Genomic DNA, 277,861 nt, shown 5'->3' on the forward strand with positions numbered 1-277,861 from the left:
CTTAATTATTTACAATTTTTGTTTAACCTGCAATAAAGAAGGGCTTTTTCGCTGGTTAGGTTCAATTCTAATCCTTCTAACCTCCTTTAGGGTAGGTTTGCGGGTATGGCAGAAGGAGATAGGATCTGCCCATGTGATGCCCACCTGGTGGAAACTCTAGCTCACATGGCCCTTAAATGTAAAAGGTATGATGATCTCCGCCAACAATTTATAGACCAACTATGTATTCCAATATGGAAACCAGAGACAGAGGTTATATGCTTCTTATTACAGGGAAGAGACCAAGAGCTCACCAAGACAGTAGCTAAGTTCCTCTATTTGATTTTTTTGCCACCGAAGTACGCTACAGGACCCTGTCCTTGCTGGAGACCCAAAGAGATGAAATAGATTGCTCGCCTCTTCTTCCCTTTGGCAAATGATTGTACAGTACTGTTGAAATGGCGACAAAATCACACTGGCCTATTTATTCTGAATGTTTGTATGTGATGCCAATAAAGGTTTGATGATGATGATGATATACTTTCATAGGGGAGAGTGGGGAAACAATACTACCTCTGGGGCTTGGGAGCAGAGGAAGAAAGAAGGATTGGACCAGTACGCCTGTCTCCAAAGCAGCAAACAGAGCCATGGTCACTGGATAATGCTAACAGCCCTGCAGACTTCAGGGCAGCAAGGAGAAAGAGACAGCATTTGGGCAATTGAATTTATTAGGTTGTTTTATGCTTCCTATAAAATGAAACTGTCAAATGAAACTGTGGAAAGGGCTGGAGGGCAACAGCAGGATGTATAAGGGCAGAGAACTGTACTAATTTCATCTCAACAGGCACTCAAATTACTGAGCAGAAACTGTACAAACAGTGTGCAGTAAAGCCTATAAGAGGACCTTGTACTAAAAAAAAAAGATACATAAGATGCACATGAGTCTGAATGTGCCTGTGCCACATTCACTCTCCCTCTGGCATTGTTTTAGGGATGAAAGAAGGGGAAGCTTAAGACCAGGGGTAGGCAAACTAAGGTTCTCGGGCCGGATCAGGCCCAATTGCCTTCTGGATCCAGCCCGTGGACGGTCCGAGAATCGCCGTGTGGATCGCCAGCATGTGCGTTCTTTCCCTCTCCCTCACTCAGTGGCGGCGGCGGCACCTCTTCCCTCCCTCCTCCTGGCTTCTCCCTGCCCTGCCTAGAGGAGGAAGGGGGCTGGGCTTTGTTGGTGCCAGCAGCAGCAGCGCTCGAGCAGCCGCCATTTTAAGCAGCCCCTCTCTGGAGCCCTTTCGCTCGCTGCTCATCATCCCGCCACCGCCACTGCCACCAGCCGCTGCTGCTCACAAGACACAGGTAAGCAGCCACCAGGATGTGTGATAATATTGCTGCTGCTTCTTTTCAAAATATAGTCCGGCCCCCCACAAGGTCTGAGGGACAGTGGACTGGCCCCCTGCTGAAAAAGTATTCTGACCCCTAGGTTAATCCATGGTTTGGGTTTAGTGTTCCATTAAGGGGGGCAACAGGGACGCGGGTGGCGCTGTGGGTAAAAGCCTCAGCGCCTAGGGCTTGCCGATCGAAAGGTCGGCGGTTCGAATCCCTGTGGCGGGGTGCGCTCCCGTTGCTCGGTCCCAGCGCCTGCCAACCTAGCAGTTCGAAAGCACTCCCGGGTGCAAGTAGATAAATAGGGACCGCTTACTAGCGGGAAGGTAAACGGCGTTTCCGTGTGCGGCTCTGGCTCGCCAGATGCAGCTTTGTCACGCTGGCCACGTGACCCGGAAGTGTCTCCGGACAGCGCTGGCCCCCGGCCTCTTGAGTGAGATGGGCGCACAACCCTAGAGTCTGTCAAGACTGGCCCGTATGGGCAGGGGTACCTTTACCTTTACCTTTAAGGGGGGCAACCTGTACATTTACCTGTACACACGAAAAGCATGACCCCTGCTTAAGACACTCACACACCTACTTAGAATTGTAGAGTTAGAAGGGACCCCAAGCAGCATCTCGTCCAACTCCATGCAATGCAGGAATCTCAGCTAAAGCATCCATGACAGATGGCCATCCAACCTCTGCTTGAAAACCTCCCAGGAAGGAGAGTCCACAACCACCCAAGGAAGACCGTTCCACTGTTGAACAGCTCTTACTGCCAGAAAGTTCTTCCTGATGTTTAGTCGGAATCTCCTTTCTTGTAACTTGAAGCCATTGGTCCTACCATCCAGAGCAGGAGAAAACAAGCTTGCTCCATCTTCCATGAGGCAGCCCTTGAGATATTTGAAGATGGCTGTCATATCTCCTCTCAATCTCCCCCTTTCTAGGCTAAACTTACCCAGCTCTTTCAACCTTTCCACATAAGTCTTGGTTAGTAATTGAGAGTAATTTATTAGCCTGTGGTTTCATACATATTGTTACATCCCAATATCCAAGCAGTGCAAGTTTCCAGGGGTTACAGACACTTATCAGGGTTTGGTTTCCTTGGAATGAGGGACAGGAGAGACTGTGGTGTCTTCATGATATATATATTTACACATATATACAACCTATGCCTAAGATGGAGAGGCTCACAGCATTGACACTCCAAAAGGTCTTCTCCCATAGTCACAGCCTTGGAATCAAACATCTCTCTCTCTCTCTGATTATGCTATTGTTATTTATTGTTTGTGAAATATACTCGGAGTCCTGTAGTGATTTCATGCTCTCTATTGCAGCTTGTAAAACAGTGATTGAATTGCCCCCCAAACCTCAGGCTTTTATATACATTATTTACACAATGAGTCCCGTCTGATTGGCTGATTCTGCTTCCCTCCTGGAGCCTGATTGGTCTTTTCCTGCTAGCCAATCAGTTGTTGCATTCTATGATCCTACCAGCCTAATAGGCTGATTAACTTCCTCCTGGAGCCTGATTGGTCTTTTCCTGTAAGCCAATCAGTTGTTGCATTCTAGGAAGGATCCTAGAATGCAACAACTGATTGGCTTGCAGGAAAAGATGCTATTGTTCTAGGATCCAAGCTTAGTACATAACAGTTTGTAAGCCAATTGTGGGGTTCCTTCTAAAAAATAGAAATCAAATCAGAGCTCTCAGCTTCTGCCTGCAGCTTGCTTCCAGCTCAGCTTACACACAACTCCAGGCTATTGTCATTCTACCAACCAGCCAGGTGATGGGGAGAAGGGCCACCCATTTTTCCTCTGACATAGAGCAACTTCTTTTGTTAATCTAATGATGGCACTTAGGTGGCACCTACGTCCATTATCCCAATAAGAAACTTGCTTGGCTAGTTCAACAATGGAAACCTCCATTAGATTTTAAAACCTTGTTGGATTCAGGACCCTAGAAATTATAAAAGGCTCAGGGATCAGACAAACTAATTCCCACCCATCCCAAACTCACAACATGTTAACAAAAGGAAGAAGAGGTTCTAACATTGCAGGAGTATACAAGAAATGGGCTATCAGCTATCTCCATACTCTGGGATTTCTTAAGTAGCAGATCAATAGTATCAAAGTCTGAAAAAAGATCCAATGTATTCCATCTATTTCTCTGTGACATATACAGTCTAAGTGTGAAGCATGACTCGAAAGCCAGATTCCAGCACTTCAAAAATATCCAGGAACTGGAAGGAGGAAAGGGAGAATTTGGTTTTCTCCAACACCTTATGCCATTCCTCAGTTTTGGTGGCATAGCCTAGCTTTTGACTACTTGCCAGCAGACAAAGTAGACATGAGTCGAACCCCCAACTGATTTCCAAATGCAATTAACAGTGGCACAGTTAGGTAATTTTGGAATCTGGAATTAATAGTCTCATGCTCTCCCCTTTAGATGGTAATGTGAAATTACTTCACTTACTTCAAAGTTTAATAAGCCAGCCCTGCTGCGTTTGGGGCCATGCTGAGTTAGGGACACCTGGACATCTGCCCCAAAGTCCTGCCATGACGGTGTGACAACAAGTAACGTATCAGTGACAATATCTCAGATCTCGTATACAATCAATATCTTCCCAATTCATCATGCAGAAAACAGACATTTTTTATTTGTCAAAGAGGTGGCAAATTCTGAGGATGACTCACTCTCCAGGCAGAGACAATCCGAATGCAACAGGCTGTTCACTAGCTGGAGCAACTGCTTCATATGGCACTTTGCAGATTCAGTGGCAGCAGAAAACAACAGGTGTTTTCCAGCACTGCCAATGTGTCCTGACCCCCTGGCCTACCTGGCAGACAGTGTGCCAAGGTGAAGTCCCAAGTGCACAATCCAATCCACACAACCAAGTTCCAAGTCCCAAAAGCCAATCTGTACGACAAAGTTCCAAGTCCAGAAGTCCATCCTTGCAAACCAAGTCCAAAGATCAGGAAATGCAGTCTGGGGTCAGTCCAAGTAAGCCAAGGTTCAGCAGTCAATCTCAAAGTAGAAACCTGTGAAAGTTCAAGAAGAATACCAGGCAAGGTCCCTCAACATGGGCCAGTTGAGCAGACACAGCACCTCAGCTCTGCTGCCTTCTGAGCATGATGAGGCAGGTGACCCTCACCTGCTCAGCTTGCCCTAGCTGATGAATCACATGCCTCCTTCCCAACCTAGCGAGATAGTGAACTAGGCTGTGGACCCTGGTCAGCCCATTTCCTGGAATGCCCCGCCTGCTGTTCCCTATGTCTTAGGACCCACCATGTTCGTAGGGACGGGGGCCTCCCTGGCTCTGGCCAGAGGTCCCGCTGCTCAGCTTCCTGTGGACTAGCCCTAATAATAATAATAATAATAATAATAATAATAATAATAATATATTTATATCTTGCCCTCCCCAGCCAAAGCCGGGTTCAGAGCAGCTACCAACAATAAAAGTAACACAGCATTCTAAAATCAATTCAAAATCAAATAAATTAATTAGAGTTCTGTGAGGATTACCAAAGGAGGGGGTCAGGCTGTGCCTTGGCCAAAGGCCTGGTGGAACAGCTCTGTCTTGCAGGCCCTGTGGAAAGATGTCAAGTCCCGCAGGGCCCTAGTCTCTTGTGACAGAGCGTTCCACCAGATCGGAGCCACAGCTCTGATTGAGGCCAGCCTAACCTCCCTGTGGCCCAGGACCTCCAAGATGTTTTTGTTTGAAGACCGTAAGGTCCTCTGTGGGACAAATGGCCCCCTGCAACATTTGGCAGTGAAAACCCGCGGTCATGAAGTGGTAGGATTTCAGAGAGTAGGAAGAGGATCCAGGCGAGGGGTGCAGCTGGGAATGTGTGACATAGAGCAAGCTGGGTTTGGGGAAGGAAAGGTTGTTGTAGACAATACTCATAGGGTGGCAGAGGATGAGGAGGGGATGGGGATCAGTGCACAGGAACCAGGGCAGCAGGACCCACCAGCAAAGCCTGAGGGGCCCCTGTCTCTGCGAAAACAGCAGACTCTGAGGCATAGGGAGGAGCGGGAAAGGCACTCCAGGGTAGAATCTACACACATATAAAAAACGCTGTGGAAATGCTTAAAAAAAAAGTTTTGAAAAATGCATTGAAATTGCCATAGCTAGCGTCACATTCGTATATTGCACCAAACAACGCACTTGAAACATTTTCTTTGCAGCTGAATAGCTGAGTCCTAAGAGGCAGAGGAAGGGACACGGGTGGCGCTGTGGGTTAAACCACTGAGCCTAGGCCTTGCTGATCAGAAGGTTGGCGGTTCGAATCCCCGTGACGGGGTGAGCTCCCATTGCTTGATCCCTGCTCCTGCCAACCTAGCAGTTCAAAAGCACGTCAAAGTGCAAGTAGATAAATAGGTACCGCTCCGGCGGGAAGGTAAACGGCATTTCCGTGCGCTGCTCTGGTTCTCCAGAAGCAGCTTAGTCATGCTGGCCACATGACCCAGAAGCTGTACGCTGGCTCCCTCGGCCAATAAAGCGAGATGAGTGCCGCAACCCCAGAGTTGGCCACTACTAGACCTAATGGTGAGGGGTTCCTTTACCTTTAAGAGGCAGAGGCAGGCAAGGGCCCACTAGCTGGTCAGGTGGGGCTTGCTAGCTCTGGAAGGAGGTATGTGATTCCTCAGCTGGAGTAAGCTGGGAGCAGGTGAGGGTCATATACCTCATCAAGCCCAGATGCTGCAATCAGCATGCAGAGTAAGAGCTGAGCTGCTATGTCTGCTTAATTACCCAAGTTGATGGACTTCAGCTTGCCTGCTCCAAGATTTCTGTGGGACTGTGCTTCAGTTTGGACTTTGGATTGAGCCTGGACTGGAGACTTGACGTACTGACTTGCTGCCAGGTAAGCCAGGGGTTCAGGACCTGAGGGGACCAATTACAAGCCCCATTCTGAGGTTTGTTCCTCCCTGTGGTGTTAAAAACATAGAGGGGGATATGTGGGCAAGCCTGCTCACTCTACTCCTCTATCGCATTCCCGGTCATCGTCATCCACAAGTTGGAAGGCAACTCTCTGTAGCAGTTAGCCTCCTTCTATACAGGTAGGCTGCTTGCTCATTTTCGAACCCTGACTTTCATGCAAGCTCCCCACTGCAGACAGTTGCCCTCTAGCTCACTGAGGATAACTGGGAAGGGAATGGAAGTGGGTGAGTGTGCATGCCCAATTCCTCTTTCATATTATTAATGCCATGCGGAGAGGGTAGAGGGTAGAACATGACTTGGAGCAATCAGGTGAAGAAAGATACTGTGATTGATACGACCTATGAATCTATCATCAACAGTACTTTAGGTAAAGGCAAAGGGACCCCTGATCCCTGACTATGTCAGTTAGGCAAAGAGTCCACATTAGGAGATATTCATGTTTAAAATGGCCCATTTTTCCTTTGATTTTATGTGAGGGCTTCTGAAGGATGAGAAGCTTCCATACTTCATAAAACCATTGATTCACAGCACATCATATGTATGTTTCTTCGTTGGACTTACTTCCTAGTTAGGGGGTTAGGTTTACAACCTCAACGCTGCAATGGTATTAAAGGTAAAGGGACCCCTGACCATTAGGTCCAGTTGTGGCCGACTCTGGGGTTGCGGTGCTCATCTCGCTTTATTGGCCGAGGGAGCCAGCGTGCAGCTTCCGAGTCATGTGGCCAGCATGACTAAGCCGCTTCTGGCAAACCAGAGCAGCGCACGGAAACACTGTTTACCTTCCCGCCAGAGTTGTACCTATTCATCTACTTGCACTTTGATGTGCTTTTGAATTGCTAGGTTGGCAGGAGCAGGGACCGAGCAACAGGAGCTCACCCCGTTGCGGGGATTTGAACCGCCGAACTTCTGATCGGCAAGCCCAAGAGGCTCTGTGGTTTAGACCACAGTGCCACCCGCGTAAACGGTGCTTTAGGTAAGCAGTAATTCTGATACCGCACCTGATATTTAAAGGGAATGCCACCCTATCCAGAGCAGGCACAATAAATCACATGGAACAGACTTTCTATTCTTAAGAAAAAAAGGGGGGGTGGATCAATAACTGTGAATAGCTGCTTGTTTCTTTTACAACAAGCCTGAAATGCATGTCCTAAGTCACTGGTATTAGAGTTTGGATTGCAGCCCTAGTAAATATTCATAATCTAAGAAATGCCTATGGGAAAGTAACTCATTGGCAACTCTTGAGTAGATGGTTTCAGGTTTGCACCCTTCAATGAATCTTTCATTTTCTAAAGTACCATCCACTTTGATTAAGTACAGCTAAAGAAATCAGTTGTTCTGATTGCATTTCCGGCCCATAGAATAGATTGCAAACATTAATAACACAACAGCCTGTGATATCTGGAGAGGGTAAACTTGTAAGGCCAGGTTTTCCTGCATGTTTCGTGGCAGGGGTCAGCAAACTTTTTCAGCAGGGGGCCGGTCCACTGTCCCTCAGACCTTGTGGGGGGCTAGGCTATATTCTGAAAAATTCCTATGCCCCACAAATACCCCAGAGATGCATTTTAAATAAAAGGACACATTCTAATGATGTAAAAACACACTGATTCCCGGACTGTGCACGGGCCAGATTTAAAAGGCGATTGGGATGGATCCGGCCCCTGGGCCTTAGTTTGCCTACCCATGTTTTATGGGTTTAGAGAAGATAAGGATGGACACATCCTGCTTTGTATATTAGTAGTAGTATTATTATTTATTCTGTACTGCCCTTCAAGGATCACAGGGGTGTTTGTATTATAGAAACACAAAATACACAACATTGTAGCAAACAAAAGCACACACAGTTTAAAAGGCGACAGACTCTTTAATTAGCCAAATTAGGTGTTTTACATACATTGAATAAGCCTCTTCCATCCCATTTTCTGCAGCTTTTAAAAAAGCACATCAAATTGTATGTGTTTTCTCCTAAAAAGCACATTTGTATGTATTCCCCCTCTAAAATAAACGTTTTCCTATACCTCCCCCCTAAATTATGCATTTTCCTATAAAATACAAATTTTTTACACTTAAAAGTTAGGTTACACTTAAAAGTCATTGAAAAGTTCAGAGAAGCATGCAATCAAATTTGTATACAAGTTTAGGAACTGCAAATTAAGCTGGTTTGCTTTAAAATGCAGACTGAGTAAAATTCTCCCTCGCAGAAGAACAATAGATGCAGCCTAAAGTGTAACTGCACCACCTTGTGAAGCAATATTGTGGTTGCAGCGGCCTTTTCTGGATGCGTTTAGGCTCGTCCTCTTTCTCAGCACAGGCATTCTTATTTATAAAGGTAAGGAATCATTTTACTAGGAAGACATCACAAGCCGCTGTATTGCTATATTTCATGAGGTTAGTTACTGGACATTCCATTAGAGTACTTGAAAGCATTAACTTGTGTTCACTGCCTTCTTGCGTAATTTAGCCAGCACAAATTGAGCAAGGACATTAAAAAGCTCTTAGGAGCAGGGATTTCTTCCAGCAAGAGTCTTCTCTCTTTGGCAAAATAAAAAAGCCCTTACTTTGGGGGCTCTAGGCCAATAATATTTTTAAATGCTGAAATAAACACATGGGAACATCTCTGGGGAGAAACAAAAAGGACATAGATCTTTTGTAAAACTTTCATAAATGAATGCATTTATTGTTGTGCACCGAGTGTTATTTCAACACACCCCTGGGGTTGGATTCTTGCCATAAGATTGACTGGGGTTTCTTGTAAGGCGGTTACACTGTCATAAGCAAACCTGATTTTAGAACTGTTGATCCCTAATTTCATTGTAAAACAGGCACATATAATCAATGTTACTGGCAGGAGGTTCCTCTCTTTTTCACTGCCCATTCATTCCTCCATTCTTACCAAATCCTTTGCCTAAGCACTGAATGTTGGCAGATGTTTGTGCTCACTTCTGTCCAGATCTGGATCTGTGACTGAGCCAGGGCTGATTTTCAGCCAAGGGGTGAGCTATGAAACCTGCTTTAATACCAGAGCTCAGCTCTGGAACATGCGATGTAATAAAGATAATTCCCGGGACTGGAGGAAAGGACTCTAAAACAGAGGGGTTAACTTACAGGCTCCTCTCATTTTAAAAACAGAAGGTAGACCCACAGTGTGACCTGTTTAGAGACAAATGCTTCCTCTTGTTCCTCGCTGTTCTGTTTATTCCTTAGCCTCTTGTTGTTGTTTAGTCATTCAGTCGTGTCCGACTCTTCATGACCCCATGGACCAGAGCAAGCCAGGCACTCCTGTCTTCCACTGCCTCCCGCAGTTGGGTCAAACTCATGCTGGTAGCTTCGAGAACACTGTCCAACCATCTTGTCCTCTGTCGTCCCCTTCTCCTTGTGCTCAGGGTCTTTGTGCAACATCAGGGTCTTTTCCAGGGAGTCTTCTCTTCTCATGAGGTGGCCAAAGTATTGGAGCCTCAGCTTCAGGATCTGTCCTTCCAGTGAGCACTCAGGGCTGATTTCCTTAAGAATGGAGAGGTTTGATCTTCTTGCAGTCCATGGCACTCTCAAGAGTCTCCTCCAGCACCATAATTCAAAAGCATCAATTCTTCGGTGATCAGCCTTCTTTATGGTCTAGCTCTCACTTCCATACATCACTGCTGTAGCCTCTAGGAACATACAAAGTCCACATACAAAGTCCACTTTCAATCAATCTAGGAAGGAGAGATGTACACTTCAAAATTCAGGAGTCAATGAAAAATGACCACTTTTGGTTGCAGGTCTTCTCTGGTAAAGGAGTTAGAATAAGATCAGGAGGGAAAGGAAAGCCAGGGGTCAGAGGTCTCTGGTCTTCTTGACGTTAATGGACTCTAACACCCATCAACTCCAAGCTCTAGCCATCACGGGCAATGATGGGGGAAGATGGGAGTTGTAGTCCAACAACATCTGGAGGGGCATAGGTTCTATAACCCTGATCTAAGCCCCAAACTCCTACTAATGCTGCAATAATGCAGTCTAGCCCAATACCCAAGCCAACTTTTTTTGTATGCTCCACACAGTGCCTTTCCATTGGGTGTGGAAGGTATTATTACAAAAATAAATAAATCGGAAAACTACAATCTGGTTGAGTGTAGCTGGAAGGGAACCAATGAGATCCTATATACTGGAGAAGTGTCTTCACCCCCACTATTTGCCCCAGACAATGAGATCCAGCTCCAAGGGCCTTCTTGTGGTTCCCTCGTTGCAAGAAGTGAAGTTACAGGGAAGCAGGCAGGGAGCCTAATTTGTAGCCTGTGCAATGCCCTCCCATTAGATGTCAAGAAAATAAACAACTATCTAACTTTTGGAAGACATCTGAAGGCAGCCCTGTTTAGGGAAGTTTTAATGTTTGATATTTCACTGTGGACTCGGCTATATAGCTGCAAACAAAACGTTTTAAATGTGTTGTAAAGTGCAATATACAAATGTGACACAAGATGGCGACAGTGAGCTCTGCCAAAATCAAAGTATTTTTCAAAACATTTTTTTTAAAAAAGTATTTTCATAGCATTTTTATATGTGTGTAGATTCCACCTGTCTTTTAATTGGTTGGAAACCACCCAGAGTGGCTGGGGCTATCCAGTCAGATGGGTGGCGTTGTTGTGGTTGTTGTTGTTATATGAGCCGGGGTCCCTCCTCTTTCTGTTTACTTTTAGGTGTGTAGATTTGGTGTGGCAAGCTCATGGAATAGATTTTAACAAATGTGCTAAATAAACTGCTGACTAAATATATTCAGGATGAGCCACAACAGACCCTGAGGGGAATCAGTATTGCCAGATTATCAGTGGGAAACTCTCGTCTCAGACCCTTAAAATCCCTAGGTTTCGTTCAGGGTGGCTTTCATATTCAGAAGGGAACAACATCCCCTTCTCTTTCTCTCTCACAATAGCACCAAAAGTTGCCGGGCTTTAGGATAGTGCCTGGGAGAGCACTCTGTGGTGATTTTTCCCCTTCTTGCCTCAGACATATCAGTTATTTCTCACACCTGAACTACTTTAAGGTGATGGACGATAACACCACACATTTGAACTACACCAATGCTGTGTACACGGGGCTGTCCTGAGCTAGTTTAGAAGCTATAATTAGAGATGGGGAAGAAAGGCAATTCTGTTCACATTTAATGGACAATCTACGTAATGTGCATTTTCTGAAACAATACAAGAACTAAAACAAAGCCATCCTTTAAAATTTGCCCTTTGTTTCGGCTTTTTGGTATGGTTTAATTCATCCTTCCAGCTCTTCCTGCTTTTCATCCTCTGCTGGTGGTTGTTGTTGTTGTCCTCAGGGCTTTTTTTCAGTGGGAACTCACAGGAACTCAGTTCCGACACCTCTCAGGTGAGCTCCATTGCCTTTCTAAGAGAACAAGGAAGGCGTTCGTGGTGAGTTTCGGCACCTCTTTTTCTAGAAAAAAAAGCAGTTGTTGTTGTTGACGACCACTACCTTGTTTCTTAAAAAATCAAAAATGCTTTGGGAGGTTCACTGTAAAAGCGATAAAGAAATATATTAAACAAATAAATATTTATTTAAACAAATAAGGTTCTAGGTCAGGCATTGGCATGGGCTGCCAGAGCTGCTTGTCAACCCTGATGGTGCTTAGCATACAGGTGGTGGCCAGCACCATGTGCTAAGTGATGTGCCCACTCTTTGGGTTGACATATTTCAAAAAGTAAAAACCAGGACACCCCGAAGGTTGTTGAGGTCTCCTGGGACAGGGCAGGGAGCTGAAGAGCTTGCGTCTGTATGTTTTAAAAAGGGAAGCCTGCGAACAGAGACAAGAAATTACCCATTTCTTGGACGAACCCCTTGTTAAAGAAAACACTTTTGATCCTGTTGGGTCGCTAGGTGGCAGGATCGTAACGCAGATTAAGTTTAGGAAAAAAGCTGTCGAGTGGCTTCTTTTCCTATTTCCCCACCTTCCACTAGATGGCAGCAGCAGAACTAAAATGTGCCAATAATGACCTTAAAGGCGGCGGCCCTGGAGGGGAGGAGGGAGCCCTGATTTTCATCCCTACTGTCAAAGGCACAGAAAGAAGCCTTGTTAAGAAATGCTCTGTATTGGCTGCTTTCCTGGAAACTACGGAACTTTTGCTTTTTGGTCTCCACCCACCAACCTCACTAATGTATACAAATACATTTCCTTTTTCAAACGTTGCTTGCAGTCTACTTTAAAACAAGCGGACTGGAAGTAGGGAGCTAGTTAAGCAGTTACTGTGTGTGTGTGTGTGTGTGTGTGTGTGTGTGTGTGTGTGTGTGTGTGTGAGAGAGAGAGAGAGAGAGAGAGAGAGAGAGATTAATGCTCCATTGGTCTTGTAAATTCCATGGCACGCTTTGCAGTATTATTATTTTTTTTTTAGTCTAGCATGGATTGAGACCTAATTTCTACCCTGCCGTCTGAGATAGTAGCGCCATTATTTTCTTAGCACGCTAAGCATATTATTGAACCGTAAATTATTCTCGGACGCCTTCAGTGTGTGGGTCTGCTCCAGGGTCTGCTATGGAATTCCCATTTCGGCTCCACATTTTTTTGCTCCGCTCGCTTTGATATGTCAGAGCAGAGTGACTAAACCAAACGCAACACCTCCTCCGGAGGCGCCCCAAGAGGCCCTGATTGATACACCCAGAGATAATGGATTTGGAGTGTGATGGGCTCTGTCAACGCTCCCCTTGAAGAATGGTCCCCTTGTGCAAACAAAGTCAATTACCCTGACCGTTGTTGTTTTCACACAACACACAAATATGTCAGGGGTCAGTCCCACAGAGGGAAAAAAGCCCGAGTGGTTCTGTGTGTATTCAGAAAACAGATGGACTGTACTGCAGTTGGAGACTTTCAGATTGTAGACTAAATACCGTATTTTTATGTGTATTAGAGGAGGCTATTTTATTAGAAAATCATGCTAAAAGCTGTGGGTCGTCTTATACACGGATGGTGGAGAGGTGGGACGGGCGATGGTTGGGTGCGGCAATGTCCGCTGGCTATTGGCTGCTGCATCAATAGGGTGGGCGATTGGCGCTTTATTTTGGCGTGCGATTGGCTGTGGCGGTCCTGCAGGTGTGTGATTTCCAGCAAACCCCGCCCCCTGAAAGCTCAACAAGTCTGGGCAATCTCCCCTCATTTTCTCAATTTGGAGTCCCCCCAAATACACGGGGGCGTGTTATACACAGGAAAATACGGTAGTCTTGTTTGTGTGTGGAGGGGAGGTCTTTTAGATGATCATGTGAATTGCTTCAAAAATGTGGTTTCTCATTATTGGGGGACGGGACCTCTTGCTCATTCTGCTGAACAGTCTTGCAAACAACGTGGGCTGGATCCAGACACATCGAAGAAGCGCTTCAGCAAAATGCGTTGTAACCTTTATAATGAGAAAGCGTGTTGGCAAAAATGGAACTCCGCAGCGCCATCTGGTGTCACAGTGTTATACAGTGGTACCTCGGGTTAAGTACTTAATTCGTTCCAGAGGTCCGTTCTTAACCTGAAACTGTTCTTAACCTGAAGCACCACTTTAGCTAATGGGGCGTCCCGCTGCTGCCACACTGCCGGAGCACGATTTCTGTTCTCATCCTGAAGCAAAGTTCTTAACCTGAGGTACTATTTCTGGGTTAGAGGAGTCTGTAACCTGAAGCGTCTGTAACCCAAGGTACCACTGTATTGCATACAAAACGCTTTTTCTTTACCAGTCTAGCTAAGTCCTTGGTAACACTGCAAAGCTGCAGGGCTGACCTATCCCACAGAAAGCAAGGGGCCCTGTGCCTCAGTTGCTGTGTGTGCCATTGACCACGAGAGTGAATGCCCACCTCAGGTTTGCAGGCAAGGTGCTACCGGGGAGTAATTTTCTGTGGCAGTTTCCATAGAAAAATACATGGGAGCTGTGTGAGGCAAGGCTTTAAGGGAGGAATCCTTCCTGAGAGAGTAATGGAGGAAACTAAAGTGACCTAGGAGACCGAGCCCCAGGGAGCAGAAAAAAGAGGGTTCAAATTGGGAGGGAAAGATTCTCCGAAGTACAGCCCAATTCTTCTTCTCTAATCTTCACATAAGAAAAACAAAAACAAAGCATGTCTTCATTCCACTTGAACCCAGGGCTAGAAGGAGCTGCAGGAAAGGAATTTGAGTCATGTGTGCAATAACTCTTGCATGTGGCTCCCCACATCACACCTGCACCAGGCCTCGTGTTAAAACTTCTGGGTGGCCCTGCAAAGCTGATCACAGCAGGTGAGGGTCGACGGCACCAAAGAGACTCTCCTTCCTTGGTTTTTTTTACAGTGGTGGAGCGCATGCCCGCACTGCCTGGGACATGGTGCACCCCACATGCCAGAGTCCAGGGCTGGAGAGGGAGGGAAGCTGCCACTGACTCTTGTCCACCTCTTTTCCCCTGTGGCCGGGTGCATCTCACCACGACTGAGAAGGGCTGTTCTCTGCCACCGGGTCAGGTGTGACCAGGCGCACTGGCATCGCAATGTGGGGCGGTACGCCCTGGGTGCCATGTCTACGGGGGTGACAAGAAGGCACCCCTCTGGGGAGCAAGCAGCCATCGCGCTGCTGCCGCAGCCACCGCATGTGGGGGATCCTCTGTTCGCGGCTGCAGCCGGCGGCAAACCGCTATGTACAGCTCATGTGCTGTATGGAGCTATGCCACACATGCACTGTACATAGCAGTTTGCCACCAGTGCAGCTCCAGGGCCGTACGGACGGTGTCGGGATCCCTCAGTCGCTGCTACAGCCGCGAGCAGAGGATCCCAGCACTGTCCGTACAGTGCTGGAGCGCTGGCACCGGCAAACAGCTATGTACAGAGCATGTGCGGCGTTGCTACGTACAGCGCTCATGCGCCCTACATAGCAACGCCCCACCCCGGGTGTCACGCCGCCTTCGTTCGCCCCTGACCAGGCGGGGGAGCTGCTGCTGAGGAGGGTGGGTTCCAGCATGGCCGCCCACTCTCCTCCTGGTCTCCTCCCCCAGGGCAGGCCTGACTCTGGGGCTTGTACAGCCAGGCACAAGCACAGCAGCTTAGGCACAACTCCTTGTGCGGAGCCAGGCCTCCGATGAAGGAGCCTGCCGTGGGGGGTGCCTGTTTATACCCCCTTGCCAAATTGCATCCGGGGCCACGTCCCCCACACCACGCTATATCTCTGGGTTTTTTAGCAGAGGTTGGAAGGCCATCTGTCATGGAGATTCCTAAATTGCAGGGGGTTGGGGTCCATAGCTGTCAACCGTCCCTTATTTGGCGGGAAACTCCCTTATCCCAGCGCCGCGTCCTGCTGCTGTCCCTTATTGATGATGTCCCTTAAATTTCCTGGGTTTCATGTTTGCCTGGCTCAGGAGGGAAGCAGCAGCTCGGGGTCCTCCACCGCGAGAGAGAGCACGTGCTGGCGCCGTCTTCCTGGCACAAGGAGTTCTATCGGCCCTTCCCCGCCCGAGAGAGGGGGGGAGGGAGAAAGACTCTCACCCACGCCACCCATGAGCCCAGAGGCAGCAGCGGTGGTGGCAGCCGAGGAGGCGGACTGAGGGAGGAGGAAGAGGAGGGGATGGGGAGGGACGCAGAAGGGTGGCGGTTCAGTGGCTGCCGCGGCGCCGCAACTGCCTCATGCCGGATTGACAGCATCTGTCAATCCTACCAATGTATGTAACTCGTTGCAATAGCAAAATCCCTTATTTGGGCTGCTGATCCCTTATTTTCAAGGCTGCTGGTCCCTTATTTTCAAATCTGTAAGTTGACAGCTATGTTGGGGTCTCTTCCAACTCTACAATTCTGTGATTCCTCACTTACTCACTATTTACCCTAGGGATGGCCATTTCCCATGTTAGCTAAAGATGGAGTCTCCATATTCAGAGGAAACATGGCCCTGAATTCTATTTGTTGAAGAGGAAAAATATACAGTGGTGCCTCGCAAGACGAAATTAATTCGTTCCGCAAGTTTTTTCTTCTTGCGAGTTTTTCTTCTTGCGAAGCACGGTTTCCCATAGGAATGCATTGAAAATCAATTAATGCGTTCCTATGGAAACCGACTTCAGACCAGGTCCGGGGACAGTCTGTCCCCCGACCTCTTCTGAAGGCTGGGGGGGGGGACCAAGGGCTTTTCTTCCCACCCCCAGCATTTTAAAAAGCCCCGGGACAGCGGGGGACTTCTCCGCTGTCCCGGGGCGATTTAAAAGCCCCCGGGAAGGCAGGCAGGGGGGACAAAGACTTTTGCCCCCCGCCAGCCTTCAGAAGAGGTCCAGGACCTCTTCTGAAGGCGGGCGGGGTGCGAAAGTCTTTGCTCCCCCCCCCCCCCCGCCTGCCTTCAAAAGCCGTCCGGGACAGCGGAGAAACACGCTGCGTTTCTCCGCTCTCCCGGGAAGGCAGGCAGGGGGGAGCAAAGACTTTCGCCCCCCGCCGGCCTTCAGAAGAGGTCCTGGACCTCTTCTGAAGGCGGGCGGGGGGCGAAAGTCTATGCTCCCCCCCCCGCCTGCCTTCAAAAGCCGTCCGGGACAGCGGAGAAACGAAGGCTGGCGGCAGGAGGAGGTCTCTCCGCCCGCCGCCAGCCTTCGGAGGAGGTCCGAGGACAGTGGGGAAGACGCGCTGCGCTTCCCCGCTGTCCCAGAGATTTCCCTATGGGCTTTCGTCTTGCGAAGGAAGCCCATAGGGAAATTCGTTTTGCGAAGCGCCTCCAAAACGGAAAACCCTTTCGTCTAGCGGGTTTTCCATCTTGCGAGGCCTTCGTCTTGCGGGGCACCACTGTACGTGGGCTCTTATACTGGTGGAGTTGGGCACTGTGGAAAACTGTAGTAGAAATGGCTCTGAGCTGATGCCTGACATTGGCAGGGCCGGATTTGGTTTGATGAGGCCCTAAGCTACTGAAGGTAATGGGGCCCTTTATATGTCCAGATGTCCTTTGTCAACAAATTGCCGCTGTTTTTTTTTTGCTTTGAATATATGCTATATGGTAATTTATGGACCTAAAAGGTATGTAGGTTTTATTTTATTTTGTTTTTTATCTTATATTTTGGAAATGTACCTCCAGGTTTTTTCCCTTTAAATTTTTTTTTGGGGGGGGGGGCAAGAGAGTGGGGCCCTAAAAGCCATAGCTTGTTTAGCTTATACGTAAATCCCGCACTGGTTTTTGGACTACACCTTCCATAAGCACCAGCCAGCATGATGTTCCCATCAGAGAGATTGGCAGTTCTGGTCCAAAATATCTGGAGGGCACCATGTTGGCTACCCTTGCCTTAGAGGCACAAGATAGATTGGATTCTGCTGGCTCTATTCAGAGTTACCACTGAGGAGACTGAATCAATCGATGACCCGCTTGCCTTTGACAGATTCAGTACAGAAGGTTTTCCCTCAGGATGTAATCTAAAAGTCATCACATTTAAGAGGTACCTTGCTGTTGATTTCAAAAATGGATTGCAATGCTGGAATCACTGTAGCTTTTGAAAGACAACCAGCTATGCTGTGGGATGTTTCTAGCCCTTTGATGAAAACAAAACTACAGATTGCAGTTTCCAGTAAAAAAAATTTTTTTAAAGGAAAGCATTGTCCAGAAACTTTTATTGGCTGAATTTGGCTGTATCAGGTAAACAGAACACAAACTGTCACCGTTGTTATGATGATGCAAACCAGCAATGTCAGGAGCAGCACAATGAGGCAACATCGCGAGTGTTTCCTTTCTCTCTCCTTCTTTTTCAGCAAGGTGTCATATCCTGGTGTGTAAATATCTTCCAACCAGTACTGCAGGTCGTTTGGGTTTTCCTGCAACAAAATTGACTGGGTTCTTTCTTGTGTGTAGACAATCAACAACAACATCATGCAGTTGAATATATTTTGGCTACCACTGAAAAATGAACTATGGCCACCCCAGATATGTCCAAGGGCTTTCAACCTGCAACAGTTCAGACCAGGGGTCAGCAATCTTTTTCAGCAGGGAGCTGGTCCACTGTCCCTCAGACCTTGTGGGGGGCCAGACTATATTTCGAAGGGGGGGGGGAGAACAAATTCCTATGCCCCACAAATAACCCAGAAATGTGTTTTAAATAAAAGCACACATTCCACTCATGTAAAAACACCAGGCAGGCCCCACAAATAACCTAGAGATGCATTTTAAATAAAAGGACACATTCTACTCATGTAAAAACATGCTGATGCCCAGACCGTCCACGGGCCAGATTTAGAAGGCGATTGGGCCAGATCCAGCCCCCGGGGCCTTAGTTTGCCTACCCATGGTTCAGACACTTCAACTTAGTAGCATGAAGGCTAGACGGGGGGGGGGGGGGCACACATTCATACCTAAAAAGGTGCACAGCGGACTCAGTGTGATTGACCAGTTTACATACTTGTGAAACTTTAGAATCCTGTCATTGGCATGGAAGCTTAACGGAGCAACAATAAACAATTTAGAAAGAATGAAAACACACTGACTTGCATCCTGGCTTTTTGTACTGTCGATAGGAACTTATTCCATTCACAGAACGACCCCTCCCATAAGTGCAACCTTCCTTCCACGAATGGAAGCGCTTTCCATGCAAAGAGCCAAAAGTTAGGATCTGTGCTTCTGCAAGCAGTCCCAAAGCTTAGCGCTCCCTTTGCTCTGTGCGGTACCCAATTTCCCCAGGTACTTAAATGTCCAGTATCTCAGGCACAAATAAAACAGTGTAGTTCTAGGGTTGCCAACCTTTTGGGGCCCATGCTTATATTTGCAAACTAGAAAAAGTGTTGCTGGCATTACCCCAAACTATTGACTTGGCTGAAACAGAATGCTTCTTTCATGTCTAATTTCAGCTGGGGGAGAGGACATGTGCGAATCATGGAAGGTCTCTATGGGTGCATGGGTGTCTATGGGCATCACATTACCGACCCCGGTATAATTTTTTTGTGGGGGCAGGTGTGATTTTGCGGAATTGTACCTTTAGATAGTGAGCCAGGCTAGAGTTTAAGGAATGTCTGTCGTAGTCTTGGACAGTCCAGGATGGGTATTTTTTCCCCTCCTTCCAGCTGTCATCAGGGAAGACATCACGGTAAAGAGGATTTCTTTTGATGGTTGATTTCAAGGTGATTGGTGTAATGTGTTTTCCAAGGGCTTTATCTATCGTTGCAGGATGGGGCTCACTCACTTCCACAATAGGCTGCTCACGTAAATTTTTCTTTTCTCTCTGAAAGATACACATACGAAAAGGATGAAGGCTGTCATCAACATTTACCTAAGAGCATATTATTTCACAGACTTCCTCTGGAGCTTAACAAAGCCCTTTACAGTAATCATCAGCTAATCCTCAAAGCTTTGAAAATCTTCTATTGAGAGGAACAGTCATCTTTGTTCTTGTAATATGGTCAAATTACTATAAGCATCTGAAAAGTTCTTTAACAACCTGGTCACAAGAAAGGCTTGACTAAGATTCAACGCTTATTCATGGAATTCAGATATAGATGAATACAAAGCAACTTGATGCCAAAACACATTACTGTATTTTCCACCCTATAGGACGCACTTTTCCCCCTCCAAAAATGAAGGGGAAATGTGTGTGCCTCCTATGGGGCGAATGCAGGCTTTCACTGAAGCCTGGAGAGCAGTGGCGTAGCGTGGGTTGTCAGCACCCGGGGCAAGGCAAGTAAGTTGTGCCCCCTAACCTGTGGATTTGCCCTAACCCCAGATGTTGCGCCCGGTGCGGCCGGCCCCCCCTGCACCCCCCACGCTACGCCACTGCTGGAGAGCGAGAGGCATCGGTGCGCACCGACCCCTCTCACTCTCCAGGCTTCAGGAAGCTATCCGCAAGACTTGCAAGCCCGGCAGGAGGTCCCGCGGGCTCACAAGGCTTGCGGGCAGCAAGCCGCTGCTGGGGGAAAAATATATTTTTTTTATTCATTCCCCCCCCCCAAAAAAAACACACCGAGGTGCGTCCTATGGGCCGGTGCGCCCTATAGGACGAAAAATACGGTATTTTAAAGCAGCAATTTACCTACATATGCAGCAAAAGCTGACAGCAGGCGGGAATATTTCATCATCACCAAAGCGAGAGAGTTCCTATTACTTTTCACCCTGGAAGTGGAATGCCAATTCAAAGTTCCCAGTTCAAAATCCAAAACTTTAGCCAGGTATCATTAATTTCACAAAAGACTGATTATTACACATTAATAAGTTGAATTACAGGTTTCCTCCAGACTATTAGCATTTTGCAGCAGAGATGCCAGGAATTTAGCTTTGCACAGTTAAACTATATTAAAGCATATTATTGTCCTAGAACACTGAATCTGCTTAAACAAACAGACAAACTTCATTGTTTTTGTGGTTAGGAAAGTGATGAGGAAATGTGCTGAAAAGTGTGGACTGAACAAACGACGGACATGAACGTGTATAAATACCCCACAAGCAAATCATGTTAATGGATGCCACAAGCCTAATTTCTTTACTTTTTATAATATTTTTGTTTAAAAAAAATTCAACATAAAATACAAAAATCAACCTAATTTACAAAACATAACAAATTAAAAAAAAACAAAAAATAAAGAGAGAAAGAGAGATAAAATAACTATAGGGCCCTTTATTATACTCATATCATATATGCACATCCAATCATTTATCTACACACAGAGTAGACCTTCCCATCTCCCACCTAAGCTTACTCCTTCTCCCAGTCTCTCAGTCTGGGATAATTTTTTCTACCCTGTCTTTCATGCAGGGATCCCGCTCCGCCAACTGTCCCCTTCCTGTGTATGCCATCCTCAGTCCGAAGTAAATACCGTAGTTTTTGCTCTATAAGACTCACTTTTTCCCTCCTAAAAAGTAAGGGGAAATGTGTGTGCGTCTTATGGAGCGAATGCAGGCTGCGCAGCTATTCCAGAAGCCAGAACAGCAAGAGGGATTGCTGCTTTCGCTGCACAGTGATCCCTCTTGCTGTTCTGGCTTCTGAGATTCAGAATATTTTTTTCCTCTTGTTTTCCTCCTCTAAAAACTAGGTGCATTTTGTGGTCTGGTGCATCTTATAGAGCGAAAAATACGGTATATTTCTTTATATTTGGAAGCCATTTCTCTCTATCTCTTGCTTCTGTTCCTGTGAGGGTCAATATTTTCATAAGGAACAAAAAATAATTGGACCAAGTACATATTCCCAGCCGGGAGTTTGCATCAAACAATTGTTGCTGTTGGTGATACTGGCACAGGTGCATCTTGAAGTGGGTGAAATTGGAAAACTGACAGATCTGGATTCTGATAGATCTCTGGTCGAAGCACCTAGAGTAGAAAGCACCTTTTCCTCTTTCCTACGTGTAAACTCACAGAATGTTGACTTCCTGACAAGCTTCATGGTTTCTAAGCAGAAGCCACGACCATGAACTGCGATCCTGCGCCACCATGCATCAGGCAAACCCCTCATTCCCTTTCCCCTTGCTTCAAAAGCAGAAAACAAAATCAGTTGTGGAATACACGCCACAAGATTTTCCCAGGTGCAAGACATGGTTTAAAAAGCAAGACAGGAAAAGGATGCTTCTTCCAACGAGCAGCATCTCTCAGAGCCAATCAGATGAAGAAGCGAGGGAGCCAATCACGGGAAGAATAAACTAGACTATCTGGGAAGATACTTGCGTACCAGATGGAATTCTGATTGTTCACCATTAAAGGGAAAGGTTGCAGCTGACCACAAACTTGAGATGAGCCAACAGTGTGACGTGGCAGCTAAAAAAGCCAATGCAATTCTGGGCTGCATCAATAGGAGTATAGCATCTAGATCAAGGGAAGTAATAGTGCCACTGTATTCTGCTCTGGTCAGACCTCACCTGGAGTACTGTGTCCAGTTCTGGGCACCACAGCTCAAGAAGGACACTGACAAACTGGAAAGTGTCCAGAGGAGGGCAACCAAAATGGTCAAAGGCCTGGAAACGATGCCTTATGAGGAACGGCTAAGGGAGCTGGGCATGTTTAGCCTGGAGAAGAGGAGGTTAAGGGGTGATATGATAGCCATGTTCAAATATATAAAAGGATGTCATATAGAGGAGGGAGAAAGGTTGTTTTCTGCTGCTCCAGAGAAGCGGACACGGAGCAATGGATCCAAACATTAGGAAGAACTTCCTGACAGTAAGAGCTGTTCGACAGTGGAATTTGCTGCCAAGGAGTGTGGTGGAGTCTCCTTCTTTGGAGGTCTTTAAGCAGAGGCTTGACAACCATATGTCAGGAGTGCTCTGATGGTGTTTCCTGCTTGGCATGGGGTTGGACTCGATGGCCCTTGTGGTCTATTCCAACTCTATGATTCTATGATTCTAGGTACACACACCATGCTTGCAAAGCAGAGGAAAAAGATGTAATCAAACGCGAAATAATTGCTGTCTGTTTTCGGATTGCAGCCAGAGAGATTGCAAGGAAATCGTTAGAAGAAACCCTGTGCAGGAGGATTCTGGCATTCACACTCCTTTCACATGCCTAAGTTGCTGTTTTAGAGCTCTAAAATTATCCTCGGCTACTGCTAGAGAGTGAATCGATCTGCAGTGCCCGCCAGCTGCAGTTTTAGCTCCCGTCAGTTTCCATATGCCATTTCTGAGCCCTGACATATCCTCAGATCAGATTATCTTGCATGTCTTTTGTGAATCGTAGTTTGCCCCCTCGAGCTTTCATGAGCCTAATTGAAATGGCACCACCGCAATAGCTTATCGTGTGTGTGTGTGTGTGTGTGTGTGCTGTCATGTCATCATCCTATTATGTATTTAAAGTTCTTCAGAGATGCTAATGATGTCTCAGGCTTGCGAACTGGATGTGGAAAAGAAGGGCTATTTTACTACTGGTGCTATTAGGGTGGGGCGGGAGATGGATGTGGAAAAAGGCATAAAAATAATGTGATCTGAGTGTGATGGTTGTTTTAAAAAGTGTTGGGGGGAAAGAAGAAAATCAGATATCAGAATGTACAGTGGTACCTCGGGTTACATACGCTTCAGGTTTCAGACTCTGCTAACCCAGAAATAATACCTCAGGATAAGAACTTTGCTTCAGGATGAGAACAGAAATCGTGCTCCGGCGGCACGACGGCAGTGAGAGGCCCCATTAGCTAAAGTGGTGCTTCAGGTTAAGAACAGTTTCAGGTTAAGTACGGACCTCCGGAACGAATTAAGTACATAATCAGAGGTACCACTGTACTCTTAAGAGACAATGTGCCGTGGTGTTAGTACACTCTTAGGTCACAGATGTGCTCCCACATACCACTGGGGATGGCCATTAGAGGGATCATTTATTCAGTGACAGATCTCATGTTCTGCACACAAAAGGCCCCCGATTCAATCCTTGTCATCTCAGGTAGGTAATAGGAAGACCCCTGGTTCCTGAGAGCCTTGAATACTAGTAGCCATTAGAATAGACAGTAAGGCTGGCCTATATATTGATATATCGTCAAAAACCATTATGAAGACCATATCGTGATATGGGTTTCATATTTATTGACCTGGCAATACAGTGGTACCTCGGGTTACATACGCTTCAGGTTACATACGCTTCAGGTTACAGACTCCGCTAACCCAGAAATAGTGCTTCAGGTTAAGAACTTTGCTTCAGGATAAGCACAGAAATTGTGCTCTGGCGGTGCGGTAGCAGCAGGAGGCCCCATTAGCTAAAGTGGTGCTTCAGGTTAAGAACAGTTTCAGGTTAAGAATGGATCTCTGGAACGAATTAAGTACATAACCTGAGGTACCACTGTATATCACAGATGATGCGTGTGCTATGCAAAAATCACAATGGGGGATAAACCTGGAAGCCAGCCACTGCTTCTCTCCATTCCTGCAACCCGTTAACTCCGCCAGCTCAAATCTCCCCTGCCAGGGGGCAGTGAATCATGAGGAGGCACCGGCAAAAATCAGAATGCAGGAAAAACCGTGAACCCAGCCAATGCCTCTATGTAGATCCATCCTTATTTCAGACATTGTGATATAGATATTGCAATATTGAGCTGGTGATATATCACTATGTTGAAAACCAGGTGTCGCCCAGCCCAAATAGACAGTGCTGAGTTAGAGATACAATTGGTCTGATCTGTATAAGGCATCTGCTTTTGAATTCTGGTGCTGGAGGAGACTCTTGAGAGTCCCATGGACTGCAAGAAGATCAAACCTCTCCATTCTGAAGGAAATCAGCCCTGAGTGCTCACTGGAATGGCAGATCCTGAAGCTGAGGCTCCAATACTTTGGCCACCTCATGAGAAGAGAAGACTCCCTGGAAAAGACCCTGATGTTGGGAGAGATGGAGGGCACAAGGAGAAGGGGATGACAGAGGACGAGATGGTTGGACAGTGTTCTCGAAGCTACCAACATGAGTTTGACCAAACTGCGGGAGGCAGTGGAAGACAGGAGTGCCTGGTGTGCTCTGGTCCATGGGGTCACGAAGAGTTGGACACGACTAAACAACAAAGTATAAGGCATTGCCCCGTTAAAGAGGAGTAGCCACAGTAGTGGTGCTTGGCAGATGATATTGGACTACAATTCCCATTATCCTGGACTACAGACCATTCTGTAGCTGATGGAAGTTGGGAGTCCAACCACATCTGAAGAGCATTACATTGGCTGCCCCCTAACACGATGAATTAGTGCCGGAGTTTGAAATTTCTTGTGGAATTGTGAGAGCAATTGTTAGAAGAACGAAACCTTTTTGTAGGGGCTATGGATAGCATCTGGCGTTGCAGGAATGTCTGGCCTTCAGTGATCTTCCAGAGGCATCTGACTGGCTGCAGGTAGAAGCAGAACACTGGCTTGCATAGAGATGATTCAGCAGGGCAGGTCTTGTCTTCAAAGATGTAGATTAGTTTCAGTTCAGCCACTTTTGGGGGGTGAGGAGGTCACATTCAGTAATGGGTTTTCTCCCCCACTGGTCCTTACTGATAAGCTGCATGATGATGTCTGAGAACTTTGATGTACATCCAGATTTCATTTTTTATTATCATAATGAACAACATTGTTCAAGTATACACACTTGGCTTTGTAAAGTCGCTTAGGCAACTGCACCTCTGAGCACATGTGGGCCGAAAGCAAAGATAGAGTTTGGATTGGATTTGATATCCCACTTTATCACTACCCTAAGGAGTCTCAAAGTGGCTAACATTCTCCTTTCCCTTCCTCCCCCACAACAAACATTCTGTGAGGTGAGTGAGGCTGAGAGACTTCAGAGAAGTGTGACTAGCCCAAGGTCACCCAGCAGCTGCATGTGGAGGAGCGGGGAATCAAACCCAGTTCACCAGATTATGAGTCCATTGCTCTTAACCACTACACCACACTGGCTCTCCAGACAGATCAGAAAGTAGTATAATTGGGAGGCCCCAGCCCATGTGACTTGGTCCACACGCTGTAAAACTGGCTGGTGTGTCCAAGCGTAAGTGGAAGCATTGCAAGAAGATCAGCATTATAGTCAGTCCTTGCTGTGACTACTACAGAGGGTAAATGTAGGGAGGGAGGAAGCTTACGAGTTTATTTGCATCATAAAAGCCTCCACATGGAATTCTGATTGCTTACCATTAAAGGGAAAGCCTGCAGGAAATTGTTTTTTGGAACCTGAGGATCAGACGACCTCTAGCCAACGCATGTCTGCTTTTTGCAGTTCACGCACAACCCTCTTACATCCTGATGCTACAAATTTTCCTGGAAGTTTGTGTGTTTAATGGGACTTATTGTCTAGAGCAGTGTTTCCCAACCTTGGGCCTCCAGCTGTTTTTGAACTACAATTCCCATCATCCCTGACCACTGGTCTTGCTAGATAGGGATGATGGGAGTTGTAGTCCAAAAACAGCTGGAGGCCCAAGGTTGGGAAACACTGGTCTAGAGAGAGCTGCCTTATTTGGGCAATCTTCACTGCTGCTTTAGTTTGGCTTTCTAGAGTCTATATGTGCTGGGTAATTCAGTTGCCCTAGTCAGTTAGTGCCAGTCTGCATGGTCTGGCTCAATGTGCTCTTTTACTGTAGGGATAACCTGCAGGAAAATCTACTGTAATGAGTATATAAGCAACACACCCAACTGCTAGGTAGTGCTGTACCATAAATTTAAGTCTTGTCCTCTTCTTGTGGCAAAGGGCTTGTTTGGTATTGTAACAGGTCCATTCCTTGCTCCGAACTAGTATTTCCAAATGCCTCGGGTTAATCACTTGCTAGTCCATCCCTGGACATAGAATAGGTAAAGGTAAAGGGACCCCTGACCATTAGGTCCAGTCGTGGATGACTCTGGGGTTGCGGTGCTCATCTCGCTTTATTGGCCAAGGGAGCCGGCGTACAGCTTCCGGGTCATGTGGCCAGCATGACTAAGCCGCTTCTGGCAAACCAGAGCAGCGCACGGAAACACTGTTTACCTTCCCGCCTATTTATCTACTTGCACTTTGAGGTGCTTTCGAACTGCTAGGTTGGCAGGAGCAGGGACTAAGCAATGGGAGCTCACCCTGTCGCGGGGATTCGAACTGCCGACCTTCTGATCGGCAAGTCCTAGGCTCTGTGGTTTAACCCACAGTGCCACCTGCGTCCAGACATAGAATACCCTCCAATATTTCTCCTATGAAAATAGGGATAGCCTATTCAATCATCATTTTATTTATACCCCATCCTTCTGCCCCAGCCACTCTTCCAACATACATAAAAATACAACAAAACATTAGGCATTAAAAAAACCTTCCTTATACAGGGCTGCCTTCAGATGTCTTCTAAAGGTTGTATAGTTACTTATCTCCTTGGTTTGGAGGAGTCACATAACTTCGTACCCTCCTCCATTTCTCCAATGAAAATATGGATGTCGTAAGGAAAAATGGGACATTCTGGGATCAAATCAGGAACTGGGACAGCTTCTGTAAATCCAGGAGTGTCAGTGGAAAATGGGGGACACTTGGAGGGTTTGAATAGCCTAGACTAGAAGCACAAAGGTCAAATTCTAGGATTTTTTTGTGGCTGCTTGCGAGGAAAGAGCCTGAACTTCACATCTCTTAAGATTAATCTGCAGCCATGGTCTTATTAGTAAGAGTCTCACACCCTCCGATTACAACGCTATTGTGGTGTGGACCTGAGAGAGCTGGGCACAAGTTCAGTTTGAGCTTGGAATTTGTTGGGTGGCCACAGGTAAAATGACTAGCTTTCGGGTTCAGTTTGCCACCTGCAACACGATGATGAGACAGGTTTGCTTCTTACTGGTTTCATGTGGATGAACAAAGGGTGTATAATGTGTTTAGGGAAAAGAGAAGGTTAATTGTAGTCACTCCAGCTAGCGGCCATATGTTCTGAAGCAGGCTCCTCACCAAACAGCTAATTGTCAGGCTTATTGTATTTCTAACAGGCATCCTTGTGCACAAGCCCAGCTGCTGCCGCACGTGTGTAGTTGGATCGGGGCCAGGGAGTCTAAGCGTGTGGTTTAGCAAAGAAAAGGAAGACCGCTCTCTCTTTCGCGGGGCAAACATTTTCAGTGCAAAGGCCAAGAGGGCTTGGGCAGGCTTTACCTTCCATTATCTGAAATTAGATGAGAGGGGAGGAAATAGACTCCCCCAAAGCAGATTTTTTTAAAAGTTAAAAGATAGAATATTGGTCTGAAACCCGAGTTACCTGTCATGGCAGCCTCAGAATTTGGTGGAAAATAAATGAAAACACTTTTAGGCAGAGGAAAGCACTTTCAGAAGCACAGGGGGGGGGGCACATTAATCTGAATGATCTCTCGGTAAAGGTCGTGACAATCTCACAAACACAGCACGGAGGCAGCGAGTCCGAAGAAGCAAGTGTTTGTTAAAATAAAATGAATTCCAGGGCTGGGAATTTAGGTTGCTTTCAGGGTTTAATGACTTCAGGAACCTAGAGGTCACTCACATCTCTTCTGAAAAGGAACACGAACCCCCCCCCCCTCCTATTCCGGTCTTAACTAACCCTTAACCTCATTAGGCCTTTCGTCCTAAAACAAAACACGCTATTCATCAAGCATTCATTCCACACAGTACGTACATCATGTTTATTTTGATATCTGGAACATGTAAGACATATGCAGTTTCTCCTTATTTTTTGATCGTTAAAACAAGGATGGGGGGCGTTAACAATTAAGGCGGCAATCTCAAATGTAATTATTTCCAAGTAAAACTTGCTGAAATCGGTCAGACTCATTCCTAAGTCAGCATGGATAAGATCAGGCTTTAAGTTTGGGCCTATCAAGGAATGTGTTTCTGTTTAATTTTACATTTCAATAAGACATTCTCCCAGAAAGCTCTCTGAAGGTTTAAAATATAGGGTTTCTTTTAATGCCTCGCATATCTCTCTCTCTCTCTCTCTCTCTCTCTCTCTCTCTCTCTCTCTCTCTCTCTCTCTCTCTCTGCCAGGTTGGACCATACTTTCTTCTTCTTCTTTTAAAAAAGGAAACTCCTTTAAGCCCTGACAGACAAACCTGAGAGTTTTTATTGATCTGCATTATGAGGTACCAAACACATACACTGGGAAGGGGGGAAGGGAGAGAAATATATGCAAATACTTTAGGGTAACAGTTGCTGAAAATCAAATTTTATTAAAGGGTTGCCTGCATGTGCAAACCAAGGGCGTGTGGTTGCTGTGGGGAAAGCATTTAAAGTCTCTTCTAGATGGCCATGCGCAGGATTCGGCACATTGGCAAGTGCTTGAAAAACAGCACTAAACAGTGAATGCTGAAGGCTGAATGTTGGTGAATGTGCACACTTGGCTTACTGTGGACACACACCAACATTTTCAGCAGCCATCGTGAGCTGTGTGGCAATAAGCCTCAAGTCTTGTGCTCAGAACTGAGGGTCCCCACACATATATCCCAAATGCTCTTATGACACAAGTGAGATAAGCTGAGCTAGTGTTTAAAGAATATGTGTTCTAGCCAGTGCCGGATTTATGTATAAGCTAAACAAGCTACAGTAGTACCTCGGATTTAGAACTTAATACGTTCTGGAGGTCCATTCTTAACCTGAAACTGTTCTTAACCTGAGGTACCACTTTAGCTAATGGGGCCTCCTGCCACCGCCGCACAGCCAGAGCACGATTTCTGTTCTCATCCTGAAGCAAAGTTCTTAACCTGAGGTACGATTTCTGGGTTAGCGGAGTCTGTAACCTGAAGCGTATGTAACCTGAAGCATCTGAACCTGAGGTACCACTGTATAGCTTAGGGCCCCACTCTCTTGGGGGCCTCAAAAAAAAATTAAAGGAAAAAAACCTGGATGTACATTTCCAAAATATAAGATAAAAAACAAATAAACTAAAACCTACTTACAGCAACAGTGCTTTGTTTAGTGTTGTGTAGGCTCCTTAGATGTAAGTAATGGGCCCCCCCTGCTAGCCTGCTCCCTAAAATATCACTGGTTTTCTCATTTCTGTATATAGGATGCCTACATTCTGCATGGACTGGTGGCATGTCAACCAGTGGCGTAGCGTGGGGGGTGCAGGGGGGGCCGGCCGCACCGGGCGCAACATCTGGGGTTAGGGCAAATCCACAGGTTAGGGGGCGCAAATCCACAGGTTAGGGGGTGCAAATCCACGGGTTAGGGGGCACAAATTACTTGCCTTGCCCCGGGTGCTGACAACCCACGCTACGCCACTGATGTCAACATGTGCAAATGGCTTTAGATACCTACTAGGCCCATAAATTACCATATAGCATATATTCAACACAAAAAACAGCTACAATTTTTTGACAAAGGACATCTGGACATATAAAGGGCCCCATTACCTTCAGTAGCTTAGGGCCTCATCAAACCTAAATCTGGCCCTGGTTCTTTCCCACACAGCATCTCTGTCCCAACCTTCATAACTGAAGGTTCCTTCCAGATGCTTCTTTTGTGGGTGACATTCAACGGCATACCAGTAAATTCAAGTTGCATAACAGATTTGCATGCCTGCCCGCCCCCAGTTGGATTTTTGGCTATAGGAAAAGCGTGGGGAGCTGCACTGGAGAAAGTTTGGGTAAGAATTGTTTGACGTGACATTGTATGAGCTCTCTGCAAACCAGCAAGATGAATGCTCAATAATCTGCCGGTATCGTATAATCTCCTCGCAAATTTGTGCAAGTAATTCTGGATGAATGCTTGATAAACAGCATATAGGGAAGAGACCGGGACGCGGGTGGCGCTGTGGGTAAAAGCCTCAGCGCCTAGGGCTTGCCGATCGAAAGGTCGGCAGTTCGAATCCCCGTGGCGGGGTGCGCTCCCGTTGTTCGGTCCCAGCGCCTGCCAACCTAGCAGTTCGAAAGCACCCCTGGGTGCAAGTAGATAAATAGGGACCGCTTACTGGCGGGAAGGTAAACGGCGTTTCCGTGTGCTGCGCTGGCTTGCCAGATGCAGCTTTGTCACGCTGGCCACGTGACCCGGAAGTGTCTCCGGACAGCGCTGGCCCCCGGCCTCTTGAGTGAGATGGGCGCACAACCCTAGAGTCTGTCAAGACTGGCCCGTACGGGCAGGGGTACCTTTACCTTTAGGGAAGAGACCAGAGAGGACTGGTGATTGTTTTGAAGTGGTACCAACTGATCAATGGCGGCCAGCTTTCATTTTAAAGCTGTATCCCCCCCCCCCCCTCAGATTTGCTTCCTTTAGGTTTGGTTTGACTGTGAAGCCCTCCAGTTATAATGCCATACGACAATATCTACCAAAAACATGCAACTATCTTACCAGCAAAAATGAATTTAAAATATCAAACCACTTAAGTCTAAAGCATAGGAGCAAAACTAAGTCAGAGATGTTGCCATGATGGGATACAAGGTTTCCCAGTCCAGTGAAGTTCTCTGTAAAAGGTACAACAACAAACCATTGAATTAGTAGAGTAGTAGAGGATGAATCTGGTCCTCTAGCAACTTACCTGCGAATAGACTCTGTTGTGCCATTGCTGTTGCCCAGGAAAATGTGTGTCTGGAAAATTTGCTAGCCAGGTTTGTAGAAAGACGGAGGTTTTTGCTAAGGATTTCACGTCTAGCTGCAGGAATTTGTCGGGGTGGTTGTTGTTTGGCAGTGCAGAGAGATCCATGTTTCTCTGTTACATATTGGTGAAAGCCAGTTGCTCTATGCCGGAGCAGCTCCCATCTTCTTCTATAATTAATTAAGTGAACAAGGATATTGCCTTTCTCCTACCTGAAACTGTAGCTGACTGATGTCAGGCAGATACATTTCCTATTGTCTGCACATGAAAACGAGCAACACGGCTGCTCCTTTTAAAGCAGCCATTCTCAACTTGTAGGTCCCCAGATGTTGTTGAACTACAACTCCCATCACCCCTAGCTAGCAAGGCCAGAGCTCAGGGATGATGGGAGTTGTAGTCCAACAACACCTGGGGACCCACAGGTTGAGAACCACTGCTTTAAAGGATTAGCCGATGTTTTCAAGAGCTGGCCTGAAGGGAAAGGAAAGCTCTAAACGTGATGATCAGTTACCGGATGCCTGAGGTGAGTGCAGCAAAAGTTGCAGAAGTAGTGATTTCTGCAGCACCAGAGATTACAATGTAAAATGACACCAGAGATTACAATGTAAAATGTAGCTTACAAAAAACCCGAATCCCAACTTTATTGCTACGGCAACATTTCAGGTGTCTATTCAAAACACTCTTGACTGTCACAAGATAATCACTGGCATGAAATACCGTGCTGCACATTGTGGTAAAGGTAAAGGGACCCCTGGCCATTAGGTCCAGTTGTGACCGACTCTGAGGTTGCGGCGCTCATCTTGCTTTATTGGCCGAGGGAGCCGGTGTACAGCTTCCGGGTCATGTAGACAGCATGACTAAGCCGCTTCTGGCGAACCAGAGCAGTGCACGGAAACGTCATTTACCTTCTCGCCAGAGCGGTACCTATTTATCTACTTGCACTTTGACGTGCTTTCGAACTGCTAGGTTGGCAGGAGCAGGGACCGAGCAACTGGAGCTCACCCCGTCGCAGGGATTCGAACTGCCAACCTTCAGATCGGCAAGTCCTAGGCTCTGTGGCCCACAGCGCCACTTGCGTTCCACGTTGTGGTAGAAAGACCTTAATATCCCACATACACTTATGAAGTCTGAGCTGGCACGGTGATGGATCAGAAAAGAAATCATGTAGTGGACAACTTGCTAAAAATGTAGCCTGACCAAGTGTTTGGCAGTGAAAGTGGTTACATTCCACAGAAATAAAACAGGACGTAAAACCTCCCCCTTTGCAGGGAACAGGAACTGACTAATAAATGGCAATTTAGAATTTATCCTCATAACATTTCTTTGAAGACCAGTGCTCCAGAAACTGTTGGGCTTACATTGGCCATGTTGGCTAGGACTGTTGGAAGTTGAAGTCCAACGACATGTTGGGAGCACCATGCTGGCTAATCCCCCTGTGCTAGATGGGTAGGGCGGTCCACTTTCACATATTTGGTTTTCTCCATTTCATTTTTTATTTTCAACAGAAATCAACCAACATTATAAGGTTTGGGGGGAGGGAAGATATATATAAATGGAGTTTATATACATATATATTTATTGAAGATGTAAAAATCACGTGACTCACATACAAAATTTTCTCATAAGGAAAATGTAAGTTGCCTTGTTCACGTTTCACAAAATTGCAAAACTATCTTTATAAAAAAATCTTTTTTAAAAAAAACAAAGAAGCTTATCACAAAATTATCTTCTAAAACTTTTTTTTTAAAAAAAAACAACCTGAAAATTTAGCCCAATTAAACATTAGGTTTCTCTCCATGTGCAAACCACATGAGCACCAAGAGCTAGCTGTGGATCTTTCGCTGAAAACCCTTGAGATCAAATGACACGTTTAAAAACAGTACAGATTTCTTTCATAGGATGTTACAAACTCTAGAACGATGTTTCTCTACACTACATCAAACAGTGCAACCGAGATTCAGTGTTAATCTTTACAGTGTTTAATTGATTCAATACTTGTGTTCAAGTATATGTTCATACACATGATTAAAATCCCTACTTTGTCATTTTGTCTATTTTTGTTTATAAAAGTTTCTAAGTTACAGTAGATCATTTCTTACAGTATGTTTTTAAGGGCATGGAGAAACATGAGGTGTCACGCTGGGCCGCTAGTGATCTGTGGTAGGAATCAAGAATTCACGACCTGCCAGGTGTTGTAAGACTCCATCAGCCCCAGGTTAGCACCACAAAAATTCAGGGATAATAGGAGCTATAGTTCTGCTATATCTGGGGGACCGTAGATTTCCCATGCCCGCTTAAAGGAATCTCCCTACAACTTTGTGGAATTGATTCTTACGATTAAGTTGGTTGAAAATGGGCTGCTGTGATTATGAAAATTAATACAGTGGTACCTCGCAAGACGAACGCCTCGCAAGACGGAAAACCCGCTAGACGAAAGGGTTTTCCGTCGCGGAGGCGCTTCGCAAAACGAATTTCCCTATGGGCTTGCTTCGCAAGACGACAGCCCATAGGGAAATCTCTGGGACAGCGGGGAAGCGCAGCGCGCTTTGTTGCTTTCCCCGGAGTGCTTTTAAACGCGGGCGGCTGGGAGGGAATCCCTTGGACCCTCGCCGGACTTCAAAAGAGCTGCGGGAAGTCCGGGGGGGGGGGTCCAAGGGATTCCCTCCCAGCCCCCGCCTTTAAAAGCACTCCGGGGAAAGCAGCAAAGCGCGGCGCACTTTGTTGCTTTCCCCGGAGTGCTTTTAAACGCGGGCGGCTGGGAGGGAATCCCTTGGACCCTCGCCGGACTTCAAAAGAGCTGCGGGAAGTCCGGCGGGGGTCCAAGGGATTCCCTCACTGCCGCCCACCTTTAGAAGCGCTCGGGGAAAGCAGCGCGCTTCGCTGCTTTCCCCAGAGTCCTTTTAAACGCAGGCGGCAGTGAGGGAATCCCTTGGACCCCCGCCGGACTTCCCGCAGCTCTTTTGAAGTCCTGTGGGGGGGAGAAGGGCTTTTCTTCCTACCGCCAGCCTTCAGAACAGCCTTCTGAAGGCTGGCGGTGGGAAGAAAAGCCCTTGTCCCCCCCCCCACCCAGCCTTCAGAAGAGGTCGGGGGACAGACTGTCCCCAGACCTGGTCTGAAGGCGGTTTCCCTAGGAACGCATTAATTGATTTTCAATGCATTCCTATGGGAAACCGTGCTTCGCAAGACGAAATACTCGCAAGAAGAAAAAACTCTTGGAACGAATTAATTTCGTCTTGCGAGGCACCACTGTACTGGGAAGCTGTGGCTGTGTCCATAGATGTTCTGGGTCCAATGTCACATGTAAATAAATATTGGGACAATTCTGAAAGTCTGATTCAGCCCTTAATAAAACAAGAATTGATTTTTCCAATACATTCTGTAATATAACCTGTTCAATGCTGTTAGATCAACTCACCCCAGAACCTGTTGCAAAAATTTCTGAAGTCAATCTGACACAAAGCATAAAAAAAATTACAATAAAATAAAGCGGATCTCATTTCCATACACAGCAAAACTATTAACCTAAAAACAAATAAAAAAAATCAGGGTAATATGATGACTTATTACTTTGCACAATGTTGTGGACAGTTAAGTGTGTTTAAGTCCCATTAACTGCAAGTGAGAAGGACTAGCACACTAAACAATGCACAGTATTCTGCTCATTATTTGTCTTTTGGAGGTTGGGGGTGAGGGGAAAAAGACATATTGGCCTACTGAATATAAACATTTAAAATAGTAATTTAAAAAAAAATCTGATAAATGTATCCAAAATAATTCATATAAAATTAATTATGGAATCTCTGAGCATAAAACAAAACCAAAAAAAAGCTGTTTAACCAAAATAAAAAATAAAAATGTATTGGCAGGCAAAAATAAATTAATTTGATTAAATTATATGTAATCTGATAATATTTGGTCTGAAAAAGCGTGCTCTTGTGTGTGTTTATAAATAGTGTGGCTGTGAAGAGCTGAGAGCTACCCAGCCAGTCTGCCTGCCAGAGGTCAACTCCTTTGCTGAATTTTCTGAGCATAAAAGTCTCTGCACGTCTCACAGCAACGCTGGTACCACCTCATGTCTTGGCAGAGGTTCTTCTCTCGTATCACTCTGCAGTATACAGGCCACTGGTCTCCAAGGCACTTGAACGTTAAGGCAGCTGTGAAACGACACAAAACCAAAAGGGGCATCAATGCGGGTGTATATGTCAATGGCTCTGAATTGCATTTCTAAGGTGTGAAACGTATGGTGGGTGCATAGCGCAGGAAGCCTCTTATGTACAGGCAGCAAAACAACAACAACAAAGCGACTTAGGAATGAAACGCACCTAACAAGGTGGTTTTATAGAAGCAAAAGGGCAAAAAACACTTCGAAACCTAGCGATAAAGGATGCAATTTACTAGGGAGTAAGGGACGCGGGTGGCGCTGTGGGCTAAACCACAGAGCCTAGGACTTGCCGATCAGAAGGTCGGCGGTTCGAATCCCCGCGACAGGGTGAGCTCCCGTTGCTCGGTCCCTGCTCCTGCCAACCTAGCAGTTCAAAAGCACGAAGTACAAGTAGATAAATAGGTACCACTCCGGCGGGAAGGTAAACGGCATTTCCGTGTGCTGCTCTAGTTCGCCAGAAGTGGTTTAGTCATGCTGGCCACCTGACCTGGAAGATGTACGCCGGCTCCCTCGGCCAATAAAGCGAGATGAGTGTCGCAACCCCAGAGTTGTCCGCGACTGGACCTAATGGTCAGGGGTCCCTTTACCTTTAACTTTAAGCACCATTTAACACAGGAGCTTAAGAACAGGGCTGAATCAGACGAAAGACTAGGTGATATCTGGTTTTCAATATCGTGATATTATCACCAGCTAATTACAGGGGTCAGCAAACTTTTTCAGCAGGGGGCCACTCCACTGTCCCTCAGACCTTGTGGGGGCCCGGACTACATTTTGAAAAAAAATAAAATGAACGAATTCCTATGCCCCACAAATAACCCAGAGATGCATTTTAAATAAAAGGACACAGTATCATGTTAAAACACACTATTCCCATATGAGCTTGCAACCGCTTACCTAACCTAGGAGATGTAATTGTGTTCACATTAATTTTTTCGTTGCAGGGCTGCAGGTGGCAGGGTCTATATGCCGCAGGCTTTTCAGAGGAGAAACACTCGTTGCCGTGTCTTCCCGTGATCTTGTGCATGCACTGGATGACTCGTGACTGCATTCCTTTGCCACAGGTAATGGAGCACTGCAAGGAAGGTAAGAGAAACATGTAAGCACTTTTGCCCATGGAACAAAATCTTACCCAAGCCTGGTGTTATGGTAGACTCAATGTCTGAATTTAAAACAATGAGAAAATATAGTTTCATTTTGCACCCTCTTACATGGAGCACATTCTTCTCTTTTCAGGGGATATAAATTGCATTCCCAGAACCCTTAAGGATCTATTCTGATATATGAAATAGCACTGGATACGGTTTATTTGTCCATCCGTCCCCCAAATACTATATTCTTTCTTTGGCAGGAGGCTGGTTTAGTTTCTTCTATATCTCTGATAAAGACCTGTCTAGCAGTTAAAGCTGAGAGTGTAAAGTTCCCAGGCAGCTGAAGCTCACCTGTAAGGAACAGCTGGAAAAAGCTCTAAAAAAGCATTGTCCTTATATACAGTACTGTGTGGCTTGATAAAATACTCAAAGACAGGAGACTTCCTATTTTTATCCACTTGCAGTCTGTTAGCTCTAAAAAGACCAAACTTTGATCAAATCATTATTTTTATTGAAGGAATACAGGATCGGAACATGCTTTACAATCCCAGCTTCTTTCAACAAAGCACAGTTTAAATCAATCAGATGAACGCTGGTTAATTTAAACCAGGAAGTGGGCGCTTCCAATCTCTTCCCTATGAACTCATCAGAGGAAGAGAAGGTAATGAGGAATGCATGAGGTTCATATCAGAAAATAATATTGTTGCTTGCCCTCCATTCATTGTCTGCTGTCAACCGAGACAATATAGCTGCAAATGGGTGGCTTTTATAGCGTTTCTGGAAGGTCAGAATCTCTGTACGCTCTAGTGTGTGGCGGCCACTGGTACTTGAACCAAGGGAACCAGAAATGCCTTTTCTTCCATGCATGCAGCAGCCTTATGAGCAGAAACCTAGACAAACACAGACTTTGTAGACAGAACATGAAGTGATCTTAGTAAATCAATTCATTTTCAGGTTTAACCACTGGCAAAAAGGTATTATTGTACGCACACATGATATGTGTTGCTTCTGCCTGTAGCTGATTAACAAGAATTCCTGGACAAAAACTATTCAGCATAAACAAAATGTTCTAATAGGCAGCCAGATTTTCTTTGTGGAAACAACACTTTGCTGTTAATCTCTGCATTTTGAATGCGGCCTAAAGGTACTGTTAAACTGTTCAAGCAGCAACTCAAGCAGAACGTTCTTGTCAAAGACTGTACAAAAATGATTTCTGGATGAAGGTACTTGAAAGCCATTAAGGAAAGAATGATGGGTGGTATTTTTTCTGCAAAAGCAGCGGTGATCTATTTTGAGTCTCTCTTCCACATAATTTAAGTAACTGAACTGTAAACACTGTATCAAATTATCTTTCAACTTGGCACCCACAACTCTCACCCTAAATTCTCCCTTTCCTCTGCCTGCGAGAGACATATATTTTGAAGCTGAATCCCTAGACCAACAGCTGAGGAAGGTGTTGTAATGCTACAAGCCACTTCCAGCTGGCCTCAGTACGAAGTAAATTAAGGGAAAAATTGTCACTGGCAGAGAGCAGCATTTAAACTCTGAACCTCAGCCAAGATAATAGGCAATCACTGCCGAGCTTGATAAAAATCTGCAATTGGAAGTGCCAATCTGTAACAGTGTTAACAACATAGACTTGGACAACTTCTTCCAAGAACAAATGATTACTCAGGTTGCAAGGCAGAAATCACTTGTTCTAGAGTTATTACACAGAAGACAAACGAACACAAGAATGGCGTTGCTGGATCCGACCAAAGGCCTCCTGAACACAAACCAGACTGGCCTGACAAAGGATGGCTTTAAAAAGAAGACGATGCCTGGCATGGTGCTATGCTTGCTGGCCCCAACCCACCTATAAAACAGGATTTTAAATATATATTTTGAGTTTGTCCAGGCTTCTGTACTCTGATATGTTCAAAGGCTGGACAGCAAGCAGGCAGGATGTAGCCTTGCTGCTAAAAGACTGTAATCCACTGCAGAGTAGATTGAGATGATAAGGGGGAGAGGGAAGAATTTCTGTGGGCTGCAGAGTGAGTGCCTCCCACATGCTGTATTGCTAACAACTCCCTGGAGTTATTGCAGAAATCATCTCTTTCTAAGTTTTTATCTAAGTGCCAAAATGTGTACATCCACCCATCTATCAATCTTCCTTCCCCTTTTTGAGTTCCCTTCAAGAACAGATCACAAAATGTTGCCTCACCTTTAAAAAGAACCCCATCCCTTCACGTACAGAACAAGTATTTCAGTGAGAAGGCTGAGCTAGTTCAAACCAACCCCTGTATATGGTGTTTATCAACCTGACTAAGGCTTTTGACACTGTAAATCATAATGCCCTGTGGACTGTCCTTCTGAAAATTGGCTGCCCAGATAAATTTGTAAATATCATATAATATGACAGCAACAATCGCAGATAACAATGGCTCTCAAAGTGAACCATTCACAGTGGGATCAGGTGTTAAACAGGGTTGCGTTATTGCCCCAGCTCTGTTCATTATTTTCATTGCCACGATCCTGCACTTTGTCAAAGGGAAACTCCCCACTGGGGTAGAAATCCTATATCGGACAGATGGAAAGCTCTTCAGTCTGAGCAGGCAGAAAGCAAAGAGTAAGGTTACCGTAACTTCCGACATAGAGCTTCAGTATTCTGATGACAACGTAGTGTGCGCACGCTCAGAGGATGACCTCCAAACTATCCTAAATATCTTCGCAGAAGCTTACGGAAAGCTTAGCCTATCACTCAACATCCCAAAAACCAAAGTGCCGCACCAACAAGTACAAAATAGCCCCTCTGCGGCACCACAAATCCAACTCAGTGGTGTAACGTTGGAAAATGTCGATCACTTCTCCTACCTAGGCAGTTATCTTTCCACAAGGGTCAACACTGATGCCGAAATCCAGCATCGCCTGAGCTCTGCGAGTGCAGCTTTCTCCCAATTGAAGTGCAGAGTGTTTGGGGACCGGGACATTCACAGGGAAACCAAAATGCTTGTTTACAAAGCTATTGTACTACCAACCTTACTGTATGCTTGTGAAACATGGACCACTTACAAACGCCATCTCCAACTTCTCGAAAGATTGCATCAATGGTGTCTCCAAAAAAATTTACACGTCACTTTGGAAGACTGGCAAACTAATGCCAGTGTACTGGAAGAAGTAAAGATCACCAGTGTCAAAGCAATGATTCTTCAATGTCCCCACTGTGGAAGGACGTGTGGGTCCAGAATTGGCCTCCACAGTCACTTACAGACTCATTGTTAAAACTGTGTTTATGGAAGACAATCTTACTCAGCTATGAGTGATCGCCAAAGAAGAAGTGCATTTTCTACTATGTACAATCCTTCCATCATCAGGAAGAGGGTTTTTTTAATGCCTCTGAAAAGGTGAGAGTTTTATTCAATATTTCTCTCTCTCTATTTTTTTAAAAGAGGATTTTAAAAATGTCTGCTGCGCCACCAGTAAATAAAAGTGGGGTGGATACTTCAGTATCAGAGGTGTGCTGCATTTTCTGTTGAAACCATGCAAAATATCTATTCCATATTCTACTCCATATGGAAACGAGCTGTCTGAATTTCAGAGAAATTGGATAAAAATGGCAGAGTTACAGAAGTTAAAAACTGGAAGCACGAAAGCTTCCCTTCTCTGCCGCAGATTCCGGACACCTCCAGCCAGCTTTTGTTGACAATACAGTGGTGCCCCGCAAGACGAATGCCTCGCAAGACGGAAAACCCGCTAGACGAAAGGGTTTTCCGTTTTGGAGGTGCTTCGCAAAACGAATTTCCTATGGGCTTGCTTCGCAAGACGAAAATGTCTTGCGAGTTCCTGCAGGGTTTTTTTCCTTCCCCCCTCTTTTTCCCAAGCCGCTAAGCCGCTTATCAGCTGATCCGCTAAGCCCGCTAAGCCGCTAATAGCGCTAATCTGCTAAGCCGCTAATGGGCTTGCTTCGCAAGACGAAAAAACCGCAAGACGAAGAGACTCGCGGAACGGATTCTTTTCGTCTTGCGAGGCACCACTGTAGCTTCAAGTTATCTGTAGATAACTACAGATAACTGTGAACCATTCACTTTTTGTCTACTGTATCTCATAGGGCTGCTGCAAGGATAAACAGGGGGTCGGGGGGGGGGAATCTAGGTGCTGCCCTGAGCTCCTTAGATGAGGGCGGGGGCATAAATGAAGCACAATGATTCAACACGATTACTGCTTACATGTCCCACAACCCAAAGCTTTGACTAATACTTTCCATGTTTCTCAAACATGAATGAATTTATAGGAGCCTTTGCTTTTCTCTTAAACTGAATTTTTTTAAAACTGTAGAATATTAACTTCATTTTAAGATGCTTGCCTATATTGCATTCCAATTTCCTCCTAGTCTTCTTAAGTTGCAATGTTAGTTTTATTATAAACCAACTAGGAACTGATATTGCTTCACACCATTCCATGAAACCACTTTTCACACCTATATAATATCTCCTTGAATTTACACGCTTTAAGGGTCTCCTATAGCAACCTTTGTACTCATTGTGATTGTCTAGAGCCACCTCCGAAAATATTTTTTAATGCAAAAATCCCACTAGATTCCACTGGACTTAACTTCCAACTTACTATGCTTACAGTTGGAACTGAATTTTCTTTTTCAAGCTGTTTCTAATTCTCTCAAATTCCGTTCAGAAATATAATTTCTCAGAAATCTGATGTCACAGGCATGCCAAATGAAGTAAGCCCTCCTTGCAAATACTTCACCACTAAGATTAGCTTTCAACAGCAAGCTGGTTTCTGAATATAGGTCCATTATAGCAGCTAGATGCCTCTTTGAACGCATTCTACCAGCTGTTTCATTGCTTCAAGATGGGACACTATATCTTGTTCTGATCAGCCTCTTGAGAAACATCCTCAGCGGCAACTTGTGGCAAAGCCTTGTTACAAAGCGTGTTCTCCCTAAAATGAGAGCACGTGTCGCAGTGTGGGCCGTCAGGCCAGCCCTCTGTTGCCAGGCAGGTTAATAGTTATTGCCTGGTGAAATGATTGGCTGACCGGGTTGCTGGGGCAAATTGCATGTAGCAAATTGGGTGGGTGGGACCATAGGCTTTAAATATTGGGGCACACTGCTTTTGCTTTCTCTTTCGCAGAGTGCATCAGATCACCAGCCCGCCCGCCCGCCCTGTGTTCTGGTTGACCTTGCTTTGCCTGTCATGGGGTCGTCTGCCTTGGTGCAGGGGCCTAGTAGGAATTTTGCCATTTGGCTGATTGGCTGGTGCCACTTGGTTTTTGCCTACTGCGTAGCAATTCATCACAACTTGTAAGGTTGCGGTTAGGCATTGGTTATAAAAATTGGTGGAGGAGGGGTCAGGATAGGCTGTGCCTGCCCCTCCAATGGTGCTGGAAGGGAATTCCATTAAAGGAATCCTGGGGCTTGCCACGATTTCGTCCAATCCCTGAAATGGGACCAGGGCCGGCAAGCCTTGGGGAGCTGGTTGGGTGAGCGGTGAGGGACTGACGCTCAGCTCAACTGATCCTTAACATTGTTTTCCCTTCACTGGCTTCCGATGGAGTTCGGAAAGTCAGTTCTGTCCAGGGGGTGGGGGCGGGCAGATAGTCATAACCAATGTCTAAGCAACCACTCACAGATTTTGTATTTTAATAAAGTTGTGGCCAAAATAGTACCAAAAACCTTAAACTAAAATTACGTGTGATTTCTGAATTATTTTGAGGGGTGGCTTGGGGACCTACACACGCAACAGACTTCAGTACTTCATGATCGGAGCCTCCACTTGGTGTTTGGAGATTCCCCCCTCAGCCTACCCCAGACAGCAGCCCACCACAGTAAGAAGGGTCACTGAAGCCTGGGATAATTTTTTCAGGGGGTCAGGGGGCTGGCACTGGACGGAATGGGAAATTCCAGCTAATACTAGCCCCTTCCATTAGCTTTTCTCGTGATCCAGCCCAAGGAAGAGCATTGAGACTGCTGGGTATGATGGTAGGTCATAGTTATGAGGCAATAGTTATGAGTTATGACTTTGTGTCAGTGCATCCTTACCATACATTTAAAGGGCATTTAAAGTGAATGGCTCCCCCCAAAGAAGCCTGGGAACTGGAGTTCACCCCTCGCAGAGCTACCATTCCTAGCACTCATACAGTCATACCTCGGGTTACAGACGCTTCAGGTTGCGTTTTTTTTGGGTTGCGGACCGCCGAAACCTGGAAGTACCGGAATGGGTTGCTTCCGGGTTTCAGTGGTCGCACATGCGCAGAAGCGCTAAATCGAGCTTTGTGCATGTGCAGAAGCGATGAATCGCAACCCGCACATGTGCAGACGCGGGTTGCGAACACTGCGGGTTACGAACGTGCATCCCACACGGATCACGTTCGCAACCCGAGCATCCACTGTACAGTTACCTGGATTCATTGGGAGGGAAGTAATTTGCTTTAGATGGGATTGTGCGGACTGCACATTATCACAGATGGTCAGGACATTGGAATTCTTCTTCTTCTTTGGCAATCACTCATAGCCGAGTAAGATTGTCTTCCATAAACAAGGTTTTAACAGTGAGTCCGTTAGTGACCGTGGAGGCCAATTCTGGATCCACACGTCCTTCCACAGTGGGGACATAATTATTTCACTATTAATATATTTCTTCTTAATTGTATCTCAGTTCATTACTTTGATAAAATGCATATTTTGCTATGTGCAAATGGCTTTAGATACCTATTAGGTCCATAAATTACCATATAGCATATATTCAACACAAAAACCAGCAATCATTTGTTGTTGACAAAGGACAGCTGGATATAGAGGGTGAGTCTTTTAAAAGAGACCCCGTGGAACATGTGTACTCTGTATCCACTTGGTCTCTTTTAAAGGACTCACCCTGTATAAAGGGCCCCATTACCTTCAGTAGCTTTGGGCCTCATCAAACCTAAATCCAGCCCTGCCAATGACCCATCTAGTGTAGCATTCGGTTCTCACAGTGGCTAACCAGATTCTAAGCAAGACTGGAGCACTTTTGAATGCATAAGCAGCTGCCTTCTTTTAAGCTTGTAACTTGCCACCAGCCTCCAAACTGATAATTATTCATAAGATGACATAGCAAATAGCTAGCCGGCCTACCCAAAATGTTTATCTTGGCAGGTTTTAGCAGAAGAAATCACATTTTGTTCTAGATTTTTTTTAAAAAAATTAAGTTGTTTAAAAGGCAGATGAGTTCAAACAATAAATATCTGTAAGGGGGGAAAGGCAGACGATTATGTCTCAAAGGATGGGAAAATACAAAATGAAGAACATCTGATTTTTCCACGGAAAATATCCAGTTTAGGATAAATTTGTTTGAACTGTATCATCAGACATGTCTTCAAATTGACATGAACAGCACTCACTTAGAAAAGAACTTTCTGCTTGACTGGAAACATGTCTATTCTGATTATACAATCATTTCCAGTTAGATCGGGACTTCAGAGTTCAATCATTGGTGTCAGCGTCAATTTTAAGGAATGACAGGCTTGTTTGGAAAATGAAAGGTATACTATATTGGCTAGCCTCTAGACACCCTGAAAGAAGAGGCCCAGACTTGAAACTTAAGTAAGATTAAGCTCGATTTTTTAAAAGGTTAAAAAACCCAAAACCTGATTGTTACTAGAGCTATACTTAAAACGGCCCCTGAATATTCAGTCTCCATTTGTGGACTGTAAACTAGGGGCAGGGGTGTCAAAATTGGACACTTACTTTTTGCAGCACTGTAGTGGGAGGGACAGATTCAGTTTATAAGCACTTTAAAATGTCATCTCACTACTGTCATGTCTGCCCCCCATCAGGGCTTTTTCCCCAGCCAGAACTCAGTTCCAGAATCTCTCCGGTGTGCGCCATTGCCATCCTAAGAGAACGAGGGAGGCGTTCATGGTGAGTTGCAGCACTTCTTTTTCTAGAAAAATTGCACTGCCTGAAATGATGCTGCGTCCAGGTCATTTGGTGGTTAAGGGAATTGATGGGAGAGCTTACCTAGAGGGAAACTGTATTGCTGCCAATGGCACTGCCATCACAGGCAACAGTAAGATATACAGTGGTACCTCAGGTTACAGACTCTGCTAACCCAGAAATAGTGCTTCAGGTTAAGAACTTTGCTTCAGGATGAGAACAGAAATTGCGCGGTGACGGCAGCAGGAGGCCCCATTAGCTAAAGTGGTGCTTCAGGTTAAGAACAGTTTCAGTTGGAACCAGGGCTTTTCTATAGGGCCGCCCCAGGTTACAGATCCGATAGGGAGCCATCTCAATTGTCTTTTCAGCACCAATGAGGACTTTCCTCTTCCCACAAGCCTTCTAAGTGGACATTTTTATCCCAGTACTGGATCTGAAATAGTTTTTATATATGCTTTCATTGTAACATGAAATTGCTTTGAGATTCTTTGCAGAAAACAATTAATAGACAACGATGTAGTCTACAAGAAACAAGGAGGGACAGGCAATCACAAATTTCGCCCAAGTTGAACTACACTCCCCTAGAAACTCTGGCAGCGTATAGGTGTGTGAGACCATGTGTTTCTAAAACCTCGAGAACCTAGCTTAAAATTATGATAAACGAGCCATATTTCCTCTTTCCCTAATTTTTTGCCTTTGCGGCTCTTAGTTGTGTGAGATAGAGGCCGCTGTACTGTAATTACCTAAGAATTCTTTGATTAGGGAATAAGAAAATACATCTGTTCTCTCGTTTTATTTTTTGCAGGGAATTTCACTTGGTGACCCCCTTCCTCCTTTACTAAGGTAGGGAAACAAAGGAGCAATTTAAACTTCAGCAATCCTTTTGTACTGACAGCTTTGTTTTCAGAGTTCCTTACACTAATGGCTCTCTCTAGACCACACGGCTTGTTCAATGCGACTCCCTAGGCAACTGTCAAGTGTCAGGATGCATTTAGTCTCTTATGCTCAGCCTTCTCCTTTGACACTAGCCTCAGGGATCTGGCACACACCAAAAGTACAGGACTGTTGCAAAGGGGGAACTTGACAAAACACACAAAAGCAAGGAAATGCAGCTAACTGCTTAAGGATATGCACACCTTTTCACCAACTAGCAAGCGAGTTACCATTGCTCAGGAAGGACTGCTTTTAGCACTAAGGCTACAGACCTACACATGCTTTCTAGGAACTCTCACTTACCGTATTTTTCGCCCCATAGGATGCACCGGCCCATAGGACGCATCAAGTTTTTTTGGGGGGGAAATAAAGAAAAAAAATTTATTTCCCCCACCAGGCGCTTGTGGGGCCGGCAGCGGGGAGAAGCGCTCTTCTCCCCACCGCCCGCCTTCAGATCAGGTCCGGGGACAGCGGGGAGACACGCTGCGCCTCCCAGCTGTCCCTGGAGCTTGCGGGGCAGGCAGCGGGGAGAAGCGCTCTTCTCCCCGCAGCCCGCCTTCAGACCAGGTCCGGGGACAGCGGGGAGACACGCTGCGCCTCCCAGCTGTCCCCGGAGCTTGCGAGGCCAGCAGCGGGGGGAAGCGCTCTTCTCCCCGCCGCCCGCCTTGAGATCAGGTCCGGGGACAGCGGGAAGACGCGCTGCGCCTCCCCACTGTCCCCGGAGCCTGCGGGGCTGGCGGCGGGGTCTCCCCGCCGTCAGCCTCCAAACCACTTCGGGAGACATTGGGATGGTGGAGTTCTGCCTCCCTCTGTCCCCCGACCTTGTGGGGCTGGCGCTGGGGCTCTCCTGAAGCCTGGAGAACGAGAGGGGTCGGTGCGCACTGACCCCTCTCGCTCTCCAGGCTTCAGTGAAAGCCTGCATTCGCCCCATAGGAAGCACACACATTTCCCCTTCATTTTTGGAGGGGGAAAAGTGCGTCCTATAGGGCGAAAAATACGGTAGTCAGAACCTGTGTGCACATTGCTGATTTTAAATGCAGCCAGATTATTCTTTATTTCAATTCAGATTGAAGCCGGTTGGGGGAAAACGTGTAAAAACACATTTTTTCAGAAGAAATGATGGGACAGGCACAGGACAGAGATGGGTTGTGGCCAGGGTGGATAAAAATCAGATTTTTTTTTAATTTAAATTGGATTTTTTAAAATTAAAATTTGATTTTTAAAATAAAATGCTTTTGGAGGGAAAATCTTTCTAAAGATAAGATTTCTATTTGTTATATTATAGTCCAAAGGCTATTCATCAGGAAATAAGGATTTGTTTTAAGTTTTTCATGTGTGCTAAAACTCAGACTAAGTTTTGTTTTAAAAAAACCCACAGTTTAACCACATCAGTTAACAAACATGGATACATATGTTACTGCTTTAGTTAAATAAATTGTTTAAATTGTTATTAAGAAAATGATTATTTTTCTTCTTCCAATAAAGTACAGCAGAAAAGTTGTCCAAATATAAACAGTTAACTTATTAAACCTCACAATAATGTCATAATTATTTCTAATAGTATACCGAAATCAGTAATTTTTGATATAACTGTAAAACTACTCTGAAAATTGATTATTCAAATAATGAAACCTTCATCTGGTTGTAAATATTAGGATTATACCGGCAAGAATGAGTCTTTCTTTTAAAAAAATGATTTAAATCAAGTCTTGCTGACTAGTGATTTAAATCGTGATTTAAATCGATTTGATTTAAATAAAATCCACCCTGGTTGTGGCTAACATTGTATGTACTTCCCAAAACAATGGTGGCAGCACACTGGGTGCAGAATTAACAGGAATGTGTAGACAGCCTGAGTAATCCTGGTTAGGAGTAGGGTGCAGCTACAGTGGTGCCTCGCAAGACGAAATTAATTCGTTCTGCAAGTTTTTTCTTCTTGCGAGTTTTTCGTCTTGCGAAGCACGGTTTCCCATAGGAATGCATTGAAAATCCATCAATGCGCTCCTATGGAAACCGCCTTCAGACCAGGTCCGGGGACAGTCTGTCCCCCGACCTCTTCTGAAGGCTGGGGGGGGGGGACAAGGGCTTTTCTTCCCACCGCCAACCTTCAGAAGGCTGTTCTGAAGGCTGGCGGTGGGAAGAAAAGCCCTTGTCCCCACCTCCCGCCCCGCAAGCTCCGGGGACAGGAGGGCTTTGCTGCCGACCGCCAGCATTTTAAAAGCCCCCGGGACAGCAGAGACTTCTCCGCTGTCCCGGGCAATCTTAAAATGCTGGCAGGCGGCAGCGGAGCCTTCGCTGCCGACCCCTAGCATTTTAAAAGCCCCCGGGACAGCGGAGACTTCTCCGCTGTCCCGGGTGATCTTAAAATGCTGTTGGGCGGCAGCGGAGCCTCCGCTGTCCCGGGAAGGCAGGCAGAGGGGAGCAAAGACCTTTGCCCCCCGCCGGCCTTCAGAAAAGGTCCAGGACCTCTTCTGAAGGCCGGCGGTGGGCGAAAGTCTTTGCTCCCAACCGCCAGCATTTTAAAAGAGGTCCCCGGAGATTTCCCTATGGGCTTTCTTCTTGCGAAGCAAGCCCATAGGGAAATTCGTCTGGCGAAGCACCTCCAAAACGGAAAACCCTTTCGTCTTGCGAGTTTTCCGTTTTGCGAGGCGTTCGTCTTGCGAGGCACCACTGTATTTATGTTGGAAAAAATGTATATAGCACAGCAGGTTATTAGCCAGATTTTTAAAAAAATCAAGTCACCTTTTAATTATTTGTTTAACACATTTTATATAGACCGTTCAATAAATAAACAAATATCCCAGCAGTTTACTAAAATAGTACAGTGGTACCTCAGGTTAAGTACTTAATTCATTCCAGAGGTCCGTACTTAACCTGAAACTGTTCTTAACCTGAAGCACCACTTTAGCTAACGGGGCCTCCTGCTGCTGCCGCGCCGCTGGAGAACAATTTCTGTACTCATCCTGAAGCAAAGTTCTTAACCTGAGGTACTATTTCTGGGTTAGCAGAGTATGTAACCTGAAGCATATGTAACCCGAGGTACCACTGTACTTATCAACAGTGTTAGAAACAGAGATATGAAAGCTCGGAGCTAAATGGCATCTTAAACCCAGGTTATGGGGGTAACAACTGCCTGTCTAGGCACACTTTTTTATAACAAAAATACAAAGCTGAAAATGACTGAACTGCAGCTAAAATATGTTCATTTTCCATGTGGTCTAGTCCTTCCGCTGCCCATCCCCATAATATCCTTAAGAGGGTCTCTACTCCAGTCTGCAGAGAGCAGCTAGAAGTGGAGAGGCAGAAAAAGGTCCTCCTTTCCTTCCAGCAGTGGCAGTTTTAATCTGAAATCTTAGGCGCACTACTGCGTCCAGAGCTCAGAAACGGCTCACGCTAATGAAATTCCCTGTCGCAAAATGCCCCTAGTACAATGGGAGTTTCAATCACTGCTTATCAAAAAATTCTGATGAAGTCAACAAACTTGAAAAAAACAAGTAGACATAATAAAAATAGTAGGGGGGGGGGGGAAACGTGATAGAAAAGCAAGCATGTATAACAAAATTACCGTCTGGGTTGGCATGCTGAAACAAGTAAGATTTTGGAAGGCATTGAGAGGAGTAGAACGAAAATGCCTGCCTGATTTTAATAGGAAGGAAGTCCCAGAGCAAGGGTGCTACTAGACTAAAAGATTGATTTCCTCCCCAAGTGCAATCTACTGTGTCAGCTTTCGGGTTCTAAGAACAATTCCTTCTGCTACTCATTACCTGTATGCTACAAAGGGGGATGAAAGAGTAACAGTTTGAGTCTTGGATACGAATCGCTAAAACTATTCACATATCAAGATCGGTAACTGGATCTCCTCACTGCTACTGCCACCATATTTTCAACCCTTGCTAGTTGCACATGGAGATCTGTTACATACAGCTGCAATAGGTAGGCAGGCTGGATGAACCTATCCATTTCCTTTTCTCTCTGTATCTCATTTCCCCCCTCTCCATCAGTTTGCAATTAAAAAACAAAACAAAAAGCCTTCGTGACGAAAACTCCATTAGAATTTTAGTGCACATCCCCCCAATATACACTATGTTATTTTTTTTTTTTTGCCTTATATACACATTTATGCAAGGATTTTCACCGGATATAATGCATGGTTTATGTTATTTTCCCTAATATATGCATTTTGCTGCACACTTTCTGCCGCCGAACGCATTTTCCTTCACACTATTTGGCTGCCCAACTGGATCGCGAAAGTCGGAAAAGTGCAAATTTAAAAGGAAAGCTGGGTTTCGGAAAATGAAAATTAGGCAGGTGCGCATTAAAATCCTAACCAAACTGCAGTTCTCCTCTATCTCTAGGGACAAGGGGAGATACAGCATTATGGCAGGGTCAACATAAGCACAGAGGGCCACAGTGCCTCCCGCCTCCTAGTCTCTCTGCATAGCGTCTTAACTGAATATTGATGAACTCCATGATGGTGCCAGTTGACACAGCTTACACTGGTATGCCCATTTTTATTTCTATTTTAAAAAGCCCTCCAATACTTGTCCTCATGAGTATGAAAAGCATCCTAACTCTGAGCTCCTTCCAGTTCTTTCCACCACTAAGCTCCTTTTGCCTAAGAAAATCCAATTTATACATTGAATTGTGTGCAAATTACACCCCACGGAGGGCCACTTGCCACAATGAATGCTGACCCAGGACAATTAAAAAAGCTTGCTTTGCTTTTCCCTGGATCCCACACTGCCATCACCATGACAGGCACACAACACAGACTGACGTTAGTTGCCAGCACTTTACTGCTTAGAGCCACTTTGTTTGATACTAGCATCTATTAAAGACCTGGGTATATCACGCTAAAGTTCCAGAGAACCTGACACGATACATTGAGCTTGTGGAACAAGTTTAGCATCCCTTTTATCTGGCTTCTGTTCCGCTGAAATGCTGAACAATAGAAACCCATAATCTTTTATTTTTCTGAAACATTTTAAAATCCATTTTTTATATCTTTGCTTTGGTAATAACTGCCTTATGCTCTACTTTTCATATTGTCGTTTATTTTACCAATCCTCTAAGTTCAAAGTTAAAGGGATGCTAAACCCTAAACAGAAAGCCAAATGATTAAGCTTCCTGTCGCAACATGTGACATTTGCGTTTCTCAAGCTACATTTTGGCACCCGTTTGACAAGAACTTGGCAGTTCTCAAAAGAACAGCTTCCGATCAATGTCCAGCGGAAAAAATCCCAAAGAGCAAAACCGAGGGTGATAGAAGGCTGCACTAATTATTCTGTATCACAGACAATCAGCAGTGAGCAGTGATATGGCTCTTCAATTTCTTTTTCTAATTGAAGCTATATTACCATGTAAGCTGCACCATCATGTTGCTATGCACTAGTCTGAGGGTGGGATAGTTTGGTCACGGAGAGAAAAAGACAGGAAACATGAGTGCAGTCAAAGCTGAACTCATTCCTCTGCCGAGAAATTTAAAATGCATACTGCTTTGATATAAACCTTTGAAAATCTCAACTGCGCAATACACAATTCAGCTGGATATCCACACAGATCTGCTCATTTCCCTTACAGCCGCGCAAGACACTTGCTTTAATCAAGTTCACAAATGACAGCAGTGTAACTGCAAAGGTGACTATAAAACGCTCCTGGTTAAAAACCTGCAAATGACACACACAGCCGCCCCCAGTTTAAATTGTTATGTGATCTGCAAGGAGATTTCACTAGGGTTGCCATATTTCAAAAAGGGGAAATCTGGATTTCCCCGGACATTTTAGCCGTATCCACCCAGACACTGCAGTATTCCGGCTATGTCTGGGAATTCCTAATTTCACTCACTTTCAAAAGGGCAAATCTTTACATATAAAAGAGCAGTGAAACAAAGAAAGATTCTAGAAAAGAGCATATAGAAAAAGACATGTGATGCAAACTGGCATTCTTTAAATAACAACAGTTTTCTATTTCTTACAGTGCTGCAGATGAGCTCGGAAGTCCATCAGGAAGACTTAGTGAATTTCAGGATCTAACCCTGGACTTTGGGGGGCTATAAGGTCACAGTTAAAACACTGGCAGAGGGAGAGGGGATTTTGGGGGGGGGGGCTGGGCCAGATGGGAAATTGGAGTTTGACAATATCTGAAAGGCCACAGGTTTGCCACCCCCAATCTATTATCTGCCTTGTGACAACTTTACCACATTGTTCTGTTCAGTCTGCACTGGTCTTGTCTTTCATTGGAGAAGTACTGTAGCATATTTGACAATGGCTAGTAAATAGAACATCGTAGCGCTAGTACAAAGCATGTTGTACCTTGGACCAGTCTCCCATTCTCCAGACGTAGCATTTGGAATAGTCTTCACAGTCTTCTGCTTCTCGAGGCCTCGTAGACAAGACACACTTCTTTCGAGGGTTGGTGCACCTTACGGTCCGATGGCGTACTCCCTTTCCACATTTTACAGAGCACTGTAGAAAGGTGTTTAAAATGATGCACACACACACACACACACAATACACATCATGGCATTCTGCACAAAGATCTATAAAAAGGTAAAGGACCCCTGAAAGTTAAGTCCAGTCAGGAATGACTCTGGGGTTGCTGCGCTCATCTCGCTCTACTGGCTGAGGGAGCCAGCGTTTGTCTGCAGACAGTCTTTCCAGGTCATGTGGCCAGCATGACTACGCTGCTTCTGGAAACCAGAGCGTCGCACGGAAACGCCGTTTACCTTCCCACTGGAGCGGTACCTATTTATCTACTTGCACTTTGACGTGCTTTCGAACTGCTAGGTTGGCAGGAGCAGGGACCGAGCAACGGGAGCTCACCCCGTCGCAGGGATTTGAACTGCCGACCTTCCGATCGGCAAGCCCAAGGCTCAGTGGTTTACACCACAGCGCCACCCGCGTCCCTACAGAGATCTATAGATCTCTCTTTCTTCTGCCTAATAAATGCAGTCATTAAAATGAAATTGAATGGGCAAAGAGCAGATACAAGAAAACATTGTGGAAGGATTCAGACAATAAATGCAGTTAATATGAAATGTTCCTATTTGCTCCCTGAGCCCAACTTTACAGTGCCAAAGTTTGGAGGGGGGATATGGGGCTAGCTAGCCTCATCTATTTAGGGGACCAGTTTGCCTGAAAATGGACACTGCTGATGTGATGTAACTGGTACAGCCAGGACACTTTTTCAGCCGGAACTTGCCAGAACTCAGTTCCGGCACCTTTCAGGTGGGAGCCATTGCCATTCTAAGAGAACAAGGGAGGCATTCCTGGCGAGTTCCAGCACCTCTTTTTGTACAAAAATAGCACTGGGCACAGCACGTACTATGTGAGAGAAATATACATTCATAACTAGCCCAAATTAGACATAAGGAGTTAATTCGTTCTCATATGCAAAATTCAGCAGCGTTCACCGATAAATCACAAACTCAACTTTTGTGTTCTCCCCAAATGTAGGTAATACAAATGAACAGAAAATAAAAGCACAGAAAAACAATGCATATACTCCACCTCGGACCATACGCCAGCCTCCCACACCGTCATGCAGTCCTGGCCTTCACAGCGCTGTGCCGAAGGGGGTTTGGGTCCAAGACAGTCTCTCTCGCGGGCTCTGATCAAAGTCCCATTTCGGAGCTGCTGAGTGCAGGCGACTTGTCTGTTTTGCGTCCCCTTCCCACACGTCCTTGAGCATGGAGTCCACTCTGTCATCATCCATCTGTAAATGCAGGTCAAAGCACGATTACTCCTCAAAATATTTTCCCGTGAGGTTTAAGACACATTTTAAATTGACCTCTGTGATAAATGCAACACGATTGCTTTTTGAGGGTCATCGGCCCTCAATTTTGAGGCAACGGCGTCTTGACTTTCAAATTACAGCCTTCTTTCTGCTATTGCATGCTTTTATCCAATGCTATTTACAGCAACTAAGAACCAAAAGGTTGATTCGAGAATACTCTCCTGCAAACAAAGGGCTCCTTTGGAGCAAGACACAGGTGAAGCAGAGGCTCTGACTAGATGCAGGGGGTGGGAGACGATCTTTGCAGATTCTTCTTCTTCCCTGCAACTCATTGTATCCCTTGAAATACTGCTCTGAAAGGTCTGGGAACTCTCTGGAAGAGCACAGTTGGTGGCATTGGGAGCACACGGAGAGGAAGTACAAACTCAGCAACCTGCACAAACACACACATGCACTCAGCAGCATTTTTGCCTGCTGGGTAGCACTGGTGTAGGATGGGGAGCAAAACAAAGGGTCTTTTTACCTTTGCAAAAGGAACCCTTCTCCCTCTGGTCAGTGGCAGAGCTATCTGCCCCAGCTCCTGGAGTGACGCAGGGCGGGGCTATCCGGCCTGTGGGGACAAGTCGCCCGCACGGCAAGCGTCCCTAGCCACCTGTCGCCCGCACAACCAGCATCAGTGGGGCACAACTAGCTGCCCATTGGGAGCATCCGGGGGGGCACCACTAGTCGCCCACAGTGATAGCATCATTAGCGGTCTGTTGCCTACATGGCGAGCATCTGGCGATGTCACCCCCCCTCACAGATGACACCCGGGGCCACCGCACCCCCCGCACCTGCCTTCCTCTGCCAGTTCCTCTGGTTTGATGCCATTGTGGAAGGTCTTGGAGTGCAAACAGGAAGAAGAAATCAGAAATCATTGCCCGGGGAGGAGGGCTTCAGGACCCACACGAAATTGCTTGGTAGGCTGGATGTGTGGGTGATGTGCCAGGCATTAGAGCCAAAGGAGAAGATAAGCTCAGATATCTTTTGAGTTATTGCAGATGCCTTGGGGCATTCTTTCATTTCAGCTGGGACACCCACCGGCTGAGAAACGGGCGCTTTCTGAGCATAAGCATCAACTAAAACATTCATTAAATAATGACTCACTATCACCTTGTCTGGCATGGCTGCTCATTGCACCTTCGGAGCTGAGGCTCAGGTTTCGTTAAGTATTTGCATTTCTTGCTGTCCACAAAACTGATATTCTTATTCATGATCTTTGTGCAGGATACTGTTGTCTTTCTTTCTCCTGGTAAGACACAAAAGGGACATTTTTGGAACGAAAGGAAAGCTTTGCGCGGGGAGAGGTGGGTGGGCTCTGTGCAGCCCTCTGGCTTGCCCAATCCTCGAAGCAGGTTGGTGTGTGGCTGAGTTAGGAGCAGGTCCCAGCTGGAAGGAGGAAGTGGCGAGGGAAAGGATTGTAATTTTCTCTCAAGATCAAATCAATATTATTTTGATTTTGTTGCGGGGTCCCGAAAAGGCGTGGGGCCTATTTGGTCATCAGATTTTGCAAGTAAGGGTCCCTCTAGCAAGTCTCTAAGAAGAAGAGGCGACTTTGGGTTCTGAAGATTCTTGTTACCTTAGGGCAGGACAAACTCTGACACTTTTCTTTTAAAAATGGTCTCTCAGGCAGCTGCTTTGATTAAAAACGCTGGCCAAAGAACCACTTCCTGCACTTCTTCTTTTGAACAGCAGGTTCTCTTGTCATATCAGAAATTGCTTTTGGCCACCCCTTCAGTTTCAAAACTGCACCTGTCGTGCAGAATGAGACACTGTCCTCTAAGAAACACAACCCAAAAGACCTGCTGGGCACAGGGAACGAGGTGTGTGTTATCACAATGAATGACATGGATGGCACTTTAAGCCAAACCTTGACTTTAGCTGTTGTGCCATGCTGAAATGCCTAAAATGCCTTGGGAAGAACAAAATAGCTGCAATCTCTCTTCAGAAAGCATGGGTTAATCCATGGTTTGGGCATAGTGTTCCATTAAGGGGGGGCGACCTATACATTTACCTGTACACACGAAAAGCATTCTGTGTCCTAGAAATGAGTGTCAAATGCTTATCCATTAAGCTCCATGCATGTTTTAGAGATGATGGATCTCAACTAGAATTTTAGGTCAAGAACTGGCAGTTTTGCGAAGTTTAAAAAACACCCTCCAAAAATATATTTCTAAGTAAACAAATCTGCCTGTATCATGTAACATTTTTTTAAAAAGAAAAGAAAAGAAAGAGAAATCAATAAGAAAAGCAAAATATTTTGAACTTTCCAGGACGCAATATTGTCCGAATGGCAATAATGGCAGCCCTTGTGCAGCAGCACCAACACCGTATCTTCACACAACCCACCAAATGTTTTGCTTCTACCACAGATTTTAGAGAATCATTACCTCCTCCGCATACGGCATCGCAGTCCTCCCAGCCTGAGTGTGTCCACATAAAAAGAGGCTCCGACCCTTTGGCGCTCTGATTCTCAGGCAGAGGGTCCAAAGGAATGGTGTATTCATAGTGTAGACCATAATTCTGATCTTGAAAGAGCAGAACCTGCAATATACAGAATAAAAAATTGGGGTGTCTCGATATCACATTGGAGAACGGTGATATTTCTACATTTGAGGGGAAAGAGGTAAAGCTCTGTGGCAGAGCAAATCCTTTGCACGCATCTTTTCCACGTTCAATCCCCCATCACGGTCAGCTTAAAAGATCCTTCTCCTGATGCTCTTGAGATCAATTGGCAGCGACAACCAACAGTACTGGGATAGACAGATCCATGGTCTGAATCAGTACAAGGTGGCTTCGTTTGTTAATATGAAGAAATACAGCACTGGTTTGTATCTGACGGACATTCTGACATTCACAGAAGTCATTTGAGGCAACTCTCATAGGGAAAATCAGAGGGTTTATACATGCAGTGCTAAATTTTGCCTGTGGATACAGGCAACCTCTGAAAAAGTCTATTCTTACAGAACATTTCATGTAAGTAATAGTTATCCACCTGATTCAAAATGTTGGTGCTGACCTTTAAAGCCCTAAACGGCCTCGGTCCAGTATACCTGAAGGAGCTTCTCCACCCCCATCGTTCAGCCCAGACACTGAGGTCCAGCTCCGAGGGCCTTCTGGCAGTTCCCTCACTGTGGGAAATGAGGTTACAGGGAACCAGACAGAGGGCCTTCCTGGTGGAGGCGCCTGCCCTGTGGAACACCCTCCTATCAGATGTCAAGGAAATAAACACCTGACTTTTAGAAGACATCTGAAGGCAGCCCTGTTTAGGGAAGTTTTTAATGTTTAATAGATTATTGTATTTTATATTTTGTTGGAAGCCGCCCAGAGTGGCTGGGGAAACCCAGCCAGATGGGCGGGATATTCATCATCATCATCATCACTGTAACAGGAGGCAGTGACTAAGATCAAGGGATATTTCCCTTTAATAATTTCCATGGTCATCAACAGAATTTTCCGGGAGAAGACAGAGCTTTATCTGCATATACTCACCATCCACTGTTAAAACCAACAACTCAAAAGCAAGCTGACACAACTTTGTTAGCAAAGTATGCATTTGCAAAAAGTGGGCAATATCCAGCGAAGCCATACTAAAGAGTAGACTTACTGAAATCAAGAGACATACGTCCACTGATTTCAATGTGTCTACTCTGAGTGTGACTAACACTGGAGATCACCCAGCATTAAGATGTCAGGAGAACTTTAGTCATAGTGATTCTATCTGCAATAGTCATTTAAAAACTGCAATAATATAGCGTTAAGTGTATTGTGCTAACTCCTGCCCCAAGGACTTAAAACTTCAAGTAAGCTTCTATTTTTAGAAATACATTTTTCATCATAAATTTGAATCACAGAATAATTTCGCTTCATGACTACACACTCTTTCTAGACCAAAATACTGGTCAACACTGTGTTGTTACAAGGAAAGCTACTTCCAGTTTAGCCAGTGATTATCACCATAACGAAAACTTCACTTTTCATTTTCTCAACCCCCTTTCCTAGTTGCCAACTTATCCCAAGATTATAGGCACAAACATTGGGGGGGAGGGGGAGGACCTCACTTGCACTGAAAGGGAGGACAATTACTTGCAAAGATCAGCTCCCTCCAGCAAAATTTAAGGAAGAATTATTCAAGAGGAAATAGTTCTTTGCAAATGTGTTCTGCAAATTCTTTGAGCACAACTAGATAGAAACAGCTTTTATCCACTGCCAGGGTTTGAGCATATCTGCAGTTGTGAAGGAAACGTTTTATAATCCATAATGTGTCCCTAAACGATCCAGCTCCTTTGTGCTAGCAATTTTGAATTGATATCGGCTTGTTTATTCTCCAGTTAATGGTCCAGGGTATGTAGAAATCCCCACACTGACTATAGATACGTATGTCTTTGACAAATCTCTCCATTTGAAGAGATTATTGCCATACTTCGCTGCAAAAAATGGTGAGTGTTTGCCTGCCAGGGGTGGAAGGGAATTTTGTTTCATTTTGTTTCATTTTTAAGTAAACCGGCCTAATCTACATAATGATTCCCTGAATTTAACATTTCTCTGAATTTTGTGGTACTGTTCTCAGCTCAAAAATGTACTAAAATGTGTAAAAACTGAACACTTTAGCATTAAATTCATTTAGAAATGCACACACTGGAATACAACTGTCAAATACGAATTTTCATACAGATTTTAAAATCATCATCACCATTGCCGATTAACTCAGAAACGGGGTGGAACAGACTAACCAATGAATACAAGTGAAATCCATATGGACCAGAAATAGACTTATCCATCAATCCCTAGTATATTAGGATTTACTATAGCATAAAATAGTTTTTAAATGGTCATCCATACCAATAAATGCAAAGGTGATGTGGTTGGACCTTTGGCCGAGATTTTTTCCCACAGACCTCTCCTAACGTAATGAACCGTGGTACCAGCAATGTTGAATGTTCCAGAATGTTCTATCTTCCAGTCACTATTAATAGACTGTTTGCCGGCATCTCGAAGAGCTGTAGATAACATTGGGAAACAGTATAGAAGAAAATGGTTCATTTTCCAGTTGTTCTATGAGAATATTTTTTTTTCCTACGCTGGTTCAGTTACAAAGCTATTTATGAATAATAAATAATAAAGAAATCTCAGCAAGAAAACATTTTGTCTGTTTCCCAGTTGGGATAAATGATAAAAGCCATATATTTAGATTTGTCTAAATTCTTTCCATATTTAGGACAGGGTTCCATAAAATAGTGAGTGGTTGAGATAAAGGGCTGCAGGATTTAGTTCACAATCATGCAATATGGATAGTACAAACTACACATTGTGGATTCATTTTTTGTGTTACATGAATGCACTAGAACATGGTATTTTAAAATTAATTACAACAGCAGCTAAGAAGATGCAATAGAATCTCATTACTGCACTCTGTGAACTTCCTGTGCCAACATAGCTGGATCTTAAAATGTGCTTTGAACACAAGCTATTGAGCAATAGAGCTTTGAAATTACTAACTTAAAAAAGATGTGGTGATGGCAAGTAGCTTAGATGGCTTTGGGGGGGGGGAAACCTTAAGAAGCATAAGGTTGGCTTATTTGTTCCAATCTATGATAAAACTCAGGGTTGTATTCTGCTAAGAGCAAAGCCATTAACATTAATGGACCCAAATTAGTCATGCCCATTAATTTCAGTGGGTCTACTTTGAGTAGTAGTTAGTTGGCTACAACCCTCAGTTTCCCCGCATTCACCTCATCCTGCACCTCATTATCGTCTTACCACAAAACTTATCAGGTCACAAAACTCCAACAGAAGCTACAATTAATACATCTTTCCATCAAGGGAAAGAGCTTTTTAGGCTAAGCCAATCACAAACTTGCAATCTGTGCTGTGAGGCCTTTGCAAACCCAGAGCTCCCAGATCATCTTTCAGTAGCATGCCCCAAAGTATGCCCCACAGAAGGGCTCACGGTTATCTCTACAGCTGTGGTGGTCAACTGGGCCATCAGGCTAGGAAAAGAGGGTGGAGCATGAGAGGTATGAGAGGGTCAATGGTGGTGATCACACTGGATGGCAGGTGGGGTGGACATAATGGTGGTAGTCCTTGTTCTCCTCTCAAGTCAGTTGTTTTCTGTCCTCCACGAGTAACATAATTTCCCTTCAATGCAACTCCCATAAGTTAAAATAACTTTATCAAGCTGTCTTGATATCACAGCCACATTAAATTCCCTGGCTTAGAGTTCCAAGCCTGTCTCCCTTGGCTGTCCAATTCCTTCCTTGCTCTTTAGATTTTCCTTTTGTAAACTCTCCGACTTCTTTGTCTTTCCCCCTCAAGCTCTTTCCATTCCACTGAATCATCCATCAGTTTTCTGATTCTTAGTCCATGGCCTGCTCTGCTCATTTTGGCCAAGCACGGTGGCCCTTTGCTTCCCTAGCTCCTTGGACTTCAGCCTGCCCCACAAAGCTACTCTTGTCCCAAGGACATGTGTGAGGTATCAGTCCCAGGCAAACTGACAACTTTTTCTTCCTTCCCAGACGTTGAGCTGGAAACTGTCTGGAAACTTGGTTCCCTGAGCTGTTGGAATGTTTGTGAACACCGTATACCAGCTCTGTCAAGTGATGTTAGAAGGTTCACTTTCATAAATCCAACATTATATAGATTAGATAAATTCATAGCTCATGATTAGTTCTTATTACTTTTCTATATTTTACGCTTTGTATTTGTTGCAAGTTACCTTGAGACCTTTGTGGCTAATAAAGAACAAAAAAATGAATTTGGTAGCTTATCATCTAATTCCCAACAATTCACCATTTCCTTCGCCAACTTCATCAATATGATCACCATTTGGATGTCAAACTAACAAAAACCATCAAGTTAACAATTAAATGCCTAGGAGTGGAAGAAATTCTTGGTCCAGCGCTGAAAGAATAACAATTTTGCCCCCGAAAACCTCCTTGGAGAGGAATTCTATAGAAGGGGGTTACTACTGAAAAGGTCCTCTCGCTTGTAGTAACAGGCCAGGCAGGTTCAAATGTAAAGTACAGGGGTCCCAAGCTATGTAAATATTTACAGAGCAAAACCAGCCCTTTGAATTGCACCTGGAAATGTATCAGAAGCAGGCCAGAATAAGTGTTATATATCTGGATTACAGGATCCTTGTTATGAGGCTGGTTGACAAATTTTGCACTAGCTTTAATTTCTGGACAGTCTTCAAGAGCAGCCCCATGGGCAGTAATCTAACCTCAGTATTATTGGAGCATAGGAACAAAGCTGGTGGGTACTCTGTGCCACAAAGGTCACAAATGCATCAGAGTAATGTACCCAGAAGCAAAGGACAAGCAACAGGAAATGATTATTATGAGACTGGGATAGTTGTGCTCTGATGTCAGCCTCCCAGAGACAAGTGGATAGCTGCTGTCAGAAACAAAATCCTATACTTGGTGGAAGTTGTTCTGTCCCACTAGATATGTTGAAGAAAAAACTAGAACTATTAAACTTGTTCCATGGCCATTTCCACCCATATATCTTGGGAAAATAGCAATTATCCCAATTAACATGGTCTGTTTTCCATCACCTTTGTGCTCAAAGCAGTACATCCAGCCTTCCAGCCATCAACACGATGAGCTTGATAAATAACCTGCAGAATTTGAAAGCTCACAAAGCTCTTAAGAACCTTTTTGATCATGGCGCTCATTTGTTTCTAAGTTGGTGTGGTTAGTATGTGTGCAAATACCTCATCTATTCTTGCGAAGTGCTAAATGTTAGCACTTACATTTCTAGACATTTTTAACTGTGGCTTTTGCAAATAGACATTAATTTGATCTTTCCTGCCAGGAATAACTTTTTTTGGCCGACTCCTTCCTCTCCCAGGCCCAATCAATCCCCAAAAGCATTTAATGAGGTCAACTCAGATACACTTCAAGGAACTGAGGGATACGCAACTTTGTCATTGCTGATATATAATTCTTCAATTTTTTTTTTCTCTCTCTCTCTCTAATGTGAATCTTGAATGCCTCAGGCCCCTTAACCAGATAAGTGAAGTTTGACTTGATGGCTTGATGTCATCCTCTGGACAAGACTGCCCTAAACATTCTTTCTCACTGAAATTCCATGCTTGGCATTCGTGATGTGAAAGTGCCTTAACTGCTCAGTCCTTGCCCAAATCTCTTCATAAAGTTGTATGTTAACGTGAGTCATTCCTGGCAATCAACTGCCGTCCTATCCATATTTGTACTGTTTTGTTATGTTTCTATGGGAAACAATGGCAATAGCACCATCAACTGGCGGCAATACAACTACATTATCCAACAATCACGCATGCCACTAAGGCACAGTACAATGAATCCAAATAGCACAAAATTCCTAAAACATCCTTGCAGCATCCAGTAATGTTACAGTTCTAAGAGGTTTCTTTTTCTGATGTAATATCTCGACATTTTAAAGTCTTCTAACTAACCACTGAATTAAAAGTAGACTCTTCTCCACCCAATGGACAGACATCTTTGGTACAGGAGTACAGCAACATGGTAGTTTCACAGCCATCTTGTTTCTGAACAATTACCAAATGAAGCCCCAAAGCACAAAATGCTGATATTTTAGGAAGTGTAGCTAGCCTATCAGATACAGGACAGTTGCACCTTATGTGGATATTCAGCTCCAAGGATTCCGTATATACACAAAAATCACATAGACCCGAACCCTTGAATTATACAGTGCCAAGTTCATTCCCTCACAGCAGACAAGCCAATACTATCTTGACATAAACAGTGTCCACATTCAAAGCCTTCACAATTTGTACAGGTGGGTCATATATGCAAACAGCTTCATGTCAGGGAAATGGGCAATGCAACTCAAAATCTTCCCATGCCCTTCAGTTCGTAAATTGCATAACGAGGCCTGCTAAGTGTATGCTCTGGTTTTGAAGAAGAAAAGGGGCATGTGTATTACGCCCAAAAAGTTGTAAAGGGGACACCTCAGTTTTAAAACGGTCAAAGCAAATTCTTTTCAACTCCAGGGGGCGAATATTTTTTTGGATGTGATCAAACCAAAGCAATCTACACACAGTTATGTGAAAGATAAAATTCTAGCTGGCCTTGCAATCTGTATTGGGACACTGTCGCCAAGTCTAGCTAAGTTTGTTATTGGTATGAGCTTTCGTGTGCATGCATACTTCTTCAGATACCTGCATGCACATGAAAGCTCATACCAATAACAAACTTAGTTGGTCTCTAAGGTGCTACTGGAAGGAATTTTTTTATTTTGGTCTGTACGGCAGACCAACATGGCTTACCTAACGTATTTTTTGCTCTATATGACTCACTTTTTCCCTCCTAAAAAGTAAGGGGAAATGTGTGTGCGTCTTATGGAGCGAATGCAGGCTGCGCAGCTATCCCAGAAGCCAGAACAGCAAGAGGAATTGCTGCTTTCACTGTGCAGCGATCCGTCTTGCTGTTCTGAGATTCAGAATATTTTTTTTCTTGTTTTCCTCCTCCAAAAACTAGGTGCGTCTTGTGGTCTGGTGCGTCTTATAGAGCGAAAAATATGGTACTTGTAACTAGAACCAAGTCTAGTGTCATCTCTTTGTACTGGTGATCTTGAGATGTTTTGGACTTCAATTTTCCATCATTCCTGATTGCTAGCCATGGTTGTTGGGAGTCGCAGTCCAAAATATCTCTAAGGCCTCAAGTTGAGGAAGGCTGGAGAAAGCCATGCTTTACTTGTTTAATAACCTACCAACTTTTTCTAAGGTACTACCTTGCCGAGTGAAAATAAATCGAGACTTATGAGAGTCACTGGCTGCATGGACTAACTGCCTCTCAGTGGCGTCAGAGCCACTGGCCATTGGTGTGTGTCTCATATGTGGGCCAACTGCAAAAAAAAATTTTATTTAGTAAGTCTCTACGGCACCTTTCCGCAATTAAGTAGCAAAAGTACACAATTGCAAAATAAAACCTATCAGTAAAAACAGCTACACATAAAGACCAGTTAAAAATTACACCATGAAAGCAGCAGCTAACGAAAATGTTGAAAACAGGCGAAAAATACATCTAAACAGGGGTTTTCTGTGCTGCTAGACTAGCAGAGGGGCGACTAAATCTGCTCTGCCTGAGGAGGCAGTTGCAAAGCTTAGGAGCAGTCACCAAGAAGGCCCTATCTTGTGTCCCTGCCAGATAGGTCTCACTGCTGAGCTATGGTCCTTCCCTATAAACAGGGTTACCAAACTGTTTTATCAAAGTGGTTATTTTACTGACTTAGGGGTGGAGCTAAAACATGGCCCATATAAGAGCCCTGGAGATTTTTTCTGCGGCCCTCAAATCTTCTCCCCACAGAAACATTTTGGCAGCGGCAGCAGAATTGTAATGTTTATAAAATGGCTCTGTTGCACATTGTACCACTGTCCCTAGTTAAATTACTGCATAGCAACTGTTCCAAATGTCATTGTGCTCCCAAAGGTCCTGAAAAGTTGCTTGTGGCAAGCACTGCTGCAGCGTTCTCTGCTCCGGACAAGCCGTTGTCTATATCTCTTTCTGCTGCTTCGCTGTGCAATAATCCATTCTCTGAAGCTACGGATGCAACCACAACTGGGAAAAGCAGAGAAGCAGCAGCCAAAGCGAGTGCCCCTCATTTATCGGGGTAATCTTGCTATTCATTTTAGAGGAATAATTTAAAGGCAATTTGGAGACATTAATTCGCCTGCATTCTGTGCAGCGGATGATCGGAACTGGCTTGCAGCAGGAAAAGGGTGAAAGAATTGGCATTGCATTTTTCAGGGACATCCTTTTGCCTGGGCAAGTCCTTGTCAATAGTTTTACTGGGAGGAGTGAGGGGTTCCATCCATATAAAGCACACCCAGACCAGAAAATTCTGCTGGCTGGCTAGTAGAGGAGCTCTCTTGAAAATCTTCAAACCTCAGGTTTATGTCACAATCTGATCTCCACTAATTTGGGGCTTTATGAACCGACATTTTCAATTAAGCCCAGTTGGCAGCCAGCACTTCTCTTGTAACAGAGAAGTCACATGCTCTTGATAACTAGTCCAGGTCAACAGTCTGGCTGCGGCATTCTGGACCAGCTCAAGTTTCGAAACACTTTTCAAGGCGGTCCCACAGACAGCACATAAGAGTAATCCATTCAAGATGTAACTAAGGTGTATGTTATTATGACCAGATCTGACATTCCAAGGAATGGGTGCAGTTTATTTTATTTACAGCATTTCTGGGTCACCAAATAACCAAGGATTTTGAGGCGTTTTATACAAGTTAAAAACAACAAGATGTTAATGCAACAACCTCAGGTATGTGAAAATGCTCTTGGCCACTATTCCTACATGGGCATTCAAGCTTGAAAAGAGGTCCAGGGTCACCCCAAACTGGATTTCCAAATCCTTAAAAATCCAGCCTCTAATTAGCATCAGTTCCCGTGTGTGTGTGTGTGTGTGTGTGTGTGTGTGTGTGAGAGAGAGAGAGAGAGAGCGTGCAAAATGGGCTAAATACAGGACTACACTCATTCAATTTTTTTATGTTAAAGAGAATATAATGTGCGCCCGCTTTTAATAATTCTAACCACCACAGAAAGTATCATTTCAATCCCGGTTATTAGACTTGCAAATTGACTCCGTGCATACTTATTTGCAAGAAAGCTCTGCTGGTTTCAAGGGGGCTTGTGCCTAAGTAATGATCCACAGATTTGTAGCTTTCGTGACTAAAAAAGGAGTAACTGCCTCGTATCACCTTTCAGTTTTCAGTCTACCACTTTGGCAAATTTAGATTCCTCTAAATAGTTCCACAAGGCATAAGCAAATATCAATTGAGCATGACAACCCTTAATACTCCTAAATCTGGCTATTTTCTAAAATGTGCTTTCAGTTGCTGTCAGTTGTACCTATTGCGTTAGCACTTACAACTAAACCTGAAGCTTGGACTCTGACTAGCAATTTTTCTCTTCCAAAATAGAATTGATCCTTTGATAGATTGTAAGAGACAGCAGGCCCCGCGGAGTCCTCATTGTTTCCACATTTTACAAAAGCAATTCAGAACCCTCTGTTTATGGGGGGGGGGGACCTATTGATTTTACACAGTTGTATGTTTTGATACTTGTATCAATTTTTTTTTAAGATTATAGTTTTTTAATCAATTATTACAATTGTCAAACAAACTGATAACAGCTTGCAAACAACGACAACGACAACAACAAAGTAAGCTTGAGAACCACCGTTTAGGATGCGCAATAAAAAAACATGCTGTTTTTATCTTTCGTACCTTGGATTTAATTTTTAAACATTTCTGTCTTCTGAAAATCTTTTACCCGCACTTTGTTCATTTGGATTTAATTGCTTTGATTTTGGGTTTTCAATAAAGAAAATGGACATGGGAGAGGGAAGGTCTACCTCCTTGTGGATCACAATATGTTATTGTGCCACAGCTTGCCGGGGGCTGACTGGGGCTAATAAGAGTCCAAAATCATCTGAAAGGCCACAGGTTCCCCATCCGGAAAGTAATTACTTGCCTAAAGCTATTTAGTGACCCCAGCGTGACATTTGAACTGGGGTGTATTCCACACTCACAGTTTCTGCTTTGAATCTACGGAGAATAATTTTTTTAAAAGGAATAAAGTTTTCTATCTTTTTTGTCAAGTACGTATTACAATTACGGACAAAACACAACTCACCTAAGTAACTGTGAGCAGGTTTTTCTTCCACAACCTTGATTCTTCTTGCCCCTGCAGGTATCACCAATGCTTCCACATAACCTAATTACAAGATGAAATATTCCATGTGATGTTCGTAATCAACAAACACAAAAGATTTGTTTTAAAGAAATGCAATAGTGTTCATGTCTGATTTCCTCTTCTTGTTTATGAAGTTTTAGAATCACATTTGCCTCTCACTCTGCCAGTATCTCTGGACTGACCTTCTGGAACCTAAATATATATATATATTTACTGTGTGCTTGGCACTGTCTTCTTATTGAATCAGCCAATATTAATTTATTGAATCTCCCTTGAGCTGGATAGTTCCTGGGTCAAGCAGAGAAGCTGAAGGGGTTGTCGCCGGTGCTGTCTCCATGGAGCCAGAAAACATAGGTGGGGATGAAGACAGGGGGTAAGTGGGGAACCTTCACACTTCATGAAATATTTTCATGAATCTGCTTTTCTTTCTGGTCTGTGTCTGGAGCATCAATAACTGCCTGATCTGAATAGATACCATAGGGACTGCAGGGCATTCAGCTCATAAATTAGCCACAATGACAATAATCTGGTGGCCAGCCATACAGTGGTACCTTGGTTCTCAAACTTAATCCATTCTGGAAATCCGTTCCAAAACCAAAGCGTTCCAAAGGCACCAAGGCACGCTTTTCCATAGAATGCGCATAGGCAAACTTGGTCTTCCAGATGTTTTGGGACAATTCCCATCATCCTTGACCACTGGTCCTGGGAGCTAGGGATGATGGGACTTGTAGTCCCAAATATCTGGAGGGCCAGGTTTGCCTGTGCCTGCCATAGTATGTAATGCTAAATGGATTAATCCATTCCAGACTTTTAAAAACAACCCCCTAAAACAGCAATTTAACATGAATTTTACTCTCTAATGGGACCACTGATCCATTAAATGAAAGCAATAAACAATGTACTGCAGTCACACAATCAATCAGTCAGTAGCTGAACTGGGCTCCACACAGTCACAAAAACAAAACAAAAGAGCAGCAAATACAAAAACGCAAAATAAATAGCAAAAACAGACAGACCTCAGCGTAATGCTCAAAACGGAAGTGTGGCACTCAAAACGGAGCACGTTCGGCTTCTGAAAAAGGTTCGCAAACCGGAACACTTACCGGTTTGCACTTTTTGAGTTCCAAGTTGTTTGAGTACCAAGGCGTTTGGGAACCATGGTACCACTGTACTTCCAAGTAGGTGGAAGTGCCTGAGAAGTTAATACTATTTGTTGATTTCTGCCTTCTGGACTAGCCAGAAGGCCATCTTGGCGGTTCCACTGTTAACAGGCAGGTTGTAAGCAATGCTGGACAATCCCTTCTCGCACAATGCAAAGTTCATGAATACCATAAATAAAATGGCTGTCGCCTGGTTCAACCCAGTGTGTGTTTTTGTCCTTTCTCTGACACTGCCCCACTCCGGCAAAACCCTACCTCTTAGCTCATGTCTGTTGTATGGACTTGGATTATGGTGGCGTGAAACTTTAATAGCTTGTTTAAATCCCACTGCTTTCCCACAAAACTCCCAGAATGCTTGTATTTCCAGAGACCTCAATAATTAAAATTCCCTAATGGCTTTCTCCACACAGCTCATGAAATAATATTCTTTCAACATATTATTCCCTTTCAGCAATGTACATACACACTGTATAGTCAGAGGCCACCACAACCCACAAGTAAAACAAACAGTGACAACATAGCATCGTTGTTTGACATCTGTATCTTGTATCTCTCTCACCCAAATTTGTTACTGTCTGCTGATAATATAGTGTACTTTTTTTTTACATTTCCGATTTCTACTAAATATTTTTACCCTAAACTGCATATAGTATGTGTGTGTATTTATGTAAGATTCAGTAACAAGTAAGAGGGCTATGTCCTATGCCGGATATCATATTTTATTTCAATTAAACCATGTTTCCTGCAACTATGAATGGGTAGCATCCAAGAGACTCACAGATGACGTCCTCACCAATCTCATCCACAAATTTCATAATCTGCAGTGAGACTCATTCATAGATTCTAATTCCCTTCAGGATCAGGCCACACACATCTAATGTGTCAATGAGATTACATAATACCCATGTGCCTTTAATATCAAGAACATAAGAATATAAGAAGATCCCTGCTGGATCAAACCAACATTCCTACATGAACAGTTACGTTTCAGAAATAAACTCCCAGTGTTTACTTTTCACCACTGTGGGGGGCAAGGAAATGGGACTCCCAGATTTCCTTCCAGACTCATCAGAAATGACTTGGCAAATTCTGAATAAAATTCTGAATAACCCTCTCCAAAATAAACAAATATAAGGCATGTGTGTTATACGTCTATACAGTGATCTACAGTTGAATGAACACAAGGGAGTAAGGCATTCCTTCAAACATTTCTTTGGGCAGAAACCACAGCAATGACACTGATTCAATGAAAACAAATAGTGCTTTATCATTAAGACCACAGATAAGCACTGTGGTTGCAAACGTCCATAGAGTTATGCACGCATAATTCTTGAAGAAATGAATGGGATTTGTAACCGTGTAACTAGGCATAGGATTGTAGTCAGTGTTTTTACAGCCTTTTAAGTTGTTTCCATTGAGAAATATGCACCCGGCAAGCTATTTCTGAAACTCAGGGAAGGGGGAGAGCTTCATAAGAACTGGCTACTGTGTTAAAACGGAGAGAAAAAGCCCAAGTGTTTATACACAATCCCTTTTGCATTTGTAAAGTCAAATTATGGCAAACGCTTAAAATCTGGGGTCTACATTAGAAGGCATTTCTGTGGTTTACGTTAGTTATTAAAACAGGAAAACATTTTTCTTTCAACAAGTACTCAGCCATGTAACTGGAAAGATTTAAACAGATTTCCTTATGGATATTTATTTTTGCCAGTGTTTTATTGGTCAGTTTAAAATTTCTATAAATATAATTTCAATATCCAATCTCTCCAACTTTCTGTCTTCTGACTTAAACCTTCAGGGTAATTTGTGATTTTGCCTCCCTTTTCCTAGATTATCTCCATCTTAGGACACAACTGCACCTGAAGACTCAAAGCATGTCTTTAATTTTACTTTCTGAACCCCTGATTGATTTGGTATTGATTGTGATGTTTACTGCTTTTGAAACGTCTTGGCTTCTAATTCAGTTTTTTTAAATACTTGCTGACTTACTCTGAATATTGAAATCTAACAGTTCTGAACATGCCTAAATTAAAGCCCCACTAATGGTCCCCCCCCCCCCCCGTTTCAAAAATATATGCTTACAGCTGATGCTTGGGCTAGATATGGGAAACAGTGAAATAATTAAACTTATCACTTGCATTTTGCAACAGAAAAGAGCCAAAATTATTGATTTCTGGAAGAAGTGGACTAATTTTGTAAATAATTATGATAGGATATTTGATACACCCTATTTTTTCATGCTCTAGGTGACATTATGCGTGACTTCCAAGGGCCCAAGTGTCATTCTGCCAGCAAACCTCCAACTAAGCCAGCAGAATATTACTTGTGCTGTATCCTGAAGCCCCCTCAGAATGCCTCACACTAAGCAAATGATTGCATCCCTAATGCAAAATTTAAAAATTCAAATGAAAAATATTTGCTCTTCTGCAAATTAACACACATCAGAATCTGGACGACTGTTTAGCTTCTCAGCTATTGCATTTAGGGGGGGAAATCATGTGAAATATAAATATTGAATTCAATATATATTGAATCTTTGGATATTTGCTCCCTTTTCTTTCCTTCATTTAATGTTTGAGCATTGGAGAGCTGCTAATCCAGATAAATGTTTATGTTCAACTATGGTAAATAAACCCAGGTATCATGTATCAAAAAGTATGCAGTGGGGTTTACTAAATACTTGTTCCCATCTGTTCCTAATCACCCCCATCTCTGCAGTAATAAGTCTGAAACTGGGTATAAGGAAAGCCTTTTCTTGCCCTTATCTGCTTATCGTGAATGGAATGCTACCATTTAATCAACACAGAATATGAAAAGGTACTAATCGATTTATCTAACGCAGAGTGCTCATTACATTTACAAATTTCTGTAAAAAAGCATTAAATTTGAAAGGTTGGGTTGTTGTTTTTTACCTGCTCCCCGAGTATGATTGAAATCTCCTTTAACAACTCTGCATGACTTCCCATCTCCGTTGCAGACGCCACAGTGGTCTTCCCACGCCAAAGATCCCAGGATGCCATCACACCCAACCTTCTGGAGGCGAAAAGGAAGCATCACGACATTTTCACGGAAGGCTTTGCTATGCCTCTCAATGTAGCTTGCAAGTATTAATATTGCAATATAAGGAATTGACTCTGACAGCCAAAATAGACATGAAGTTAATGGCGTATCTGGCCCTTATATCCTTGCCCCTCCCCACTGTTTGTTAAATAGCAGTTGAGAAGGCCTGGGGTTGGGTGGACTTCTTTGCTTTCTTCTTCTGGACTCCCCCCCCCCCCCCGATGGTTGCTAAGTGCCCCAATCCATCTTGCATCCCTCTACAGCAGGGATGTCCAACAGGTTGATTGCGATCTACTGGTAGATTCCCGCGAGGTTTTAGTAGATCACGGGTCGATCTCTGGCTCCCTTTCCTCAGCATCGTTGAAACTGACTCCTGCCCCCTTGCACCGGCCTCCATCTTGTTGTCTGATCAGTGGAAGGGAAGACGTATCTCTCTCTCTGTGACTGTTTTCATTCAAAGCGATATTATTGTGAGTGACTTTTCCCCTTTGACCCTTGCCTTTAACCTCCCCCCCCCAAAAAAAACCGGAACTTCCCTCCTAAGAAAGTATTTGTATAAAAACTGGGCTTTCTTCCTCCCTAAAAAAAGCTCAAGAACTTCGACCCGAACCCCCCCAAAACAGGGGTAGATCATTGCCAGATTTTAATTCTGAAAATAGATCGCAGTCTCTCTGAAGTTGGCTATCCCTGCTCTACAGGATAGCACAGTTGGTAGAGCACGAGACTCTTAATCTCAGGCTTATGGGCTTGAGCCCCTCACTGGGCAAAGGGGGTTGGACTAGATGGCTCTTGTGGTCCCTTTCAGCTCTAAAATTCTATGATTCTTTGATTCCTAAGCAAAGAAAGGCAACAGTCATGCCTATCAGTCTTTGGTTGCATCCATAACTCTTCTTAAGTCAACGGGGAAGGGAAAGAGAGATTCACGTAAAATAAAAAATAATCCTAAAGCAAGCGATTAAAGGAACTGAAAACCCCCGATTGTTTAACAGTAAGAGATTAGCACTGAAACCCTATACATTTTGCTCATAAGTAAGTTACATTTTCAATGAAGCTACTCTCAGGTAAATAGGCATAGAAGGGAAAGGACTCCTGGACAATTAAGTCCAGTCAAAGGTGACTATGGGGTTGCAGCACCCATCTTGCTTCAAGCTGAGGGAGCCAGAGTTTGTCCACAGACAGCTTTCTGGGTCATGTGGCCAGCATTGACTAAACCGCTTCTGGTACAACAGGAAACCAGAACGCACGGAAACGCCATTTACCTTCCCGCTGCAGCGGTACATATTTAGCAACCTACAAGACTTTCAAAGGTCTTTTACTTTACCGAAGAATAAAAGCTCAGCAGAGAAAGTCCTTCATCATGCTGTTGAGGTGGTTGAAAGAGAAGTGGTCATAACAGGATGCTTCTCCCTTCAAGGTATGCAGACGAGGAACAAGTCCCCCATCACAAGGAGGGACTATAAACACTGATGTTAGCTTTAGTTTTAGGAAGAAGCAGAATCCATAGAGACCAGAAAGAATGCATATGGCAAGTACTAAATTGCCCCCACCACCCCCATCCCAGAAAGGAAGACTAAAGTTTAAAAGCAGGATTCAGGGATCCAAACATTCAAGAAATACTGCACAATAAATAGATATTAAAACTTGGCTTCTGAACGCTGATTTACCTGACATCTGCCATTCGCACATATATCCATTTCCTGATGACCGCATGGAGTTCCATCCATCACTTTCTCCGTTATTAGTATAGGCTGGTCTTTTCCATTTGGAGAGCAAAATAGTGCACAAGGTTTTTCTGTTTGAGTAAGTGGAAACCAGGTAAGCTTGATGAACCTCATTTCGTAGATACAAAATTCTGCTTGTACTGGTTGCGATACCAAGCTACATTTCTGCTATATTCCAGGTGGGAATTATGGATACCTCTTCAGATGTTTTACATCAGAGTTAGGTCAACATGCAAGGAAGGCAGCAGTGGGGAGCAAGCATGCAAATTCCAACCCTACCATGATCACCATACTGGTCACCTCCACAAGTTTGAAGGCAAATATTGGAGTCTCCTGTACTTGTAGATGTTCTCTATGGGTTTTAAAGGTAAAGGTAAAGGGACCCCTGACCATTAGGTCCAGTCGTGACCAACTCTGGGGTTGCGGTACTCATCTCACTCTATTGGCCGAGGGAGCCGGCGTACAGCTTCTGGGTCATGTGGCCAGCATGACTAAGCTGCTTTTGGCGAACCAGAGCAGTGCACGGAAACGCTGTGCCAGAGCAGTGCACGGAAACCTTCCCGCCAGAGCGGTACCTATTTATCTACTTGCACTTTGACGTGCTTTCGAACTGCTAGGTTGGCAGGAGCAGGGACCGAGCAACGGGAGCTCACCCGTCGCGGGGATTCAAACCGCCTACCTTCTGATCAGCAAGTCCTAGGCTCTGTGGTTTAACCCTGCATCCCTTCTATGGGTTTTAGAACCCTGGAAAAACAGTACTTTGAGCTCCAAGACATGGGCAGCAATGGAAAAGGACAGTTGGCATCCCACCTGAAGGATAGTTTTCAATTCTCCATTGAAAGGGCTTTCCCCATTGGCTTTCCCCAATGGCTGAAGGTGGAGAGCAACCTGGGCAAGGCAGAACTGGGTGGGCTTAGTGCTGTATGACTGAGCTTTCCCTGTCCTCCTCATCCGATGGAGGTTCAGCGCTAGCATTTCTTTGAAAGATGTCCCTTCATCGAAGCAATCCAGAGAAGAAAGGGGAGAGCAGGGGTTAAAGAGAACAGAGGAGGTGAAGGATCAGAGTGAATCTGGGGAAGGTGCCTAGAAGCTAGAGCAGGGTTTCCCAAACTTAGGTCTCCAGCTGTTTTTGGTCTACAACTCTAGCTAGCAGGACCAGAGATCAGGAAAATGTAGTTCAAAAGCAGCGGGAGACCCAAGTTTAGGAAACACTGGGTTAGAAGATAGGTAAAGGTAAAGGTACCCCTGCCCGTACGGGCCAGTCTTGACAGACTCTAGGGTTGTGCGCCCATCTCACTTAAGAGGCCGGGGGCCAGTGCTGTCCGGAGACACTTCCGGGTCACATGGCCAGTGTGACGAAGCTGCTCTGGCGAGCCAGCACCAGCGCAACACACGGAAACGCCGTTTACCTTCCCGCTATAAAGCGGTACCTATTTATCTACTTGCACTTAAGAGTGCTTTCGAACTGCTAGGTGGGCAGGAGCTGAGACCGAACGATGGGAGCTCACCCCGCCGCGGGGATTCGAACCGCCGACCATACGATTGGCAAGTCCTAAGCGCTGAGGTTTTACCCACAGCACCACCCGCGTCCCGGGTTAGAAGATAGGCCCAGGTAAAAGAAAAAGTGTGTGAAAGAAGAGAGGGGGGAAATGTTTTCAAATAGGCCTGAAGAGAAGTAACAGCAGGAGCAAAAAGAAGCAAGCTGCCTACTTATAATGGAGGCAGGAGCAGAACTGAATCGTGGGCATTCCTACTTCCCAAAGGGTTGTTTCCTGTCTTCTGCCAGTGGGAGGAGCCATCAACCCAGCCCATCAATCTTTTACTGGGAATGGAGAAATAGCAATGGAAGGGGCAGAGGTAAATCCTCTTCTCTATTGCGTGTTTACTTAACTCTGATGCAGAGCACCTGAAGAAGGTTCGAGACATGCAGTATTAAAATGAATGAGAGCTACACAAGATCGCAAACTCCCTCTCATTTTAGTAGGTTAAGCACAAGGAAAGCTCTCCTTCCAAGCAGACTTACTAATGAAGGGCATACACTAAAACCTTCCTTGGTCTCCTGCAAAGAGAATGGATGGGTTGAGACATAAAAAGAGAGTAATTTTCAGTGAGGGACTCTTCCCAAATGAAAACAAATCAAGGGTACCCTCTGCCGGAGATGCACAAATGTTGGCTTGGCTTCCAAGCCAGATATTATTTATGGTGGCTGAGGATACCTCAACAATGTTCTCTGGGATTTGGGGGAAGGCAAACATGCTCTCCAATAGCCTGCAGAAGGTAATAAAAAATTATTTTGAGCAGCTGATGTATCTTCTTTTCTCCAAACCGCAGCACAAATCAGAGAAGACCCTCTCAGTCCCTCAGTGCTCTTTCACAAGCAGAGGTTTGGGAGGAAAGGTCAACTCTTTAATTTGTGCTGCAGTTTACTGAAGTTAAGAAGCACTCGTCTCTCCTTGCTGCTCAATAGAGAATCGAACCATTTTTATTTTTTTTTACCTCCTGCAAACTGCAGTACAAGTGACAGCCCTGCAGAACTGAGTGGACTCTCCGTGCCCCTTCCACAGCAAAAAGACTGATACTGATGAATTGGAAAAATTAAAATGCAGCTCCCGTCTACGATTGGATTGAAGACTTATACAAACTCACAACGTATGAACAACTTGCATGTAAACACAGACTTGCCATGGGCAAATTCAATGATATTTGGAATCCATTCTTACAAACACTGTAATAGATTAAAATCTGGTGAAGTACAATAGCAACCTTCAGGTAGGTAGCCGTGTTGGTCTGATGCAGTAAATAATAATAATTTTTTTAAAAAAAAAATCTGAAGAAGTGTGCATGCACACGAAAGCTTATACCAGAACAAACTTAATTGGTCTATAAGGTGCTACGGGACAATTTTATTTTATTTTTTTATTTTTATTTTAATAGCAATCTTGTAAAGTATACAGTTTTGGGTTTCCCCCCCCTCCCCCCTTTATTTTCCTTTCCACATGGGATCTGCTTCTCTTTCTCTCTCTCTCTCTTTTATTTATGTCTCACCATGTTCAGTGCACATGTAATTATGTACTTTTTGAACTTTCAGTAAATATGTTTATTTATTTATTTTTAAAAAGGTTGTTCTTTTTTTTTGCTAATGTGTGAATCACTTGCAGTAAGCATAACACGTATCAGCACAATGCTAGCAGCAGAAATGTGAGTTCAGCTTACCTTCGTCAATAACAGCCTGCCACTGGTGGATATGTTTCTGATATGATGCCCTTACACTGAAGACCTGACATTGCCAGTCCCTGAACGCAGGCACTCCAGGGGGACAAGAGGGATTCTCACATATTTTGTACTGCATTCTGGAACCGTGGCATTCCCCCGCTTCATGAGCTGGACTAGGGAAGACAAAACCAAAATAGTAAACTTGTTTGCAGGGGATATTTTGAGGACCTTATACAGCAGGAATAGATTGCTTCCTCCCCCTCCCCCATTGTTTTTTGTAGTCAGAGATAACATCAGTGATTATCTCTAAGCGGTTAAAAGCTTGCCTTTAAGTAGCAGTTAAAGGTACTCAAGGCAAAAGGGAAATCTAGACCAGGGGTCAGCAAACTTTTCCAGCAGGGGGCCGGTCCACTGTCCCTCAGACCTTGTGGGGGGCCGGACTATATTTTGGAAAAAAAATATGAGCGCATTCCTATGCCCCACAAATAATCCAGAGATGCATTTTAAATAAAAGGACACATTCTACTCATGTAAAAACACACTGATTCCTGGACTGTCCATGGGCCAGATTTAGAAAGTGATTGGGCCAGATCCAGCCCCCGGGCCTTAGTTTGCCTGCCCATGATCTAGACCAGCCTTTCTCAACCTGTGGGTCCGCAGATGTTGTTGAACTACAACTTCCATCACCCCTAGCTAGCAAGGCCAGAGACATTTGGGGACCTAGCTAGCAAGTGAAGCTACACGGAACAAGGCAGAGGGCCTTCTTGGTAGTGGTGCTCGCCCTGTGGAACACCCTCCCATCAGATGTCAAGGACATAAACAACTATCTGACTTTTAGAAGACATCTGAAGACAGCCCTGTTTAGGGAAGTTTTTAATGTTTGATGGCATTATTATTATTATTATTATTATTATTCTGTTGGGAGCCAGCCAGAGTGACTGAGGAAACCCAGCCAGGTGGGCGGGGTATAGATGATGATGATGATGATGATTATTATTATTATTATTATTATTATTATTATTATTATTGAACAACCCCAGCTCTCCTCCCTCTGTGCAATGTTCTGGGGGTTCTTCTGACCCTCCAGAACAGATTTGGGGGAGCTGCAGTGGTTGGAGGGGGAAGCCCTGTTGCATGAACGGGATCCCCTACCCTGGCTTCCTCTTGGGTTGGTTGACTCTGGGCCACGGTTTCCACAGTGCATAGCCTATATGGCTAATGTGTATACAAGCTCCGTGGTTACAGGCCTCTAATTTAAACTCTGTTGTGAACAAGACACTTAATTACAATTGGAGAATTGAGGGGATAGGGCTAAGTAGGCAGGATTTGGTTTCATTCATTAACCACGTTAATTAGTTCAGCCTGATTTGTGTCGGGGGGGGGGGGAACAAGGTGTCCCCCACCTCAATGTCCCCTGGGTGCAGCCCCTCGACCTCCAACATTCACGCCTTTAGCATGGATGTAAAAAGAGGAGTTCTAAGGACATTCTGCTGAACACACTTAGAAGACTTGTAATCGCAAGCCGTGCGTTATGGTTTTTAATTGCTCATTGTATCCTAACCTGGGATAGCTTGCGACGAAGGAGAGGCTAGAAAGAGTTTTGGCAAATAAAGAAGACTTGCCAATATGTAGTGCATCTGTGCGCAACCAGGTTGGTACAGCTATATTAGTAAATAATATTGCAAGGACAAAAAAAAGCTGCAGCTGTTGTTATCTACCCTGAGCATCGACGCTGTCGGCTGCTGACTCCAGTGTTGCAGGTTCTGCTGCAAGTGGTCCATGCGCTCCATTCGCCCTCCATGCGTCCAGCAAATGATGTCCTACTGGTACATTCTCCAGCCTTGCACCACTATTTAAAAAGTCAATTTTCAGATTAATGTATGTATGTATGTATGTATGTATGTATGTATGTATGTATGTATAGGGGACACATGAGCAATAATTCATTGCAATAATTCTGTTCAAACCATATGCCACATCGAAAGGGTAACCATTTTAGCTCTGATCCAGCACCTGTCGGTATATACATGCAAACAGCTCTCTGTATTCTCAGCTCAATACTTAGAAGGAAAACCAGAACCACAAAGGAAATTGTCAGGTCCCACAACTGCTTCTCTGCCCATTTTGATGGGAGTGCAAGGCTAACATTGGAATACATAATGCACATCTCATTCCCCTTCTCCCTCAAACCTACTATTTGGATGAATCCTGTAACATTTCATGCCTATTGACAAAGCAATCATATTCCTAAAGTCTGGGCATTCGGTACTCAAAGGGACTTTCGCATTTTCTTTTTGGAAGTCTCGTTTTCCCCCACTGGTGTAGAATGACTGTGCTTCCTGTTAATCAAGTAGTAATAGGACAATCGGAGTTGGGGGAGAAATTTCTACAGTTCACATTTTACTACAAACCAACTGTGGTTGCATTTCCCAAACCAGTATGCAAACCAAAATACAGCTGTTTTTCAAATCCACACTGAATTTGTGTTAAAATTTATGTTCTCCCCCAAAAAAATATATGCATCCAAAGGGTTCATAGTAGTGGGAAAGTGCACACAGAAATGTGTATATTTGTGAAAATAATGTACAAAAATATTTTCCAGAAGCACAATCTAAAATACTGTATTTAGAAATGAAGCATTTTAGAAGGAGTTACATACTACGTAGGTAAGGCTTAGCCTAACTTGACCTGGTTATCTTAGAATTTGAGGTCCATGTAATGCATTGTGGGGACATCATGGCTGCAAAATATATACCGTATTTTTCGCTCTATAAGATGCACCAGACCATAAGACACGCCTAGTTTTTGGAGGAGGAAAACAAGAAAAAAAATATTCTGAATCCCAGAAGCCAGAACAGCAAGAGGGATCGCTGCGCAGCAATCCCTCTTGCTGTTCTGGCTTCTGGGATAGCCGCGCGAAGCCTCTTCCAGGCAGCGAGATGAAGGCTTCCCCTGCCCTGAAGAGGCTTCGCACGGCTAAGCCAGAAGCTGCACAGCGATCCCTCTCGCTGTTCTGGCTCCTGGGATAGCTGCGCAACCTGCATTCGCTCCATAAGACGCACACACATTTCCCCTTACTTTTTAGGAGGGAAAAAGTGCGTCTTATAGAGCAAAAAACACGGTATATATGGGAATGCCGTAACGCATGTAAACAGCTTGACTTGTGTCTTGGACCCATTGCATGACAGGAACACACCTTCCTGTTGGCCTCTGGTGCTGCAAGGAACGCTTCCTCTGCCATTGGGCCCTGTCAACTTGCCTAGCTACCTAATAGCAGCCATTTTAAGCCTCTGCGAGGAATCTGAGTTTGGGCAGAACCCAGGCATATTGCCCTGGAGTGGGGGTTACACTGACCCAAGTATGTATACTTAGCAATTTCAGTCACTCCAGCTTGGACAAGCACAGAGACAAAGCAGACACCTTAGTTGCACTTGCTTCAATTTAAATCCATGTGCCTGTCTGACCTTTCGTTCCCACTGAAAATATATATGGATTTTCTTCACTTTATGACTGCACATAGTCAAAAGCATGCACAGCTTGTGCAAGACTCATGAATATTTCCCATTAAAGAGTTATTTTTATGCTACTGTTATAATAAACCAGGACAATAATTCCGGACGAATAATACGGTGCTTTGGGAATTCTTAATAGGCACTTGAGATGCATTTGGTAACATAAGTTTTTAAACATCTTTGTATTAAAAAGACATACAAGTGCAAAATCCATCAGACAGATACATTACGAGGATTTATAATATTCTGGGGTGAGGCTTTGGGACTAGAAGCAACTTGACTGATTACAGTAATCCAGAAATAAGGGAGCCGGTTTGTCAGATAAATGTGACCAACAACTTTCCCGTTGATTTTAATAGTTTTGGATTTCTCACAATACTATTTATTTCGTTCAGTTGCATTTTCCTTCTGAAAAAGGGATCTCAGTTTCAAGTACTGGATGTGCTTCATAATGGAATGAGAAAACGAGGTGCCAGTTTTTATCCTGCAGCGTGACCATAAAGAAGTATTTTTATTCTATTATAAAATATAGTTGTATGAAATTGCCATGCATAATACACACGCAGAAGGACTTGAAATTGGGTCAGGAATACAGAAAGAGTAATACATTGCATGCACAGGGGGGGAAAGACAACCTATTTCTTACAGCCTAATAAATGTATGATCCTGAAGTTTTCGTCTTACGCATTTCACCATGGGCCAAAGAATTACTGGGAAAGATACTAGAGTCCCGTTGTATTTCAGTGATGGCTTCAATGGCTTTAAATCAATCGATTTGTCAGATAAAATGAAACTTAAAAACTTTTTAATCAACCAAAGGTTGACCCAATTAACTGGGCTTCAGATTAATTCAAGCACCTTTCAAACCTGCCGTTGGAAAGTACTATTTAAACAGTCACTATCTATAAAAGGTAAAGGTACCCCTGCCCGTACGGGCCAGTCGTGTCCGACTCTAGGGTTGTGCGCCCATCTCACTTAAGAGGCCGGGGGCCAGCGCTGTCCGGAGACACTTCTGGGTCACGTGGCCAGCGTGACGAAGCTGCTCTGGCGAGCCAGCGCAGCACACGGAACGCCGTTTACCTTCCCGCTATAAAGCGGTACCTATTTATCTACTTGCACTTAGGGGTGCTTTTGAACTGCTAGGTGGGCAGGAGCTGGGACCGAAAGACGGGAGCTCACCCCATCACGGGGATTCGAACCGCCGACCATACGATCTGCAAGTCCTAGGCACTGAGGTTTTACCCACAGCGCCACCCGCGTCCCTTGTCACTATCTATACAGAAATGAAATTCTCTTCAAAGATGATGCCCACTCTCCCATATGCACACGCCATTTAAAAGCAAATAAAGCATGCTTTTTTTTTGCTTCAGAATCCAATTGGCGGGTTTTACACTCCAGAATTAAGGTCAAGAAAAAAAACTGCAAAACAACCAACCAAACAGCCGATACACAAATGTGACTTCTTTAGAGTAAGGTTGCAAAGTACCTTTCCAGTGTCACAATCCGTTCCATCCATTGGTGGGTCCAGCTTAGTTTTGCATTCCTTCTCCCCTTCCACCTTGCACCATAATCCAGTGCAAATAACATGCTGGGAAGGAAAACAGACACTAAGAATGTAAAAGTTAGTATTTAAGTCCCATTACGTGTCCAATAAGCACAGGACGCCTTTGCCCAGTGGTGCTGTGGCCCATAATTGCAGCAAAAAAGGTTTTGCCCAGTATCCTCTCCGTGAGATGGGCTCATGGGGAAAAGCTGGGGTACAGGTAAAGGTAAAGGGACCCCTGACAGTAAAATCCAGTCGTGACCGACTCTGGGGTTGCGGTGCTCATCTCACTTCACTGGCCGAGGAAGCCGGCGTACAGCTTCCGGGTCATGTGGCCACCATGACTAAGTCGCTTCTTGCGAACCAGAGCAGCGCACGGAAACGCCATTTACCTTCCCACCGGAGCGGTACCTATTTATCTACTTGCACTTTGATGTGCTTTCAAACTGCTAGGTTGGCAGGAGTAGGGACCGAGAAATGGGAGCTCACCCCATTGCGGGGATTCGAACCACCGAGCTTCTGATCAGCAAGCCCTAGGCTCTGTGGTTTAAGCCACAGCGCCACCCGCGTCTTCTTCTTCTTCTTCTTCTTCTTCTTCTTCTTCTTCTTCTTCTTGGAATTTATATACTGTCCTATACCCAGGGGTCCCAGGGCAGTTCACAGAATAATGAATATAATGCGTCTGCCTGGGCAAAAGTGCTTTGTCTATTTCACGAGAAAGTGGCTGCTTTGAAAGGCAATAAACAGAATGTGATCGAACTCTGCCAAGCATGGATATAAATAAAAATTATGCTTTGGTCACAGAATAAAATCTGTTTCCAGTGCACTCAAGTCATGGCTGGTGTAGATCACAATTCAAAATGAGGAAGGAATTCCCAGCTAGCTCATGTAAATTTTAAAAATGCATTGGTTTCTCTATCCATCTTCTGCCATCCTAATCCCTCTCATGCCAAGGATTCAGGCATGGTTATGGTTATTAGCTAGCATTCTGGCTCCTGGAAATACAAGTTTAGGCTTAAGAGCTAGAGGTGGATGAGGTCCTCATGGATCACACTTAATTGGCTTGAACATGAGCCAAGCTTGTTGTTTAGTCGTGTTCGACTCTTCGTGACCCCATGGACCAAATGAGGAAATAGGTTGGCCTCATTCACTCTCCCTGACAAAAATCAACTGAAATCTATTTCTTCACTGATTTCAAACTTTGAGGTAGCTGCAGCCCGGAGAATGGCAAACTCTTGTGTAGGTTACCATTTGCCCCCCAGATGTTTTGGGGGCCAGCCAGCCAGGAATATATCAATACTCACTGCTTCCGTATATCTTAAGCAATATATGCAGCTAGGTTTATATTCAGAGATAACTACTAGAGATAATTGCTCTTTCTGTGTATTTTGATCCTTCTAGCTTTATCCTTCTGGCCTGAAGTTGCCTGTAAAATCAGCTGCGATATTGGATAAAACTCTTAATATATTTCCTCTACAATCTGACTCTGGGACTTATCCAAAAACCAGGAATTTTTCTCCTCAGTGACAGAAATTCTAGCTCAGTTACAGCAGCCTTGTTTTTCTAAAAACAGCAGAACATGGAAGGCGGCGGAGGAAAGTGTCAAATCTGCTTCACCTTAGGAATACACAGCAATCTTCTTGCCACAAAACACCTGACCTTTATATACTGAAAAATGCAAGGCAGGATGGGAACAATTTAAGGTAGCTTTGGGTAGCTAGTAAGAGTAAGCATTTTGGAACCACTCTATATTTCTTATTTTTCAACCCCGTTGTTATGGAACACAAAAAGCCAAAGAATGGATGTACTAGCTAGTGGATGAATTAAAATGTGTCATCATCGTTACCTGCATTTCTTGGCAGAAAGAGGCCGTTGGTCCAAAGAGAATTTGACACTGTTCATCTGCAGTGTATGTCATCCCTGGCAGTTTTGAAGGAATAATCACAGAGTTAAGGCTCTGGGGGTTTGTCTGTAGCAAACAGTTACTGGCCTTTGACCTGGCAGTATAAAGAGGTTTAGAAGTTGGTGAATAGTAATAGAGGCTGGTTATTGTACGGACATAAAACATGCACACAACTACAAAGAAGGAATTATACATCTTAAAGTGAACGCTTAGAGAACCACTCTGTTTCGTTTAGTGAAAGGCTAAGGTTTTAAATTAGTGTAAAGGTTGAACTAACAAATTATGACCATGAACTTGCATAATTCACATATTGTTTCAAATTAACCAGTTATTCAATATAAATTGGGGGGAGGGGGAGAGATAAAAATGAAACAAACAAAATCTAATGGAATAAATTTCCCTTGTAAAGATACATAAATTAAGCCAGGTGCGCATCTGCATTTAATTCTTTTTTTCCCCCACACAGTCCCTAATCCAACCCAACACATGGGCAGAATCCTGCCAGAGAATTCATGAACAGTATTTTGTGGGCCTTCTTTGCTGGATTAGACCAATAGCTTGCTCCCTAATATTCCAAAAATGAACATTGAATGCAATTGCTCTGCCCCATTTTGAACAGACGTGTCTATGAACATAAGGTAAAGGACTCCTGGACAGTTAAGTCCAGTCAAAGGCGACTATGGGGTTGCGGCGCTCATCTCGCTTTCAGGTCCAGAGAGCCAGCATTTGTCCACAAACAGCTTTCCGGGTCATGTGGCTAGCAGGAGACTAAACCGCTTCTGAAGCAATGGGATACGCCATTTACCTTCCCACCGCAGTGGTATCTATTTATCTACTTGCACTGGCGTGCTTTCAAACTGCTAGGTTGGCAGGAGCTGGGACAGAGCGACGGGAGCTCACCCCGTCGCAGGGATTCGAACCACCAACCTTCTGATTCGCAAGCCCAAGAGGCTCAGTGGTTTAGACCACAGCGCCACCCGCATCCCATCTTGAATATAAGAACCTTTATTGTAAAAAACAAAGAATCATAGAATTGTAGAGTTGGAAGGGACTCCTAGGGTCATTTAGTCCAACGCCCTGCAATCTCAACCACATCATACATGACAGGTGTCCATCCAGCCTCTGAAAAGTAGGTGGTTGAGCAGTTCCGCCTTCTCTCTGTCACCCAACAGCATTTCTCCATCTTCTCCACACAAGGAGAAGGAGCATCAATAGGAGTATAGCATCTAGATCAAGGGAAGTAATAGTGCCACTGTATTCTGCTCTGGTCAGACCTCACCTGGAGTACTGTGTCCAGTTCTGGGCACCACAGTTCAAGAAGGACACTGACAAACTGGAACGTGTCCAGAGGAGGGCAACCAAAATGGTCAAAGGCCTGGAAACGATGCCTTATGAGGAACGGCTAAGGGAGCTGGGCATGTTTAGCCTGGAGAAGAGGAGGTTAAGGGGTGATATGATAGCCATGTTCAAATATATAAAAGGATGTCACATAGAGGAGGGAGAAAGGTTGTTTTCTGCTGCTCCAGAGAAGCGGACACGGAGCAATGGATCCAAACTAGAAGAAAGAAGACTCCACCTAAACATTAGGAAGAACTTCCTGACAGTAAGAGCTGTTCGACAGTGGAATTTGCTGCCAAGGAGTGTGGTGGAGTCTCCTTCTTTGGAGGTCTTTAAGCAGAGGCTTGACAACCATATGTCAGGAGTGCTCTGATGGTGTTTCCTGCTTGGCAGGGGGTTGGACTCGATGGCCCTTGTGGTCTCTTCCAACTCTATGATTCTATGATTCTAAGGGGCCTCCTACTTGCTTGTTCTTCCTCTTGCTTTGAACATAGCTGAATAAAGCTTTAAAAATTATTTCTACCCTCTTCCTTCAATTAGCTCTCATGTTCTCTTGCTGGATAACTCCAATAATACGGAAAGCTGAGATACCACACTTTCAAAACTGTTCAACAGTACCTTTTGAACCTGATACAGAAGCTGCTACAGGGTGCTGAAAACTTGGCATGTCTGAAATTTATAGCCATCAAAGAAAATAAATGAATAGATGTAAAAGCTGACATTAAGCAATTCCGCTTCTTGAATGAATTACCTGAGAAATCTTTCCAGATCTTCCCTGCTGCATCGGGACCACGAAACGTCTCCAAGATTCTGCCCTTTGATCCATTCTCCAGACATGATATGGAGACCATCTGCACAAGATGGGTGGTCATTGTCATGATTTATTCCCATGCTAAAAATGTGAAAGTATTGAAAGTAGAGCTTATTTTAAGAGGGAAATATATAAATAGTTTTTAAACTGCTCACAGAAAGGCAGTAGTACTGTATTTTTCACTCTATAAGATGCACCATACCACAAGACGCACCTAGTTTTTGGAGGAGGAAAACAAGAAAAAAAGTATTCTGAATCTCAGAAGCCAGAACAGCAAGAGGGATCGCTGCGCAGCGAAAGCAGCAATCCCTCTTGCTGTTCTGGCTTCTGGGATAGCTGTGCAGCCTGCATTCGCTCCATAAGACGCACACACATTTCCCCTTACTTTTTAGGAGGGAAAAAGTGAGTCTTATAGAGCAAAAAATACAGTACTTCCCAGTAAGCGATATTCATATGTACATAATATTTCTCTTTAAAAACTGATTCGACCAAATATATTTATCTATAATCCATATTTAATCTCTCTCTCTCTCTCTCTCTCTCTCACACACACACACACACACACACTCACACACACACTGGTGGCAACCCGTTGTAGTTGTTCAAAGTTATTCAGCAGCTTAGTACATCTGACTCAAAAGTTTGTCCCACCAAGTTTAATGAAACTTGCTGCTAGTTAAAGACTGAAATCCTCATAGGAAGCTCACTAAATTGAACAGGACTTCAGATGTGGTTAGGACTGCAGCCTTCCTGAAGCAAGCTCAACAGGACTGTTGGCTGCAGGTCTGCTCAGAAGTTAGGCTGCTTAAATTTTGAGAACTGAGTAAATTTCAGAACTGCTAATGTTGTTCCCTGCCTTGCAAGCCTTTCCCCACCTGACTGACTCCAGCTACAAAAACTGAAGCTGCTGAAGAGGCCCAAGACCATCTTGGCTGTGTCTTAGTGCAAACCAAGGTCATCAAGCCTGAGGTTCCACAGCTGTCACCCTCCATGAACCAACATTGGCAGGACTGGCAGCAACAGCATCAGATATATGTTCTATGTTTACAATAATACTTGATTCTCTTGCCAGTTACGCTATTTTAAATATGCATTTTATATTTGATTTCCTCTAGTAATGTTTTCTTTTGAAATAAGGTATTTATTTATAACTTGGTTTTGTTAAATCTGCATTCTGCAGTGACCTAATTTGTAATGTTTTATTTTGAAATCTTTAAGAAATATTTTACTTTCTTGTTAATTATGTTGCTTTGAATGTATAATTTATATCTGACTTTCTTTTGCAATGTTTTATTCTGGATTTGACATTCTAACGTAGGTTGTAAACCACTTTCAGATTATTATTTTTTTGAAAAAAATGAAAGCGATATGAAATGAATTATTTATTTATTTTATTAAATTTGTATATATCCATAGATCCCAGGGCAGTTCACAACATAAAATGGCAATTTAAAAACCACAAAATACATAATAAAAATAAGAAAGAAAGAAAAAAACAATAATTCCCTCTCTCACAACGCATTTAATGCCCAATCACTCTTAACAAGCATCTTTTCCACAGAGAAACATGGACAAAATATATGTTATTCGCTCCCCACCCCCACCCTATCTTATTAAATAAACGACTGTCTACCCAATATTCACCATTTCAAAGCTTGAAAAGATTCAGAAATACCGCTTCTGAAGGCTGACTCCTTATAACTCTTTGATGGAGGGAAGAAAGAAGGTGGAGGGAAAGAAGGAAGACTGGAGAGATGTGGGGTTGAAAAACCAACTAGATCAACAGCACAGCTAAGGCTGCATATAAGGATTGTACCTTCTGGGTTTCTCAAGTTGCACAAATCAGATAAACTAATTTTAGGGAAGCATCGTAGCTACTAAGACTACAACGTAATGCAAATCCTCCTCTCTCTCTCTCCTCCACCTCACACCAACAATTGTAGCCGTCTGGCCCAAATCCAAAGTATGTGAATTCTGCACTTTCCCTCCTGCAGAGCAAACCAGTTTCCATCTGTCAAAGAGCTTTTCTTGCCAGGCATCCTTACGTTAAAATATCCTGAACTGACAGCCCAACTAACACACTCCTGTCAGCCAATAATCCAGCCAAAACTAAAGCCGAACGAAATCTTGCACAACAAATTCAGTTTTTCTGCGATGACACAGGCATATTAATGACTGGTTGCATCAAGACTGTAGCCTAAGTTTTGTTTGTTTGTTGTGTGTGTGTGTTTTTCAAAGTCTGTTTCATTACTCCCAGCAGATACTACAGTATTCTCTATCCCAGGGGTCAGCAAACTTTTTCAGCAGGGGGCGGTCCACTGTCCCTCAGACCTTGTGGGGGGCAGACTATATTTTTGGGGGGGGGGGGAATGAATGAATTCCTATGCCCCACAAATAACCCAGAGATGCATTTTAAATAAAAGCACACATTCTACTCATGTAAAAACACCAGGCAGGCCCCACAAATAACCCAGAGATGCATTTTAAATAAAAGGACACATTCTACTCATGTAAAAACACGCTGATTCCCAGACCGTCCGTGGGCCAGATTTAGAAGGCGATTGGACCGGATCCGACCCCCAGGCCTTAGTTTGCCTACCCATGCTTTATCCCTATTACAGTGGTACCTCAGGTTAAGTACTTAATTCGTTCTGGAGGTCCGTACTTAACCTGAAACTGTTCTTAACCTGAAGCACCACTTTAGCTAATGGGGCCTCCTGCTGCTGCCGCGCCGCCAGAACCCGATTTCTGTTCTCATCCTGAAGCAAAGTTCTTAACCTGAAGTACTACTTCTGAGTTAGCAGAGTCTTTAACCTGAAGCGTATGTAACCTGAGATACCACTGTAACTTCAATCAAGCCATGCTGCCAGATGACAAGGGCAAGTTTTCATTTGACAACATCAACCATAATAATAACTGTGTACATTTAAAAAGTAACTATACTTCTTGGATTCAAAATGGAGTAAGGAAGCATTCTGGGGTTCTGAGGGTTTCCTAGGGAGTGATAGTGGAAACAAAAACCATTGCATGGTAGTGCCAAAAAAGGACTTTTAATCCACATTGGTAAGCAAGCGTTTTTACGAATTGTCCTAAGAGTTCTTCCTGCCAAACTCAAGATGGTGATTCCCACTTGTGTAATAGTAGAACATTTGTGTGTGAATAAATTATGGTATGATATTGATGACAACTGTTGGATTGCTGCTTGCCTTTCCGATACGGTTTGCCCTCACTAAAGTGGATCACCACCAAAGCAAAAATTAAGACCACAATTTTACACCTACAGGCCTGTGAGTCAGGTCCATTGAACTCAATAGGGGTTTATTTGGGGCAGACATGCATAAGAATGGTCTGCACTTTCACACAGATACCAAAACACAGAAACCTTGTTGTGTAGCTATAGAAGACCTATTTACTGCCAAATAATATTGCTTGCAAAAAGTACCAATTAAATTGAACAGAAAGGAAAGCAAAAGCTGAAGAGCCAGAATCTTATTATAAGCAGCAACTTAGTTGTTTAACGGAGAAGACTTAAACTACCCCAAAGTTAAAAACATCTGTTCAAAAGGTCAATGAAAGTGGAAAATACTAGTGAATCCCAGTCGTCTTGTATGTCATTGTGTCATTTGTCAGAATCTAATGTGTGAATATTTGTGGCTGACTGGAGAGGCCTATATGACTCACTAAAAGTTTATGGAGAAACTGTACAAGTAAGGAGTTTGCGGCCCCCATTTACATAATCCAAGAGGTAATTGTCTGTGTTATATGTATTTACAATCAGTGGCGTAGCGTGGGGGGTGCAGGGGGGGCCGGCCGCACCGGGCGCAACATCTGGGGTTAGGACAAATCCACAGGTTAGGGGGCGCAAATCCACGGGTTAGGGGGCGCAAATTACTTGCCTTGCCCCGGGTGCTGACAACCCACGCTACGCCACTGTTTACAATGTACTTTCATTCTGTTTTTTTTTATTTCAGAACACTTGATTCTAAATGGGGTTACGATTCCTCGTAGAATCGGGTGTACCAGGTGAGTGTGCTGTTGGGATCTAGCAATGTTCCTGAATGGCTAGGTTACGTACAATGGCTAGGTTACGTACAATAGCTAAGCGTACATTTTTCTCCCATTTACACCTTGGTGTGTTTTGTTTTTTTAACACCTGAGCCAATATTTATGCCTCAGTAATCTCATGGATTGACTATTACAATGCACTCTCTGTAATGATGACTTTAAAAACCAGTTTGGAATTTTCATATGATCCCAAACAGCTAACTAACAGTATAAGCAAGGGCTCTTATTGTTCCATTCCTCGCCAAGCAAGATGTTGCGCATAAATGTTGTTGTCATTGAGGATGCCACATTCAACGGAGCAATCTGTATCTCACATGAACACAGTGGGACTGTTATCTGAGTAGACAAGCACAGAGTTGCACTCCAGGTATCTGTCAATTCTGGATGGGTTTTTGGAAGACTCTTGTGCATGAATTTATTCTGTGTGTGGAGATCAGTGTACACGGATCAATGCACAATTTTCGCAGTAAGGCTCTATTCCGATGGCATGAGCATCCAGAATTGGCCTCCGCAGTCACTTATGGACACACCGTTAAGACAATATTCATGGAAGACAATCTTACTCAGCTACGAGTTATGGCCGAAAAAGAAGGTATCTGTAAGAACATCCAACTGTGGATGCTTTTCTGTTCTTGGCCATTGCAGCAATTCAGGTCTTTAGATAAACAATTCATTGCTTTGGGGTGCAATCCTGCAATCAGTTGGCAGCAGAAACAGGCTCTCTAGCAGAGAGGAGCTCTGCCCTTGGGACCTGTGATCCTCAGATGAAGGACAGTGTATGAACAAGCAAACATATTAGGGGGAAATCTCTTATCAGGTTTTAAAGCTGAATTGCAATAGCAATAATATTCCTCTTATTAATCTCTTTTCCATCTTTGCCCTACTTCTCTTCTAATTCTCTCTTGGATACTAAATTTTCATCTCAAATATCTTTCCTAAGCTTGAGGAAAATTGGTGTTCACTTGCGCAGGATATCTGTGAATAAAAATAAATCTATAAATCTGGAGCGTTACTGCTTATCCATATCCAATGTACACTTTTAGTGTTGTTGGGTGAATTGTGGTTTGGCTGGTCTGTCGCCTTATTGCTCTGTTTTATTTGCTGGTGCTCCACTTTCGGTTCTGTAACACTCGCTGCTCTCAAAATGCTTGGGCAATAACGGCTGTAAAGCTAATGTGATCCCCTGCCCGCCCCAAAGTTAGTATAATAACAAGACTTCTGGGGACAGTGGAAAGGCAGAGCACACAGCAGTATCTGAAAGAAAGAATGTGGTGTGTGTTTGCTGGGGATGTTTTTGCCTGCCTCGTAGCAATTGTCACAACTTTGTAAGGTTTGGCGGTTAGGCATTGGAATAGCGTTGTGGGAGGGGGAGAGGGGCGGACATCACCTGCCCCTCCATGCTCAAGGGTGTTCCATTAAAGGAATCTGGGGGTGTGGATCTCATCCGAAGCCTGCAGAGGGGCTAGGGTCAGCAAACTTTTTCAGCAGGGGGCCAGTCCACTGCCCCTCAGACATTGTGGGGCGCCGGAATATATTTTTTGGAGAAAAAATATGAACGAATTCCTATGCCCCACAAATAATACAGAGATGCATTTTAAATAAAAGCACACATTCTACTCATGTAAAAACACCAGGCAGGCCCCACAAATAACCCAGAGATGCATTTTAAATAAAAGGGCACATTCTACTCATGTAAAAACACGCTGATTCCCGGACCGTCCACGGGCCGGATTTGGAAGGTGATTGGGCTGGATCCAGCCCCCAGTCCTTAGTTTGCCTACCCATGGGCTAGGGCAATGCCACAACCCCATCGGGAACTCGAGTCGATCCACATTGGCAGGGCTCCCCCTACTGGTGGTTTACCCTTACCAGACTTCCTGCAAGGTGGGCAGGGAGTCAGATATAGTCTGTTGGTGTCAATGCCTAAGCCAATACCGCTCACATTCTGTAACCAATAAAGTTGTGGCCTAAATTTGCCCATTAACATTAACCTAAAATTCTGTGTCCTTGTGTCTTTATTCTTCTGGGGGTGGCTTGGGAGCTTTGAGACACAACAATGACCGACTGAAAGTAATGCCATTAGCAAGTTTTGTGTTTCCAGGATGCTGATCACAAGCAGGGAAATGGGCAGACAGTGTAGAATCGTCAAAGTGACATCGGCCGATTGGCATTTTTTCTGAAACAAAAGGTTTTGCAGGCCAAATTCGAAACCCTGTGTCGAACTCTCCCCATTAATGGCTATGAAGATGTTGGGGTGCCATAGCCAAAACCACACAACTGCATGCTTGTTGACTAGAGAGCACAGATACAAGTGGCATCAGCTGCAACTATCCACAGAGCAAACGGTGGATGTTGGCTGCAGCATGTACACATGTAGAATCTCAGACAAAAGAAACAGTCAGGACCAGACAAACCCTTTGGTAAGCCTTCATCAACAGCCCCACATTCACACACACACACACATACACAGAGACATCTTGTACTTTCTGTCCCTTCCAGCCAGGACAGGACCAAGATAACTTCCTGCAGGGCAACTTTTCTCTGTGTTTTGGTCTATAACCAAGAGAAGCCAATGTGGTTTTCACCAGAGCAATCTTCTTCAAAAGCCTGTTGTAGTATCGCAAGCTTCTACAGAATGTAATTTAAAACCAATGCCTTAAAAGATTATTTGACAACAAGAACAGGAGTTGGGTGGAGAATGCTAAGGAGGCATTTGTAGATGAAAATCTTTGGCTAGGGGGTTAAGCACCTTTCCTGGCAATCCAATAGATCAGGCATGGCCAAACTTGGCCCTCCAGCTGTTTTGGGACTACAACTCCCATCATTCCTATCTAACAGGATGATGATCAGGGATGATGGGAACTGTAGTCCCAAAACACAAGTTTGGCCATGCCTGCACTAGATGAACCAATGTGAGTATCCCCTTTTGTTCCCCTAAACTTGGTGTATGTGGGTTTGGAAATTTCACACATGCCTAGAAAACACATAAATGTAGCTTGTGGTTCCAGAAATTCTGCTTTACAATTAAATTTATTGCTCTTTTCGCTCTCCTAACCAGCAGCTAAATACTTCAAACATTCCCAAATCAGATGTCAACTGAAATTTCATTTGCCTTCCATTTATTTACTAGTTTAATTCTAGTTGTTCATCCCAAATCATCTCAAAACTGTTTATTGAATATATCGAATACCATCCAAGTACTTTCACATGCAGTGGATTCTCCTTCCTTCAGGGTTATTAAGCAGACGTTGGATGGCCATCTGTCATCTATAATCTACTTGAGGTTCCTGAATTGCAGAAGGTTGGACTAGATGACCCAAGGGGTCTCTTCCAACTCTACAATTCTATGATAATTAGATTTTTTTAAAAAAATATCAAAAGTAAATCAGCCATGGTATTATTATTATTATTATTATTATTATTATTAATATAATTTATATGCTGCCCTATACCCAGAGGTTTCAGGGCGGTTCACAGAACAAAATCAAATATAGGGAAGAAGGGTTTATTTATTTAAATGTACACATGAATACCAAATCTCCTTTTTCAGACTACTACCAGTGTTTAACGCCAACATAAAGTTCAGTCATACTTGTTTTATCTACTTACTTGTGACCCATTTCATGGGCAATAGTAAATGCGAGATTTAAGCCATTATCCTCTGCAATAATACATTTCCGCTTTTCGCTGCACATCCCATTCAGATACGCTATACCTAGAAAACACAAGGATCACAGGTAATCACTACACTTCTTATTTTTATTCACTTACAGTGTTTTGGAGCACACGTGCTATATAAGAAAAATATTGTTTTCCAGGATGTTGCAAACCTGCAAACATGCTGTCATGACTTTTACAAAAGGCAACATGTTACAAAAGGACAGCTGTAATGTGTGTAATGAATGACCTGATGTATTGGAGAAGAATCTGATCTTTCCCACTCAAAAGTACCCAGATGACATAAAGTAGGGAAGTTTTTAATGTATGGAGTCTTATTCTGTTTTTAATGTTCTGTTGAAAGGCACCCAGATGGGAGAGGTAGAAATAATAATAATAATAATAATAATAATAATAATAATAATAATAATACAGTGGTACCTCGCAAGACGAATGCCTCGCAAGATGAAAAACTCGCAAGACGAAAGGGTTTTTGGTTTTTTGAGCTGCTTCGCAAGACGAATTTCCCTATGGGCTTGCTTTGCAAGACGAAAACGTCTTGCAAGTTTGTTTCCTTTTTCTTAAAACCGTTAATACCCAGGGTGCATTGCTTGAAGAGGTGCAGTTGCACGCGGTGTGGTAGCCTTTTTTGAGGTTTTTGAAGACTTTGGTGATTTTTGAAGCTTTTCCAAAACTTCTTTTGAAACCGTGCTTTGCAAGACGAAAAATTCGCAAGACGAAAAAACTCGCAGAACGAATTAATTTTGTCTTGCGAGGCACCACTGTAATAATAATAATAATAATAATAATAATAATAATAATAATCCTCTATGGGGACATCATTTCATAACCAGAAGCCACCGCAGAGGTCTTCCCCTAAGGAGCTCAAGAAAGCCTGTACCGCATAGTTTTGCCTATGACCACCCAATCTTTATTATGTTATATTTTATATTATTTTATTATATTTTATATTATTTTATTTATATACCGCCCTGTACCTGGAGGTCTCAGGGCAGCTCATAGAACAAAATCAAAATATAAAACCACAAAATATAGAATCAAAATAACAACAACCCAATAGCCCCCCCTAAAAGAGCACATTTTAAAAGGGCATAGGATGTCAATCAAATCAACCAAAGGCCTGGTTAAAAAGGGATGTTTTTGCCTGGCGCCTAAAGGTGTATAATGAAGGTGCCAGGCAAACCTCTCTGGGGAAAGCATTCCATAGATGGGGAGCCACGGCCGAGAAGGCCCCGTTCTCATGTTGCCACCCTCCGGACCTCTTGAGGAAGCACACAAAGAAGCAACCCTTTATAGCAGGCATGGCCAAACTTGGCCCTCCAGATGTTGTTGGCCTACAACTCCCATCATCCCTAGCTAACAGGACCAGTGGTCAGGGATGATGGGAATTGTAGTCCCAAAGCACCTGGAGGGCCAAGTTTGGCCATGCCTGCTCTATAGCAACCCTGATAGGTAAATTACAGTGAGATTAGTGACAGGTGAAAGGTGACTCAGCTTCATAGCTGAGTGAACCAATATTTCCTCAGTATAACTTTCTGTCATCCACTTCGAAGCTAAATTAGGGAAAAAGTAAGGGGAAGGAATGCAAAGCAACAGAGGTTGCAAGACACACACATACATCTCTAATGCTTCCATGAGGTAAGAAACAAATTGCTCAAATTTCTAAACTGTTTCAGCTGAACTGAGCTTAAGGGGTTTTTTTTCCTGAAAAAGCAATCTGCTACACAAGCCGGCCCACATTCTGGTTGCAACAAAATTATTAGCGGTATTAAAAGTTTAGGAGAAAGGAGGATTCCTTGGCGGTGCTCAGCGTTTTTTAGGGGGGTTTTTTGCATCATGTGTATCACAACAACACTTCCTCCAGTAGGAAGCTGGAGAAAGAGGGGCAAAGGTCTCCCAAGTTAGCACCTCATTTAAAATGAGCAGGAAAAACAATTCTTAACATGGTCCAAATGTTTTAGTATGTCTGTCAGCACACAGAGGAACCTCTCCTACAATGCCTCCATTGTTTTGTCTCAAGCACAGTAGCCCGGAGTATGGTTAGACGATATACTAAGCAACCCCCCCCCAAAAAAAAACACAACACCCCACATATACACTTATTTGCAGTTAACAATGATCGTGTCTTCTTGTAGACGCGTAAGGTAAAGGTACCCATGACAGTGAAGTCCAGTTGCGGATGACTCTGGGGTTGCACGCTTTTCTCACTTTACAAGCCGAGGGAGCCAGCGTTTGTCCGCAGTCAGTTTTTCCGGGTCATGTAGCCAGCATGACTAAGCTGCTTCTGGAGCAACGGAACACCAAAACCAACCAGAGCAGCGCGCGGAAATGCCGTTTACCTTCCCGCCGGAGTGGTACCTATTTATCTAAAGGTAAAGGTACTGCTGACTGTTAGGTCCAGTCGTGGACGACTCTGGGGTTGCGCGTTCATCTCACTCTATAGGCCGAGGGAGCCAGTGTTTGTCCGCAGACAGCTTCCGGGTCATGTGGCCAGCATGACTAAGCTACTTCTGGTGAACCAGAGAAGCGCACGGAAAAGCTGTTTACCTTCCCGCCGGAGCGGTATCTATTTATCTACTTGCACTTGACGTGCTTTTGAACTGCTAGGTGGGCAGGAGCTGGGACCGAACAACGGGAGCTCACCCCATCGCGGGGATTCAAACTGCCGACCTTCCGATCGGCAAGCCCTAGGCTCTGTGGTTTAGACCACAGCGCCACCCTGTAGAGGCATACTGGAGGCAATACAATAGGAAACTTACTAAGCAGTGTTCTCAGTGAAAACATTTTTTTGAAAAAGTTCCTAGCAATACAGAGGAAAAATCAATTTTACTTTAGAAAGTTTCCCTATGGGCTTAGGGTACACTAATGAGATATATATCTCAAAACTATTCCCGTCCGAGATGTAAGGCTGTTTGTTTGTTCAAAAGAGTGTTAGGGGACCTGGGACTGCAATTCAACATCTGGACGGCTGAAGATTACCTGCCGATTCAAACCACTTTACACCCCACCTTTTATAAAATGCCAGAGGTGGCTAACAAGACACTCAGAAGATGTTTTAGAAATTCATAATGCACAAAACACTTTTTAAAAATCTAAAAATCGATATATACAAACATATAAATGATCAGCTAAATACACACCATTACAAAAAAATCTATACTTAAAGCACAGCCACCCAATACACAATATTTTGAGGATCTGTTGTGGTTTCCATAATCTCTTAGCAGCAAGAGAGCTCATAGCATGACAAGGGGCACTTTTGCAGTCAGTTCCTTCACTATAACATAAACTTTAATTCACTTTGGAAAGTGAGACTGCAAATCCTCATATTTTATTTTCTATCTGAGCCATATTTTTCATTAGTTTATAATTTTTGTGTGTCTGTTTTTTTCTTTCCATTTTTGACCAAGTGAACTCACCTTTATATTTCTGTAGACCAGAAACTCTTCATTCTGCCACTGCATAAGATCACTACTTATTATTGGATGCCAAACATTTCAAGTTAAGAGAAAATCTGCAAGATGTTTCTCAAATTTAAAATTTCCTGACTCACTGTTTTGGAAGATATGACTTACCTGGAAGCATGTTGCAAGCAAAACATATAAAACCAGTGGTCTTTATTATTTCATTTCTTATTAAACATAGCTGACCTTGTTCTTGAAAGCCACATCAAACAGTAGCTACTGAATGTAAATCAGTCAACTACCAGCTGTGAACTAGTTTCAAGTCTTGTCCTTTGTTATTAATTTCATGTGTTAAGAAAGAGAAACTGGCTTCAGCTGAGCAGCTGTTCCTGCTTAGTCATTCCAACATTAGGTAAGAGAAAGATGTTTGTGTGTGTGTGTGTGTGTGTGTGTGTGTGTGTGTGTGTGTCCGTCCTCTACTTCTTCCTGTGGCTTATTAGCACAGCTGGAATGGTTTCAAGGTTAAATCCATGATGGGAGTGCGGAACTGAACAACTGATCTTCTGTAATGGTTAAGCCGCCGGCTAAAGATATGAACTGGATCTTATTCAAGTTTACACAGAAGTACAGTGGTACCTTGGTTCTCAAACTTAATCCATTCCGGAAGTCTGTTCCAAAACCCAAGCATTCCCAAACCAAGGCACACTTTCCCATAGAAAGTAATGCAAAATGGATTAATCTGTTCCAGACTTTTAAAAACAACCCCTAAAACAGCAATTTAACATGGATTTTACTATCTAACGAGACCATTGATCCCTAAAATGAAAGCAAAAAAAAAAAAAAAGTACTGCAGTCACACACACAATCAATCAATCAATCAGTAGCTGAACTGGGTTCCACACAGTCGCAAAAACACAAAATAAATAGCAAAAACACACAGACCTCAGTGTAACACCCAGAACAGAAGTGTGGCACTCAAAACGGAGCACGTTCGACTTCCGAGAAAAGTTCGCAAACCGGAACACTTACTTCTGGGTTTGCAGTATTTGGGTTCCAAGTTGTTTGAGTACTAAGGCATTTGAGAACCAAGGTACCATTGTAACTCCCAAAGCAAACAGAATGCATAAGATTGCAACTTCAATGCATGAAGAAAAAATTCACCAATAAGCAACACCTGAGAATTGGATCTAATCACAAAAATAAATGTAGAATCATATACAAGCCCATGACTTAGGTTTGTAAAGTACTTTCATAATCAAAAGTCATCAGGCCATGTATTAGCCTGATAATACAATGGCCGAGAACAACCTCGCGTATATGCTCTAATTATTATTTTTTGTACTTACATTTATACTATGTTATGTTTAGTTTTGGGGGCTTTTTAAAGTGAAAAATTGCTTCACATTCCTGACAAAATCTACTAAAAACCTTCAAACTTAAGTGCATGTGCATGACCTTGCTGTGGAATTAACCAGTTGTATATAAATTCAATAAAGAATAAGAATAAGAATAAGAATATTAGGGGGCAAGAAGGAACTTGCCTGCAGACAAATTGGGCCAGTCTGGGGTTTGTTTGCTTTTTGCCTACCTCATAGCAACTGTCACAACTTGCTGGTGGAAAAAAGGCATTGGGTTTGTTCCTTAGTCTAAAACAGGCATGGCTAAACTTGGCCCTCCAGCTGTTTTGGGACTACAACTCCCATCATCCCCAGCTAACAGGACCAGTGGTCAGGGGTGATGGGAACTATCATCCCAAAACAGCTGGAGGGCCAAATTTGGCCATGCCCGGCCTAAAACAAGAGTGGGGAGGAGCCAGGAGGAAAGTTTCTGTCTGAATCGCCAGACGGGGTCGACCAGGTCACAGAATTCCCCAAATGGCATCCTGGAGGGATTCCTCTTTTTGATACGTTTCATGGGAAGATCCTTAACCCAGGATTGACCCTGGGCAATGCAGGATACAAACGCGCAGTAAAGGTAAAGGTAAAGGGACCCCTGACTGTTAAGTCCAATCGCAGATGACTCTGGGGTTGCAGCGCTCATCTCGCTCTATAGGCTGAGGGAGCTGGTGTTTGTCCGCAGACAGCTTCCGGGTCATGTTGCCAGCACGACTAAGCCGCTTCTGGCGAACCAGAGCAGCGCACGGAAACGCCGTTTACCTTCCCGCCGGAGCGGTACCTATTTATGTACTTGCACTTTGACGTGCTTTCGAACTGCTAGCTTGGCAGGAGCAGGGACCGAGCAAAGGGAGCTCACCCCATCGTGGGGATTCGAACCGCCAACCTTCTGATCGGCAAGTCCCAGGCTCTGTGGTTGAGACCACAGCGCCACCCGCCCAGTACCTACGCCAAAAAAGCCTGCTTACATCTGTAATCAATAAAGTTGTGGCCATTTTGATCGCAATATGTTGTCGTATCATTGTTACTGCTTCACGTGCCCCAGCCCTGGTGGCCTAGGGCACTGAGCCTGGGCCCACAACTGTGTGGAGGTGAGACTTTTATGCCCAAACACATGCTGCTTTGCTACTGCAGGAAGTTCTTCAGGACTAACCAATCAGTCATTTGATAGGCAAAATGTTTAGATGGCATTAAATTGTGCCTAATGACCGCCATACCGAGAGAAGGGTTGATTTCACGAAGTCTGAAAGCATTTTTATTTGTCAAAAAAAACTTGATTTATTTTATTTATTCCTCCAAGGAGTTTGAGGTGCTGTACATAGTCCTCCCACTGAGCTATATTAAGCTATTATATGATACGTTTAAAGTAAAATTCATTCTCCTTAAAATTACATGCATCAATACTGAAAAGCAGTACTTACAAAGGTTACTAGAATTTATCACATTTTGCAAGAAAAATAATCTTTTGCGTGTTTTGCGTTCTTACAATGTCTTTGAATGTGAATTTTATTACGTTGAGCACAACATAAGGCTTCAGTTGTTTGCAGTAAGTTAAGCCACTGAAATAGCAAATATGATCTATATTATGTTCATGTGTTTCTATTTTCTTTGACTATATACAAGTGTTTTTCAGACACGCATGCTTCGGAGCATGACTTGGGGGAAATTAACTTTGACTTGCAGCTCTATTTCTAAGAAACTAATATTCATTTTCTTTCAGCACATCAAGTGTTTCCCATTAGTGAAAGAGGAAAGGAGGGAGAGATAAAAAGCTTTCTGCGCTGTTGTTGCTTAAAAAGTGTAAATAATATGTGGTACTTTTGAAAGTGCTCTGTACAAGACTGCTGCCTGGGACCACTGACGACTCATTTGTCACTTAAAAGATGTATCAGTGACCGTACATACAGCAATGAAGAGATAAAAGAGCTTTGAAATATCAAGCAGTATATAGATCCCTATAAATAAATAAAAATAACAATTTAATGTAGAATAATCTCAAGGAAGAACAGCCATGCACTGGAATCGGAGGAAGAATTAAACTACACTGGCAAAGTTATATATGTATGTATAGACACCATCTTCTGCCCCTAAAACACGGTCCTCAAGGCAAAAATTAAAGAAGAAACGATCCCTAGCAAGATAAAAAGCACACTTAAAAATTTAGCAGAATAAAAATCTCTCAATTGTCTATCTAAAAAACATTAGAGAAGAGGCCAATCTAACTATGTTTGGCAGAGAATTGCACAAAGTGTCACCACTGAAAATGCTATTCTATCCTAATATAACAGATGTGGCTAGTAAAAAAACCTTGTATCTAAATACCTTCCAGATATTGCTGGACTATAACACCCATAATCCCTGATGATTGGCTATGCTGGCTGGGTTTTCACTCTAGCAACTTCTAGATGGCAGCCCCAGTCTAAATATCTACAGCGGCTTCTTATGTTTTGTTTAATGATGTGAATAAAACCAATGTGAATTGAAAACGCCAGGGAACATTCTTCATTTAGTGTCTCCGAAACATATGGGCTACAATTAATAATAATAATAAAATTTTTATTATTTATACCCCACCCATCTGACTGGGCCACCCCAGCCACTCTAGGCGGCTTGCAACAAATATGAAAGAATAATAATAATAATAATAATAATAATAATAATAATAATAATTTATTATTTATACCCCGCCCATCTGGCTGGGCTTCCCCAGCCACTCTGGGCAGCTTCCAACAAAATATTAAAATACTGTAATACATCAAACATTAAAAGCTTCCCTAAACAGGGCTGCCTTCAGATGCCTTCTAAAAGTCTGGTAGTTGTTCTCTTTGACATCTGGTGGGAGGGCATTCCACAGGAAGGGCACCACTACCGAGAAGGCCCTCTGCCTGGTTCCCTGTAACTTGGCTTCTCACTGTGAGGGAACCGCCAGAAGGCCCTCAGTGCTGGACCTCAGTGTCCGGGTAGAATGATGGTGGTGGAGATGCTCCTTCAGATATACTGGACCAAGGCCGTTTAGGGCTTTAAAGGTCAGCACCAACACTTTCAATTGTGCTCGGAAACATACTGGGATACATTTAATGGAATAATGGAAGCATAATGGAAACACTAAGCATAATGGAAACACCAAACATACAAAACTTCCTGATACAGGGCTCCCTTCAGATTTCTTCTAAAAGTTGTGTAGTTCTTTATCTCCTCGATATCTGATGGGAGGGTGTTCCACAGGCTGGGCACCACTGTCGACAAGGCCCTCTGCCTGGTTCCCTATAGCTTTACTTCTCTCAGTGAAGGTCCTCGGAGCTGGACCTCATCTAAAGTGTGCTTGTTTTCACACAAAAATAGGCAATTTCAGCTTATTGGAAGATTGGATATGGTGACATGCAACACCTCCATTTGTAATCTGCATTCCCAGGATTATTCTGTCATTTGAGGACCAGCCCTGAAGAGCACCTTTAGGAATTAGCCTGGGCCTAAACACGCCTTCCTGTCTAGTCTTCCACAGGAACCTGCCTTATGCTGAGTCAGACCAACAAACACTCCATCTAGCTCAATACTATCAAAACTGACTGGCAGAAGCTGTCCAAGGCTTCGGACAAGGAGTGTCTCACAGCCCTACCTGGAAATGCCATGGATTGAACTTGAGACCTTCTTCATGCAAAGCAGCTGTTCTTTCAATGAGCTATGGCCCTTCCCAGTTAGTGAACAATCCTGAACAGCTTTTTAAAACAACATATGAAAAGGAGAGGTGTTCATTCTTCCACAGTTTTCTGGCCACACACATAAAAGAAGCACCCTTTGTGCGTTTCTGGCATACTCAAGACATCACAATATTTTTCAAATTGTATGCAATTTGCCAAACTGAAGAAGACACACTGTCTCTTAAGTGCTCTTAAGTGCTCTTAAGGATGGAAAGTGGATCAGTCTCTCACTTGAAGAGCGGAAGCAGAAGACATCTCTTGACATTTATCTTACAACGACACATGGCAGCTAGAGATAATAGCCAGTTTTGTTTTCGAGAGTGACAGTCTGTGCCCTTTTCCATTGCCTATCCTTCTAATAAGATCCAGGAATATGTATTCATATTCTCTCACACGCTCGGTTAGGTTTTTGGAGCCACAGTAAAGGGAATTTGGCCATTTCACTTAAAAAGGAGAGGAGCACAAACGACGGTCATTTGTGGTGCTTAAAGGCTCCAGCTGGAAAGAGCTCACAACTGTTTTGTGAACACTGATTTGCTCTTCTAAGAGTGTGCTTTAGAACTGGCTTACGTGCCAGTATTGCTCTGTGTTCTCTCAGTTTGTTCTTTGCAGCTTTCCCACTACCGAAAATATAATTCCTTTGACTACAGTTTTTCCAGGGGACGGGCTGAGTCAAAGAACACATCACAAGCACATTATCACGTGCACATTATCAATGTCATCCATGATGACATGGACTTTGATGCAGCTGTAACAAAAGCCAAAGACTCATTTACTGAGTAAGGACAAACTATTCTGAATACATAGATGTATTTGTTTTATTGGAACTGATTTTGAAAAGCTTGCGCTCTTCTCAGGGGAGTTTTGCAATATAGAACGGCTACAGACATTGCACCTTGATTTATAATGATATTTAGCATCACTCATATATCAAAGGACAGTTTAGCTCAGCATCTAGAGTAGCCACTATGAAGAGAAATTAAAACATGCTAAGAATGCAGCCGCTGCTTATCAGTATTCACCGTGAATACCTGTGCTCAGCTAGTGAGGTGTCAGATCTTAGAAATAAATAAACAAAAGGGAAGGACAGGAATTTACTAGGACATAAACTCCAGAATCAAGTCCTGTGTGTGTCTTCTCTCTGAGACAGTCACAAATACCGTAATTCACAATTTATATCATGCTGCTTCTTAATTCATACATGAGTCTGAAGAGCGTACCTCCATTTTTTCATCTTATATGAAGCCAGGCTAAATCTCAAAGATGGAGTGAGACACAAAAAATTATTTTACCCACCTCACTACACATATTGGAACAATGTATCTGAGTCTATAAAAACACTGGAAAAATGTGTCTAACCACCAGTCCAGTATGTTTAATTTGTTCAGCGCAAAACATCCTATTTTATAATTCCCAGAGCCAAGACTTGTAAATAAACTGTCCTACACAGTAGGATATGAGTGGCAAGTCTAATAAATTCACTGAGAGTGCAACTTGTCTGCTTGGCAGTAAGTCCCATTGTTTACTGAGTAAATAGAGCAGGAACGCAGCACCAAATGTTTGTCATTCATTCATCAAAATAGTTTCACTAGCGAATGAATTTAGAGCAATGTTTTTGGGTGGGCAGGTCATTTTGCATGAATGTCTCCAGTTCTTCAAGTTTTTCTGCTTATATTAATTCACCTACATAACACCTTTGGCTACCATAAACAATGATATATTAATAGGAGCTACCGTATTTTTCCACGTATATGACGCCCCCGTGTATAAAACAACCCCTACTTCTTTTAACCCAAAATTAAGAAATCAATATTTTTGGGTTGCCAGAGTTCTTGAGAGTCCCATGGACTGCAAGAAGATCAAACCTATCCATTCTTAAGGAGATCAGCCCTGAGTGCTCACTGGAAGGACAGATCCTGAAGCTGAGGCTCCAATACTTTGGCCACCTCATGAGAAGAGAAGACTCTCTGGAAAAGACCCTGGTGTTGGGAAAGATTAAGGGCACTAGGAGAGGGGGACGACAGAGAACGAGATGGTTGGACAGTGTTCTCGAAGCTACTAAGATGAGTTTGACCAAACAGCGGAAGGCAGTGGAAGTCAGGAGTGCCTGGCGTGCTCTGGTCCATGGGGTCACGAAGAGTCGGACACGACTAAATGACTAAACAACAAACAAGAGTTGTTGATCACCCTCAAAGTTGTTGATTGCCCCACCAAAAATGGTGTATAAGACAACCCCCCACCCATTTTTTACTCAAAAAACCATTGTCTTATACACAGAAAAATACGGTATTTTCTCTTACAACATCTCATCCTTCTATTTTGTGACTAGGCTCTGCTATGATGTCATTTCTACTTTCGTATAATATTAGCTGATATTAGCATTACCTTGCACACACACACACATTGCCATGGGAGCTATTTCCTCATAGTGTGGTTCCAATCTGCTGCATCCAAACCAGGGACTGTGGTTTGTTTTGCTCCAACAAACTATAATCAGTAAGTCTTGGCGACAGATCATGGTTTGTTGGAAGCAAAACAAATAATACATCGTACTGACATAATGCCAAGCCCGTGGTTTGCTTCCTTCTAGTACAAGCAGGGAGAAATGGGAAGAATCAGACCAGATGCAACATGCTCATGCACATAAACTATGGTTTATGGCATACCATGATGTGCCAATGTAGCCAGATTTTAGGTACATTCCAATTGTACCTAAATTGGAGAAAACTATTGCCTGTTTTCCTGCCAACCTAGCAGTTCGAAAGCACCTCAAAGTGCAAGTAGATAAACAGGTACCACTCCGGCGGGAAGGTAAATGGCATTTCCGTGTGCTGCTCTGGTTCGCCAGAAGCGGCTTAGTCATGCTGGCCACATGACCCAGAAGCTGTATGCCGGCTCTCTCGGCCAGTAAAGTGAGATGAGCGCCACAACCCCAGAGTCAGCCACGACTGGACCTAATGGTCAGGGGTACCTTTACCTTTACTTATTGCCTGTTTAGGAACTTATATAATAGGTTGTCTGAGGGAAAGTGAAATGGATATATATTGGTCTACTAGCCTAGGAGGTTAGCACAATATAGACACAACCCAAGCAAACTGAATCGATTTTAAAGATTATTGGTTCCAATGAGAAGTTAATCACTGCCTAGCTCTCAATGGGATTTTCTTGGAAACAAATATGTATAAGCCTTCCCTAACTTAAATTTAGATGTGCAAACTACTTATGACATCAAAGAGACTTAGACAACTTCTTAGTGAAACATTTGAGTACATTCAAGTTAATATTAATGCTTACTCCTTCCTGTGGTATGGATAAGATTGCATACCATGCTTCAATTTTTGTAAACTTTTAACAGCCGTAAATTGTTCTCTTGACATTACTTCAACATTTTTCTTTTAACTTTCTTTGGCTAGCACCGCAATTTACAACATGTTAAAAATTCCTGGAATGTCCTATCTCAGTTGCCCTATAAATACACTGGGAGAAGATTTGTTACTTCGTACTTGTTTGCCTTCTGTCTAATCCTTACAAGTGATCTATTTAAATTCCAAATTCAACCTTCCACTTTTAACTATTAATCTGTCACATTCTCAGAAAAGGAAAATCGCAGGTACTGATCTGAAGTAACCATAATCTTAAACCAATGGTGCTACAGCTGTTGTGATACCAGATTATGCCCCAATATACTTTATGTTAACAATTTGCATTAGCATTTGGTAATCTTTCTTATTGCAGTTCTTGCTTTCAAAATAATAACATTCATATCACTGTTGACATAGTCATCATTTATACTTAGAAAATATCTGATTGTGTTTTTATTAAAGGTATATCAATGCAATGGAGAGCATTGCTCATTCTTTTTTTAAAAAAATATTTTATTAAGGATTTTCTTGTTTTACAGAAGTGTAGTGCCTCGTGTAGGGACGCGGGTGGCACTGTGGGTTAAAGCCTCAGCGCCTAGGACTTGCCGATCGAAAGGTCGGCGGTTCGAATCCCCGCGGCGGGGTGCGCTCCCATCGTTCGGTCCCAGCGCCTGCCAACCTAGCAGTTCGAAAGCACCCCCGGGTGCAAGTAGATAAATAGGGAACGCTTAATGGCGGGAAGGTAAACGGCGTTCCGTGTGCTGCGCTGGCTCGCCAGATGCAGCTTGTCACGCTGGCCACGTGACCCAGAAGTGTCTCCGGACAGCGCTGTCTCCCGGCCTATAGAGTGAGATGAGCGCACAACCCTAGAGTCTGGCAAGACTGGCCCGTACGGGCAGGGGTACCTTTACCTTTACCTAGTGCCTCGTGTATTATTTTTTTTCATGTAACATTTTTACAAATCCGTTTCATTTGTTGAGGCATTAGGGGGAGAAGAAAAAAAGAAAAAAGAAAGGGGGTGGAGAGAGGGAAGATGGATGGGGGTGGGGTCGGGTGGCGGTGTTTCTATTATGTTTAATGTATGTAGAGTTTGGTGTCAGCGTTGCTTGTGTTGTTCACTTGTGTTCCTTTGGTGGTGAGAGAGGTTCTTAAAAAACAACAACAGTACAGACAAGATCAGGGGTCAGCAAACTTTTTCAGTAGGGGGCCGATCCACTGTCCCTCAGATCTTGTAGGGGGCCAGGCTATATTTTTTTGTGGGGGGACGGGACGAATTCCTATGCCCCACAAATAAACCAGAGATGCATTTTAAATAATAGCACACATTCTACTCATGTAAAAACACGCTGATTCCAGGACCGTCCATGGACCAGATTTAGAAGGCGATTGGGCTGGATCCGGCCCCCGGGCCTTAGTTTACCTACTCATGGGCAAGATCAAGAAGTCCAAAGAAACTGCAACCAACTTCCAACCAAACTTTTAACTTGACTTGTTGAATACTTTCATTACTGCCCTTCCCAAAGCGTGCAGAAATCTCGATTCAATGTACATGATTGGACTAAATGGCTGTGATCCAGAGGGCTATTTAGGTATGCCCACTTTCCTTCCCCACTTTGACAAGTAGACCCACAAGCCATATAACAAACTGCTTTTGAAACCCTCCTCAGTTTCAGGGCAATTGCCATGTGGCATAAGAAGCTGCCATATGATGAATATTGGCAAAACCCCTTTGGCTGCACAGTGCCAACTACACTCTTGTTTCAAACCTGGGCAACGTCATTTAGACCTCCCAAAATTTACAGTTCTAGGATTCCATGAATATGTTTCTGTATGAAGACCAGTATGCAGTTTTAATTCACCCCAAATTGGTACCCTTAATGATTTTTCTGTTTGTCACCTCTAGTGCTTGCTAAAATTAAGGTCTTGTTCCGAGTTTATGGAACATGAATAATAACTTACATCAAGTACATTGAAAGGCACCGTATCTTTTATCACGTAATATTATGTATCCTACAGATTCACTTTGACTGGAAAAAAATACATTCCAAATAATGCTTAATAACTGTAGTTTTTCTTTGGATATTGAATTGAGAACCCTTTTTGATTGAAATGAAAAAAATAATAATATGAAGATAAAGGTCTAATCTAATGCAGTTTCACCTAAGGTTCTGGATATGCATATCAATGAAAATATGTATTTCAAAATGTGGAACTTGATTTAAATCAATTATTTAATGAGCATCTTTTCTTGATTTAAATCAGTCCACCCCAATTCATCATAACATGTGAGCTAAGCAATGAGTGACAAGACCTCATTGGTCCATGGGCGGCTTCTCCTGTAGCTCACATCATTGATTGGTAGGACAAGGAGATGTGCTACCCAATAGGAAAGAGAAGAAATGGAGACGGTGTGATGAGACATGGCGCGCCAACAACTCTCTGTCTCTTACGATGCCTAGGTTAGTCCCAACTAGTCACTGAAAGCAATGGAGCGGTATATAATTAAGTTGCATCAATGTCAAAATGCTTAGCCTTGGTCAACTTGCTAGCGTACCAAACACGTCATCGTTATGATGGACTTTTGCATTTTAACTGCCTATAAGCATTCCTCCCCACATATTATAATCAAGCATCCACATCTCCCAATAGTGCTGTATTTTAAAGGCATTATTGTTATTTGTTTGTTTGTTTCACTTACCAACAGTATCACATGGTTCATCTTTATGTACACAGAAATCCTTCCTAAAATTGGGAGGGAAAAGAAGACAAAGCCTTAAGAAAAATGTGCTATCAGATGCTCATTTATGCAAACTTTAACCGCTTAATAAATGACAAGGCTCCTCTATTTCAAAAAAGAACATGTGAAGGAAATCCTGAAATTATCAAATGACACTTCAACCTTAAATCTGCAATTTATTTCCCATTTAAAGTGTATGTGGCATCAGGTTGATTAGTTATCTTCCTTAATCATCTGAAATTCACAGATTTGTCAGATTTTTCATCCCCTACTGAAACTAAAGAGACTTCCGCATGGGTACTTATCCTGAGATCAGTGCTGTTCATGCATGCGTGTTTCTCAATATGTCCATACACTGGTCTCAGCATTAAAGTGCAAGCCAGGGTGTCCAATTTAAGATGGATTTAACCTTTCCACCAATAAATAAATAAACTGTTTTGCAATATCTAAATGATCTGCAATGTAACATTAGCCATCCCCGGTTGCTCAACCAAGCTTCGATTCAGTGGGGAAGATCGGATTTTTGCAAGTGAAAATGTAGATGAGCTCTAACACTGCTCTAAGTGTCCAAAATGGTACTGGGAGAATTATCTTAAGACGCTAGCAATGCAATTATTGCTGTTACCCTAGTTGGATACAAGTGCAATAAATAAAGCAGCATTTCCTTATCCCATCTCTGGTGACAGGAGGGGAAAGAGATCTATTTTCCATGGTTTCCTTGATGTGTTGAGAACCCTGGTGTACTCAAGCAGGGGAATTAAGGAAGACACCACATGGGAATGTAAGTTGCCCCTATCTCCAGTCCAACTGTGCTGTTTTCAGGTCATGTAGAGCTATGGTTTCCCCAGTAGTGATGTATGGAAGTGAGAGCTGGACCATAAAGAAGGCTGATCGCCGAAGAATTGATGCTTTTGAATTATGGTGCTGGAGGAGACTCTTGAGAGTCCCATGGACTGCAAGAAGATCAAACCTATCCATTCTTAAGGAAATCAGCCCTGAGTGCTCACTGGAAGGACAGATCCTGAAGCTGAGGCTCCAATACTTTGGCCACCTCATGAGAAGAGAAGACTCCCTGGAAAAGACCCTGGTGTTGGGAAAGATGGAAGGCACAAGGAGAAGGGGACGACAGAGGACGAGATGGTTGGATAGTGTTCTCTAAGCTACTAACATAAGTTTGACCAAACTGCAGGAGGCAGTGGAAGACAGGAGTGCCTGGCATGCTCTGGTCCATGGAGTCATGAAGAGTCGGACATGACTAAACGACTAAACAACAACAAGATTATCATTCATTTTTAAAAGATTACATTCACAGAAATATTCCAGACCGGAGTATTCTCCCTAATGGGATCATCGTCTTGCATTGAAGCCCCAAACAACATGACTCTACAACAGTGTTTCCCAAACTTGGGTCTCCAACTGCTTTTGGACTACAATTCCCATCATCTCTGACTACAGGTCTTGCTAGCTAGAGATGATGGGAGTTGCAGTCCAAAAACAGCTGAAGACCCAAATTGGGGAAACACAGCTCTAAAATAATAAAAAAGAGGTTATGAAAAGAAAGTATACAATTAAATATGGAAGTTTTCCCTGTTTCTAACCACTGTGCTAAGTCTCAACATACAGGTGACTCTCAGTTTATGCTGGGGTTACATTCCAGGAATAGCGTCTACAGCCAAAATCGTATATAGGACTCAGCTATACTGCTGCACATAAAACGTTTTAAGTGTGTTGTAAAGTGCATTATACAAATGTGACACTAGATGGTGATGGTGAGCTATGGAGAATTTGATATATTTTTCAAAACTTTTTTTAAAAAAATGCATTTTCACAACTTCTTTTATATGTGTGTAGATTCCACCATAGTCAAAGCACATTAGGTTCAATAATAAGACTGACAAAGTCTTTTTCCATGAACACCTGCCCCCTTCATTATTTTTTTTTAAAATTGCCAAATATGTAAAGCTGAATGTGCACAAGTTAAATCGCGTAGGCTGCAAGTTAGCTGTACAAGATTACAATATGCCAGTATCTGCAGTACAAGAGATGAATCATGTGTTAAGGCCGATGCAAACATATTAGCAGTTAGACATAGGGTTTAATGTTTGTGAATCTGGAGGGGGGAAGCCTGTGGGTGTTATGAATGCACTTACATAACTGCTCTTAAGGTTAATATCTGTTTAAAGAATGAGAAAGAAGAGAACAAATGTGAAATATAACAAGGCACAAATAGCATGGAAGTTGTACTTTGTCAAAAATAAAATTGAGATTTGTACATGCACACCCTAATAAGTAGAGTATATGTGGGCTGAGATGCTTTCATTCAGCTGATTTCTATCCTGGTTGAAGTAAACTTCCAAAAGTTTAATTATGAGAGTTTGGGGAAATAGAACTCTTAAGTCTTGGCAACAGTGAAGTACAATTGCATCCTGTGCAATGAGACAAATGTAAAACATTCCCTAATTTCCAAGAATAAGAACTGTATTCCTTGGAGACGAGGCTGCCCAGTAAAAGTTTATGATACTCCAGATACACCTATAAACAATTCATTATTTATTTGTGTCCTCATTTCTACTTAGGGAAGTTGCAGGAGGGTCATCATGTAGCATCTGAATCTACAGAATGGATTGCAGCGTTGCTCTAGCAATTATTTTATCAAATTCTTTAAGTGACTTTATTATTAATTAGCGCCACTAAAATCTTAGTGGGCCAATGGTACAAAATGCACCGGAAAGGCTAAAAACACATTTAAATGCACATTTAATTTAAACATGTAAATGAAACCATTCGTAAGTATGTGTAAGTATGTTCCTGCAAGAGGTATATAAAGGCATGCACTCAATTTATATGGCCAAATTTGCCTTATATTCTGTGTCCTGTTTCCCCTCGAACTTGATTAATGCTAGCTACCCCCACTCTGTCTCCCCACTCAGTTTCACAGAGCCCCTCTCATCCAAAATCTTCTTCCCTTCTTCCCCCCAATGCCAGCCCCTCAATTTCTGGTCTCCCGCCTTTTGTAGAAAGCTTACAAGCAATGGCTCTTCATGGTAGGCTGGGTGATTTTCTTATCAGTAAATGTGTCTGTGAAGAAGGAAACCAGCCTACAATCTGGAGCATTTCCCCTCTCCCTCCCCCTTCTCTTTCCAAAAGAGATCAGTTCTATCAGTTGTTCCCAGTCCCTAAAATTAAAGATGGGAGTAAGCCAAGCTCAGCATTGAAGGAACATCTGAGCTTTCAGATTTTATTGTCTTCCTGTGAGTGGATCTTTATGCTCCAAATGCTTTCTTTTTCTTTGCAAGCCTATAGGGCTTGAGGACTGAATCAATCTCTGAAACAACTGCCATCACTCAGCACAAGTATCAACACATATGCTCGCAGTTCAGCACTGTGGTAATAAATGAGCCTTCCTCAACTTCCACCAACCCCAGGAAGCATGGTCAAAAATGGGGAATGATGGAAATTGTAGTCCAAAAACCCTGAAAGTCACCAGGTTGGGGAAGTCTGTAAAGATAAGCTGAAATAACACATTATTCTGTTCTAACTCCCAACTCATTGAGTAACCAACTAGGTATCTCCAACCCCTTGAAAGATTCCATCAATGGTGTCTCCAAAATTTTTTTACACATCACCTGGGAAGACAGGCGAACTAATGCCAGTGTACTGGAAGAAGCAAAGATCGCCAGTGTCGAAGCGATGGTTCTTTAACATCGACTTCGTTGGACTGGTCATGTTGTGCAGATGCCTGATTATCATCTTCCTAGGCAACTACTCTATCCCGAACTTAAAAATGGAAAGCGTAATGCCAGTGGTCAACAAAAGAGGTTCAAAGACTGTCTCAAGACAAATCTTAAAAAATGTAGCATAAACACTGACAACTGGGAAACACTGGCCTGCGAGCACTCCAATTGGAGAACAGCCTTTACCAAAAGTGTCATGGACTTCGAAGACACTCTAACTCAGGACACTAGGGAGAAACATGCTAAGAGGAAGGCATGCTTGGTAAACCCTCACCATGATCAACTCCTGCTCAGAAACCTCTGTCCCCACTGTGGAAGGATGTGTGGATCCAGAATTGGCTTCCACAGTCACTTACGGATACATTGTTAAAACTGTGTTTATGGAAGACAATGTTACTTGGCTACAAGTGATTGCCAAAGAAGAAAGATTTGTCTAGAACTGTACTGCATATTCCATGTGGAAGTCACAATAAGGGATACTTTGGTATCTTCTATTATCAGGTCAAGCAATCATAACTTGCAAGTGATTTGCCAAGCTTATAGAGGGGATAATAGTCCTTCAAGTGGGAGCAAAATCTAACTTTTAAGAGATTTACGGCAGTTTTCTGAAGCTTAAATGAGGTGACTAATGGCAGAAAAGAATCTGAAGCAAGAATGGGCAACTGCTAGTCTGTCATTTCCATAAATTACACTTTACTCATAAACTAAAACCTATTAAATACAGGGGTAGAAGAGGTCCTTAGGGGTAATGCAAAGCCTAAATATTCAGCTACTCCATATAAAGCTTACTATTATACAGGAATCTCTTCAAAGAAACATATAAAACAGGCAGGTATGGAAAGGGTGAGATGCATAGCAAATGACAAAGAAATACGGAAGGATGGTACAGGAAAATCTCACGTGGACTTAATATTAAATCTTCCAGAACTACGTCTTTCTGCTCAGCCCAGATACGATATGTCTTAACTCTAGAAGTCAGGTGCCAGTATGCTAAGAATACTGGAATGCTTCTGTTCTGTCCTTTGAGACATTCCTTCATGATTCTGCAAGCCTGTTTCCCTTTTAATGCTCCTCACATAAACAGACATAGATAATATATGTACAAATACTGCAGGCATCCAAATATCTAAGTCAGTTCTTTCTTTTTTAAAACAAAAAAGCAAAAAACGAGATAGTGTAGAAGACATCTTGTTTCTCCATCACACCTGAGGAAGGGGAACACTAAACACTGTGGGCTTCAGTGGTTTCTGTTCATCTTTTGAGGTGTTTCCCAACCCCCTTCATTCCTGCATCTGATGCCTGTTTTTCGTTTTCTTTTTTGCTTCATCACCGATCAACTCATCAGAGTGCCTACATGAGGTTCACGGCCATTAACCAAAGGGACAAAAACTTGCAACTTACCTTGTGATTAAAATGGCTGCGTCTACTGGTGACACATCTTCACCCCAGCTTGTTGACATCTCTAAATGGATGTCATTTTTCTTACCAAATTCTTCATGTTGCCATTTGCAGAAACTCTCCAGCATTTTTTCACCATGATGTCCAATATACATGTCAGCCTAAAAGGTGTAATGTTTCACTTGTTGTAACATATGTATCTACATGGCTTTTTAAAGCAAAGGAGTGTGTGTGTGTTTTAAAGACATATAATAGAGAATTCAAATATTGGTTGCTATTCCACAATCAATATTAAAACATCTATTTCATTGCAACAACCATAATGTTCCCCCTTCCAGCTGACTACAAACATGTGTAATTGAAAGTCTGACTCATCTAAACTTTAGATTCTCTTTAGATATTTTTGTTTGCATTGGGGAATTTGGATAAATAGAACCATACTGTTTACAGAGCTGTTTGACCTAAATTACATATTTGTGACTTAAAAGACACATACACAAAATGTTCTATACACCTTCAAACAGCTTCAGAGATTTTAAGTGCATCTTCCCTTAACATTAACCTAAAAATAATATCCACATGTTGTTTCATACAGCCATGCTGTAATTGTGTTTGTTTCAACCAAGGAAGACCTCACTATCTTCCTCACATTATTTTACCAATCCCCATTGTGAATTTGAAGCTGCTCACGACATTGAAATAGCTGAGGAAACCTACTCAAGTGAAAGCTTTTGTGCTTGTGATTGATGGCACACATAGCTCTGTCGGTAAGAGCACGAGACTCATAATCTCAGAGTCATGGGTTTGAACCTCATGTTGGGCAAAAGACTCCTGCATTGCACAAGGTTTCAACCACAATTCTATGATTCTATGAATGGAGGTTTCCAAACATAATTTGTAAAGTAAAGGTAAAGGGACCCCTGACCATTAGGTCCAGTCATGACCGACTCTGGGGTTGCGGCGCTCATCTCGCTTTATTGGCCGAGGGAGCCTGCGTACAGCTTCCGGGTCATGTGGCCAGCATGACTAAGCCGCTTCTGGCGAACCAGAGCAGTGCACGGAAATGCTGTTTACCTTCCCGCCGGAGTAGTAACTATTTATCTACTTGCACTTTGACGTGCTTTCGAACTGCTAGGATGGTAGGAGCAGGGACTGATCAACGGGAGATCACCCCATCATGGGGATTCGAACCGCCAACCTTCTAATCAGCAAGTCCTAGGCTCTGTGGTTTAACCCACAGCGCCACCCGCGTCCCACATAATTTGTAGTAAGTACCAATAACTAGGCACAAGGCACAACTCGCTGCTGTTAAGCAGGGGGATAATTTAGTGTGTCACCAGACAGAACGGCTACAAGGAGCTGCCTGCTTCCCTTTTGAGCACCTCTGCTAAAAGCGGAGAGATGTTTTTCACTGCTTGAGAAAGCTTCACCAAAATGTGTCCTCCCTCATCATTTCCACCCAACCTTATAATTTAAGAGTGCATGTCCTTTATCTGTACAGATGTCTATTCTAAATAATAATGATAATAATACATATATTGCAGGTTAATTCTGTGTCCAGGGCAGCTGTCTACCAGCTCCACCTGGTACGCAGGCTAAGACCCTACCTGCCCGCGGACTGTCTCACCAGAGTGGTGCATGCTCTGGTTATCTCCCGCTTGGATTACTGCAATGCACTCTACATGGGGCTATCTTTGAAGGTGACCCAGAAACTGCAATTAATCCAGAATGCGGCAGCTAGACTAGTGACTGGGAGTGGCCACCGGGACCACATAACACTGGTCCTGAGAGATCTGCATTGGCTCCCAGTACGTTTCCGAGCACAATTCAAAGTGTTGGTGCTGAACTTTAAAGCCCTAAATGGCCTCAGTCTTGTATACCTGAAGGAGTGTCTCCACCCCCATCATTCAGCCCAGACACTGAGATCCAGCACCGAGGGCCTTCTGGCGGTTCCCTCATTGCGAGAAGTGAGGTTACAGGGAACCAGGCAGAGGGCATTCTCAGTAGTGGCGCCCACCCTGTGGAACACCCTCCCTTCAGATGTGAAGGAAATAAGCAGCTATCCTATCTTTAAAAGACATCTGAAGGCAGCCCTGTTTAGGGAAGTTTTTAATATTTAATGCTGTATTGTTTTTAACACTTTATTGGGAGCCGCCCAGAGTGGCTGGGGAAACTCAGCCAGATGGGTGGGGTATAAATAATAAATTATTATTATTATTATTATTATTATTATTATTATTATTATTACATGGAAAAGGTAAATGCAGTACTTTCTTACTGGAGTCTCATGAAGCAAAACAAGCTTAGTCACTCGAAGGTTCACTCGAATTCCAAGGCTCTTGTGTTGGAAAAGATTGAACACCTAAAACAAATGGATTAAAACACTATTTCAGAATTGTAAAATGAAAATCACAAATCTGCTTTGGCGGTCTGATGGGTTCCGAGTGTTTTATACAACAATTTTATATAACAATTGGGTCTGGGCAATACACAAACACAGTCTCCATGTTCGGAACAACTTCATCATCTGTTTTTTAGGGGGATGGGCAGAGAGCTCATCTTCGTTTGCACACAGAAGAACTTTCTTTGATGGAATTAGAAGCTCATGTTCACATCCAAGCACACAGAGCACTTTATGTAAGTGAGAGTGGAACGTACTGTTGACTCCTTAATATTTTGTTCCTGAATGTTCAAGGAATATCATAGTGTACTAATGTAAGAAGGCTAGGCTGGGGGGAAAGCAGCACTGTTACATCTCACAAGAAATCTATGGAAACCTAACAAGAAGGGCCAAAAAGGTTGAGTCTAAACTGGAGATGGGAGCTTGGGTCAGATCCTGCGCCGTCATAAGAGTACTAATCAGGACTCTGACCCACACTAGGACCCCACCTTCCAATCCTAATGACTTATACAATTAAGCTGTGTTCTGCGCTTTACTGAACCTTCAAGCTAATTTAAATTGACGGTAGAGTAGACCAACTGGGATAAATGGCAGCCATTCACTTACATTCATAGTTTGCAATGGGTATGACTTAGCTGGCGATCACCCAGCGTATTATCTTTACAGAAAGTCTCAACGTTCCCTACCATATTTAGAATCGTTAGGATAAATCGTCTAGCTGCATCAGCCCCGTGATAGGAAATCATAGCCGGATCTGCAACAACGACAGTCTCCACATTATATTCTTGAGGTAATTTATAGGAATATCTTTTTCCTCGTCCGCTTTCTGTTCCTTTTTGGCTCTTGGGTAGTCTTTTCTCTGCAACAGAAACAAGTAGTAGACAAATGATCGCGTAAAGATGCTTTATACTGAGTTATGCTATTGGGCCATCTCTTTCTGGAGATGCTAGGGTTCTTCTGCATCTAAATATATGCTCTGTGATTGACAGAAAGGCATCCTAGCCATTTTTAGCAAAAAAATGTTTCACTGGGATACATGTTTTATGGCTTTTGTTCAAACCTCTAGTGATTATCAACTTATAAATGAAATATTTACCAACCATGGATCATACAATGCTAATGAATATAACGTTACACTTCCTGCTCAGGGCTGGATTTAGGTTTAGCTACTGAAGGTAATGGAACCCTTTATATGTCCAGCTGTCCTTGTCGCTGTTTTTTGTGTTGAGTATATGCTATATGGTAATTTATGGACCTAATAGCTCCATAAATGGGATGTGGGTGGCGCTGTGGTCTAAATCACAGAGTCCAGGCCTTGCTGATTAGACGTTTGGCGTTTCGAATCCCTGCGACGGGGTGAGCTCCCATTGCTCGGTCCCAGCTCCTGCCCACCTAGCAGTTTGAAAGCACGTCAAAGTGCAAGGAGATAAATAGGTACCACTCCGGCGGGAAGGTAAACGGCGTTTCCATGTGCTGCTCTGGTTCGCCAGAAGCAGCTTAGTCATGTTGGCCACATGACCCGGAAGCTGTCTGCGGACAAATGCCGGCTCCATCGGCCAGTAAAGTGAGATGAGCGCCGCAACCCCAGAGTCGTCCGTGACTGGACTTAACTGTCAGGGGTACCTTTACTTTTATCTTTAATAGCTCCATACACAACACAAAACACTGTTGCTGTGTGTAGGTTTATTTTATTTTTTATCATATTTTGGAAATGTACATCCAGGATTTTTCCCCTTAATTTTTTTGGGGGGCCCAAGAAAGTGGGGCCCTAAGCTATAGTTGTTTAGCTTATACATAAATCCGGCACTGTTCCTGCTCTAAACTTTTAGAGTAACTGGCATGTCTGCTTATTCTAGTCATGCTCATATGTCCAACAGATAATCGACTGGCCTCAATAATCAATTAACTGCTTAACACAAGTTCCAGCGCATTTGATGGGTTTATGGGGCTTCACATTTCCCTGGTTTTTAATGCTGCCAACTTTGCTCTATAGCACATTCCCCTGAACTAAGACTAATGAGCTACACATAGTTCACTTAATATTTTTTACTGTAGAAGCAGGAACATACTGTAGATTTAGCAGCAACATGCTTCCACAAGCTCAAAAATCAGAAGCTACACGTATATTTTTTATCATTAATTCAACCTCAGCTCTGTGAATCAATCACAGCTCCCTAAAATCTGTGAAGTTAAATAAGCATCTGTGAAGTTAAATAAAAAATGTGGGAGGTGGATTCTCCTGTTGCAAGTACACACTAAATTATAATTTCTATTCCAAAATAGGAATCATAGGTATTTCCAATCTCATCTTTATTTTCCTTAGTCATGGGATGCAATAAAATAATCAAAATTGCTTTCTTAGAAACTGGCAAGAAACATTTATGGACAATAACTTAAAAAGTGTTCAGAAGAAGGATGGAGAATGCTAATAAAACAATACGGCGCTTTCATTTCTCTCCCCCCCCCCCCAACTTGCAGATATAAAAGAATCACAGTTCAGTAGTTAAGCTTGCTAAGGGGGAAAATGCTTAAAAACTAAAGAAAATATCCCTATGTGATAAAATGTTAGTGAAAATACTTTCACTCCATCCCTTCTGCAAGTCTATTAATGCTGGTGTTTCTGAGTACTTTGCACTGGGTTTTAATTTTATTTTTTTTTAATTTACAACAAAAAGGCCATTATGTATACAACTGTCACATTTAATAGCCTTCTTCCATTTCAAGAGATGACTGGTTCCAGCAACATTCTCTGTTTAAAATTGCTCTACTTCCCCCTTTGGTCTCTCAGTAGGAACCCTTGAAAGCTGAAGAGCCTCTTAAAATGCAACCAATGCCTATGGAGGAACTGCGAAAACAGACCACACAGATGAGGAGGAAGAAAACAAAAAAGGGTCTGTGTGTGGGAGTCTTTCAAAACACACATACAAAATAACAAAAAACAATGATAGCTCCTAAAGATGTTATTATGAGCTAAACACATGGAAAGATGGAAACTGCTGTCATTTGATTTGGGCAAAAGAATGAAAGGTTAAAATAAATGTTTTTTAAACTGCTCAAGGTGAGGTTGCACAGGGAGGGAAACGTAAGTGGTTTGTGTCCATACCTGCCACTTTTGAAAATCCAGGAGGAGGAGGAGAAAGAGTCTCTTATCCCCACGATTTCATTCATAACAGCAGTAGCATTAGTAATAATAAATGACATGGGAGATGAAGCACACATTTTGACATCATCGTTCATTCAGATAATCTTGCCAACATAAGCAAGAAAGAGCAAAACCCACGTAAATTGATTCAAATCTTGACGCTCTGAGGCTGAACAAGATTGAATCATTACAATATTCTGTTTAAAATGCTAATTTTCATTTAGCTTATTTTACAAACTGTGCATGTGATGAATATAAGGGTTTGTCCATACCAGTTTACTGTGTGTTTGCATTGCCATTTAATTTGTCTAGTCCAGGTTGGTAGATCATGGGGTGTTCTTGGTAGATCCACCTGTTAGCTCTTTGGCCCCTCTGTGATCTCCCCCCCCCCCAAAAAAATGGTACACTTTGGTACACCCAACGACAATGGGTAGATCACTGTCATTTTTTTATACTGTGAGTGGATCGCAGTCTATTGGGAGTTGTAATGATGTAACGCCCCTGGTTACATCATTACCCTTAAACAACACCAATCTTGATGCTTTCCCCTGTAAATTCAGGCTTACCCGATACAGGGGGAGGGGATTGGGATCCAAACTGCTCCACTCAGGGGCACAGATGATTGGGGGGGGGGGGTATTTTTGGATGGGTAGATTAACTGTCTACTACTTCCCTTTCCATGCCCACAAATTCCTCAGTGCTTTCATTTCTTTCCCCGCTAATGTCATAACTATTTCCGGTATTCCTATTCTGAGACATATTTTACCTTTTGATCTCGCACTATTGCACGAAACTAGGAAACCACAGAAGCATTAAAAAAAAATATATTTGCAGGATATGTTGTTGGGGGGGGGATGAATTTTGTGCTGACAATTTACAATTGCTTCAGTTTCTTTTCCAGTGTGTTCGTAAGTGCAACATCAAGACTGAGCCATATTCTTTTGATCCCTCAAATTTGCACAAAACTCAAAAACTGCACAAACTTGCAATTGCCTGACTGTGTATTTGGTGCCCACTTCCTGGGCAGGGATTTCTTTAAAAAAAAAGAAAAAGAAAAAAGACAGAGACAGCCATGCATGCACAGCTATCTGCACACTTCCCAGTCAGTAAAAAGGTAATGGTAAAGGATCCCTGGACGGTTACGTCCAGTCAAAGGCGACTATGGGGTTGTGGCACTCATCTCGCTTTCAGGCCGAGGGAGCCGGTGTTTGTCCACAGACAGCTTTCTGGGTAATGTGGCCAGCAGGACTAAACTACTTCTGGTGCAACAGGACACCGTGATGGAAACCAGAGAGCACAGAAACACTGTTTACCTTACCGCCGCAGCGGTACCTATTTATCTACTTGCACTGGTGTGCTTTCGAACTGCTAGGTTGGCAGCAGCTGGGACAGAGCAACAGGAGCCCACTCCATTGAGGGGATTCGAACAGCCAACCTTTCGATTGGCAAGCCCAAGAGGCTCAGTGGTTTAGACTACAGCTCCACCTGCGCCAGTACTTAGGTGGAGTAACAGAATCAACAAATTTGAAGGAAGGGACAACACAAAATGGAATGCCTACTGGGGGAAAATGAAGTTCCTCCTCATATGCAAATTCAAATATATGCAGATGTTTAATCCAGTCTAATTCAAAGGGGGGGGGTTGATGAAGTGAATTAACGGCTAGATAATGCTCAAATGTGAGCAAGCCCTAAACGAATTAACAAAGTAAGCTTAATTAACCTGGAAACAAACTAAAAACCCTAAAGTGGTTTTGCAAGAACTGTATTTTGACACAGTGAGCTTGGCTCTTGAGCACAACATTTGAGAACCACAATGAAGAAGAGATAGATCAGAAGAAGGACAAAAAGGGAATCAGCTTTCATTGCAGAAGAGAGTGTGATCCTATCCAAAAAGTGAGTTGGCAGGTTGATTTGCGACTTGTCCTGTTAGAATCCTGGCACATCAATTCTAAACACATTTACTTGGAAACTGTCTTCAGTTAAATTTATTTCCAAGTAAAGGAGTTTCTGTCCACTGATTTTAAACAGAGACTGAGGCTCCGTGTACTTGGAAGCAAGTCTCACTAATTTCAGTGGAACTCCAAGTAATATTGTGTTTAATGGGACAATCCAAATTATAGACTACTGAAATCAATGGCACTTTCTACAACTCAACAACTATGGAATAGGGCTGATTGTCATTTAAAGTAATAGTACTCAGGTAACCAGAGTAGTAGGGACGCGGGTGGCACTGTGGTCTAAAGCACTGAGCCTAGAGCTTGCCGATTGGAAAGTCAGCGGTTCAAATCCCCACGACGGGGTGAGCTCCCATTGCTCTGTCCCAGCTCCTGCCAACCTAGCAGTTGGAAAGCATGCCAGTGAAAGTAGATAAATAGGTACCGCTCTGGTGGGAAAGTAAATGGCGTTTCCGTGCACTGCTCTGGTTTTGCCAGAAGCGGCTTAGTCATGCTGGCCACATGACCCGGAAAAAACTGTCTGGGGAGGTTGCAAAATGCCAGCTCCCTCGGCCAGTAAAGTGAGATGAGCGCCGCAACCCCAGAGTCATTCACGTCTGGACTTAACTGTCAGGGGTCCTTTACCTTTACCTTTAACCAGAATAGTGAATAGAGATTAAGAAAAAGATATTTGTTTCTTACAAGAAGTGCCTATGGCATTAAATAGGTTAACAGGGATTACATTACCAGTAATAACACCACAGTACTGACTATGAGAAGCAGGCTTTGCAGTGGCTTTCTCAGGTATGGACCTTTTACGCCTGTAGACGCGATGTGCATGACCTGTCACAGCCAAAGTGTGATTGAGTGGTTCAATAAATATGAAGTCGTCATTCAGCTGCAAAAAACCCATCTGCAGTGGGAAACAAAATCAACAGATACGGTGTGTTATTTAACGAGGCTCCATCATGCCACATATACAGAATAAATTTCAAATAGACCCTTAATGCTTTAAGACTTCCTGAAACAGCCAGAAAATGCTTGTGATGATGACACGTAAGTTACATCAGTACAAGAATTCCAAACCATGATATTTTGGAGGCAGTTCCAGCAGCGCAGATATAGGCAACTTAGGTGCCAGGTCCTGTTCCATTAGCCTCTTTCTTTCCAAACACTAAAATACTGTATTTTTTGCTCTATAAGACTCACTTTTTCCCTCCTAAAAAGTAAGGGGAAATATGTGTGCGTCTTATGGAGCGAATGCAGGCTGTGCAGCTATCACAGAAGCCAGAACAGCAAGAGGGATTGCTGCTTTCACTGCGCAGCGATCCCTCTTGCTGTTCTGGCTTCTGAGATTCAGAATATTTTTTTTCTTGTTTTCTTCCCCCAAAAACTAGGTGCGTCTTGTGGTCTGGTGCGTCTTATAGAGTGAAAAATACGGTAAATGTCATTTACTTTGACTTAATGTGGGTGGGTGGCTATGTGCCAGTAGCAGATGCACAGTGAAATATTTAGATTTCTCAAAACTTGCTTTGGAGGGCCCAAGAGGTCGTTTAAATATGTTCAGCACAATCTATACACTCGTCTTACAACATTCCACATTATCATTTATGTCTTTGTTTATTAAAATGAAGGACAGTTATTAATAAAATACTTCTGGTCGGGGAAAACACACCTAAGGCTGCTTCAAGTATTATTATTCCTTCTACATGGAAATCATCTCTGTCTTGGGGAAACAGTGCAAGCTTTTTCTGCTGCAAGTACACATGCTGGGAATCCAAATCTGGGCCAGTCCTATCATTGGGCAGAATGAGGCAACCACCTCAGGGAGCAGATGCTGGCGGGTGTGGTGCAGGCAGAGTTTATTTATATTATTTATAGATGTATGGCAATGTACAATTGAAACATCATAAAATTGCAATATTATAAAATACAGAATTACCTACATTCAATCAAATTAATTTCTGGGGGGGAGGGGAGGGGAGAAACATAAATGAATTCAGCAAGCAGCAAAATATCAGAATTGTGGGTGCCTGCCTGATTTCAGAGGGAACAGTGTTTCAAAGTACTGGTGACATTAAGCTGCTTTAGTCTGTATAGAAACTCAATGAATCAGAGACAATGAGGAGGGCTTTTCCAGATGGTTGAAGTGACCAAACCCAAAGAATGCTCATAATTCTTCGTCATCCTGGAATAAAGTGGCAAGTGGAGTGCTACAAGGTTCTGTCTTTGGCCTGTTGTTGTTCAATGTATTTATAAAGAAGAAGAAGAGGAGGAGGAGGAGTTTGGATTTGATATCCCGCTTTATCACTACCCTAAGGAGTCTCAAAGCGGCTAACATTCTCCTTTCCCTTCCTCCCCCACAACAAACACTCTGTGAGGTGAGTGAGGCTGAGAGACTTCAGAGAAGTGTGACTAGCCCAAGGGTACACCCAGCAGCTGCAGGTGGAGGAGCAGGGAAGCGAACCCGGTTCCCCAGATTACGAGTCTATCGCTCTTAACCACTACACCACACTGGCTCTAGTAGACCACAAGCTTAGCATGAGTCAACGTTATGATGCAGCAGCAGTGATAGGAGAAGTAACATGAGTCAACAGTGTTATGCAGAAGTAACAGTACCACTCTATTCTGCCTTGGTCAGACCTGGAATATTGTGTCCAGTTCTGGGCACCACAATTGACTAAGGATATTGACAAGCTGGAACTTGTGCGGAGGAGGGTAACCAAGATGATCAAGGGTCTGGAAACCAAACGTTATGAGGAACAGCTGAGGGAGCTGGGTATGTTTAGCTTGGAAAAGATGAGACTGATAGGAGATATGATAGCAGGGAAGGGTCTTCCTTCCAGCACTCATGGCAGCAGCAATGTAACCTTGTCCTACACAGTCTATGGCTTTGTACACTAAAAGTAATACCTTAATCTTATTTTGGTAGTGTACTGGCAACCAGGCAGAGCTTTCAGCACTAGTACAATATGCTGATATGCCTGTCCAGGCAAACATCATTCCACAGCATTCTGTGCTAGCTGCAATCTCCAAACCAATCTCAAGAGCAGCTCCACATAGAGTGCACTGCAGTAGACTAGAGATCACCACTGTGGTTCAGCTAACCTTGTCCAGGAATGTCTGTAGCTGGCGTACCAGTCAAAGCTAGAAAAAAGGACTTAGGATACCTGTGTCTCCAGTGACAGTATCAGATCTAAGAGTGCATCTAAGCTACATATCTAACCTTCCAGTGTCCTGAAGTTGGGAACTATTCACCCAAAGGGCTTCTGTCTCACCAAGATTCAGCTTCAGTTTATTGACCCTCCTCCAGCCCATCACCAACCACAGGCAATGGTTCAAGACTTACACAGCCTCACCTGATTCAGGTATTACCATGAAGTAGAGTTAAGTGTCATCGGCATACTGATCACTTACAGATTCAGTATCTGTGATCCCATAGATACTTGCCTGGGAGTAAGTTCCACTGAACTCAATAGAAGTACTTCTGAATAAATAAGGAAGGGATGGGATTGTCACATCCAAGCCACTGCTCAATCGTTAAGCTCACTGGGTGGCCTTGTACAAATCACTGTACGTTAGGCCTAAGCTACCTCGTGGAGTCATTGAGAGGGAGAATGATGTAATTGTAAAGCACTGAGTACTTTTAAAAAAAGATAAACAGTAACAAACATAAAAGGAGACTGCTCATTTTATATCAGGAGCACGCCTCTGTGTTTTTACAAGAATCTCATTAACGGACAAAGAAAAGTAACTTTTTATTGCTTTAGTGAAACACAACATCTGGCAATATATCAATGAAGATAAGAAACAGGTTTACAGAATCATACTTTGAAGTATTTTCTCATGAGTTACACCATCTGATGAGTTGTCATTGGAGATAAGAGCGAGACTGTGTGTGTGTTTATACAGGACAGGACATTTGTTGAACACCACTTGATGGGCCTTAAATCACATCATGCGCCGAGGTGGCAGCTTGCACCAAATGTGTATAGACTTCCAAACTCTGGAATGACAGGCACTGGGTCCAATCTTGCATCAAAGTCAAAATCCTGACCTGAATTTCATTTCCACCCTAGCCCAGGTGTACAACAGCTAGTTGGGGTGGTTATACAGTGGAAGTGTTTTAAATGGCTTCCATGTGGGCATTGCACCCCTTTGCAAACTCCCTCTATGCGTGTGAGACAGCTACATTACTATCAGTCTTTCAAAAAGAAGTAAGCTAGTTTTCTGCCATTATATAAGCATATGCATACAGATTTTCTAACATATATGAAAGAAAAGGGAGCACATCTCAAATTACAGTTTTTCAATTCAACCACAACTAGTGAATTCTGGGGTATTAGAAACTATATGACGTGTTAATTGTAACTGAGATAACATAGCCCAGTCTTAGAGTCCTGTGTGGGTTTTACTTCTCACATACAGTTGTACCTTGGAAGCCGAACACCTTGGGGGTCGAACGTTTTGGCTCCCGAACGCCGCAAACCCGGAGGTGAGTGTTCCAGTTTGTGAACGTTCTTTAGAAGGAGAATGTCCGACATGGCTTACACAGCTTCCAATTGTGTGCAGGAAGCTCCTGCAGCCAATTGGAAGCTGTGCCTTGCTTGTAGAACGTTTTTAGAAGTCGAATGGACTTCCAGAATGGATTCCATTCGACAACCAAGGTACAACTGTACTCTCTTTTAAAAAGATCTGTAAAGTTTTGTGGCACATTTGCTAATCCATTTTTTGTCCCTGCTTTTACCTTTCTGTCTCTGCCCACAAAGTTGGTAGCGGTTATCAAAACAGCCGTCTATGTATCAAGAGATCATGATCAAACAGAACACCCACAAGACAAATAGCATGCAGAAAAACCAAACACACCGATGAAATAGTCAAGACTCGGCCCGCTACGATTAGATAAATAAAAGAGTCAATCATTCTGTTCTGAGTACAGCCCTCTGTCATCAACTATCTTCATTTTTGGACAGATAGAGAAATGATACCCAAATGGTAGCCAGTAATCTGTCTTTGATTAACTGTACTTCCTGACATACTTGCTGTGCTGGATCTGCACAACATATTTTTCTTAAAGTTCTCTGTCCACCTGCTGATGGCTTTTCTAAATTTGTTGGATGAAGAAAACGTCCTGTCTCTCATCCATGTTAACTCCCTCCTTAAAAAGTACTGTGGGATTTTTCAGCTAGTTGCACAACACAAGTTTCCAGAGAAGCGGATCCATCCCAAGTCCGTGCTGAACAAGTTCACTGTGCGATACAAAGAACACATGCTGTTACTTGAAAGGCCTTCTGCGTACAGTTGCTTAGTTTGATGGCTGACTATGTAAACCAGCTGAGCGCGTGGACTGATCCATCTCATGGAGATTCTCAATGCCACAAAACAGTCTTTGCAACAGCAGATGAGGGCACAGAAATTCTCCCTGCAGTGGGAGAAATCCACCGGAAGACCCACTCTTCACATTATTACTCCTGCCTCAAACAGCCACCACGTGACGTTTGTGACAACAAGGCTACACACATTGGATCCATTTACAAACCAGTTTCAATATGAGGGCTTGGAAACAAACCTTAGAAGAAGCAAAGTCAGAATCAGGAAAGGCGGAGGCAAAATGAGAGATAGAAAGGGAACAGAAGTAGAAAAGGGCTTCTGAAGAAGATATGATCCACTTGAAATTGCTTTGTTCAAAATATTGTTATCATTCTTGCATAGAAGTCAATGATACAATGAAGACTATGTTAGAATTAATGGTTTGCTGGGGAAGCTGGAAGGACACTAGGATTTTTTAACCTAGGAGTCAAGGAGTCTCATTGACACCTTCAGCACAGACGAACCACTGAAACAGCTTGCGTATTGAGAACCACGTCGCTAGAGCACTTTCAGTTTTGAGAAAAGCAAAATGGCGAAAGATACGCAGTAAAATTGAGTCCTTGGAGTGGGGGGGGATGCCAAAAATGATTGACTGCAACAAAAAGGAAGGTTGAATATTGGAAAGGGGAAAAAACATTCCACACAGAAAGTTACCAGATATAAACTCCTCTTGCAAATTAAAGGATATGAAACAGTGAAATATGAATGAAAGTCAACACATTGGAACTGTATTATTTGGATTAAATAAGCGGATTGGAGCAAGAACAAGTAATCAATATCTCCTAAAAAATCTCCTTATATCAGAAACATGGGAAGTCAACCAAAATGTTTAATTTGGAATCTGATGATTGGCTTTTTTAATCGAATTATGATTTGGTATTGTATTAATGTGGTCTATATTGGATTGTTATTAATGAAAAATTAATTTAAAAAATTATAAAAAAGAGAACCAAGTTAGAGATATATGACTAAAGCTGCTTTAGATGCTCACAATATGACCCATTTAAACTACGCATGCCATACTTTTCTTTAGACTTCAGGTTTAGTGCTTTTCTGCACTGTGCTTTTATTCTGTGTCAATTCTTACTTTTTACAGCTGACTCCTTTGAAATCCTTCATTCTTTTCAAGATAGCTTAACTTTAATTTAATGTAAGTTAAAGCTCATTTGCAGAAGATGTTATTCTTTTCACAGGACTATTTCTTAAACAGTTTATTTTTAAGTAGGCTCGGCTGTATACTTTCTTGCCAGCAATTACTCAGGGGTGCCATTGAAAATTTGTGTTAACAAAACCATGTTGAGAGACTGGAAGCAACCCAGCATACAGAATCCCAGAGCTCATCTCGAATCTATGCAAGCCCCTGATAAGTTATATACCAAAAAAAGAGTGTAGCACATTTGAACCATATATCACATTGAGATAATAATTACTAGCGCATCCTGTGTATCATTCCCAAGTACTGGAGGCTACACGGAAATAATTAAATATGATGTAAGCTGAACTTCGTAGTTAAGAACTTGGCTTTGCCCTGCAAAATAACATTCAGAAACAATTATTATTCCATATATAGCATTCTAGCCTGCAGAAAGCATGACAGATTTATATACTGCTTTTCTTCTTCTTTACTCCTGAGATGTGCATCTGGGTGTGTTCCAGTCTGAGGTAACAGAATTCAATGTAATGACAACACAGGATTCACTTAGGGAGGATTTGCAAGATACAATTACCATGAGCGCCATTTTTGAAGTTTCAGAAAGCAATACTGTTAATCTGGACGTGCATTTTCTATGTTTAAAAAAATACATGCATTGCAGAGGAGAACGTGACGACCCCTAGGAAAATGAAAAAGCTGAAAGAACCTTGTGGCATCTTTAAAAGCCAAGAGATTTATTAGCAAGTACAAGGCTTAAACCACTGAGCCTAGGGCTTGCTGATCAGAAGGTCGGCGGTTCGAATCCCCGTGACGGGGTGAGCTCCCCTTGCTCGGTCCCTGCTCCTGTCAACCTAGCAGTTCGAAAGCACATCAAAGTGCAAGTAGATAAACAGGTACCGCTGCGGTGGGAAGGTAAATGGCGTTTCCGTGCACTGCTCTGGTTCGCCAGAAGCGGCTTAGTCATGCTGGCCACATGACCCGGAAGCTGTACGCTGGCTCCCTCGGCCAATAAAAGCGAGATGAGCACTGCAACCCCAGAGTCGGCCACAGCTGTATCTTTACCTTTACCTTACAAGGGTTGAAAAACTAGATCCTACTTAACCAGATGCACAAAACTGGGTTCTGGATAATGAAAGCTTATACCACAATAAATATGTTAAAACTGCCACAAGACTCACTGTTGCTTTTTACTATAACAGTCCAGTCTGGCTACCCTGTGGAATCACCTGTCAGCCTGTGATGAACTGGAGAAATTGCAGGTGGGTGACCCTCCTGCATCATCAAATATCTATAGCTGAATATATACTAATGAAACAGGTAATTATGAATGAAACAGACAATTATGCAATGGACACTGAAGGTGATGTTGATCAGATGGGAAGACTGAAGCACAGGGTGTGATTGTGAGCCTTTCCACCACAATCACTGCACTATATCCTTGTGAAAGAATAATTAAGACACACCAAATAAATTATTTTTAACTTGCTCAGCGCCTATCTAATTTCTTCATGCAGGGTGCAGAAGGCGGCTATAAATCAATCTCAATATGCTGAAGCAATAAATTCTGCATAGCAGTTACATGGAATACATTGTTCATACATTGATTAGACAGTTCAACTCAGTGTTTTTCAAGTCTTTCCAAAACTTCATAAGTGAATACTTCATCGTCAGTTTTGGTACTCATAGACTGTTTTGAGGTCATTTTGGCAAGCAAGGGGTGTATTATTATTTTATTTGCATACAAGGAATATGAAGGATGAAATGAAATTATAAACATAAACGGAATATAAAGAACGAACTTGAAATATTCTATAAATATTCACAAATTTGTTTTTTCTCCCTATATGTAGATCTCTTAAAAATCAAGGTACTTCATACAAGCAAGAAATGAAGTCTCTTATATTTATTTCAGTGGAAAAACTACAACAGCTTCCTCTTCCTATGGGGTCTGTTCTCAAGAGATCTGAGATCACAGAGGTCTTTCACTATACAGTGGTACCTCAGGTTAAGTACTTAATTCGTTCCAGAGGTCTGTTCTTAACCTGAAACTGTTCTTAACCTGAAGCACCACTTTAGCTAATGGGGCCTCCTCCTCCTCCTCCTGCTGCTGCTGCTGCTGCACTGTTCTCATCCTGAAGCAAAGTTCTTAACCCGAGGTACTATTTCTGGGTTAGCGGAGTCTGCAACCTGAAGCGTATGTAACCTGAAGCGTATGTAACCCGAGGAACACTGTAATTGGCTTTTTAAGGCAAATGGTAGAAGCCATTCGTAATAAACTGATCTCATGCAACATTACCAACAAACTTACAAGGGTATACATGGTATTTTCAACTTGTATTCAAACAACTTAATCACAATCTAACCTTTGAAAATTCTGGAGCCATGTTTTGTGAAAGACTGTTCTCATTTGGTAGCTCCTTCTAAATAAAGACTAAAATAATAATAATTACATTTACGGCATTTCTCAAGCCTTCGTCAATGAAATATGCTCCTACAGGACTGAAAAAAATGTATAACGTGTTTGTGTCTGTCTTCTACAATTCCATGTTCCAGGTAGTCCTCAAGTCTGATGAGGTTTGAATTGACACGTGGTATTTCAGAGGCCTCCCACCTTAATTTAGCGAAGATAAAGATTTTTACCCAAGCAGCCTTGGGGGTCAATACCACCCAATTAGGAATGATGGAGCAAACAAACAAACAATGCATGTAAAGTACTATGTGTCAGAGTGTTTAAACCTGTTAGTTATGTCTACAGATACTCGGCCCAGAACCTGTTTTTAACATTTTGTGTGAGCAGAGGCTGAAGAAAACAAAAACCCAATATTTTGTCTATTATGAAAACAGACAAGTCACTCACTTCCCTTTTAAGGAATGTTGTGTACCCCACATGGATTTTTGTGGGGAGAGGGCTTCTTAAATCTTAGTAGTGAAGCAGAGGTATCCACTGCACAAATTTACTTTATATATATATATAAGGTAAAGGTAAAGGTACCCCTGCCCGTTCGGGCCAGTCTTGCCAGACTCTAGGGTTGTGCGCTCATCTCACTCTATAGGCCTGGAGCCAGCGCTGTCCGCAGACACTTCCGGGTCACGTGGCCAGCGTGACAAGCTGCATCTGGCGAGCCAGCGCAGCACACAGAAACGCCATTTACCTTCCCGCTGGTAAGCGGTCCCTATTTATCTACTTGCACCCGAAGGTGCTTTCGAACTGCTAGGTTGGCAGGCGCTGGGACCGAACGATGGGAGCGTACCCCGCCGCGGGGATTTGAACCACCGACCTTTCGATCGGCAACTCCTAGGCGCTGAGGCTTTAACCCACAGCGCCACCCGTGTCCCTTTATATATATATAAAAGGATGCAAAAAAAACCCACCTTATTTTAAAATTACAGCAGTGAGGTTACAGGGAACCAGACAGAGGGCCTTCTTGGTAGTCGCGCCCGTCCTGTGAAACACCCTCCTATCAGATGTCAAGGAAATAAGCAGCTATCTTATCTTCAAAAGACAGCTGAAGGCAGCCCTGTTTAGGGAAGTTTTTAATATTTAATGCTGTATTGTTTTTAACACTCGATTGAGAACTGCCCAGAGTGGCTGGGGAAACTCAGCCAGATGGGCGGGGTATAAATAAATTATTATTATTATTATTATTATTATTATTATTATTATTATTATTATTCATTTTTCTCAGTGAGAATTCAAAAAACATTCATCTGGAAGCTGACCCCAAACCAACTTCTGCCCACCCAGTTCCACTCCTGACGCCACGTTTGAAAGACGACGCCATTCTATGAGAACAAAGGAGGCATTAGTGGTGAGTTCCACCACCTCTTTTTCTAGAAAAACAGCACCGCATATAGCACCATCGACAGAGCTTCCATGTCACTAGATGTCAAAGTTCACACAACGCTTCTCACTGGAGCTCTTTTCATACATTCAGCGGCCAGATCTCAGAATGAAAAGTGCAGAAGTGAGTAGGGAAAATGAGGAAACCAAAGTTCATCCTGGGAATCTTCAATTCACTACTCTGCCACCCATCTTGCATTCCATATACAAATAGCTCATAAGACCATGTTCATGTCTGACCGTTCAAATATTACCGAGATGTATCTCAGCGTACCATGTGTTCCCCAACACCCCAATCATGAATGCATAAGGGACAATGTAATGATGAAGCGGCATTTAGCCTCAGCCCCTCCAAACACTAGGGTATCCCGTTAAAGGGATCCGGGGGGAGTGGTCATGTCCACGGGGCCAGGACCCCCAGACAGCGGTCCTTGCGGGGGTCACCCTATTTGATGTAAGTCTTAGGAACCCCCGCCTGGATTGACCTACGTGTCATTTCCGGTTGGCGGGCCGGAAGTATTTTCAATTGCCCCATGCCCAAGCCAAACCTCTTTCATCTGTATTCAATAAAGTTGTGGCCTGTTTTGATCCAAACCCATCTTTAAAAGGTAAAAAGGGACCCCTGACCATTAGGTCCAGTTGTAGATAACTCTGGGGTTGCGGCACTCATCTCACTTTATTGGCTGAGGGAGCCGGCGTACAGCTTCCGGGTCATGTGCCAGCATGACTAAGTGAACCAGCGCAGCGCATGGAAACACCGTTTACCTTCCCGCCAGAGTGGTACCTATTTATCTACTTGCACTTTGACGTGCTTCCAAACTGCAAGGTTGGCAGGAGCAGGGACCGAGCAGTGGGAACTCACCCCATCGTGGGGATTCGAACCGCCAACCTTCTGATCGGCAAGCCCTAGGCTCTGTGGTTTAACCCACAGCACCACCAGTGTCCCTTTGATCAAACCCATCTTAGGGGTCTTTTATTTACCTGGGTTGGGGACTGGGGAGTACGACACCTGGACCTGCAAAAGCATCTCTAACACCAATGTTGCGTATTGCCAGATTCCTACAAGAAAGTCACTTCTGCAGGGAACTGTAACCCCCAACTGTAAGTTACGCATCCATACAAACACATGCAAAACATTTCAAGTGCCTTTGCCTAGAAGCAGCCCCCCCACCCCACCCCTTGAACAGTACTGTAATTTAACACTCATATAAATGTGCTGATTATATATCTCAACAGTGATTTTGAATTTTATGCCAGTTGCAACAAGCTATTTGTTTTATGCACCACACCACATTAATTATTATGAATAGCATTTCTTTTCGTGTTTCAATTCAGGGTATATATGATATTATGATCGTGGAAAATAGTTTTAAAGATGTAATTTATTAAACTGCTGTTTTCACAGTTGAAAGCCAAAATCCGCTATAGCCAATATATGTTCACAAAAGCATGACACAGTAAATATATCATGCCCTTGCTCCTAGATTTATGATGCAGAAAGGCACTGCATGTCTATTTTGCAAAATTGACATTTAAAATTTTCTCCCTTAGATGTGTGCCCTTATGGGCTTTGCATTATTTTTTCTCGTGAAGACACTATCTGATTGTGCATTTAGATTGTAATTTATTGGAATCATTTAGATTGTGATAATTCTATACACTCAAAACCTCTTAAACCTGAATGCATTGGATAAAATAACAAATCAGAGGCAAAAAAAATCTCACTTTAACTATCTAGCATTATAAATGACAAAATTGGTCTTGTATATTTTATTATTATGTGAACTATGAATATTTACCCAACCATGATCACAGACATTTATTTCCCATCTTACAGAAAATCACAGTTCTGCCCAATAACTGCCAGCTCTTGTTTCTGGAAAGTTCTGGGCTATTAATCTTCAAGTAAGTGATACTGCTTAACACACTTGCGTGTGCATAGAAAAAGTCTAACAGAAGTCCTTCATTCCATAATTGCTTGATGTTTAATCGGATATAAATTCTGCAATATTGCATGAACAAAACTATTACGTTATGCTCCTTGAAAATGAAGGATCTTTTTAGAAATAATGTTATTGTTCTAACACCCAAATAGTGTTGTTCTGGGAGTTATTGGAATAATTACCTCCAACCCCCCCGCACTCAATTTCAGGGAGCGAGCCGGGGGTGGGGGGAATTTTACATCATGCAAATGGAAGTTCCTAGACAGGACTTCTGCTGATGGGATTTTTTAGGAGAATGCCACCCTCTTAAACTGATTTTAAAAAATCAATGGCATTATACAGTGGAACCTCGGTTTTCAAGCGTCTCAGAAGCTGAATGATTTGGAACCCAAACGCCGAAAACCCGGAAGTGAATGCTTCTATTTTTTAACATGCCTCGGAAGCTGAACGGCTTCCGAGGCACATTTCTCCACTGAAATTGTCAACTGCCCATCACGCCTCGGTTGTCGAATGTTTCAGAAGTCGAAAGTTCTTCTGGAATGCATTACGCTTGGCAACTGAGGTATAGGGTTATAAAGGCCAGGACTAGCCTCCTGAGAAACAGTTTCTACGCAAATGCAATTCTGGTTCTAAACACAGCATAAGGAGTCTCTATAGTATATTGTATTTTAAAACGGGGTTTCAGAGTTTTTAGGGGGTTTTGAATATTTTATGTAGATTTTCAATTTCATTGTTCTGTATGGGACAATGACAATAAAGATATCGTATATTGTATATACCGTATATCCAACCACTGTACTGCAACCCTTTTGGAATTTAGATCTAGCCACCTCAACTTCAGATTGATAGGAACAGATCAATAGATGGTCTTAAGATTGGCTTGTCAAACAAATGTGCTTATGAACAGCCCTGAAGAAAGGCTGTTCCCCTTCTGTTTCACAGTGATTGTCACAGCATTCTGTTCACCTTCAGAAAGCCAGCTGGACTGGCAATTTTTCATAAACAGTGCATGTTACATCATGGCAATGTAAGTAGAAGCCAACTGCTCTCAGACTTAAGGACTAGCTTGTGGAATGAAGGGTGAATAGCCATTTTAAATATGAGATGCAGGCAGCACATGTAGTTTTGCATTCTGCCACTGAAGCTGTGCAACAGTTCTCAAAGAGTGTCATTTGCTGAGTAACTACAGCTGCTATACCTGGCTTCTCCTACGAGGTGCCCCATCCAACTAGTGCTGGCCTGAGTTGACCCAGCTCTGCTTTGAAGATCTGGTGGGAGTCCAAGGTAGCGCAGCTGAGGTAATTAAAGAAGCACATGCAATTGTTGGAAGATAGTCACATTCAAAAAATGAAGTCACTTAGCGTTGGCTCGGGGCACACTTCTACATTTCTGGATATAAAACTCATTCAGAAAATGAATTTTGACTTTTGTACCAGTGGACCTGAGAAAAGCATCGTATAATATACAGCATGTACCCACAAAAAAATATTTTTTTAAGTCAACTAGCATGAAAGGCATGTGGCATCTGCAACTTACAAGGCTGTGAAAGAGAAACAGTATCACATACACACACACACACACACACACAGACACACACACTACTCCACAACTATTTTGGGAAACAATATTCAATTTCTTTCCTCTCCACCAGCGTTTTTATAAACTTAAGAAACGGCAGGCTTCCCCATCTGTTTCACAAGACAGCTAAGTTATATATGGAATATATAATTAGATGTTTCACTTCTTTATTCTGTAATAGGTTTTCTTCCAGCTGAATATTCAAAACCAGTGCAAATTGCTTTTAAACAGTATTTTAGTAGGCATTAAAGTGCTAAAATTCAAAGATGGTTTGATGCATAGGAGCCTCAAAACAGAGAAACATTCAGAAAACTGACAAGTGCATGTGCCAACATGGAGGGGGAAAGAGTAACATATGAGGATATTACTAGGAAAACAGACCAAGGGATAAAGCTCAAACCATATGACCAAATTGAAAAGATGTTAACAGGGTGGCTGCAATACCATCAGATTAGTGACTTACTAAAGGAAGATAAAAAGAGAAATGGGTTCGAAGATAAAAAATCGAAATTCCAAATCGAGTTAATAGATTGTAAAGAAAACTTTTTATCAAGAATGTACAGTTTATTGCTAGAATGGTATACAAAAGACGAAGAACTAAAGGAATCAATGATAAAATGGGCAATTGATATTGGGCATAACATTGAATTGGATGCGTGGAAAAGATTATGGAATGAGGGTTCGAGATTCACAGGATGCATGGCATTAAAGGAAAACTTGCTAAAAATGATGTATAGATGGCATTTGACACCAGTAAAATTAGCTAAAATGTATAGGAAAAAAGAAAGAAAATGTTAGAAATGTAAAAAGGCAGATGGGGACTATTTTCATATGTGGTGGACCTGCGATAAGGTAAAAAAATTTTGGGAATCAATTTATAACAAACTCAAAAAAATATTTAGATATACTTTCCCCAAAAGACCGGAAGCGTGTCTATTAGGTTTAATAGGAACAGAAATAAAATGGGAGATAAAAATTTGTTCATGTATGCTACAGCTGCCACGAGGACCCTTCTGGCCCAAAGATGGAAAGTACAAGATATACCAACTATCCAGGAGTGGCAGGCGAAGTTGACAGAATATGCAGAGCTTGCCAAACTGTCAGGGAGGATCCGGGACCAGGAAGATAAAAGATACCAAAATAACTGGAGTAAATTTATTGAATATTTAAAGAAGAATTGTCAAGAGGTCAAAACACTAGCAGGATTGACATAATACCTCCAATGTATAATAGTACTAATATGAGAATGATGTGTGCGATGGAAAGGGGTTAAATATACCAGTTGTGGGGAGGGAGGGGGGGTCACGACTCGGCAGAGTCAAAGGGAATGTATGGTGTTAATACAATTTGTTGGAAAAGAATATGTAAGGAAAACAATAAAAATTTACTTGTGACAAGTGCATGTGCCACTTCTTGGATGTGCATGTATAAATGGCATTTGTAACCTTTAATACAATTTATGGGCATGTTTTGGATAGCCTGTAAAGCATTCAAATAAAGGAATTAATTTAGTACTTACAAATACAATCCCATGTATCATACTCAGAAGTAGGTTTTATTGAGTGCACTGGGGCTTACTCCCAAGTAAGTGTATGCAGAATTGTAATGTTATTTAATTAAACAGCAAACAAAGAATGGGTTCCAAGTAGCCTGGCGTGATTTTAAAAAACTAATTTTAGATGTTAAATGGTTCTTCATGTAATAGCTCACATTCCATATCCATTAAGGAATGATGCTTTGTAGAACATCTTGGTTACTTGGAGAACAAGTTAGCCAAAAAAGAAAAAGAAAAGAGCAAACTGCTATTTTCACAGAGATTTAGCAAAGCAATTATTCCACCTCAATTCAGGCATAATCTGGTTACGATTAGTGAGTTGGCTACCCACTTTAATGATTCAGAGAGTGAATTGGCTGCCCTCTTTAATGATTCTAAACATCTTCTCAAATTTGTCAGTGGAATTTTTCCAGACTCACCATCTAGACTTCTTCAGATTATGGATATGAACTACAAAATGTTTGCGCAGAAACCTGGGATATAGAAGACTTTCCTCCCTTATCACGTTGTTGCTGTGCTGGGGACACCAACAGCGATTCATCTCATCTATTCCTAGAAGCTGCAAAAAAAGGACTTCTTGATATAAACTGCCTGCCCAGGTACAGTTTATAACTGTATGACTGTATAACCAGCAGAGTGGCCACTTTTCAGGGAAGATGGTGGTGGTTATAACAGAACTCTATGGGGACCATTTAATAGCCTTTACAGTCATACCTCAGGTTGAAGTAGCTTCGGGTTGAGCGTTTTCGGGCTGCGCTCTGTGGTGACCCGGAAGTAACGGAATGCGTTACTTCCTGGTTTTGCCGCTCACACATACACAGACACTCAAAATGACGTCACGCGCATGTGCGGAAGCAGCAAATCGCGACCCATGCATGCGCAGACGCGGGTTGCGTTCACTTCAGGATGCGAACGGGGCTCCGGAATGGATCCCGTTCGAATCCAGAGGTAGTACTGTACTGGGTAAAGGATTTTAGTCTAGCTTAACGTGCAGCTTCCAGATAAAAACTGTACAAGTCAATGTGGGATGATTATGCTTGCTATGTTATAAACCTGGAATACAGCCATCCTTGGGGGTGGGGGATAACTCAGCATTTGTTGAACTAGCTTACAAGAACATAACAGCCACTAAGATGTTACACTTGGGGTTAATCCATGCTATATTTTATAGCTTTCTGCGCTTCTATTTTCTTGGCTGTCCACATCCAGATTTTCTCAAACCAGGGATACTCTGCAGAGCCCTGCTATGAGAAAATCCAGATTGAGGGAGGGAAAGGCTGTGATTTGGAGAATGTCATATTAAATGCTTGTGTGGATCGGCCCATAGTATTAAACCTCCAGAGTTATTCTTGCTTACAGGAGTCCAGTCCAAAACAACACCAGTTAATCCTAAAATTAGAGTGAAACGGTCCTCCGACCTCCAATGTTAGATTTACCAGGAAGCAGATTAAGGCTGTCTGGTTGCAGCCAGTAATTATGGACTATATTATTTCCAAAGGAAACCAGAAAGCCTTGCTGTTACAGTGAGGTGGCCCTTATGATAGGAGAAACTATACAGCATGGGAAGCACATCCTTACACTCCCTGTGGTCTTGAACCAAACAGACCACAAGTCCTTTGAATCCCCCTTAAGGAACTCTTCAAAGAAGTTGAACAACAGTCGCAATAGACTGCCGGTGATTTCTGCCACTCCCAGTCCTTGGGACCAGACTGACTGCATAGCAGTTGGGTGCAGAAGGGGCGAGTGATGCTACTGAAGACTTCAGTCCTTTCTCAAAGTCTCTACTTTCCTTCCTTTGGCCGCAGCAACTGCCCGGTCCGCCCAGCACATATTGTGGATCTAGCTGGTCAACAGGCCCAAAGGAACATAGGCACCTCCTTCCCTAACAGGCTAAATGGCTAGAAAGGTTTTGTGTTTTTTTTTGTTTTACACCAGCACCACTCTGACCTGATCATGAGTTTAGCTGCTGGGCGGCTGTCAGTGTAGGATAGTTTAGCAAGTACAGTGAAGGTTCGGGAGAAGAAAAATGAGCTCCCTGAGTCACGTGCTAAAATGAAGGAAAACTTCCTCAGACCTGTCCCTTTCAAGGCCATGAGGATAGAGGAGACAAGGGCAGGTCTTCCACCTGGAATTCACCATATTATGAGGCCTTGTTGGGTGGTGATGTAGACAGACTCATACTGGCACTTGTGAAGACCACGAGCGGGAGAAAGTTCATCCAATGGTCCCGAACTAAGAAGGTTCACCCAGAAAAGAAGTTGAAGAAGGAAAGCTCTTTTACCTGATAGGGAATCCATAGGAGGAGGAGGGAGTTGATTGTGTTAGGCTATGTGACAACTGAAGATCCCATAAAGGATCAATTAAATTGTTGCCTATTTGAAACTCAAAACTACTCTGTTGTCTCTTTATTCTGTGAGCTTAATAGGTCTAGAAAGGTACTAGATGAGTCTGGCCAGAAGTCAGTGGTCTAGCTTCAGTTCTCTATTGTTGTTGTTGTTTAGTCGTTTAGTCGTGTCCGACTCTTCGTGACCCCATGGACCAAAGCACGCCAGGCACTCCCGTCTTCCATTGCCTCCTGCAGTTTGGTCAAACTCATGCTGCTAGCTTCGAGAACACTATCCAACTATCTCGTCCTCTGTCGCCCCCTTCTCCTTGTGCCCTCCATCTTTCCCAACATCAGGGTCTTTTCCAGGGAGTCTTCTCTTCTCATGAGGTGGCCAAAGTATTGGAGCCTCAGCTTCAGGACCTGTCCTTCCAGTGACCAATCAGGGCTGATTTCCTTCAGAATGGATAGGTTTGATCTTCTTGTAGTCCATGGGACTCTCAAGAGTCTCCTCCAGCACCATAATTCAAAAGCATCAATTCCCTTCATGGATCACTGCCTTGCTGTGGCGAAGGGGCTTGAAGAACTCAGAGAAGCTATGAACTATGCCAAGCAGGGCATCCAAGATGAACAGGTCATAGTGGAGAGTTTTGACCAACCGTGATCCACCTGGAGGAGGAACCGGCAAGCCACACCAGTATCCCTGCCAAGAAAACTCCATGGACAAAGACAACAGTTCTCTATTAGTTCTCTCCAAACCCTTAATCGATCTTTCTTGTTTCACTGGTAGGTTTCTCCTAAACCACCTCCATGATCCTGTATCCATGAGCACATGAAGACCCAAGGACCTGTTTTCTAACAAGGAAGATCACTAGTCCATCTACCCGGAACGAATTCCCCAAAGTCTCAAGCAGACATCTTTATCAGCCCTGTTACTTCGGATTCTTTTAGTTGAAGGTACATATAATTGAACAAAGAACTCTTACCACTATTCTTCCATGGAGCTTTGGGTTCTTCTTAGAAACTACTGAATGGATTTTTATTATACCAAGCATTTCTATATATATCATTCTCTCCATGTGGTTTGCAAAATAGTTGGAAAAAACCAATATTTTCATCCAGGCTTTTTCATCCTTTCTCTATTCCGGTCTTGTGTCTCCACCCCTCCTCTCCCTTTACCCTATTGTTCTTTTTGTTGTAAACCTTTGCACATGATCTGTACATTCTGACCAGTTCTTGTACCACCACAATTAAATGCTGTTACTATATACTCATAATAAAGAAATAAACATTGGTGCTGTTGGTGGGAAATTGTCTTGGTGCAATTGCATTTGCATATTTGTCAGTAGTGCTGGCAGTACAGTGGTACCTCGGGTTAAGTACTTAATTCGTTCCGGAGGTCCGTACTTAACCTGAAACTGTTATTAACCTGAAGCACCACTTTAGCTAATGGGGCCTCCTGCTGCCGCCGCGTCGCCGGAGCACGATTTCTGTTCTCATCCTGAAGCAAAGTTCTTAACCTGAAGCAATATTTCTGGGTTAGCAGAGTCTGTAACCTGAAGCATATGTAACCTGAAGCGTATGTAACCCGAGGTACCACTGTACCTGCATTAAATCCATTCAGCTCTTAGATTCATACTAACCAGTACAGTAGTTGAAGTTCAGGTCTCCATCACATCATACCTTCAGAGCTGTCCCCTGAGTTATGTGATAAAACAAATCTGTTTCATTTCCATTTGACATTTCCATTGATGTCCTCCCACCTAGACCATTTCTTCTGATGGTAAATCTGATAGTGCCTGTTTAAACATATCTCTCCACAACTCAAACAAGCGATAAATTAAGGTAAACAAAGAAAAGCCTTTTGAACTCTGTGGCCTTTCAGTGAGAAAGATTATCCTCAATCAGCCTCATGCCCTTATGAACAAACTTTCTCCTTGTAATTTGTAAAAAAACCTCAAAATACCATGAAAGTTTGTGGAAATGCCATGCCATAATTTATTCTTCTAAGATGAAGCAATCTGCAATTTTTAAAGAAAACTAATCTTAGATTCGGAGGGATTTCCGTTGATGTTGGGGAGGGAATAAGAAAGAAAATGTGTAGATAAAAATGAGCATAAACTTCTAGATAGATGACTGACTCAGATTGGTCATGGTCAATGTTGATCATTTCAAAAGATAAAGAGGGACCTCTTTTTTAAAACCCAGTTTTCAGTTCCATCAGTTTCTGCACACTATTTTAGGCTCAATATCTGGAGAAAATGTATACTCAAACTGGTACTTTCTGACATTTTAGATAAATAAATGTAGCTTACATTTGCTTGATCTGCATGTCCCATTCCTACCCTTGGCATACTAGGAAAATGTTTAGAAGTTTATAGGAGGGTAGGACAAAGGGTAGAAGTGAGCAAAGTGAGATCAAGGTTTCAAATCAAACAACAGCTATCGCCATATGGCAGGCAAGCTACGACTGTGGCAACTCATCCTGTAGATCAGGACAATCTCCCCTACAATGCCATCAGCAGCAAAAAAAGAAAGATATATAATTGTGTAGAAAAAGCTGCCTAATATATTCCAAGTGACAATTAGAGTCTGCTTGCGCTGTTTTGCAAAGAAGAATCAAGCGCTTAAACCAGCTATAGGCTATTAACATGTGATGATGCACCTATAGGATGCACAGTGTAATATGCGGCTGTAAGCAAACAGAACCATCTGCCTTTGACTGGGCCAATTTTACCATATTATATATATATACATACACACAGACACAAACCTTGTGGACTTGGGGAGAGAAAAGGAAAAATATAAGTAGCAAAAATTCCCTAGATCCCCACTATATAAACACGTGTAAGTATGTTGACAAGGGACGCGGGTGGCGCTGAGGGTTAAACCACGGAGCCTAGGACTTGCCGATCAGAAGGTTGGCAGTTTGAATCTCCACAACGGGGTGAGCTCCCGTTGCTCAGTCCCTGCTCCTGCCCACCTAGCAGTTCGAAAGCACGCCAGTGCAAGTAGATAAATAGGTACCGCTGCGGCGGGAAGGTAAACGGTGTTTCCGTGCGCTGCTCTGGTTCGCCAGAAGCGGCTTCGTCATGCTGGCTACATGACCCGGAAGCTGTACGCCAGTTCCCTCGGCCAATAAAGCGAGATGAGCGCCGCAACCCCAGAGTCGGTCACGACTGGACCTAATGGTCAGGGGTCCCTTTACCTTTACCTTTTTTAAGTACGTTGACACCTATCAGAACAAGTAACAATACACTGTACAAAAAAAGTATTCAGTTTTGACTATTCATCCATAGTCCGCATTGTACCCACATGCTGGAAAAACTGAGACACCCAACATGCAAATGTTTAAAAGCTGGCAGTTACACTTTAAGCAACTACTTTTCAGTATCAGTTAAATGCCATTTCCCCAAAACCCAACAGTTTTTAGTCTAAACAAGCAAACTGAACTGCAGCTTAAACCTCAACTTTTCCACCCAATTTCACTTTAAAATCCTATCAAACCTGGCAAATCTGCAAGTTTTAACAGCAGTAAACTAAACTAACTCCAGTCCTCACCAAAAAATATATGCTGGCAAGCTATTTTCAATGTTCTTCGGTTGAAATCAGATTTTGGAATGGAAGCCAACAATGTCTTCATAGCTGTAGCGCTGTTCCACAGATTACAGCCAGCCAACCAGGATATGCTCACTTGAGATGCCATTGACTCTCTTCAGCCTCAGAGCCACTGTCAACAACACCCCTGTCCTCCTTCTATATGGTTCCGCAGGCATGCAGATTAATAAAAGGCTAAAGGAAAAGAATAATTGCTTTGCTTTAAATCATTCCAGGATTTTACATCATCCCAGCTGCCCATACTCTCTCCACCCACCCTGAAGTATCCTGGGACTTCTGCTCATTGCAGAAACCATTGTTGTTGTCGCTGGGTCTGATTCCGATTTCTAGCTGGTGCAATCCAGGATAAAATCTGCTGAACTCCTACCAGTAGTTAACTGCAGTCTCCAGGGAACTGTTGATACATTCAAAGATTCAAAGGTTGTTTCAAGTCCAGCAGGGCCCAAGCAAAGACATAAATGGCCTCACCTGCCCATAAAGCCAAGCCATGGTTTACAACTCTGTGCTTGAGCTGTAATGAGCGGAAGCAAAGCCTTGAGCTTGCATGCTCCCTTTTCCCCCTCTCCTTCTCCCTGCGCTCATTCCCTAAATCTCAGCCTGGTTGTTTGGACAAGGGATCATATCACAAACTCCGAACAAAACAAGCCAACTTCAACATGGGTTACGTTTAACTAACATGGGTTTGTTTAACTAACAAGAGCTCACGATAAACCAAGATTCCTGCAAAGCTTGAGAAAAAACGAAAGTAAACACTGCCCAAATCCTTGCTACACGTTGCTACAGCAGCCTCTGTTCCTGGGGTGGGGGTTGTTTGCTACCCTAGGCAAATTAAAAATTAGGTGATCCACAATGAGTGTTATCGTATGCAGGATGATATTAGCACATTCTTGGGCCCTGATCCTTAGCACCAGCTCAACTTGACTTTGGAGATACGTTTGCATATGTTATTGTTATTTTATTGTATACGTTTTATTCTGTAACTCACCTTGTTAGTTTTACAACGAGACGTTGTCTATAAATTATTTTAAACAAATGAACAATTTATGCATGAATGTGATCAGAGCCTACCTGATTTTGAGGCTCAGCCCAGAGGTTTTGACAGTTAAGTTTGGTTGGTTCTTTTTGGGGGGGAGATAGAGGAGTCAGAGTGAGTTAGAGACAGGGACAAGACTGAGAGGGAATAGAGTGACAGCGTTTCGAATATATTTTAAAACTTGTTTGTGTTTGAAATAAACTTTAATCTTCATTGTTAACTCTACCTGACTGAGACTCAATACTTCACTGGGAAACGCTGGGTTTTCCCCCCAGAAAATTGGTGGCAGCGGAAGGATAAAGTAGTGGTGTACAGGTCAATAGTCCGTGAAACAACCGGGGGCGCTATACGAATGCCACGATGTGTAAAGGACAGCAGAAAGAATAACCTTTTCCCAAAAGAAGGAGAAAATACAGGAGGTGGTGAAAGAAAGCACCCCCAAAAAACATACAAGACTGGGAGAATGCTACGATTACAAGCCTTACCAAACCACCACAAGTGCTGAAGGAAGCAAAGGAGCCTGGGTAATGGAGCACAGACCCACTGTAGTAACACGATCTCTCTGTCTGGGTCTGGGCAGAGTTCGGGAGACTCCTCCTCTCGCTCATCAGTCGTTCTTCCACTGCAAAGCCTGGGGCCAGGAAGCGGCTGTCCCTCTTCAGCAGCAGGTAGAGCTCCTGAGCAAAAGCTGGTATTCTCAGCAGCACCTCGTCCCCGTCCTCTGAAGAAGGCGGCAGAGGTGAGGGAGGGGGCAGCTGAGAAGTAGTGTTCGATCCCTGAGGAAGAGGAGACCAGTGATAGAACTCCTGAGACTCATATTCGTCCTCGGAGACCTCGTCCTCAGAGGTCTCCCCAACCGGCTGCAGCTGCCTGTCAGATGAGGAAGAAACTGAGCGGACCTCGCGAGAGCTGCCCACCACCTGAGTGGATGCAGAGGTAGCGCTAAGATTGCTGCTACTGTTCCCACAGTTTCCATCAGTGCTGCAGCTGCCTCCTGCGCCGCTGCCTCCATTGGGTTCCTGCTGGCCTCTGCTCCATAGTGCTGGGTAGACAATCTCCCACTCCTCAGAGTCTCCCAAAGGTTGCAGACCTGCATAGAGGGGGGAAAGATAGGCTCAAGTTTAATGCCAGAACTGCTCCCAGACCTTAACAGTTGCCACAAATGAGAGATCAATATTGGAGTCAAACTTCAGATGTGTCAGTTTCATTTCAATGCTTCAACTACACTTGGGGTGGGGAAGAGGTAGCTATCCCAGCTCTACCTCTCCATTAAATCTGAATCAGCGAAGGCAGTGAAGGTCCTGTGTGAGTGCCTGGAGGCTGTTGGAGGATGGATGGCGGCTAACAGATTGAGGTTGAATCCTGGCAAGACAGAAGTACTGTTCTTGGGGGACAGGGGGCGGGCGGGTGTGGGGGACTCCCTGGTCCTAAATGGGGTAACTGTGCCCCTGAAGGACCAGGTACGAAGCCTGGGAGTCATTCTAGACTCACAGCTGTCCATGGAGGCACAGGTTAATTCTGGGTCCAGGGCAGCTGTCTACCAGCTCCACCTGGTAAGCAGGCTAAGACCCTACCTGCCAACAGACTGCCTCGCCAGAGTGGCGCATGCTTTAGTTATCTCATGCTTGGAATACTGCAATGCACTCTACGTGGGGCTACCTTTGAAGGTGACCCGGAAACTGCACTTAATCCAGAATGTGGCAGCTAGACTGGTGACAGGGAGTGGCCGCCGGGACCACATAACACCAGTCCTGAGAGATCTGCATTGGCTCCCTGTACGTTTCCGAGCACAAATCAAAGTGTTGGTGCTGACCTTTAAAGCCCTAAACGGCCTTGGTCCTGTATACCTGAAGGAGCGTCTCCACCCCCATCGTTCAGCCCGGACACTGAGATCCAGCGCCAAGGGCCTTCTGGAGGTTCCCTCATTGCGAGAAGTGAGGTTACAGGAAACCAGACAGAGGGCCTTCTCGGTAGTGGTGCCCGCCCTGTGGAATACCCTCCCTTCAGATGTGAAGGAAATCCTATCTTTAAAAGACATCTGAAGGCAGCCCTGTTTAGGGAAGCTTTTAATATTTAATGCTGTACTGTTTTTAACATTTGATTGGGAGCCACCCAGAGTGGCTGGGGAGACTCAGCCAGATGGGCGGGATATAAATAAATTATTATTATTATTATCCATATTCTGTTAGTCTCCAATTGCATACCAAGGCCCCCGGTCCCCTGGTGGATAAATAAAACACACAAACCAGCAGATTTTGGTTTATGGGTTCAAACAGGCCACAACTTTATTGGTTACAGATGTGAGCGGTTTGGCTTAGGCATTGGGTGAAGCCAGGCTATATCTCGACTCCTGCCCGTCTCCTGGGAGCCCAACTAAGGGTAAACCACCGATAGGGGGAGCCCTAAGACTTACATCAAAAAGGAGTACCCCAAGGGGTCCCCGTTGGGGTAGTGGCATGGCCCTGGCCCACGTCCGGGCATTGGACAGAATTCACACCCCTGGATCCCTTTAAAGGGATACACTTAATGAGGAGGGGCAAGCAGAGGCTACAACCTTCCCTCCATCTAAACAAGGGCTTCCCCAATGCGAAGGATGTAAGAGGACGGCCTCCCCGCCGCATTGGAGTTTAAATTCCCCGTTGACACGCCCCTCATTGGTGCTGAATGGTTAGCGAGGACTGCTCCTTGAGCGGCGCTCTGCCCAGCGCCGATGGCATGGGGAGGCGACGGCAGGGAGCGCACCAGTCTCCAGCCCTCAGCCAGGTGACACAGGGCCCGGCTGCAACGCTGGCCACCAAATAAGGTAAGAGGACTTCCCATCAACCCCAGTCAACAGAATGACATAATGGTCCAGGGTGATGGGAGTTTACATATGCTGGAAGCCACTCAGAGTGGCTGGGGCAACCCAGTCAGATGGGCGGGGTACAAATAAATTATTATTATTAGTAGTAGTAGTAGTAGTGTTTTTACAAACAAACCTCAAAGTGGTTTACAAAAAAGCAAAAGAATAAAATCAAGGAAAAATTACAGCAATAGTTAAAAACATACAAAAAGTTAAAATACTACAACCGATCAAAATTCTCAACTTTCTAAGCATCTAAACGATAATGTTTTTAGCAAGCACCAAAAAGAATGCAACAGGCAGAGAGTTTTAAAGTGAAGGTGCTGCCACACTAGATGACCAAGTTTTTACAAATGCATGGTAATTCATACAACAAGCTGGAGTCTTGCAACATCTGGAGGACCAAGGGTTCTCCATCCTTGGCCAACACAGTGACACAAGTAGAGTTGGATTTGAATGCTGTGTTTTTTCTTTCCGTGTGCTAGGCTATACAAGATCCGAGATGATATACCACCTATGTTAAAGAAGGGTGAAAATGCTTAAATTCATACCACTGTTGAAGACTGTTGTGTGTTTTAAAAAATAAAGGACCAGATTCAACTAAGTAGGTGCATTAGCAGAAGCCAACACAGGTCCTGCTAGCACAGTTGGACTTTCCCTCCTCTCCTCTCCCCAATCTGGGGGGTCTTGAGAACCCCCAGATCAAGCAGGGGGGAGAGAGGGGAGATCATTCCATCAGACAAGTTAAATGCTTGCACTGACAGAATGATTAGAAGAGCCCAATGCTGAATATACTTCCTCTCGAAGTATAAACTGCATCCTTTTTTAAACTAAATATAACCCAAAGCTTCTTTTTAAATTATAAGGCATTAAATAGGGATGATATATTATCCATTTTAATAGTTCTGTTTAATATTTCAAGGGGGTGTGGAGTAGGGGCTGATTTTGCTTCTCTCACTAGGTGGCTTCAGGCAGGGCACTTTCAGTCACATCTCACCATCTGCAGCAAAATGATAATAATTTCCTCTAATTATGAACCTGGGTGGTTAAGTGCTATCAGTATGGTTTGGAACCGGGCCACCGGAAAATAAAGTTGTGGTAATTTAATAGCTGGGGGATGTGCAGAAGTATATACATTTGTAGCTTAAAAGAAAATGTCAATTAAAAAAAAGTTCTTTCTAAAAAAAAAAGGAAAGAAAGAAAAAACCTTCAGAAGGAGCTGCAGTTTCCAGGGCTTTTCTACTCTTGGAGGAAAAACGGGAACTGGAAGTGGGACGGAGACTGTGGTTGAAGGGAAAGGAAACACTTCTTTCCCAGGGATGGATCCCGGTGGGTTGGAGATACAGTTGTACCTTAGAAGTCAAATGGAATCCGTTCCAGAACTCCATTTGACTTCCAAAACGTTCAAAAACCAAAGGGCAGCTTCTTATTGGCTGCAGGAAGCTCCTGCAGCCAATTGGAAGCTGCAGAAGCCCCATTGGATGTTCGGATTCCAAAAATCATTCGAAAACCGGAACACTCACTTCCAGGTTTCAGTCGTTTGGGAGTCAACCCGACTGTACAGTGGTACCTCGGGTTACAGACGCTTCAGGCTACAGATGCTTCAGGTTACAGACTCCGCAAACCCAGAAATAGTACCTCGGGTTAAGAACTTTACTTAAGGATGAGCACAGAAATTGTGCGGTGATGGTGCGGCGGCAGTGGGAGGCCCCATTAGCTAAAGTGGTGCCTCAGATTAAGAACAGTTTCAGGTTAAGAACGGACCTCCAGAACGGATTAAGTTCTTAGCCCGAGGTACCACTGTATATCACAACATTTTGTTGCAGGTAGATAGCAACTTAAAAAGCAGAGGTATCACCTTGCCAACAAAGGTCCGTATAGTTAAAGCTATGGTTTTCCCAGTAGTGATGTATGGAAGTGAGAGCTGGACCATAAAGAAGGCTGATCGCCGAAGAATTGATGCTTTTGAATTATGGTGCTGGAGGAGACTCTTGAGAGTCCCATGGACTGCAAGAAGAACAAACCTATCCATTCTTAAAGAAATCAGCCCTGAGTGCTCACTGGAAGGACAGATCCTGAAGCTGAGGCTCCAATACTTTGGCCACCTCATGAGAAGAGAAGACTCCCTGGAAAAGACCCTGATGTTGGGAAACATCAAGGAGAAGGGGACGACAGAGGACAAGATGGTTGGATAGTGTTCTCGAAGCTACCAGCATGAGTTTGACCAAACTGGGGGAGGCAGTGGAAGACAGGAGTGCCTGGCGTGCTCTGGTCCATGGGGTCACGAAGAGTCGGACACGACTAAACAACTAAACAACAACAACAATTGCTGTTGTTGGCATCCGTTGGTCTCAAGAGACATTTTGTCGCTGGCCCCGCTTATAATACTAACCATTACATCGTAAGAATGACACTGGGTATCCGTATGAACATAGAAACCTGCCATATGCTAAGTCTAGACCATTGGTCCATTTTGCTCAGCACAGCTGCTCTCCAGGGTTTCATACGCGGAGCCTCTCTCAGCCCTACCTGAAGATGTCAGGGGTTGAACTGGGAAACTTCCGCATCTATTCCACAGCCCCCCTCCATCACATTTGACACTATGGCATTTCAGGTGTTGGTTATTACATGGTTGTTATTCACATCTTACAAAAACAGAATACAAACAGGAGACCGTACAAAGAGGTGCAGAACGCCATTCGTCAAGTCTTCTCGCGTTTCACATGGCATGTGCCGTATTCTAGAAGTCCGGAGTACAGCAAAATTACTATACAGGAACAAGCCAGATTCAACGCTCAGCAGTCCTGTCCCATCCTATCCCGCGTCTCCCTGACTCCTCTGCAATATGGAATTTTTACACACAATAAGGAAAGTGCTATCTGGCATATTCTTCTACTCGTGCAAAAGCCTTACAAAAGAACAGATGCACAGGAAATATCTGTGAAGCACTCTGCAGTTAGCTTAGGTGAAGCAGGCAATGTACTGTACAGAGAAACAGAGTTTCCTTGCAACTGACTACCTAGTCTTGCTCATCAAAGGAAACAAGGCTACAGAAGTAATTCAATTTATTCAGTGTTGACCCTTAATGCTTGGACTTGTTCCATATGAAAGAAAGACAATTAAGGGAGCTCTTGTCTCAGGGGAATATGTGTTCTGCCTTTTGAACCCAGAGAGAGGTAAGGAGGCATTGGGACTGAGGAAGAGATAGGAGTTAACTTGGCCAGTTGCCTTTGCAAAGTATGTTGCATGCACTGCGTGAAAATACAGCATATGGTATAAACCACAAACATATATATATCGTTTCTACTTTTTAATGTGTTCTTTTACAGCACAGTGTCTAGATACCTAAACTTCACAGATCTCCTTATAGGTAATGAGAACACAAAGATCACTCCTAGGAAATGAAAGCTCGCAGTCTGAATGTTATATAAGACACATTTTGAAGAAACGTTTGTAGGAGGACACATTCTCGTAAACTATGCCAAACCAAGATATTGTCTTAGGGTGTGTATCAGAGAGTGCATCACTGCAAGGAAGGCAGAGCATGAGTTCCCTCCTGTTTTATACTGGCTAGTAAAAGAAGCGCTTGATCTGAGTGGCGGCTTAACTTTCAGTCTTATACTGCCAACAATTAGAAAGCGTTTGCACGGCTAACTGGAGAGCTGTCCGACTCTGAACATGTGGCAGAGTGCTGTATTCCTCACATCCACGCCTGGGGCTGTGCATTTGGTGAGGGCATGGGCCAAGGCATCCCAGGCAACCTGGAGCCCGAGAACTCGCAGAGATATTGGTGCAACACGAGAATCTTCCTGTGCAAAAGTTTGCGCTCGCCCAGGATCCTCAAATCCAGATCTTTCATCTATCCGCAAACCCACTTCGTGCCCCACGGCTCCCTGTCCCTTTCCCTGCCCAGTCCGGTAAAACATCCAGCATCTGGACACCTCTGGGAAGAATAAGTGTTTCCGTTTATTAAACGGACAAGATTCAAAAAGAAGAAAATTGAGAAGGCGTGCCGGGCAGGGGAGGGAGGAGAGAGTAGGTCTGGCATATGTTCGTATTTCCCCGGACACTACCGGGATTGCAAAGGCAGAAATTACGGGGGGGGGGGGGGGGCGATTTCCAAAACGCGGGGCTTTGTCCTGGATCTTAGGCAAGTCACATTTTGGGGGGCTCAATATTTTGGGGTCTTCCAAGAAAAAAAAGCTCCAGACTTTCGGGGAGTCCTGTTTTCTTTTTTAAACTTTTTGAAATATGGCAACCCTAGGAGAGAGAAAAGGCTGAAATTACCTGCAGCGATCCCATTTGACAGGAAGCACAGCTGATAAAAGAGGCAACAAAGACGGCTCAGTCGCATCCCTCGTCTCTCCTCCATCCACGGAGGAGAAGTGGCCGGATCACCTCCCTCGTCTCCCGGTGGCGGGTGTTTTCCTTTTGGTTTGGTGTTTCGTTCTTGGAGAGCGCTTGGCCGCCGATCGCCTCCGAGGGCTTCTTCGCGCCCCGACGTGGAGCTTGCCAAGCCGCCTCTCCCTCCGGTTTGCCGGAGGGGAAATGAGAGAGAGAGAGCGGGCTTAGCAGCAGCAGCAGCTAAAGCGGAGGATCAGCAGCGGCAGCAGCGCGCTCCGGTTCCCAGGAGGAGGCGCTGGGGGTGACCTGCTTTGCAGAAAGGCGGCAAAGCAGAAAAGGCGCCTGAGCGGCAGCGGCAGCAACAGCAGCAGCAGCGGAGAAGTGGTGTCACCGGACATGCACACGCGCGCGCCCGGTCCCGCGCGCGCCCGCCCACCCCCGGCCCGATCCGCACCGCCGGCGAGCCGCGGAGAGAGCTCTCCCTGGGTGGCAAGTGGGCGGAGGATTGAAAGCGGACGCGCGGGCTCCCCCGAACTCCGGGCGCTCGCCTGCCGCCGATTGGCTACTGGCGGCGCTCCGATTTGCATGCCGCTCTGGCCGGCCCCGCCCCTTTCGCGCACGTGCGTTCGCGGCCCGCGGGGCAGGTAGGTCTGCGGTGGGTCCGGCCAAAGAAGGGGGGGCGGCTTTAGTGGACACACCGGACTGCTGCAGAATGAATGAATGAATGAATGAATGAATGAATGAATATTTGCATCGGCCATCGCAATAAAACAACAATACAATATACATATAAATAAAAAGTCAATTATATCAAACACATTTTAGGGTTTTGAATCAATAGTCAAATAGTGGATCATATTCTGATTGCCCCAGCCAGTGGCGTAGGGTGGGTTGTCAGCACCCGGGGCAAGGCAAGTAATTTGCGCCCCCTAACCCGTGGGTTTGCGCCCCCTAACCCTAACCCCCAGATGTTGCGCCCGGTGCGGCCGGGCCCCCCTGCACCCCCCACGCTACGCCACTGGCCCCAGCTAAAAATCTTGCAACCTTTGCTGTCACCTGCTCGTCTTGATGTGCCAAGAGAAAGGTCACAGTGGCAGTGGTTGGGCGACCCAGATTGGATGATAAAAGATAATCTCATTCCGCAAGTCCTTATAAAACAGAGTGCAAGCCAGAAGGCCATGCGCCACCGATTCAGTACTGCCATCTCCACAGGGACATAAGTGTTTATCGTGCAGACGTCAAAGCACGAGGCAAAGGCATCTCATGATTCTCCCCTCTTGCCCTTGGAAGGAACCAAGATAACAGGGTGATTGGCCACGGGAGGCTTCGTGTGCCTGCCACCCAGAGAAGCAGAGCAATAACTTTGGCACCCTTCCGCTGATACACACATGTGCACCAAGGGAGCCGGTGTTTGTCCACAGACAGCTTTCTGGGTCATGTGGCCTGCAGGACTAACCACTTCTGGCACAACAGAACACCATGACAGAAACCAGAGTGCACAGAAATGCCATTTACCTTCCCGCCACAGCGGTACCAATTTATCTACTTGCAGGTGGCGCTGTGGTGTAAACCACTGAGTCTCTTGGGCTTGCCAATCGGAAGGTTAGCAGTTTGAATCCCTGTGACGGGGTGAACTCCCGTTGCTCTGTTCCAGCCTAGCAGTTTGAAAGCACGCCAGTGCACATAGATAAATAGAAGTGTTAGAAACTGAGAAGTGAAAGCTAGGAGCTCAGTGGCACCTGAAACCGAGGTTATGGGCTCCGCAACAGAGTGTCTAGGCACACTTTTTTTAATAACAAGAATACAAAGCTGAAAATGAATGAACTGCAGCTTAGGTTCATTTTTCACATGGTCTAGTCCTCATCTTAAGACTGCAAAAAGCAAAGCCATTCTTCCCCTGCCCACTCCCCTAATATTCTTATGAGGTTCCTTCTCCAGTCTTCAGAGAGTGGCTGGAAGTGGGGGGGCAGAAAAAGGTCCCCATTTTCTTCCAGCAGTGGCAGTTTTAATCTGAGCCCAGAGCTCAGAAACTGCTCGCATTAATGAAATTTCCTGTCACAAAATGCACCTAGAACAATGGGAGTTTCGAACATTGCGGTACATTGATAAATACCGTAGGTACCACTGCAGTACCTAAGATCAAACGCATCCATTCTTAAGGAAATCAGCCCTGAGAGCTCACTGGAAGGACAGATCATGAAGCTGAGGCTCCAGTACTTTGGCCACCTCGTGAGAAGAGAAGACTCCCTGGAAAAGACACTGATGCTGGGAAAGATGGAGGGCACAAGGAGAAGGGGGCGACAGAGGACGAGATGGTTGGATAGTGTTTTCGAGGTTACCAGCATGAGTTTGACCAAACTGCGGGAGGTAGTGGAGGACAGAGGTGCCTGGCGTGCTCTGGTCCATGGGGTCACGAAGAGTCAGACACGACTAAATGACTAAACAACAACACCACTGCGGTGGGAAGGTAAATGCCATTTCCATGTGCTCTGGTTTCCTTCATGGTGGTCTGTTGCTCCAGAAGCGGTTTAGTCCTGCTGGCCACATAATCCAGAAAGCTGTCTGTGGACAAACACCGGCTCCCTCAGCCTGAAAGCAAGATGAGCACCGCAACCCCATAGTCACCTTTGACTGGACTTAACTGTCCAGGGGTCCTTTTTCCCTTTACCTTTTTACACTAGGTCCATTTTTTCCATAAACCTATACGTATATATTTGTGCATGACTCGACCTGGTCAAGTGATCTGTTCTCCTTTGCAGTGAACACATAGGTCACATGAATAGGGCCTACACCTGCATGCAAATGTATACGAATAAACTTTGGTTCATGCTAATGAAGTACGGAGCTGGGAGTGAGAGCTGGACCATAAAGAAGGCTGGTCGCCGAAGAATTGATTCTTTTTCATTATGGTGCTGGAGGAGACTCTTGAGAGTCCCATGGACTGCAAGAAGATCAAAGCGATCCATTCTTAAGGAAATCAGCCCTGAATGCTCACTGGAAGGACAGAGCCTGAAGCTGAGGCTCCAGTACTTTGGCCACCTCATGAGAAGAGAAGACTCCCTGGAAAAGACCCTGATGTTTGGAAAGATGGAGGGCACAAGGAGAAGGGGACGACAGAGGACGAGATGGTTGGATAGTGTTCGCGAAGCTACCAGCATGAGTTTGACCAAACTGTGGGAGGCAGTGGAAGACAGGAGTGCCTGGTGTTCTCTGGTCCATGGGGTCACGAAGAGTCAGACACGACTAAACGACTAAACAACAACAATGAAGTACATATACATTACATGGGGAGTATCTCCCATTAAAGTGAGGCCTGCTTCCAAATAAAGCATGCATAAAATTGTGCTGCACCACCTTGATGCACCCTGCGAAGGTCAGAAAGACCCAAGTTGTTCTACAACCTGCACTTCAGAGACATCACAAAACCGAAAACCTGCACTGTGTGCCAAAACAGAATCCCTTTACATTCTACAGTCATACCTCGGGTTACAGACGCTTCAGATTGCATGATTTCAGGTTGCGCACTGCGCTGAACCTGGAAGTACCAGAACGGGTTACTTCTGGGTTTCAGCACTTGCACATGCACAGAAGTGCCAAATCATGCTTTGCGCATGCGCAGAAGCGCCAAATCACATGTTGCGCGGGTTGCGAACATGCCTCCCACACGGATCATGTTCACAACCCGAGTGTCCACTGTACTACAATACATTTTTATGGCTATATATACAGTCAGGAAGCACTGTATTTTTTAAAAAAAACAAAAGCTTGTCTTGTTCAGGGTGTATTTTGACTCTTTGTGGAAACCATGTATGACTCGGCCCCCCTGAGTCCAGCAATGATTAAGTGGTTGGTGAGACTATTCATTCAGCTTGCTAACATCAGAGATACAAACACCCCCACCTAGATCAGATTTAAAACGTGCGCACACACAACCTTGTTCCGTTTAACTGATTTATATATTAAAGGCAGTTATTACACTTTCAAAGGGAGACATGGATGGCTAGTTTAAAAGGCATTTCTACAGTAATTTATGATTACAAAAATATATCCTAAAAGGTATAAAAAAGGGTTGACAAATAAATACCCAACCTTGCTCCTAATTAAAATAATAACAATATACAAAAAAACATGTTTAGGCACCAAGATGTAAAATGTTGCTTGAGGCTTGGTCTCTGATCTCCATGTTCAAGAACTGCTTAAAATACACAGGAAGGATGTGTTAAATCAAGCATAATAGCTCTAAACAATATGCATTAAGTGGAGGGAATACCTTAATGCATTTCCCCAGACATAATTTAATATCACCACCTTTATAATAATAATTTTTTAAAGGGCAACTGCAAGGAAAGACCTTGCAACTGAGACAGTGATAATGATATAGGGCTGCCATATGTCAGTAATAAGGCAGTCGGATATCGTTGAAATGTCCAGGATAATCCGGATGCATGGCAACCCATGTCAGAAGTCTAGATTTGGTGCTTTCAAAAGCAAAGTTTTTGAAATATGGCAACCCTTTGATAATATGCATAGTCTTTATTGAGAAGTACCGTATTTTTCGCTCTATAGGACGCACTTTTCCCCCTCCAAAAATTAAGGGGAAATGTGTGTGCGTCCTATAGAGCGAATGCAGGCTGCGCAGCTAAGCCCAAAGCCAGAACAGGGAGAAGGAGCACTGTGCAGTGCTCTGTCTCCCTGTTCTAGCTTGGGGGTGGCTGCGCAAAGCCTCCGCAGGGCAGTGGGGTGCCTTCACCCCGCTGCTCTGCGGAGGCTTCAAAGGCTGCACTCCGTTGGCTTCAGGCAGCTATCCGCAAGCTTTCAGAGCACAGCAGGAGTTCCCGCTGCACTCCGAAGGCTTGCGGATAGCCGCCTGAAGCCTGGAGAGTGAGAGGGGTCAGTGCATACCGATCCCTCTTGTTCTCCAGGCTACGCTTCGCTGGAGAGGCGCTGCACAGTTTTCCCTCTCTGCGCAGTGCCCCTTCAGCGAAGCGGGAGGAGAAATGGAAGGGGCTTCGCTGAAGGGACGCTGAGCAGAGAGGGGGAGAATTTTTTTCCCCTGTTCTCCCCCTCCTATGGTCTGGTGCGTCCTATAGAGTGAAAAATACGGTAAGTGTCCTGAGTTCAGTGTGCCTTCCTCCCAGACAGATGAGATTAGAATTGCAGCCTAAATGGCAAGGTAGTGAATAAGCAAGGCCTAAGCTTCTATGCCATAGAAACAGTGAAGCCATAGCTTTGAAGCTCTATAGGAGGGATGAGAACCTATGCCCCGCCCACTTCCAGATCATGTTGAGCTCCCATCAGCTCCCGCCAGCAGGACCACTGGTCAAGAACAATGGGAGTTGGAATCCACCACTGTCTGGAGGACCACACATTCCTCAACCCTGCTCTACACAGTGGCGTAGCGTGGGGGGTGCAGGGGGGGCCGGCCGCACCGGGGGGGGGGCGCTCTCACACTCGCAGCTCTCTGCCCCCTGCTAAAATCCACGGGTTAGGGGGCGCAAATTACTTGCCTTGCCCCGGGTGCTGACAACCCACGCTACGCCACTGGCTCTACAGCCTGTAGTGAAACAGAAAATGGGGTACATGGAGGTGGAGAATGTTAATAAATGGCTATAGGTTTCCAAAGTGGATGGTACCATCCCCTGAAGGCCTGTGGTATTGCCTAGGGGGGAGCTAAAAGGCAAGGGTGCTTCATGGGGCACTGATGCTACAAATGACTTGAAAAGCTGGTATCACTGAATCAAATTAGCTTTGTTGAATCAATTAAAGCTAGAACCTTCAAAGTACAGTTGTACCTTGGATCTCAAATGCCTTGTGAGTCGAACATTTTGGCTCCCGAATGCCACAAACCCAGAAGTGAGTGTTCTGGTTTGCAAACGTTCTTTGGATCCTGAACGTCCGACGGGGCTTCCGTGGCTTCCGATTGGCTGCAGGAGTTTCCTGCGGCCAATCGGAAGCCACGCTTTGGTTTCCAAATGTTTTAGAAGTCGAAGGGACTTCCATATGACTTCCGAGGTACGACTGTAGTTTTAATTGGATTTGAACAAATGCAATTATTTGTTACTGCTTTGAATTTTACTGTGCTATTGTCTTCCGTAGTGAGTTGTGCAAATTGCTATTCTGAATAATATTTTTTTTATAAAGTAGGGTAGGGGGCGTTGGGGACGAGTTTATGGGACCAGGGGGGCAGTGGCTCAAAAAAGTTTGGGAACCCCTGCTATATAACATGGTTTACACGTTGCTATGTACTAAGTTAGTTGGCCTTACCATCAGCCTGACGAAGACCAGCATCCTGGGTGAAGATGTCACCCAGGATGTCATCCATGCATCATCGTTGGTGAGCACATGCTTGAGGTAGAGTAGACAGTTTTGCCAATCTGGCTTCCACCATAACCAGCAACCTCCCCATTGATACTGAGCTGGACAAGCGTATTGGCAAGGTGGCTATGGCAATGGCTCGCCTCTCCAGAATGGTATGGGAGAATGTGATGCTTAAAACCAAGACCAAGACGAAGGTCTACCAAGGTTGTGTGCTGTGCACACTGCTTTATGGAAGTGAGTCACGGGCAACTGCCAGGTGAGACATCTCAATGTCTTCCACATGCGCTGTGACAGGAAGATTTTGGACATTACAGGGCAGGGCAGAGTCTCAAACAAAGATGTCCTCTCCCAAACCCACATTCCCAGTATGTTGGTACTCCTGTCTCAGTGACATCTGTGTTGGCTTGGTCAATGGAAGATGGCAGGATCCCCAAGGACGTGCTCTATGGGGAGCTGGCTTCAGGCACCAGACCCATTGGCAGACCAACTCTTCATTACAAAGATGTCTGCAAACATAACATGAAGGCTGGCAACCTCAACCCCACTGTGTGGGAATCCCTTGTGGATAACCGCAGTGCCTGGAGACAAACAGGTAATGCATCCATAGCAGTGACCAGAGGAGGAATGACAGCTGGGAGGAGCTCAGAAGAGAAACGCCATGGTGCATCTGCAGCAGCACAACTGGATGCCTTCCTCTGCCCCAGCTGCAACAAAACAAGTCTCTCCCATACTGGTCTCTACAGCGACAGCAGACACTGTAACTGCGGGTGCCTGATGATCGTCTTCCAAAGCAACTACTCTATTCCAAACTTAAAAATGGAAAGCGTAATGCCGGTGGTCAACAAAAGAGGTTTAAAGACTGTCTCAAGGCAAATCTTAAAAAATGTAGTATAAACACTGTCAACTGGGGAACACTGGCCTGTGAGCGCTCCAGTTGGAGAACAGCCTTTATCAAAGGTGTCATGGGCTTTGAAGACACTCAAACTCAGGACGCAAGGGAGAAATGTGCTAAAAGGAAGGTACGCTTGGCAAACCCTCACTGTGATCAACTCCCACCCAGAAACCAATGCCCCCACTGTGGAATGACGCATGGATCCAGAATTGGCCTCCACAGTCACTTACGGACTCATTGTTAAAACCGTGTTTATGGAAGACAATCTTACTCAGCTACGAATGATCGCCAAAGAAGAAGAAGAACCTTACAACAGTTTGACTTCACTCCCAAAGGTGTATTCCTCCATTTGTCTCCCTAGACTGATGAATGCCAACCAAACCTGTGGTTCCCAAACTGTCATCCATTCAGGTGGCCTACAGTCTGTCTCTGGATTTGTGGTTTGAAGATGGGAGATGGCACATCCTTAGCATTAAATATTCAAACTGATTTTTAATTGTATTATACAGTGGAACCTCGGTTCTTGAATGTCTCAGTTGACAAACGTTTCGGAACCCAAATGGTGAAAACCCGGAAGTAAACGGTTCTGTTTTTGAACACACCTTGGAAGTCGAATGGCTTCCGCTGTGTATTTAGGGACATTTTTGATGTTTGAAGTTTTATTCTGCTTTTACTGTTCCGTTGGAAGGTGCCCAGAGTGGCTGGGAAAACCCAGCCAGATGGGCGGGGTATAAATAATAAATTATTATTATTATTATTATTATTATTATTATTATTATTATTATTATTATCATCATCATTCAATTTTCTCAATTGAATTTGCCAACAGCCCTTTGCACCTTAGTTGTCAGACATTTCAGAAGTCTTCCGGAAAAGATTGCATTTGACAGCTGAGGTTCCACTGTAATTGCGTCTATTATTTCTTGTATTCTATTTTACTATATTAGCACTTGAATTCTATGGAATACAGTACAAAATGATACACTATATAAGAAATAAAATAAGTGATTAAAATACAATTAAACATCATGCAGCATTGAGCACAGCACATTTACTACAACGGGAAGATAGTCGGCTAAGACTCAGCAATTTTCAAGTGGCTCATAGGAAGAAAGGTTTGAGAACCACTGTGCTAGACTAAACTCTAGGGTGGGCTATTTTAAAAAAATATTGATTTACATATAAGAAATGACAATGTATGAGGGTGGTTGTTTTTTAAAAAAAAAGTTCAGCATTGTTCTATTGTTGTTATAACATTATTTTCTGTCCTGGGAGAAAGGAAAAAATATATAGAAACCACTGCCAGCCTTTGATACAGTTAAGTGGATGGAATAAGAATTGGGAGAGACAGTGTGAGAGCCTCCTTTAATCATCTGTATGGCAGTCTGAGTAAAAGACTGGGGGCAAATTTAGCTAAATTCAGATGGCTTGGCTTTGTTCACTAGAGGCTGGGGGGTATTTAACTGTGAAATACATTGAAACAAAGATACAGAGCAAGCCCGGCAATGTTTTTGGGGGTGGAGGGGAGAAATGCTTTAAAATCTCATTTCAGTTGTGCTGTGTGAAGCCAACACGCATAGGAGCTTCCTTTTCTGGGAGGTGGGGGACCAGGATACAGAGTAGATACATACGTACCCAATCCTTGTAATTCCAAGCCCAACTGCTCCCATGTGTCATTTACCGTAATTTCTCCAGGTTAACTGCCACCACTAAGTGCTACCTTCCCTGTTGTTCAATCCCTGATACCAAAGCACCTCGCTTAGACAAAATACGCAGGGCCGTCTGACCAATAGGCGCTAGGGGTGTGGGGCACCCGGGCCCTGGGCTCTCAGGGGCGCCAGGCCAAGAGTCCGGGGCCTGAGAGTTGAGTCCGGGGAAGAGACTGCCATTTGGTCGGAGCGTCGTGGCGGATTCTTCTGCTGCAGGCGGCTCTGCTCCGCGAGTTCGGGGGCGACCGAGCCAGCAAGACACTGAGGCCGCCAGCTGGCTCTGCCCTCATGCGCACCTGGGACTGGGCAACCTGGAGGGGGCGCCAGGCGGATCTTTGCACCCTGGTACTGCATATCCTTAAGACAACCCTGAAAATACGACTGGGAAGAAGAAGAAGAGGAAGAGTTTGGATTTGATATCCCGCTTTATCACTACCCAAAGGAGTCTCAAAGCGGCTCACATTCTCCTTTCCCTTCCTCCCCTGCAACAAACACTCTGTGAGGTGAGTGGGGCTGAGAGACTTCAGAGAAGTGTGACTAGCCCAAGGTCACCCAGCAGCTGCATGTTCAGAAGCGGAGACGCGAACCCGGTTCCCCAGATTATGAATCTACCGCTCTTAACCACTACACCACACTGGCCCTCTGGAAGTAACATTTTGTCGCCTCCACTTTTCTTCCTAAGGCTGCAACCCTATAGCCATATACCTGGCAGTAGGCTCCTGATAGGGTTTGCTTTTAAAAACCAGCCCTAAGCCTTTAGAGGGAGGCCCTCACAATAACCTAGCGGCCATGGGCAGTGTGAGTTGCGCTGAATGCTAATCCTGCCCCACAGGAACATGCAAAACAGTGCTTCAAAACAGTTCCTGCAAAAACAGTGAAAGGGGCACGGTTACATGAAACCTTTCTTTCCCCCAGCCCCTGGCTCCAAGACAAAAGTATTCTCCGAAAAGAACGCTTGGCTCTGCTTTATAAAATCATAAAACCAGCCCAGCCAAAAAAGAGCTGGTAATGGGAATGCATACAAGAAAGAAACCATACAGAGATATCCCAGAAGAGCCTTCTAAGTTGAGGTCAGGCATAACTGAAGAACACCTTCCATTGAAATTGTTAGTTTTTGCACAAGCGAGTTATAAAAAGGTAAAGGTACCCCTGCCCGTTTGGGCCAGTCTTGCCAGACTCTAGGGTTGTGCGCTCATCTCACTCTATAGGCCGGGAGCCAGCCCTGTCCGCAGACACTTCCGGGTCACGTGGCCAGCGTGACAAGCTGCATCTGGCGAGCCAGCGCAGCACACGGAACGCCGTTTACCTTCCCGCTAGTAAGCGGTCCCTATTTATCTACTTGCACCCGGGAGTGCTTTCGAACTGCTAGGTTGGCAGGCGCTGGGACCGAGCAACGGGAGCGCACCCCGCCGCGGGGATTCGAACCGCCGACCATGCGATCGGCAAGTCCTAGGCACTGAGGTTTTACCCACAGCGCCACCTGCGTCCCAAGCGAGTTATAAGTTGAAGCAAATCTTCACAAAGGTGAGCAGGCCTGTGCAAAGTAGCTCGCTGATCCCTCAAGGTTTGTCTTATTCGTGACTTTAGAGCTAAGAGGGTTTCTACTGAGATTAGGTAAACCTCTAGATCAGAATGTGAGAAGGTTGTTCCAGACAGTAATGTGCGTGTTTTTAAACTGAAACGCCGCAACCTTTTCCTGAATTAAATTTCATTTCATGTTTCCTATTTTATTGTTTTAACAGCAGGTATAAAAGTACAAAGGAATTAATCTAAGTTTACTTTTGAGGAATGGATGTTATTAAACAGGGCTCCCACTGACTTCATTAGTTTTTAACAAAGAAACTGGCTGTAGCATCCTACTGGCCGAAAGGGATGCTGACAGTTGTCACTATAATTAAAAAATAAATTCAGAGAGGAGGTGAGTCACAATGGTTTTTTTTTTTTTTTGCTCTGATCAGTGCACACAGGGAATGAGAATTCCCCACATTCTATACAAACAGTGGTACCTCAGGTTACAGACGCTTCAGGTTACAGACTCCGCTAACCCAGAAATATTACCTCAGGTTAAGAACTTTGCTTCAGGATGAGAACAGAAATTGTTAAGCAGCGGAGCAGCGGCAGCGGGAGGCCCCATTAGCTAAAGTGGTACCTCAGGGTAAGAACAGTTTCAGGTTAAGAATGGACCTCCAGAACGAATTAAGTTCTTAACCCGAGGTACCACTGTATTTGTAAAAATTATTTAGATTGTGGGTGCATTTTATTAATGTACAATGTCTAGTAATTTTAAATCAAAACAGTGATAGGACGGGAAGGGTCTTGCTTAATGGTAATGAACAGGCCCATCAAAACTGTGCAACATCATTGCCAGTTTTACAGAATATTGTAGAGTACAGTGGTACCTTGGGTTACACATGCTTCAGGTTACATACGCTTCAGGTTACAGACTCAGCTAACCCAGAAATATTACCTCGGGTTAAGAACTTTGCTTCAGGATGAGAAAAGAAATCGTGCTCCTGCGGCGCGGCAGCAGCGGGAGGTCCCATTAGCTAAAGTGGTCCTTCAGGTTAAGAACAGTTTCAGGTTAAGAACGGACCTCTGGAACGAATTAATACTTAACCCGAGGTACCACTGTATTTGTCTCAAAAGAAATAGCAAGAGAACACTGCTTTGTATTTGTAAAAGCTGGGGGAAGGAGGAAAACAGTGCACTGAGTCACTGCAAACTCTGGTGACATTCACAAACACGATATGCTCAGCAGTGGCGTAGCGTGGGTTGTCAGCACCCGGGGCAAGGCAAGTAATTTGCGCCCCCTAACCTGTGGATTTGCGCCCCCTAACCCGTGGATTTGCGCCCCCTAACCTGTGGATTTGCCCTAACCCCAGATGTTGCGCCCGGTGCGGCCGGCCCCCCCTGCACCCCCCACGCTACGCCACTGATGCTCAGCAAAAGCAGAGACACTTGCTATTGCTTCTTTTTCCCTTTGAAGGGGGACTAAACTTCATTTCAACTCCCACTCAATCCCTCTCTAAAAAACAACCCCCATTCATTTTGCCTGTACAGAGGACTGATTAAGGCCTCCCTCGCTTTCAACATCTCAAGGTGCCTTTTGCAAGTGCAGCTAATGTACCTGCGTTACACCCTGATTTTTGATATATTCACTCATGTCCTGCAGGAAGTTACTCAATGCTGTGTAAACTACAGCAGGCCAAATGCTAAAGAGATTATTGACGGGCATTTGTGAACTCACAAATCTTCTTCTTGAGAGGTTAGACAACATTGCATCGAGCAAATGTTATCCCACAGTTTACTGTCACTTTCCTTGTCAGAAAAAGCCCAGCAAGACTGTTGCACAACAGCTCCAGATGAACTTTAATTGCACAACCTGAATTTGCCAGTATACAACTGAATTCCATCCAAAAACAGCAACAGTCTGTAATAGCGCCCATAGTAACTTCATACATCTCAATATATTGTTGGCACAGCCAGTATGAATAAGCACAATTTGGATCTAGTATCATCTGTTTACATGAGATTCCGTTTTTAAAATTATTATTTCTTCCATCCCCACTGACTACTTTTGTTGTTAATTACTTGAGCATATGCTGTGTGCCCCTTGGGAGTTAGTTAGCATTAAGATATATTGGTTTCACAGTGTCAAAGTATAGTGAAAATATGCCAGATCAATAGAAGAAATTTTGCCTGTTTGAATTATTCCTGCTACTTTAGGACAACATATCGTATGTCTGCTCAGATTAGAAACAGAAGTGCATGCCTTCTGGTTCCTAGAAAACCTTGGGAATAAATAGGCCATGCAAAATTCAAGCTGAACTGCATGCTTTTTAAGAATTTGGGCAAATGTAAATAGAAAGCATTTGTTATCCTTTCGAAAGTAGAAATGTTTCTTCATTCTATAGAAATGTGCGCTCTCTTTCCGTAGATCTGAACAGTTAATCTCATTGCCAGCTAACTCAGTTTAGACTGTAATACTATACTGCTACTAACATGCTCAAAGTAGAGGCTTATACAAAGTGTATGTATTCAAGACCACTTCAAGAAGTTTTCTTTAGTGAAACTTGCTTTAGAGCAAATCAGACAGTAATAGCTAAATTCTGCAGTAGACTCTGAAAAACCTGCGGGGGGAGGTAGCTGTCAAAACTATCATGAGCTTAATTCTTCATTTCTAAAGTGGTGGAATTTGTTTCATGGTCCTGCAACTGTAAATATGCAGTGTTAAACCTCACAGTAGTGTGACCCTATTACAAGCCTCTGAGGCTTGTGCAATGAAGTTTAAATAACACAGTGGGATTTTCTCTTTGTAAATAACCTATAAGCCATTTCCCAAAGTCATACTGTGAAGTTAATCTAGATCTTTGTGGGTGGTAGATGTGAGGAAGGAAAAAAAAGGACATGCACACACACTGACAGCGCACTACTTTTGTTCCCTTGAATTGGGAGTACTGTTTCCTTTATGATACCTCCAGCCTCCTACTGTATAGTCAAATATCTGTGAATGGTGGACCTTTGACTCCATTCACACCAGTGAGCCAAAAGTTATTCCCATTAAAAAGTTACAAGTTTTTGCGCAAGAGGTCTCAGCTGAATTCTTGGATTGTCCCTCTTCCTAGCTATTAACTTGCTTCTCCTTATTTTCACTCATTCATTGAGTAGAGCGGTTAGTTCGTCCCCCTAACAAGGCCCAGAATCTGGTTTTTGAAAGGTGGCTGTTGCGTAGAAAACTAGCAATTAATATTTACGGGAGGCAAAGAACTGCATCCAGTTGACCACACGGTTAAGTCATTCTGTAGCTGGCATCGGAAAGGCTCTGTCTCAGAAGCTGGAGCCAGGAGTACGTCAGCAGTGGGGAAAAACCTGGTGTCCGTGAAGTTAACTCGTTATTCAAAGAAACAAAACAGCTGAGTCATAGTGGTCACAGCAACCCTTCCCATTAGGTCTTGCCCCAATGAGACAGTTGCAGATAGAAGGTCTCCCCCTTCCCACTGCTCTCTAAGACTCTTCTTGCAGTTCCTTCCACAGCAGCGTAAGGCTCCATCGTCTTGTTTAACATTGCTCCACCCTGTTTATTTCTCTGTATGTTCTGGGAGACCAGGGGGGACGGAAGCTGGTCGTAGCAGGAGGGGGAGACTCCCTAGATTCTTCAGCAGCCTGCCTCATCTCTGCCTCCTGGGCCCCCTCCTCTCCTGACCCTGAGTCTGGACTGCTCTTTGCCGGAGCCTCTTCCTGCTCACTATACCCTGTAGCCTCTTCAGCTTCTGACACATTCTGTTCCCTCTTTGTTTGTTTTAATACTGCTGTACAGTGATACCTCGGGTTAAGAACTTAATTTGTTCTGGAGGGCTGTTCTTAACCTGAAACTGTTCTTAACCTGACGTACCACTTTAGCTAATGGGGCCTCCCGCTGTCGCCGCGTGATTTCTGTTCTCATCCTGAAGCAAAGTTCTTAACCCGAGGTACTATTTCTGGGTTAGCGGAGTCTGTAACCTGAAGCGTCTGTAACCCGAGGTACCACTGTATTTTCTATTTTTGTTACTGTTGTTTGATTTTATCGCTATTTTCATATGACTATTTTATATCGTTTTACACAAGCCTCTTAGAGGGTTGGGTTTTGTTGTTGTTCTTAAGCAAAGCATTATATAAATCTCGATAAATAAATGAAATCCTGTCTAAGAGGCTCGTTTCTTGCTTCCAAGATGGTTATTGTTCTTCAGCTTAAAAACATAAATTATCAAGTGCATAATCAGTGTAGCTATTTAATGGGAAATGGTATAATTGCAAGAGTGAAATTAACTTTCCCAGTAAGAACTACCCTGAGGAAGGCAGGTGAGAAGGTTGAAATAAAACGTTCTAGCTGTAGAAACCTGCCTGAGGTTAGTATTTCTGCCAACACTGACAAAACAAGTTTGATAAATGGTCTTAAAACACTTTCTATAAAAATATAAACATGTCACTAAAATAAAATTATTCCTGCTCGCAGTTGATAAATGTCTGTCTGATCAAATTTTTAAAAATGCCTCGCATTGTTTTTAGGCAGCTTCCTTTGTTGAACCAATTGCACCACCTTCCAATTGTCCAAACTCTGTATTAAATTACTGCTGTACTCATGTACGCGCACCTGAGTTCAAAACAGGCATAGATCACATTGAATAGGAATGGTACACAGGTGAAGTATTTGCCTCACTTCTCCTTTGTGGAGTCTTGCACATGAGCTGATTCTGCCCTCCCCCCCCCCCCAACACTTCTGTATTCGGAAGGGAAATGTTTCAGAAGATGCTTAGTGTTTCTTTTCCATGTGCATATCTTCACTAAGAAGTAATATAAGGAGAAGCCCAGAATTAGCGACTGGAGTATGGAATTGCCCAAGAAAGATGTCAAATTATTTTTTTGTATGCCACAACCGCTGCTCAAATTTTACTAGCTAAGAATTGGAAAACACAAGATGTCCCAACAGTGGAGGAATGGCAGATGAAGATGATGGACTTTTCGGAGCTAGCCGATCTGACTGGAAGAGTCCGGGACCAGTAGGAGGAGGACTACCAGGAGGAATGGATGAAATTCAAAGATCATTTAGTTAAATATGTTAAGTTAATTTAACTGGAAAAGCTTGCAAATACCAGATAGGCTTAGGATTTAAATAAGTAATGTGATGAATTAATATGTTTAATGCTGAATTGGAAAGAAAGAAAGATGTTAAGTGATTAAGTTAATTTTTTAAGAATTTAGGTTTTGGAAAACCATTAAAATGGGATACACTGAAATTCAACCAGGGGTATATGAGGAAGTCACTTAACAATGTTATGAAGTTTGGTTTAAATACGGTTGAGATTTATGTTTGTTCGTTTGTTTAAAAAAATTCTGGAAAATTAATTTTAAAAATGGGGGGGGGGGGGGAGAGAATTAGCGACTGGAGTAAGGGCATCCTTAATTAAATGGAGTTTAATTACATTGCATGCCATAGGATTTTGCCATCACTCTGCAAAGAGGAGGAAGAGGAATGATAGAATCATAAAGTTGGAAGAGACTCTTTGGATCATCTAGTCCAATTCCCTGCAATGCAGGAATATGCAGCTGTACGGCGATCAAACCTTCGACCTTGGCACTATCAGCACCACGCTTTAACTAAGCTGGGCATGTCTATAAATTCTTTCTAAAGCTGTGTACATTACAGTTGTACCTTGGTTCTCAAACGTAAGCCACTGCAGGAGTCCATTTGACTCCCAAAACTGTTCGAAAACCATGGCACAGCTTCCAATTGGCTGCAGGAGCCTCCTGTAGTCAAGCAGATTTCAAGTTGGACATTCAGCTTCCGAAAAATGTTCACAAACCGAAACACTCACTTCTGGGTTTGCGGCGTTCAGGACCCAAAATGTATGAGTACCCAGGTGCTCGAGAACCTAGGTATGAAGAAGAAGAAGAGTTTGGATTTGATATCCCGCTTTATCACTACCCTAAGGAGTCTCAAAGCGGCTAACATTCTCCTTTCCCTTCCTCCCCCACAACAAACACTCTGTGAGGTGAGTGGGGCTGAGAGACTTCAGAGAAGTGTGACTGGCCCAAGGTCACCCAGCAGCTGCATGTGGAGGAGCGGAGAGGCGAACCTAGTTCCCCAGATTACGAGTCCACCGCTCTTAACCACTACACCACACTGGCTCCCTGTAGTGGCCTAAAATGCAGCTAGGTCATTCCTCCCCACCCCACCCCAATTCGGACCAAAGGTTGTTTGGGGGGAAACACATCAAAATGCATAAGAAAAAACCAGGATAGATATAGATTGTCTATTCTCTGAACGCTGCTTTTCAAACCAGCAGTGAGAGCACATGGGTTGCCGAGTAATCAAGAGGGTGTGTACAGCCTAAGTCTCTGGTAGCATTTTTCAACTTGGGGCAAAATGGAAACAATTTGGTTTGTTGGCTCCACATCAAGAAGTTCCTGTTTCTGCCTTAAAATCTCTGCCCTCTGGCTACATGGAGCTAGGTAAGAATGAAAGCACAGAAGATAGGCTTCAATTAAATGGAAGATTGAGTATCAGCTGGTAAGGACCAGGTTGACAGAGTAAACTGTAATTATGTAGCTCCAAAGCTAGGAAATGTCAATTAACAGGGTGCTAAAAGGCATTTGGTGCTCTAGATTAATTAGTTAATGTTAGCAAAGGGCTCTTGAAGATGGAAAGTGTTGCAAGCTAAGTAGTATAATCACAAATCAGAATGATTCCCCTAAAGGAAAATATGCACTGGTTTTCTCAAACTGCTCCTATAAAGAGCCATCATTTCTGCATATTTTCTTCAAAATGTCCACATTTTGGGATGTGGGGAAGAATGCATTATTCTTTCTTTTCCACCCCCTGAAATATATAATGTGAAAACTAAGCAAGTGAGGCACGAGTTCCATAACCAGTCTTACAAATGCACAATATCCTGGACCAATAATACCTAGAGTAGTAAAAATATTTTCCACTGGTGGCTTATATTAAGTTTTTATGAGTAAAGAAAAACATACATTCTGAAGTGTGGTGGATATGTTTCTTTCCACCACAAAGCCTTGCGCACACACAATTCTGTTCTTCAAACCACCTAGGTTTCAAAACTAGCCCCTTTCCCTATGAGTAGTCAGTTCTCGTATTCTGTACTTAATGTTTTATTCAATTGCTTTGCTTTAAAAAAAAAAGCAAGCTGCATATATTTTAGGTGGGGTGGAAATAAAACAAATAGCCAGCTGTTCTCAATGATCAATCCCTATTCATCCATTATGAGTAAGGTCCCAAATTCAGGTTCCTCCTCAATCTGGAGAAGACCTGAGTGACTCCCACAATTTTAGAACTTTATTTCACACCTGCCCTGAATTCATCTCCGTGATCCTGTCCCATCTGAACTTCAGCTGCTGCTTTTAGAACTTGACCTCTTGCCTGGCTTGGACTGCACTACCTACTCCTGGACCTAATGACCTTGGATGTTGAGTATGGGACCGCTGGAAATCGTGGGCTGAACTACTTTGCCCTATCAGAATGATAGCCAGCTTCTACCATATTTCAAAAATTGACTGTTTCAGGCCCAATCCATGCAAAACACTGTGGAGTCCCGAGGCAGAGCGGGCAGTTAGGGGAGCTGAGAAGACATTTCCAAGTCTTCTTGTGTTTTGTATTCTCTTGTTGGGTCTTGCTTCCTCCTGGTGGTATGCCATGATTGGCTGCAGACTGAGTTGAAATCTTCACCTCTCTCGAATGGGGTGGGGCAGTGACCTAAGCCTCTCCAGGAATATTGGCGAGTGTGTCTTAACTCACACCACTTCTTTTGTAGACATAACATGCTGCTATCATTGATGAGACTAACATCTGAGCGAGTTCCTCTGCTCTGTTACCTAACCTCCAATTTTGATTGGAGGAAGTATGCGTGGAGGAACACTGACAGCAACATGGTGGTGTTAAACAATAACAGACATTTAAGTAGAGCAAGCAGGGATGGAGGCACAAACAGGATAATAGAAGTTTGACTAGAGCAAATGGAGGAAGAGACTGAGGGGGAAAGTGGTGGTTTAAAACAAGGTTTCAATGCAGCAAGAAGAGAGTTGGGAACAGATCTGTTGTGGTATCTTTTTGGTGTTAGCTTCTGTTCTGTACCCATCTCTGCTATTACTCATTGTTAGAGTTTTTTAAAAACAAGAACAACAGGTGTTGTGTATTGAAGTTCTCACCCTGGCCACCAGGAGTATCGTGTATATAGTTTTCACTCAGGTCCGCGTCAGTTACTTTAGGTGGGAAACCCTGGGTTGTTGTTGCTACAATGTTGACAGCCGGCTGCCTATAAAAGCAGGCCGGCTGAGCTGTTTGTTGTTCAGTTCTATTCCAGTTTACAAATAAAGAGCTGCTTTGGAGAAATTGCTGCACCGTCTGCTATGTCTACCCACTATTTAACAACAACCCTCCTTTTCCGATCTGTTCAGACCTCTCCCACCACTTTCTGATCTCTGTGTCCTTCCATTCCAGCTCCCATCCCTTTGCCATTGTGCAGCCTTCTTTCTCTTATGCTCCCCTACTCCACTCTGACTTCATACAAATCCCAGTTCCTGGTGAGTGATTCCAACTCCCCCAATGGGAGCTGCATGATGACAAACTTACATTTTATTATATAGTAACATTTTTATTATATAGTAAGATTGTTAACAAAAACAAACGATAAAAAGTGAATACTTTCTCCTGTCATCAAGTCTTTGAGGATTTCCCATTTGTTTGTTTTGATCCCTGTTATCAGTTTAATTCTATTTGTCTGAACGGCATGGATTGTATTTGACTGATTTTTAGGTGTTTTTATTCTTGATTGTAAACTATTTTAAGGGAGTGGTAAAGTAGTGTATAAGTTTAAATATAAGTAAAATAGCACCCCAAATTACAAGTCGAAGCAATAGTTTCCTGCAATCTGATAATCTTAACAGATGTTTCATATTAAACTATTCCTTCTTAAAGAACTGCTTCAGTGTCTGCAACAGGGCTTTTAAAATAATAAATAAATAAATAGCTATACAACTTTAGATTATAAGAAAAATCAAACTATGCCAAAAACCTGACATAAACATTTGTATAACCTGAAATGCCTACCTAGCTCACCCCCCTTTCTTGTTTCTGACTCAGATCAGGTTACCTTTTCTGCTACTGTAGAAATTGATGGAACCGTTTTCTTTTAGAATTGCATGGTATTTTTATAGCTAAATATGGACCTAATTCCTGCACAGTTTGAGGCCGAAATCAAAACAATTTGATTTCAGTGTCTTTCAATATCCCCAAATTCCTGACTTAACTGTCTGTTTTCCAATCAATTCCGATTTTCCACTGGAACCCTCTGAGATCTGGTTACATGTATAGAGTACAACTGACGTACCCAAGGAAACACAGGGTGGTAACACCTCTATTGTCTATGAAGACTCTTGGCACTATACCCCAATAAAATTGCCCATAAAGGTATGTACTTCCACCTTCAGTGGGAGTGCCAACCAGGGTAAAATTTTGTGAAATGGTATTTATAAAAATTAACCAATTATAAAACAGTGTTACCAATAGCAACTTAAGCACGTCTGGGGATATGGGATGGTCCTGATGAAGAAGAGACCAAGTAATGGGTTAATGTAATATGATTATTTCAAATATTTTCAGGGGATTACTAAGGAAGAATGGTGTAACTGAGCATGGTTAATAGCAAGGGTTTGCCTGGTGAGGAGCAACCCAGACCCTGAAACTTTGGGGCCCAAATCTGAGAAGTAAGGTGGCCCCTAGTGATGTAATAGGGTATGGGCTTCAATTATGTCAAAGGGGGTGGGCCCCGGTGATGTCATTAAGCAAGACACATTAAGTATTTACTCCTGTCACTGAAAGAACATTATTCAAATGAAAAGAAGTACAGTGGTACCTCAGGTTAAGTGCTTAATTCGTTCCGGAGGTCCGCACTTAACCTGAAACTGTTCTTAACCTGAAGCACCACTTTAGCACAATTTCTGTTCTCATCCTGAAGCAAAGTTCTTAACCTGAGGTAATATTTCTGGCTTAGCGGAGTCTGTAACCCGAAGCGTATGGAACCTGAAGCGTATGTAACCCAAGGTACCACTGTATTAACAAATAAGCAAATATATCACTGGTTGGAAATTAAGATAGAAATCTTGGCTGAAGTTGGGGTTCCCAGGTCCCGCTGAAATGAGAAGAATCAGTAACTAACTAATTAATGAAGAAGCCCAAAGGAATTGCTAGGTAGTGAAACAAGGAATGAATGCTGACAAAGGCTGCAAGCAAGGGAAAGCACGTGGGAGACATTTTGACCCCACTGTTCTCTAACCGAAAATGTGCACATTCAGCACAGCCCTAGCATACAGCAAGAGGCAAAGGATTTTGTGACCTAACAAATCTCAAGCTCCCAAGGAAACTAACCCAATAAATAATAATAAAAAGTATGCAGATAGAAAGCCAGCAGGGGTGTGGAGGCTAACCTGCACATCTGTAACTCTTTGTCCACTGGAAAAAAAGTTGTGTGTGCAGAGGGAGTTCTTGGTGCAAGGAGCTTGTGGCCTTCAGGAAAAGAGTTCATTCCCTTGAGGCCAAGATGGCTGACCTGGAGAAGCAGAGAAGATGGTGGATTTGAGGATGCCACAGCTGTGTCCGGCTCCCCCACTGTCATGGTGAAGGGGCTGCAGAGGAGGAAGGTGTCTGAGGAGGAGGGAAGAGCTCCCTCAGAAGGGACCCATTACTTGGGGGATGAACAATTATCCTCTTGTGTTGCCAGGGGGCAGGAAGATCCTGGCAGTGGGTGATCCAATCATTAGGGACACAGGTGGGCATACACACTGCATGGTGCCTTGCCTGTTTGGCACAGAGATTGGGGATGCAATGCATCATCTAGATAAATAGAGTTTGGGAAGGGGTCTGTAATCGTGGTGCATACAGGCATGAGGAAATATAGCTGTGCAGTCCTGGAAACCTAATTTAGGTTGCCATGTTAAAAGCTAGAACCTTCAAAGTACAGTCGTACCTTGGATCCCAAACGCCTTGCGAGTCAAACCTTTTGGCTCCCAAACACCGCAAACCCAGGAGTGAGTCTTCCGGTTTGCGAACGTTCTTTGGAATCCAAACATCCGACAGGGCTTCTGCAACTTCCGGTTGGCTGCAGGAGATTCCTGCAGCCAATCAGAAGACGTGCTTTGGTTTCCAAACTTCTTGGAAGTCGAACGGACTTCCAGAATGGATTCCGTTCGACTTCCGAGGTACCACTGTAGTTTAAGTTGACTTGTAGGCGTAGCTGCGTAGTCTCAATGCATGGTTGAGAGGCTGGAGTCAGGAGAAGGAATTTTGTTAGGCACTGAGGAACAAGCCAAGTCTGTTCATATGTGAAGCATTCCCCTTGGACCAGGATGGAACAAGACTGTTGGCATTTAAAAATAAAAATGTGACAAAGCAGCTTTTAAACCAATTGCGTGCTCCTCTGTGAGTGGTGATACAAGGTCCAAAGAGTAATTGAGTGCTGGGGCTGTACAGTTGTGCCCTTGCCCAAAATGCCTAGGCTAGGGTGACTTTGAGATGGAGAATGAAATCAATGAGATAGCCAAAGGAAGACGTGCTATAGCAATGTGACTTCAGTTATCTTTACATAGACTGGATATATGCATGTTATATTAATGACAAAGCGAAAGTTCCTAAAGGACTGTGGTCATGGAACCAACCAGGGGGTTGGTGACCCTATCTTTAATCTTAAGTGGTGCCTGTACATGCTGTGAGATATAAGTGTTGCTGAACCAGTTAGAAACAAGGACCATACTGCTATTAAATTCAACATATGTGTAAGTGGGCACGTGTCAAGAAAGGCCAACACAATCACATTTAACTTCAAAATCTTTCCCAAACTAAGGGGACTCTTAAAAAAGAAGTTGAAACAGAACGTGATGAGGGTCAAATCTCTCCAGAACACTTGGGTATTGTTCAAAACCAGAATGATCAAAGCTCAGCTGCACTGTATAGCACACATCAGAAAAGGTACCTAAATTTCCAAGGGGATGCCAGCATGGTTAATGAGCAGAGTCAAGGAGACTATTAGGCTGCAGGCTAAAACATTTTTCTATAACCAGGACTTTGATTAAACAATTTATGGTCTTTTAAATGTGTTTATGGGAGGAGGGCTATTGGTTTGTTTTTAGCTTTTGTTATGTATTTTGGGTTCTCATTTTGTACTTTTGTTGTTGTCAACCACTCTGGAATCTTTGGATGAAGGGTGGTATCCAGGCTGTTTTAAGCATATCCGGCACCATGGTGCAAAGATCCCTCTGCCCCCCCCCCCCGCCACCGTTCCCCAGAGTTGTCGACCTTTTCCCAAGCCTCTGTGGGCATCGCTCTCCTCCCGTGAAGGCTTGGGAGGCAAGCTGCAAGCCTGCCAGCCCAATAGGAAAGACGGTTCTGGGTGATATTATTATTAATAGTGTTTGGAAAACACCATTTGTTTGGAAAATGGAAGCCTAGTCCAAATGAAGAAAACACAAAAGCAAGCAGAGAACAAGAGATGCAAAAGAAGAAGAAGAAGCCAATTCAAGGAGCACATCGCTTAAAAACCTAAAGATTACTCACACACAAAAATCTACATCTGAAGGCCTTTAATACGTTTTAAGTGGTGACGACTTCTCTTCTTCCTCAAGCAGCTTAACCACACAAAGTGATTTATTATCTTTTTAGAGGCAGAGACTGCTCCCAGTTCCTCAAGTGGATAAGGTGGGGCTTTAATGTTGAGAAACTATGATACAAAATCCCCAGTCAGTCATGAAGCTCAGTTAATGGCCTTAGGCTGTGAGAGAATGACCTACTTGGCTATTTAGAGGGAAGAGCAGAATTTGTAGAGCACTTCATACCATGAAACAAGAAATAGTAATCAATAAAATATGTATTTTAGGTCTTCAGCTAAAAGCTTCTGGCTCTTTTAAAGCTAAAATTCCTTCGGTAAATCAGTATACGACCACCATGTTCAGTTTGCACTCAGTTTGCCCCTCCTCAAACTTATGCCAGTAACTGAAATATTCTCCAAAGGTGAAAATTCCTGCATTTCACATACTCCTGAAAGTTCCTTTCAGAGCCTATTGCCTGAAAGGAGAAAATCATAACCTTTCATTGTTATTTTCAAAATTACTGCTTGTTTAAATTAAAAGCGATATTATTTTTCCTCCGAGAAAGACCCGCGTTCATTTTTTTCCTTATTAAAGCCATTCTGAGTTTTCAGAAATATTTCCCTGGCGCTTTCTTTTCTGTCTTGATTGTAATTAATCCTGACATTTATCACATTTAGGTAAACTGGTGAAACAGTATCCATGTAAACTCTCAACGGCAGCCGTGTATGCAATATATTTGGTAGTTTCCGAGGAGAGATGTTTGCATTTTTAGATTTGAAAAGTCTGAACAGAGGATTCCAGCTGTGAGATACCAGGAACAATCCAGCTGCAGGGCTTTAATGGGGGAGAAGGGTGTTTGTAAGAGCTGCCTATTCTTCCTTTCAATCAATTACCATAACAAATTACTGGATTTCGGCCAGAAAAGACACAAAAGCTCAATGTGCAGCATTGTTTTTGGGCTTCGTAAACTGTTACATTTGAAGCCTGGCCTAGATAAAACCCAGATGGGGGAAAAGGACAGGGCAGCCAGCACCGTTGGTGTGTCTGAAATGATAGCAACTCAATTTTCGCCCAAGAAAATGTTTTCATGAATGTACTTCCTTTTGAAGGGTACTTGAGGGCCGGAGGTCCAAAGGCCTTTGAAATCGATGTCAAGGCTACCATTGACTTCAAAGGGCTCTAGGCCTTTTACCGTTGCAACAGGTATAGCATTAGCGCAGAGGCTAACACATGTCAGATGTGAGCCAGAGAAGAAATCCTATCAAGTACCGAGTACAGGAAACTTATCCATTCTTTCTCCGGCATTTCTGCAGGGACTCAGCCAACATGGGTATCAATCACTGCCAGCTGAGTTGGTGGTTTTATGATGCGAACATCTGTCTGCTGTGAAATGAAAATCACCCACTACTTTCACATAAACCAGTGAGCAGCTCCCTGTCGCAAGAACACTGAGCCATGCCCTCTTTTGTGGTGCAGATCAAGGGAACCTTTTGAAAAATGGCGAACGGTCTGAAATTTGGCTGCTAAGATTGTCTAATACATAAAGGAAAATATCTGAACTAAAGAAAACATCTGATCTCATACATCAGACTAAGGAAATCATGAATATAGTCTCATGCATCCTATTTTCTCTTGCTCTGGCATATTACATTAAATTATACGTTATTGCTGTATCCCACATTCAAAAGAACAATTCCAGCAGAGGGATTGTTTCCCCCCCCCCCCGCCCCAATAAAATGAAACTGACATTTAACTGCCTCTTCATTTTCAAATCCTTTACCAGTGTCTAAGCTTCTAATGCATGGGTAGGCAAACTAAGGCCCAGGGGCCGGATCCAGCCCAATCGTCTTCTAAATCCAGCCCGCGGATGGTCTGGGAATCAGCGTGTTTTTACATGAGTAGAATGTGTGCTTTTATTTTAAAAATGCATCTCTGGGTTATTTGTAGGGTATAGGAATTCGTTCATTCCCCCCCCCCCAAATATAGTCTGGCCCCCCACAAGGTCTGAGGGAAAGTGGACCAGCAACCTGCTGAAAAATTTTGCTGACCCCTGATCTAATGAATGCCCCGGCCACATACAAATGAATACTTCAGTGAACACATAAACTCCCCCACGATACACATTTTTCACTGGACACTCTGTGGCATGTTTGTTCCATGGCATGTAATGTGGTATTGATTGTATGATTCTGGACTTGGCTTGATTTCCCAGTTTGACCCATGATGAGTGAATTTCTAGATTACACATAATGACAGCCAAATATTGTTTATTTATTAAATTTGTGTAACACCCTTCCTTTAAAGACCACAGTACAGTTCATACCATTAAAAATACAAAATGAGAACACAAAACAAAACAAAACAAAAACAAACCAATAACCGCCCCCCCCCCTGAACGCATTTAAAAGTACACAGGATGCTAATCAGCCAAAGGCCTGATAAAAGATGAACATATTCGTCTGGCACTACGCAAGCCTCCCTGAGGAGAGAATTCTACTACGAAGGAGCCACCACAGAAAAGGCTCATTCTTGTGTTACCACCCTCCAAACCTCTCATGGAGGGCTTCAGATGATGATTGCAGGGTCTTGGTTAGTTCATATGGGGGGAAGTGGTCCCCCTATATGTAAATGTTAAATAGAATAGATGTTTAATAACATTGAAGACCCCACGTTGAAGGCTCCACAGGGCCAAAGAACCTTCCCCAAGCATCATCTTCTAGAAACAACCAGTCAAGAAGGACCAGAACCACTGCAAAGCGATGCCACCCACGCCTAACTTGGACAATCGCTCCAGAAGGATGCCATGGAGGTGTTAGAATTCCTGATCTATGACTGCAGTCATAGGATTGTTGTCTTTCACATGACGGTATATGTTTTGACTCCACAGAGGGGGAAGTGACGGAAACAGGATGTTTGTGTTACTGCGTTCCGTGAAGTGGGACTATTGTCCTTTGTTCTTTTTCTCTTTGCTGTCTGATGCTAGAGAGAGACGGAGCCATGTTGCAGTGCTCCGTGTGTGTTTATATGTAAATAAAGTAGATTAGCCAAAATGCTGAGTTGCTGAGGTCTGTCACGCAAAGCAGCGAAGACTCTGCGGATCTCTAAGTGTGCAGGTGTCGGTTGGCATCGGTCACTGTGATGTTTGGGCTGAAGAAAGCTTATGAAGCTCCCGAACGATCGACCAGGAGGGAGGGAACATGCCAGTTGGGCATGTGTCTCTGCCAGAGTCCTACTCGAGTGTAGGCTGAACTCCTGACAGGAGGATGGTATCAAAAGCCACTGAGAGGTCATGGAGAATTAACAGGGATGCATTTCTGTTGTCTTCTCTCCCAACATTGGTCATCCTACAGGGCAACCAAAGCAGTTTCTGTGTAAAAACCGGGCCTAAACACCGACTGAAATGGAACTAGGAGAATGGTTTCCTCCAAGAGCGCCTGGATCTTGGAGGACAACAACAAACCACCTCTCTCTACTGACAATATTCATCAACCTTCAGGCACTTGGTTTCTAACAATGTTTGGCCAACCTTGCATCCAAGGGTTTCTCTTGCTTAACCTGCACAAGTATTTCCAGCGTATACTCCATGGTACCAATAACAAGACTCTATAAACATTTATGCTACTGCCTGTTTCTGTCTTCCCACTGGTGTTTTTCACCAGTTCCCCATTGCAGCTGCCAACACCACCTCACACACTGTTTGTGGGGCTCCCCAACTCACCAGAACAGGGTTTTTTTTTGCAAGAGGGGCATTGCTGCAGTGGGAAGGGGAAATGGCTCTGCTGGATCAAAGTCACTGAGCTCAGCTACGCTAGTACATGTGCATAAGAAATTATTTTAACTGAATTAGTGTTTAGTACAGTGGTTCCAAACTTCATCCGTTCCAGAAGTCTGTTCCAAAACCAAAGCGTTCTAAAACCAAGGCGTGCTTTCCCATAGAAAGTAATGCAAAATGGATTAATCCATTCCAGACTTTTAAAAACAAGCCCTAAAACAGCAATTGAACATGAATTTTACTATCTAACGAGACCATTGATCCATAAAATGAAAGCAATAATCAATGTACTGTACTATAAAATAAATAAGACAGTACTGTAGATGATTATTTTAAAAATTAAAAAATTCTTACGTGCACTGATGATAGTCATTGTTTGTGGGGGGGAGTGCTTTTATCCATTTCTGCAGTCACACAATCATCTGAACTGGGTCCCACACAGTCACAAAAACAAGTCACAAAAACGAAGTCAAAGCCACAGTCACAAGCCACAGTCCCATAAAACAAAGAACAAGTCACAGTCAAAAAAATGAAAAAGCCACACAAACAAAAAGCGCAAAAAATAGCAAAAAACAATAGCTCCAAATATCACCTCTGTGTTGCGTGGGTGCATGGGACTCAACAGCCGACAGACTCAACAGGAAGCCTCTGATTAGCAGTGGAAGACTCAATTTACAAACGGAACACACTCAACAGGAAGCGGAACATGTTCCGCTTCCAAGGCAAAGTTCACAAACCGGAACACCTACTTCCGAGTTTGCAGCGTTCTATTTCCAAGTTGTTCGTAAACTAAGCTGTTCTAAAACCAAGGTACCACTGCAATAGACTCTTGCCTCATTACATCGAGGACATATATGTCACTGAGAAACAAATGACCTAGCTTGGGAACTCATGTATTCTAGAAATTTGCTTAAGGCCAAAATAATACTTGATCGGCAAACATTACCACAGTGGACAACTATATTAACGTTAGCTGCATTCTGTAGCAGTTCTGAGAGACAGAAAGAGAGGATACAGAACTCCAATAATTTTATTTAAACTTATTTTTAGATACGCTATGTTGTAGATATCATTCCAATGGCGCAATATAGAATGGATATAAAAAGGTCCAAATTCAATGCAAATTTGTTACTATAACTGAGTGCACAGAGGCCACAATGGAATAATCAAACACAATCTGGCTTTGTTTATATGAGAAATATTAAGCTATGTTTTCCACGAAGGAATGACATTCCCTCTGGATACACATAGCGATCACAGGGTTATGATTAATGACTATGGAGGGTAGGAGTGGAGATTAGCTTCAAGGGAGGGTCATAAAGAGTACTCAAGTTAAAGATGACTATACTCAACGTTGACTTTTGTAACTCTATTTTTTAAAACATATCTGATGAACTGGGAACTGATGTAAGTGGAGAGTTATAGACATTCCACCCTTGATTGTATATTACTCTTTTTCTCTCTGGAATGGGTGCAGTTTACATTTTCTGCTATTTAATTTTGTTTCAAAATTCTGTAACTGAATAATTTGTCATTGTTAAATCCCCCCCATACCAAAAGAAGAAGAAGAAGAAGAAGAAGAAGAAGAAGAAGAAGAAGAAGAAGAAGAAGAAGAAGAAGATTCAAGACAGAAAGATCACTGGAAATCAGAGCATATTGCATTTCCGCACGTTTCCTTTAAAAACAACATTTAAACATCTCAGTGCTGTTGCGATATGTGGGATTAAGGATATTTTAGCATTCTTGAATAGCCTTTTAAAGAAAACCAGGGCAACCATTTTAATTTCCCACAATGCCCCAGTGTGATGCTGCGTCAGCAGCACTCTGGGACAAATAAACGATGGAATTTCAGAATATCGGCAAAATGTCCAGGTTTTTGAAACTTTCCCAAAAAGCGCTCAACAACTTTTTGTGCCCGGATTTTTACTTCTTGAAATATGGCAACCCTACTCTGGACCCAAATGATAATGAGCCCATTAGAGTGTACTTTGCGCAGGACCCCTCCAGTGGATCCTTGGGAAGACTTTCTAGCCGGTTCTGAACTGTGTTTTCCTGACGGAGTTCAACTCTCCAGTGTAAAAATAAATAAATCTGCAGCCAGTTTCGCAGCAACTGCAGGAACATTCCGGGTGCTCCATCTCCCAACACTGGCATTCTTCCTCAAAAGTCATAGACTATTAGCAGGGCCATCTTAAGCTAATAATAATAATAATAATAATAATAATAATTTATTTATACCCCGCCCATCTGGCTGGGTCCCCCCAGCCACTCTGGGCAGCTTCCAACAAAACACTAAAATACAATAACATATTAAACATTAAAAGCTTTCTTAAACAGGGCTGTCTTTAGATGTCTTCTAAAAGTTTGGTAGTTGTTCTTCTCTTTGACATCTGGTGGGAGGGCGTTCCACAGGGCGGGCACTGCCAGAAGGCCCTCGGCGCTGGACCTCAGTGTCCGGGCAGAACGATGGGGGTGGAGACGCTCCTTCAGGTCTACTGGGCCGAGGCCGTTTAGGGCTTTAAGGGTCAGCACCAACACTTTGAATTGTGCTCGGAAACGTACTGGGAGCCAGTGTAGATCTTTCAAGACCAGTGTTATATGGTCTTGGCGGCCGCCCCCAGTCACCAGTCTAGCTGCCGCAATATCCGGTGCCATGGTGCAAAGATCCCTCCGGTGCGCCCCCCCCCCCAATTTCCCAGAGTTGTCAACCTTTTCCCAAGCCTCTGCGGGGATCGCTCTCCTCCCGTGAAAGCTTGGGAGGCAAGCTACAAGCCTGCCAGCCATATGGTTGACAGGGCACAGCTGGCAGGCCTGCAGGGAAAGGGGAGGCCACCGGCCAAGCCGCGCTGCTCCCCCACTCGCTGGGGCGCCCCTGAGAGGCCGGCGCCCTGGCGCAAAGCGCCACTAAGCCCAATAGGAAAGACGGCTCTGACTATTAGAGAACTTTCATGTACAACTAAGAGAGAAAAATATCTGCTGTACTGTGCTAGTATAGAGAATGTCTCTAGAGAACCAATGAATATGACAACATAGAGAAAGCAGATGCAAACTTAAGATTCTAATTTGTGCAACTATTAGCAAACGAAACTGCCCGCAACATGATCCAAATCATGTTTACTCAGACTAACGTCCCACTGGATTCAATGTGGTTTATTTCCTAGTTTGTGTGCTTAAGGTTACTGCTGTGGGAATATTCCCTGCACAATGTCACAAATGCTATTAACACATTTTCCTGTTCTAAAAGAGGGGATATGCTAAAAATCAATATGATCCAATTAATGTGTTCTAGTCTAGTCTATAACAAAGCTGGAGAATATTAGAATTTTCACCTATGGCTTTTAAAGTTTTCTTTAGGTTGCAATATTATGCAAACTTACTTGGGAGTAAGTCCCATTACCTTTCGAGTAAACAAGCACGGGACCAGGCTGTTAATTTTGCTTATGCCGCCAATCATTGTTAATGACCTTTTAAAGTCATTTGCAAGTGGGATTTCTGTCATACTGTACTGCCATCAGGCTTTTTATATATGTCTACATAATGCATATGGCTGCAATGTTTACATGTCTGGAAATTTGAATGAATTCAACAGCACTTCCAAGCTTGCATGTGCTATATTTAGAGAGAAAATCTTTGCCTTTAAACTTAACTGCTTGAGCCTGTGAATGCAGTTCATTCTCAATTTCTTTAATACTGTACCAAGAATTTAAGCGGAATGGTATCTCAATAGGTATAGAAATAAATATATGTATTATGTCTCAAAATCATAAAAAAGATCCTTCTTTCGTTTCAAGTGTGTAGGGAATGGGGGGGAAGTAGATAAATGCAGATGGGGAATTGTTGTGTTAGGGAAAAATCTGCTCCTGCGCGCACACACACATTTGTCTTCCCCCAATTCCTGCAAAATATAAGCTATGGCTCTTCACTTCTCCCCATCATAATGATGGGCATTTTGCTAGCAACATACACCACTCTGTAATTGCATTTCCAGACAGAAATATGGGCAAGAACTTGACCGAGGAAGGCACTTTAGTTGTCAGATTTACTTGGTGGACAATAGAAAACGGCAAGGAAGCACAGGGGACTGGAATGATCTAATAGAGAGTTCATCAAGTTGGATTTCATGTGTTTGCTTTCCAAACCAACACCCTTCTGTAGCTTGGACACGGACCCTAATGGATACACTTCAAAATAACAGTAAGCATCTAAGCCTGTGTGGGTTGAAGAACATCTCACAGGGCTTTGTCCTAGCCAAGGTTAGTTGAGGCTCTCAGAAAAGTATTAAATGAAACCTCTGCTTTCAAGCCTCGGAAGATTTTCAGAGTTAAAAAGTTTCTATTTGCTTTAGCGTTTTTTCTTCCAAAAAGCTAATGAGCTCTTCAAATAGGCAAAAATCTGTTTATTCCCACCTGGCAACTAATAATACAAGTGAAACAGATATGTGTTTTCCATTGAGGTTCCTGCCATTTGCTCTTGCATTTATATTATTGGCTTGTTCAAAGGAAAGAAATAGTAGCTTGAGCTCATAATATATTGGGCAAAATTTCAAGAAGATTAGGGCACGTGGTGAAGGATTTTGGATGGAAAGCATGCATTTATGGCAAAGAATCGTTTGTGCCAGAAATCCAAATTGCACTGGAAATCATCTCTGCCTTGTATCAGCTATGTCCCAGCCATAGACTCTCCTAACAGCAGGGAAGGCCTAACACCATTGCCACAAAGCCAAAATGAATTCTGAATAATACCAACCCAGAAAATGAGCAATCTTGATTGGATAGAGCTGCACATTCAGAAATATTAGGCACCCAGATATACACATTCAGAAATATCCCATCTGAAATGAACTGATGGGTAATAACTTGCTCACAGGAAGCATGCCAATCAAAGTAAAGTCCAAGTTAGGACTCCTGTCCTTGACATAATAACTTACACATGCAGGGAGGTTTTAAAGTATGGAACCTGTGTGCATTCTACTGGTTCCTTCCTCTACTGGTTACTGGGAAAGCAGGACACAACTCACCAAATTCTAGGAGTTTGCACACAGCCGTATTCCAGATGATGAAAACTCATATACAATCTATAAACATTTACACAAACGTGCCGGGACAGGTGTTGTAAGGGTCTTGGAAGACACATTTGGACAAGGGAATCCCCAGGAAGGGTGGGTCTTTCAACCTGCACTCTGGGAGGTCAGACTCATCCTCAAAGTTTACTCTGTGGGTTAACTTCCCAATCCGATTACTGAAGCTGTACCTAGGGGCTCACAAGCTATCAGTCTTTTTAGATGGCATCCAGTCGCATGTCGTCTAATCTCCTTTCTAACAAATCAGAATGGGCCATCTGGAAGCGCCCTTGTTGTTCCAATCAAATTACAGATACCTTGTGTAATGTATAGTTTGCCCATCAGTTGACTCTTTGTGAAATTCTTAACGATAATAGGCTTCCATGTGAGACAGAATAATGCCCAGCTAAAAGCACATTCGGGTTCTGCATGTCTTTGTTTATAACTAAAATGTATCTGGTGCTCAGCCACTTGTGCAGCCTCAAGAGCAATGCCCCCTGCTTTGTTGTTGTTTAGTCGTGTCCGACTCTTCGTGACTCCATGGACCAGAGCACGCCAGGCACTTCTGTCCTCCACTGCCTCCCACAGTTTGATCAAATTCATGCTGGCAGCTTCAAGAACACCATCCAACCATCTCATCCTCTGTCGTCCCCTTCTCCTTGTGCCCTCCATCTTTCCCAGCATCAGTGTCTTCTCCAGGGAGTCTTCTCTTCTCATGAGGTGGCCAAAGTACTGGAGCCTCAGCTTCACGATGTCCTTCCAGACGTCTAGCCCCCTGCTATACATACTAAATATACCTTATAGTGAACACTGGGCCACGGCCAACAGGGTAGTGGCAAATTCAGAAGTGCAAGGTGCCTTCATCATTGTCACAGCCATGTGCCCTGACAGCCACACCCCCTTCTTAGACTACACAACCTAAGATTGTATAATAATCTTATAAATAAACAAAAATAATTGTCAAGTTAGCGAAAATGTATAAAGTTAGTAATAAATGTTGGAAATGTAAAGAAAAAGAGGGAACATTTTATCACATGTGGTGGGAATGTAAAAAGGTGAAATGCTTCTGGGAGATGATATATAATGAGATGGGGAAAAATGTTGAAATATACATTCATAAAGAAACCAGAAGCATTTTTACTGGGCATTGTGGGGAGTGACATAAATAGAAATGAATGTAAGCTCTTATATGCAATAACAGCAGCAAGAATATTACTCGCCCAAAAATGGAAGCAAGAAGAATTACCGACGATTGAAGAATGGAGAATGAAGTTAATGGACTATGAAGAACTAGATAAACTAACAGGAAGGATTCGAAACCCACGGGACCAGAAATTCACAGAAGACTGGAGTAAATTTACGGACTACTTGAAAAGTATTTGTGAAGATCAGGCAACATTTGTAGGTTTGCAAGAAGTTTTGTGAGGAGTATTATTGGAAGTATTGCAAAAATGGAGAAGGGGAAGGATGTTTGTTAAGAGATACAAAGGCAATATAAAGTTAAGAAATGCATAAGAAGTGGTTAAAACGGTGGATCATCAGAGGTGCTGATGGAAGTCTAAAAAGATTATATAAGTGATACATTTTGTGGTACATTTTATAATTTATATGTTAAAATCAATATATGTATATATATAAAAACAAGAATAATTAGGGATGCATTGCAATGCTCAGTGTAGATTGCTGAGTGTTGTCTTTCAGCAAATCTACTATTTTCTGGGCAAGTGCATGGGCAAGTGATTTGGTGTGTTTTCAGGGCTTTTTTTCAGCTGGGACGCAGTTCCGGCACCTCTCAGGTGGGTGCCATTGCCATTATAAGAATATATATGCCTTGAAGTTCCACGGTAGATAACATAACTTGCAGGCGATTCTCTTGGAAAGTGAAGCACCTTGTTTTTTCAGGGTTCCTAAATGCTCTGCTTGGAAGCATACAGTACAACAATTCCTCAGTCTTCGTTTTGCCCACTTCTTCCAGAGTGATCCCATGAGCCAGTCCTCAGTGGCGGACTCAGTTCTTTTCACTGATTGGCTGCAATCAGCACAAATGATGAGTAGCTAAAAAGTTCGTCTTTCATGTTCTTTGGGTGGCTTTAGGGCACTATAATAATAATTCAAAATAAAATAAAATAAAGAAGTAAAGTAAAATAATTAATTTAGACCCCGCCACTCTGGGCGGCTCCCAACAGAATATTAAAAACACAATAAAACATCAAACATTAAAAACTTCCCTGTAGACATGGCCCCCAGCAGCAGAAATAGTAAAAGGTCTTCAGCCCCGCACAACCCCAGACACCACTATACCTCTGAAAAGGACAGGTGGACTCTTTACATTAATCCCGTAATGTTGCACATAACAGCTACATGAGAATTCCATAATTCATGGCAGAACTAATGTACTTCTTATGTATGCTGTTGGGATTCTGTGACTGCAGAAATAGCATCACACTTGATCTTAGCCGAAAGGCCCAAGAGTCTATCCTGGAAAAAAGCCTTCCCTTCATGAGTCAGCCATCATATGAATACACTGTTAATGTGTTTTCCTAATGATCCTCTTCATGGAATTGGATGTCAGAGCTCATAAATGTTATGCAAAGTACCACAGCTGTCACCAAAAAAAAGAGGAAGCAGAATGTCTCCACCCTTTCCTTTGCTACATTCTGTTTTACTTACATCTTTTTCATGTTCTGACATCACAACACCACTCACTATTCCACCCCACCTTATTGGCTGGCGCTGGTGGGGGAGTGCGCTGTGCTGTGATGTCAGGATGACAAAAGGTGAGTCAAACTAAACCTGGCAGAGAAACGGAAGAGAACAGAACATGTGGGTTCTGTTTTGGTGGCAGCTACATGTTTCAGCCAAAGGAGGAAAACGCTACCAGTTTTGAATTAATAAAATAAATAAAACTTGAATACTTAAAAAAGAAAAGAAAAAAGCCTCGCCATTTCCCCCCCGCTCCCCCCCCCTTTTTCAAAGCCACTAAGCCGTTAATAGCCTTTTAACAGCTTAGCTGCTAAGCCTTTAATAGCCGCTAAGCCGCTAAATCGCTAATAGCGCTAATCAGCTTAGCCGCTAATGGGGTTGCTTCGCAAGACAAAAAAACCGCTAGACGAAGAGAATCGCGGAACGGATTCTTTTCGTCTTGCGAGGCACCACTGTATGCTGATTTTCTATTTGCAATGAGATTTTTGGTGAGAATATTCAAGTATGCACTTATTCTCCCCAAGCATCTGCCGTTACATGAACGGCACAACATTTCTTTACCTTCTTCCTTTAAGTCTGTCCTTGCATCTCATTTTCTTAAAAACAAATCTTCAGATCCATCCCCCCTTTTCTACCAGCCCTCTTTTTGATCACTTCCAAACTGGTTTTCACTCAGCATAACTAATGTTTTCATCCATCTTGTTGTTGTTGTTGTTTAGTCGTTTAGTCGTGTCCGACTCTTCATGACCCCATGGACCAGAGCATGCCAGGCACTCCTGTCTTCCACTGCCTCCCGCAGTTTGGTCAAACTCATGCTGCTAGCTTCGAGAACACTGTCCAACCATCTCGTTCTCTGTCATCCCCTTCTCCTTGTGCCCTCCTTCTTTCCCAACATCAGGGTCTTTTCCAGGGAGTCTTCTCTTCTCATGAGGTGGCCAAAGTATTGGAGCCTCAGCTTCACGATCTGTCCTTCCAGTGAGCACTGATTTCCTTCAGAATGGATAGGTTTGATCTTCTTGCAGTCCATGGGACTCTCAAGAGTCTCCTCCAGCACCATAATTCAAAAGCATCAATTCTTCGGCGATCAGCCTTCTTTATGGTCCAGCTCTCGCTTCCATACATCACTACTGAGAAAACCATAGCTTTAACTATACGGACCTTTGTTGGCAAGGTGATGTCTCTGCTTTGTAAGATGCTTTTCATCCATCTTAATCTTGCAGAAAAGCCTAAGAATCAATTCTGTGTACTACTTCTTTTGAATCTTTCATTACCCTTTGATACAGTTGACTACTTTCTCCCCCCTCCTCTTTTCTTTAGTTCTTCTAGTTTTTCAGGTATACTATTGCCATGGTTTCAGTCATACTATCAATCCTTTAAGGCTTATTTCAATAGTTCTTCATCTGTTCCACTTTCTGCAAGAATTCCTCAGGGATCAGTATTATGCCGCCTTCTATGCTTTTAATATTTTCTCTCTCGGTTCCATTACACATTCTTTTGTTCTTCAGCACCCCCTTCATGCCAATGAATTTTGGTTCTACTTCATTACATGATATTGCACTGCATTCCTTGCTTCCATTTCGGGGTTGACACCAGCACCTAGCATCCTTGGCCAGCTGCCAAAACCCCAGTATCCAAGCAGGAAATGATGACATTTAAAATTTCCCACAATACCCTTGAGTTTCTGGCTTATGGGATTATTGGAGCCTTAAAGGTTGGGGCACTATGGGAAATTTAAAAATGCAATTCATAGTTGGATCTTCACTGAGGTACAGGAGGGGGTTGGCAGAGGACACCACGGAGAAAGGGTGGTGGTTAAAAAGTAAAAACAGTGTCAAATAATTTAAAAGGAGGTGGGAGTACTATCACAATGACTAATGGCAACGTAAATATTGTGGCAGCAGACAGCATAAAATTAACAATAATTCAAATGGTGTGCAGGACATCTTGTGATCAATTATGCACGGCGGAGCTTACCTGGGCCCCCACAATATTTTATTCAAGTTGGCACCCCTGACAGATGCAAAATACATCACAGATCAGTTTTAAGTGGGTGCCTGAATGCCATAGGGTGGATGCCTGTCTGATGTTCATTCCAAAAGGCAGGTGCCACCACACTAAAGAGGAGGGACGCAGGTGGCACTGTGGGTAAAAGCCTCAGCACCTAGGGCTTGCCGATTGAAAGGTCGGCGGTTCAAATCCTCGCGGCGGGGTGCGCTCCCGCTGCTCGGTCCCAGCGCCTGCCAACCTAGCAGTTTGAAAGCACCCCCGGGTGCAAGTAGATAAATAGGGACCGCTTACCAGCGGGAAGGTAAACGGCGTTCCGTGTGCTGCGCTGGCTCGCCAGATGCAGCTTTGTCACGCTGGCCACGGGACCCGGAAGTGTCTCTGGACAGCGCTGGCCCTCGGCCTCTTGAGTGAGATGGGCGCACAACCACAGAGTCTGTCAAGACTGGCCCGTACGGGCAGGGGTACCTTTACCTTTTTACCACACTAAAGACCCTGTCCTTAGCAGACTTTGGATAACCCTCAAGAGAATATGGTGCGACCAAGAACCTCTCTCCCAAGGATCAAGGTGACCAGGGAACGGTACACAAAGGAAAGTGTTTTCATTAGGTGGCCCATGTTCCCAGCCCTGATTGATTCTCCTCCTGCTTTCCCTTTTCTTCCTAATGTGCATAAGCCTGTGGGCATGACCTATTTTTCTTTCTTTCTGTCTTCTCATTTGCATACGGCACCTAGCAACCTTGATGTGGTTTTAAATAGTAGCATCGGCAATTCTGAACGCTCAGCTCAGCTCTCATATCACTTTGGTCTAGTGGTAAAAAGCTCCGCACCAAAAAGACCCAGGTCACTGATCCGATGAAACTAAGCAAATGGAGCACCTTTTCTAGGGTTTCTTTTGCCTCCGTGATTCAGCGGCACTTTCAAAGTGGTATATTAGGGGGAGGATGCAGTTTCCATTTAAGAAATCGTGCACACCTCAGGTTTACCCTGTCGAATGATAATTGCACAGGTATCTGGTTTCAGCTGGCAGGCAACGGTTGCTCCTTTTTCATCTCTGAAGAATCTGGGTATGGGAAGGAAAGGGGGAAATTCTAGGAATGTAGCCAGGTAACCTTTAATATCATCAGAGTCCCATTCCTTCTTTCTATACTGAGTGGCTTTTCTCACTATAAGTCCTGATAGGCCTGGATAGTGGATTCAGGAACTACAAGTTAACGTCTTTCCACTAAAGGATTATTGGCTTGTGGTAACACAGAAGAGGGTTTTTTCATTGGTGCCACCAATGTTGTGTAATGCTCCCCCGGGGACGCGGGTGGCGCTGTGGTCTAAACCACTGAGCCTCTTGGGCCAATCGGAAGGTCGGCGGTTCAAATCCCCGCGGCAGGGTGAGCTCCTGTTGCTCTGTCCCAGCTCCTGCCAACCTAGCAGTTTGAAAGCACGCCAGTGCAAGTAGATAAATAGGTACCACTCCGGCGGGAAGGTAAACACCGTTTCTGTGCACTCTGGTTTCCGTCACGGTGTCCCGTTGCACCAGAAGCGGTTTAGTCATGCTGGCCACATGACCCAGGAAGCTGTCTGTGGACAAACGCCGGCTCCCTTGGCTTGAAAGTGAGATGAGCGCCGCACCCCATAGTCGCCTTTGACTGGTCTTAACAGTCAAGGGTCCTTTACCTTTTTAATACTCCCCCATCATAAATGCAAGACAGCACTTCGGTACTATTGACATGCTGACATCTGTTGAGGTCATTCCCCCAAACTATTGACTTGAACCTCCCATTTCAATTGCTCTTTTAACCGTTTTAATTGTTCTGTTGACTTAATGGGCTTGTTTAATTGTACATTTTTATTGTGAACCATAATTGCGCGGGACTATACTTTTTATAATCAGTTTCATATTTGTAAACCGCTTAGAAGCCTCTTTGGCAATGAAGCATTATGTAAATTAAATTAATCATAGATTCTATACATTCAAACATGTATAGAAGTGGTACAGAGAACGTGTCTGTATGGGTGATATGCAAATATAATAAATAAGTGTCTTTGTTGTTCCTTGAATTTTACAGGCTAACAAAAAAAGCAAGTGATTGGCAGGTACACATGTAGCAAAAACTTGGAGCACAGCAGTAAATCGCCCAGCAAAGGGTAGAATAACTACCTCCTTCGCATCGGAAAGAGCAAATGCAGATGCAATTACTTTGCGTCTGTGACCATGATGGGAACAGAAATAATGCAGACCAGCAAATGCAAAACATTTGCTAACAACATCAGATGCTACATTATAAATTATCTAGACTTTCTATAATCTATGGCTTGGAGGCAATTAAATGAGGCAGACAAACATTTGGCCATAGTATTCCGATCTAAGGCTGTGCGTGCACATGTTTTTACTTTGTGTGACTGTGAATAGAGAAAATTAAATTAAAATTAAATTAGATCTGACAGTAGCCTCATTTTGTTGGGAATAGAATCTCCAGCAGGGTCTGTGTGGTCCAGAAAGAAGAGATTTTAAGCATTTTCCAGAATTCCCTAATCCTGATTAGATGCTGCATGTCCTTAAAATTACTTCCACTTCCCGGAACTTCTAAGGGATCCTGTTTTATTTTCTTTCATATGTTTTCCTCTTTGAAGGGATACAGCATACCAAAAACAAAAGCAGTATCATGTGGGCAGTGCAGCCAATCAGAAACATGCCTCACAGCTCACTCCTCCCCCCCCCCCAATTTGATACATAACATGGTGATAAAGGTAAAAAGGTAAAGGACCCCTGGACAGTTAAGTCCAGTCAAAGGCGACTATGGGGTTGCTGCACTCATCTCGCTTTCAGTTTGAGGGAGCCAGCATTTGTCCACAGTTTTCCAGGTCATGCGACCAGCGTGACTAAACCACTTCTGGAGCAATGGAATACCGAGACGGAAACCGAAGTGCACGGAAACACCGTTTACTTTCCCGCCACAGCGGCAACATTTTATCTACTTGCCCTGGTGTGCTTTTGAACTGCTAGGTTGGCAGGCACTGGGACAGAGCAGCAGGAGCTCACCCCATCACGGGGATTTGAACCGCCAACCTTCTGATCAGCAAGCCCAAGAGGCTCAGTGGTTTGGACCACAGCGCCACCTGCATCCCTTCACATGGCAATTGTTATGTACTGAAGTTCTCACCCTGGGCCAGCAGGGGGATACTGTAGATAGTTATGCAAATGAAGGATCGAAAAGTGACGTTCAGTGACTGCCCGTCGATGATGCCACTGCTGAAGCCCAGACGATCGTCACCCACCGAGGGGCATTCCGTTGCCGCCGGTTGCAGTTAGGGGTGAGTGTGGCTCCTGGCATCTTCCAAAGCCTTATGGAGCATCTCCTGCAAGGGCTTCCAGGTGTGGGACCATATTTTGATGACGTCTTGGTGTCCGCAGTCTCGCACCAGCAGCTGTTCGAGTGCCTCCGTGCCATGCTGACCAGGTTCCAGGAGGCCGGGCTCAAGGTAAAGAGGGAGAAGTGCCAGATCGCTGTTCCACAGGTGGAGTTCCTGGGCTATCTTATCGACGCCTCCGGCCTTCACCCGACCACATCCAAGATCCGCGCTATCCAGCAGGCCCCCATCCCAAAGAACAAGACAGAGTTGCAGGCGTTCCTGGGGCTGTTGAACTTTTATAACATGTTCCTGCCCCACAAAGCCACGGTGGCTGAGCCTCTTCACCGACTCCTCAGCACAAAAACGCCTTGGTCCTGGGGTCATCGGGAGACGGCGGCCTTCAACGCGGTCAAGGCTCTCCTTTCATCGGACAGTGTGCTGGTACAGTACAGTGAAGCCAGTCCGCTGGTCCTTGCCTGCGACGCCTCACCTTTTGGCATCAGCGCTGTCCTTAGTCACCATTTTCCAGACGGAAGAGAAGCACCGCTCGCCTACTTTTCCAGGACACTTTCTCTGACTGAACAGAATTACAGCCAGCTCGACAAGGAGGCACTGGCACTTGTGGCTGGAGTGAAGAGGTTCCATGAATACCTCTATGGCAGGACTTTTGACCTCATCACTGACCACAAGCCGCTCCTGGGCCTCCTCGCCGGTGATCGTCCAACTCCACCGGTCCTCTCGCCGTGCATGCTGCGATGGACTGTTTTCCTGGCTGCCTACCACTACCGGCTCGTCCATTGCCCGGGGAAATCGATGGGCCATGCCGACACCCTCAGCCGTTGCCCTCTTCCAGCATTTGTGGAAGACCCGGCTCCAGCTTCATCGCTCCTCCTGATTGAGGATCTTCCGGCAGCGCCTGTATCGGCTGCCACTGTGGCCTCCGTATCTGCCCAGGATCGCACCATCAGCCGTGTGCTCAACTGGGTGTGGAGGGGGTGGCCACAAAGGCCTTTTGCATCAGAGTTCCAACTGTTCGCAACCAGACAACATGAACTCTCAGCTCATCGCAGCTGTCTGCTGTGGGGAGACCGCGTCGTGATTCCCCAAAGACTCCGTCAACGCGTCCTGGAGGCTCTGCACGTTGGCCACCCGGGAATCGTCAAAATGAAGGCGTTGGCTCGGTGTTGCGTCTGGAGGCCTAACATGGATGATGCCATCACTGCCTGGGTGTCCGCGTCGTGATTCCCCAAAGACTCCGTCAACGCGTCCTGGAGGCTCTGCACGTTGGCCACCCGGGAATCGTCAAAATGAAGGCGTTGGCTCGGTGTTGCGTCTGGAGGCCTAACATGGATGATGCCATCACTGCCTGGGTGTCCGCCTGTCAAGTGTGCCAAGAATCAAGGCCTGCACCACCGGCAGCTAAGGGACACACCTGGGAGACGCCAAAGACACCCTGGTCGAGGGTGCACATCGATCTGGCCGGCCCCTTACACGGCCGGACCTTTATGGTAGTGGTGGACGCCTATTCCAAATGGCTGGAGGTGGCCCTGATGCCCTGTTTAGGGAAGTTTTTAATGTTTGAAGTTTTAAAGTGTTGTTGCTGTTGATATTCTGTTGGGAGTCACCAAGAGTGGCTGGGGAAATACAGCCAGATGGATGGCGTATAAATAATAAATTATTATTATTAAATATTTGGAACATTTGCTTTCTTTACAGATACACTAGCAAAGCATCATGGACACAAAGGGGTATTGTGATTTGTTACACAGACCACACATAAAATCCTCAGAGAGAGGTCCCGAATCCCTAAAGCTCTTCACTTTCGGCCAACTCACAGCTTTCTCTCTGCATCTGTCTTCAAAACCGCCAACTTGAACTTTCTGGCATACAGTCACCAAAGTACTTTTCTCAGACCCACCCGTCCCCCATATGAACTTTCATAGCCATTCATATGCTAGACTCTGATAATCAGGCATCTCTAGAAAGCAAAGCAGAACACACTCATAACCTTTTCATATTACACGTTTCAGGTTAGTGATCAAATCGAATTTTGCATTTCTTTGTAAGGTTTTAAAGAGTATAGCTGTGTGTGTGCTGTTGTTTAAAAAAATCTTGACCGAATATGTTTTGCATTTATAACAGCAGCTTTAAATTTTCAACCAATTTTAAATTTCTACTCTATTTAACTGAGATGTTGTCAACAAAAACTGGGTTAAAAATACATTGCAACCTTCTGTGGTCCCTCAGGGCAGGCTGGGAAAGAATCACAGAAGGCAAGAAAAGCAGGGGCCATCACTTAAATAACCCCTGTCCTAAATGCTACAGTTTTGGTGCTAGGTCCTAGTTTTAATAATATGGACTTGTGTCTTCTTTTTACATCTGTTGCATGTTGCATCTTATGTCAACCTTGGAAAGGTGGTATAAAAATTTATTGAATAATAAATGAAATAATATAATATACAGTAAATTTTGGGGCCACTTGGCTGAAGTTCAGGAAGCCTTATTGGTGGCTAATTGACACAGTCACTTATTCCACAGTTTCAAACATCCCACCCTTTCCAGAAAGTGTGTTCTCCCTCATGGAGAGCATGTGTGGCGGTGGGGTCTGCCGAGCCACCCCTCTGTTGCCAGGCAGGGTTTCTAAAGAGGGCCTAGGGCAACAATTGGATGGCTGGGTTGCTGGGGTAAAAGTTATGTTGCAATTTCGGTGGGAGGGGTAAAATGTATAAATACTCTGCACGCAGCCTGGAGCTTTCTCTTTGCTGCGTGCAATGGATCATCCGCCCACCCACCCTAAATTAAGGGGTTTTTTGCGTTGACCTTGCTATGCCTGTCATGGGGTCGTCTGCTGTTGGGACAGAGGCCTGGTAGGAATTTTGTCCATCTGGCAGATTGGCTGGGCCATTTGGTTTTTGCCTACTACGTAGCAAATCGTCACAACTTGTAAGGTTGTGGTTAGGCATTGGTTATAAATTGGTGGAGGAGGGGTTAGGATAGGCTGGGCCTGCCCCTCCATGGTTGCTGCGGAAAGGGAATTCCGTTAAAGGAATCCAGGGGCTTGCCATCTTTTCGTCCGAATCCCTGGAATGGGACTAGGGCCAGCAAGCCTTCGGGGAGCATGCAGGGAGAGGTGAGGGCCTGTGACTCAGCTCCATTTCTCCCCAATATTGTTTTCCCTTACTGGCTTTCGGTGGTGCCCGGAAGTCAGTTCTGTCCCCAGGCAGGGGGACATATAGTCTTAACCAATGCCTAAACAACCACTCACACTTACGTATTTCAATAAAGCTGTGGCCAAAATTATGCCAAAAACCTTAAAAAAATAATAATGTGTGTGATGTGAGTTATTTGGGGGGGGGGTGGCTTGGGGACCTTGACACGCAATAAACCATGCTTCCAAACAAAAGCCCCCCCCCCCCCCATTTTAGGCTCAATTTCTCTGCCCTCACTTCAACCTTTACTCCTCAAGGAACGCATATTCCACCACGAAACTGGATGCCACCACAATTTGATATGGATGCCGACAAGCTGGGAAAGCAACAGACTCCACCCAGACGCAACATTTCCTCTCAAAATACACACATTAAAACAGATTTTGATACTTTTTTTAAAAAAAGAAAAAGCTGAGAAGTGAACAGCAATTTGGTTGTTAGCAGATAGCTTCTCTCTGATCCGCACATTAGCCTGAGAGGAGTGGATCAGGTCAGTTTCATTTCTGAATTTACAGAGAATGAATTCCTCAGGCATCCCTAAGCCTCTCTGTAAGGTCTATTGAAATTAGAAAGATATACTTTCAAGAATATTTATTAAGGACTGGGCATAAAGAGAGAATAAACTGGACGCAAGTAATAGTGGAACACTAAGCTTTATTGCATGTGATAGTGTCTGATGCGAGAGTTATAGGTTAATGTGACCTTGCTGTACTTTAAAGGAAATTGAACAATGCGCAAGAGTAGAGCCAATTACTAAAGCTGTCATCCAAAATGTATTTGAAGTTTGTCCTCTAGATATACAGGACTTCCATTCCCATTTTTAAAAAACCCAAAAAAACCCACCTTCCATGACTCTTTCTTACTACTACAGCACTCATCTGTCACTTGCTAAGTCTTTGAAATATTCCAGACATGTCCCTGTTTTCTGTTTTGCCTCCTCTCCATTATTTTCTACTAGCTGTTCTTTTTTAAATGATATACGATGGGGGGTTTTGGGGGTTTTTTTACCTTGATGAATAACCTGGGTGTTTCATAAGCAGACTTTCCTGAACTGTCGCATCTTTAAGGCTTCGAATTAGGCATTTACCATGCAACTTTAAATCAAATCATACGAGAGTTCCTACTCAAATGTTAATAACAACCTTTGGCAGCAGAGATTATGTTGTTAAAAACACAAAATAACAGAGTTGAAGAGTTTACAAAAAATTATGTTGTTAAAAACACACACACACAAAATAATAATAATAGAGCTAGAGAGTTTACAAATAATGAGAAGTTCATTTCTATTACTTCTTGCAATTCCAGATTTAATATAATGCATGAGCAAACACGAAGTCCTGATTCGGAGTTGATAAATGGACATAATCTGTTACAGGTTTGTCACAGTGGATAAAATTAAGTACACTAGCTTTACACGAGTCATGTTGGTACCATCACATTTTGCATGACCGTTGAGCTGAGGGCACATATAGGGCACATTCACAAGAGCAAGCTGAAGGATAAATCAGGGCCGATCCACAGGACCTGTTTAGTTTATGTTGTTCTGGGGATTATAAACCATTTCAATTAAATAAGAATGTTAGATTACAAAGTTGTTATGATTACACCAGAACCACCATCAATTTTTTAATCTGTTTCACCAGGCTATTTCCTGAAATCTCAATGAATCCCTTGAAAGAGCTTATTTGAAATTGTAAATGTTTATTCTTTGTTCATGTATATTATTGTACGAAACCTCTGTTGAAATGTGACCCCAGCCCAAGAATACATAGAGAAGAAAGTTAATGGCACCCCAGTAATTAGTTGGTGCGTGGAAATAAGTGGTCCTTTCAAGTAGGTTTCAAATAGGTTTTTCCACCTGAAATTCATATATTTTTCTGGTATGCACCTGGTTGCTGTAAGAATGAAAGAATATAGGTTTTCATGTAATAGACCATGTTTACAATCCAGGAGCGTAATCTAAGATCTTTGCTCAGACACATTATATACACTACATAATTATTTTTGCTTCCTTAGAGACAGTAAGATCACTTAGGCTATGCTTGCTGTCCTGTACACCCTAAACTCTGATTATCTAGATCCATTTCAATCTGATAATATTTAGTCTTGCATATACCGAACTTTAACAATATATAAATTGGGTTTGAATAAATATTTGTTGACCTCCATGCCTGTTCACTCCAACCCTGCTACTGTCTGGCAGATGGCATTCTAAGGGGTTTTTATTAGCAATTCTGTGGTGGCAGTGGAACATTAAGGAATAAAGACCTATAGTACATTTACTAGAAGGTATTGTTTGTAGGATCATAAGGACTCCCATTCCTTCCATTTGGTATTGCGGCAGTTGGAATGAAGAAAGCAAGGAACTAGCAAGGACCTAAACAAATTGGACGTCCGGGGGCGACCACCCAGCAGGCAAAATTCAAGTGCCCCAGCAAGGACTGAATCTGTCTAAGTGTTACCTTTATAAGGGGAAGTAATTGGGAAACAACAGCCTTAAGGGCTGATAATTTCTCAACTGGCAAGCGAGATGTTTGGGAGACCGTATCCAGTTGGATGCCCAAGTACGTCAGTGTTGTGGTAGGGCCTGTTAGAATTCCTGCTCCATGATTGCAGTCATGGGATTTTTGTCTATCACATGACGGTGTATATTTTGACTCCACAAAGTGGGAAGTAACAGAGACAGGATGTTTGTGTTACTGTGTTCCGTGAAGTGGGACTATTGTCCTTTGTTTTTTCTCTTTGCTGTCTGATGCTAGTAGAGAGAGGGAGAGCCATGTTGCAGTGCTCCGTGTGTGTTTATATGTAAATAAAATAGATTAGCCAAAATGCTGAGTTGCTGAGGTCTGTCACGCAAAGCTGTGAAGACTCTACAGATCCCTAAGTGTGCCGATGTCTGTTGGCATCAGTCGCTGTGATGTTTGGGCTAAAGAAAGCTTTCGAAGCTCCCAAACGATCGACCAGGAGGGAGGGAACATGCCAGTCGGGCATGTGTCTCTGCCAGGGTACTCAAGTGTAGGACAAGTTGCTGACAGGGCCTTCAGTCTTCTCAGCTGCTAGCGGGACTCTTATTTCCTCAGACAGGGCTGCCAGTTCTTCTAACAGGGTAGCACACGCAGTGGTATTCCGGAGATCCTGGTAAAGGCAGGTGCCATGTGGGTGGACGTGAGGAAGAAACAGAGCGAGGAGGCTGAAGCTGCTAGATCCGCGGCACGAGGCTGAAAGGGGCGATTCAGCGTCACACCAGGGTTTAATTGCCCTGGCGACACCCCCTGAGCCGCCCGATTGGCCACTCGCTGCCTGGCATAGCCGGGCCCCCTCACCATGATGTGGTGGGGGTGGGCCTGGTGGCAAGACCGCAGCCCGCCCCCACTCGGAAGCGATTTACCATGGTGGCAATCTATGCCAGGAGAATAGGGCAAGTGTAAATTCAAGAGTAGCCTTCATCTCAATCTGCTTACAGAGGTTCATGATTTATTTATTTTCCAAAAAAAACCAACCTATAAGTATAAGCCTACTATGATCGTTTGCATTACCTCCAAAATTCATTTTAAGTAGTGTTCTTTTTTAAAGAGACGTTAATTAAAACTGAGTCCAACATTCAAAATTTCATTTACATTCTGCTTTAAATACCTAAGGTTTTTCATGGTGTTTTGCTTAATCCACCCCAATAGTAAGAGCTCCAGCTTGCTGAAACTGAAATTGTTCGAAATCCTTGGATGCCAAGACTTAAGTTTGGGGCAAGTACTCTTTGTAGAGAGAACCCCAGCAGAGATTTAACATGGAAAAACATTCAGCAAAGAAATGTGTCAATATATAGGCTGTAGACCCTGTGACATATGCCCTTTCCAGTCAATTCCAAAGTACTGTATTTCACTTTAAAATCTCCTTCCAAAGTTTCCCACTTCCTCTAACAGAAAAAGACCATGTGTTTGGGAAGTTATAAAATGGTTTACTTACAAACTCTCCAAAGGTCAGGTTCATGTGCTTTTCCACACAGCAGTCAGGAAAGTTGTGGTAAGTCATAGCTTGGTAACAAAATGGTAAACTGTTGATATAGGGAAATGCTAGTTTTAGACTCCATTCTTGCCTAAAAAAAAAAAATTCTGGTTAAAGCCATGGGGCTGGAGGGAGAAGCTCAGAGTTCATTACACCCTTAGTCTCATCACATGTAGACTAAGGCTTGGTCACCAATTTCCTGTCCAGGTGAAGGGAAATGATGTAGGCAAAACCTGGCAGGACATCTCATTCTATGGCATTAACCCCTTCATGCATTAATTAGACAGAAGCATGGTGGTTATACGAGGCTGGTTTATCGTACAGAAATAGGCACAAAATAAACTGCCCACTATTTGTAAAGGGAACCTTTGTATAGGTCAGACATGTCCAACAGGTCGATTGCAATCAACAACTTTTGCCACACACACCCCCCCAAAAAAAACACACACGCTCAACAACTCCTGGCAATGACAATGGGTAGATCACAGCCGGTCTTTTTATACTGTGAGTAGATCACAGTCTCTTGGGCAGGGGTCAGCAAACTTTTTCAGCAGGGGGCTGGTCCATTGTCCCTCAGACCTTGTGGGGGGCCAGACTATATTTTTTGGGGGGGAAATGAACGAATTCCTGTGCCCCACAAATAACCCAGAGATGCATTTTAAATAAAAGGGCACCTCCTACTCATGTAAAAACACGCTGATTCCTGGACCGCCCATGGGCCGGATTTGGAAGGCAATTGGGCCGGATCCAGCCCCCGGGCCTTAGTTTGTCTACCCATCCCATGCTCTTGGGAGTTGGATGTGCCTAGTATAGGCTAATGCTTTATTATGCTTTTGGAGCTGTGCTGTATCTTTGTACTTTTTTCCTTCCAGACTGTGAAACTTTATGGGCTATATTTTTTATTCTTTGTTTTCTTTCTTTTTGCTAGATTTTCAAGTGTGTGTTTTTTTAAAAAAAAAACACCCAAATTTAAAAAACAAAAACAAAAACAAAAGGAGATGCCTCTGTGTCTCCACCAATATAATCTTCCCAGTTTTATTTGAATTATGAGTAAACCTTCTACTTAAACAGGACAAAACAGACCTCTGAAACCTCTAGATTGGCCATACCTTGTGTAGATAATAGGAGCTTGCCTGGTCAGCAGTGGAGTTCTTTCCCTTTGTTAAATTTTCCAGCTTTAGTGCAACTTGAGCTTCACAGCTGTAGTTATCAGTGGCACCTAAACAAGTTCCATATTGTTTTCAGCACAGCTGTTGCACATGACCTGCTGGCTAAATCAATTTCAACTCAACATTAGCCCTAATGCAGAGTCTCAGTTGACTGCAAGGGATTTGAATGAAATTGCAATCTATTGTTTTCGCCCATAAAGTCAGTGGCAGCACTTCCTTGTTTGGCTGCCAATACTGGGCTCAGTGTGGGGGAGCAATGGTAAGCTGTTCATTCCCGGGGGGCCGGTTAAGAGGTGTTCCATGTGGATGAAACGACCGAGAAGATTGAGATAATGGCAGTGGGAGAGAAGGAAGCTGGGAAAGCCAAGTTAGCAGGTGCACTGATGACTTAGTCGAGATAAGCTGAAAGCAGTGAACTGGATTAAATCCACGGAACATTTTTTAAAGCCAGAAGGGCCATTTAGAGGTGGATTGGAAGGCTGATATGCAAGAAAGTTAGAGAATGTTCTCTAAGATCGTGCCGATATGGCCATATTAACTAGAAGGAAAATAGCTGGGCACATCCCTCTGGAGCCTTTCAAATTAAGATAACAAAGATTTATGAACATTATAAAAGAGGTAACTGCAACCGGCAAGAAAAGGAGTGATTAGAGCGGTGGTGAGGATTTTGTCAGAAAGGTCAGGGAGAGGGCAAATTCTGGTTATCTTATAGGCAAGAAAAATATGCATTGAGAAATCCAGGCTGATACAATTTATTTTAACCTTTGTGTGAAGAATATTCACTGTCCTCTGAAAAGGATATCGCGGCATGGAACATCTTCGCTCTCCCTGCACCTCCTACATCTGCCACCAGAGCTAGGGGCTGCAAGAGATATCAGCAGCAGCTACCCAGTGAGTAAGTCCTGGCCTGTGTGGGACTAACATCTGGCTGCTTCAGTCAGTTCTAGGCCAGGAGACGGCATTTGTTGGAACGTCAGAGAACAATAACCTATATACACCCATGCCCAGCTGCAGTGACGATTGTCTCGTTGCCTGTTTTATTGGGTTTTACAAATACTGCAAGCCGTTTTGAGGATTTCATTTAATAGGCAGGGTATAAATGTTGTTGTTGTTTAGTCATTTAGTCATGTCCAACTCTTCATGACCCCATGGACCAGAGCACGCCAGGCACTCCTGTCTTCCACGGCCTCCCACAGTTTGGTCAAACTCATGCTGGTAGCTTCGAGAACACTGTCCCACCATCTCGTCCTCTGTCTTCCCCTTCTCCTTGTGCCCTCCATCTTTCCCATCATCAGGGTCTTTTCCAGGGAGTCTTCTCTTCTCATGATGTGGCCAAAGTATAAATACTCTGAAGTAAATCATAGAATCATAGAATCATAGAGTTGGAATAGACCACAAGGGCCATCGAGTCCGACCCCCTGCCAAGCAGGAAACACCATCAGAGCACTCCTGACATATGGTTGTCAAGCCTCTGCTTAAAGACCTCCAAAGAAGGAGACTCCACCACACTCCTTGGCAGCAAATTCCACTGTCGAACAGCTCTTACTGTCAGGAAGTTCTTCCTAATGTTTAGGTGGAATCTTCTTTCTTGTAGTTTGGATCCATTGTTCCGTGTCCGCTTCTCTGGAGCAGCAGAAAACAACCTTTCTCCCTCCTCTATATGACATCCTTTTATATATTTGAACATGGCTATCATATCACCCCTTAACCTCCTCTTCTCCAGGCTAAACATGCCCAGCTCCCTTAGCCGTTCCTCATAAGGCATCGTTTCCAGGCCTTTGACCATTTTGGTTGCCCTCCTCTGGACACGTTCCAGTTTGTCAGTGTCCTTCTTGAACTGTGGTGCCCAGAACTGGACACAGTACTCCAGGTGAGGTCTGACCAGAGCAGAATACAGTGGCACTATTACTTCCCTTGATCTAGATGCTATAAATGAAATGAATAAATGAAATGAATAAAGCAGCAGTGCCTTAAGAGTTAACTGTTTTTGCTTTCCACACTCACAGCAAATCTATTTAGGGCAAATATCTGAGCACATGAAAAAAACAGATAGAGAAGAACACAAACCAAGAGAACCAACTTGGTTACACTTGCCAGCACTGTTTGGCTATTCTAGTCCACTTCTTATGTGTACCAGTTCAGTTGTCAGTTCTTGGGATCATGATGGATAACTTGGGATCATGATGGAGAACATCAACTCAGTGTGAAGCGGTAGTGTGGGGGGTGGGGAGCAAATTCTGTGCTAAGGTTTACTAGAAATGGTATTGGGGGGAGAGATGACTAGGCCTTTTTGTTGTTATAATGGCGTTGTGTTATGCAACACGATGGTGCAACCGTGTTTAGAATGCTATATAGAGTTCTAACTGCCCCATCTTGAAATGAATATTGTAGAACTGTAAAAGCTGCAGGAAAAGATACGGTAACCAAAATCAGTGGCAGAGGGCCTTCTCGGTAGTGGCACCCGCCCTGTGGAACGCCCTCCCATCAGATGTCAAAGAGAACAACAACTACCAGACTTTTAGAAGACATCTGAAGGCAGCCCTGTTTAGGGAAGCTTTTAATGTTTGACGGACTACTGTATTTTAATATTTTTTTGGAAGCCACCCAGAGTGGCTGAGGCAACCCAGTCAAATGTGTGGGGTATAAATAGTAAAATTATCATTATGGAATGGGACGCCCCTATTTTCAAAGGATAAATGTTGGAGGCTATTACAGCCTGGTAAAGGAGTAAGCATATACAAAACTGTTCAAACTGTGTGGGGCAATGAGCTCTTTGGCCAAAACATGGCAATTGCTGAAATCCTGCAAAAACCATTCACCCAAAATATATGCCTAAAACTTGCAAAGTGACAAGAATCACTTTATTTGCACATACAGCCACCTACATAATCAGGCCAATAATCTGCGAGTTCCTTAAGATTCCAAAGGTGTTAGTATATCGATGGGCAGCGCTTTTATCATTACATGCTAGGAGCAGTTGAAAGCCATATGAATAAAAAGGTTTTAATTTTAAGAATTGTGTTTATGTAACTTAAGTGGCATTTCAGAGCCAGATTCACCCGAACCCTGTCTAGTCTGTGTGCTTTGGGAGCCAAAGCCAACCACATTGGTTTGGCTGGGGGTTCGATCCCACCACAAGGAATACAGATAGAGCTTTAATCAGTCTGTCCTGAGCTGGAGACGTTTAGAAGCTGAACCATGCCAAGAACAGTGCATCATATCCGGAGTCTTCCATTTTATTTTCAAGTCAGGGCTTTTTCTCCTAAAGAAAACAACCACTGTTTTATTTACATTGATTAAAAAAACAACCTTAAATTGTTGTTGGCAGCATGTGGAGCGATGGCTTCGTCTCCCTGAGTCCACTTCACTCTGAGTTCCTTCCCCTCGCTCTCTTTTCTCTTGCAGCCAAGAGAAATGGTTTCATTACAGCAGAGATAGCTAACCTTTGGCCTTCAAGAAGTTACTGAACTACAGCTCAGTCAGCATGGCCGGCGGTCAGGGATGGCGGCAGATTTAGTTCACTAACATATGGAGGGCCACAGTTTGCCCCTTGCTGAATTGGAGGATGCAACTGGTTTTGTTGTGACTATCATCTGTGCACCAATCATATTTGTTGAGTGTGGAGGTCGTAAATATTCGTGGAGGAGCTGTGTGCATCTGCAAACACTATGCGGGTGATACCCAGCTCTACCTCTCTTTCAGATCAGAACCACTGAAGGTGGTGAAGGTCCTGTGTGAGTGTCTGGAGGCAGTTGGAGGTTGGATGGCGGCTAACGGATTGAGGTTGAATCCTGACAAGACAGAAGTACTGTTTTGGGGGGACAGGAGGCCGGCAGGTGTGGATGACTCCCTGGTCCTGAATGGGGTAACTGTGACCCTGAAGGACCAGGTGTGCAGCCTGGGAGTCATTCTGGACTCACAGCTGTCCATGGAGGTGCAAGTCAATTCTGTGTCCAGGGCAACTGTTTACCAGCTCCATCTGGTACGCAGGCAGAGACCCTATCTGCCCGCGGACTGTCTTGCCAGAGTAATGCATGCTCTAGTTATCTCTCGCTTGAATTACTGCAATGCGCTCTATGTGGGGCTACCTTTGAAGGTGACCCGGAAACTACAACTAATCCAGAATGCGGCAGCTTGACTGGTGACTGGGAGTAGCCGCCGAGACCACATAACACCGGTCTTGAAAGATCTACATTGGTTCCCAGTACATTTCCGAGCACGATTCAAAGTGTTGGTGTTGACCTTTAAAGCCCTAAACGGCCTCGGTCCAGTATACCTGAAGGAGCATCTCCACCCCCATCGTTCTACCCGGACACTGAGGTCCAGCGCCGAGGACCTTCTGGCAGTTCCCTCACTGCAAGAAGCCAAGTTACAGGGAACCAGGCAGAGGGCCTTCTCGGTAGTGGCACCCGCCCTGTAGAACGCCCTCCCACCAGATGTCAAAGAGAAGAACAACTACCAGACTTTTAGAAGGTATCTGAAGGCAGCCTTGTTTAGAGGAGCTTTTAATGTTTAACAGACCACTGTATTTTAATACTTTGTTGGAAGCCGCCCAGAGTGGCTGGGGAAACCCAGCCAGATGGGTGGGGTATAAATAAATTATTATTATTATTATTATTATTATTATTATTATTATTATTATTATTATTATTATTTACACTGAGAAATGTGGTAGATAGGTTCAAATTGAATGTGGTCATAGAATTGTAGAGTTGGAAGGGACCGCGATGGCTGGAACCCACAACCATGAGATGGCTGGAACCCACAACCAGACCCTCCAAGTGTTCCTATTTTCCAGGGATGTCCCTGATTTAGAGAAGCCATCTCAGTTTCTGATTTGATCCCGGAATGTCCCACTTTTCCTTAGAATTTTCATTGGAGAAATGTTGGAGGGTATGGAGTTACCCGACCCCTGTGCCGTCTGAAGGCAACCCTGTATAGGGAAGTTTTCTTAATGTTTAATGTTTTATTATGTCTTTGAATATGTTGGAAGCTGCCCAGAGTGGCTGGGGCAGCCCAGTAAGATGTGTGGGGTATAAATAGTAAATTTATCATAATGGAATGGGACGTCCCTATTTTCATCGGAGAAATATTAGAGGGCATGTCATGCTCTACCGACTGAGTTGTGTTTGATACAAGTCCCCCCCCCCCCCCCCCATGTACAAATTAGACCTGACATAAATTCTCAAAGTGATTCATTCATCGGCTCAGTGAATGGTTATATTACTCTTTCCTAATGGCCGAAGGTAACTCATCCATTGTGGAGTGAGTTGTCTGCAAATCCTTACGAATAAATCTTGAGGAGAGCAGCAGAGACTTTTTAAAAACAGTTTTTGTTGATGAGCCTACAGTTTCTCTTCAGTCTCACCTAGAATTGTTCTAATCAGTCTGTAATCTGCCCTGCTGCGGTACATGCTATGTGATAAGTCTGACAACATGTTTAAGCTTATTTGTCTTTTCTTGGCTCTGGATCAGAGAGAAACTCTCCTGCCCCAGATCAGAATTACCATTTTGCAGATACTCTTGAAGAAAAACTAGGGCAAGAGCCAAGACCTATAGGCCACTGGAAATACATGTAAAGTAAAACGATGGACAAAGTGTACGCTAACAGTTGTTTCCTCTGATATGCCGAGTGTGCTGCAGTTTTGGTTTTTTTTAAAGTGCCCTTTGAAGCTGGCTTTGGGGTTATCACCTTTTCCTGGAAATTCCCCCTGCGCCTTTAACAAGGAGTGCGATAGGCAGAATTAAACAGATGAAGCTTTCCCATCACTGCCTGACAATACTGGCAAAAACATGGCATGCCGAACCTTTAACTGCCATGCAGAAGTTCATTTACTGATCACATTGAGAGCTCACATTTCCTCCAGGGAGGTCCAGATGGCATAGAGAGCGACAACCCCCACTCTGCATTGTATCCTCACAACAACCCCATGGGGTAGGCCAGGCTACGTAAGTGAATGGCCAAGATTGCCCTGTGAGCTTCATGGCTGTGTGAGGTCTCTCCAGCCTTAGTCAGAGAGTGTACTGTATTTAAAAAGGCAAAGGGACCCCTGACCATTAGGTCCAGTCGTGGTCAACTCTGGGGTTGCGGCGCTCATCTTGCTTTATTAGCCGAGGGAGCCGGTGTACAGCTTCCGGGTCATGTGGCCAGCATGACTAAGCCGCTTCTGGCGAACCAGAGCAGCACACGGAAACGCTGTTTACCTTCCCGCCGAAGCGGTACCTATTTATCTACTTGCACTTGGGCGTGCTTTCGAACTGCTAGGTTGGCAGGAGCAGGGACCGAGCAATGGGAGCTCACCCCATCGCGGGGATTCAAACCGCCAACCTTCTGACCGGCAAGTCCTAGGCTCTGTGGTTTAACCCACAGCGCCACCCGCATCCCTTCTTTTACTTGAGTCTAATGTGCCATCAAATCTCGTGTGCACTGCAATTTTCATGTTTTTTAAATAATTTTTATTAAGTTTCCAATTATAATCCAATGATAGCCTCATTATAACAATGCCAATTTAAAATACAATTACTAATATCAATCATTCGAATACTGAATTATATAATTTAGATAAGGTCGGCCCCCACGTGCTAGAACTGATGATTTTGATTATTTTATTTCTGCGTTCCAAAATCTTATTGATTTCAACTATATTCCAGTCATCATCATAATCCCTTATATAACAGCTGCAATATTCATAACTTCCATTCGTGTTGACACATTAAATGATTTATACAACTACAAGTGAGGCACTCAAACTATATCCTTGTTCTTCCTGTGTGTGGCAATTATTCTGTCCATGTTGTTTCATCCTGTCCTTGTAAAATGTTGTGTCTGTGTGCACCTCATTTTTCAGAACCTTGAAACCCCAAAAAGTATTTGCTAGTGAATGTAAATGTGCCATCGAATCTAATGCACACCTTCATTTTCGCAACATAATTTGGTCAAAAAAGCTGAGCATTAGATCCAAGTAAATACGATGATCACTGCATTATGTTGGTGTCACACAAGAGAACAAAAGCGGTGGGGTGACCCTACTCTGATGCCCTCTCTAGTTTTGTCTAATCCATGATTCTCCTTGTCATTCATTAAAGGTAAAAGGTAAAGGTACCCCTGCCCGTACGGGCCAGTCTTGACAGACTCTAGGGTTGTGCGCCCATCTCACTCAAGAGGCCGGGGGCCAACGCTGTCCGCAGACACTTCCGGGTCACGTGGCCAGCGTGACATCGCTGCTCTGGCGAGCCAGAGCCGCACACGGAAACGCCGTTTACCTTCCCGCTAGTAAGCGGTCCCTATTTATCTACTTGCACCCGGGAGTGCTTTCGAACTGCTAGGTTGGCAGGCGCTGGGACCGAACAACGGGAGCGCACCCCGCCACGGGGATTCGAACCGCCGACCTTGCGATCGACAAGCCCTAGGCGCTGAGGCTTTTCATTGAATGAGTCCTTCATTAAAAGGGATGGTCAAACGCTTGCATTTGATTTGTAGTTTCACCATGCCACCTGGGGGTACCATTCTGCGAAGCCAACATAGCTAACAGCATAAAAAGGCAAACATAATCTCATTCACAGCTGAAATCATGCTCTTTATTCACCTCATAGTGCTGAGGAGGATGGAAGTTCCCCCACAATATCTGCTTTATATACATTATTTACACAATGGGCTGCACGTGATTGGCTAATTCCGGGATTTTCCTGTAGGCCAATCAGGTTGTGGATTCACTTCCACCTGGAGCTGGATTGGGTGGCTCCTGTGGACCAATCATACTGCTGCATTGTTATAGGACCAATCAAACTGCTGCATTTTGGATCCTATTGTTCTAGGACCAATCAGACTGCTGCATTTTGGATCCTATTCAACTCAGTACATAACAACAGCCTAAGCATTTGGAAGGATACCTGGAACATAAATGTGCCTGGATTCAACCAGGATTGTGTGTGTGATTCATTGTCAGCTGTAGCCTGCAAGAGACAGAACTGTGCAAAGGAATCAGGAGAAATGTATTCTTCGGATCCTCCTTAGTTTCTGGAAAAGTGCAGAGTGAATTCTCACCAAAAGGGACAAAATAAAATCCCATGAGCAGAAATGTGGCTTGTAAGAAAAAGAGCCAAGAATTGCTATGATTGACCTGCTAGAGTTAAGTAGTGTTTATAAAATGATGTAAAAGATAATTTATTAGCAAATGCTATTTTGTCCCCAGAGGTTCAGTCTACACTTGCTTAATTATAAATATAATTTAAAATGAGGACTGCTTTTAGAGTGGCTATATTGGATGAATTTCCTACAGGACTGCTAGTTTCAATCTGTGCTGTGGCCAGTTGCCACCCCCGTTTTTCCCTTCACAGATCTGATAGATCTGTAGTTATACTCTGCTCATTGGCTGGGTGGACATCTTCAATCTGAAATCATTTCAGGGATTTCCAGACACAGCAATGACTCAGCAGAAACACAGACAAGGGCATCTAAATTAACCAGAAAACCATGCTTAGACCTGCCAGAGATCAGTGTTTGGCCTGATTAGTTCATGTTTGTGATGTAGACTTTGTCCACATCTCGAACATCTATATGATAAAGACTACTGTAAGATTTTGTATTTAGTAGCAGCTGGCAAGTTTCTCCGCAACACTTCTTTTAACGCATTGATGCAGGGTTTGGAAATTTGTCCTAGACCAAGATTCACATCGTAAAGATTGGCCAGCACATATGCAAACACATCTGTGAGTCGTAGAAATTAGCCACAAACAAATGAGAGCTGGGATTCTGAGGGTTCATGTAAGAGTACACACATGGTTCACAAATGATGCACTCTGCTTTCAAATTTTAGATGTTAATACCTTTTAAATTGAGGTCTAAGATCACACACTTATCATATGGTCCTTTTGCCCTAAAAAGCCATTTCCTGTTCCTGGGGATATTACGTTGTGGGCTGGGCACAAGCCTGACCCACATGCACGGGGCAGGATAGCCCCGGTGCCATAGCATTGCTCGCCTTGGTTGTCCAAGGGGCCTGGTAGGAATTTTTTCCACTTGGCAAATTGGCACCAGCCATTTGGTTTTTCACCTACCTCGTAGCAAATTGTCACAACTTTGTAAGGTTTGGCGGTTAGGCATTGGAGTAGTCAGCTGGAGGTGAGGGGAGGTAGCGGCCATCACCTACCCCTCCTAATTCAAGGGTATTCCGTTAAAGGAATCCAAGGGGCGTGGTCTCTGCCTGAAGCCCCAGACCGGGGGCTAGGGCCATGGCACGACCCCTAGCAGTGACTCTGAGGCAGTTCCTAGTTGATGTGCATCAGCACTGCTCCCCCTACTGGTGGTTAACCCTTCCAAGACTTCCTGCAGATGGGCAGGAGTCAGATATAGTCAGTTAGTTTCCAGTGCCTAAGCCAATACCACTCACATTCTGTAACCAATAAAGTTGTGGTCTTTTTTGCCCATTAACCTACAATACTGGTCTCATGTGTCTTTATTCCTTAACATCTTGGGAGGGTTTGGAACCTTGCCTTGCAACCACTGCTGTCAATAGCTTACTAAGGTACTGAAGACACTTGTGAATATTGTGGGGTGCTGGGATAGACTTAAATGGCATGAGGGGACATGTGCCACCAACTTTTTGTCATAATCTTCCTTTGCTAACAGCACTCTGTAGAGGGAGGCATCAAGGTAAATCTTCAAACCCTTTAAGTATGCATTTTATAGAAAATTACCCAGGGTTAACAATCGGCAGAGTATTTCTTTGAGAAACAATGAAAACAAATTCACAGCAAATGGAAGCATGTGATGAATTAGTAATCTCCTTAACCGTTGACCACAAAACATGATTTGCACAAAACATCACACCAAACCATGTCTTAGTATGACTGCATGAGCATGCAAATTCTGGAGGGGAGATCACAGCTGTTCTGATCCCCTTCTGGTCTTCCTGCATCAGTGCTGCCATAAACTAAGCCATGGTTTGGCTCAGTGCGTCATCCACTCTAAATAAACTATGAACTGTTCTTGGGCTGAGCTTTATATGATACGCTCGTACAAGCCATGGATGAAGATTTGTGAAACTGAAATGTACTGGAAATACCTTCCTGTTCTCAGTCCCATCTAATGCATGTTTACTCAAAATTAAGCATCACTGATTTCAGTGGGGCAACTTCCCAAGTATGCGTGCATAGGATTGCACCCTTAATTTCCCTTTGTATCTTTCACATTCTGGGGCTATCAAAGCAACAACTATTTATTTTAGCAGACAGCTTTAATCCTGCCTGCTTTTCAAAGAAGTGGAGTATTCTAAGGGGAAAAGAGAATTTATTTTCTTAGGATTATAGTCAGGTCAGTAACAGCATAATACAGGTATTTGGGTCACACACACCCTACCCTAACTATATTAAATATCTATTGAGCACATTCTTCAACATATCTTAATTTAAATTAGGGTCGGTATCCTACTCCACATATAATTTTATTGCAGTGCTTCATGAAAGATAGCCATGTTCAAATATATAAAAGGATGTCACATAGAGGAGGGAGAAAGGTTGTTTTCTGCTGCTCCAGAGAAGCGGACACGGAGCAATGGATCAAAACTACAAGAAAGAAGATTCCACCTAAACATTAGGAAGAACTTCCTGACAGTAAGAGCTGTTCGACAGTGGAATTTGCTGCTAAGGAGTGTGGTGGAGTCTCCTTCTTTGGAGGTCTTTAAGCAGAGGCTTGACAACCATATGTCAGGAGTGCTCTGATGGTGTTTCCTGCTTGGCAGGGGGTTGGACTCGATGGCCCTTGTGGTCTCTTCCAACTCTATGATTCTATGATTCTATGAAAGAAATGTATACATGTCATTGAGAGAAAGAGTCTCCCATGAAGAATATCCCTTCTAGTGGATAACATTAGTATGATGTGCATTTAATTGTACACTTTTGCTTTGCTGCAAGAGACTTTCGCCAAAGTACTAAGCCAAGCACGCTAAACAAATCGGTTTTATGTTTTGCTTGGCAGCATCAAGGCCAAAGTAATTGAGTTAAGTACTAATTGTAAGGAAGGGGCTTGGTGTTCCGTGGCTTATCTGTGTATTTCTCACATTAATATTCTTCATATCAAACTTGCCAGCTGCAGCGCTTTACTATAAAGACAATGCCTGCCCCAAACAAATGATATGCATTATTAACCACTGGAAAGAGGTTGAGACTGTTCAAAGTGTGCACAGGTAGCTACTAGAAATTGCATTAAATGGTATCTTAATTTTCATGGTGTGACAGCACACATTTGATCCAGAAATCAGGTTTCCCATTTTGGTTTCTAAAAGGATGGTTTTTATTGTAATTATGTTACCAAACTAGCATGGTAATGTCTGGTAATGTCTAAGTAAAGAGGAACCATGTGGGTTGAGAGCATAGCACGACTTCTTCCCATTGCTTGTCCTAAGGGCACAGTGATGTTAATATGAAAAGGAACCCTAGCAATCACCAAGTCAGAATCAGAAGAATCTTTATTTGCATCAGCCACTAGCCATAGCAATAAAATAAAATGTACTGAAGATAGAGGGGAAAACTTAACTATAGAAAATACTTTTTGGGTGTTACAAGTCTATACATACACACACAAACACAAACACAAACACACACACCCCAGTATGAAGTAAACTCCATCATGTTGTCTTCTGGGAGCTGGCAGAATCAATTTCTAGTTTGTTTGTATATTTGTAGATTAAGGGCACAAGGAGAAGGGGACGACAGAGGACGAGATGGTTGGACAGTGTTCTCGAAGCTACCAGCATGAGTTAATAATAATAATAATAATAATAATAATAATAATAATAATAATAATAAAAAATCTTTATTGTCATTGCCCCCTCTCAGGGACAACGAAATTACTTGGCTGCTCCATCCACCCAGGTAGGGCACTCCACACAAAATCAAAACAACTATAAAAACACTAATTAAAACAATACAGTATAATACAGCAAGGAAGATTAGATGACTTTCAAAGTCCAGGCTTCCCATTCAGGGCCGAGATCGCTCTGGAGAAGAAGCTGTTCTTAAGACGGCTCATTCTTGTCTTCATCGTCCTGTATCTCTGTCCCGACGGCAGGAGCTCGAAAAGACAGTGACCAGGATGCGATGGATCTTTTACTATGTCCAGTGCCTTCCTATGGCACCTTGTGGCATAAATCTGCTCTAAGGTGGAGAGTGGGCAGCCAACAATGCTCTCTGCTGCCTTAACAACTCTGCACAACCCCATCCTGTCCTGGGTAGTACAGCTTCCGTACCACACACATAAGCCATAAGTGAGCACGCTCTCAATGGCACAGTGATAGAAGGCAAGCAGCAAACTGACCAAACTGCGGGAGGGAGTGGAAGACAGGAGTGCCTGGCGTGCTCTGGTCCATGGGGTCACAAAGAGTCGGACACGACTAAATGACTAAACAACAACAACAACAAGGCCCACCCAGTGCATAATTTTATTTACATGATAAAATTTCCACACCACTAAGAGCACTGCTTACAAAACAGTTATAAACAACTATTTAAAAAAAATAAAAAATTAACACCACCAATAAACTAAAAACACATGTCTGCATTCTGCAGGTATGGGCAGGCTTGTCTAAACAAAAATATCTTTAGCAGGCACCAAAAGGAGTAAGGCGAAGTCACCTGCCTGATGTCAGTACAGGTGTGAATTTCAAAACGGAGGGAGCTTTTATTCACCCCATCACTGCTTCCACATAGAAATAAGCGCAAAAGTAGGACATAAATTGCTGTACAGTCATGCCTGCTTGACTCCATGCAGTTTCATGATGTTTGTTTGTTTGTTTGTTTTCATGCTTTCCATATAGCAGCAGCATTAACATCTGAAACCATCCTTAATAGGTTCATTTTCTCTTTTTCCTTCTTCAGCAAGTAAATGGAGATGATACCATTACTCAGCTGCGGGCTCTGAACCACGGTACATTTGCCACGTTCCAGTACTGCAGGATCTCCTCAAATCCTCATTCTAATCCTTTCAAAGATTAGATCAATGCACTACATAATTAATTGCATACTCTCTTAAGGAATATACTTCTCCATTAGTACAGCTTGTACAGAAGAATAAAAGCTTTGTTATCTTGGACCTGCCTTTTTTGGGATTCTTCCTTCCATACACCCTTGTATTTGTTTATTACTCCTTTATTGAGAGCTGGTGGTGTTCTTGACGTTGCCCAGGCCCAAAGGAAGACAGTTATAGCTTCATAACATTCTTCTTGTTTTATTTGATCAAGTTGCTTTTTAATGCAGTCATTACTTTAGCATCAAAAGTGTGAGGGCATTTGTCCACTTTCCCCCTTTTTCTTTTTGCCAGTCAAACATTTGTTCCGCGTCTCCTTTCGTTAAACAACTGTTGCCTGTCCTGAGTTAGTCTCGGTCACCTCCCTGACGGACAGGACTCGCTCTGTTTTCCCTACTTGAGCATTTCCAGCCCACGCTGTTCCTGTACAGCATTTTGCTGATACCTTAGATCTCCCTCTCACTCCAAATGACCTCATGCAACATCTGTAGTTGCGCTGGATTAAAGGATATAGGAAACCTTACTTGAACTATGTTCTGGAGCACAAACCATTTTGAACCATACCCCACCTCCCCTGTTCTGCCTGCACAGACAAAGGCATAAAGTAGTGGTCAGAGAGAAAAAGAGCATAGGTTCAGATAGTCCTCTTAATTCTACAGAATCCTACAAAGTGTCTGGCTGAATACTATGCAGAGCAGCAGTAATCTGGCATTGCTCAAAGTAAGAATCTTCAGGGACCCAGGAAATTTAAAACACAGAGAAGCAGCATGGTTATACAGTGGTACCTCGGGACATGAACAGGATCCGTTCTGGAGCCCCGTTCGCATCCAGAACAGAACGTAAGACGCGACAGCGCGTCTGCGCATGTTGCCGCTTCCGTGCATGTGCATGACATCATTCTGACCGTCTGCACATGCGTGAGCAGCGAAACCCGGAAGTAACACATTCCGTTACTTCCGGGTCGCCACGGAGCACAACCCGAAAGCACTCAACCTGAAGCGTATTTATCCCAAGGTATGACTGTATTATGGGACGCGGGTGGCGCTGTGGGTTAAACCACAGAGCCTAGGACTTGCCGGTCAGAAGGTTGGCGGTTTGAATCCCCACGATGCGGTGAGCTCCCGTTGCTCCGTCCCTGCTCCTGCCAACCTAGCAGTTCGAAAGCACATCAAAGTGCAAGTAGATAAATAGGTACCACTCTGGCGGGAAGGTAAACGTGCGCTGCTCTGGTTCGCCAGAAGCGGCTTAGTCATGCTGGCCACAGGACCTGGAAGCTGTACGCCGGCTCCCTCGGCCAATAAAGTGAGATGAGCGCCGCAACCCCAGAATCGGCCACGACTGGACCTAATGGTCAGGGGTCCCTTTACCTTTATATGACTGTATTACAACAACTTTTGTACAGCCACCTCTTTAATTACTCACTTGATCGCCATAGGTGACCAGGAATTCCACCCCAGCAAGTGAACAGGCTGGGGAAGCAGTGGCATAGCGTGGGGGGTGCAGGGGGGGGCCGGCCGCACCGGGCGCAACATCTGGGGGTTAGGGTTAGGGGGCGCAAATCCACGGGTTAGGGGGCGCAAATCCACGGGTTAGGGGGTGCAAATAACTTGCCTTGCCCCGGGTGCTGACAACCCACGCTACGCCACTGTGGGGAAGGACTAACCGTTTCCTCCGATCTTCCTTCACCAGCTTGTCCAACACAGTAATTCTGACATTCCCAGGGGAACAATTCAGTTGTGAAAGGCAGAGCTGCCAGAAGTCGAGCAAAACATCACACCATTTGGGCACGCTGGTGCCCAGCTTTAGTTGGTAGACTGATCGTAAGGATAAGTTACGCATGTTTGCTAAAAGACCAACAATTTCACACTGTACGGGAATTATTCTACCCAAGTGTAACTGGTTCATCTCCAGCTCTCTCTTCTTTTCAGATCTTTGCTGCTGCCTCTGTTTTAGAAGAGGAGCCACAGTAGTGGTGGTGTGGAGGGCAAATCTCTCATTCTTGGTTCCTCACAGTTTCTCAAGCTGCAGGGTGAGCAAAAATGCACTAAACTGGGATCCGGTCACTTAATACAATCTCACTCCCAGAGGGGAGGAAGAGAGAAAGTATCTGCTTAGTAATGTCTTTCCTCTTTGCTTTTGGGTTATTGAGATCTTGCTCTGAAGAAAAGTATTCCGTCTTCTGAAAATCAATTGACATTGTTATGGCAAAATGAAGGTACAGTTGGAAATGACAAAGGCGTACAGAGACCTATGCCTGTTTTGCCTATGACTCCAAGATGTCCTAAGGGAGAGATGCTTACCTCTCTTGTTAAAAGAGTTTCAGTGGAGACAGCTACTCCTGAGTTTAGTGGCAGTGTGAAATCGGTCACCAAGAGCAGTCAATGTGATTGTGACAAGCATGGCTCTAATGAGCTACAGGAAAGCATTTTCTAGCCATTGTTACAGCTTTTGTGCTGATGTCTATTTCTAGAAGAACAGAATACACTTATGTAAAGCCACAATACGAAAGTATGGCGTATTGTATAAGAATACAGTGTATCCAAGGTTCCAAAATCAAATATCTGGATACAGCCTAGCATAAAGAATAGTCTGTCTCTGCCAGTAGTTCAGCCAGTAAATTGGTTTTGCTATCCATCTGTTTCATTTCCTACAGCTTCAGGTAGTCTGAAATAGTTTCAGATGCATAATTTTGATTGTCATAATCTGTCATAATTTTGATTTGATTATGTGTTTCCTAGAGATTGCCTTGTGTTCTGTCACTTGCAAATAAAATAAATTTTAAAAACCTTTAAACACTTTAAAAACCTTTAAACCTTTAAACATCAGCACACAACCAATTTGACAGATGGCTACAGAACTTATTTTCTTCCTTCCTATGGGTATGGTTGGATAGAGTTTACCAAACCTGAAGCTAATGCTGCAAAATGCTGGATCTATACTGATCTGGAAAACGCTATAAAAAGGCGATAAAAGAATAGCTCTCGTTGCAATTTCTCATTGGGACAGACCCAGGTACCAACATGCCAAAACTGATGTTGTGGGTAGGGAGCCTCTGACCTACTCTTTCCTGTTGTTGTTGTTGTTTAGTCGTTTAGTCGTGTCCGACTCTTCGTAACCCCATGGACCAGAGCACGCCAGGCACTTCTGTTTTCCACTGCCTCCCGCAGTTTGGTCAAACTCATGCTGGTAGCTTCAAGAACACTATCCAACCCTCTCGTCCTCTGTCGTCCCCTTCTCTTTGTGCCCTCCATCTTTCCCAACATCAGGGTCTTTTCCAGGGAGTCTTCTCTTCACATGAGGTGCCCAAAGTATTGGAGTCTCAGCTTCAGGATCTGTCCTTCCAGTGAGCACTCAGGGCTGATTTCCTTAAGAATGGATAGGTTTGATCTTCTTGCAGTCCATGGGACTCTCAAGAGTCTTCTCCAGCACCATAATTCAAAAGCATCAGTTCTTCGGCGATCAGCCTTCTTTAAGGTCCAGCTCTCACTTCCATGCATCACTACTGGGATAACCATAGCTTTAACTATATGGACCTTTGTTGGCAAGGTACTCTTTCCTAGGGATGTGTTATGGCATACAACAACAACAACAACAACAACAACAACATTTATCCCCCCCCCCAACATTTATCCCCTGGTTATAGTTGAGCATGCAAAACCTGAAGAATAAATTGATGCAAAAATATGCCACAGGCAAATACTAAGGAGTGGGAAAAGAGGGACACAGACTTAAGCAGCCTAAATCCACAGATGAAGACATTGCCTGTGCCTCTCAAAAATACAGCCTGTTTTCTAGCCCCCTGGCACTGATAATAATATAAAGTACTTGTCCTATGGTGGGAAGTCTAAGGGTGTTGGACCAAAGTGGTAGTGAATGCCTGAACACTCCAGGAAAAGCTCTTCATCTCAGCAAGAGAGCACAGTAGCTTGCCACCCCCCCCCCCCCAGACAATGAAGAGATTGCAAACCTGTAATGGAAATATGGCTGTACATCCAGCAATTAATATGAAGCATGACAGCCATGGCTCTCAGCTGCAAAACTTTGGGGGAAGGACTGGATTCAGGGAACTGTTGCCAAGTGGTAGATCATCTCTTCTTTCAAATCCTAAAATAAATGAATGGTACTTTTCTAAGCATTTGGGGTTTGTGTGTGTGTGTGTGTTGTTTTTTTAAAAAAGGAGAGAGAGTAGCTGGCCTGGCCAAATGCATCAGGCAGATGTGGCGGGAGAACCTACCTGAAATGCCAGCTGGATTTGTGCTAGCATTCTTGGAGAGTCTGAAGGCACGAATGGCTGCTTTGAATTTAATATCTGTTATTTCCTGATTGCACGACACTGCTTACAGGGCATTGACTGTCCATTCTGCAGTGCCCACTTTGAAGACTCCTTCTCACAGTTCCCTTTAACCGCTTCCTGAAAATGAATATTTCACTAAATAAAACCAAAATAATAAATTGTGTTCTTTCAACATTTTGGCTCCAGTGACCCAGCTCTTAACCAAAGACAGACAGCAATTCACAGTAAAGCGTACAGTCAAATGGTTAACACATTTTAAGATACATTTTTTGGCAAAGACGGAAATTTGTGAAATAGTTTGATTTTTATTTTACATTTTTTAGTTTAAATGGAGCTGCGGGTGTGTGGGGAGGGGGACACTAGCATGACCCATACTACTAGTATTATAAAAGTTATTTACAACATGCCCTTTAATTATACTCTTAAAAACTAAATGGACAGCAGGCGTTTGCCAACAAACTACACACATATACACATGTTTGAAGCCAATCTGTCAGCTTGTGTTTATTGAAGGGATAGCCATTAATCACATACTTTATATTTTATTTATTTGGCTGCTAACTCACTTAAGGTTCCTGTTAAGAGGCATGGAGAACCCAATATCTCTACATGGCTTTTCATATGGAAGTGGGAACAAATTCCCCAAATGGAACAGTGGTCCACTTGGTATGCACATCTGAGCAAACTGCTAAAGGGGCTTGGTGTTGGAAATAGTTTCTCACATGCATTCTTGAGATGGTGACCTTCATTAGCCTCCAACATTTCTACAGGGCATTTCCTATCTCGAAGATCTTGGGGAAGGAGTGGGAAACACAGAGGCGGCCATTAGCCAGGAAATTACAAAATGCAACCTTTTTTCAGGGAACAGTTTTGTGTCAACATTGGCTATAGCCAGCCAAGCATGCAGGGAGCCGGTGTGAGTTTTGGCAGGATCCGGGCCTGAGTGAAATGGAACGTTGCAGCATATCCAGAGCAAGAGACTCAGTCTGGAAACAGAGCTGCTTGCAGGCTAGGGTCTGTTCTGGTGAGAGGATCAGGGTTTAGGTAAAAGGTAAAGGAGCCTTGTACAGTTAGGTCCAGTCAAAGGTGACTATGGGGTTGAGGCACTAATCTTGCTTTCAGGCCGAGGGAGCCGGCATTTGTCCACAGACAGCTTTCCAGATCATGTGGCCAGCATGACTAAACCGCTTCTGGTGCAATGGGACACCGTGACGGAAACCAGAGTGCACAGAAACGCAGTTTACCTTCCCGCCGGAGTGGTACCTATTTATCTACTTGCACTTCTACTTGCTTTCGAACTGCTAGGTAGGCAGGAGCTGGGACAGAGCAACAGGAGCTCACCCCGTTGTGCGGATTCAAACCGCCAACCTTTTGATCGGCAAGCCCAAGAGACTCAGTGGTTTAGACCACAGCGCCACCCGCATCCCTAGGATCAGGGTTTATGTGGATGTGATGGCGCAAGGAACAGATGGAATGAGGCAGAGAGAGAGGAACAAGCAGGTTTACAAGCAGAAAATATTACAGCACAATTAAGAACCCAAAACAATGCCAGTCTTACTATTGCCCATCGTAGGATGTAGAGGAGGAGGTACATTGGAACTGCATTTTCACCTTTCCCCTGCAGGCTTGAATACAATGCAATATACAAAAGGGTGTAAACAAGGAGACTCCCATTGGAATCTTGACTGATCCAGAGCCTCCAAGTGTCCCTATTTTCCAGGGATTTAGAGAAGCCGTCCCAGTTTCTGATTTGATCCTGGAATCTCCCACTTTTCCTTAGGATGTCCCTATTTTCATTGGAGAAATGTTGGAGGGTGTGGAGTTATCTGACCCCCGAGCCGTCTGAAAGCAATCCCGTGTAGGGAAGTTTTCTTAATGTTTAATTGTGTTTTTATATCTTTTGGAATCTGCCCAGGGTGGCTGGGGCAACCCAGTCAGATGTATGGGGTATAAATAGTCAAATTATTGTTATGGAATGGGAATCCCTATTTTCATCGGAGAAATGTTGGAGGGTATGCTGATCAGAACTATCAGCTGGATTTATTAGATGATCAAAAATTTATGGAGAAAGCTAAAAAGACCTTGGCAGATTATTTTGAAATAAACATTCAAGGACAGGTTAAATTACAGACGGTCTGGGATGCAAGCAAGGCAGTAATGAGGGGACTGTTTATACAACAGAATTCATTTAAAAGGCAGCTGGTCCTAGGCCATAGGGGAATGACCATAAAGGCAAGCAAATAAGTAGCAGAAAGAGGCGCAAATTGCCGACTTCCAAGTAGATATGGGGTACTGACAATGATTACATAGCTAGCCAGTTTGGTCTCCAACACAACCAACCTCAGCAGATCACACATGCAGTGATACTAGCACGTGGTTCCAAAATACCACATACACAGCAATTTCTAGGGCAACCATTCATAATGCCATTGCAGCTGGCATTGGTCCTAACCGACTATATCCGACTTCAGCCTGCCCGCTAGAAGTCCGGTAAGGGTTAACCACCAGTAGGGGGTGTCCTGCTGATGCACATCAACTAGGAACTCCCCCGGGGTCACCGCTAGGGGGTGTGCCTTAGGCCCTCACCTTCTTAGGCTTCTTAGGCTTCGGACAGGGCCATGCCCCCCGGAATCCTTTACCAGACTGCCCTTCAATATGCAGGGCAGGTGATGGCGTAACCTCCCCTTTCATCTACAGAGCAATACCAATGCCTAACCGCCAAACCAAGAAAGTTGTGACGATTTGCTACGAGGTGGGCAAAAACCAAGTGGCTGGTGCCAATTTGCCAAGTGGAAAAATTCCTACAAGGGCCCTCAATGGCGACCAACCCAGGTCCATAGCAAGGTCAAAGAATGAAAACCTTATAGGGCGGGAGGGTGAGAAAAGCAGGAACAGCTGGTAAGCGGCAAAGAGGGAGATCCCCAGCCACGTCTTGCTTTAAATAAGGCAAGCCACACCCCTAGAGCCAGCCAATGACACGGCCGGGAATCCCCCCAATCGCGCGGGGGCTGGATTCCAGCCGCTGCACGCTTGGTGGGGCCGTGAAGCCCGCAACCCCACCTCCTCCGAAGGGCGGAAGTGGCTTTGCTGAAACCAGCAATGTGCAGTTTGGCTTTGCTCAGGGGGGTAGGTGCAGATCTGTGGCATGCGTTGAAATTTAACAGGGGAACAGTTAGGGCTAGAGGCGTCAGCTTGCAAGGGAGATGCATGAGCATTCAGCCTCCCTCCCTAAGCCAGGCAGAAGCTTCCTGGGCTTTGGGAAGGAGGTGCCAGGCCTCTGGCAGGTTGCTGGAGCCCTCCTGCCTCCTTCCCAAAGCCAGACGGGCTTCAGAAAGATGGCAGGAGGGTTCTTGGACCTGTCAGAACATTGCACCTCCCTCCCTAAGCTGGGCTGTGGCTTCCCGGGCTATGGAGGCCATTTAAGGGTCTAGCATAGTCCCCCTAGTCCACTGACCACATGCCATGGGTGCAGACTGCCCTGAGCATTTCTTCTTCCTGCCCCACTCAGTCACTAAAGGTCTCCCTGCCCCCCAGGTCTCTGTTAATGCGGCAGAGAGAAGACACAGAGAGGGAGCAGTTATAGAGAAATCACACAGAACAACCAAAAGAAAGACGGTCTAGAGCAGGAAGGGGAAAATGAAAGGAGGCAAGTCACTGCCAAAAGTCGGGGTCTTGTGGAGTTCAGCCAAGCCATCCCTGTGTGAGGCAGGGTTGGTCTAGTTGGTGGGGTGGTCCCTCCCCCTGGAGATGCTGCAGAAGGCTGGTGTTGACTTTGTCTAATGCTGGCCAGAAGGAGGTGCCATTTTGAGGTGAGGAATGCCCTCCAGAAAACACTGGTAAAGTGCAAATTGGTTAAACAAAAATCTATACATATTTTTCGATAGTATGGAAGAACATTGTCCTGTTGAGATGTTATAAATTTCTTTACACTTCGTGGTTATCAAAAGGAACCAGGTTCAAAGGCACTTGCATAACGATGTCAGCCAAAAACTGCTTCACTAATTTTCCCCAGGGCCATGCCTCGGCTCCAGTTCAGTCATTACATAAGCCGTTGGACAGCGCAAGGTGACACTGACATTTTCTGATGCCAGGCCAAATAGATATTTCATAAACTTACATGAGAAATTTGCATAGAACTTAATTTTTTTAAAAAAGGGGGGAGGGGAATGTGGGTTTGGAACATTTCTCACAAAATCTAACCCAGAGACGATATACGCTCACTGTTCTCAAATCAGTACGCAGCATTCTATCAAAAAGGCAGTTGGTACTGAATAGGAACATATCAAACTTAAATTCTTGTCCTTAAAAATCTCCCAAAGTATTATGTTGCTCTATAATTTAGCATTTCCAGTCTTGGCAGACCAATATTCTCACTGAACAATGGATACTAATGTTAATAAAATGCACTGGGCATCTGGGAACTTGCATGCTTGCAAATTGTAGTAGATGGCAGTTAACACAAAATTCAATGACTCTTCTACAATGTACTGTATTATTAAACACTTTTATAGAGCTTATTTCCTATCCCCAACAATGATTGATAAAAACTTGACCACTGGGAGATAGTTCTCCTGGTCTAGAAAAAGAGGAGGAGGAGGAGTTTGGATTTGATATCCCGCTTTATCACTACCGAAGGAGTCTCAAAGCGGCTAACATTCTCCTTTCCCTTCCTCCCCCACAACAAACACCTTGTGAGGTGAGTGGGGCTGAGAGACTTCAGAGAAGTGTGTCTAGCCCAAGGTCACCCAGCAGCTGCATGTGGAGGAGCGGAGAGGCGAACCTAGTTCCCCAGATTACGAGTCTACTACTCTTAACCACTACACCACACTGGCTCTCTCTCAAAACAGATTAAAGAGTCTTTAGGGGAAAAAATGCTAAAAGTGAGGGGCAAAAGAAACTGTCCAATGAGGACTGAGCATGCTCAGTGGGCACTGAATGCCCACTGAATGGAATGGGATATCATAGAAGGGAGCATGGAACCCTGGAAAAAATGGAACCCTGAAAAGGAAAATATGGAACCCTGAAAAGGAACACTGCACACAGTAACATTTTGTAAACATTCCCACTTCTCTATCCTGGTTTCTGAGCTCCTGCATGTGGTAGACACGTAGGAATTACGTCTCTGAAAACGGAAGTTGCATTTTTGGCAATTACTGCCAATGCCACCAGCTACTATTTCTAGGCAAGCTTAAAAAAGAAAGTACATACTCCATCAGCACACATGCAAAATGTGTTTCAAAAGTTCACGGAGCAATTTGAGAGGTTTTTCATGTTGCTTGCCTTACACATTGTGATATTATGATTTTCCCCCCTGCATCAAAAATAATTGTGCATGCCTTTACTTTGTATTGTTATTCCTGAAACTGACAGAATCTCAGTAGCGGAAAAGTTTCTGGATATACTTTCAGAAAATGTATCCAGTAACAATGATGTCTTATGTTATGCTATAACTACACAGCTTAAAGAATGAAATCATACAAATCATTCCTTTTCCTTATTTTCTTTTTCAGTAGGAGACCCAAAGGCCCAATATATTCACATTTAAGAGAGGGGTGGACGTAAGTTCTCATACGCTACAACATTTATTTGATGAAAATAGGGACGCCCCATTCCATAAGGATAATTTTTATTATTTACACCCCACACATCTTACTGGGTTGCCCCAGGCACTCTGGAAACCAGAAACTGGGGTGGCTTCTCTAATTCAGAGACATCCCTGGAAAATAGTGACGCTTGGAGGGTCTGAGTTCTTCCTTACCTATACCTTTTCTATCTTATCGTGATAAGTCTGCCGGCTGTTTACCCTTCCTGTGAAAGATTCTATGCAACATTGCTTGGATAGGCCCAGAGGGCTTGATCTGTGAAATCATAGAAAGGCTCCCACTGATTTCAGGGGACATTTGGATCAGGCATATTAAATACCGAATTCCAGCTGTTACTATATACATGAACACAAAACCACAGTGCTAAATTAACAGCTGAACATGGTTTGCAAATGTGATCTGCATTCTAAAGCCAAGTCTTCGTGAACTTTTAATATAAATCTACAATGTGAAAAAAAGAAGTTTAACAATAAATCTACTATTACTATAAATGACTGGTGACATTTTTCATACTGATCGGACTTTTTTTGTTGTTGCAGGGGGTGCATTATCTCAACACCACATGTTCTTATTCACATGGTTGTTTAGAGAACTGAACAGTATTTATCTGATGGATTTGAGTGGTTTTCATAACAGATTCTTGAATATAACTTATTGCAATGGTGTGATACACTAACACTAAGAGATATATATTCAATCCTTAACCACCAAACACTCATCAAAGCCCTTTGAAAGTCTTTTTTTAAAAAAAATACTCCAGAAATGTTCACACAGAATCCTGAAACTGAGCAGGGGAGAACATTCATCTCAGCAGGCCTGCTGAGTAGTCAAAATGGCACACAATATGTGTGCAAAATTGTAAGCAGGTCAGGAGGGTCGTGTTTGAAAGCTGAAGAGGGAGAAAGAAGTTGTAAAAAAAAGAGAGAAACCAACCACCATGCGGGAATCCTCTCAAAAATAAATCAATTACTGAACCCTCATTTGGACACACGTTTCTCACTGGCTCCTCAAAACGCTCACTAGCCCAACAGCACAAAGAAAATGGCCGCCCAATTTGACCTCTGGTGTGTCAGGGACACACCCTCCAAGTGTCCCTATTTTCCAGGGACGGTCCTGGAATTATGAAAGCCATCCCAGCTTCTGATTTGATTCCAGAATGGCCCTATTTTCCCCACCAGTGGCACCACTGCCATGCTCAAGGAGGTGGATGAGCTGGCACTTGTCCTGAGAGACTGTGGCAGCGGCAGCAGCAGTGGTGGGTGTGACGTTAACATATGAGAGTGCTGGAGGTGTAATAGTTAAACAGGTTACCCAATCAGGACCTAGGAGGTGGAGTCAGAGGGACTATAAAACCAGCTCTAGGAGGGGCGGGGGAGAGAATTCGTTGGGAGTTGGGTGGTTGGTTGAAGTGAATTGGGATAGAGTCTGTGGGGAGGTTGAGTTAGTGTAGTGAAATAAGCTGAGTCAGGAACAGTTAGGAACTAGGAAGACAGGTACATATCTGAGAGGTGGTTTAGTGAGTGAGAGCAGGTAGTGGAAGTTATAGGTCTGGATAGGCACCCCATGATTGTAACTGGCTGATACCATTTATGAAACCACATGCTTGTTAAACTGCAATGAATAAACAGAAGTTTATGTTCCACTTTAACCCTGACTGGACTCAGTATTGTACCAGGAGTTCCCGCTGCACTCCGAAGGCTTGTGGATAGCTGCCTGAAGCCTGGAGAGCGAGATGGGTTGGTGCACACCAATCCCTCTTGCTCTCCAGGCTTCACTTCGCTGGAGAGGTGCTGCACAGTTTTCTCTCTCTGCGCAGCGCCTCTTCAGCGAAGCAAGAGGAGAAATGGAAGGGGCTCCATTTCTCCTGCCGCTTCACTGAAGGGGCGCTGAGCAGAGAGGGGGAGAATTATTATTTTTCCTGTTCTCCCCCTCCTATGGTCCGGTGCATCCTATGGTCCGGTGCATCCTATAGAGCGAAAAATACGGTATGTTGTAAATGTGCTTTAAATGTATCATGTATATACAACCTGGGAGTTGCAAATTTCAATTTTAAAGTGTTTGCTTTTTCTCTTACTATTGCTTTTGGCATGGGGAAGTGAATAAAGTAGGCTAACTCACCAAATCCCAAACATAGCCCGAGTACTTTAGCTGAAAGAACAAGGGGAGCGAAGCTGTTTTCTATCATCCTTGGGCTTTAGCAGCAAGGCAAGAATACAGGGCTTCCCTGTTGGATGTTTTCTACTACCAAAACAGAGGCCACCTGGAATTTGCATGATGTGGGGAACCAATAAGCAAAAAAGGGATTTATAGTGGCACCTAAACCCCGAATTGCCTGGGCGCTGCTTTAGAAAGGCCCTTTGAAACACTTCTCTTCTCTGGTGTGACCTAGACAGCCTTGTCTAGTCCACACACACAGCTAGCACCCCAGTCATTGATAAATCATTGTTTCCCGGCACATTGACAAGTTTTTCCTAAGCATCCATGACCAATTATTGAATCATGGACCCTAAGCTGACTCCCCCACTGACAATGGCCCATATGGAGTTCGCCTCCCAAACAGATGTTTTTGCTCTGTTGTTCGTATGGTCACTGACCCCGTTTTAATGCATCATTCTTTCCCTCTCCGTTAAAGATTCAAATTCAGATAAAACTTCAGGGGTTTTTTTTCTAAGGCAAACAGTAAATAAATGTCCCCTTGTCAAACCACTGAGAGCCTCGTTAGCTTCAAAGTTTATAGTGGAGACTGGAGACTAAAACTTGTTGCCTCCTTATTTATGTGCTTTGGTACACATTATTTCACATTATTGTTACATGGTGATGTCATCATGGCTGTTCCAGCTCTCCAGCCTTCCATTTCAAATTCAATGTAGCTGGAAAATAAAGAGCTATAAGGTTGGCAAGCTGTCCCAGCACATAGACACACACTGTTGGGAAAATAATAAAACAGATCCCAGGCACATGTAACTAAGTTCCACCTCATTCTTCGTCCCGTTTAGAACATAAGCATGCGCTCTCTCTCTCTCTCTTCCACCCCCCTGCAAAATTCTGCTGTCTGAATAATTTTCTAATTTTCAGACAGCAAAATTGTCTGTGTTGAAATCTGAACCTACATTTCACCTTTCCCATTTGGGTTTCAAAAGCTGACACGTGACTTTGAAGATTGCTTTCAAAACCAAAAAAAGAACTGGTTACATGAATGAAGTTTACATAAAATATTAAACCTATGGTAAGTCTTCTATCAGATATCATTAAGTGTTAATTGCTATGTGTCCTGTTCAAAACTAGAGGTGGCACCATTAGAAATAATAGACACAGGGAGCAAATTTCATCAGAACTGCAGCACATAGCAAGGTGAGGTTCAACTCTTCACTCCAGAGCTTCAATTCCACTCCCTGCCCCCACCCCCATAATCTTCCCCCCAGTACTATTGCTAACCCTAAACACAAAGTTCCCATTGGTGGAAATGAGAGCTTTCTCCCTTACACTAACTGGTGTAGACAGGAAAGATTTTCGTAAGGATTGCTGCTGAGGAGGGAAATATCACCGTCTCCTACTGGTGGTAAGTTAGGAAATGGGGTCATGTTTCTTTCCCCTTCAATGTGCTCCTCTTTTGTGTAGGTAACAAACCACCACCCCTGCTTTATATATGGAAGGCAGCAAACATGTTCTTAACATATACACATACGCACAGTTATCCTGCTCATCTAGTTTGACCCTAAAGCTGCAGCACATTCGCTCAGAATGAGATTTTATTGCATGCAATTGAGTGTAGTTTGTTTTACACTGTTAGGTGGTTCACCATCAAACATGCTAAGTTGTCCCATTCAGAGCTCATCAGTATAATCATTTTATTACGGTCCATGACCAGTATCACGGCAGAGCTCATCATTTTCATTGAACTTAGTAAAAGTAACTGCTGAGTCCCACTGTTTACCAGGGTCTTCACCAGCTCAACCTACAGCAGAGATCTGAACCACATCCTGGAATGTAAAATCTGGAGTCTGAACTCCTTTTATCCCAGTAGTTTTGCCATTGTTTACTTAGGTCCTTCTCTCAGATATCCCTCTAGCCAAAGCCTACCTATTATTTATTTGAACTGGGATAGCAAGCTACTGTTCCAGACTTTGTACATGTTGTATGAGTTCTACCCTCAGGATAGTTACTTTTTCCTCTTCCATCTCCAGCTAAACTGATTTTTTTCTGATGAGTCTCATTGGCAGCTACTGGAGGCATGCAAAGCTTGGTGTTTACTTGCAGTGCTGGTCCAACACATTTTGCTGCCTGATGCAAACCCCAAATGCTTTCACCACCAAGTGCAAACAATGTAAACGTCTTGTTACATCATTTATATGCCAATTCACACTTTCAGCTGGTTGTCACCATCACCATACTGCAATCTGAAGCAGATTGTTTCCCCCCAAAGTGGCTGTAGCCACTACGCCTCCTAACTTCCTGTTTTTGAGCCTTAGCTGAGCCTAACTTCCTGTTGCGTAGCCACTACACTTCCTAATTTCCTGTTGCTGAGCCTAACTTCCTGTTGCGTAGCCACTATGCTTCCTAACTTGCTATTGCTGAGCCTTTAAGAGCTGTTAGATCAGCAGTCAAACCATAAAGATGTCACAAGCACAGGCTCAGAGTCATGCCCAATATTGCAAGGGCTGTGTGTGCCTCCCGATGTGAAATTCGTGTGCCAGGCCACATTGGTCAGCCCAGGGCAACATCCTGCCAGGCCACACCACATTCGGAGTTGCCCCATGGCCCTGAGTGACATCCCACCAGGTCTCCTCTGCCCCCTCAAGATTGGGGGGGGGGGCAGACATGGGGAGGACTGTCGAAGCCTCAGCCCCAAAGAGTTGCCACGCCTGGTCACAAGGAATGTCCCTACTGAGTACATGTTGTGTGTAGTTAATGTCCCACATTCCATCTCTGAAATCCCAAGTTACTTTCTCCCCCTTTAGATAAAAAATATGTCCATGTACTGTAATATTAGATGAAAAAACAACAACAACCACACAAGGATTTTGGGAAATGATACATAATGAGTTGGAAAAAAATGTTTTAAATTATCTTTTCTAAAAAACAACCCAAAGCCTTCCTTTTAGGAATTCTAAGTACCGAAATCCAAAGGGATCAGAAAAGACTATTTATGTATGCAACCACGTTTCTGCGAATGTTATTGACCCAGAGATGTAAAGAAGATAAGGTCCCTACTTGAGAAGAATGGCAGAAAAATGGCTAAAGCGACCAAAAGAATCAGGAAGACCATAATTTTAATAAGGGATGGGGAAAATGTATAACTTATCTTAAAGACCACTGTAAACAGTTAAAATCGTTAGTAGGATTGGAATACCACTTGTAGTTTAATGGTGAATTTTGGACATAATGGAGAGGTAAAATATTTGGATTATCATAAAAGATGGAGGAAGAAATGATTAATAATAGGACCCACAAAGGGAAGGAGGGAAGTCCAAGAGATTCCTTGGAATCTTGTTTTTATGTTGTATGTTGGATATGTGACTGCAAACCTTTAATCTGAAAAAACAAATATTTTTTAAAAAAAGAAGAAAAAGAAGAAGAAGAGAAAACTTGAAAAGGTAAGGAAACTTTGTGTCTCGGCTCTAGGACATAGCTCTCTACAGTACATAACAATCACGGAGATTCTTCAACATTCCTCAAATGCAGTCCCAGCAATTGCTCACACATATCACACATTGGTTTATGTTTGCAGAACTCAGGACAGCTTGTGCCTAAGTGAGTTCTCCACACTGGTTCCAAAAGAGTGACCAATGGATTCCTTCACTTTTAGCTACATTATCCAAACACTCTTTTTCTTTCTTTCACTGCACTGAGAGTGACTCTGAAGCCAAACAGCTGGAAAACATGCAGTGTGTATATTACACTTCATACATTATTACTACCATCTCTGTTAACACATTGCATACTTTAACAAAATCCTTCTTCAACCGACACTTGTTAGAGTCTGGGATCCAGTATGATCAATGGTCTACTACCAAGATCTGTAAATGGGAACTTAATGTCAAAAAGTGCTTTTGGAGACAAAATATTGGTATAATATTTAAAACACAGATTCAAGTGTTCCACTTTGGAGAAGTTAGTATTGTGGCATAACGATAACATACTCGAGAAAACTCAGTATTTGCAGTGATTTCGTTGTTCCCGCTAGCAATAGAATAAATGCAAAGTGTAGCTTTGTCATTAACAGGATCACAACAATTATGTAACCAAAAGAAACTGATTTTACTGCTGTTCTCACTGAAATACCATTGTAGATGATAGGAAAGACTGCTCCAAACCTCAGAAAATGGGCATTAAAATGGCAAACTCTTGTCCTGAGGTTGCAACTCAGTTTGATTATTTATTACTGGGTTGTTGTTTTTTCATTTCCTTGTGAGCAACAGGTTGATACATATATACCGTATTTTTTGTTCTATAAGACTCACTTTTTCCCTCCTAAAAAGTAAGGGGAAATGTGTGTGGGCCTTATGGAGCGAAAGCAGGCTGCGCAGCTATCACAGAAGCCAGAACAGCAAGAGGGATTGCTGCTTTCATTGCGCGGTGATCCCTCATGCTGTTCTGGCTTCTGAGATTCAGAATATTTTTTTTTCTTATTCTCCTCCTCCAAAAACTAGGTGCGTCTTGTGGTCTGGTGCGTCTTATAGAGCGAAAAATACGGTGTTCAGCAAGATATATCCTACTAAACATAACACCTGAATTTGCATTTGGCTTGCATACTTTGGCCTGATGAATTTTGCACCCCTGATAAATCCATTCTCTCTTTACTTACCACAACCACATACCATTTGTGTACACGTAAAGACAAAAAGGAGAGAAAGTATGAATGTCAAACATACTGCCAGCACTTTAAATTAAAAATTAAAGAACAGGAAACCCACAGAGAATCAAAGAGGGAAAGGGAAAGGATGGTATAAGACGTGTTATTAATATGCACCCCTTCCTTTCCTCCACAACAAAATATAATTTTTTTTGTTGGAGGTGCGAATTGGCTCAGAATAGGGATGGAAGAAAAATTCAGTGCACTTTGCATTTTCATGCGAGTCTATCCAACCTGCACTTCCTGGGGAAAAAATGTGAACTGCAGCTATTCTATGGAATTTGTACTTCTCCGAATTTTGTGATGCTATGCTATTTCACCCTAGCCTGAAAATGAAGCATTTGCAGATTGACACCAGAGTTGTGCAGCTTCAGTTGAAGTGATATGCTAGATACCTGCTCCACTCAAATACTCTGGGCCCAAACACCCCAAGCTATAAAAATGAGGAGAGTGAGGGAAAAGGGAGTTTAGAAGATAAGTAGGAAGGGAATCATAGCACAGGAACTGAAGCTGCGTCGTAGGAAAATTGGAGCAAGGTGACCAGGAAACAATACATACAGATGTTGAAACAGTCCCACAGGATCAGTCTAGCAGACTGTGCCATCAAACAATGGTAAGATGAGACATGCCAATTACTGCAGCAACACGTCATTGCAAACCATGCTAGCATGCCAGTTGTACAGAATCTTCCAGTGAGCGGATAGCGCTGTGGTCTAAACCACTGAGTCTCTTGGGCTTGCTGATTGGAAGGTCAGAAGTTTGAATCTCCTGCCAACCTAGCAGTTCGAAAGTAGGCCAGTGCAAGTAGATAAATAGGTACCACTGTGGCAGGAAGGTGAACGGCGTTTTCTGTGCACTCTGGTTTCCGTCACGGTGTCCCGTTGTGCCAGAAGCGGTTTAGTCATGCTCGACACATGATTCAGAAATCTGTCTGTGGACAAACACCAGCTCCTTCGACCTGAAAGCAAGATGAGCGCTGCAACCCCATAGTTGCCTTTGACTGGACCATCCAGGGGTCCTTTACCTTTTTCTTTTTTTTTTAACAGGATCTTCCACTGGTGTTCCACTGAGGTGTGAGAAACATTTAGCATCAGAATTTTAGCACCATGTTGCCTTTAAACAACTGGCCCTTGTTGGTTTCAGAGGCAATGAAATTCTATTTGTACACTGATGAGAGCAAATAATTCACGATCTGTTGCTATTTCACACATTTGCAAAATTATTCAGATGCTGTATTACTCGAAGCATTGTCACCTTGCCATGCAAGAAAGGATCTTGCCTGGTAGGGAAAGTTATATTTTGAAATGAAAACACTCTTAATTCAACATTTTCAGCTTCACTCCATGAGGTCAAGGAGTGCTGACATAATATCCCCAAAGTGCCCTGGGAAATAAAAACGGTGATGACAAGAGAATGGAAACAACTTGTAAGTCAGAAAGATAAAAGAATGGGAGGCTGTTTTATAGAAATCACTTCCAAGAGTTGGACATCTAATTAACACAAATTCGTTCTCATCCAGAACCTTTGAAATTTTCTGTTTCTGAAAAGAAAAATATACTGATTTTTTTTGTTTTCTGTTTTATAATCCTTTAAATCGAAAACATATGAAAGAAGTTTATGCAATATCATGTGGAAACCATTATGTGCCTCTTTAGTTTTCAAGCTTATGAACCAAGTTCTGCACTACTTACATAAGTTGTAAGGGGGAGCTTTTCAAAAATAGAACTCCTCACAAAGCGAAATAAGCTGTACACTATTAAATATTCTATTGTAAAATGTGGCAGTCTCTGAGCATGTGCTAGTACAATAGAAGCACAGAGTTATTAATTATTGTTTTATTGATGAAACTTTGAATATCATTTTAAAAAAATAATTATTGTTTTAGCTCTAGAGTGTTCCAAACAGACCATCTATATATCTCAACTGAAAAAGCATACTTTAATTCCTGTGGATTGAATTCCTGTACACAAATCCTGTACTCTGAATACATGATGCAAATTATGTATTCATTCAGAATTTGGGGAAGCATCAGATCACCAGCTATTTATTGATTTATTTCATCAAATGCATATACTGCTTGATTGTAAAAAACAAACAAACCTCAAAGTTGTTTTCCAAAAGTATAAAACAGTAAAATTGTTGGTAAAAACATCTGAAAACAAGAATTTAAAACATTCAAAAAATAAAATCGGTGTGAAACTGCAGAAAAAGATTAAAATACAAATCAACATTCTACATATCTGGGTAGACTTGTCTAAACAAAAACGTTTTAAGCTGGTGTTGAAAATGGTACTTTGGGGTTCTAAAGTGTAGGGCTGCCACAGTCTGCACCCCTCACTGACCTTTCTATGGGCTCTCCTTTGATGTTTTGTCCTGGCTGAGCTGTATCCTTGAACTATGTTAACTCCTCTTCCTTTCTTGGATGGTGAGAGAGATATATGGATGTGTTCCTGTCTGCAGAAATCTCTGAATCTGTAGAGCTGAAATGTATCCAGCTGTACAAAGGTACAAAGTGTCCGGACCTGTCAGGGAACTGCCCTCAGCTCAGAGGCGAGAGATGGAAGGGCAGTTGTGTTATAGGAAGCCTCCGAAAATCTTGCGAAGCAGTTCCTCTTCCAGCGAAGAGGAAAGCCCCACCTCCAGTGGAGAAGAGGTGCAGGGACCAGAGGATGCTAGGGAGAGCCTTAATACTGAGCCTTAGCAAACCGGAGAGGCGGGGAGCACACCCTTACCAGCGCCCATTCTGCGCAGTAGACTCTGGCGCAGGGAGAGGCAGAAAAGGCTGGGGGTGACGCGACTTTTATGCTGGGGGAGGTACAAAAACCGACCACTCCCAGATTCTGCTAGTGATTGAGCCAGACATGAACTTACGATGCTCTTCACTGTAAATAGTTTGAACCGAGAATAAAGCCTGTAAAAGACAGGTCAGAGTCTTGCCTGGTAACTCTTGAGCATCGGCATCTGATAGGACTCTCCAAGTTTCCCTATTTTCCAGGGACAGTCACGGTTCATCGGAGAAATATTGGCAGGTATGGAATAAGACTTCCCTATTTCATCAGAGAAATGCAGACGCGTACTGATGCTTGGCACCCAGAGTGTGTGGCCCAAGTCAGTGCCCATGGAGAGTCATATCTGTCATACTGCCAGCCTTTGCTTTTGGTCTGTCCATCACTGGAGAGCAGAGAGGGCAGAGTCCAATCTTTTTGTGCCAGTCCTCTGTTGTTGTTCTTGTTTAGTCATTTAGTCATGTCCGACTCTTCGTGACCCCATGGACCAGAGCACGCCAGGCACTCCTGTCTTCCACCTCCTCCCGCAGTTTGGTCAAACTCATGCTGGTAGCTTCGAGAACACTATCCAACCATCTCGTCCTCTGTCGTCCCCTTCTCCTTGTGCCCACAATCATTCCCAACATCAGGGTCTTTTCCAGGGAGTCTTCTCTTCTCATGAGATGGTCAAAGTATTGGAGTCTCAGCTTCAGGATCTATCCTTCCAGTGAGCACTCAGGGCTGATTTCCTTAAGAATGGATAGGTTTGTTCTTCTTGCAGTCCATGGGACTCTCAAAAGTCTCCTCCAGCACCAGAATTCAAAAGCATCAATTCTTCGGCGATCAGCCTTCTTTATGGTCCAGCTCTCACTTCCAAACATCACTACTGGGATAACCATACCTTTTACTATATGGACCTTTGTTGGCAAGGTGATGTCTTTACTTTTTAGGATGCTGTCTAGGTTTCTCATTGCTTTTCTCCCAAGAAGCAGGCGTCTTTTAATTTCGTGGCTGCTGTCACCATCTGCAGTGATCATGGAGCCCAAGAAAGTAAAATCTCTCACTGCCTCCATTTCTTTCCCTTCTATTTGCCAGGAGGAGATGGGACCAGTGGCCATGATCTTCGTTTTTTTGATGTTGAGCTTCAGACCATATTTTACGCTCTCCTCTTTCACCCTCAATAAAAGGTTCTTTAATTCCTCCTCACTTTCTGCCATCAAGGTTGTGTCATCTGCATATCTGAGGTTGTTGATATTTCAGTCCTCTAAGTATTGTTTTTAGAAGACTAATACTAGGAGGAGCTTGTGGACTTCATTAAGGCCTCCCTACCCTTTTTTGAGCTGTGTGTGCATATCTCAAGAACAGGGAATATCATTAGAAGCAACCTCTGTCCTTAAAATATTTTGGATTAAATAAAAGTTGTCTAGAAAGATAGGAAAAACACTTCAGCCTGCTCTTCATTTGATCATGCTTGGACCCTTCTTAAATCCATTAACAAAGGAGTGGTGGTAGAATCATATGAGTTGAACGGGAGCAGGATCAGAAGAATCTACTTTTTATGAAGAAAAGTATATAGATAGAAAGCTTCAGTGTCATTTCCAAGAAATAAGGAAAAATAAGAAATTATGCATTATTGGCCAAATCATGGTTGCTTTTATTTTGCTCCATATCATCTGGAGTTAATGAAACATTACAGAGGATGTCTGTATTCTCATATGAACACAGTATCTTATATTGCAGCACTGTGCATTTAGGGTTTTATGACATTAAAAGAGAGAGAGAGAGAGCACATAAAAGGACTGGTAGATAAAATCATGCCATATAGTCGATGGCTAAATTTCCTGTAGATAGTTCTGGCCATGAAATATTAAAATAATACTAAGCCCCAAAGATTCTGATACAAGCTTAAGGAGGGCAGATCCATGAAGAGAGGGGATTTGAACAGAAAGAAAGGGTAACACAGGCCCTTTCACAGACCACCATTGACTTGTGATGAAAGCCAGAAACCCCAGTTGGGCATTGGGGCACTCCTTTGTTTTGGATGGAGTGGAGGTTGTAGTCTCTGCCTGTCCCTCCAAATACTTGGGTATCCCGTTAAAGGGATCCGGGGGGAATGGCCAGGGCCGAGTGCCCAGACGGGGCCAGGGCCAAAGGCACTCCCTCAGGCAGTGGACCCTGTGGGGTTCACCCTATTTGATACAAAAAAAATTCCTTCCAGTAGCACCTTAAAGACCAACTAAGTTAGTTCTTGGTATGAGCTTTCGTGTGCATGCACACTTCTTCAGATACACTGAAACAGAAGTTGCCAGATCCTTCTATATAGTGAGAAGGTGGGGAGGGGTATTACTCAGAAGGGTGGTGGGAATGGGTGATTGGCAGATAGCTGTGATGAGCCTGTTGACGACTCTTAATGACTGCAATAGGTCTTACAGGAAAAAGCAAGGGGTGAGAAGGTGAAAAATGGCTTTGTCATGTATAATGAGATAAGAATCCAATGTCTTTGTTCAGACCAGGTCTCTCCATGGTTTTAAGTTTGGTAATGAGTTGCAATTCAGCAGCTTATCTTTCCAGTCTATTTCTGAAATTCCTTTGTAGTAAAACAGCTACTTTGAGATCTTGTATAGAATGTCCTGGGAGATTGAAGTGTCCTCCTACTGGTTTCTCTGTCTTGTGATTCTTGATGTCAGATTTATTTATTTATTTATTTATACACCCTACTTGATGTAAGTCTTTTTTAAGAAGCAAACAAACTTTTTTAAATTCAAAATTAAAACAAAACATATTATCCAGAGACATATCATCCTTATTTTCCCCCATTTTTCCTCCCTCCCCCCACCCTCCCACACAAAACCCACCCACCCCACCCCCCAGCTTCCCTCAGTTCCAGTCTTTGATTTCTCTAAGAATGCTGTTTTCTGCATGTTACACAGTTGTATAGATCCTCAAACTATTTAGCTGATTATTATCAATAGAAAGTTTGTGAATGTTTATTCAAAGCCAGCCAAGGAGTCCAGTTCGCTTTGTTGCATCTTCAAATACTTTGCAAATGGCAAATAAGATTTTGTGAATATATAGAATCAGCAAGACTTACAGCAGTGGTAAGAGGCAAATCAGACCAAAAACTGATCGGAGTCGACGTGCGTGAAGGAATACATAAAAAAAAAACATTGTTCTGGTATTAATATATCAATATGCAATGAATGAAACTTACAGAGTAAAAAATTAAGAAGAAATGGGTATAAGATGAGATAGTCAAAAATAATATTGATAAGACAGTGAAAAGAAGAAAAGAAACAAAGGAAGCCACATATAGGTGGAGGGAAGTCAAAATTTATGTTTAGTTTGTATGTTTGTCTTCTTTTTTTGTAATCTAATTTTGAGAGGTGTATGTATCTATGTATAATAAGTTTGTTTAGTGTTCTGGTTTGTGTTTGTAAGTATTGCATTTATCAATAAAAGTTTTTTTTTTAAAAAAAAAAAAGATTGTACCATGACCAAGCCAACCCTCTTTCATCTATATTCAATAAAGTTGTGGCCTGTTTTGACCCAAAACTAGTCTTATTGGTCTCTTATTTATATGGGTTGGGTCATGGGAAACCTGGTCCTGCAAGCTAGAAACCCCAATAGCCTAATCTTAATCCAGCAGTGTTTGGCACAGTTTTAGTCAAATGTTCATTCAAAAGTAATGCTTACTTTTACCAATTTCAGGAATTACAGGTAACTTGCACCCACAGACTCTGGTGCACCAAACCTGCAACAATATTAAAGCAAGCAGTTGTGCAAAAATGTCTGCTGTTAAGGAAAATGTGCTAAAGGCATTGACAGAATAATGCAGGTTAGCTTGGCGGGGACTGGAGGTATCTTGAAAAAATCTGCTGTAGTTGAACTGCCTTGGTTATCAATAAACGTTCTTAAATTTTGTATATACATATTACCAACCCCCCCCCCCCAAAAAAAACATGAAATATGCTTGGCCGATACACATAACCTTCAAGAGGAGAGGGGTTTGGTTGAAATAACAAGCTTGCATTATCAGTTCATGCTCGTTCTCCATTCCTTCAAGTAAATGTACAGAAATCTTGGAAAATATTAAAGCATAGTGTACAAAACTGTGCATACAAAAAACCCAGAAAGCATCTAATGATGAACAAAAAAGGGAGAAATGCTTCTCAGAGATACTGGAAAGAATAGTCATTTATTGTTATATTAGCCCAATCCGTTTTAAAGCCTTGCTTACAATAGGGCTGCCATATTTCAAAAAGGTTAAAAAATGACACCCTGAAAGTTTAGAAAGACGTCAAAATTGTTGAGTTTTTTTCTTACAAAAACGCCCAAAGAACCATGCAAAAAAAATTTATTGACTTGCCTAAGATCCAGGACAAAGCACTGTCTTTCAGAAATTCCCTCCAGGCATCAATTCCGCCTTTGAAATCCCAGTAATGTCCGGGAAAATCCAGGCGTACGGCAGCCCTGGCTTACAGGGCAAAGCAAGCATTTCTTCCTATTTTTATTGTCTACAAAATTGTACATACAAACAATGTACAAAAATCTCCTGTTTATGCCGACAGCTGGTGCGTATTGCATAAAGAAGTGAGAAATTGCTGTTACAGGGTCAGGTGGGGTAGGCATCTAGTTCACCCACATTTTATTAAACCTGGTCAGATGGGATGAGAAGCCTTCATAATATAAAATCAATTTGTGGTGGCAATAAGGCCGATTTACCACAAACTATCACCACCTCTTAGAATAAAATTCCGCTTTCTTCAAGGGAGACGGCAGCAGAAAGTAGTCACCAAAATATTTTTAAGGTTTACTTGATCTAGGAGTCACGCATTCATGACCAAGAGTGACTGGATCTGTCTATTGTGTGCTTCCTCTGTCCTCCTTGGGTTTCAGACATTTCCCTGTGCTTAATTGGGACTGAAGGAAGAGGGGGGGTGGAACAGAGATAAAGTTAGGAGGCAATGTGTGCTTGTGGCGGGATTATGTCAGCCCACATGATGTAAACACCCTGACATGGGAGTTACAGAAGCAAGCTGCGCTATCGGAATTGCTTTTTCAGTAACGTGTCTGTGCAAAGAGATCAATGCTTGCATTTGTTTAAAAACACGATCTTAAGTAGAAAAAAGGTTTCTCTTTTTAAGATGAATGTTGCATCTGTTATCTATATTATCTGCTTTTCTTTTAAATAATTGCCACTTGAAATCTAGTTCAAGGTTATTTGGATTTCATACATATCAATAGGGTGATTGGCCACTGATGGCTTCACGGTTTGGATTTTGCTAATCGATCTTTCTTGGCACGTCGTATTACCACCATTCTTACCTAAGGTTATACAAACGTCCAGAGTTAAGACAAAGCCACTAATTTGCATTTATTTTTGTTTAAAATGGCAGCACTGCCAAAACAGCATGCCGTTATAACAGAGTCAACATGTGTGGTCATTGTTTAAGAAATATTGCTCCTTCTGTGAAAAGTTATGCATTGAAAAGAGTACTTTTCATCATCTACAGTGTTCCTGCTCCAGTTACACATTAGCACCCATGGGATGAAGACAGATGCAACAAAGCTGAAGAAATCACAGCTTGTTTGCCACGCCGATACGCACGAACATACCCAATGTGTGCTTGGCTTCATAATTTAAATGGCAGATCCACACACAAGAAGTTGAACGCTGATTCGGCCAAGGAGTTCCAGATTGAATAAACCTATAGTGGCATTGCTGGTTCCCAAATAAATGTAGCCATTTTCAGGGCACTCCATTCTTCAAACAGCTCCTGTCCTCCACATGGTCGTGCTCAATTGGGAACAGGAAAGAGCATCATAGCTTCAATGCCTTTACAATTAAATTTGCCCATCTTGACTAGTATTTTAAAGTTTGGCCAGCTTAACTTTCTAAGCAAAGCAAACCATGTCTATCTTGGCTGCAAAAGAAGGAAGATGCATGCTTGGATTAGTTGTTTGCCCTTAGATGGCCAAAGTCGCCTCCTTCCACTATTTATTCCTGCTTTGGTGCCATTGCTCAAGAAACTGAATATCCTAAAGGAGTTTCTTAATTCCTGATGGTCTTTTCCATGGAGCAGGCAATGTCTTTATTCAGTCTAATTAATTGCTTTGAGAAGCAAATCCATGTGCAAGAAAAGAATGGAGGAAGCCACCAGGTATATAGAAATATGTTTATTCCAAATATAAATCCTTCTAAGTCTTTGGTCGGTTGCAAAATAGAGTCCATTCCAAAAGCTTTTGAATGTCAGTTTTATTTGGAGGTTTATCAAAGCACCAACATCCTTATCATATTTCAGAGGGCCTTATTTTTTCAAACATAAAAATACAGTAGTACCTCAGAAGTCGAACGGAATCTGTTCCGGAAGTCCGTTTGACTTCCGAAGCATTCCGAAATCAAGGCACGGCCGTGTCAGACGTTTGGGTTCCAAAGAACGTTTGCAAACTGGAACACTCACTTCTGGGGTAGCGGTGTTCGGGAACCAAAACGTTTGAGTCGCAAGGCATTCGTCAACCAAGGTACGACTGTAATAGATATATTTTCTAAATTATTTTTACTGCTATAATTCCGACACTTGAACCAAGGGCTGCTTTGCGATACATATCTCAGAAATTGAACTGATTCTGGTGCAATATTCATAAATTATTATATACTGAAGCCAGGAATGAGTGTTGGCCCCAAAACTCTTTCCTCGCTCCTCCTCTTCCCAAACACACTGATTTTGATGTGAAGATTTCCTGTGTTCTCAGCCACAGCTTCTTTTAGTAGCCTGTTTTACTATTTCATTTTTTGAGAGTGGTTGATTGTTAATTTGTCACTATTCAATTCATCGGTAATTTGCATCTTGACAATGCATTAGCGGCATATTTGCTATTTCATTCCTTCATTGGAATTAGTTTTCCACTAGCTGGATAACAAAGACTCAGGATTGCTCTTTAAGGTTTTTAATGGACAATGATGAGTGAGGCAAGTAGCTTCAGATTGTATTCTGCTGCCATGCTTGGGTTTGGATTGATGAATGTCAGTAAGCCAAGAGACTGTCAAGGCCATATGAAAGTTTTCAGCGCTAAGAATGACCTAATCTATCACTTCACATACGTTACATACATTGTGTACTTTCTGTTCAGTTCTTCCTTTTGTCCCTTGGCTGGCATGTATGAATGAACACAGTCCAGAGCTCCAGCTCTAACATGAAATGATATGGCTCATTCCTCTAGCAGTAGGACATTCTTGTACATCAGAACATCTGGATTCTGTACATTTTCAGTCCTGTGCAGAAATGTTACTGCCTGCAAACGTAGTATTCATTATGAAGTACAAGCAGGACAAATGACGGGTGAAAGTTTTCAACAGGGTTTTTTCTCGTGGTGAAGAATCTGATTCTAAGAGGTCCCATTGCTGAGTTTTTGCTAATCGTGCTGCAGTCAGTAAGAAGCCTACTAGTTCTCTGTAGCGTAAGGTGGAGCCCAAGTCTATGTCCGATGATAATAGGGAGAAGGAAGCTGACTTGTAATTGTAACTCTATTCCAGAAGTTTTTAACGTGGGGGCATTCTCTGAGCTCGCATAGAAGTATGAAATGTGTGTGGCACAGTAAAGAGTGTGTGGTTTTGAGATTTTGAGGAGATTCTTCTTTTTTAAGAAAACACTTGACATTCTCCTTGGGAGGCCTAGTGAATCAACCTCTCCTAGGTTTAAGCAATCATGGTTTTTAGAAAGCTGCCACAATTTCTGGGTCCTGTCAAAATCAGTATGGAAATGACAAGGGATGAAGGTGGGTGTTTTTCTCAGAGCTGCGTTACTGCTTGTTTTCTCTTGAACTTTGTTTTTCTTTATTTTCAATTTTTTTTTATTGATTTTCCACATTTATCACCAAGATGACATAGGAAAACGCATAGCAAAAAGAAAACACATTACACTACAAAGAAAAGAAAACTAAACACAAAAAAGATTTTTTCTTCAAGTACCTAATTGTAATTGCATTGATAACTGACTTCCTCGAATCCCCTGACTGAATTTCATTGCATCACCTGTATAACAGTTCTCCAAATTCATATTTCTAATAATATTAACTCCTTTCATTTACTAACCTCTTCTCCTTTGTTAATATTCTAATCCTTAATCTTTACTACCACATATTCTTATTCTACCCCTAAGCCTATTTATTAGTTCCAAGGATTTTCTATTTATTTTATATTACAATACTTAACTAAATATTCTTTAAATTTCTTCCAGTCCTCTTGTCTCTCCTCCTCTTTCTGGTCATGGATTCTTCCAGTCAGGTCGGTCAACTCCAAAAAATCCAACATCTTCATCTGCCATTCTTCTATTGTTTGTTTTCTCTTGAACTTTGTGAGACAAAAGATGAAGAGCAAAGTTTTGGATTGAAATAAAAAAATAATCCTACTTGAATTGGGGAAAAATAGAGAAGGAAGGATTTGAATAGAAAGTTAAGTCTAGAATACTTTTTTTAAAAAAATAGTAGGAAACAATTCATTTTTTAAAAAAACAAACCATAACTTACCAGACCTAAATATGGGCAATAGTAAAGGTAAAGGGGCCCCTGACCATTAGGTCCAGTCGTGACTGAGTCTGGGGTTGCGGCACTCATCTCGCTTTATTGGCTGAGGGAGCCGGCATACAGCTTCCAGGTCATGTGGCCAGCATGACTAAGCTGCTTCTGGCAAACTAGAGCAGCGCACGGAAATACCGTTTACCTTCCCGCCGGAGCAGTACCTATTTATCTACTTGCACTTTGACGTGCTTTTGAACTGCTAGGTTGGCAGGAGCAGGGACCGAGCAATGGTAGCTCACCCCGTTGCGGGGAGTCAAACCGCCGACCTTCTGATTGGCAAGTCCTAGGCTCTGTGGTTTAACCCACAGTGCCACCTGCATCCCCATGGGCAATAGTAGTTAATTTCAAATTCTAGTTCCATGCAACAATGTGTTGCATGCAACTAGTAACCATGCATGGGAGATGCATTTCTGGAAGAGTAAATGTATTCGGGCCATTCCATGGTGTCTAGATGAGTAGTGCAATAAAGAAATGGATTTATATCTGTAGAACACAGTGTCCCAGTCCTACCACAGTTTGAAAGTCTCCCACAACAGGTCAGAAGAACCAAGGACTGTTCTATCTCACAGTGCAGGGCAGACTAAGGAAACTACCATCAGGTCAGGAGAGAAGGAATAACGAATTATCACTCACATGTATGGAACACGGTACTAATAAATAATTTTGACATAACAGCCTCATTATGAAACAATGCTAATTATAACTTTAAATATCAATATAGGTGCTGACAAGCATAGCATCAGACATTTTATAATTAGCAGATGCAAATGCTCCTTTGGAAGAAGAACATGTCCACATATGGGGAAATAAATGATCAATGAAGAGGGAACATTAAAAGTTGAAAAATGAAATAGAATACGGAATGTGAACTTTCCCTACTTCCCTTCATAAAAATTAGATGACCAACTTGCAGAAAGTGTAAAAGACGAGACTTCAACCAGCACATGTGTAAAAGATCTTGCAAATTTCCCTTGCCTCCCTTAATAAAAATGAGATGGCCAACTGCACGAAGCATCAAGATGAGACCCAGCAGCAGATGTGTAAAGGAGCAAGAGATAAGAGCCTTAGGTTTGCTTCTCATATTATAATGTCAAGAAACAGGAGCACCCCAATGAGTCATGTCTACATGAACATATTGTTCAAATAACCACATAGGTAACAAAGTTCTAAAATTCATAGGCCTTGCTTCCATGGGATTGTCTTGCAACAATTTTTGCACACTGCCACTAACAGTCTGTTTGTTTGTTTTTCTTCCTTTTTTTAAGAAATGGAAATGACCAGCTGGAGTTTTGCTCTCTATGTTTGAAATTTAAGGCATGTTATTTATTATTCTTATTTATTAAATTTGCAACCTGCCTTTCTCCAAAATGAGTGCAGGGTCGCCGCTTCATGCCAAGGAAGATAAGTCACTAATATAGGCATTCAGTGTCTATTAGAGTGGGGGGTGGGGAATTGAAATTGATTGTAATATAGTAATTGCAAGAGTGATTTTGAATGTGACTGAGGTCAAAATTTATCCTTTGGTCCACTCGGCCTCAGAAATCATCCAGGGTCACATCTGACTTTGTCCTAATTTCTGCAATATTTCACAATGCCAGACGGGTCTGCAAAATTCACATTTCGGCACAATTGACGTTTCTTAAATGAAACTTTTCCTAAATGATGTTTCCTAAATGAAACCAATCTGAAGTGTTGTCTTTACTACTCATCACATGATAGGAACTAACAGAAGATATAAAACACAGATCTGTAACCTCCCCCCACTTACCTGCATCATGGACGATGTAGCAACCCAGAGGGGTTGAGGATGGATAGATGGATTGATGGATAGATGATGATGATGATTAACAACTGTGCTGGGAGATGGCAGATGTATTGCATTCAATATCCAGATTAGGGATAAAGAAGGAACTGATTTATACATGGAATGCTTTAAAATGACTTATACGTGAAATTTGGTGGTTTCAATCGAGTGTTGCTTGGATCACTTCCTGCATCAAGGGCCTGTTCATGTCCAAGCTGGTTTTCTCATTGTCAGTGTGTTTTTCAAAAGCTTGACGAATTAGATGCACAAAAGAATAGGTTTGTTACATTTTAAATATGTTTTAGACTGTCAACCCTTGTGCTGTATTGTATTTCTGCGGCATAGATTTAAAAGTATATTAATACATATGTACAGTGGTACCTCGGGTTAAGTACTTAATTCGTTCCGGAGTTCTGTTCTTAACCTGAAACTGTTCTTAACCTGAAGCACCACTTTAGCTAATGGGGACTCCCGCCGCTGCCACACCGCTGGAGCACAATTTCTGTTCTTATCCTGAAGCAAAGTTCTTAACCTGAAGCACTATTTCTAGGTTAGCGGAGTGTGTAACCTGAAGTGTATGTAACCTGAAGCGTATGTAACCCGAGGTACCACTGTACTTTTATACAGTTACATGCACTGTTGTGTATATCTGCTTATGAGCTAGTTCATTTAGGAAACCTGGAATGCATATGCATATATTCCATGTTTAACATTGGGCATATAATAACGCATAAAACATGTGAAGTTTGTTCATATGGAATTAGAAACTGTTAATGAAACTCGGGGGGGAGGGGGGAAACATGCACAAAAGCTTAGCCTCGAGTTTTCCAGAAAATCCCATCCCTAGTCAAAAGCTCACCATGTAGCACTTTAGATCCCAGACTACATAAATAAGATACCCAGATGCATCCCATTTGTTCTCTCTGACATGGAACATAGCAAAAGGCAAAGAAGTGCAAGCACAGCACGTTCTGTTTCTGCTCAGACTAATTATGTGGCAGGAACATCCACTGAGAAGCCAGAGAGCCAGTTTCAGAGTCTCTAGCCATAGTACTAAAATCTCACAACATGAAGAGCACCACTGTCATGTCTGATGCTTGGCAAAAAGTAACCCAGGTCATGGAACTTGGGCTTCATTCAGTTGGTGCACAGCATATTTGTGGTTGAAGGCGGGAGACGGCACATCCAACATATTAGATATTCATATTGATCTTTAATTGTATTGGGTTTTTTAAAAAAAATTAAAAATCTCGTATTTTATTGTATTACAATTTGAAATACAGTGGTACCTCGGGTTAAGTACTTAATTCGTTCCGGAGGTCCGTACTTAACCTGAAACAGTTCTTAACTGAAGCACCACTTTAGCAAATGGGGCCTGCCACTGCCGCTGCGTCACTGGAGCACAATTTCTGTTCTCATCCTGAAGCAAACTTCTTAACCTGAAGCACTATTTCTGGGTTATCAGAGTCTGTAACCTGAAGCGTATGTAACCTGAAGCGTATGTAACCCGAGGTACCACTGTACAGCCATACCTTGGTTTTTGAACAGCTTAGTTCTCGAAGGTTTTGGCTCCTGAACACCACAAACCCGGAAGTGAGTGCTCCGGTTTGCGAACTATTTTTGGAAGCCAAACATCCGATGGGGCTTCCGCGACTTCCAATTGGCTGCAGGAACTTCCTGCAGCCAATCGGAAGCCTCGCTTTGGTTTCCGAACATTTTGGAAGTCGAACGGACTTCTGGAAAGGATTCCATTTGACTTCCAAGGTATGATTGCATGTAAGAAATGAAACGAGCAACAAAAGTACAATTAAAAACCATACAGCGTAGAGTTCAGCTCATTGCAATTGCTACAACAGGCATCAAGAAAGAATCAAGTGGTCCGTGGAAAGGGGGTAAGTCACCACTGATCTGTGGGCACAGAAACAAGTGCATATGCATGGATGCAGAAAAGACCAAGCCCCACATATTTAGCCCTGTGGGGAAAATGGCTGCCTTTCACCAAGTAGTACAGCAGAGATTTCTAGTGAACAATTTTCTCTGCCCACCCCCCGATCTCTTTTAGCATGAGCGTCTAATGCACAGCACAGTTTTATAGCAACACACCCAGGCATCTGGTAAATCCTCTTCTTTTTCCAGATGGGTGTTTTCCAATTCACCAGTATCCGCCCCCCCCAAAAAAAACCACACATGTGTTTCAAGAAATAGCACATGAGCTTTGCTATCTGACAGCAGAAAATACAGAACTAGCACAAATATTATCCCCTCCCCCTTCCACTGGCCCATGTTTTCTGTTAGAGTTAACTTAGATACTTCTCACAAAGGTTTACTGATTTGTAACTCAGTATTCAACAATAAATACAATAAAAAGCATAGTAAAACAATAACCAGCAATTAAGAAATGATGAAACAAAACAATAATCATAAACCAAGAAGGGTTACATCTAAAACATAAAACTCAAGTGACCTAAGGCTCAAAATCATGGACAAATAAAAACTCCTCTTATGTGCGTCAATTGTGAGACCATGGCAGGCGTTATTTGGGGGGAAAGCTGTACAGATAAGGGGTCACTATCAGAAATACCACAGTTTTAATCTCAATTTAGGTGGTTGGTAGTGAAGAACCTTATTACCACATCTCAGTTCCAGGAATTACATACATGTGAGAAAACGCACCACCCTCCATGTGTGGGTCTATCCCAGACCCAGACCATTTAGGACACTAAAAATCTAAACCAGCATCTTTTAAGATTGGTACTCTATGCTGTGTAAAGTATTGCTATAGATTTATAGGTGGTAGAAGGTAATTAAGGCCCGGGGATGTCAAAACTTTCCTTGGAGGAAATAGCCAGAGCCAAGTGTATATTAGGGCTAGTAAGGAGTTTGGTAGACCTGCTGATAAGCCTCTGTTATCAGCACAAGTAAAAGCTTGTTAAATAGGCGCACACTTCCTGGGTTGTGTCTTGGACATTGTAATCCTAGCCAAATCAGCAACTGTTGATGAAGTGAGGCAAATGTCTTTGTGAGGTGACCATGGGGGGGGGGCAGGGTGTTAACCATTAGGAATTCAAAGTGTCAAAGGAAATAGGTGTGTAAACAAAAGGGGGTGGAAGTGATGTGACAAGGAAGCAGAGAGGGATGGGCCTGGCTGAGCAAGTGAGGCTACTGAGAAAGGATGCTGATGCTGACACTAAGGAATAAGCGGGCATGTGTTGGGGTGCTGCTGTTGTGAGCCGCTTGAAAGCTTCAGGTCATATATATGTGAAGTGGGAAGCAGTGTCCAGACATGTTGTTGTTGTTTAGTCGTGTCCGACTCTTCGTGACCCCATGGACCAGAGCACGCCAGGCACTCCTGTCTTCCACTGCCTCCCACAGTTGGGTCAAACTCATGCTGGTAGCTTCGAGAACTCTGTCCAACCATCTCGTCCTCTGTTGTCCCCTTCTCCTTGTGCCCTCCATCTTTCCCAGCATCAGGGTCTTTTCCAGGGAGTCTTCTCTTCTTATGAGGTGGCCAAAGTATTGAAGTCTCAGCTTCAGGATCTGTCCTTCCAGTGAGCACTCAGGGCTGATTTCCTTAAGAATGGAGAGGTTTGATCTTCTTGCAGTCCATGGGACTCTCAAGAGTCTCCTCCAACACCATAATTCAAAAGCATCAAATCTTCGGCAATCAGCCTTCTTTATGGTCCAGCACTCACTTCCATACATCACTACTGGGAAAACCATAGCTTTAACTATACTAGCTCCACAACTTAGGGCAAAACTAAAAAAAGCTCAACATCCAGATTTTCATTTTTTGCAATATGACAACCCTATCATAAAGGCACCCTTGTGCCTAATTTCCCAAAGGAAACACAAACGCAGATTAAAAGCAAGTGCCCTGGATTCTCCTCCATAAACAGCATCATATCAGACAACTCCTATAGGCCAAGGTCCCTTCAGCCCCCCCCCCTAAAATATTTGAGGGGGCCGGGGCCCTCAAAGTTGATATACATTGCCATTCAAATGGCATGTGTGAACCACATCTTGTGATCAATTACGGAGTGTGGGCCTTACCTGCCCCCCAATATATTATTCAACTTGGCACCCCAGAACAGAATCAATGTTTTTGCACAGCACAATGCTCAGAAATAAGATTGCAGGCTTAGCTTGCCATTCCTTGATTTTCTAAATTTAAGTCTGAAAAAGTTAAATTAAAGTGCAAAAGCTTGTTTCTTTAGACACTTCTGACAATTAAAACTTAAAAGCTGTGAGATGAGGGAATGTGGGCAAAGCTATGATGTGACCCCAGCTATGTTGGCCTCCAATGAAAGACAACTTGCAGAATAAAAGTGCACAAGCACTCTGTAGCTCATTTTAAAAAATGCATGTTGCAAAATAATTCTAGATTAGTTTTAATTTGCTTAACGCTACTACCTCCTGCTGGCGAATTTGAATAATTTACAGCATTAGCCAGTTCTGATATAAAAATGAAGAATATTTATTGGGGAAATGTTCCATTGCACTATACACATTTGTTTGTTAAATTGTCCATTCCATGACCCTGGGATTGCAACTGAACACTAACAGTGTGAAAGATGTACAATAGCTTTTCAAGGTGAAGAAATGGTCAAGTGTGTTGACAGCAAGGAGACTCTCTGCAAATATTCCCCTCTACTGCGACTATGCTTTTCTTCAATTGTTTTTAATGCATTGCTGTAAACCAGACCATTCTTTCTACCTTACAAAACATTCAGGTTAGAGGAAGGAAGTATGTCATGGTATGCTAAGCTGGTACTCATTTTTTTATTGTCTGTGCTTTATTCAGAATAGGAAGAGAGAGGAGAGGAGTTATGCATTGAAAAAATTATAAATAACAACCACCAAGTCAATTTCATAGAGATTTTGTGAGGCCGAATTTTACATGTTGATATAACAGCCTGGAAAGCTACTAAGACATTTTCTATAGATTTGACATAAATTGGAGGGGGGGGGAGCTTTTCCCCAAGAGGTCTCGATGGCATCTGTAAAAGAGCCTGCAAAATCCTTTATTAAAAGAGGGGGTGGGGTGGGGAGGAACCTCCTCCTCTAATAACTATAATACACACTTTAATGGTAATATACAATGTGCAAGAATTTAATCATTCGTTCAAAAATTTGCATACCACTTAGCCCCATGATTTCTAAGTGACAATGAGGTTACAATGAGATAGAAAAGATAAGCCAGCTTTTAAAAAAAATAATAATAATTGTTGTTGTTTTTTTTCAAAATGCGATACAATTACCGGTACCTAAAGGCAAGACTAAATATATAAGAAACCATTATGACTAAAACACTGATTCACAGAGTAGAACAACACACTGATCAGGTAAGACACACAATTTCTCCCCCACCCTTATAATATATCAGTACCTATGGGGTATTACTGATGAGAATAAGAGGATATATTATTAATTAATTAATTAATTAATATTCATTAAATTAATTGTATTTAATTATGCATGTAGGCTAACAGCAAAGGCAAAAACAGGTAGTGCCTGTTTTTAAAATGTGAGCCTAGCTCATAGAGCCCCAGTAGCAGACTATTAAATCCCATCCTTAGGTAGACTAATGAAGCATAGAAATAGGCCATTAAACCTTATTTGATTCTGCTCAGCAGCTGACCCCCATTTTGACCCCTTTTCAGTGAAACAGATCACACAGCAAGTTTGAAATGAATTACTTACGGTTTCTAGGTCTCAGACATGCATCTTTCCTTATGCAAAGGCAATACAATATTCTGAGTAATACAGCAAAGCAGCCACAGACACGTGTCTGAGAGGCACGTCTGCCTCTGCTGCTTAGTGTGTGAAGAGGCAAGTGAAATAGGCTTGACTTCCTCCCTCTCAGGAAAAGAGGGGGCATGACCTCAGTGAGCCTCTTCTAGCAATTAGAACTCTGTGGTCCTTAACCCCTTCATGCACTAACTAGCCCCAATGTGTGGCGCTGTGTAGGGATAGTAGCAGCAAATGAAAAACAGTGAGAGTTGGTAAAAAAAAAATTGCCTGCTCTGCAATTCTCCTGGCTGCTACTCCTCTCCTGCCACTGCTGGATGGATGGAGATAGAGATGATAGATAGATAGATGATAGATAGATAGATAGATAGATAGATAGATAGATAGATGATAGATAGATAGATGATTGATATAGATAGATGATAGATAGATAGATAGATAGATAGATAGATAGATAGATAGATGATAGATGATAGATAGATAGATAGATAGATAGATAGATAGATAGATAGATGATAGATAGATAGATAGATAGATAGATAGATAGATGATAGATGATAGATAGATAGATGATAGATAGATGATAGATAGATAGATAGATAGATAGATAATAGATAGATAGATAGATGATAGATAGATAGACAGATAGATAGACAGATAGATCAGTTAAAAGGCATAGATAACTATCTCTGCCGTAACAAAATAAAAAAATTCCTTCCAGTAGCACCTTAGTGCATGCACACAAAAGCTCATACCAATAACAAACTTATTTGGTCTCTAAGTTCCTGGAAAGAAGTTTTTTATTTTGTTTCGACTATGGCAGACCAACACGGCTACCTACCTGTAACTATCTCTGCCTTTTAGCTGCATAAAAACAAAAACTGAAAACATCCTGATTTGCAAAATAGTGCAAGTATACCCCTAGTCATTGTGTTTCTTTGTGAATGCCCCCCGTGATGGGAAACCATTTAGCTTAGCAATTTTCTTTACAGCATCAGGAAGTTATCTGAATCATGTATGAAGCCTCCCTAAGGTGTCTCATTGCCCTGTCCTATCCTGCCCTGCTGGCTCGGTGCATGAGAAGCTCTGGGCATTTCATCACAAACCATCCTCTCCGGCTGCAATGTTTAATGCCACACCTTCCCCGTTTATTACATAACAAATGGACCTTTTGTTCCCAGGGCTCGATCATGTGCAATCTCTGCAGTGCAAAATATTGATTAGCCAGGTCTATTAACAGCAGAGAGCTTCTAAAAGCTTGTATGTGGAAACTGGAATGACTCCAGTCCAGTTTCATGACACGCATTAGGCCAGAGCTCAGGTCCTAGAAGCTATTTAAGTGAGAGGTTTTTTGCACACTCCTGTTTCTCCAGAGGAGTCATTCATATGGGTAAAAATATTTCTTAATGGAAGGAAGGAAGGAAGGAAGGAAGGAAGGAAGGAAGGAAGGAAGGAAGGAAGGAAGGAAGGAGCACAGTTTGTTTACAGAGCTTTCAATACAATTCAGAGTGAAAATCTTATGTGCTTCGTTTCCCCCAAAAAAATCTACCCTGGAACCAGTTAAACCTCCCCATAGTGGTGCAGTAGGTTTAAGATCACAAGGAAGAAAAAATCCATCAACCAGGTGACACGGAAACGTAGACTACATTCATGTGTGCACCAACTGGAGAATAAGCCTAAATAGGATTTCCAAATAAACTTCCATAGATAGCTAATTTAATTGCACTTGACTATGGTGGTACCTATTGCTATGTACTTTTAAAGATCTTTTTTTAAAAAAAATGTTATTATTATTTATTAAATTTGTATACTGCCCTTCATCCGGAGACCACAGAGTGGCTCACAACATAAGAATGCAAAACGTGAACACAAAATACATAACGAGAACAGGAATAAGAACAAACCAATAACCCCCCTCCCATGAACACATTTCAACAGACATAGAATGCTAATCAGCCAAAGGCTTAGTTAAAGTAAAGGTAGGACAGTTAAATCCAGTCAAAGGCGACTATGGGGTTCTGGCGCTCATCTCACTTTCAGGCCAAGGGAGCCGGTGTTTGTCCACAGGCAGCTTTCCGGGTCATGTGGCCAGCATGACTAAACCACTTTTGGCACAACTGAACACTGTGACAGAAACCAGAGTGCACGGAAACGCTGTTTACCTTCCCAGTGCACTGGCATGCTTTCGAACTGCTAGGTTGGTAGGAGCTGGGACAGGGCAACGGGAGCTCACCCCATTGTGGGGATTCAAACTGCCGACCTTCCAGTTGGCAAGCCCAAGAGGCTCAGCGATGGAAGTGGTGCTGTGGCCTGGTTAAAGATAAACGTGCTTACCTCGCGCCTAAATATGAAGGCAGCAGGCAAGCCTCCCTGGGGAGAGCATTCCACAAACAGGGAGCCACCTCAGAAGTCCCATTCTCATGTTGCCACCCTCTGGACCTCTTATGGAGGAGGCACATGAAGAAGGGCCTTAGATGGTGATTGCATGGTCCGGGTCAGTTCATATGGAGAGAGGTGGTCCTTGAGATATTGTGGTCCTGAGCCACTTCAGGATTTATAGGTCAAAACCAGCACTTGAAATTGGGCCCAGAAACTAATTGGTAGCCAGTGCAGTTGGGCCAGGATTGGTGTAATATGCTCAAACAGTCTTGCCCCCGTGAGAAACCCCTAAATGATTAGGGCAGATCAGTGTTTAGGCCAGAGGAAGCCAACATGGTGCTCTTCAGATGGACTATGGGGGCTCACCCCCAGTATATGGAACTCCCTTTCTGCAATATTGTGTCAAGCACGATTTCTTTACAGCTTCCATCTCTTGCTAAATTTGTGCCTCTTTCCTATGGCCTTTGGAAACGGAATAATTTATTCTGGTGTCCTCCTTTTAGTATTTTACCTACACAAGAAGCAAAGCATTAGACAAATCAATTCCTCACATTCTTTATTGATAAGTGGAACATTTATAATGGAGCAACACTGGCAACAAACATTGTCAGTACCATCTGCTCGACAGAGGGCACTCTAAGCCTGCTTAAATATGGGGTGCATATGGCTTTATTTTCGTTTATAGTAGGGAATCTGTCACTTTCAGTTTCTCTCACTCTTCCTTTTCCCCATCTTCACTTATCCACATTTCCATATCAGTTTGTGAATTATTATTTTTAAGATCTCCTGAAAATTCACCAGCATTTTAGTGCAAATTTATCCTAAAATGCACATTTTTTGTATGCAATTTTGCCTAATATACACATATTTGCAAAACATTTTACCCATATTATGTTATTGCTTACTAATATCCATCTTTTATGCACACTTTACCATAGTATATTCCTGTTGATACACATTATTTGGCTGGAGAAGTGCACTGCAAAATTCTGCTAAGTGCAAATTTCAAAGGACGGCAGTGTTTCTTTTGCATATTGTCTTGGAAGTCAAATTGTGCCACTTTGTACTTAATCTCCCATAAAGATATCTAGTTCTGTAAACTCAAGTGTAGGGAACCTCAGGTCCAGGGTCCAGTTTCAGCCTGCTAAGCATTTCTGCTTGAATTTCAGGACTCCCCATAAGCCACACACTTCCCCAAGTCACACCATTCAATCACCATGCCTTGCCCTTCAAGCTCCTTCTGCCTGACGGGAACGAGTCCTTAAACAATGATAATGCCTTGCTTGCCTAGATGGAGAGGTTAGTTCATGGGTAAAGCCCTCCGGCTTCTGCATGGCTGAGATGTACAGCCTATGTTCATTTTTTTTTTTGAATAAATTTTTATTAGTTTTCCATAAGCAAAAAAGAAACAAAGCAAAAACATAAGCAAACACAAAATCGACTTCCCCATACCACCCCTTTTCTGCATTCTTGTTTCAAGATTTTTCAGCAACCCTTTCATAATAAACTTATTTATATTTCATAAATTTAACTTCTATAAATTATTAATACAACTGTAGTTCTTTATCTCTTATTACCCTGAGCCCCTAATTTTCCAAATTACAACAATTTTTAAGATAATCTTTGAATTTGTTCCAATCTTCATCCACCGCCTCTTTCCCTCGGTCTCGAATTCTGCCAGTCATCTCTGCCAGTCCCATATAATCAATCACCTTCGTCTGCCATTCTTCCAACGTGGGTAAATCTTGCGTCTTCCAATACTTTGCTAGAAGAATTCTTGCTGCTGTTGTGGCATACATAAAAAATGTCCTATCCTTCTTTGGCACCATTTGGCCCACCATGCCCAAGAGAAAGGCTTCTGGTTTTTTAATAAAGGTTCTCTTCAGAACTTTTTTAATTTCATTATAGATCATTTCCCAGAAAGCCTTAATCTTCGGGCAGGTCCACCAAAGGTGGTAGAAGGTTCCCTCCGTTTCATTGCATTTCCAACACTTATTGTTGGGCAAATGATAGATCTTTGCTAACTTGGCCGGAGTCATGTACCACCTGTAGATCATTTTCATAATGTTTTCTCTTAAGGCATTACATGCTGTGAATTTAACACCAGTGGTCCATAACTGCTCCCAGTCAGCAAGCTCAATGTCATGCCCCATGTCCTGTGCCCATTTAATCATGCTAGATTTCACCATTTCATCTTGAGTATTCCATTTCAACAGCAAGTTGTACATTCTTGACAAATTTTTAGTATTGGGTTCTAACAGTTCTGTTTCTAGTTTTGACTTCTCCACTTGGAAGCCTTTCTTTCTGTCCTGTTTAAAAACTTCATTTATCTGTCGATAATGTAGCCAATCTCTGACCTTAAATTTCAGCTTCTCGAAACTCTGCAATTTTACTTTTTCACCATCCTGTTCTATGATTTCAGAATATTTAGGCCAATTAGAACCCATATTCAATTTTTTCACCTCTTTTGCCTCCATTGGTGACAGCCACCTAGGGGTTCTACTTTCAAGCAAATCTTTATACCTTATCCAAACATTATACAAAGCTTTCCTCACCATATGGTTCTTAAAACCTTTGTGCGCTTTTACCTTGTCATACCATATATATGCATGCCAACCAAATCTGTTGTCAAATCCTTCAAGATCCAAAATGTCTGTATTCTCGAGGAGCAGCCAGTCTTTCAACCAGCAAAACGCTGCTGATTCATAGTAAAGTCTTAAGTCCGGCAGGGCAAAAACCCCTCTATCTTTTGCATCTGTTAATGTCTTAAATTTTATTCTCGGCTTTTTGCCCTGCCAAACAAACTTCGATATGTCTTTCTGCCACCTCTTGAAACAGTCCATCTTGTCTATTATTTGTAATGTCTGAAACAAAAATAACATTCTAGGCAATACATTCATTTTAATAACAGCAATTCTGCCTAACAAGGAAAGTTTCAGCCTTGACCATATGTCTAAATCTTTCTTAACTTCTGTCCAACATTTATCATAATTGTCTTTAAATAAATTCACATTTTTCGCTGTCAAATTCACCCCCAAGTACTTCACTTTTTTTGCTATCCCCAAACCTGTTTCATTCTGGAATGTCTCTTTTTCTTCATTTGTTAGATTTTTCTCCAAGACTTTAGTTTTTTGTTTGTTCAATTTAAATCCTGCAACTTGACCAAATATCTCAATCAGTTCTAAAACTCTTTTTGTACTAGTGTTTGGCTGCTGCAAAGTCAAAACTAGGTCATCTGCAAATGCCCTTAGTTTATACTCTCTCACTCCGACCTGAATTCCTTTAACCAACTGGTCCTTTCTAATCATATTTAACAAAACCTCCAGGACCAGTATGAAAAGTAGGGGGGAAATAGGGCATCCCTGTCGTGTTCCTTTCTCTATAGCTATCTCTTCCGTTACCACATTATTCACAATTAGCTTTGCCTTCTGCTCAGAGTATATTGCACCTATACCATTTTCAAAACCTTGGCCTACCCCCATCCCTTGGAGATTCTTTTTCATAAAACTCCAACAAATGTTGTCAAAGGCTTTCTCCGCGTCCACAAAAATCAAAACCGCTTTTCTGTTAATGTTCCTTTCCAGCAGTTCCACAATGTCTATTATATTCCTCACATTGTCAGACATGTGTCTTCCCGGGAGAAAGCCAGTTTGGTCCTTATGAATCTCACCTATCAATACTTTCTTCAGTCTTTTTGCTAAAATGTCTGCAAAAATTTTGTAATCCACATTTAGTAATGATATCGGGCGGTAGTTCTTAACCTGATTCTTTTCCGTCTCAGTCTTTGGTATAAGTGAGATAAAAGCCTCTTTCCACGTTTCAGGTGCCTTTTTCCCCTCCAGTATTTCGTTGCAGACTTCTTTCAATGGTTGCACTAGACATTCTTTCAAAGCTTTATAATATCTGGCCGTCAAGCCATCTGGTCCTGGAGACTTTCCCAGTTGTGCCTTTTGAATGGCCTCCTCTATTTCTTGTTCTGTTATTTTCTCATTCAAAATCAACTTGCCCTGTTCTGAAATTTTAAGTAGTCCATGATTTTTAAGAAATTCATCTATTTCTTGATCGTTCACTGGCCCTTGTGTGTATAATTTCCTAAAAAAGCTTTGGAAACAATTACTTATCTCATTTGGCTTGTGAATGTTCTTTCCCTCTATCTCCAGGCAGGTAACTGTATTCAATTTTTGCCTCTTTTTCAATTGCCATGCAAGGAGCTTCCCACATTTGTCTGCTGACTCGAAAGTCCTTTGTCTCATTTGTTTAATTTTCCATTCTATCTCTTGATTTGTCAGTTCCATGTATTGCGTCTGGTAATACTTTATCTCTCTCAAAATTTCTTGAGACTTTGGTTTTGACCTCAGTTTCTTTTCTCCTTCCTTCATTTTTTCTAAAATTCTTTCTTTCCTTTCATTTTGCTTTTTCCTCTTGATTGCATTCTGTTGTATCAGGAAGCCTCTCATCACGGCTTTACTCGCGTCCCAAATTGTTCTTTTTTCAACATCTGTTCTCAAATTTATCTCAAAGTAATCTTTCAGTGTCTTTAGGGCCTTTTTACAGAATTGTTCATCTCTAAATAAGGAGTCATTCATTCTCCATCTAAAGGATCCAGTTGTTGTCATTTTCATTTCCATCTTTACAGCATTATGGTCGGAGCAGGTTTTTGGGCAGATTTCTACTTTTTTAATCTTTGTAGCCATCACACTAGATACCCAGATTTGATCAATTCTTGTCCATGTCATTTTAGATTCCGAGAAAAAAGTTCCCTCTCTCTCGAGAGGATTCTTTGTTCTCCAAATGTCAATCAAGTCCATATTTTCCGTCATCTTGAAGAAAGTCTTTGGTAGTCTTCCATCTTTAGATATTGTCTGTCTTTGTGCCTTATCCATATTTGTAGAAACCACTCCGTTCATGTCCCCCATCATTATTATTTTGCAGTCGAGATAGTCCAGTAAAGTCTCATGCAACTTCTTAAAAAATTCTGCCTTCCCATCATTTGGTGCATATATTCCAATTATCAAGTATTTTCCCCCCTGGATCTGTACTTCAATTGCCAGATATCTTCCTTCTTCATCCTTAAATTTTAATTTTGGGTCCAATTTTTCTTTTGCATAAATCACTACTCCTCTCTTTTTTACTTTGTCGGAAGATATAAATTCTTGTCCTAATCTTTTGTTCACCAACAGCTTCCTATGTGCTCTGGTTATATGAGTTTCCTGTAGACATATCAGATCCAGTTGTTCCCTTTTCAAAATGTGAAAAACTTGTCGTTTTTTTCTGGGATGGTTCAAACCATTGCAATTCCAACTTAGAAGTTGCAGAGACATTTTGTTTGTTAGATGTTTGATCCTCCGACTGCTCCAAGCTTTTCTTCCTCTTCAGTTGGCAGTTGTGGTAGTCCAAATGATAGATTTGCAATGTCCGTTAGCCCTCCTCCTTCTGATGTTAATCCTTGTCCTTCTTTTGCCGAGTCCACCGTACCTTTCTGTAGGTCCTCTAGGTTTCTCTCCAAAAAGTACTCTTTCTCCTGTACTGTTCTTATTCTTACTTTCTTCCCTTTGTAGTTAAAGGACAGCCCCTGTGGAAATTCCCACCTGAAGGGTATAAAGTTCTTCCTCAACAGATTGGCAAGGTCTCTGTAAAAAGTCCTCACTTCCAAGATGTATTTAGGGATGTCCTTAAAGATTTGGACTTGAATGTTTCCAATCACCAGAGCTTTTTGATAGTGAAGGTTCAGTATCTTGTCTCTTTCCTCTTTGGTTCTAAAGGTAATCAGACAATCCCTTGACTTCTTACTTTGCTTTCTACCAAGTCTGAAAGCAGTTGTTATCTCCACTTCATCTTCCTCCAGATCTCCTTGCCAATTTTCCAGAATTGCCTCTGTGAGAAATTCCGCCAGATTGTCCTCTTCTTTCTCTGGAACCTGTCTAAATTTCAGATTCCGTTCTTTCCGTTGTAATTCCAGTAAGGAGAGGGCCGCTTCATGCTCATTCACCTTTTTTTCAATCGGCACAAGTCTTTCCTGTGTCTCACCTGCAACAGATTTCGCACTCTCTGCAATTTTCCTCGTTTCTGAAGATTCCTGGATCAGTCTATTTATAGATTCTGTATTTGTTGCCACTGATGTGGTGTTCAAATCCAATCTTGCTGTAAGTTCTGTCAGTTTCTTTGAGTTTTCTGTGGATTGCTTTGTTAAGGCCTCAAGGGATTGATTTATTTTAAGCAGTGCCTGTGTCATAGATTCCATTGATGCTGCTGTCACAGTATCCGGTGCAGGCACTGTGTTGCCAGAGATTGAACCTCTTTTCTTTTGTGTTAGTTTAGCTTTAGATCTGGTTCTTATCTCCTCTGCCGTGCCACTCATATCCCAAGGCCGTTCTCACAGGAAAAACTTGCAATGGAAAATCCCACTATTAGTCAGGTACTTTGCAATTTTTTCCCTCTTAGCCCTCAAGAGGGAGCAGTTAAAAGTTTCCAAGTTAGAGACAACAAAGAAACAGAAAGCCGGATGTAAGAAATCTCAAGTCCGCCATTAAAGTTGTAAAACTTTTTCTCCAGTTTAAATTTAGATAGTCCAATATCAGTAACAAAGTCCCATTCAAATCTTAAGAGTCTTAAAACTTTTTCCCCATTTAAGGTATAGTCTATATCCACTTCAAAGTTATTTTAAAGAACAGTTTTCCCGGTGTTAAGTCCTGGCAGATCGTCTCCGGGGATCAGAGCAGTGAAAAACTTTGTTTCCCTTTAAATTAAAAGTATCTTCGCAAGACTGTCTTTTTTTCCCCTTCCCCTGCCGATCTGGAGGGAAGAGATACTTTTGACAGCTCAGAGTTGACAGTTCGCAACTAAGTTTCTTATAACTGCAGCGAGGTCTTTCGTTGCTTTAAGTTCCTGCAGTCCGGGGGGGGCAGACTTCCTTATTTTTTGCCCTCCCGTTTTCAGCCAAATTTTCTAATTTTAAAGGTTCCTAATTTTTTTTCCCTTCTTACTCACGGGAATCCAGTCCAGATTTTCTTTTCAGGAAGGAATCGGCGCTCTCCGCTAATGGCGACGCGGCTTCACTCCGCAGGCTGGGTAGCGACTCTCAGCACCGCGCTCACTCCCGATGCCGCTCCGGAGCCTTTAAAAAGGCTCTTTCACAGTACCGGGGGGCGCAAAGGTGCCCACCGAGTCTCCTTGCTCTCAGGCTTCCGCGCCTGGGATTTTAGGGGTCCCCCACTCGCCGTAGCGGGTAAGACCCGAACTTGCGGAGCAGTCCTTCTCCGGAGCTCGGAGGTAGGACCGCCATTAAGCGCTGGCACCGACCGGAAGTCCAGCCTATGTTCAAAGGTAAGAGTGACATCCCTGGCTCCACCCACCCCTGGAATGGTAGCCCTCTGGCTGAAACAGGTTTTATTTTATTGTTGGAAGAAAAATGAAAGAATATTGTAATATATTTTTTAAAAGAAAACTTACTATTCCAAAACAAGTAGCCAGTTTATGGAAGCTATATACCGTATTTTTCGCCCTATAGGACGCACTTTTTCCCCTCCAAAAATGGAGGGGAAATGTGTGTGCGTCCTATGGGGCGAATGCAGGCTTTCGCTGAAGCCTGGAGAGCGAGAGGGGTCGGTGCGCACAGACCCCTCTCGCTCTCCAGGCTTCAGGAAGCTATCTGCAAGCCTTGCAAGCCCGGCAGGAGTTCCCGCAGGCTCGCAAGGCTTGCGGCAGCGGCCTGCAGCCCGGAGCATGGGGCGCCCTCCGGATAGCAGCCTGTTCTGGGGGCTGGGGTCGGGGGAAACTCGGGCTTCCCCCGCCCCAGCCCCGTGGCTGGGGGGGGGGGAATAATTTTTTTTATTCATTTCCTCCCCCCCCAAAAAACCGAGGTGCGCCCTATGGGCCAGTGCGCCCTATAGGGCGAAAAATACGGTAATCCCTGCTACCCAGGTATATAAAACAAAAAGCTCCATCAATGATCCCTGCCCCCCCCCCCAAACTATTACAGCTTTTTACAGATTGGACATCCTGATGTTCTTTCACCTATAGCACTTTCCTGATCTAAATTCAGGCATTGCATCTTGAAGCTATAGGCAGCAAAGGTGTTACAGGCATGAATTAGATTAGGAAAACAGCTTGGTTGGTGGAGGGAGGGGAACAAACTGTTAACCAGCTCCCTTTCCCCTCAGCTTCATTTGAATAAAAGAAAAAAATGTCTGGTGATCCAATCTCCGATATTCTATCACACATATAAAAAGGTATAAGGGCCCCTGACCATTAGGTCCAGTCGTGGACAACTCTGGGGTTGCGCACTCATGTCGCTCTATAGGCCGAGGGAGCTGGCGTTTGTCCAGACAGCTTCCGGGTCATGTGGCCAGCATGACTAAGCCGCTTCTGGCAAACCAGAGCAGCGCACGGAAACGCCATTTACCTTCCCACCGGAGCGGTACCTATTTATCTACTTGCGCTAGTGTGCTTGCGAACTGCTAGGTGGGCAGGAGCTGGGACCGAACAACAGGAGCTCACCCTGTCACAGGGATTCGAACCACCAACCTTCCGATCTGCAAGCCCTAGGCTCTGTGGTTTACACCACAGCACCACCCGTGCGTGTCCCCCCCCCCCCATCTTAGGTGGTTATCATTGTTTTCACATAACGTGCAGCCAGAATTTAAGAATCTTGAATGATAAATTCGGCACATAAGGCACCTGTTTTTCACTTAGCCTTGTGTTCGCATAATCTGAAGCTTATGTGAATGTTTAGAAGTCTGGGGTGTCTTAACAATTTCCCCAGTAACAATATCACCTGTTACTAAAGCTTAATTCATCTGACCTGCTTTATCTTCCCTTCTACTTGATCATAGGAAGTCACTTTATACCAGATCAAAGTATTTATCTGGTCCACTATCATCTACTTACAAGCAGGAGCTCTTCAGAGGCCTGGTTCACAGCCATGGTAGGCCATGCGGTGGCAGATTTTGGGCTTTAACATTTCTGTGAGGCCCCGACTCTCGCCTTCCGTTGTTTGTCGTTGTTGAGATGCCCGCTGCTGCACCCTCTCAGCTCAGTGTACACTGCAGACAAACTGGTTGTGCTCCCTTACATCGGCCTCTGTGCATTGCTCCCATTTATAATCTACACTGAATCATGTTATTTAGAATTGTAGAGTTGAAAGGGAACACAAGGGTCATCTGGTCCAACCCTCTGCAATGCAGGAATCCTCTGACCAACGTGGTGCTCGAACCCACGACCCGAAGATTAAGAGTCTCATGCTTTACCAACTGAGCTACCCCGCAGATGATGTGTTTTAATGCAAGACTATAGTTACATTGGGTGGCTCTGTGGGTTAAACCACAGAGCCTAGGACTTGCCGATCAGAAGGTCGGCGGTTCGAATCCCCGCAATGGGGTGAGCTCCCGTTGCTCGGTCCCTGCTCCTGCCAACCTAGCAGTTCGAAAGCACGTCAAAGTGCAAGTAGATAAATAGGTACCGCTCCAGCGGGAAGGTAAATGGCGTTTCCGTGCGCTGCTCTGGTTCTCCAGAAGCAGCCTAGTCATGCTGGCCACATGACCCGGAAGTTGTACGCTGGCTCCCTCGGCCAATAAAGCGAGATGAGCGCCACAAGCCCAGAGTCGGCCACGACTGGACCTAATGGTCAGGGGTCCCTTTACCTTACCTATAGTTACATTAGGATTCCCACAAAGCAAATAATCATGCCTAATGCTGCTCAGCCCCACCACCTGAACACTGGAAGAACACAGGTCAAACTACCGTATTTTTCCGTCTATAAGACGCCCCCATGTATAAGACGCCCCCTATTTTGGGGGAGGGGCTCAGATTTAAGAAAATGGGGGGAGATGGCCCAGAGTATAAGATGCCCCCTAATTTTTGACATTATTTTTTAGAGAGAAAAAAACTAGTCTTATACACGGAACAATACGGTATTTGTATATCGAGCCCACTAGGGTCTGAAGCAGAGTCTTTCCCATTACCTGCTCCTTTTCACCAGAAACATCAGGAATTGAACCAGAGACCTGATGAATGCAGGGCATGTGCTCTACCATTGCAAGTCAGATCATATTTTACCAAGTGACGCTAGGGCTTTCACTCTTGCTAGAAGCTTGGCCTTGCCCTCACTGGTTCTGGAAGGCTCCTATAGAAGAGTCCCATACGCACAGAGACTTTGCGCCTGCCCATTAGGGAAAACAGGAAGCCCCAAACTTATATTTTTTAGATGTCCTTTTTATGTTTAGATTCGTAGAAACTCCATTGATCCTTTGCTGAAGAGGCCCACCAATCTTTCAGACAAGTCTAAACTTAGTTCTCTCCTCTTAGGAAAAGATCACAAGACGACTTGGCTGGTAGCCAGATTCTGCGCCCAGATTTGTAGGCACAGATCATCCTCTAGAATAAAATAGCTTACTAGGGAAATGCTGAAGTTGCCCTTTGGGGTGCCTCAGGGTCATTTTTTATGGTAGCCCAAATCTCAGTTGCACAGGTGTATGTATCTCAATTTAAACTCATGAGCTATTGCTGCAACCTGCTCTGATTGTATATTTTATCTTTATGAATGCTGTTTTTATTGTGTTATGCGAGCTGGTCTTTGACCATAATAAATTATCTATGAAGGTACCAAGTGACGCTATTAAATGAAGCCTTGTGTATTTGAGTTTCTGGTCCAGTTCCAGAATCTGGTAACATTTCGCCTGAGTCTTGTCATGACAACAGAACTATCTTCTATCCCATTCTTACCTTTAGGAGGAACAGCAGAGCAAAGCATATGGTTAACTAAACAAATGCTTGCACGCATATAGAGGATTTTTAAATAACACACACACAAAAAACCCCTGTATCTGTTAAGATGATCATAAGTAATAGAAGTAATTGTTACCGCTCGCCAGAAATTGAAACAGCAGCACCACTAATGAGATAATAAATTCCAAGTACAGCCATAGCAACAATCTAGTTTAAAGATAATGGCTCTCGCTTTCTACACAATTAGCAAAATGTGGCAAAAGAAAGCAAGCCAGCCTTTGGAGGCTGTGCACATGGGCTTGCGTTGCTCTCCTGAAACCCAAATACTGCACATTGCTGCCAATTACCTAGAGGGAGAATTGCACTGTGAAGGATTTACTCAGTCTACTGTCCAGTTTGGGCTTGCTTCTTTAAAAGGCACAGATACACTACTTGTCTGTAAGCACTTACAGTATTCTCCCGAGTCCTCATTAAAATGAAGCAAACAACACAATTGCTCTTTTGAGCTTTTTCAGCTGCAGCCCCTTGCTGTTTTACTGAGAAAGAGCCTTAATACTTCAGGGGCATAACACTACCAGTCTTTGATACGCTTCGTGTTACTTCCCTTCGTGGCATCATGATTGCTACAGTCTTTTTCCACCTTTAAACGTGTTTCTACCAGCCAGTAGCATCTACCCTTCACTTCACCTCTGACTGCATTGCATACCAATTTTCTCTACTTCTTGACTTCCTATTATCTGAATTTTGCTGCTTCAAAACAGTGTGTGTGTGTGTGTGTGTGTGTGTGTGTGTGTGTGTGTAAATTTGTGAGGGTTTAATAAAGGAGGATTTGTTGTTGTTTAGTCGTGTCCGACTCTTTGTGACCCCATGGACCAGAGCACGCCAGGCACTTCTGTCTTCCACTGCCTCCCGCAGTTTAGAATAAAGGAGGATACCTGCCTCTCAAATTCAGGTAAATCAATGGCATTTAATCTATAATTTAGAGGTGGGAAACAAATTCCAATCCAATATACTGAATCTCTGAATCATAGCTACAGGTAGGTAGCTGTGTTGGTCTGCCGTAGTTGAAACAAAATAAAAAATTTCCTTCCAGTAGCACCTTAGAGACCAACTAAGTTTGTTATTGGTATGAGCTTTCGTGTGCATGCACTTTTTCAGGTATCTGAAGAAGTGTGCATGCACACGAAAGCTCATACCAATAACAAACTTAGTTGGTCTCTAAGGTGCTACTGGAAGGATTTTTTTTTATTTTGTTTCTCTGAATCATGTCAGATCAGTGAATGGCATACAGTATACTAGTCACAAACCTACACGGTCCGCATCCTCCGGGAGCAGAACTGTGGAGCAAAGTAGGCTGTGGATTGCAGCAACTTCACATTTTTTGGTTACATTCTCGTTGACCAAACAATCAAGGCCACAAAAACACACAAGATCAATGCCTGCTCAGATTTGATATAAGCATTTACACTGCAACCCTGCGCCCAATTAAATGCCCTCTGCACATTTATTTGGAAGAATGTTCTACGGCAAGCAATGTTGTCTGCTTCCAGGTAAATATATTTAAGATCAGTATGAAAATTCTACTGAAGTCAATGGATTGTTTCCAGCTAAGTTCTACTCAAAGTAAACCTACTAAAATTAGTGAATCAGTCACGTCTGTTAATTTCAGTGGGTCTACACTGAGTATGACTAATGTTAGATACAATCCAGTAAGTATGTATACCATTTTAACACATATACACATACCTGAAATTTTGTGTCCTACCAGACTACTCGATAGGCTTCCAAAGAAATAAAAAGGTATTATTATTGAAGTTTTGAAATTAAAAAGTGGGTCTTCCTTGCTTTCAAGAAAGTCAGTTTTATTTACTGACTGAATTCAGATCCTGCCCTTCAACATAAAAAAACATTTCCAGGGCTTATAAAAATATGCCAAAAGCAACAGTAAAAACCACTAGATAAAATATAAACACAGCAAGAAACAGCAGGATGAAAGTGGCAGTTAAAGACAATTCTGCCAGGTTTTGTTTTTTTTCAAAGTCTCAGGGAAATAAAAATAACTTTGTCTGGAAATTTTAGAATACTTTTGATTAGCCAGTTGGCTAGGAGTGGTATTTTAAATGCAAGTTAACAGCTCAAGGTGTGAATATTCTAGCTATAAAAATAGCCTTTCTTATCTAGAGTGCATATCCACTTAACAGCAACAGACCTCTGTGTGAGAGCATATCTTAAGCATGGACTGGTATTGATGTTCAGCACAGAACAATCACCTTATTTGTTATAACCTGCAAGTTTCCTGGGCAACTTCTTCACCAAGGAAAAAAAAATCCTTAACAGACTTTTTTCAGGTGTGAAAAGTTGACCTCGACTGCTGCTGTCGAACGGGACTACAGGGTGAAGAATGTAAACCATTTCACATGCAAAGCAACAGGTAACAGCTCACCTTGATTAATGCCAATTTTCACTTGTGCTTCGAGTGGCATTCCTACAAATTCCTACTTGTTAAGCATCATTGAACCTACAGTAGTGGGAGTCATTTGTGACTAAGTATGCATATGATTATATTCCTAGTCAGAGGTAAGAGGTGACATAGACCTTAAGTATCAATGGGCTACATTAATTTTGTATTTGGGACATTGGATTCTGCAATGGTTTATCCCTTATTCCAGGAAAGGAACAGCTTTGTCGTTCTGTAAGGTTTTTATAAATATGGCTTGAAATCTTACAGAATTGTAAAACCGACAGTTAAGATGCACAAAAAAACGTTAGCAACAACCCTTTTCCTCAGCAGTGAAAGAAGAGATTTATATTGTATATAAATAGCCTAAAAACTGCCACCTTCCTGTCTCCCCACACAGAACCATTAAGTCCCGTGATGACACAGAATGCTTATGAGAATTTTTTTAATGGGATTTGTGGAGCAGGGATGCAAAGGTTATCTGCATATTGGTCCAGCAGCACAATGGTATGTGTTTCTCAATCGAAAGCTCTTCCTGCTGAATTGAAGACCACTTGAGGAAACTTTTCACAGGCAAAAATGTGATTTGGCATAGGTATCTGTTGTTTGGTTGGATGGAATATAAACTCCTGCAGGTTATGAGCACTATATCTAGGGCATACCTAACAATAAATTGCATCAGTGATTGATTTGAACTAGACAATCAAATCTTCGTCTACAGATGTGTCTGGTATATGGTGTAATATATTAAGATGTGTTTTCAGTTTGGTTTGAATGTTGTTGGGCTGCTTCTGCTCTTTGACAGCTGTTCCTTTATACTTTACCCTGCTTGAAAGCACTAATAATAAGACATTAAAAAGTAGGTCACTAATGTGGGGCAGTGATTTCTTCAACTCTTTCGTCTTTTGTCTGCAGTCACATCTTGTGCTTGTTCTAAACTGTGACAAGTTGTTTTCGTTTTGTTTTGCAGAAAATGAAAAACAAATTGCTTTCATCCACACGCTTCCCTCCACAGAGTAAGTGTAGAATGAAGACTGAAATTTTATATCACAACAAGACACAGTAAACATCTGAATTTATTTGAACATACCACGATCATTTTAAGAGTCAATGTTTGTGGGAAATTTAAGAACTTTCCATCAATGCATGGTTTTTGTTTTTTTAAAAAAACACATCAGTATTAGTACTGTCATATTGCAAAATATATTCCTATAAAGCCACAAACATACTTGATACAAATCCTAGAACAATTTGAACTCGGTTCTAACATGAATTAATTGGCCTGTATTAAGGGCCCTGTTATTCAAATTTACTTCCAGCTATAAAATTATAGATGTCTTTTTCAAAATATACTATTACACCGGACTCCTTTTAAAGCCTATTTAGCATCCATATTGCAGAATAGTGCATAAAACTGAAGAAGCTGATTCCCCCCACCCCAAAGCTTGCTTGAACTAATGCAGAAGCCAGATGGAGTTCATTAAATCTAGGCATACAGGGATTAAAAATAAATCCCCCAACGCATCCAGAAAAAAAGTTATTTTAGTACTTGGAAATGAAGAGTTTGAGCATCTTACTTTGAACTGTCTACAAGTGAATTAACGTCACTCACTTCAGTGTCATCTGTCACTCACTTACTCCCATTAACAAGCTGACAGAATTGCTCTTTATTTTAAAGTGAACATCAATCCGCAGACTTCTTTTTCCAGTTAGAAAGGACTTTGTAACACCATTTAGTAATAAAGTCTCGGATAATCAAGAATCAGCTTTGCTAAGTTACCTTCTAAAGTACTACATCTATATTGCCTGTTCCCTTAGCTTGTTCTTCTGACTATAAAGCACCATTCCCGCCCACCCAAAGTATATATATCTATCTCATTTTATTTAAAATATGATTCTATTTGTAGAATGGCAAAACGTCATGTATCACATTTATCTATGTCATTGTATTATTAGTACAAAAAGTAAAACAATTCCAAAGTACCTTTGCACAATCGAGGTTTCACAAAAATATGCACTTTTCCGAACTGTGTTACAATCAGTGGGTACAGTAGAGACAAACAGGCACCTCTGTTTTAAAAGTTTGTTTGACAACAAAAACAATCCTATGGTACCCAGAGCCTTGGGACGACTGTGACTAACAGAATACACTCGCACCTGAACAGCGTAACCAAACAAATTCTGCTAAGGCAAGCACAATTACATCGATTTGCAGGTGATGTGTGTGTGTGTGTGTGTGTACGCGAGTGAGAAAGTTTACATCTTTGACCAATGGTCTTTCAAGAATGTCGTCTTTTACACTTTGGAGAGGAGCCCAGACTCTGGAGCACTTGCCTTAATGAGGTTCTGGATTTCTTTGAATTTGGGGTGGTCTTTGTCGGCTATTAGCTGCAGCAATATAGCTTCACTAGTGGTAACGATAATCCCGGTGCGAGCTAGACGCTGAAAAAAAGAAAGAAAAAGAAGACAGCTGGGGTGAGTATACGCTGCGTACCTAGTGAGTAACTTTTAAACCACAATAGCACTGCCTCTGCAATTTCTCGTCACAGGTGAGGGAGGTCCCAGGTAAGGAGGATTAGCAACTTAAGATGATAGAATACGCAGAACTAGCTGGCCTAGCGCACAGAAGAAGAGAGCAAGAAGAACGTGTATTTAAAGAGGAGTGGGGAATTTTTTGCAGAGTATATGGAAAACCATTGCGCACACCTGGAAACGCTGGCAGCGTTAAGGTAAATTCAGCAGTGTAACAAATACATGGGCAATGTAAGATGGGAGAATAGAATGGTTATGGCAAAATATGCAAGAATGGTGGATAAAAGTAAATGAACCATGGAAGGGAAAGGAGGGATGTCATCAAATGTACGGTACTATGCAAGATGCTTATTCTGAGATGTAAAACTGAAAACTTAATAAAAACTAGAATAATAATAATAATAATAATAATAATAATAATAATACAATTTCTCGGCACAATATATTACGGTTCGTTATTTTAAAACAAGAGAAACAACCATTACCATTTGCGGGGGGGGAAACTTCTGTTCTCTTTCACTGCAATGTAGGTAGGCTGGATAAAAAATCCAAATGGCTAGGACTTTAAATCACTTATATGGAATAGTAATACACAGGGCTTTTTTTTCTGCCAGAACTCAGTTCCGGCACTTCTCAGGTGGGCGCCATTGCCATTAAAAGATAACAAGGGAGGCATTCCTGGTGAATTCTGGCACCTCTTTTTCTAGCAAAAGGGCACTGGTAATACAAAGTTACCTATGTCCTTGGTGAAATTAAACAGGATTTAACAGCAGGAGGTCATATTCCATGTAACATATTAAATTTGACAGATCCTTATTAAAGGAGTACCCATTTCCCTAATATCAATTTATTTTTGTCCTGTCACGCTTCTGAGACAATCAAGATATTTTAGCTGCTGGTGGGAGAAAAATATGCATAATATATTAAAGAATTCTCGATGGAAACACTGAGATCTGATGCACACCTTTGCCAACGAAAAATAAGATTTGATTTAGCATGATAGGTTTGTCAAATGGCTGTTGTCGTGGTAAAGAAGTGGGTGAGAAATTATACAAAAAATGCCTAGTTTCTGGAGAGACGCTATGCTACTCTGGAACAGCAAAAGAAAGCCTTGTGGTATCTTAAAAACTAACATTATTTATTATTACAGCATAATCTTTCATGGCTCAATCAGATGTGGTACCTGGATGAGGCAGTAATTAAAAGAACAAAGAAACTTGCAAATGCAGACTTCAAAAATGTTTGGTCCAGGTGACATTTAAAACAAATAATGACACAAAGTCAAAGTTGGGAATTATCTTCTTTGAATATGCCCGGTTTACAAGGCCATAAGAAATCGTCCTAAATCCCCTATAAGAACATGACTGTTGTCCAGTATGTATTAGAAAAGTTGAGGGCAAATGGCTTTGCACTGAGAATTAGGCAGAAACATTTGCCATCACATATAAAAATTGCTCTCTGCAAGCGGGAGGATAAGAAATAAGTATTACTGAGTGTAGACTTATTTAAAATTAATGGACATAACTTAGTCATGCGGTCGGGGAAGCAATGCTTATGATGGAGAAACAACAATTTCCTCATTGAAAGGAAAGTTAGAAAAAAAAAAGTTTGGCGTTTTGTTTTTGGTATAGCTGGACAGTTCAGTTCTAACAGTAAGATGGTTAAACAACATGTCTTAATAACATTTAGTTCCAATGATCTTTATTACAGCAGTTGAATGTTTTGTACCCAAACAGAAAATCATAAAAGTATTTATTAATACTTTATGACAGCAGTCCAATAAATACTTATGTCTGAGTAACCCACTGAAAACAGCAGAATTACTTCTCGTTAACTGTGCATAGGATTGCACTCTAGGGATGATACAGTGAAGAATCGGAGAGGGTTGATTATTTTAATACTAGATAAAATCAGAGGATGAGTCAGTTGTGGTACAGAAAGGAATTTTTATAGTAACACTATTAGATCGGCAGTCGAGACAGAAAGTCTGGAAAAACACATCTATTGTAACCCAACCATCCTGCTGTGGTAGAATTCCCTAAATCAAAAACCATTCTTGATGGGATACTGATGGACTTCCCCTCACAAACTTCCAAAAACAATTTCTTATTGAGCTTTTTCCGTTGTTGGTCCGGTCTTAATATTAAAGCTTAGTAGTTAAAAACAGTAGTGTACAAAACGATCAGCCAAAAGCTTAGATAAATAAAAGAGACTTTACAAGTTTCCTGAATGCAGGTAAAGAGGGAAACTCCTAGATATCCCCAAACTGCATGACTTGGACAAAATAAGCAAGACATATGGATCTTATCAGATTTTCTACCATTTTTGGTAACAATATGGTTCCCACTTCTCTGCCATGTAGTATGAATCCTAAAGTCTATCAGAAAGTTAGGGGTTATGCCCGTCTTGTAACAATTAAAGAGATCAATCTCATATACATCCCCATCTCAAAGTAGTTACCTCTAGGGCAAACATTCTGTCCATCATACTTCTTGAAGATGTTGCATCGGCCACAATGTGAACTTCGAGACCTCTGCCTACCAATTCCAGAGCTGTCTGTTGGATGCAGACATGAGTCTTGGAGAAAAACAAAAATTAACTTCATCAACTATCACATAAACAGACTTCAGGACAAGCTAGCTGCTTGTGTATTTGTTTTCCACACAGTTAGGCAAAATGTTCCAAATATAAGTGTATATAAGTGATTAGAGCAAGTTTGGCAAGTTATATTTACAGATAGCATGTAACCTATTTGTTCTATTATGGAATAACTTACTGGTTTTCATATATCAGTTCGTCTCTATGTATATAAATATTTTATAGGATTATTGCCGTAACACTCAAAAATATGAAAATGTAACTTTTAACTAAATAGTAATACTTCTGCAGAAAGTCTATAGGCAAGTTATGAATGCAGTACTTACTTCTACCCCAAATAAAACAACACTGCGAACTCCAGGGATCTCTGCTATTGCAGACTCAACTTCAGGCAATACCATAGAAAATTTTGTTTTTGGTAAGACAAGTTTAGCTGCAGTTAAATCTATTTCTTGCACTGTGCTTCCAAGACCTTTAGGATACTGTTCCGTTACAATAACTGGGATTCCTAAAATTCGTGCACCTTGAAGCTGCAAATGGAAAAAGCCCACACAAGAATTAAACTTTTATTTAAGCAATAAAATTGTCCATAACAATAAAAAGTATACAGCAGCAGCAGCTGATAAAATTAGAAACCAGGTATGTTATACTAAGAAACCAAGTAAACTTACTAATCGTTGGCCTACGCTGATGATATCTCCAAAATACTTGATAGCAGGTCTAAATCTCTCTTGCATATCACAACAGAAAAACACAGTGCTTGAAGGTGTGAGATTGCCCAATGTAGTTAACTGAAATAAAGGAAAAATCAGAAATCACAGGTCAAACAAGTCCTATTTGAGGGAAAATATTTTACATTGGCTAGGAGCCAAATACCCACTTTAGGTGAGCCCAAAGGGCTAGGTGTGTCCAGCAGGATATTGGACTTTTCCCCCTTTGAACAGCATGCCCCCATGTCATATAGACAACTCACAAATCCTCCGTTTCAAAACCAAGATGTAACAGCAAGAAGAAAAGGAAAAAGCTCCTTCAAGTGTGTTGAACTGGTTACACAATTCTTTGGCTCCCAGTCATTATCTGCTGGAATAGCTCTGGCAGGCAGTCTTCCAGCACCTGAAGCCATGTGCAATCTAAACACATTTCAAGATAAAGGTAACAGGCATCGACACAGATTTGTAAATACAGCAACACCAAACATGATGCATTGCAAGTAAAAAACAGCATTCTAAAGTGAATCGCAATGGGTTCTTCCCCTATTATGTGATCCCAACTTCACTATTTACATTCATAGTGGTACCTCGGGTTACATACATTTCAGGTTACATACGCTTCAGGTTACAGACTCCGCTAACCCAGAAATTGTGCTTCAGGTTAAGAACTTTGCTTCAGGATGAGATCAGAAATCGTGCTCCGGCGGCGCGGCAGCAGCAAGAGGCCCATTAGCTAAAGTGGTGCTTCAGGTTAAGAACAGTTTCAGGTTAAGTACGGACCTCCGGAACGAATTAAGTACTTAACCTGAGGTACCCCTGTACTAGGGCTGGAAAATTGCTTCCCATTCTAAAGAGCTGTGTCAACCACCACTTTTGCCCCAGGCATACTGAACCCTTTCTTAAAGTTGCTCTTTTGAAGTAGCACACAAGAGACACAGACACACACACCCTTCACCATAATGAAAGTCCCCCCCCCAAAAAAAAAAATCACAAAAAGTTTAAATGCAAAAAACTGGCACTCAATGCAGAAGGCTTCTCTCCGAAAATCTACAAAACAAGTTTTTCATTTCCCCGAAGCTAGCACAGGACACAGAACTGAAGGAGAGTGGAGATAGCACTCTAAAACCATATTCACCATCCTTTAAAGCACCGTGAGTCTTTATCCTTACTAATGTCACTCTGAATACGGGAAGAACCTCTGCTGACCCTTACTAATACAACCATGTTAACCCCTATTCATAATTCTGCAACTCACACTTTCTAACGTACAGCGGCGTAGCGTGGGTTGTCAGCACCCGGGGCAAGGCAAGTAATTTGCGCCCCCTAACCCGTGGATTTGCGCCCCCTAACCCGTGGATTTGCCCTAACCCCAGATATTGCGCCCGGTGCGGCCGGCCCCCCCTGCACCCCCCACGCTACGCCACTGCTAACGTATGTCTATTTAAGGAGAAGGGTTGCAGCTCGGTAGTAGAACTCACATTTTGCATGCAGAAAGTCAACCTTCAGCAGTTTCTGGAAAGACTCCTGTCTCAAACCCTGGAGATCTACAGCTAGTCAATACCCAACTAGGTAAACCAATTGTCCGAGTCGGTGTAAAGACAGCTTCTTTTGTTTCTAAAACATAGGATGGAATCCAGGGAACTGTGAACAATATTCTTCTCATGCAATGGGGCTTTCCCAGCTATTCCATCTCACTGTAGCCCCTTCTACCTTCCCAAGGGCTGCAGCTAGAAGAAATCAAAACTCACCTCCCTTATCTTAGTGGAAGTGGCTCTCCGGACTGCACTCGCAATTTTTCAACGGTGTGAGCAACTACTTGGGAATTATTTTATGTCCGTGATAAGCATACGTAAAGTTGCTTAAAAGATGAAAGTTTAAGCTGGAGCTGACTCACTATCATTAAATGCAGTGTGGCTTGACTTTGTAACACCCTTCCAAGTACCCTTTTTGTGCACACTGGCACAGTTTGTACATGACATTTAGCTAAACTAAAGAAGAAACTATGGTTTGACATAAATGAGAAGCAAGGTGGTGCCTGCTGCTCAAAGCTTCCCTGGCACTGCTTCCCCCTGTTCCTATCGCACTGCAGACAAAGCAAGCCAGCCTGACTTCTTGCAATGTCAAAACACAGGTTTATGGCTTATTTCCCTCAAACAAACCATAAGCAACAGGCCCAGAACAAACCTTGTGGTTTGTCTGAAGAGAAACAAACTACAAGCCTCAGTTCAAAGGACAAGTCAGACAGAGAGGCAGCAGGAGCACTCTGAGAAGTTGTTTCAAACTACGGTTTTAATGTGATGTCTGAACAGGGCTAATGTGTGCTATCAAGGTAAGGACGGCAAACCAAAACCAATGTTTAGCATGGTCTCCTACACTCAGTCTGTTCTGCATCTTTCAATTCAGCCTCCCTTTCATGAGCAGCAGCACACTATTGATTGTTACTGGGACTTAAAGCTTGCAGCCGTGACAGGATGAGAATGCCTAAATACTGATCAAAATTGGGTAGGGACAAGTAGAGGAAATGAGCACTTGCACCTCTATTTTGAGCAAATTTGTGGGATAGTTAGGTGCAAGTGATTTGAAGCAATATATTTAAACTAGTCTGTTTTTTCAATAATACGGTGCCTGACTCTGCACAAGATCAGGCTGTTATCGTTCCTTAAAACACGTTCCCTAACTGACAAAGAGGCATTACTGAATGTACAGTTTGTACTTGTATGCTGTGGCGGTGGATGAAAGTTCTCTGCATTCTCCTGAGGTTACATGCCCTTACACACTTGCTTTCTGGAGACGCATTCTGCACTCAGCTGTTTCCAAGTGGATGCTTTGCGTAAATTTTTTATATAACTAGTCTCATATACCTAGTTCAAATTGAATGCCTTACCAAATGCCCTTTCCAAAATCTGCAAACTCTTACTTTAATCTTGGACTGAGAATACTTTCCTTGCCAGCTTCAGGATAACATCAGTCCAAAAGAAGGCTCTCCTTCGTATTGCCTTTGAGTCCATTTCTGGCTTTCTGGGGCAGGAGGGCACTTCGTCCCTGGATTATCAGATGGGTGAGGTGAAAGGCACTCCCAATTCTCAGTTGGGGTTAGATGAGAAGCCCTTACCCTCATCAAAATTGAGTAAGCTGAAGTTGAGACGTGTCAGGAGAGTCATGCTCCACCTGCCAACATCATTCTCCTGCCTTCTGGAGGTGGGAAGAATCCGATTTCTCCTCCCATCTTCAGGGGATTTCTTGCTACTCTGGCCAGTATTTTAAATGAGGAGATGGAAGCAAGCCCCACTGAAATCACTGGGTGGCACGGTCTTAAAATTAAAAATGCTTTGGACCAGATTACCTGATGGGCTGTGCAATAGAGGCCCCCCCCCCTTCACATCTCACCTGAGCCACAAACATCTTACATGGCTCTAGGAGGAAAGCCCTCCTCCCTTTTTGCCTCTGCTACCCAAGCCCATACCAACATTTCTCTGATGAAAATAGGGAAGTCATATTCCATGATAATGATAAAAATAATATATTTATACCCTGTCCATTTGACTGGGTTGCCCCAGCCACTCTGGGATGCTTCCAACTTATGTAAAAACCTAATAAAACATTAAACATTAAAAAAAACCTTCCCTATACGAGGCTGTCTTCAGATGTCTTCTAAAGGTTGTCTAGTTATTTATCTCCTTGTCTCCGGGGTCGCATAACTCCATACCCTCCAACATTTCTCTGATGAAAATAGGGATGTCCTACCATACCCATCAATGAAAATAGGGACGTCCTAAGGAAAAGCGAGACCTTCCGGGATAAAACCAGAAACCAGGACGGCTTCTGTAAATCCGGGACTGTCCCTGGAAAATAGGGACACTTTGAGGGTCTGCAAGCACCATACTGGCATTGGCCTACTCTCCAAGGTTGGTGGTAAGGATCACTACACATGGGCGCAGCCAGGATTTTTGTTCGGGGAGGGGGGGCCGATGCGAGGGGTCAGTTAGTTATTTCCAGTGCTTTTTTTCTGGGGGGGTACGCAGACCCCTAAACATTTTGTGCATCTAAGCTTGGCCTCAACGAGGGGCAGTATTTCAATATCAATAGAAAAATGAGAGTACTCCTAAACATTTTTTAATAGGGAAAAAGCACTGAGTATTTCTATTGTTTTACTTGATCTGGGGGATGGGGCAGCTGCCCCCCTCTGCTATGTCACTACCCACTTCAGACCTGCACCTGGCAGCTGTTTTTATAAGAGAAAGGGAATGCGAGAGGGAGAGAGATTTATGCTTTTCTCTCTGGGCAGGAGGCAGACCTGGAGTTTGTCCCGCGTGTTTGGGCGGCAGGGAACCAGCAAGCTGCCAGCCGGGAGAGTTCACCTCCTCCTCTTCCTGCAAACGGGAGAGGATGGTGGGGGGCGAAGGAATCTCCCCCTTTCCGTGACGGGGCAAGTGAGCAGGGGAGCCCCACAAGGTGCCCAACCCCGCGCCCCCCACCCACAGCGCAAAGAACGGGTCTGGGTGCGCAAGGCTCGCCCCCCTGCCGGCTGGCGCCCACCTGTATCTGCAGCGGCACCAGGCGCACTTTGCAGCGCTCGCCCACCAGGAAGCCCTTGGGCAGGTCGATGTACTGGCTCCACTCGTCGGAGAAGAGCTGCACCACGAACTTGCGGTGCATGTCCAGCTGGTCGCCGTAGAGGCTCAGGAACTTCTGGATCAGCACCTCGTAGCCCGAGCCGTGCGGCACCGTCGAAGGCCTGGCGAACACCGAGAAGCAGAACAGCACCGGCACCGAGCCGGGAGACGAGCCGCCGCCGCCGGCGGAGCCTTCCACCAAGGGCTGCTGCTGCTCCGCCGCCGCCATGTTCGCCGGCAGCCGCTCCAGTTCCGCGCCTCCGCTGCTCCTCCTCCTCCTGCTGCTGCTGCTGCTGCCGGTGCCGCCTCCCGGCCAGACGGGGCGCGCCGGCGGCTCCCAATCGCGGCTCCTGCTCCTCCTCCTCCTCACCATGGGAGCCAGCCCTGCCTTGGCTCTGCCGGCCGGGGCGGAGCGCGCAGGTGGCCGCCGCGCTTCGCTTCCCCTCGAGCCTGCCGCGCCCGCCCTCAGGCCGCGTCCCCGTTATCGCCTCGCCGGGAGCCGCTCCGTCGTCTCCTTCGCCCCCCACGCAATCCACGCGCGTTGCGCTGGCTGGCGCGGAAGGATACGGGCTTGCGCTGTGGAGAGAGGGGGGGGGGGAATCTGAGGTGGCCAGTGACGGTGCTTAGAGGCGGTGGCCGCGGGGAAGAAGGGCTATGGCGGCTGCTGCTGCTCCTACGCTGCCGCCTGGCAGTCTGAGGGGAAATTCGGGATGGGGTGGAAATGCCCCTTCCCTCGTTTCCTCTGCTCTTGTGGTTTCCATCTGCCGGCGAATAATTGCACCACGCCAAGCAGATGCCAGCACCACCCGCGCCAAAAAAAGAGGCTGTGCCACTTTGGGGTTTTGGCCAGCCAAGTGTTTTCAATCCCTCTTAACATTTAGCTGATGAAAATAGGAACGCCCTATGCCAGAGGTTTTCGACTTTTGGGGTCCATGGCTCCCCTGCCATTGCCGGATTTACGTATAAGCTAAACAAGCTATAGCTTAGGGCCCCACTCTCTTGGGGGCTCCAAAAAAAAAAAAAAATTAAAGGGAAAAAACAACAACTTTATGTACATTTCCAAAATATAAGATAAAAAACAAAACCTACATAAAGCAACAGTGTTTTGTGTTGTGTAGGCTCCTATGATGGAAGTAATGGGCCCCACCTGCTAGCCTGCTCCCTAAAATATCACTGGTTTGCTCATATACGGTGCCTACATTCTGCATGTGCAAATGGCTTTAGATACCTATTAGGTCCATAAATTAAGGTAAAGGGACCCCTGACCATTAGGTCCAGTCATGACCAACTCGGGTTGCGGCGCTCATCTCGCATTATTGGCCAAGGGAGCCAGTGTACAGCTTCGGGGTCATGTGGTGAACCAGAGCAGCACACGAAAACACCATTTACCTTCCCGCTGGAGTGGTACCTATTTATCTAGTTGCACTTTGACATGCTTTCAAACTGCTAGGTTGGCAGGAGCAGGGACCGAGCAACAGGAGCTCACCCCGTCACGGGGATTCGAACCGCCGACCTTCTGATCGGCAAGTCCTAGGCTCTGTGGTTTAACCCACAGCGCCACCCACGTCCCTTCCATAAATTACCACAGTCGCTGTTTTTTGTGTTGAATGTATGCTATATGGTAAAATTTAGCATATATTCAACACAAAAAACAGTTACAATTTGTTGTTGACAAAGGACAGCTGGATATAGAGGGTGAGTGTTTTAAAAGAGGCCCCGTGGAACATGTGTACTCTGTATCCAAGGAGCCTCTTTTAAAGGACTCACCCTGTATAAAGGGCTCTATTACCTTAAGTAGCTTAGGGCCTCATCAAACCTAAATATGGCCCTGCCCTTGACCAACTGCATTCTTTCTGTGGCACCCCTGTGGGGCAGTTATGCCTGCAGAGCGGGCAGCCTCTCGCCCTTTTTCAAACACCCTCCCTTGGGGAGGGTTCCCTCAGCCTCCTCTCCATGGGAGTCCTCTGGGCCAGCGCCCCTGGTCTCTGAGCTGCCCTCCCTGCCCCATAGAGAGGTGCCGCCTCGCACTGCCCCATAGGGGCCTAGGAAGCACCCCCTGGCCAACCCCAGAGGCACCATTCGCCTGGGGAGCTTGTAGCCAGGGCTGCTGTGGAAGCCTTTGGGAGGCAGAGATGCAAGAGGGCATTATAGGAGGGAGGGAGGGAAGGAAAGAAAGAAAGAAAGGGGCAGAGGCCAATGTTGCCCGTGGCACCCCTGACCAAAATTCAAGCCACCCCAGGGGGCCACAGCACACTGGTTGAAAACCACTGTCCAGATTCCATTATTATTATTATTATTATTGTTGTTGTTTAGTCGTTTAGTCGTGTCCGACTCTTCGTGACCCCATGGACCAGAGCACGCCAGGCACCTCTGTCCTCCACTACCTCCCGCAGTTTGGTCAAAATTATTATTATTATTATATTATTATTATTATTACTACTATTATTATTACTATTATTATTATTACCCTGCCCATCTGACTGGATTGCCCCAGCTACTCTGGGTGGCTTCCAACGTAAAACATAATAAAACATTAAACATTAAAACTTCCCTATACAGTTCAGATGTCTTCTAAAGGTTGTCTAGTCACTTAGCTCCCTGTCTTGTGGGCCACATAATTCCACGCTCTTCAACGTTTCTCTGATGAAAATAAGAACGTCCTAAAGAAAAGCAGGACATTCTGAGGTCAAATCAGAAACTGGGGTGGCTTCTGTAAATTGGACTATCCCTGGAAAATAGGGACACGGAGAGTCTGAAATACATCAATTTTTTTCAGTGGCCAGCTTAATTACTCAACAAGGCTTATCCTAATGCTGATTGAGTTCATGACTGCAGCCAATAATTTAATGCTGTTATGACAGAAGCTCCTGAAGTGGTCAGCTGTATGAGCTAGTCATTAACCAACTTGAATCAATTCCAGTTCCTTAATTAAAATACGATAGTGTCAATCCTATTTAGCTCATTTGATTTAATCAGTCTTAATTTGCCATGTGTTACTTTTCAAGACTACTGTAGTAATTTAGCATTTTGGATGGCATAGTAATGACCAGCGTTTTACAGTTTTATTGTACATCTATTGCAATTCCTAATTGCAAATATAGTGTAATGTATTTTCTTGCTCCCCCCCCCCCCTTCTTGCTATGATGCTAAAATTTTGGATTGGGTGCAATGTATTGTATCAGTGCAACAAGAAGTCTGGAATGACTCAAGAAGGGCTTGGTTCAACATAATGTACTGCAGAGGCAGTCTAGGGCTGTGGCAATATGAAGTATAATCCAATCCATGCTAACCAACCCAGGACACCCTTTGCACTTGTGCAGTGCTATTTTCACAAGGGATGTTTAACTCAGGATCAACTTACCTGGAGCTAATAACCAATGACTCATACACCACACAAGATTGGCACCTCCCATGTTCCCTGGGGACAGCTTTCCACAAAACAGAAATAAATGTGGGATACAGGATGGTGAACGAGATGAATCTTTTGTCTGTTCCATCGGGATTCATGTTTTTGATTTTGACAGCAGTTGAACTGGGAGCAAATGAGCCTCTACAATATTTAGGACACATAGTCAACCAGCCCAGAAAAGGCCATATTTTACCTCTCTCTTATAGCACCCTATTTCCAGGTCAAGGTGGGTGGTAGAAGGGATTGCAGACATTGCCCAGCATTAATTCAATAAGATGGGTACTTATTTGACCAAACAGACTTGCTCCTCTGCAAATGCTGATATAGCAGCACACACATGGATATGTATGTTCTTGAGAAAACGCTTGCTTGCATCATTCATCTCAACTGATCTCTCTGTATTTGTCCACTGAATACATGTACTAAATATTTTTTGCAGCAGAATATTTTTATCCAGCCTTCCTTCCTCCTAGAGTTTAGTTTCTTTTTTAATCAGTCTTTTCCACAAGTCAATTAAATTGTAGCCATTGTGTTTAAACCAGCTTAGTTTCATGGTGTCTGGTCTGACATCTTAGTGGATAACATACTGAAGGCTGCTTCAAACACACGTTAAGTCTCCTACAAGTATATTTTTTGTATAGCAAAGTACATATACATTATGCTGTGAAGGTACATCTCTCTCTCCCCCCTCCCCCGCTTTCATATGTGATGGTGTCCACACAGGACATGTGTTATCCCTTATCTGTCTTGTGAAAAGCAACCCTGACAAAATTTTGTTCCTTTGTCCAAGAAAAACTTATGCAATCTTGTTGAGGTATTCTTTTCAAAAACAGTCTTGCCTCCTTTTTTCCTTCCTTCTGCACATTCATGTCTAGATTCAGTGTTATTTGCTATTTTCTGCTTTAGTACTGCTGAACCTCTGTGACCTACTCTTCTTCCTTCCATCATTCAATGTCAGCCGAGGTCTGAATTGATATCCTCATTTTGTCTATAGTCTCTGGAGACCTGTCAAGAGCTTCTTCAACAAGCTGAGCTCTGCTCAACAAGATTTTCTTCCACCCAGTTTCTTTAGTGTCCTGAATTTTGAATGATAAAGCAGTGACTGCTGTTGAGCTTATTCCCCCAATTATTGTATATTCTATGTATTGTATCTGTTTCAAGCCTGTAAGTTACCTTACATTTGCCCTGCTAGCTCCACTGAACTTTTTAAACCATGTGAACTTGTCAACTTGTTCTACATACTTTCCACTGAATGGTACTTCTGCACACTTTTCCTCTTTAATTTCAGCCACTGTATTACCAGCTTTTATTATGAGACCACAGCTGTGTTATCCTCTCCATCCAGGTAGGTATATTATTGTGATGGGAGCACCATTAAGTTCTTAAAATTAACATTGCCTTCTGTGCCCCAAGATGTGGCAGCTGGGCCTTATTAGATTCTGTACATTTTGTTTAATTGATTACCACATTCATTACTTTGAATTGTATACCACCTTGGGAATTCAATCTGAACTTGCAGAGCCACTGGCTGGAGGGATTTGGATGGTGTGGAAGTGTTCCTTTGCTAGCAGAGAAAAGTGCCGCTGGGAAGGCGGATCTGTGGTGGATCTCAGCACACCCATGAAAAGCTTAGTGGGTGTAGATCTACCACTGGTGGTTTCTACTAGCAGCAGGCCCTGAAACCAAACATGTTGACATCTGTTGAGTCCAATACCCCTTCATTCTCCCATCTACTGTTGGCAGAATGCTTCTGAATAGTCGTACCTTGGTTTTTGAACAGCTTAGTTCTTGAACATTTTGGCTCCCGTAGGCCGCAAACCCGGAAGTGACTGTTCCAATTTGCGAACTATTTTTGGAAGCCAAATGTCCGAAGGGGCTTCCATGGCTTCCGATTGCCTGCAGGAGCTTCCTGCAGCCAATCTGAAGCTGCGCTTTGGTTTCCGAACATTTTGGAAGTTGAATGGACTTCCAGAACAGATTCTGTTCGACTTCCAAGGTACAACTGGACTACTTTGCTGGGAATCGCAAGTGAAAAAAGCCCTATATGCATGTGGTTGGACACTGTGGGAACAGAAGGCTGAACTAAATGGGACTTCAACCTCATTCAGCCCTTCCTTGGCTTCTGGGCTGGGGGTTTATCCCACAAGGGCCAACAGTGATGCCGAAATCCAGCATCACCTGAGCTCTGTGACTGAAGTGCAAAGTGTTTGAGGACCGTGACATTCGCAGGGAAACCCAAAATGCTTGTTTACAAAGCTATTGTACTACCAAACTTACTGTATGCTTGTGAAACATGGACCACTTATAAACGCCATCTCCAACTCCTCAAAAGATTCCATCAACGGTGTCTTCAAAACAATTTACACATCACTTGGGAAGGCAGGCAAACTAATGCCAGTGTACTGGAAGAAGCAAAGATCACCAGTGTCGAAGCAACGATTCTTCAACGTCAACTTCGTTGGACTGGTCATGTTGTTCGGATGCCTGATTATCGTCATCCAAAGCAACTTCTCTATTCCGAACTTAAAAATGGAAATTTTTAAAGTGTAACGCTGGGGATCAACAAAAGAGGTTTAAAGACTCTCTCCATGCAATTCTTTAAAAATGTAGTATAAATACAGACGACTGGGAAACACTGGCCTGCGAGCGCTCCAATTGGAGAACAGCCTTTACCAAGGGAACATTCACAACCTCTCTATAGTTTCTAATTTGACTGAAGTGGTACAGAAATCAAAATTGTTCCTGAAATAATGTGTTTTGTTAAATCTGGCCTTATCTTTAAATTTTGTGCATCACTTTATGCAAAAAGCAAAATGTATTATTATTTTTTGAACATGGAGATAGAAAAGGGAAGCACAGTTCTTAATTTGGCAGCAGGCTTCTTGCCTCTAGAAATATATTATAATTGGGAGCAGGAGGGTAATTGCTTTAGGGATTTTGTGTAGAAAGCTGAGTTGCTGGCTCATATCAGACTCCTGAGCTTGAATAACTTT

At 43.3% G+C, this 277,861-nt stretch overlaps 3 protein-coding genes across 4 annotated transcripts; all 3 read right to left on the reverse strand.

The window, feature by feature from the left end:
- Positions 1 to 17,799: 17,799 nt before the first annotated feature.
- MINAR2 (membrane integral NOTCH2 associated receptor 2) lies at positions 17,800 to 31,398 on the reverse strand. The gene is made up of 3 exons (XM_028749212.2): positions 31,034 to 31,398; positions 19,169 to 19,414; positions 17,800 to 18,017 (listed from the first exon to the last, which is right to left on the reverse strand). Exons 1-3 carry the CDS (start codon positions 31,196 to 31,198, stop codon positions 17,838 to 17,840), a joined length of 591 nt encoding a protein of 196 aa, XP_028605045.2. The 5' UTR covers positions 31,199 to 31,398; the 3' UTR covers positions 17,800 to 17,837.
- A 2,947-nt stretch (positions 31,399 to 34,345) lies between these two features.
- On the reverse strand, positions 34,346 to 148,904 carry ADAMTS19 (ADAM metallopeptidase with thrombospondin type 1 motif 19). Of its 2 annotated transcripts, none has more exons than XM_028748057.2 (23): positions 148,411 to 148,904; positions 141,767 to 142,371; positions 119,639 to 119,780; positions 114,478 to 114,650; positions 113,669 to 113,752; positions 111,394 to 111,551; positions 106,220 to 106,263; positions 91,595 to 91,700; positions 83,861 to 84,001; positions 81,715 to 81,865; positions 79,812 to 79,913; positions 76,532 to 76,662; positions 74,814 to 74,986; positions 71,544 to 71,671; positions 69,732 to 69,852; positions 65,600 to 65,680; positions 57,795 to 57,952; positions 55,343 to 55,496; positions 54,066 to 54,201; positions 52,688 to 52,892; positions 51,491 to 51,643; positions 36,147 to 36,324; positions 34,346 to 35,244 (listed from the first exon to the last, which is right to left on the reverse strand). In XM_028748057.2, exons 1-23 carry the CDS (start codon positions 148,493 to 148,495, stop codon positions 35,093 to 35,095), a joined length of 3,561 nt encoding a protein of 1,186 aa, XP_028603890.2. In that variant the 5' UTR covers positions 148,496 to 148,904; the 3' UTR covers positions 34,346 to 35,092. The 2 variants fall into 2 exon arrangements, with proteins under 2 accessions (XP_028603890.2, XP_028603889.2); XM_028748056.2 differs by having other exon boundaries at positions 119,615 to 119,780.
- A 113,160-nt stretch (positions 148,905 to 262,064) lies between these two features.
- On the reverse strand, positions 262,065 to 272,236 carry ISOC1 (isochorismatase domain containing 1). Its single transcript, XM_077936083.1, has 5 exons — positions 271,383 to 272,236; positions 266,808 to 266,927; positions 266,463 to 266,666; positions 265,999 to 266,115; positions 262,065 to 263,448 (listed from the first exon to the last, which is right to left on the reverse strand). The coding sequence occupies exons 1-5, from the start codon at positions 271,830 to 271,832 to the stop codon at positions 263,302 to 263,304; spliced, it is 1,038 nt and encodes a 345-aa protein (XP_077792209.1). The 5' UTR covers positions 271,833 to 272,236; the 3' UTR covers positions 262,065 to 263,301.
- Positions 272,237 to 277,861: the final 5,625 nt, after the last annotated feature.

Source organism: Podarcis muralis, chromosome 11 (assembly GCF_964188315.1).
Source record: "Podarcis muralis chromosome 11, rPodMur119.hap1.1, whole genome shotgun sequence".
NCBI lineage: Eukaryota > Metazoa > Chordata > Lepidosauria > Squamata > Lacertidae > Podarcis > Podarcis muralis.

Excerpts from the sequence above, each read along its gene's own strand:
- MINAR2 (XM_028749212.2), bottom strand. The coding sequence starts at position 31,198 with ATGGATCTCTCTGCACTGCCAAACAACAACCACCCCGACAAATTCCTG. Across the intron at positions 19,415-31,033 it reads ACAACAGAGTCTATTCGCAG|AGAGAAAAGAAAAATTTACG; the intron begins GTAAGTTGCTAG and ends TGTATCTTTCAG. Across the intron at positions 18,018-19,168 it reads GCCTGGCTCACTATCTAAAG|GAAAACCCAAACGACCTGCA; the intron begins GTACAATTCCGC and ends ATTTTGTTGCAG.
- ADAMTS19 (XM_028748056.2), bottom strand. The coding sequence starts at position 148,495 with ATGGAGGAGAGACGAGGGATGCGACTGAGCCGTCTTTGTTGCCTCTTT. Across the intron at positions 111,552-113,668 it reads TTTTGCTTCATGAGACTCCA|GCTGACATGTATATTGGACA; the intron begins GTAAGAAAGTAC and ends TACACCTTTTAG. Across the intron at positions 52,893-54,065 it reads GAGCAGCCATGCCAGACAAG|ATGGATGATGACAGAGTGGA; the intron begins GTGATAGTGAGT and ends CTGCATTTACAG.
- ISOC1 (XM_077936083.1), bottom strand. The coding sequence starts at position 271,832 with ATGGTGAGGAGGAGGAGGAGCAGGAGCCGCGATTGGGAGCCGCCGGCG. Across the intron at positions 266,928-271,382 it reads TGGTGCCGCTGCAGATACAG|TTAACTACATTGGGCAATCT; the intron begins GTGGGCGCCAGC and ends CCTTTATTTCAG. Across the intron at positions 266,116-266,462 it reads TTGTTTTATTTGGGGTAGAA|ACTCATGTCTGCATCCAACA; the intron begins GTAAGTACTGCA and ends TTTTTCTCCAAG.